Raw genomic sequence first — 224,374 nt, 5'->3', positions numbered from 1 at the left:
AAAACAAATGGTCTTTAGACTTTATAAGATAGTATTTGGCAAAACCTATCTATCAATGCAGAGCTACTAAACTGCAGATTCTTAACAATTTTTCTCTCACATTCTCTTGACTCTTCTCTACCATTTGCTAATCCATCACGACTTTATACACCCTAGTTCTTTCTGTTGCTGCAAATAAACCCTGTCTAAAAACACAAGAGGCAAAGATAATGTTTTCCTTCATTTGGCAGCTCTTCTGAATGTGATTTTTCACTGGTGAAACGTGCATATACATAACATCTAGAGCTCATTCATGGTGGCAGGACCCAGAGACCTAAGCAGGATACGGGGCCTTTCATATCTAGGTCACCAGTGTGCAAATAAGTAGGTCAGTAAGGAGTGGAAGTAGGTTATCCAATTGTTATTAGGGGTGAGGGGTACCAATCCACTCCTCGGGTGCATCTCCAGAGCACAATAAAAAAGCATCAAAACTCACAGTGACATTGATTGGTGTCGCCCCTGGCAATCTCCATAGAGATGCCATAAAATAAATGGACAAGGAAACAAAACTAGCCTGTCACACAGGAGAGGGCACACCCGGGTCTCAGCACTGGCATACTGGGAGAGCAGCATGTAGCCTGGCTGGTGAAGCTTTTGCTTTTCCATCCATTCTGTGCTTGATTAATAGACAGAAAAAGTACTTCACTTTCCAGGGCTTTGTTCTGACACGTTTCATCAGCACTATCACTTGAGAACACATATAAGACAAATAGTTTTATCCTATTATGTTGGAACAAAATGCAGCCTGCAGGCCTGATTCTCTTCTTCATTATGCCAGTTCTATGCTGGTACAATTTTACTGAGCACCGATGTGCCTCACCAGACTAAAAACAGCACTATAACATGAAGATGCAAAGTCTTCACCTTCCAGAGGATGGAAGATAAAGCTCCAAGGCCCTGCTGCATTAACAGCAGTGCTTGTAAGTACAGCCTCGATAACAATTAGAGCCAGATACGTCCACTTTGAAGCTAGGCCACTTCTATGGCGAGGAACAGAAAGACATTATCATGTTATTTGTACAGTGGTTGTGTTACAGGCGGTCCTGCTTTGGCTCTGTCAGGTGTCTATGGAATTGCCTTGGGAGGTGCAGGTTACAAGAGGGACTGAGGACTTGTTTCCACAGCTGTACTGGGCTGATGACAATTTAAAGCAATGTTCTCTCTCAGCTCTGGGGCCATTTACCTCTCAGCCCTGGATAAAGAATTTCACATATTTTCTGGAAGAAGGTACTTCTGCAGTATCCATTCTGTGGTTTCCTTGTACAGAAACAGCTGCTCAGAGTGAGAGGGAGAGGAAGCAAGAGAATGTAAGGCAGATGCCATGTGGTGCTTTGTAAGAGCAAAGACTCTTGCAAACTACTACCAGTTGTTTTTTTATTAGGGTCCTCAGATGTACCTGAGGATGAGGAATGTCTGGATTTGCAAAGCTGGTCCAGAGTTTGTCCTGGTTTCCTAAGTTCCTCCAGGCTGGCCCATGCAGCCAGCGAGCTTGAAGAAGGAGGAGGAAACAGTCACCCAACCACCTGGCTTGTGTAGTTTCTTTGCTCTTCTTCCAGTGTGCCATCATCCGGTCTAGGCTGATTTGGATATAAAATAAAATTGAAATGAGGGGGAGAGGGAGGAAAGCTGTACATTAATCCAAATAATTCAGACAAGTTCTCTTTGCCTCTCTCTGTGTTTATATTCCAGCTTTCAACTGAATTATTTTAAAGTACACATGCATGTGAGCTCTATGCCTTTCAACATCTGCAGTGAGCCCCAGCTTGCCCATAAAGTCTTCTGTGACAGTTTAACAAAAGGAATAGCTGAGCAACACATGCAGAAAGGGAGAACGGCAGATGCCATGTTAAAAAAAGTCAAAATACAAATGACTACAGTGATCTCAGCTGTTTAGAAAAATACACTGAAAAGAAACTAGAGTGCTTTTAGATATTTTTTAATAGAAGTTTCTTCAGAAGCAACTCCTGTAGTATCTGATTACTCCATTCAATATTCTTTCCCTTGCTTGCTTCCCTCTCTGCTTTGTCCTAGCCCTATCTTAGGGCTGCAGAAACTCTCACAGACATCAGGAGCAATATTATTATCTTCAGTTTCCTGGGTTCAGCATAATATGAGATCCAAGAGCATTCTTTCTCTCCAATCTCATTCCCTAGATAACAGCACTCTGTAGAATTTACTTCAGTTACTATTCAGTGCTTCCAATAGCCCTGCTTTTTTCTTTGTTGGGAGCTAGAGACTGTTGGTATGTGTAACACAGTGGGATTCTCTTCCATTTTATGAAGTATCTGTTGGCTTTGTTGGGCGCAGTTCTTGCATGGGGGAAAGGGGGGAAGAAAAAAACAAAAAAACCCAAATTACCCAAATGCAAGATAAGAGAGTAACTGAGCATGACTGCTTGGAAATTGCTTAGTTTTTATCAGGGAAATAACCATGCTCATAAACTTAGTTAAGCAGCAGCATGTGTCAGTCCCTTTAAGGTTTTTCTTAAGAATAGATACCATGTTCTATAAAATATGCATATGAAATAGATTTGAGGAGAAATAGTGGCTACTTAGTTCCACATAGAAAATTCCAGCACACTTAATTATGTTCCCAAATTCAGTGAAAGGTAGGTAAGCAACATGAATCTCACCACCTTTTTATTCTTCATCTGCTGTGTGCTCATTGACTCAGGGAGGCATGGGCTACAGCTATACTAGTAAATTAATGCCCAGGACCACTCTCTGGACTGAAGCCAACTGTATCCCTATTCTTAAACTCTCCTATCTTCCAAACCAGGATGGCTGCAGCCAAAATGCCTACAGGGAGTGGCACTTGGACAACCCTAAACGTGCCCAGAGAAAATTTGAGAGGTAAAACTGTGCTGGTCATGGCTCAAATGATTTAACAAAGTCAAGCCCAAGTCCCAACAGCCAACTGCAGTTGATTGTTTCCTGCCACCATTTAACTTAGGCATACAGATACAGCCAGAGAGGGCTTGTGCCACAGGACAGAACACAGCTCCTGAAATCCAGTTCCTCTTTCCATGGCCTAAGATTTCAGGTCTAATGTAGATTTTAGGACATCATTGCTGTATGCTGCAGATCTGTGTGTCTACTCAGAGCCAGGGAAGAGGATGATAGGAAAGGAGTGTGGCAAACTTTGGTGCCACATAACCTATTATGATGTATGTATGTGGCTTTAGATATAAATTAGATTATTCTTGTACTTAAGCAACTAAATTCACCATCACTAATGTATAAAAAGGGCATTGGGTTGACACATTTGCGGGAAAAAATCTAAGTGTGACTGAGTCACATTTCGCTTATACTCACATTTCTATATAGCCCTTTCACAGTACTCCTTCTCTAGGCAGAACTTCCTATGATTAGTCATCCAATTCAAACTAATTATCATGGCAACAGAAGTTTTCTGAGTGCTTGCCCAGAAAACAGTGACTTTTCCTGGGCTCTGCGCTGTTGTGACAGCAAAAGATACAGAAAAGAGGAAGAAGGGACAGACTGTAAGGAAACAAAAATAGGGAAATATTTTTATTGCAGACAAAGTTGGTGAGTCAAAGGGTCCTTATCTGTCTACAATATTGTTTATATTTCAGTTAATTTGGACTACTGGATATCGGATTTTGGATCTTGACTAGCAAGACAGTTGCAAAGAAGCCTTCCTAGCAGGCAGAACTGATTTTATGGCCCATTAAGCTGTTGCAGAATAGCCATAAAGAGTGTGTTAAATCAGTACCTTCAGCAAAGCTCTGAAAGGCAGAGTTGCATCCTCACATGTACATATTTCACACCCCCCCCACCCTTTTTCATTGAAGGCATTTGTGCATGCAATTTCCTCGTACTGAAGAAAGAGTGTATATTAAACATGCTCAGAGCTAAGGGAAGGGCAGCAATATCGCAAGTCAGCACAGGGGAACCTCAGTAGGTAAGGGAAACTTTGAACTTCCAGCACCCATTTCAAGTCAGAATTATGAAAATAAAACAAAGACTTTGGACACTCCTTATGCAGTTTTACAGGGTGATAGAATGAGCAAGGTATCGTATACACACAATCAAACCTACAGATTTCTCTACCACTGTGAAATAATTCATTGGAACGCAACAGATTTTTGTTTTTTAATTATTGGTACTTTCACCACAAGAAGGATGTCGAGGCTCTGGAGCGAGTCCAGAGAAGAGCAATGAAGCTGGTGAAGGGGCTGGAGAACAGGCCTTATGAGGAACAGCTGAGAGAGCTGGGGTTGTTTAGCCTGGAGAAGAGGAGGCTGAGGGGAGACCTCATTGCTCTCTACAACTACCTGAAGGGAGGTTGTAGAGAGGAGGGTGCTGGCCTCTTCTCCCAAGTGACAGGGGACAGGACAAGAGGGAATGGCCTCAAGCTCCGCCAGGGGAGATTTAGGCTGGACATTAGGAAAATTTTTTCATGGAAAGGGTCATTGGGCACTGGCAGAGGCTGCCCAGGGAGGTGGTTGAGTCACCTTCCCTGGAGGTGTTTAAGGCACGGGTGGACAAGGTGCTGAGGGGCATGGTTTAGTATTTGATAGGAATGGTTGGACTCAATGATCCGGTGAGTCTTTTCCAACCTCGTGATTCTATGATTCTATTCTATGATTCTATCTATGAGTAGTAAGAACTGATCAAGAATAATGATGTTACTAAATTAGCACATGCATATCGGGAAAACAGAACAAATCCTAATTAATCAAAGAAATGTTAAGATTAGATTTTTATTAAAGTCATTTTTTCTACATCCTTCTGGTGGGCTTTACAGTATAGTGCTTGGGTGAAGTAAGGGACAGATGCCAGCCAGTCAGTCATGCTAGATATTGGTTTCCCTTCACACAATTTCTGAGTTAGCTTCATCTCTGTCTCCATCTCTGTCCAATCACATACCAGCATAATTTTTTTTTTTTATGCCAGTTATGGGGGTAAATTATACATCTGGGAAGGACCTTCCCTGTTAGCGATGTAACAAACCCCTTTCTTAGAAATCTACTGTTTGATAACATATCTTGGAGGTTTTGTAGGTAGTCTAGAGCTTATGTGACAACATTGCTTCTTGAGGCTTGGAAAAATTCCAGTCTTACTTAGTTTCAGTAACTTCGTTTTTAAAGAAAGGTTGATTGTATTCACCTAATAGCTTCAGGAGTGTTGTGACAACTGGTTATTCAATATTCGCAAAAGGGTTTGATAATGATGTGTGCTCCAGGCTTCTTCTGCCCTGTGCATAAAGCATTAGATTATCTTAATACAACATTAAAGGGCTGCCTATCTCCAGGGTCTGTTCCCCCTAGATACAATGCACACCCATAAAATGAATGCCCAGGAAGCACAATTAGACTCTGTGGTTTTCATAACTACCTCAAAAGCATGTGGTCCCCCCACCAGAGAGAAAAGGCAAAGGCTCTCTCTAGGCAGAAATATGTAGGGGTGTCATATATTTGTTTCCTGTTCCCCAGTGTCTCCTACCATTTGTGTTTTATCTCAAAAAATACTCAGAGGCTCTGGTTGGGGTCTTCTGGAGACAAAACTCACCAGCCTCTGCTGTTCTCAGTTCAGAGACTGTACCTATGAGAAGACCAGCACTGATACACTCGGTGTTTCAGGCATTTCTTCAAGGTGTTGTGTGTCAAACCAAACTTTGCCTATGTGTGGAAAATATGTTCAAACCAGTTAACTCCACTTGAAACCATTCAGAGCCACATGAAGCAGGGGTTCTTGAAGAACAAGACCAAGATCCAACATTTCTTAATATTTTTATATGCATAATGTATTAGTATTTATATATCTTAATATTTATGTATTTATATGGCTATGTAATTATTAACAACCCTCCTGAGAACTGAACAGAAGGAAAGCATAACTTTTATAATGAAGTGAGTAACATACACTCGTATGACAGGTAGTTTATTTTCACTACGTGAGTTTGAGAGAGCAGAGGGGAAAGAAGCAAAAACCCCAAGGGGCCTAAATTGCTCCTGGGTTTTGAACTCAAGCCAAAGGATAATATTTAAGACTGGTGCTTTTCAAGAGCTTCCAAAGCACATACAAGATGGAAAATAAAATATGCAGTCAAATTTTGACATTTTTTTTCAACAAATACAGTTACTAGCTGCACTGATGAGGCTGTGGTCCCTAGTAAGGAGGATTTTGCTGTAATTCTGCAAGGGAATTAATTTGAAGCTGCTGTAGGAGAAAAATTTTATGTCCTAGGGGGTTATTTTATTCTGTGCTGTACCCTCAATATAAACATGTGTCGTATTTTCCTACATTCATTCCTACTTTCCAAAACAGTATGAGCAGCTCCTTTTTGTGCCCCAATCACCTCCACATCCCTGTATCACTATTGGCACCTTTGGGCCAATTCACTACCTCCAGCTCCTTCACAGGTCTTCTACCTTCTATCCCAGCAGCTGAGCAGAAAACAGTGTGCTTTGTGGCTCTTTCAGAACTCAAACAGAAATTGCTGCTTAGGCAGACACCTACATTGGCCAACTGTTTCTCCTAAATCCCTGCAGAGCAAACAAATGAAATGGCGATGGCTACCTTCCCATCACTAGCAGCATTAACATGGCCACTTCTCTATCTCCTTAACGGATTCACATTAAACATGGGCAGCTTTGAGATCTCTTTCACTACATTTGTTTGATTCACATTCAAAAGGTATTGCAGGTAGCAGCACTGATGACAAGGAAAACTGATGGACAGGCACACAGACAGCAGTTAACGTAAGTTGTTTCCTTAGGAACCAGGCTGAAAACAAATTAGAAATGTTTAAAAAAACCACCAACTCTCCTCGCTTGTGCTTTGTGGTTAACAGAGCTGAGTTCTATGCTGTTGTTGCCATGGGTTTGTTGATATTGTGTACTTCACAATGCAGTAGTAGCAAAGAGGGTTAGTGCCAAGAGATAAGACATAAGTCTGTTGTAACACCAACTTCCGTACATTCCAAGGGATACGATGCTGTGCTCTAATTAATACTGACTTCAAACCCCTCAGTCTCAAATTAACATGCTCATCTGACCTGTGGCTAGAAGAAAGGCAAGGAATGTGTGCTGGTCAGCCCTAGCCTGTAAGAACCACCAGCAGGATCCAGTCCTGCTAAACCCAAAACCTTTTTTACTCAGCATCATCTTACTACAGTCCATTCTTCCTCCCTCTATTCCAAAAGGAGTAAAAAGGAGGCCTAGTTCTTCTCTCATTTACACAGTCCAGACTTATAAGTAAAACACGCCCCATATAGGCTTCTCCATGCTTTGTCTTCTGTCTTCAAAACCTGTGTACGTTTGGCCCTTAAAGTGACCTGAAATGCTCACTCAGCCTTAGGGCAGCTCTGCTGAAATGTCAAAGATGTAATAGTAATGCTCATTTCTACCACGTCAGGAGGACAAACAAGCTGTGCATTCATGGCAATGTCCATCTTTTCAGAAAAGGGAGAAAAACTCACTCCTTGCAAAGCAGGTTGTTTCAAAACCTTCTCTCTGAGGAGGGGTATGTTTGCTGTCTGTGAATATGTGAGAAGGGAAACACAAGAAAAGAAACTTAATCTAGAATACATTACTAAGTTAAGAAGAAAAAAAAGTATGAACTGATAATGAATGCCTATAACCTGGTTATTCAAAGGTTTCTAATTGGCAGAGGAATGAGATAATGAATGATCAAAACAGCTAAGGAGATAAAAACCTGGTAAATTAAACTCAGTGAACTTGAGGGGGAGATAAAAGGCAGTTGCCTACCAAAGGTCTGTGTCTGACAGCCTAGCAATATCTTCCCTTCTAAATTGTTGGGGACTGCTCTCATACCAACTCCTTCTCCTACTCAGATGCTGAAGTCACAATTAGCTGGCAAGTGTGGCCCATGAGTCATTCCATGCAAAACCACCCCCTTCATTTGGAGACTCATGGGCAAAAAGGATCACAGTGTCACCTAATGGAAGTGGTCAGTGACGTGGAGTGTCATCTCTGCCTTGCTCACAGGGCCCTCATTTGTGGTCCTATGTGTGATCCACTGCTGCTGCTCAAGATATGCACTAATTACAGCACTGGCTGCAGCTTCCAGCTTGTCCCTAGTTTCCTACTAAACATTCCTCTCTGAACTTACTGATAGACCTTGTCTTCTGCCAGCTCCTTCCTCTAGGAAGTCCTTGGGCTGGTAAGGACTCCATCAGACTTCCCACCAGAATTATCCATATGCCACGCTCTTCCTCTGAAACTCAAAAAGGAAATAGTTATTCAGATTTCATGGTGATGAAACTTTTATAAAACTCTTGAGAAGGAACTAAACCAGCCAGTCTGTCTCTTGCCAGCCCTCAAAAAGCCTAAAATGACATCTACAGTGTGAAGCTAAAACGGAGGACCAAGAAAATTATGTCTCTGGCTTAATTCTAGATTGCCTGGTGTAAATCAGTAAAAGTCAGATTTGCCAGTCACACACAACTAGATCTTTGTTGTCATTCTCCATGACTGCCTGCTTGTCCTGTGAAGCAACAGCACAGACTAGCACAACCCTTTTAAAAGCTCTGTTCCTCATCAGGATTTGATTATGAAAAATCTGTCTGCTGCAGAAACTTGTGGTCTGGGATTCAGTGGAACAGGCTTATTATGTAAAGGGATACCAGCCTGCCTCTCAGACATGTAATGCTGACCCTTTTCTCTGCTCAAGCAGTCTTCTGGAGCAACTGCTGGCAAACAGAAGAAATAAGTCACTGCTGGGCTGCTCCATGAGTCCAAATGCTACAATACATAGGAAAGAGCAATAGTATAATTTTCCTGTTGCAGGAAGAAGTTCAGTCATGTATTCTAGGTTAAGCTAGGACACATGGCATATCTTGAAGTCCTTAATTACGTGCAGTCTTAGATCTCTCAACCCACATCTGTATCTGATGAGGGTGGGTTGGGGTTTCTTGACTTTTCTGAGTAAGGTGCACACAGCCTTCTACTTTGTGTGTACAAGTGGTCAGAGTTTGCACAACACTTTTCCTACATTTTGTATTTCACATACTAATAAGGTTCAGAAACAGCTACTGCTTGGACATGAGGCCTCCAAATAAACTCTGTGTGCACCAAGGCGTATGTTGGCAGTTTAGGGCTGGACTCTGGATGACATCTTGATTCAGGACAACATGTAGGCACATGTTTCGGTCTATCAAAACCTGGAACCTCATTAGAACACACTTTTGAGTGAGAAGTGAATCAATGTAAAAACTAAGTCATAACTCCTAGGCTGAACCTTGACTGAAAATGTTGGGATAGACAGGAAAAGGGGATCAAACCCCATGGAAATGAGTGACGATACTATACAATTTTACTGTGCCTCAAAGTTCATGCCAAATTCTGAGCCAGACAGAGTTGATTGTATGAAGAAATGAGACTTGTTCTAGTCATTTTACAAAGCCATGTCTATACGAAGAAAGATATTTTTAAGAAAGCAGTGATTATGCATTTGAAACTAATATTATCAACATGCTTTGACATCTATTGAGTAATCAAAGGAAAACTGATCTGCAACATTAGTTATATGGCATTGCATATATGCTTTCTTTACAGATAACAAAGATAGCTCTGACATTGCAAGTAAGAAAGTACAAATGCAAAAGTTCCTTTAAGCTGCATGCTTGTTTTGTAAGGTTGATGTATTAAAAAAAAGGATCATCTTACTGCACAATAAATCTGCCCACTCATTCTATTTGGAGTCATGTCTGCTGCTGCCATGGGAGAAAGGGAACATTATCCTTTTTTTTTTTTTTCTAGCAGTAAAAGGCTAATGAATGCACAAGAGAACTGGATCTATATAGTAGATCTATATGTCCACTGTAACAACAGGAATCAATGGAAGAAGAAGAAAAAAAGACCAGAATGAGCATAGAAACTAAATACTGACACCTAAATGAAGTGATGGAGAGGACGGTCCCTTTTAGGAGCTGTCTGGAAGGTTGGCAAGTGCTAACACAACAAGGCAAGTGGAGAGTGTGCAAACACCCTGCCATGGAAGATAAGATGTGTTGTGACTGAGGTATCTCACTGGTATCTAGTCATTGGTATACCAGTGATAATATCAGTGCCAGCAGAAACATCAGCCTCTTTTTGATTAGGAGAGAGGGGCTGTGTCAGCAGCCCTGGTGGTTCTGCCACCTCTGACCTGAAAAATGATAACTTGAAACATGATAAAAGCTTGAGAAAGACTTTGATGCAGGATCCCACCAGTTATCTCCCTGTCAATGTTTTGAGAATGTATTATGTGCTAAACCCCAAAGTTTTGCTATCTCAAAAGTTAAATTGCTATCTCTAACAGAAATTAGTGTCTTGAAGGAGATGAGAGGCCCATCTTTGCCTTGCATACGAGGAACTTCTAAGAACAGCTTTTGGAAACTGTGAAGTTAGGCACGACTTTGTGTTTTCCAGAGACTGCTATTTCCTCATCTCCCCCTGGGTTAGTGCTTAACAAGACAAACAACCTTCATCAGAGGATGCATTCATCTAATGGTCATTTCTGAAAATGACACTCTTTGGGCTTATGATGAATTTGATTTGTTTCAATATGATACTGCACTGGCTTTACAGGCTTCAGACAAGGGCTTCGGAGGGTGATTTGACATGCCAGAAAAAATGCTAGCATCCCAGGTTGTCCTTGGAGTGCTGGTTTGCTGAAGACTTTGTCCAGGGCATTTTCTGTGCAGGCGAATGGGGTCTTGAGGAGGTGAGGACCTGACAGGCTTGGCAAGCCTCTCCCACTTGAAGGATGGCCCACTGGCTCAGGGGAGTTGTGCCCTTGAGAGGCTCCACACACTCTTTGCTGTGCACTGCTTCCTGACTGCCCTGGCTCATGCAATGGCTAAAAGACAGAGAAAACATTTTTCTTCTTGTTTGCATGCATTAACAGCCAGAGGCACTGAAATACAAGAATGGTGGTAAGCTAAACCACACACATGCAGCAGGGCGAGTGTGGGGGAGGAGGGGTTGTGCTTGCAGGAACCGCAAGAGATTTTAGATGAAGTTCATCAGAAATTAGCTTGTGTATTAATTATTTTAGAGAGCAAAATGTCATTGCTTTTATTTGCACTGTCAATGCAAAGAAGTGGCTTTGTCTTGCAGTGATATAGCCCTGGATAACGAGTTATGCAGAAAATATTCAGTGTGAATATAATGCCACTGCCATAAGCCTAGTCTGAGGTCAGTCTCACATTAGGGCATGAACAAAAGGGGTTCAGGGAGTTTGGATCTTTGCTGCTTATTTTCTTTTTGAGCCCATCACCTTCCTCTTTCCATTTTAGCTTTTTCTGCTGTTTTTAAAGTTATAAAGCTGGAGAACAGCTCTCTATTTTTATGTCTTTTTTAAAGACAGATACTTCCATTTTTTTACATGTAGCATCTTGAATTAAATCATACTTCAGCTATTTGAATAATATATAAATTCTCTTTCAGTAATTAATAAAAACTGTTACCTAAGCTTTATTTCTTTGAATGTTTTCCTTTCTATATACATAAGCTTGTATCAAATCTTTATTGTTTTGTTTTTTTCATTATGTATTTTTGAAATTGAATATTTGCTTAGATCTTTCAATGCATCAGCTCAAAATATTGATGTGTATACACTTATATATATATGCAGTATAGAGAGAGTGATAAATAAGTTTTCAGAATTTGTTTTTGATGAGGAAAATGTACAAAAAGGAGGAAGACTTTTTCCAGTCAACAGAATGGAAATTGCAAAGGAATTAATACAACATCCCATCCACATGCATCTCCGATGTTTTGTGGATGCTCTTTTGCTTAGGTATTTTTACAGTGCGCTGTCAGCTTTGGACATCTTGTATTTTAATATTTACTAAATATTTTGAGTCTGAAGGTGAGTTTGGAGTACATAATTGTAGAACTACGATTTTACGAGGTTGGTGAAGTTGCTTATGCTTTGCAGTATTTTTGTTAATGTGGCTAATTCTGTTAATGTGCCAGCATTGTCAATAATCCAATACAACTTCTTGAAGCACCTTTGTTAATAAAGATGCATAAAGGCCAGCCAGTAGAGGGGGCACAGATGCTTAAATGCTGATTTGGTTATGTACCAGAGATAGGCATTTTTCCCTAAATGTAATTGTATATGTCTGTGCATGTGTGTGCATGCGAAGAGTACAAGAGAAATACTTTCATATTCTCTAATTTACCTTTGCTAATTTACCTTCAGTGAAAACGTGTTCTGTCTTAATTACAGACAAATACTCCTGGAGACTGTGTTTCATTAAATATGTTGAAAGAAACTGTATGTGCAGAGGTTATATAGCATTGGTCACATGATTATTCGCATCATGTATATACTTCGCCAATAACAGAGCTAGAAATTGTCTGTGTGCTTCAATACACCATTGACAAGAAATGTAGGTGCAATAGAAGAGATCACAAATATTTAAGGAGTCCCAGGCTCCCGACCGGCAGAATACCATGAGTTTATGAGTTGAAATTTAGAGAATGACCAGCTCCACAGTCCTTCATGGTTGGGATGTGGGGTTCCCAGAAGCCCCTACAGAAACAGTCAGAGTTTGTCCAAATGATGACCAGCCACTGTAGCTGTATGGGACAAAAGCTGGGAATAGGGAACAAAAGAAAAGCATATGCCCAGAAGCCAGACATCCAGGGAGGTCAGGAGGGGACAGATAAAGGATTTCACTACTTAAAAGGGAGAGACATGTGGAGGACAAGTAGGAACACCAACCACTGAAAGAAATTCCCCAGCAGCATTAATTCAGACACACTGCTCCACAGCAAACCAAAGCGAGTAGGATTAAAGCCATTAAGATCGAAGAAACATCTAATGCAACAGTTCCTTGAGAAGAAAAACTAAGGACAACAGGGAGCAGAGGGAGAACTGAATATTCTTACAAAAATAGCACTTTATTGTGTATCTTGGGAACCTGGTGTGCACAAGGGACAGGCACAGATGGCATTTGCTAAAATCTACTTAGCCAGGACACCGACGGATAACGACCCATCGGAAGTCCCTTGGTAATCTCACATGAGAATTAAACTCTGAACAGCAAACTTTGGCTCCATATAAGGAACCATTCTGCCTTAAAAGATAAAAGTGTTTCTGGCCCTATTTTGATTTTGGCCCATCTCTACCTTTTTTCCTGCCAAATTCCCCTTTACTTCAATAGATGTTTTGCTTGGGTAAATCATAAGGTAAAGACTAGGCCTGAGACTGCAAAACACCGTAATATGTGAGGGATATACTATTTGTGATGTTTTCAAGAATTTTAATGGTGGTCTTAAGAGTACATTTATAGCATGTAGCATTTGATGGTGATACTAGCTTTAAAAATTCATCATAGCAGATGAAAATTTCTGGTATGACTCTTTCATGTGTCTTTTTTGACAGGCAAGCAGTTCAACACTGTAAGTCTAAAGATTTTCCTCCTTGAAGTACATTACAAGATGAATTCACTGCTAATATGAGTTTACTATAAACATAATCTATTACAGCAGACCAAAGGTGTATGCCTCAGTGGGACTTAAATACTTCCATCACCACTTTTGCAATGCTACCAACAGCACAGACATTAGTACTTATTATGATACTTAGTTGGGTTTTAAATTCCTGGTTCCAGGGGTCATTTGAATATGAGACAATGTCAAGCTTCCATTTCTCTTTAAAAGCAAGTAGTTAGCTCTCAGGCCTGTGAAAAATAAATCAGAAACACAACCCTGGCATGATCCTGAAAGTTCAAGAGCTGTTGAAGAACAAATAGTTTTTAAAGGCTTCCATATGACATTTAGTATGATTTTTGCATGTGCTGTATTAGCAGTACTGCCTCTGATTGTTTTCAAGAGCTCTCCATGTGTCTTCTCCATCTCTTGCTTGGCACACAGAGTTGACACCATGGATACCAGCTGAAAGCCTGTCCCCAGTCTTTATTGAGGGGTATCACACATAGGTAAAGCAGTACTCTAACTGCAGGCATATAAAGGAGAAAAGATGTCCCTAGGGAGGACAGGGTGATCTGGAACAGGATGAACACCCCAACCCCAAATTAAGTATCATAATTTTGTAATGGAGACCCCTGTCCAGGGAGATGCTGGTTAAACCAGAACATGGTGCAAATGGCTCCTCCACATAACCTTCAGCTATCTCTTTCCACCCCATATTGGAAAGTTTGCTTTTTTTTTTCTGAATTGTTATATTAAACACAATGAAAGAGCCTCATTTTTGACTGATATTTGCCTGATATTTCTTTCTTCTTTTTCACATGGTGAAAAATGCCTATACTGTAGTAATTTTGCAATGTTCCAGTGGTTCCCTCCCTCACTAGTGATAACTTCAAGTATATTCCTAGTTCTCTAAACAGTACACCTTGCTCAAATGCTCGCTGAAGATCAGTAGGAGAAACCATACCAGTGAGAGATGCCACTCATCTTAGTCTTAAAACTATTCAGTGTTTTATATTTAAAAAGTTCTTAGTCAGCATATAGATTTCTTCATTGAAATGTCATAATCACAATTGGCTAAGCTTGTTTGTAGAACAGGAGCGCTGCCAGCATCTGTCACTGACGAGACACTTAAGCATCCTACTATGCAGAGGTAGTTTTTCTTGACAGAAAGTACTTGTTGGCCAGATCAGTCTCTTCTCTCCTGACGGACTGTAATTCTGATGACTCCTTCTCTTGCTAGATCATAGAAATGACATAGCAGGTATGGAGCCAACAGAAAACTCCAATTAACATAGTGTGTTGTCTGAGAAGCTGAGCTACGATGAATATATCGTCCTTTGCTTCTCAGTTCAGCCTCCCACAGAGATTCACTTCCACTCAGTTTTCCTACTCTGATGGAATGGACCTCTCCGCAGAGAGGGAATAGCTTGTATGTGGAGGAGTCAAAACTTTGAGGGCCTGCTGTGGCACGGACTTGCTGAGGAGCTAAGGATCACCACAGTGTTCACCAAACCAGTCTCCATCAGAAAGAGTATTTTTTGATCTGGTCTTTTGATGAGAAATGCATTGTTTCCAAGTGAACAATCTGGAGCAGGGTGACTGCAGTCAGGTCTCTCTGCAGAATTAGAACTCACAAATGCAGAGCAGAGCAGATAAATATGACTTTTAGCAGGCGTTTGTTAAACTGACGATGAGTAAACAAAACCAAATCAAACCAAACAGAAATCGTCAAGGGGAAAGAAAACCAACTGACTATCCCAAAATAAAGCCCTTCTCCCCAAGCTCGCAACTGCCCTAGGGAGAAAAAGGCAGGGCTACCAACATAACAAAGGTTAATTATGTAATATAACACGCAAGTGAACTGCGCTTGCACAGTGCAATAATAGTAATAAATACACCAGAAGAGTTGAACGCAGGAGGTAATTGCAGGTGGTGTGCCTGCTCCTCTGGGCTTTCTTAAGACTGAGCAGAGGCAGTGGCCCGGCTAAGCTTTCCTAAAAAGCTGAAAAAATTTGCAACCCTTTGCTGTCGGTTCTGCCGTGGAGCTCCTCCCGGGAAAGCTCTCCCAGGTGGTTTCTCTTCCACTAAAACCCTGCATGGGGAAAAATCCAAGGGGGGTGTGTGTGGCTCCTCTCGGGTTCAATTTCTCCTGCTGCTGCTGCTGTATTAACCGGGCAGGTAACTTGCAGCAAGTTTGTAAATAAACGAAGATAAAATCTTGGCTTGTATCAGAAACGGCATGACCAGCAGGTCCAGGGAGGTTATTCTCCCTCTGTATTCGGCACTGGTGAGACTGCTCCTGGAATCCTGTGTTCAGTTCTGGGCCCCTCACCACAAGAAGGATGTTGAGGCTCTGGAGCGAGTCCAGAGAAGAGCAACAAAGCTGGTGAGGGGGCTGGAGAACAGGCCTTATGAGGAATGGCTGAGAGAGCTGGGGTTGTTTAGCCTGGAGGAGGCGGAGGGGAGACCTCATTGCTCTCTACAACTACCTGAAGGGAGGTTGTAGAGAGGAGGGCGCTGGCCTCTTCTCCCAAGTGACAGGGGACAGGACAAGAGGGAATGGCCTCAAGCTCCACCAGGGGAGATTTAGGCTGGACATTAGGAAAATTTTTTCATGGAAAGGGTCATTGGGCACTGGCAGAGGCTGCCCAGGGAGGTGGTTGAGTCACCTTCCCTGGAGGTGTTTAAGGCACGGGTGGACGAGGTGCTAAGGGGCATGGTTTAGTGTTTGATAGGAACGGTTGGACTCGATGATGCGATGGGTCTTTTCCAACCTGGTGAGTCTATGATTCTATGAAAACACGGGAGCCCGGGCTGGCAGGCGGGCAAGGACGAGGCGGTAATACCTGGATCGCCCTTGGGGGTACAGGGGAGCGCCCGCAGCCCTCCCCAGGGCACCGTGGGGCCGGGCATCCCCGGACCCCCCGCATCCCTGCCCAGGGCACGGCCAGGACCCCGCATCCCCCGCCGCGCCCGCGGGGCGGGACCAGGCGGCGCTGGGAGGGACGAAGGCGGCGGGCGGGGGAAGCGCCGGGGCGAAGAAGTAAGGGAGCAGAAACTTCTCCGCCGGGGAGCTTCGCGGAAGGTGCGGGGCGAGGTCCTCGGGGCAGCCGCGCTCCGCGCCCGCGGGCAGGTAATGGGCGGCGGGGGGGGCTACCGCGTCTGTCTGTCTGTCCGTCCGTCCGTCCGTCTGTCTGTGGGTGCCGGAGCCTTTCTTCTGTTTGTCTGTGCGATCGGCTGCGCTGCCGCGGGAGATGGTGGGGGGTCCCATGGGCTCCCCCAGAGCCCCCGCAGCCACGTCCGTGTGTGCCCGTCCCCGGCTCTCGAATCGGAGCGTTGGCTCAGGGAATCCTGCTCCGTCGGAGGGGGCGACGCGGGGCTGGGCAGCTGGAGGAAACGCGGGTCTAAATGGAAGCGAAACGCTGAGGTTTCTAGCGATTCGTGGTCGCGGATCTCGGTTTAAAGTTTATGCCCCTACCCCCCCCCGCCCCCTTCCCCGCGGCGAAGCTTTCAAAATAAGAGGTAAAAAAGGAAACAGTGCAGCTAATGAGGTCAATTTCAAAAGGTTTGTTTAAATCTGGTGATTTCGTGATTTTTGTACTGAGTTTTAGTAAGGTGGAGTTAATTACACTTTTTTTTTTTTAATTTTGTATACGTCTTGTAATTTCCCAAGAGAGCTGCGTGTGTGAGCCCGAGGTGCCGCGCTGGGGGCCCTCAACACTCAGAATTCCCACTGAAAAAATAATATAATGTTTTGTTTTCGGTTAACAGTGGGATTAATGGTCATTTTCTTTAATCGGCTTTCAGTAAAGCTATACAAGAAAATCCCACTGGAACCATTGGGATCTTTGTATAGGCAAAGAATGTGAAAGGAAACCAGTACTTTGTATGACCTTTTTTTTTTTTTATCGAACTTAACAAGGTAAGTTAGATAAGCTGGAAAAAAGTAATGTCCTTTTATGTTTTTGACATGAGTGAAGCTTGAAATCCTACAAATATTTCTCTATGTTTACTTCTGTGAGTGGTCCCCAGAAGAGGTATCAGTGGTGGTCGCGGAGAGGATTGCTGTCTGTGTTTGAGGGAAATACAGACATCTTACTCTGGATGCTTTTGCACTAGGGTGAGCTGCTATGATCCCAGATCCCATTACACCCTCTTCCTTCTGCCAATTCATCTGACCCTGTGGAAAGCCAGCTCTGGGAGCCAGTGTAGCAAGAACCTAGCTCATTGTGAGCCTTACTTTGCAGTAGCTTTTGGCTGTTTTGGCTTTCCAGAGGAGCGTGTGGGATTGCTGCTGAGCCCCAGTGCCATGGGGAGAGGGCAGAGGGATGCGGGGAGGAAAGGAAGGCACCACCTTTGTCACTCCACTGTCAATGACAGTTAAGATGAGAGCAGCAGGGCTGAAACTACAGTGTTGGGGTATGGTTGTACTTTGGATGGTTTAAGCTGGCCTGTCTTCATGTTGCCCTGGCAGCCTCTGCCTCTTTTACTCATTCATACCAGCACAAATGCTTAGGGCTCCCCTGTGGTGAACTGGATCTAGGCACTGAGCGAAACCCAGATTTAATTTTAACCTGGATCAATTCCATAATTTGGTTCACTGGGGGGTACAAGAAGAGGAAAGAGGGTGTGGAGAAGGTAGGGCTTTTTGTTTGTTTGTTTTTAAGCCTTCAAAACTTGATATTACTGCCAAAACTGCTTGTGGAACTGCAGTGTAACTCTAGGTGCTCCTGGCTGCTTCTCCCCTGTTCCGTCCCCAGTGGGAGCCTGTCCAGTGATTCTGTGTGTAGCCTTGTGAGTCTTTCTTCCCTGGGTAAAAATAAGCCTTTGCAAATGAATCTATTAAGCATAATGGAGTAGTTTGTAACAAAAAATAAGCAAATGCTCAAGTGTTTGCATAATCGTTGCTTTGGACAACAGTAAAAACTGCAAATAGCACAGTACGACATGCAGGTTTTTATGAAAGGTGTGTGAGTTTGTAAGCTCTTGCTGTTTTTTTGCTGTTCTTCACAGTGTGTGTCTAGCACTTAATGCGCAAGGTGAACCAGAAGTTTTACAGGTTGTCATGACACTTGCAGAAATAAGTAGTTATTACATGGGCTTGCGATCTGCTGGGTGAAATAAGGTGTATGTGTTTCTTAGTCTGGAGCTGGCTGAAAAGTAGAAACTCTCATTCTTGTTGAGAAACACTCACTGTCTCATGTTAGATCCCTACAGTAAGTATTCTGATTATCTGGAAATAAAACCTGTTGCTGCAAGTGCAAATGATAATTAATTCTTATTACTTGTTACCTACTGGAGTGAGGTAGGCCATATGTTTGTGTATGGAGCTTGACGGTTTTGGTGGCATTAGAGCACTCTTCTCCTTAGGCCATGGTGCAGCTCATCATGGAGCTCACTGCGAGTTGGTTGAAGGACTGGTTTTTGTTTGTTTGGCTTTAATAATAGATGTGCTTCCAAAACCTGCGTTTGTTAGCCACATCTGAGCTCTTCCATGCTCAGCTGATGGCATTTTACCATCAAGCACTGCTGAAGACCTCACTGAATTGCCTTCAGTGAGATGCCGCAGAAGGTGATGTGGGTGCCCTGCCCACTGACTGCACCAGTGAGCTCCCTGTGCTGTCTACTCTGCTTGTATTTGCGGTGACAAATTTAACTCAGACCTCGCATTTGATAGTGCATAAGCACATTGATAAGGATCCTTCATGCTGCTGTGGAACACCCTTACAGATTGGCAGGGTTGCATCCTATTGAGAGCTGAAGGTGAGATTCTCATGGTGCCAAAGTGAAGTGCATTGCTTCTGAGAATAGAATATCATTGTCATCATTTTATTATTATTCTAATGGAAGGAAAAATAGTTGCAACTGCTTCTCTATATGCACTCAAATTTTTGTGAGATTTCCCCCTCCAAAGTAAATAGCAGCGACACGAAGTAATGTGCTGGAAAAGTTTAGACAAATGCTACCAATGAGATTATGTAATACAATAGCAAAGGAATTTATTATGAAGCCTGTTCTTGATTCAAAGATGAAAGATTTTTCCCCGATGGATTGTGGATAGTTTATAACTTCCTCTCTCCTCCCCAAAGCGTATGTGTTGTATTGTGTAACCACAGAAGTGAACGCTTACTCTCTTCACCAAATGGTTTGTGAGGCCTTTAATAGCAGTTGTAAAGTTTGTAGTTTGCTGCTTGGGATAGCATAGCTGAAAATAGGTTTTTACTGTTGGTGGTAATTAAAATATGATCACTTTTCTGGGCTGTGTTTCTATTTCTTGTGGACCATGATTAAATGTTAAGAGTCTCTAGAGTTAGAAGCGCTCCTACTGTCTATAGACATTGAGATAATGATTTCCTAGGTGGTCTCACTGCATCCTTTCTCTTATTAGAATTGTCTGTTTATTTATTTTAAAATAAATTATTTGAAAAAGAGTAATAAAGCAAGAATAAAAAATAGTTTGTATATGGTTTTATTTTATCACATTTGCCACTGAATAAAATATTCTGTGATGTGCAGTTTGCAAAGCAAATAGTTGCTATTGAGAAGCCTTACAAGTTTTGAGGTCACAGGGGAGATCGCAGCAAAGGAAGCAAGTTTTCTTTGCTTTAGGTGTATTTCTTATCACTCATCTTTAATTTTTTGTTCCTTTCATGGTTTGTCTAGTTGATTTTTCTTTCTTCTTTAGTATAGGGTTTCTTCTTTCTAGGATGTATGTGCTTATATCACAAACATCAGGGAAGAGTGTTTCTCTACAAACAAAAGTGGTATCATTCCAAGGGATAAAGGGTGAAAATAAAACCCTTACCAGGTGCTCACCTGCTGAGTAAACAGTTTCTTCTCTGTTGTGGGCACTTGGTACCTAGCTGTTGGGACTCAGTCAGCTTATGCCTAGGCACAGCATCAACAATAGCACTCTGGCTCCTCTTTGCTCTCTGATGAGTTCTTTTTCTCTGTTTGATGCTGTGACTGTCTCTGGGTCAGAGAGCCATGGGGTTACGCGGTCACCCACTGCTCATGTGTTGGTGGTCTGTCAAGCTTGGTGGTGATGAATAAATCCTACTCTGACACGCTAGTGTGCCAGTGATCCAAGGAGAACCTGGATTTTGAAGGTACCAGGAGCCCCTAATATGGTTTCATACTTGCTGGTCTGCATCTTAATGGAGTTCTTCAACCACACTAACTGATTGTGATAACTTTTGCCTGTCTAGACAGGGCCTTACTGTGTCTGATTAGATCCCAGCCTTGTGGTGTGCCATCACTGCCTGTTTGTTATAAACGCAATGAAGGAGAAAAAAAAAAAAAATAGTGCATGTTAATAGTGCTTCGTCTTTTTTTTGGCTTTGCAGTGTTAGTATAAAATGTTTATAGATGTTTACTTTTTGCTTAGAGGAAAACAGTTTTAGTCAAATGTCTCTTAGATGTAATTTAGAAATGAACTTCTTATCTCTAGTTACGAAGGAAAAGACAAATGTTCTGTTTGAGGATATTAAGTGAGGCTCCATGAAGTCAGTTGCAGAAGTTCGTTGCTCACTCAGGTCAGCAACTTTCACTCATATGTGTAAAGAAATTAATTTCTCTGAATCATTAATCTGAATCAGCTGCAAAACAGTTCTTGCTGCTTATTTTTCTTCCTTACTGCTTTTTGGAAGTGAAAGAAGTTGTATTTAACTTTGTCTCTCTCCATATTTAAGCACTGTAGAGGAAAGGTTGCATAATAGTTTTCTACTGTGATTTAAAAAAAAAAAATATTGGTATTGGGTTTTAGAGTAACCATCTTTACAGAGTATAGGGTTTGAGATAAATTTAGCGTGGTAATATCGTCTGTCTTGTCTTTTTCTTCTGTGCCTTCCTCAGAAAAAGAGTGACTCAGATTTTAAAGTCTCTTAATTAAAGAAGGAAAAACATCTTTGGAGAGGAAATTAACTTTAAGTTTTGATTTGAAAAGTAAACCATAAGGAAGTACAAACACGCATCGTTTTCAGTAGCTCTTATTAGTATTTTAAACTCTGTATCATAGTAACAACTGCTTCTGTTTTCCTTGTACTGTTATGATGGATTTAGACTTAGGGAAGAAAGGAAACGCATCAAAGAATTTACCAGACCCTTCTGATGTCTCACAAGAATGAGAAGTAAGAATACATTTTTGGAACTCGTAAAAGCAATAGCATCTTGGGTTGTGTGCACTGCCTGCCCAGAGGAAATTCCTACTTTATATAGAGAGAGTGGCCAAGGATCATATCATGTTATTCTAATTGAATCATTTGGATTGCATCATCATCATTTGAAAGCCTCTGTGCATCTTCTGTGAATATTACAATAAGAGTTATAGATGTGTTCTGTAAAGACACTGTAAAGAATTTGAATATTTAAATACCAAAATGTCTTCTTCAGTTGAGGCTGTGAAGTTCAATTTACTTATTTGTTTTGATATTGGTTATTTGAAAATGCTCTTAAAACTATATGTCTTCAGAGGTTGGAGGTGTGCATCACCATATGTAGAATTAGTTTCTTTTATGAAGCATCACAATATTAATAGAATAGCTTTTAAAAGGAAACGCTAAACACAGCCCTATGAAAACAGGACATTAACTTCTCATTCTAGTTCAAGAAACCAGTTTACTGCAGAAGGGCTTAGTCCCGGACCTGGAGCTGATGTTGGTGTAGCCTTGTCGCCGCTGCAGGGCACGAATTTTGTCTTGACTGCCCATAGATGTGACCTGCCCATAGATACAGAAAGATCACGCTTTAAGGTGGTAGTGGTGCCAATAATTAGTGTATAATTGTTATGAGTTCTACTAGAACTATATCACAGTTTTAGTGTGAGATATTTGGCAGTTAATTACTCTCTGTAATTAACTTGTGTGATCATTGTATATAGAACAGAAGAAAGAAGAGAAACTCGAACCATTAAGATACCATTGTTTAGAATACAAAGCTTGTTAAATAATTATAAGCTTTCAAGCTTTACCAACTGACTGCAAGGCATCTTGTTTGAAAGAAGAAACTGTTAAAATAATTTACTTTTTTTTTCTGTGGTTTTAAGCCAAAAGGAATGCTTTATTTGAACTAAAATATTTTGTATATATTTCTCTTTATCAGATCTCAAGGGGGAAAATATTTGCTTGAAGATGTTTAAGATTTCAGTGAAGTAATACATTTCTTAGTTTCAGGCATTTCAGTCTAAACTAATTAAGTCGAAATCATCAGTAAATACATGCATATGTTGGGTTTGACCTGGTCTGAATGTGAATCTTCTAAAATCATTCTCACTGTGTTACAAGGGGTGTCATTAATTTGATCCTCGTGCTTCATCCATTCAAGATGCATGCAGGCTGATGTTCACCTCCATCCTGGTGCTCACCAAGAGGCGTAATCGGATCCCGTTTGAAGGGATTCCCCTTCCATGAGCCTTTGTTCCTGTTACCAAGCAAATGTATTGGCTAACTCGATAGTTCCCTCTAGTCGTCTATTGCATTCGTCTGGCTGGTGGAGGAATAGGGCACGTGGGAGATGCTTGCCCTTGCTTTTTATTCTCTTGTTATCTTCAGCTTCAGCTTTTGAGGAAAGTGTCAAAAAAGGGAAGGAAATTCTTAGCCTGCTGAATTCATGCAAGCAATAGGACATATTGTTGCTGGAAGTCCAGTGAGTTTTTCAAACACTTTGATAATCAAAAATAACAGCAGTTAGTTATCTCTGTAGGAGGAATAAATTTGCTCGTTTAACTGCATCGCACTTTTTGCCTACAAGCTTTGAAGTTCCAGTTGTGATAGTACTGGTACTAAAGCCAGAAAACTACTGTGGGACAGACTTGGTGCTGCTTGTTTGAGATTCATTTTCACTGACAAAATAAATTAGTGTCACCTGACAGCTGTGATTTCAGTCTAGCTATTTATCCACATAGTTGTGGTCCCAGTTTGGCATTCTGTACCTATGCAATCCTTTGTATATGGAAAAATGTTAAATGGTGTTAAGTGGTATTATGCTCTTTCATTAACATGAAGCACAAATAGCATCTGAAAAGCTAAATTATTATAAGTAATTATAAGGTTGGATATTTTTTAAATAGTGTAATTTACTTATGCTACCTCTTTTGGGTTTTTTTTTGTTTGTTTTTAAACTCCCTCTTTGTCTGATGTTTCGTGACCTTATCAATCTTTTCCCCTCCCTTAGTATTTTTATTTGTTGAGAATGTATTTTTTGTTGCTAAGCTGTTTGGTATCAGAGTTCTGAATTAAGGGAAATTTTTTAGGTCTAGTAATTAACAGCAATAATGGGAAATATCTGCACAACAATCACAGTACTCTCCCCTCTTTAAGGTTTACCTATTTATTTAATGTTAGTGATGCACTGGAAATAGGATAAATGATGCTCCTGCTCGCAGGCAGCTTAAGCTAGAAATATCCCCCCAAGGATGATATAGATTGCAGTTGGTAATAGGGATTGAGCTAGGTTTTAGCATGTCATATCATGGCTATGAATTTTATTTTTTGTAATTACTCTTCAGATTTTCCCTGCATCTGTGACTTACTTGTCTCAAGCCAGGTCAAGGTCAACACATTACTAAGATTATTAAGATTTGCCTTACAACTGGCAAAGTGATAAAACTATTATTTTAAAATTTGCCATTGAGTTGACATTTCAAGGACATAAAATGATGTGAACTTTGATTCTTGGCAATCGAGATGAAGGCTACTGATGTGTGTTGACACTCCCTTCTTGTTGAGTAAATTTGTTGCAGTTGGCATATTATTGCTAATAGCTTTCAAGTTCTTCACAGTAGTCCCATCCTACCTTGTTAAGAACAACTAGTTTCTAGGCTCGCAGCACGCAGGGAAATTGTAGGGTAGCGGGCAACTAAATGTTTTATCAGCCACTTGAAATTGTGCAATAGATACCAGCAAGACCTAATTGAAAGCTACAATGTCACCATTGGGAAGAATCTACACATAGAAAGGAGCCTTGCAGTCTGCCTAGAGTTGCCTTGATTATTTTACTGGCTATTGTGGATGGTCAAACACCAGCAAGAGTCTTGTGTATCTGATTACTTCTCCAGAATCAACTCTTTAATAGCCATTACAAATATTAATACTTTAGTGAAATGTATCTTCCTAAGGATCAGCTCAGATGAGGTTTAAATTCAGATGATGATATTTGTGTTTTATTTTTTGCTTGCTTTCTGCCTGGTCCAAACACAAGTAGGAAAAAGGAGAACTGTGCTGCTTTTTTTCATTAATGATGATCACCAGAGCATCTATCTGAAATAAGGTCAGTCCATATCAGTTGCTTTTAAAACTCTGGCTCAGGGACATTCTTTCATCAGTTTGAAAGACTTTACCTTTTTACCTACCCTCTATTATTACAAATAAGTCTATATTTTCTTGCTGTTGTCTGTAATACTGACATGAGCCTAAGATGGTGATAAAATGATGAAAAGAACAAAATGGGGAACCTGAGACCAGTACTCGTGTTCTGCTTTATTTGCTGAGGTGTAGCTCATGTATCACTTATTTGCAGAGTGCTTGTTTCTTCACTGATGAAAGGTGGATGTTAGCAATTTTTACCTTTCTAAGGTGATGAAATCTGCTTCATATTGTAAGGTAGTAGAGAGCCCTCAGAAGGAAGTTACCAGATACATGCATTCTTGTTTTATGTTCCTGTAGAGTTACGCAACAGTATTTTCATCTGTACTGCCTAATGAAGGAGAAGAAAGATTCGAGTGTTACAGTAGCATAACTGATGCTTGACAATTAATGATAGCATCCTTAAAGTAATTCTTTCCTAAGTGTTGTGCATTTTCATAACGCTACCAAACCTGAGTCTTTGAGAAACATTTTTCCTCATCTTTCTTCTCTGTTGGGACATACCCTCTTGGCATCATCGTTATCCCTTTAATTTCTTTTGGATCCTGACAGCTTCTACATTTGGTCATGGAAAGGACGTTTCCCACAGCAGAGAACTACATTAGAAAAACAAATCACTAAACAGTTGTGGTTCTCTTATTTGACAGTTTATGGAGCAAATGCTGGCTATGCACCATTTAGCATTCTCCAAGACAAAGTACCCACACAGGGCTGCCAATTTAATTAGAGAGCTATACCAGCTACTTTTAAAATTTGGTCCTGTTTACACAGGAATTTCAGTTTTACTACCATACCCATCAAAAGGTTATTGTCTGCATACAGAGAGTCACTGTTTTTAGCAAATCTGCCTATAAATCTAAGTAACTAGTAATTAAATGGAAGTCTGAATACCAGGCAAGGAATAAAACTGAGGGTCTCCCTGTGGATTATGAAGTTATTCTTAGTGTGGCTGGTTTTAAGCACCGATCAGCCAAAAAAATATTCTAATTCATCGTTAGAACCCACCTTTCCAAGGAAACAAAAGTTGAATTTCAACAACAGATGACTCGAGGAACAAAATGGTCACCACAGTGATAATTTCTTCTTCCTCTCAAAATAAAACAGATGAAATTGGTGCTGCTTTTCCGTTTGCGACGCATGTGGGAATAAAAGCTGGGTGCCTGGGGATGGTGTCAGGGAAAAGTATGTCCAAAGCTTTGTTATTTTCACAGTTACAGCATCAGCCTCACACTGGTACTCCATGTCTTGTCTGCTTTGTCCGTTCACTCCCGTTTCCATGGTCTGAGATCCACAACAGGGCCTCAGTAGGTTGAGAAGCAGGGTACAGAGTTCACATACTGTACACATGAATTATATGTCCACAGTGTATCAGGCTGTGCCAGAATCTGTCTACAGCCAAGACATAATGTATAGCAACACTTTTTTAATGAGGAACATGCATCTGTTACACGTTTAGCAGAGGATATTTCTGGAGCAGTGTTAAGAAAATATGCTCTGGTTTTACAGTCCTGTACCCCTCTGTCTGTAGAGATGTCATTTTTGAGTGAAAGACCAGACACAAGGGCTTTCGAAGTCTGTAAGTCTTAAGGCTGGATAGAAACCTGGCAGCTCTGCCCTCTGTAAACACAACCTAAGTCTCATCATCCCCTCTTCTACTTTGACTCAACCCGCTAAATAGACCTGCTATTCGGAGGGCTCAGGATGTATTTCCAAAGAAACACTTGAATAAGAATGCTGTTTTGTTTAAGAAGTCTTGCACAAATGTGTAAATTCCTAATTTTCAACAGAAAAACTATTGTAAAACCAGGTAATTTGAATCTGACCATTTGAATCAAAGTGTATTGGTTTAGTTAGACTCTTATTTCAACACTTTTCATTACCTTGAGGTGAAAAACTTTGTTTCTGTTTCAAAACATTGATACTTGGGTTGAAAAACTGGCCTGAAATGTTTTTCCTTAGGTTGATAATGTATTTAATGGCCCCAAGATTTAAGTTGAGGCTTGAAGACAAAGCTGTAAGCGTGATGGCAGCTCCATCTGTGTGTTGCAGTGAAGGCAGCTGGGAGTGAACTCTTGCTTGTGTTTTGAGCCAGCATGAAGCCCTGAGAACATTGCCAGTATGTGCTGAGTCTAAAGTCATGGCACGGAGATAAAGGTGATGTCGATGTCCCTGTGGCTCAGCAAAGTTTATTAGTTTGGCCCAGAGCTATGCTAAGTGTTCAAAAGGCTTTTGGTTATCTGCGAGTGTGGGCAGGGATTCCCCTTGTGTCTGTTTAGAGCAAGTTTGAACCTGTTGGCATCAAAACCTATAGTCATATTCTGTGAATCTGCATCTTTGATGAAAGGAAGCTGATGTTGTTTGGTATCTCACTTGTCTTTGACTGCCTTTGAGTTTTATTTAATTGATTTTTTTTTTTAACATGCAAAGCTTGCCTCACTGTATAGAAATATTTAAAGAGGAAGATGCTGTTAGTTTCCAATTTGGTGGCTATCTAAGCCCAATACACCAAATGATCTTTTCTTGACTGTAATTCATCTTCTTCATCAAGCCTTGTTTTTATGAGCCCTGCACCTGTAGACTTGTCAGTCTTCAACATAAAGCTGCCTGGAAGCAGCATTTCCATGTGGGAAGGTTAGGAGAGGTGAAGATTTTAAACTGATGCGATCACTCCCTTCCCAGTGCCAAGGGCGGGGAATCTTCGTTACCCCAAAGCAAACCAAGGGCTCCTTCATTTCCCCTGCTACCTTGGCCTGGCTTGGAGAGAGCTTTTGGAGAAATATACAATAGTACCAGCAGTTTTTCTGGTGTCCATGTCTAGCCATTTTGTGCTTCAGTCCCTGTCTACGCTTAGATGGCATGCTGCAGGTTCTTCTGGTAATGGTCACCAGATAACCTGAAGAAGGGGAGACCCTTCAGCCAAGGAGACCACCTTAGCTGTGCCATGGAAAGTTGCATTAAGGGAATAGTGGCTTAAGGCAGGTTAAAGATGTCATCCTCATCAGAAGTACTAGTCAAGGGAATTTTGTTGAAGCCAAGAATCGGATGATGCAGAGTTTGCGTCTGCTCAAGATTTCCATGGCTCTGTTAGCTGAACAGCTGCAGAGAAGACCCCTAACAGAGTGATGGCACTGAAAGGTTTCCTGTGAAGCATCCTACTTGGATGGCTTGCATGAAACAGTCATCTTCACAGTGTTAGGAGGAAAGAGTTTTACTTGAGTTAGAATCACCTAGGTCCTCAGTTGCCTCTGCTTAGGCAGCAGGATGCACAGTGCTGTTTGTGGAGAACAGGAGGGAAGATGTGTTTTCCCTTTCCCTAAGACTTGTTGAGGGTGAATCCCCCTTTGACTTTTGCTCATGATATGTGTAGAACTTTTACAGATCACTTTGCAAATTTCCCCATTGCATCTCAACTCCCATATCTGGGACTATTCTCTATGGAGAAGTCAGTGCATATGCAGGTGGTGGGCAAGTGTTGCCTGCACAGCAAGCAGCAGGAAAAAGGATGAACACTGCTGACTGAAACAAGGGTTTGTTTTAAAATAGGGGGAACCTCCTTGACCAAACTTCCAGAACGTGTAATTTAAATTTGTCATGAGAAGATTAACAAGGGAGCGATGATTATGTGTAGTTCCTGCTGTTCTACTGTCTCCCATCCAGAGTGACAGGAGGAGGAGGAGAAGGTGTGCAGCGAGGTTGTGTCAACAGTTCTAGTGACTGCCAGGTGGTTGTAGTGGGCAGAAAGAATCTTGGGGGGCGAAACCAAGTCATTTACGTGGCCTGGTGGTGTGTCCGCATGAAGAATGGGTCATCCTTGTGTGACTTGTATTGGAGTGGGGAGGTGCTATAGGAGTGGACGTGATGGCTCCTCTGCCTCACTGTCTGGACTAGAAAAGCCACCTTGGCCCTGTCAACCTTGCCCAGGCAATGTCACCTTCCCCTGGTCTTCCCTGTCCAACTGTGTGCCTTAGGCTGCTCCACTTGCTGGACGAGAGCATCTTTATGCATTGAGAGTTGCAGTGATGGCCTGGTTTCTTCCCAGGCTTTGGATGTGACTTCATATGACGAAGCTGGGGAGCAGTGCAGCCCTGTGTGGTGTTGGGGGTGTGCTGCCAAATCTGGAAAGTAAGCTTCGTGTAACACCTCGTGGCCTTCTGTGCTCCTGGGGTGGTTGCAAGCTCAGGCCCCTGTCTAGCCCTTAGGCAGCAGGACTGATCACCCTTCCCTGGTGCTGCAGGTCAGCCTGAAGTATTGAGAACTTCCCTGGCTGTCTCCCTTCTCCTGTGACTTCCCAGCCCAAGTGTGCTCCTGTGTGGCAGCGTCTGTCGCGGCCCATACCCTTCACCCCAGCTGGCACTGGGGTAATGGAGCTCAAGGTGCTTTCTGTTTGACTTCTCTAGCAGCAAAGTAGGTCAAAGTGTGTTCAGATGCTGTGTCAGAATATATCCGTATATATTACTTGCATATAATAGTACCTTGCAGTATTTTGCTCTACTAAATATTTTAAGGCTTTTACACTTTGGCCTGTGTCAGGATAAAAATAAGTACAAGACTATCAGACTTCCCCGCAGGACAAAAATTCCATTTTCCAGCCACCTCTAATTATTTCCATTCTGCTGTCTGGAAAAGATCTGGAGACAATTTAGGAAGCCAGTTTACAATTGACTTGGGAAAAAATTATTTACCCTCCTGAGCCTCCTTAGATGTGCAGCCAGTGGCATGTGATCAATAGAAAATCTCATGCTCAATGATTTTGGTGATGCTCACGGAAGAGCCTTGAGACCATGAAACTCAGCCTAAGTCCTACTTACCTGTCTGTGCAGTTTTTGTAGCTGTGGTGGTCCAAATGGCCCACTTGTAGAGTTTTGTGTGACAGTGGAAGTGGTGAAAGACCATTACAAATATGAAAAGGGTGGCTGTGCTCTGCAAAATGTCTTGTGAAGTGCATGGTGTGCCATTGCCTGTATCCTTCCTGTGTGAGCTTGGGTGTCCTTGCAGCTTCTGGACCCAGCAGTGTTATTTCCAGGTGGCAGTGGGGCACCTCCTGTGCCCTGAAGAAAGTGCCTGTGAGTAGTGCCTGTAGCTCCAACAATGAAAGGGAGGTACTGGGAAGGGTATGTGTGCCCCTTGGGCACCAAGCTGCTGCTGCTCCCAGAGCTGTTTGTCTGATCCCGGCTCTACGGATGGATCCAGATTTTTCTTTGGCTTTTCTTGCATACCAGGGCTGCATACATCATTCTGCATACTTCTTTAATCCTATTAGGTCTGTGTTCAGCTGGGGTTAGGATTTGTCACTAATGAATGCATTGAGGTTAGTAATTTTCAATTATACTTTTCTAACTCTCAATTAAAAAGGTGGTTGACTTTTTATATAGAGAATTAAAAAATTTTTATTTTTCATTTAGGCTGGCTGCAAATTGTAAATTCATAACTCATGAGTGTATGGAATTAACATTCTTAAGAAATATTGTAAAAAGTGCTCTTCATGGTTAACATTTAGGATTTTATTTTAACATTTTATGGGTTTTATGCTATGCTGGCAAATTGAAAAAATATTGGATCCTTCTATGGAGAACCAACAATTTCCCACAGCCCTGCTTTTACGGTGTTGAGCGCATTTCATTTTGTGTGTGATTTTCCCCAGTTGCCAACTGACTACATCATACAGTTTTTTTGGCTTATTCTTTCTGTCTTATGACTATCAGCAGATATTTTGAGTAGCATATTATAAAGCCACAGATCCTTTTTGCTGCTTTGGATTTCGCCTGTTACTGCTGGTAATGGAAAAGATTTTATTAATTGTGCGGCATTGGTAAGCGTTTCGGACGAGGCTTCAAGAAAGTCTTTGTGTGTAACACTGGTGCTCAGTGCTGGTTTCCCTCCATGCTGGCAAAGGAGGGACACGTCTAACGGTCTCTAGTGTGTTCTTCAAAAGTAGCATGAGATGGCACTGGAGAGGAATGAGGAAAGAGATTGGTACTTTTAAACAGTTCAAGATGCTCTGCAAATCCTTCAGGATGATTTAAGTGTTGAAGAGACAGAGGTGAATTTAAGGTGTACTGCTGAAGTTGAGAACAACTGGAGAAAGAAGATGATGTGATCAGGCACATGGGATGGCAGCAGTGCTTATGAAGACATGGAATATTCTTGCATGGCAAACCAGTGTTCTATGGAAACATAGACTGACCATTAGAAATTGAGTTATAGAAATTGAGGAGGGGCTAACATGCTGGCTTGTTGCAATTATTGTAGGGCTACATCTGAATTATTGCCTTCAGGTCTGAGCACTGCAGCCGTAGGAAATTTATGCATATTATATTCCTATAGGGCAGTTCACAGCAGTCTGAAATGTGTTTAGGATATTGTATGTGGGAGAGTAACAAATGATTGTGCAATAAATGAAGTGAATGTGGGATAGCTTGACTTAATGGTCATAGGGAGAAGGCTAACATAGTAATTGGCATACCTTAAAGCTCTAACCCTTGTGCAGAAGGGGCTGTTACTTAAGATGCTGCAAAAGATTATTGTTTCAAATGTTTACCATTCATAATCATAATCTTAGTAGCAAGTTTAATCTGAATAAAAAGGAAGAGCATCTTCACAGTCAGATCTCATTAACAGAGCATTTCTTTGGGGAAAAGGATGGTTGCCCTGTCCCTAGAGATGTTTAAATTTATGCTGCACAGAACATCAGAATATGCATTGCAGGGAGGCAGCCCTTCGCTGGCAGGATGAGGATTGGCTGCAGTATTTGGCCATCAGCAACGTTGTTGTGATGAAATGTTTCCTGGACTAATACACAAGGGGGTTAGTACCATAAAACATGCGATTTTGTTGGTATAATGCTTGGAGTGAAAATATCTATGATTAATTGTCGTTGTCAAATCTCTGAGCCAAAGTTAATATTAGAGAACATGTCCTCAGAGGTCTCCACATGCACAGATATCTATGTGGAGAGGGTGTCACCCAAAGCCACTACCAACAGATCATTCACTAAAACTTGTATTGTAAATGGCAGTGTGTATTGAGGGCTAAGAAAAAGTGTGAAGGGTGGCTTTTATCACTGCTTTCAAATATGCCTTTAGTGAATTTTTTTTGTTCTCATGCACTTTATGAACGTTGAATCCTGGTTGTACTGGAGAGGTGATATTAGTTGCATTCACTGAATTCAGACTGAGACAATTCTTAATTAGTGGCTACTTCTTACTTCTATAAAACTGGTGTAGAAATGAAGATGTTCAGCCTGCCAACTATGAAGAGTAACAAAAAGCGTCCCAGTTATTGTCTTTTACTACTACTTTTTCCCCATCAGAAGATCATAATAAAAGATTTTTCCAGTTTTTGATCTGCTCTTGACCAATAAACCCATTTAAACATTTTCTTTCCTTTTATAATAATTTACTTAAAACAGTTCTTTATTTCCCCAGATCCACATGCTGACATTGTTTTTATTTCTTGCAGTATTTCATGCTTTACTAGGACTTCTGTGTTATAGGGAAGACAGTCTCCCAAATAAAATATTTTGTAAATACTTCAGCAGCTATGTGGAGCTAACTGATTTTGGATCTCAAGGTGGGAGCTTGACATTTACTTTTTGTTCAGTTGTATTCTCTGTCTTCTTGAGGAAGAATGTTCTTATACAATTACAATATCTTCCTCAGTCAAAGACCTTTTTATGGGGAACTTTTATGTTTTGTTGATAGCTTTTTCCCTTCAACTCTGGATTTCTTTGTAGAATTGCTATAGTTGAGGTTGTTAGTAGAAGCTGAATTCTTAATACGTTGCTCACTGTATAGTACTTAGTATTACAGTATGAAGTGTTATCAATAATATGTTCATCAGTGTTTTGAGTAAAGTTTTTTTTCCCCAGTCATTATTGGTATTTTATGGTAAGTCTATATATATTATTATATTTATTATTGTATGTATTATTGTTATACACACATTTATGATACCTATAGGTGTAAATAATATATAAAATCTTGCAGAGAAAAGAATGATTAAATGATGTCCTCATAAGTTCACAGGATGTTTATGAGTGAGCCATGTCAGTAAGGGTACAGCAGAAGTTCTCTCTGCTGTATCTTTTCCTGGCTCCTGTCATGCTTTCTGGACTGGTTTTGGAGTAAGAGCCATAATCTCTGAACCTTTAACTGCTAAATCCTGAAAAGCTCAAAGTTTGTGGTTTAGCCATGTGAGCTTTTTGCTGTCAGATGGATAATAGATATTCCCTTTTGCATTCCCTGCAAAAAAGCGAGTCTACTGAAAGCATGTTTGTACTAAGCCACATCAGAGTTATCCTATGAATAAAGGCTGTATAGTAGGTCCTTTAACAGTAATTTTTTACAAAAAGGTCAGAATATTTTTTGTTTGCTCAGATGTAATTTGACAGCTCTAGTTTCATTCCTAATAATTTTGCTGTTTTATTTCATCTGAATGAATTGGAGTGTGGTTAATTTGTATGCATCTTCATATACCACTAAAAACTTCCATATGGAATTTAGGTTAGATAAGGTTCGAGGAAATGAGAACAGGCCTTAGATATGAGTTGACTGTAAACATGCTTAAGGAGTCATTCTGTAAGAACAAATAATGTTTAGAATTAATTTGCTTGATTTTTTTCTTCTATAGAACATAACAAATGGTGTAATTTGAGTCCTAAAATCCAGATAGGTATCATTGCAATGCTTTGCTGCCTTGTAGTAATTCATGAGCTATGACACTCTACACAGGAGAAGGCAAGAGGTGCTATGCAAAAAAAAGTCAAGAAAAAGGATCTCTGACAGCCAGAAGCCTCTGGAGAAGGTTTTTTTTGAGTGGGTGAGGATTTATGTCCGAGCTGATTTGGAGTAGAAAGTGATGTCTTCAGTTCTAGGTCACTGTTAGGAAGGCAGGACACCAGTTCCTTGGAGTTTTTGTTGTGGTAAAGCCTTTGAGTTGATCACCCTTCAGCATGTGAATGTTGACACCCTGCCTATCTGCATGGTAACACTGTGCTTTCTGATGTATCCTTTTATATTTCTAGTTGTAATAGAGGCTTTAGCTGAACAAATCTACTGTTTGTTCCAGTGAGCCCAGTATACATCCAGCGTTAAGTGTGCGACTATTTCCAGTAATTTAGATGGTAGCAGAGTTGTATCTGGGATTATATCCATGTTTGCCTTTCTGGTTTAAAGCACATGTGACCAAAGAATATCAACTTGTTATCCTGTTTAGCAGTCCTGCTTGGTTTTATACATATTTTGCAAAAAGAAACACGTTTCACCTCAAGTGTCTTGTTGTCCTTGTGGTTGTTGATTGGTTTCTTTTTACTTTTGCAGGCAAGTAATTATTGTAATTAGAGTAGGCTCCTTCTTTGCTTTCTGTTTCCCAGAAACATATTAAACATATTAATCTCTCAAATCTGTTAATTTATTACAACAAGCTTTCCTGATGCATCCTTTATTTTCCTGATTGTGGATGTATTTTTGATATTTGTTGTTAAAAGCTGCATACAGTTTTGTGATTCTCTGAAACCACCAACATAGTGGCCTTCTTTGTATTAAAGTCCATTTTGCAAATAGTTGGAATGGGGTCTGGAACAAACATCCTCGGTTTTTTTTTTCATTTTTTTTACAAGTTTATATTATATATTTACCTTTTTCTGAAATGCAAAACCATAGATCGGCAGATTTCTGAGTTATGAAACATGCTCTTATTGCTTCATAAATGGCAATAAGGACAGGTTGAGAAGCGTATGTAGCATGATCAGATCAGCAAGGCTGATCTTTTTTGTTTTATTTTGGGGGTTTTGGTGGGTTCATGAGCACTTCCTCAAGTGGAATTTTGCGAGTTGCACTTCAGAAATTAGTCTAAACTTGTCAAGTAACAAAGTAACTTCTTCAAAAGTAGCTTGCCAATCAATTTATACTGCTAGATTGAGTATTCTAATAATTAGAGTTGATAAAATGTCGAAATGTCCTCAAGCTCTGTCAGGAGGGGAAGTTCAGGAGGGGCTGTTCATTAGGAAAAAATTTTTCACAGGAAGGGTCATTGGGCACTGGAACAAGCTGCCCAGGGAGGTGGTTGAGTCACCTTCCCTGGAGGTGTTTAAGGCACGGGTGGACGAAGTGCTAAGGGGCATGGTTTAGTATTTGATAGGAATGGTTGGACTCGATGATCTGATGTGTCTTTTCCAACCTGGTGATTCTATGATTCTGTGAAATCATCTTAGGAATAATGGGTCAATAATAGGTTGTAAAAATTTTAAGATGTTTCCGGAAAGTAAGCAGTGAATTAGCCCAGCAGCAGTATCAGTATCTACTGGGTCACAGATGGTGTCAGTTCATTCAAGCTCGGCAGACTAGGCAGTGCTGTCCTTTTACAGTTGTGCAAGGTGAGATGCAGCAGGTTAAACACAAGCTAGTCATGGCAATGTCAGCAAATATAAATGATTTAGTGCTACCACAATTAGCCAAATGTAGGATAATTAGCTGGTAAATGCACATTGATTAGTTTCTTCATTTCCAGTGCCCTCAGTTCTAGAGTTTCTGTGTATTGGGGCACTGTCAGCAGAGAGGATGAACGCCTGTCTGGTGCATGAAGCTGGTCCTTTGGATAAGACAAAAAATTTTTTAAAGGAAAAGTGGAAGAATTTTGACAAGGTATTTGTTGTTGGTTAATAGATGGGGAGAAAGCTCTTGGAAGAAGTCAGTGTAGACAGTCTTCCCTGATTGCTGAGTTTCTTAATAGACATGACATTGCAGCCTGTTGTGCTTTGTCTGCGGACCTATAAGCTCAACTTTGAGACCTGCAAAAAGCAAAGCTGTGAAAGACTAGCATAACTCATACACCCGTTGCACTTTTCATCCCTGTTGTTTGAGACATTTAATGTGTTCTGTTTCTCCTTTCCCGGCCATGTTCATGTTTTGATTGTTAGATTCTGTTGCATCAAATTCTTTACATATATACTAGCAATGAAGCAGTCTTTGTCTTCTCTGCACATCATGTTATGTTTCCTTGTCTAGGGAGAATTACAAGCTGGATGAATGTAGGTAAATATGAAGCTTGGCAATCTAAAGTCATGATCTGATCTTTCTTTGATGTAAAGGAATTTCTGTGGCTAAAATAATCAAATCAAAATTTTCCATGTCTTCTCATGAAAGTCCTATAAAATTATGAACTTTTTTCCCTACTGTCCCTGCCCACGTTTTGTATGTATATGTGCAGTGTGTGTGAAAACTTCCACTGTGTGCCTTATAGAAGCCACTGACTTCTAGAGTACAACTTACACAAAGTAGTTCATGGACTTCAGGATTTTGGTTTAAAAAAAGTAATTATATTAATCCTTTTGGATTTTTTTCCTCCTCATTGCCAATGATATTTTAGGAAGTCTTCTGTCCCCTGATAATCACATCAATTTTGAGTGGTTTCTGAAAGACCCCTATGAACATTTTCTGAATTTCCTCCCTTATGCCTTATTGGCCATTGATATTTCATTCCTTAAAAAGAGGAAAAGTATGGGGGAAAAGAAAAAAAGAAATCCATTGGTGTGCCAGCTAGTTCATTAGGCAATTTGGGCAATTTGTCAGACCATTAAGATAACTCATAATGATGTTCACACCATTTTGTAAAAAACAGTGAAATGTGTGTGGCTTTGTTCTAATTTCAAAACAAAGTAGATTTCATTACTAGCTTTGATATATCTTTTGCAGATGCTGTAACTTGCTTTGTTGGGAAGGGATCTTATAAATTAGTTTTTCTTCTGCTGTTACCGCCTGATGTAGAGCTCATTAAATCAATAGAAGCCTTCCCATCAGTCTCTTAGTGAGTGATGCCTGCTGTCTTCTTGCAATGCACAGCTGGGTGAATGCTGCTTATTTTCCTGTTATTTCATAGAGATTAATGGACGATTAGAGCTAAGATAAAAATACTGAACTACTACTAAGCTAAGATAAAAATACTGCTACTACTGAATGGTAGTAGCAACCGTCCTGTGACAATATTGTGGTGCTTCCTCCACTGATCAGCCTGGGAAATGTGCAGAATGAGTGGCTGGTGTTGTGTTGGGCTGCTGTTTCACCCAGTCCTCAACCCCCTCCTGGCTGCTCTCCTGGGGTGCTGGATGCGTTGTTGACTGGAAGTTTCATAGTCAGGGGCTAGAATGTGAAGGATGACTGGGGAACAGTAAAGTACAAAGGGAATTTAGGACTTGAATGGGGCTTGGACCTCTCAGGTTTACGTTAATTTAGGCAGAACTGCAATATACTTCCCATGTGTGAATGCACTCTGTTTAAAAAGCATTAAATGGTTAAGTCCAGAATTCCTTGTGTGCTGAGCATGGTCTAGATGTTTTATAGCTGCAAGCGTGCAAAAGGTTTACTTAGAAAAATGATTTATATGTTCATTTATGTTCTTGAATATTGAGAACAGGCAAGGAATTAGCAGTGTTGCATGAGCTGCACTAGCACATTTTTCACCTTATATGGAGAATTGCCTGCCACTTATCAAGTAGGGTCAGATGTGCTGCTATTGTCACATTCCTTAAAGTTGGAAGAAATCGCGTTTCTCTGACTAAAGAGTCAACTCATAAGCTTATGTTTTTGTAGTTTAAATACTGGTTTTCCATCCAGGAATTGTTGGGATGGGCAGTACCTCTTCCGAAAAACAGCACTGTGTGAATTTTCACTGCTGTGTTGTGGAGTTCATTCCTCAGTTTGAGTGGAGAAACTTAGATGCTTGCAAGGGAAAATATGTTTCTGTTTGGAGTTGTCCGGAGTTCCATCTGGTTGGCTCTTCTGTTCCTGAAGAACGCAAGAGAAAGGAAGATCCTGGGAAACAAAGGGAAAGATCTGAAAATCGTGTACCCATGGCATTTAAGGGGGAAGACCTCAGTGCCTTGTGTTGTCTTTATTCCTGCTAGGGTGGCTGGTGTTTGAAGCACCCTTTCATGGACTTGTTTAGACAGTAACTGACAGTCTATGAAGTTGGCTGTGAAGTCATCCACCTGTGGAAACAGCTATGCCACAAATTGATCATCTGAGTGTGAGGTTAAATAAGTGGAAAGTATGGAAGTGGAGGCAAATTACTTTTTTAGTCACTGATATCTCAGAGTAGAGAAGCTAGACCAGAAACTGAAAAAATACTTGAAAGAGAAGGTGACAATTATAAAATTTCCTTTCATGATAGTGCAAATAGTACAGCATGGAAGTGCCAATGAAGGCTGCATTCATTGAAGTACTTGAATTTGGAAGGTGTGACATCAGTATCAAGTCTGACTTACTTAAGTCTTTCAAATGAAAAAAGAAATGCTTTCTATCTGAAATATTTCTGGGATTGTAGCATTCACTGTGGCAGTCAGTCTCACCTGCTGATGCTTCTTGGTTTTTGGGTACATGTACCAGTATAAATTTTTAGAGTGTGTGCTCCAGCACTCTTGTGACTTGAATTTGCATTGTGATTGTAGAGATTTTTCTGTGGTACTACTTAGGAAATAAAATACTTAAAAATGTTAGTGATTAGGTGCAATGATTAGAAAACCTGGCCTGAAATTTCTGTTGCTGATTTCACTTTCATGCAAATCTAGAAGAGTTAACTGGAAAATGATACTCAGGTTTTACTTGCTCCATAAAGGCAACATTGGCTGTATTTTTTTGAATAATAAGATGTAAGGAAGAATTCCATGAGCCTAGGAACATTTGAAGCCAACAGAAACAAAAGGGTAGTTTATATGGCTAAATACTTTCAAAACCCAACATTTGAAACTTTTAGCCAAGTGGTTGTATTGAAGTATCCATGCAATTTTGAGGGGGTAGGGCAAACGATACAGATTTTTATTTTCTGTTTGCTTGTTTATGGTTTTCCCATTCTTCCCCTTTTATGGCTTACCAGAGAAGAACCAGATTTCTTATCGTGTATGGATATAAACGATCTTAAACTACATATATTTATTTTTAGGACTCCACCCTTGGGCTTTGAATTTTGTGAACAGCTATTTCAGTAAATTTACATCTATATAGGGAAGCTGGCAAATGAAATACATTTTTAAAAAAAGCAATTGCTATTATAGAAGGCAAATGATATCATAGGAAAGCCAAATAAAAAAGATTGCATTTTTGTTTGCTACTAAGGGAATGATCAATGCTTCCTGCTGGCTTTTGCACCCTGCAATTGGAGATTCTGGCATGCAAATGTTTTAAATAATGCTAGGTTTTTGTGGCTGGTTGGCGCTGTATAATACTGGGACTAGGGTAACTTAAATACACAGAGTATGGGCCAATCCCAAAGAACTTTTTCATGCAGAACATCCACTAAAATCACATTTAAGTGTTGTCAGTGAAAGCTATGCCAAAGAAATCACTATGGATTTGACCCCAAAGTTATTGTACTAAATTTCATATATGAGCCTTTCATTATTGGTTTTTTTTTTTTAAGGAATGGAGTATTTCAATGAATCCTGGAATTCATTATAACATTAGGTTTTTACCAGGTTATTGGTACATTTCTATGAGAAAAAAAAATTCTTCCTCTTTTTATTTTTTTTTTTGTTATTGTTCAAAAAGAAGTAGAAAAGATATTCTGTGAGTCAGGTTTCATAGAATCTTAGAATGATTTGGTTTGGAAAGGACCTTAAAGACCATCCAGTTCCAAGCCCCTGCCATGGGTAAGGACACCTTCCACTAGACTGGATTGCTCAAAGCCTCATCCAACCTGGCCTTGAACACCTCCAGGGACTGGGCACCCACAGCTTCCTGGGCAACCCGCGCCAGTGCTTCACCACGCTCACAGTAAAAAAAAAATATTTCATAATATCAAATCTAAATCTCAACTCCTTCACCTTGAAACTGTTACCCCTCATCCTAATGCAATATGAGCCATCCACGGGTCACATTTATTGTTTTAGGCCTGTTAATCAGGCTCTGTCACTTCCTTTGGTCCCATGGAGGATTCCTACCCTGAGTAATTAATTCAGTCACAATTTAAGTGTTGTATTAAAATCATCTAATGGGTTTTACATTGGGTACACAGAAATTACCCTCTGCTCCCTTTACTTTCCTAATTTATGTTCTGGTTACAGTGATAACGCAAAATTAGTAATAGCAGCAACAGTTTCATTGTCAATAGATTCTCTTCCACTTGTGAAAATCAATTGATGTTCATGTGAATCTTCATATCTATGTGAGGTTTTGTGGGTAATATCCTTTCTCAAGTGGACTGTCGCTGCAAACAGGTAGATTCAGTTGCACAGGATCTGTAAAACAAAATTCTATACCATTTAGTTATTTTCACATACAACACTTAGCTGCAGGGATGTATCCTCTGTTTTTCTTGCCCAGGTTTCTTGATTAAAGCTGTATTGTCTTTCCCTGTGGCTAGTACTTCAGCCAGTTCAGGAGGGTAATTTGGCTTTTGACCCCATACTTTGACCTCACTGTTAAGACTGGTGGATCCAAACCCTGTATATGTTTTTTTTCCTTTCCAAAAGCGGCAGTATCACTCATTGTGCTATTCTGTCACGGGGTTGGGTAATCAAATAACCACACATAAAGATCATTCCCCCAAATTTTAATGAAGCCTGTTTGAGTCTTTCCCAGTAATCACTGGGGTGCTCATTATTTTCATGCAAATAGAATTGCATTTAACATTGGGATTTGGTGTTGTCTGTGGCATTACAGGGTTAATTCCCGCAGTTTGCCATAAAAAAGGGAAAGGTGTGAGGGAAGAGGGACATTCCATTCCCACACATGCACTGCCACTGCTGCACTTCAAGAAGATTACAGCAACAAGTGATACAGAGAGTATTAATTTACTCAAATTGCTGCAGGTTTTTCCTTTTTTCTTGGAACTCTCATAGCTGACTTTGACCATCTTTTTTTGCGGTGATCGTATGCCTAGACATTCTTGAGATTAGAAAACGCTGTCTTTTGTCATAATTGGCCAAACTTCTTGACATAATTTAACTGTGTGCTTTGTAACCTTTTCTAATACCCTAGATAAGGACGTTCCTTTATTTATTTATTTATTTTTCTATGCTAGATATTTTACAATCTTGCTCTCTGCCGCCTTCCCATTCGAAGTTCCTATATAAATTCACCTGTTTGCTATCTAGTGCATGCTCAAATGGAAGGATTCAGAGACATGTCTTAGGGATTCCCATGTATCAGGTCTCTGCTCCAGTGTCAACTAAGGCCCTTACTATTTGTGAGGCCTTTCATGGAGTTGACGGTCCTTGTGCACCCATTGCACTGAAGCTTTGCTGTCATTTCTTTCAGGTTTATCGGACTAGACTATCTTCTTAGACTCTTTCCATGGATATAAGTCAGAATAGGCTCCTAATCCTCTGTTTCCCCTGGAACAATTGATCCACCAGCAGGGGAGTAGGGAGCCCGGGTGGGCAGACAGGGAGTCCTGTTGAGGTTCAGGAGGAGGTACTAAAGGCTGAGTTAAACCTGGATCCTTGGATTTACTCATCCCCTCTTTTCTTTTATTTATACTGCGCTACCCGCACTGTAGCGCTTTCAGCTATGGTCTTGTAAGGGTCCAACATACCACCAGGCAACCTCTTCTAACACTCTAACTTTATATTTTGAATCTGCAAATCACACATTTGTCGCTCCATATGGGAACGTTCCAAAAACAACTGTTCTTTTTGTTGGTGTGGTTTCTGATATGCTGCTAGCAAGATCCATCCCTGCTGTTGCCCCACACTCACACTACTCACACTATGTTTCCTTTTTCTTTCTTTTTTTTTTTTCTTAAGGTAGTTTCTGGCTTCATTTTAACACGTCTGATGGTTCATCCCTCTTTACCTTTTCTTCACAATATTCACACATCTTCCCACTTCTTCCCAGTGTTCACACAGTCCTCTCACTGTAGCCCACTCAAGTGCTAAGAAATTATAGGGGAGTTCTTCCCATCCATGGCTCAACTATATTGTTCTAGGCCTGTTGATCAGGCCCTGTCACTTCAGTGTGTTCTTGTGGCTATTTTAATATGCCTTTACATTTCCAACTGCATTATACAATATTATATATAAAATATGATAGATAGAGATGGTAGGAACGACTTTAGGCATGTCTCATATATTCTAACATTATATTTTCACCTGTGTCCTTCAGTCATTCATACAAAAATTTTCAGTCTTTCTTTCTGCTTCTGGCTGATACTTCTTGGAAAGGTTTTCAGTAGAACTCCAATTGTTTATAAAACATCTATTACAGAAAATTAGAGAGGTTTGTCAATTTTATTTAGCTAACCATTTTTTCAAAGAGTTGTTATACGTTCAGGCAGTAGTGGAGGGAGTCAGGGTGCTTTCTGTATCCCCTTGAAAGCTAACCAAGATTTACCAGCCTACCAGAGTTGGTGAAAGTTCTTACCTCCATGTGCTCATAAGGGCAGGTTAGAGGCTTGCTGATAAAAATCTTTGAATACTCCCACTTTGTAAAACATGCTTCAACCCCACCAGCCTCTGTTTGTGCCTGGGGTGATGAATATGATGGGTGGTACTAAGCCCCCAGCTGGCTAGCTCCATGGTTCCTCCTGCCTCTGCCTTGTCAGATGAAATGGTATCAGGGCATTCAATGATTTTCCAAATTCAGTGTTTCATGCCAAGGCATACTTGAGGCAATAATTGAAAAGCAGTTGAAATCACTAATGATTTACTAGTCATCATTCATGCAGCTAATTTCTGATGAAGCTGGGAGTAGAATTTATACTCTGGTCCATATACCACTCTCAGGAGTGCCTGGAATGAGAGGAGTGATGCCTGAAGTTTGGAAACAAGATTTGAAAAATAACTTGCCTTTCTTTTTGTCAGATTGCAGGAAGGCTCTAGTACTGACAGGTTTCAGGATTTTAACAATATTTCTTTGTTTTTTTTTTTTTTTTTTGAAGTCACAACTGTTGGAGTCATGACTTCCATAGAGGGGATGGATCCATCTATTTTATTTAAAAATAGCTAAGCATAGAAATAGTACTGGAATGTTTTATAAAGGTTGAAGTAAAACAATAAAACCAAGATTTTAATGCATGTTATCTTTAAGCTATTGAGGAAATTGGGATAACACGGTTTTGATGACTTGAGGCTGATGGCAAGAGTAAGATCAGGTCTGAGTCATTCTGCAGGAGGGAAGTGAAGTTAGTGCTGATAGGTCAGCATTGCTCCAGCCAAGGTCTGAAGTCTTTGGGTAGTTTGAAATACCTCTTCCCGTGTTCATCTTGTTATTTCACATTTATAATGGCATTGATAGCCCTTGCTTCTCACTACCTTAAGCCCTTTAAAAATATTGAGCTTGCTCTGTAGGCACAAAATATTCCTAGTGAGAAGTGCGTTAGATTTTTGCTTTCCCTGTCATGATTCCTGAAAGGCATTAGGAGCTTTTTTGGATGGGAGAGTTTTTTCTTTGGGCAGATGATGTGGGAAGGGAGAGGGAAGTAAGTACTTGCCAGTCTCTAGTGTTGGCCAAGTTAGTGGGCTAGGAAATAGCTCAGGGTTGCAACAAATAGGTAACTGCTTTCTGAGTATGAATGACCAGGTTGTTTTTATAATCTTACTGCTAATCTGACCTGCCTACCATGATGAAGATTGATGTTTTGTCTTCCTTAGATTTACATTCACATTTCACACCAAAAGGTGAATATTATCATGGATGTCCTAGCAAGCTGCAGCTGTTGTGATACACCATTTAGCATTTTTCAGCCTATTGCAGCTATTAGAATAGGATATTCTGTAAGGATTGTTCTGTAGCAATAAGGCTGCCCTTCTCAAAGAATGTTCCCATCGACAAAACTATCACTAATGAAAACCTGTGTGAGTGAAAGTGTTATGATCAGTGTCAACTTTATGCTTTTGTTTTGGTAAAAAAAACAAACTTAAGTGGTGTAAAATGAATTAAAATAATTAAGCAGTTGAAGACCCTGGTTTGTAAAATCTTAGATAAGACTTTATCAGGATGGCGAATTATGGGTTTATCTTCCTGGCAGATGGAGTTAATGGTGGGTGACTTTCCAGGGAATTCAGTGCTGAGGTAAGGAGGAGGAGCTTCAGTGTTTCCCTTAAATATTTATCTTTGTGATGAGTATTTTACAAACATATTTAAGCAAAAAGACAGATTTTTGGCATATATTTCAGGTTAATATTTTGAAGTCAGTTTTTCCCACTATTTCTTTTGGTTTTAATCAATTATGAATGGCCTGATAAAAATGCAGAATTAAAATACTGGGCTATTTGCTTGTGCATGACCTAAGTTACTAAAAAATTATACAAGATGAATGGGCTAGAAAAGGGAAAATGAAGTACTTGGAAAGAAATGAGATAATGCATTATATTCTGAAGCATTTCTTACAGCTTATCTGTAAAATTTAGATATTTGTGTTAAATTTGGTATCTACAATGAACTGTGAGTTGTTGATAATGTTGCTAGCTTTATGGAAGTCTGAAGCTTGCCTTTCTGTGTACTGTTTGTGAGTCTTTGCTGGGATATTCAGCCTGAACTCTGACAGAGAATAATGCTGCTGTTCCTTTAAGTCCCCAGAGTTGCTTTATATAGATATGGACTGGTTTATAGGGTTGCTTTAAATACACAATAACAGAGTTCATCTCCATTTCAGCAAAGGTCTATGACTGATCTCTGCCTGGCTAGGAATGTTTATTTTCTTAAGTTGCTTCACTGCAAAAATGTTTTGAAATTGAGAGTCCCAAGCTGGTGATGGGGCCGTGGTTGTATTCTCTGCAGATTTAATCCCTTCACCACTAGGAAGCTGGGGATTTGTGATGGACCTCACATAGATCAGGCTCAGTTCTGTTTTTTCTGTGTCTCTTCCCTGTTGGTCACTCTCTTTTGATGTCTGCTAATATATGGGCTGTGGGTTTTGGCAGGACTATCAGAAGGCTCAGTATGATGGAATGCTCCATCCCTGGAAGTGTTCAAGGACAGGTTGGATGGGGCCTTGGGCAGACTGATCTAGTGGATGGTGGCCCTGCCCATCGCACATGGGTTGGAACTGGATGATCTTTAAGATTCCTTCCAAATCCAAATATGCTATGATTCTATGATTTAGTTATTAGTCTCAATCCTGTGCAATAACATAGGCTTATTTTCTTTTTCTCATAACTTGTTGAGGATGAAATAACTGGGAAATAAAAAATTTTAGAAAAAAAACAGCAGGCTTAATGACAACAGAGAAGGGATTCACAGTGGATTGATACTGGATGCTCTGGCATGCTGATATAAGATCAGCTTTCTTACTTGACTTCTGCTGATGCCATGTATTGATTATATATTAAGTTGGCAGAGCCAATGGAATAATCCTTTCTAACCATGTACCAGGAGTTCTGTGGGGCTGTGGTGTGTCCTGTGTGGTGGCTTGTGCATTGAAACTGGATAAATAATGGCAAGTACGGGAAGAAGGATATACAGTAGAAGAGATGATATGAAGTATGTAGTTTAGGATGTGGGAGACAAAGCTCTGCTCCTCCCTCTCTGCCCTGCCTAGCCTGGCTGTCTGGTCTTCCCCACGTCTGCTGCCTTTATGTCACTTTCTGGTGACCAGGAGGATTGGACTGTTCCTGTGCCCAGAGCTGAGTCACCAACTCTGCCTGCCACCTTGCAGGATGCCTTCCTGGACAAAAGGAGATGGAGCAGGAGGATTATTTCCTTGAAATCACCTGGAGATCCCACAGAATCTGTGGTTTCACCTGTGGGAATGAGATAGCCTTCCATTGGTCACACAGAAGTTGGCAAGGAGGAGGTCATGCCGTGGGCATGCTTTCTATTCATGTGTAGAGACTAGGAGGAAATTCTCATGGAGAGAAAAGTGCTAGCCAGTCACAGAATCACTAGGTTGGAAAGACCCACTGGATCATTGAGTCCAACCATTCCAATCAGTCACTGAGTCCTTGCTGTTCTGAACATCAGCATGCAGAATTGTGACCCTAAGAGCAGGTGAAGCATGGGCTTTACCAGACTAAGCAGAGCAAGAGTTGTGGTGCACAGATATGGACAAGGAAGTCTTACCTGTTTTCCAGAGGTGAGAAACTCACAGGGTGTAGGGCAGCCTGCCATTGGAGAAATTTTGATGAAAGCTTAGGAAACCTTTAAATAAGGTTTTCCCTTTGATTGTCTTCCTACGTGGGACACTGAAACCAGTGCATGAGTATTAACTGGTTTCAGTTGTGGTATGTACAGGGTGCTGTGTACATTCCCATCAAGTATCGATGTCATCCTTCATTGCTTGCCCGAGCCAACTAATTCATGACTGCAGTTCTTTGGCAGTGTTTTGCAAATGCGTATTGAACCTCCAGCCTGGGCTTGTTTATTTTGTGAAAACATCATAATTAAAAAAAATTTAAATAGCTAGCTATGAAATCCAAGGCAAGAAAATGTGAGACTTCCTAAAAGAAAATTAAAATATACCTCAGAAGTCTAACACTGAAAGATTTTGCTTGTGTTATGAGTTTTTGGTCTTTTTTTTTTTTTTTTTAAGTTGAAAAAAGAGGGTGGCAGTTTAATGCAGAACTAATTAATGCACATTTCTCTAGGGTGGAGTGATCTCTGTTCAGTCACACCTTCTCCAGAGTAAATCAAGTGGATTAATCAATGATCATATTTCTAATTAAACCCATGGGTGGTGAGTTAGAGGCTTTAGATGATGATCATTAGCTCTGTGTTGGATCAGAGAATTAAAAGTATGTAACGTTAATGAGATATTCCTTTTTCTGATAGGATTAAAGGTTAGGAAAAAGGTCAGCGCTTTTGTTCATGTGCTGTCTCCGAAATGTAAATCATCAACAAAAATAAAACAATACTTTCTAGTGCTTTCAGAAATATATTCTGAAAATAGCAAGAAAGGTGGGGAAAGAAATGTGTTGGATCATCCCAGACATACATACCTCCTTGGCTCAGTTCTGTGTCTGATAGAGCAGTTATGGTAGATGCCGAAACTCTGCTCGAGAATGTGAAGTTTCCTGAAACAAGCACCCAAACAAAGGGAAATGAAGTATAGCTTTTCTTATGTGGTTGGCTTCTGCCTTCTGGGCAGAGCTGCACGCTGTGACACAGCCCTGCCTTTGTGGGCAGACCAAATGGATGCACTCAGTAAATGGTCCCTTCCTGTGGACCTGAGGGTTTATTGCCCATGAGCAGGGCTGATGCTCAGTGTGTGGCTGGGCAGCCTAGACTTCCAGGAGTTATGTTGCTGCTTATGCTAAATATATGCTGAATGTGTGTGCCTAGGACATTGACGCGTTTGGAGTTGTTTGATGGGGCTGAAAATGTTGAGATTTCCTCCCCCACCCCCGTAAGGAGGAGTGGCTTTCCATGGTATTCCATCTGATCTGCAGACTATTGTTAAGTCTATCCAGGGAAGAAAAGAGGGGGATGTAAGTTTAAGAAAACTACATGTGGCAAACTGATGGACAGTTGCAGAAAGCTACAACAGCTGTTAAAGGCTGTTCACTGGTCGTTGGTTGAACATAGATGGCACAGAAGAATTTAGAATCTGGATACGTACACTCTGTGTAACTATCCTGGAGAATTCTCTACAGTGCACTTTATAGGAGGGGTGTTGTGAGTTTGGCTATAGGCAGCTAACTCTCCAGGGAGATCACATGAAGAAGTGTCACCTTTGCTTCCTCCTTTCCAGACCATTGAGATTTGGTAGCATCTCATGCCTCCCTTTTGACACTGGAGATGTACTAGAGCCTAAACAAATGGAGGCATTTGCAGAGTTGTGTTCCTGAATTGCTCAGCACCTGGTCATTGTGTGCTGGCTTTAAGCAGCTATAGTTTGTACTGAAGATGTCTGGCAACCCAGAAAAAAACACCCAGCTGTTGGGTGTTTGCTCCCTGCTTGTGCAAGTGGCACCTACCCTGAGTTTGTACAGACCTTCCAGACAGCAATTGAGGAACTACATCTGCGACTTCCATGTTGTTACTGAGTGTATAATGTAGTTCATTGTTGCTTTATATGGAAGGGCCCATGGGATTTTTGTAGTAATGTCTTTACTTCACTGCTATACTGACCAGCCATTTGCTGGTTTATTTTTGTGTACGCTCCCTACTCAGCAGGAAAATTAAAGTGTGAGGGCAAGGTTAATGGCAAACTGAAGTTCTGGTACTATAGCACTTAATATCTAATCTATTGTGTTAAGACATTCATAGCTATGTCTACCAATCTCCTCAACTAAATGGCAGAGCTTATGGTGTTGTATTTGCCACGTTTAGTGCATGAGATTTTGTCGTTTTTAGTATATAGGAAGCTAGAATCTCGTTTTGGGATGTGTGAGGTTTATGTGACTATTACTTTAATTTGAGAGTTTTTGTCTTTTAATTATTGCTTTCTCTTTTTTACCCCTCTCTTTTTTTCTGAATGCATGAAAGAATTTTTTTTTTTAATTGATCCCTTCAGAAGTGCTTTGCCCTTGGTTTGCTGGGGATCTTTGGTATTAAAAGACTTGTTTTAGGAAAGGGGAAAGAAGAGTCTTTAAGATCACTGTTGTAAGATGCCCATTTCTTCCTACCCTGCTATAAAAAGATACCTGAATGGATGCAGCTCTGTATGGATGCAGCAGTGTCCTACTCTTTGTTTGGAGGCCTACAGATTTTTCTTACTTTAAGCTGTTTTATTCAGGACTGTGCAGATGAGGGGAATTGGGTATCACAGAGCTAGCAGAGCATTGCTGGGAAGTTTGTATTCACTATGGCAAATTTCCTTCAATATTTGGTGGACTATTTGCAGGGAAACATTGTGACATCCCTGGGAGGTATCTTGCTGGGTGTGCTGGAAGCACTTCAGAAAATTTGGCCCTCTTCCCTGACCAGGAAGTTTTCTTCAAACGGAGGAGGATATTGTCCTTAATAAGACTCCGAGTAAGACCTGACCGGTAGGGAGCTCTCTTATTACTTTGCCATAAATTGGTTCTTTTATATCAAAAGTAGTACACCATCTGCTTGCTATAAAAGTTTTGCTCTCATTTCTGCCTATTCTTACTCAGATTGAAATGTTTTAGTTCTACATTTACAAATGTGGGGTGACTGACTCTTAGTACCGTGAGGTCACCATGGCTGCAATTAGCTAACAGCCAGTTGCATTTCCCCTGTATTTCTGGGCCAGCATTTTGTATGGTGGGTTTGCATCTTGTATTATTTGTTATTTTGTCTGCATTTTATTTTAATGGGACAGCTTTTGTTTTCGGTGAAGTCAGTTTGGGAGTTTGCTCTAATTCTGTTGAGTAATATTATAAAAAATATAAAACTTCTAGTATGTTGCCTGATTTGTATGCTTGACAGTTTTAAAAGGAGGAGTAACCCCTAATTTCTATTTTACATGTTTACGAGTAACATTTTAATTGAGAATCTGTTTTGTTTTATGCTAATTCCATCACCTGGCTTTTCAGTAGGATCTGCCTTTTGAAGTATGAGTATGATAATATTCTTGTGTTAGTTTTAATTCTGCCATGGTATGTCAGTTTAACTGTTGTAGAAATAAGGATATTTTAATGACAAGGTACTGTGTGCTGTGAAGAAGCTGTTAAAAATAAGCTGTGCCTTTTCAAACATCACAGAAAATGTTGTAATACAGTCTGACACTTTGCAGCATGAAAGTGACAGACTTTGTAGAGTACCAAGTTCTCCTTGGCAGCTTTTGGGAGCTCAGTTAGACACCATTTTCAGTGTATTCACACTGAACAAGAAGAGCAGCTATGCCCTTCTGTTTTACCATTTTCAGGTAGCGTGGGTGAAAGAGTGACTGGTTACTCTGTTAATCTGCTCAAAAGCAGTGGCCTGCTTTTCATAGCCTGACTCGATTGGTACAAGGAAACTTTCACAGAAGAATTTTTTAGCTGATGCCTGCTTGTTCTGCGGAGGTCCTGGCTGGGATTTGATAGCCTGTCTGGACCTGGGATATGAGAAGCTTTTAATAAGATACATATGGGAACAGACCTGAAGGTGCCTTTGCATGGATTGCAGTCGTGTTGTGGTGCAGGCACTGCTCACAGTCGGTGCCACCACTGTTTAAAAGGGCCTGTGCTGGTGCTGGCCCATTTCAAACTGCCTTTCTTGGTTGTGTGTTTCCCAGATGGAAACCTGGACAGATTAACAAAAACTCCTCTTGAAGCATGTGGTTTGTAATGTGTTGCATTACCGGTTTCTAACTTCCCTTTGTATATAGGGAGAAGTTTTTAGCTGCTGCGCATGAGTGCAGAACATGTAAGTGAGGTATGAATTGAGCAGAGATGTTTCTACCTGTTTTTTCTGCATGTGAATGGTTGGCTTTGCATGGGAGAGGTTAATGATTTAGTTGGCAGTGATTCAGAATGAAACTTAATGCCTGATGTATCCAGGGATACATGTGTTAACAAAACAGTTTTTGTTTTTCAGATTGTCAGCTCTACGAAAATAGAGAGTTCCATCAACAAAGTCTTCAGCTCATGAAGTGGCAACGGCAGTGTTGAGAATACAGCCCCCTCATCCTTTGTGCTTTCACTCCAGGATGCAGAGGGAAACGGAGCATGTAGAGAGAGTATAAATTATGCAAGGTTTGTTTGTTTTTTATTTTATCAGTTTGCTTATTTCTGAATATATAAATTGGATTATGAAACGGTTAGAGGCCAAGGTCCAGTTACAGCCAGTTCAAAATTTGCTTTAGTCCCTGGGTTTTAAAATTTCATTCTGTCTGGGTGACTTTTGAGGTTTTAGAGTCAACCAATAGTGAACACCAGCACTGGAGGAAATGTAGGCTATCTGAATTGTTTCTCTCAAGGCAGTCATCCAACTATTAATGCTGCTGACTTAAAAATAGATTGTATTTACAAAATTTCAGTCCAAACATGTATCCAAATCTGTAAATAGCATAAATGCAGTTTTCTGTGTTTAAGGAGGGAGAGGGAGGAGTTTAGGCTTTTTCCTGCCCAGCTATTAAGAGTGTTACGATGTGGTAGGTGTCTGTGTATCAAAGGTAAAGGAATGGATAAGCAGATAAACATTGTTGCAGAATTACACAGAAAAGTACCAGCAAAGTGATACCCTATTCCTGATGTGTCGCTGACCCCAAAGCACAGAGCAGTGTTAAAGTTTAGTTCTGGTGATCATCAGATGTTTTTCTGCTGTAGTCACACATCTTACACATGACAAATGAAGAAGAGACGCTTTGGTGCAACTGGGCTTATGGAAGGGCAGGTTTCTTCTACCTTCTTTAGTTTTATCATCTGAAATAAAGGGTTAATTATGATGTTTATGGGACAGTGTTTATTCAACTTTTCATTATTTTGAATTGCTTAGGCATTGTTTGCTGTTGTTAATTGTAGCTGCACGTTGTTAGTACTATGTGATGTACTACACCAGGTGTGCTATTAGCACAAAATCCTGATGCATTTGGCCTTTGTAGCAGGAATACTGACAAAGCCACCATTTAGGAAGTTCAGGCCTTTGGGCAGCTCTGCACATCGCAAAATTCTAGGGAGCAGGATTGGACAGGAACGTGTCCAGTTCATCCTCATTCCCTCAGTGTTTGTCTGATGTAATCGTAAACACATCCAATGGTGAGGGCTGCAATTTGAGGGATTCAGTCTCATCCTTTGCTAGGACAGGATTGGTTTTATTGTGTGACAGAATCACAGATATACTTTGGGACAAAATTGTGCTGTATAAACAAGGGAACTCTGCAAGTTGCAGGTTTTTCTCTAACGCACCAGGCAGGTGACTGTTAGGGCAGGTTGTTATATGATATTCAAACAGTTAAAAAAAAATTATATATTTGTATGTTCAGCTTATTTTGTAACCCCCTCATATCTCTTCAAATCAGTATATAGTGGAACATTGCTACATTTTATTATGACTTCAGAGTTCTACCATTTTAGAGGAACTTAGGGCATCAATGTCAGAGTTAAATAGGCGTGAACTTTGCATTTGTTGTTCTTTGGTTGGCAAAGTGTGTGACCCATTCTTTTCTAAAACAGACAGCTTATTTTTAGTAGTAGCTTATGCATTTAGGATATATTGTAAAATGAAAATGGATTTGGAGGAGTGATCAGTGTTATGTTGAATATGATTATAATAGTGATGAAGCTCTTCTGAATGTAGGAGTTTTTCCTCCTCAAAAAGGTAAAGTAATACAAACAATCAATCTCAAAATAGTCAACATCTAACGGGCTTTGATAAAAGGAAAGTTATGATGCTGTGCCATTGTGATTGACACAACTAGACTTAATGTTCCAGTGTGATGTGCCATGCTCTGTTGCCTCAGGTTAAGTGTCACTGAGATTTTATACACTGCAGCGATCATAAAAAGTCTTAATTTGTCATGTTAACCAGCCTGTTGGGGGCTTGGACTTTTCTTTGTTATTGTTTAGTCTGTATTGGTAAAAAGAAGTATTGGACTTGATTCTAAAATTTAATGAAACTCATGTTTGTCAGAGCCTGCTGGTTGTTTCTGCCATGCTTCAGTGCTGTGGGGTAGGTGAACTATTTAGTACCTTGAAAGTTCTTTGACTTTTTAACTGTCAGTATGTTTTGTTTCTTTTTGATTGTGATCACCTGCAACTTTCCAAAAAGCAGTTAAAACCCAGAGTGAGTTTGTCAGTGTCAGAAGATGAGTTTGAGAACCATGTGAAGACATGGAAGAGAAAATTAGGATGTGCAGATTCCTGATGATAAACATATGAAAAGCATTCTAAAATTATAAAGCAATGTGGTGCCTTAAAACATTAATTTGCATTTTGGCTAAGGTGCAGCTGCATTTTTGGACTATCCCTTTAATTCTGCTTTGTTAATTACCTGCTGACCAGTTCCTGGGGTGGAAGCTGTGCCTGCAGCAGTTCCCTGACGTAGTGGTTTCTGTCAGACAGAGCAATGGGACTCCTAAGGTTACTTTGAAATGTGGGGTCTCCTGCTGTAGACCAGCCGACTGACTTGAACAGAAATCTAATTAAGAAGTCCAGGATATTGACTAAAGCTCAGAAGTGCCATCTGTTCACTTTTACAACCTGAAATTACTCACTGAATTGCAGTAACAAGTTTGATTTTTCCTGCACTTGTGTTGCAGTTGAATTTTGTTGTAGCAGCTGGCCTATACTAGCAGAGTTGTGCAGACTCCGTTAATGTTACTAACCACTTGGACTTCATTAAGTTTTCTAGCAGTGTATGTTCTAGAGATAGAGGTCATTTAAAACTTAATCTCATGGGAAGACTTTGATATCCTGCAGGCCCAGTGATGATTTTAGAGCTTAGAGTGTGCTTGGAAGAGGCAGCACATGTGAGGCAGTAAGAAGGTACCAGGCAAAGTGTCCTTCCTCAGGCCCTGCCAGGAGCAAGCCCTTCCTGGCAGTCTGGAGTTCCCACTGGAAGGAGGCACATGGATCGTTTCCTTTGTAGAGTGGTGAACTCTGGTTCCCTTGATCCAGGGGCTATTTGTTCACGCAGCTGAGAAGCCTGCTGGCTGCGTGCTGTATGTAAGCTTTATAGTGTTGCTCTGCCTTTGGGCACCGCTCAGAAGATGCAAGCATGCATGCCCACACTACATGCCTTCTCTCAGCTTGCTCGAGAGTGTGATGTATTGTGCATGCACAAACTGTAGAAAGCCTGAATTAGGAAGAGAGATGGTTAATGTGAGATACGGATATACTAGAAGGTGGTAAGAGTATGTGTACTCTTGGTATGTGTTCACACTGGGTTTTCAACAGTGGTTTAGCCTGAAGAAGATGGATATCTGATTTTTCAGAAGAGCTTCTTTTGAAACAAAGCTGATGTATAATTGAGATAAGTAGGTCATTATGTGTGTACTTCAATAGCTGTTTAATTTTGATCCAGCATGGCTGGCATACGCAGTAGTACTATGGACTCAAATGTTTGATTAAGATATGATCAAAACTCTATCTGTATACTCTTGCAGCAAATTGTTCCTAGGTTAAAGTGATTAAAGCCAAGACTTGGTTCTTGATTTCCTTTCCAAGTGCAAGTCTCACTGGTGTGGTTCTTTGGACGAGAAAATGCCAAACAGAAGTCTGCAGACCCAGGGGAAACTTCCCCCTGCTCCTCATTTGTGACAGAATGACCGGGAGACTAATCAAACACTGGGAGAAGTACACACACCAGTACCTTCACATAAAGCACAGAACACAAAAATCTTAAAAACACTTTCAATAACATATAGTATTGTTACCAACAGTGTACATTCAAACTTTATGCAAAACAAGGTAGGGACAGGGCAGAAAGAAGCTTTGTGTTTATTTGGGCAAGCCCCTGTGGCTCATGTTCAGGTGTAGTCTAGAGGAGGAAAGGTTCAAAGAGGCTGAGGAAGTGGAAGAAAATTAGAGGGAAGCCTTGTGGTTTACTGGTTAAGCTTTATATTCAGGAAGCAATTTCTTATTGACAGACAAGAGCAGATAAACGCAGCTACTGAGCAATCTAGTATGGGCATTTTTTCACAGTGTAAACCTAGAAGGATATATAAGGCCATAGAACTTCAAGTTGAGATAATGTTTATATCTCCAAAACTGGCTAGCTGTAGTTATTGCCTATCCTTATTTTCTAGCCATTCATTAATTTCCCTGTTGCTTCGGTGAAAATGTTATGCCTCCATATTTGCTGTTACAAGCAGACAGTGCTTAGCCCTATCTTAATGTTGCGTACATTTGTGTGGCTTGATTATTTTTTTTTCTTGCATTTCTGTCTGACCTGTTGTTGGCATTTAAAAATAATTATTGATGGATCTGAACAAAGCAAGTGTGCTGAATTTAGGATTTTTACAAACATAATTAAAAATAGTGGGTTTTTTTTTTAAAAAAAACGTAACATTTAATAGTTCAGTAATCTGGAGTTCAGAGCACTTCACTGTAGCAACACAAATATGGTAGAAGTTTCTACAGTGTTGCCAAATTTATTTTTGAGGTGACTGGGCCAGTAGAAGTAGCTTCAGTTCATTTGTTGAGTTCTGGTGTGAAAGCTTTTGTTTTCATGTGCTGATACAGTTGCTGTTTATGTTGCTCCTAAGTGGGTAGTTTGTATATGAGTAACAGCTGTTGTTAGAGTCCAGTATCTTTTGAAAGAGGTTTGGCTTCTAGGTATATTTCTCCCCTTGGGCCTATCAAGCCGTTTGATTTCTGGAAATGTTCTTCCTTTGAAGTCTCTCTAGTATATCTGAGGAGGTGACAATATAATTGCAAACCTCCCTTTCATTTGGGACTAGAGCAGACTTTGAATGGAAACCAAATGGTGCCACCCACTTTTCTGCATCACTGGTAAGGGATCTGGCGTGATGACAGGATGGTTGCTGAGGAACCCAAGATACCCCTTGCCCCCGCCCCCCCCACCAGTGCAGTGCTCTGGATTGAGTCACTGCGAAACTGAGTTTTAATGTTGCGGATCTCTTCCTGCACTGTTAAAATGTGACTGCTGTAAGAGTGGTGGGTTGTCTTGTTGGACGTGAAACAGCAGGAAGGGCAGGGCACGGTCCAAATCTGTATCCCGGGGAATGATAAATAACTACCTAAGCATTGAATCTTCAGCTTGTTGGCATATCAGAAAGAGAGGCAGAAGTTGCACAGAAGATCGAAGGCATCAGAAGTGATGATGAATGCAGTCTTTATTGTTTTAGTTTTATACTTCAAAGCTTTTTCTATACCCTTTTCTGCTTTATGCGTTGGCACAATGGATGAAATTCTGTCACTATTGAAGTTAGTGGGAAGTCTGACATCAGCTTTAATGGGACCAAGATTTCACCGATGGTGTTTTAAGATGATTTGAGTGTTTATACAGAATGTGTGGATTTTAATTCCTTGGTTTGTAGGTAATAGTGAAAGTACTGGGTGTCTTTTTCAGTTACATGAAGAAAATTATTCTTATTTTTACAGTGGGACGTTTCCCCTATTTGCAGCAAACTTTGTACTGCTTTTCTCAAAACTTTATTTTTCTTGACATAGGAAAGGGTGTTTCTGCTGGCAGAGTAACTTTCACTTAAGACAGAAAATGGCAATACCTTTTAAATTTTAATTTATACAATAATAGAACTAATCTTATATTTCTTTGCTACTTAGTTGATGTGTTTTAGATATTTCTAAATGTGTCCACAATATACCTAATGGTAAAATTGCACATGAAGGCTTTTGAGCCCTGCTAATTCCTTTAGAGGGTAAGGAAAAAAATTGCAAGAAATAATTACATTTAATGATATTACATTTACTGTGCCTTTGACACTGTCTTCCACAGCATTCTTCTAGACAAGCTGATGGCTCTTGGCTTAAACAAGTGTTCTCTTTGCTGGTTAAAAAACTGGCTGGATGACTGAGCCCAGAGAGTTGTGGTGAGCAGAGCTAAATCCACTTGGCAGCCAGTCAAAAGCAGTATTCTCCAGGGCTTAGTGTTGGGGCTGGTCTTATTAAATATCTTTGTCAATGATCTGGATGAGGGGATTGAGTGCTCCCTCAGTAAGTTTGCAGGTCACACCAAACCGTGTGGGAGAATTGATATGTTTGAGTGTAGGGAGGCTCTGCAGAGGGATCTGGTCAGGTTGGATCAATGGGCTGAGATCAGGTGTATGAGTTGCAGCAAGGCCAAGTGCCAGGTCCTGCAGCTGAGTCACAACAACCCCATGCAATGCTAGAGGCTTGGGGAAATGTGGCTGGAAAGCTCCCTGGTAGAAAATGACCTGGGAGTGTTGGTTGACAGCGGGCTGAATATGAGCCAGCAGTGTGCCCAGGTGGCCAAGAAGGCCATCAGCATCATGGCTTGTATTAGAAATAACGTGACCAATAGGAGTAAGAAAGTAATCGTGCCCCTGTTCTTGGCACTTCTGAGGCCCCACCTTCAAAACTGAGTTTGGTTTTGGGCTCTTCACATTGAGGTGCTGGAGCATGTTCAGAGAAGGGCAGTGAAGCCGGTGAAGGGCCTGGAGCACGTCTTGTGAGAAATGGTTGAGGGAACTGGAATTGTTTAGCCTGAAGAGGAGGCTGAGGGGAGATGTTATTGCTCTCTACAACTACCTGAAAGGAAAGTGTGGTGAGGTGGGTCCTGGTCTCTTCTCACAAGTGATAGGATGTGAGAAAATGGCTTTGAGTTGGTGTCAGGGGAGAATTAGATTGGCTATTAGGAAAAAATTCTTTACTGAAAAAGTGGTCAAGCATTGGAACAGTCTGCCCGGGGAAGTGGTGGCGTCACCATCCGTGGAGGTATTCAGATAACATGTAGACCTGTCACTTTGGGACATGGTTTTGTAGGCCTGGTGGTGTTAGGCTGATGGCTGGACTTTATGATCTTAAAGGTCTTTTTCAACCTTAATGATTCTACGATTCTATAAAGTCTGTGTCAGTGTAATCTGCTTGTATAGACCTCTCTGTTCAAATTCATATAGCATACTTCTGCTATATTTTCCTGGAAAACAATGGTATAAAGATTCTTATTGATTCTTAGCCTGATGTCAGATCTGGTTTTTTAAACATATTGTATACTTATCTGCATATATGGTTTTCATATATTTTAATTTCCATTAGAAGGCTATGCAAAGGGTGAGCGGGAATAATGGAATATTGAGCAGTAATGAGGTATCGGGCTTACATTTCTTCATTTTCTGTCTATTTTTAACTGGTAAAATACACTTAAATGAAAAGCAGTTCTCTGTACTGTACATTCAGTTAAACCTTTGGGAGCTATGCCCTAGCATGCCTCAATAAAATCCATGTTAAAATCTTACTGAGTTCACCTGGCTTCCAGGAGATGGTCTTCTGTTGCGCATTGGCAAACCTGACTGAAACATGATTGTTTGTTTGCATCTGTTGATGTCTTGCCAAAGCCTGAACTGAGTGTTCTTGGGGGCAAAGACTGAATTTTGGCCTTGTCTGATATCTGACATACTAGGAGCGTATGGGAAGAGAACGGATGCTTTCAAGCATTGGAGCAGAATAAGATGTGCTAACGGGATGGTATCTGAATGGAACTGGGGGTAATTCATAGTACCATAGAATGGTTTGGTTTGGAAGGAATCCTTAAAGGTCATCTAGTCCAACCCATCTGCAATGAGCAAGGACATATTCGACTAGATCCGGTTGCTCAGAGACCTATCCAACCTGACCTTGAATGTTTCCAGGGATGTGGCTTCTACCACCTCTCTGGACAACTTGTTCGAGAATTTCACCACCCTTGTAAGAAATATCTTCCTTATATCTAATCTAAATTTACCATCGTTTAGTTTAAAATCATTACACCTCGTCCTGTCACTACAGGCCCTACTAAAATGTCTGTTTCCACCTTTCTTATAAGCCCTGTTTCATGAGGGAAACAGACGAGGAGAAGACGAGAAAGCTCTGGCATGAGTTTACTGTGACTTTTATCCATATGGCCTTCTTTCCCCCAGCCATTACTTCAGCATTTGCCACACATTAATCATCAGCTTTCTTGTTTTCACAGCCGCTGCAGGTCCCCCCCGATCTGTTCACAGCCACCGTAGATGAACCATGACAGTACTGAATGGTTAATACCCAATAAAGCATATTTCCAGGCAGCAAATAACTAACCATTCCATAGCTTGTTGCCTTGTTCATCCTTTTCTCCTCTCAGGACCTAGAAACCGTGCTTGGAAACCTTTTTGGTGCTCCTTCATTCCTTGTGTCAGCAGCATCTGGGTTGTTTCAGGAGTTCAGCAGGTTGCTGCACTAAAGTTTAGGAAATGATTGTAAGATGTCTGTGTTGGTTTATTTCTTGTGTGTCATTTCCGGTGATATTTCTACAGAATAGCCCTTTCTGTTACACAGACATAAATCACAAGTGCTATAATGCTTTCATAGGAAATGGAGCAGTGTGGTACACATGCACACGTGCAATAAGACTGTAGTGTTGTTTACTAATGCTATTAAATATACTTAATATAGTGGTAGAATTCTGGAAAATCAAGAGTGAATTCCTGTGGGTGTAACAGAATAACAAATTAATGTATATTTATGTCTGATTTTGTTATAAGTCTTAATGTGTTTGTCTTCTGAAACACCTTTGGAACAAGGAGTTTTTAGCTAATGCACATATTCTCTATTTTTTCCAGCTGTAATTTCCTTACTGTTTGCTTTGTCCTTGGGATATTTTTCATTTCTTCTTAAAAATAATGTTGATTTAGATCAAAGTATTAGCAAATAGCACAGGATTGGCTGTATACCCAGAATCTCAAAGTCAGTGTTTATCCAGACCATATATAGCTGATTGATTAAAGTGGCTTCAGGTTTTGTGCAAGTCAAGAAGCTATTTAAGTGTTTTGGAATAAAAGCCATAGAGTTGAACAAAGTTTTGATTATTCACAGAAGCTGGAAATGAAGAGGGATTTGATTTCCAAGGCTTTTGTAGAATTAGTAAAGGAAGATTTATAGTAAAATTCAGGAGATGAAGAGTTCTTTGGACTTCATGGAGAAAACCACTGGGAATGAAGTTGATGTTTTCTGACTTTTAAAAATAAACGTATTGCAAGGCCAGAAGTGATCACCGTGATTATCTGGTTTGATTTCCTGAATAACACAGATTGCGTGACCCAAATTTCTTTCCATTCTAAGGAATCATTAGTTCACATATTTTTCTTTTGAAGAAGAAAACAGGCTGCAGTCCTTGATGGACTGCTTCATGATTACTTTATTTCTGTAATACCCCCAAACCTTGTGTTTCCTCTGCTGCTGCTCATCACTGCTAGAGGCTGGTTCTCCTAAATGGACCTGTGAGCCTGACCCACCACATCCCCTTCCAGGCTCTTGCAGGATGTGATGAAATAAGCAATATATCATAGCATCACAGAATGGTTTGGGTTGGAAGGGATATTAATGGTCATCTAGTCTAACCCTCCTGCAATGGGTAGAGACACCTTCCAGAAGGCCAGGTGGCTTAAAGCCCTATCCAACCCAGTCTTGAACACTTTCTTTGTGGCTTTACCAGTTGCTGCTTTTCTGCATGTATTTTAAGAGACAATGCAAAATGTGAAATCCTTTCTTGCTGAATTAAGCGTGCAGCCCCGTAGGAATAGATGCAGCAACAGAGCTTGGGATAGCTCATCATCCATCTGCTGGCCACCAGACTGCCTGAAGAAGCCGTCTTGTCTGTGTGCCTGGCTCTCTTCTCCTTATCTTTCCCTCTCTTACCCCTGCCCTCCACTGGGGATAACAAAACTGCTTCAGCACAGTGCTTCTGGATGTGTAAATGAAAAGCACTATTTGTTATGATAATATGCCATGTGTAATTGTTTGAACATGGTTTGCCAGGCAGTAGCAGGTGGCATTCAGCAGTAAACAGCCTGATTTTTTTTTAACTAGTTATGATAGCAGAAAATGGTAATAATTTCCCTAGACAAAGCACTGGCAACACTGAACATGGTGAGGATTTTACTGTCAATGAGATCTGGGTCAACATTCATCCACTGCTGGGTTTCTTTTCCCTCGCCCCTGCCCTTGGCAACTTTGAAGAAGATTTGCCCTGTGGGGACAGAAATGACAATTTGATTGTAGTGCTGAGTGTTGCCTTCTGCAACAAACAGTTACGCTTATTGACAGTCCTCGTCAGAGCCATGCCATTAGTTAAAATGTTGTGAAATTTTAATTCTGAGGCTTTATAATGGAAAGGATGTGGAAACCTTAGTTACAGAGTCACTGCTTCTGTCTAGACTGTGGAAAGAAAAGAGCAAGTGTTATACTGCAAGTGGTAGCTTAGTTTTGGGCTAAAAGATAACAAAATATATGTCATAAAGAAAACTGGCTTCGTCATGAAGATCAGTTTTCATTTAAAAAAAACAAAGTGTGAAATTGTATTGTCTGCTAGTGGATGGGTTTTTCCCAAACACTTCTGCAAGGAGTGTATGGAAAATTTATGCTATAATTCTTCCCAAACTGTTGTCTAAATACAAAAGGGCTATTTTAAAGCAAATACAGTATTAAAAAGATTCAAAGCTATTATTTTTTAAACTGTGCATTATTTATTTGGAAATAATTGTTTTTGTCTATTTCCTGTAAAAATGGATTCAACCTGCTGATACTTAAAACAACCGTCTTTTGTTTCATTTTGGCACAGTCAGTTACTGGAGGCTTTTAGCACTATTGTAAGGGATGGTATGTCATTTCCCTCCCATGCTGCCTTCTTTTGCTAATTTGTCTGTATATGTCACCTTCCTAAAGTAGCTCGGCCTGAAATGTTCTTATACTTGGAAAGCTTTTGCTGACATCTCTAAAAAGGTTTCCTCAGTGAAAATGAAGCCCATGTATTTCTCTTCTCTTCTTGATGAGGTTGGCCTACAGCTGATCCTAGCTGTCTTTATAACAGCCTTTTATATACTGAAAGAATATTCTGCTTTCCATTTTTCATTCTCTTTTTCTGAAAAGGTTTGTTCTTCCTTTTTAGTTTCTTCAAATTGCCTGTCTGTCTTTTAAATAACTAAGCAAAGTAGTTCTCTAAAAGTTCCAAAAATACTGATAAAAAATTTTTATAATTGTATTAAAACAAAGAATATTTTATTTTTCTTTAATAAATAAATTTGTGGCTCATATTTTTTGTGCCTATGTCTTTTTAGTTGTAGCGTCATTCCTACTTCCTTCTTGCACACTTGAAAAAAAAAAGATATACTACAAAAAAAACCAAACCAACAACACAAAAGTAATGATTTGCATAGGAAGAAATGTACATAAATTTCCATATATTTAAGGAAATTGTTTGAGCTACTCTCGGAGGTCATCACTTCTTTTCCTACCTGTTGTCATTGTGATGTTTTATTCGGTGACTTATTTGTAGGGCATGGTACAGATCAAGAATATGTCACATGTTCAGAGGAGTTTATCCCCCAAATTCAGCAATGTAATATGCGAATACACATTGGGGATATTGCTAGCAAAAGGAAGGAAGTTGGTAGATGGATAAAATTTCAAAATGTTCTTATGCATTTATCTGTTTAATTTGATGATGGGGCTTGTATTTTTGTACCCATCTTCTTCAAATCAAATCTCCCTCCTTGTACATCTGAGAAGGACAGCTGGGCCCTTGACCTTGTGCTGCTGTAGAGTTCCTGTGTGAAAATGCATTCAGATGCTTTCGATGAGATAATGGAGTGTTTGGAGGTGGGCTGTGCAGTATTGGGTGTGTCATGGAGCAGAAGTGGTCTGGGGTGGGGTTCCTTTTGGCAGACACAGCTGGTGCTGGGGTCTGCCTGGGTCACCAGATAGCAACCAGGATCCGTTAGAGCAGCTGCAGGAAAGGGGATCCCTACCGGAGTACCCTTTGTGATACTGGCACCTCCTGGAGAGCCTGTTTGACAGGCTGTGCTGGTGGGAAGATAACCCTCTGGAAGGTGGGGTGCCAAAATAAATGAAGGAATGTCATTTGGATGGGCCCTTCTTAATGCTCTTAGAAAAGGGCCTGAGAGTGGCCTTCACCCTATGTTCAAGCTTTCAACTGGTTATGGAAAGGTCTGATGCGGGGGTTGTGGGCAGGGAGATGAGCAGGGCTGGACAGGCAGCACCTCGCTCCACGCACCTATACTGTGGTTGCATTATGGTTTGCATCATCTCTGGCGTCCCTCTCCTTTCAGCTGGTGGTTAGAACAAAGTTGCGCCTGTTCTCTCTATTTCCAGAGCAACAAAAAACCCAGCGACTCGGGTGTCATGGTGCATTTAGCCTGGGAGGCTTTCCAGAAGGGTGAGGCAGCAGCTACAAATAATTTTATGTTGCAGGGGAAAACTGATCTAGATTTGTTTTCTGATTTCAGAGCATCAGAACTCTGATTGACAAATAGTTCATATTCACTGCTTCATTTTGTTTTCTTTAATAAGCCATTATAGCGGAAGAAAAGATAGCTGTTCAAACATTTTTCAAATCCAGTTCTGATGCCGCAGCACAGACAGAAAAAAGAAATATAACAGAAGTTGATGCTCCTGCGAGTCTGGGTGGGCAGAGGAACTTGATGTCCAAGGATGTGAGTGGGAGAAGCCCACATAAACCCACAGGATGACAGCGTGGCCATCTGTCTGTCTCACAAGCATTGGCTCAGATGTCCTTAGTTCTCCTTGTATGAGAGATTTGTAGCACACAGCTGTAGCAGAAAGTGTTACCCATATCCTAAAGGCCGTTGCAAAAACCAAGTGATGCAGTTAGATAAGCATGCGGGGAGAGGCAGGCAGTTGCAATGTATGGGGCCACGCAGCAGAGGAGCTCCCCTCCACTAGGAGCTTGGCCCCTCTCACTGCCCACGCTCCCAGACTGCCTGCTTCAGACCAGTGGAAGGCTGCTTGAGGGTGAACCAAATGGGCATGACCTGACCTGCTATGCTGCCTCCCATGGGTAGCAGGTTGGGTTTTAGACACTTGTTCTCAGACCGCAGTTGGAGCTGGAAGCAAGGCGGAGCGGGTAGGGTGGTTGGCAGGGACAGGAGAGAGCAGCTGTGTCAAAACGAGAGACTCCTGCAGGAGGGGTTGTGGGGTTGGAGAATAATTGATCAGTGGATGAAATTCGTGGTGCTGATGTGAGAGTAAGGGAACATGGGAAGAGATGACGAAGAATAGCTAGAAAAAGAATCCAGGAAGCACAGGAAAGAAAATCAATAGATATAGTTTATGCTTTATAATTACTTGGTGAGCAAAAAGGCTACTATGAATGGGAGACAAAGCTTTCACATAATTTGGACAGCTCGATGGCACCCTCATTGCTCAGGTAGTTACATACCTGAATTGCTATGCCAGTCTACGTCCATGAGGATTCTTGGAGCTGTAGAAATTGTTTGAGTTTTTAATTAGTCTTTTCCTTGAAGAGAGGTCACTTCTGTGTAGTAAAGTTCGTATGTGCAGATGTTTCTTATCTTCTTGGAAAGGGAACTAGGAGGGTTATTTCAAGGCAGACAGGATAACCCTTATCTAGTGCTCTCCTTTTTTCAATTACTTCAAGATGTGCAACTTGTCACAAAAGAGCAAAGGCTTGTTTCCAGGAAAAGTGGCAGTTGAAAGTGTTGACAAGTATGTTATTGGAGGGGAAGGGAACTTGAAGAAACCTCTCAGAGTACCTGGTATCTTGTATTTTCATAGCAAGAAAGAGGCATGCATATGTTCTGGCTGCGAGATTACTCAGAAGAGAACAGCTAGTACAATCACCTAGCTATCTCTGGCACTTATTTAAAGGGGGATTAATTAGTCTCTGAGATGCCTGGGACATTCCACTAACTAGCAGGAACTTGAATTGCTGGTGAACACTAGCAAATTAGCTAAGGTCAGAGGAGATGAATCCCGCCTCCCTTCTTCCTCACTGCTGGAGATGCCTGGCACAGAAGAGTTGTTCAGCAGGTGTCCAGGCAGCGCTTTGGCAAGTTTTGGGCTACTTGGCAGAGCCGCGTGCTGTCTCCGAGTAGCAGCAAATACCAGCTCTCGTGCACTGTTTGGTTGCTGTACAGATGGAGTCAAAATGGCATTCCAGGCTGTCTTCTCTATGGTTGTTTATGACTTGTAGGGGTTTCAGGAAACACTGCTATTAATGTAACTGGGGTTCTTGAATGGTGCCGTTTCCGTCACTTCAAGAGCCATTGTTCTGTTGTGTGAAGGGCTGCAGAGCATTTGTCTGATATAGGCACATAAACATTTGTGCTAAGATGTATTGCCCTTTTTTAAAATTTTCTTACAACATTTTTTTTTCTGATCTATTGCTAGATACTTTCACGGCTTAACTAGTGAAGTTTAACCATAAGTCTGCACAAAGAGAACCCGATGATTCGAAACTGATCCAGGAGATTCATACATTTGCATTGGAATGAGAAGAGGAAATCTCTTCCTTTTTCTGGTGCAGAAAACTCGTCTAGTTATTACTATGCACTGCCTTCCTGCAAGCTATTCTCTGTAGTAATACAATTATCAGTGTTCACAGTGATAGCAGAAACCAGCTTTCCTGTGAAGTTGTGAATGACACTTCTGTTGAGGTGCCTCTTGATAGTCTGCCATTGTAGTTGCAATGGTAGTTGAGATATTAATGATGAACTATAATATGAATGTGAATGTAGTGTGAATTATAAAATGAATTATCTTTTGATTTACAAAATTTGTGTCTCTTGAGCTAATACTGCTCATTGAGATGGGGTTACCTCCTATATTTACAAAGAAATGGTCTTGTCTTGTTCTGTGGTTGGCCTTGTTAGACCTGTTAGATCATAGAATCATAGAATAGTTTTGTTTGGAAGGGACCTTAAAGATCATCTAGTTCCAAGCCCCCTGCCATAGGCAGGGACACATCCCACTGTATCAGGCTGCCCAAGGCCCCATCCAGCCTGGACTTGAACACCTCCACAGCTTCCCTGGGCAAACCTCTGCCAGTGCCTCACTACTCTCACAGTGAAAAAGTTCCTCCTTATGTCTAGTCTAAATCGACCCCTCTCCAGTTTATGGTCCTTGCTCTTAGTCCTATCACTACAAGCCTTTGCAAACAGTCCCTCCCCGGCTTTCTTGTAGGCTCCCTTCAGGTACTGGAATATTGCTATAAGATCTCCTCAGAGCCTTCTCTTCTCCAGGCTGAATAAGCCCAACTCTCTCAGCCTCTCCTCATGTAGGAGGTGCTCCAGACCTCTGATCATCTTTGTAGCCCTCCTCTGGACCCATTCCAACAGTTCCATATCCTCCTTATGTTGGGGATTCCAGACCTGGACACAATACTCCACGTGGGGCCTCACAGGAGAGGAATAGAGGGGCAGAATCACCTCCCTTGACCTGCTGGCTACGCTTCTTTTGATGCAGCCCAGGATATGGTTGGCCTTCTGGGCTGTGAGCGTGCATTGATGGCTCATGTTGAGCTTCTCGTGACCAGCACCCCCAAGTCCTTCTCTGCAGGGCTGCTCTCAATCACAATATCCCCTGTCGTGTATTGAAAACAGGGATTGCCCTGACCCAGGTGTAGGACCTTGCACTTGGCCGTGTTGAACCTCATGAGGTTCAGATAGGCACAGTTCTGTAGCCTGTCCAGGTCCCTCTGGACCTCTGGATTGCAGTCTTAACAACCCCTCCTAGATAGATTAAGAAATAGTCTTTTCAGTTTGCTGCTGGATAAGCTAAATGTGATCAAAGGTGCTATCCAGTGCTATTGAATCTGGTATTTGAAGCCAGGAACCGCTTCCTGCTTAGACGGTCCTTTGAGCAAGTTTATAGTTTCATGAATGTTTTCTATTTTTGTAACTGTGGCTTCTCAAATCATGGTTCATTAAAGTGAAATTAATCTAAACCCAGAGTTTAGGTTGTTTTGGTAGGGTACTCTAAAGCCTGATATTTTCCCATTGGCTTGTACAGAAGTGGTTGTGCTGGAAGGCAGTCTCTGCTGCCAGTTGAAGCTGTGCACTTGAGCAGACATGCAGGAGCTGTATGTTTCTTCTGAATTATTTTGTAACTTTGACAATAACATCATGAGTCTGAATAGATGCTGTTGCTTTATATTTGTTTGTTTGGTTATTTTTTTCTGTGAAATACTGATCAAAGAAATAGCTTTGACTGTTGTAGGATATACCTGCCTCTCTCTCCTTACCTTGTAAGATCCTAGAGAAGGATTAAATGCTGTAGTCATGGTGCTCAGAGGCACTATATTTGGTTGGTATGGGCAGTGGGTCTCCAACTATTGTTTTTCACAGACTAGCCTGTTTCCAGCGCATGTTCTTAATACCCTTCAGTTAGAAAATGGCAACACCTTCATTGCTCAGTACAGGGCTAGGCTAGGCAGGCTGTGTCCCACACCGGCTGGGGAAAACGGCAATTTCCACCCCTCCAGCACAGAATGTGCTGTTTTCTTGCATGTATTATTTGTGTTTCACAAATATTTCTTCTACTTGACACCATGCAAACAATGCCGTTTTGTTTTCTGGCTTTCTTTTCTCCTGTTCAAATGTTTGTGTTTAAGACTTGATTAGTTAAAGCACTCAGGAATATTAACCCAAGGAGAGCCTGCTTTTTTTGATGGCAAAACAAAATGTAAGGTGGATTGAGTGTAACCAGTATTTAACTTGTTCACAAATGAAGACTAAGATAATAGTCTGCACCTTGTTATGGTTTTCTTTCATTTTAGTGGGCTTTTTTGGGTGCATGAAATGTCTTAACATGCAGCAAGCATCATAAAAATCTAGCCTGACAAGCCAGCTTGAAATGCTGCTTTCAGCAATGTTTGCACGTTCTTAATGACTTTTTAGTAGATCAGTTGAGTAATTTCAGCAGCAAGATTCCAGAAAATTGCAGCTTGCCCATAGAGACCTATTGTATGTATTTAAGAACCATCTTTCTTCTGTTTCCCACCTGGTGGTTGGAAATGCGTTTTGCCTCTGGTTAGCTCTGCAATCTGGCTTTTTAAAAGAGGGCAACTCACACTGGTAACATTACCTCTGTTATCATTGCTATTTATTAACTTTTACTAGTGCTAGTTATCTTAGAGAGTTTTGTGATGGATAAAGTTACCCATCAGCCTCCTGGATGACCCAAACCCTCCCTTGAGACAGGAGACAGGGGTTCCCTGCAGGGTAGGCATTGGTTTTTGTACTTGCAAAGACTGAAGCAAAACGCCTTGTAACCTTGTTCCTGTGTGCTCCCCTTCAGGCTTCCTGAGCTTTCCTCAGCCTGCCAGGACAGTCCCCAGGATCCTTTGTGCTCAGAGAAGGACATGTTACCTTTTGTAGGAAAATGGTAGTGTGTCCATTTCAAATGAATAAAAAAAAATAAAATCAAAGACTGCCATGGGGCAAATAAATCTGGAAACTGTCCTGGCTTTAAATGAGGTGTTAGGTCTCTGTTGCCTGCAAAATGTATGTTATCCTTCTTCCTGCCATTTTTTTTTTTAATTATTATCAAAGTCACAGACAGCATTTTTGTCCTATTAGTTTATTTCAATCTGTGAAAAAAAATGAGATCTCTAGCTCTTTTGTCCACTCAAAGAATTTAGCAGAATGGGGAATTTGGTGACACTGGTCATGAAAACACTGAACCATGCTTGACGAATATCTGTAGAGGTTTCTGGACTCGGTCTCTGTTGCACACTAGGTAGCTGCATTGTTGTGAACTATAAGTGTCCCCAGGGCAGAGGTTTGATGAGGGGGCCTGTGGAGATCTGCTGCCTCAGCCCCTTGCCAGTCACCAGGACAGTGTCCTGCAGTGCTGGCGGGTCCCTGGGTGAAGAAGCCATGCCCTCTGCCACAGTGACCGTGAGGCTTCGCTCCTGGGATGAACCCTGAGAAAGGGGAAACCACCTGGGGCCAGTCAGGTCAGACCCTTACAAACATGGGGAGCGGGCTGGGATGTAAAATCTAGTTAATAAACACTCTAGTTTACTGGCAGAATAACACACAAACCTTTATAAATCATCTTTATTTGCCATCCCTGTTGCAGTACAAATCAGTGTCACCTTTTTGGTTTTTATTTTCTTCTTTCATCCTCATATTGTTCCTGCAAACAAAGAGGAAATAATTCTGACAATCATTTGTCGAAGGTAGCTAATAAAACAATGGAAGGATGTAGGCTGAGACATAAATGGGGTATTGTGGCAGATGTAGATGATTATTAAACAACTGATGTTTCCGCAAAGGCTTCTAATGGTAAACATAGCATGGAGTGAATCTGGATGAACTAATAGCAAAGCTTTATGGAAAATCTGAATGTGAACTACTTCTTTAACGTTCCATTTCCTGCTTTAATTGATGGAGTGTGAAGCTTTTATAGAAATAATTTGGAAAAGATCATTTTGCATCTCTGACATTAAGTACATGGTACAGACCAGGAACAACATGTTGCAGAAGGATTTCTTGAAAAGGACTCCTGATGATGATGCTTTTTTTAGAGATGTGACTGATGACAGTTGCTAAACTCACTAATATAATAAAGTCAAGTCGCTGTGGTAGAGGAATATCTATTTGTGTCTATGCAAACTATGTTTTTATGTGACTTTGCAAGAAAGAGGAAGGTGTTATCAGAGAGAGATCATTATGCTAAAGAACTTATGGGCCACACTCTCAGTTTTTCCCTAGCTTTCTATCAAATGTCATCTAATTTAGTTTTAGACTCATGTTTTCCTGCATTGGGAAATAAAATGCAAGGTTTGTACAATAAACACTGGGTTAAAGTTGAAATACTTGGAATTTGCACTTTCTGAGGCTCTGATATAGGTTGGCCCATCACCCTCTGTTTCTGAATTTGAGAGGGAAGAATAAAAAGTTAAGTGGGAATTACCCAAACAGAGCTTGTGTAGCATCTTACTACCATACTTCTGCAAGCATTATTTTGGATCCTGATAGCATTTACAAGCATAAACAATTTGTTTGCCTTATAGCGGCTGGTATTTTTGATGTATGGAGTGGTTGCTTGCAGTGGGGATAAAATAGGGTAGAAAATGCTGAGTAATGGGAATATCAATATTCTGCTGTAATACCTTAAAAATACAATACAAGTGCCAATACATGTTTTGTTTTTATAATAATCTGTGTTCTGCGACTATCAACCAATATATTTCAGACAGGAAGGGCCCTATCTTAAAAATTAAAAATAAGAGAAAATAGCATAAGTGTAATCAAAAGGTATGGACAGGAACCAGTTTCTCCACTGATCACCTTGAGCACTCCAGAAACATGGCGTAAAGCATAAAGCTAGAAGGGGACAGCATCAAACTTGCAAGTCGTTCCTATGGCTTCAATGTTTGCACGAACACCAATGAGTTCGTAGCAAAGCAGGGCTTTCTTTTGCAGCGCTTATTGTGCATGGTCACTCTTAGCTTCAGATCTTGTTCTCTGGTGGCTAATTAAAAGAGATTTTATTATTCTTGATCTTAGTTGTTTTCTCAACCCCCCTCCTTTGCCTTCCCGAGGGGGGGAAAAAAAAAAAAAAGCTGCTGCTCTGCTAAAGAAATCTGCTTAAATTAAGCAGTCTGTGCCAAGTTAAATCATTCAGCTATTTGTGCTTTTTGGTCTTTCATTTGAATAAACAGAGCCTTCCTGACGGCAGGGCAGTTCCTCAGGAATTCCTTTATGGTGAATTAGGCAGGGCAGTGATGAATAACTGAGGGCAAAGGAGGCACTGAACAGCGAACCAAATTGATTACCTAAGTCCTCAGCTAACTTCTATAGGGCAATTTTGGATGGGCCTGGTATCCTCTAAGGCATAGGTGGAGCCTAATCTGGCCCTGAGGGTCTGCTCTTGTTAATGTTTTCTGCATGTTATGCCATGCCTACATGAACCTTTAGAGGGCCAGAGCTCTGTAATGAATTAAGAGCTTGCAAGAAAGACCAGGAGCTGGTGTCTTTGCACAGTCATGGTTATAAACTCTAAGTGCATGTGGCGTGGTGGTGACAAGACAATGAAGTGTCAAGCCAGGTAGCCTCCTGTCACTGGCTGTCTGCCTCTCCACCCTCTGCTTCCCCATAAGCATACTCCTCGTGGGCAGCCAAGATGTGCTGCTTCTTCTCTGTGGTGACCTTCTTCATCAGCACATACGAGATGGATCCATTCAGGTGCTCAAGGATTCTAGGTGCTGTAGTGTCCTGCCCTCCTGTGCCCCTGTTTGCTTCTATGCCCCAGTGGACCTATGAGGGGAATAGACTAACACGATTTCACCATCCTGCTGTGCTTTGGGGAGAGGTTAAAGCATCTGTCAAGAAGCCTAGAAAGATTCTTTACCAATATTTTCTGTCTACAGAAAACCTGTGATTGGCCATATCCTGTTATAGGACAGAACATCAGATGTTGCAGAACATCATGGCATGAATTGTTTTTAAGTGCACTTGATTTCGTAGCAGTGTAATGTGTTCTCTGCCATTTGCGAGAATTGTCGTTCCTAGCAGACCCTTATTTTTTTTTCCTCTTTAATTAATTTTGGCTACTGATGCTATCTGTAACAGCAAAGCATCAAGTCATTCTGTAGGCATGTAGAGCATGTAGAGCGTTACAAAACCAATGTGCTGTCTCATCACCATCTTGAAAAGCTAAGGTGAATCAAAGGTTGTTTATTACACACATTTTTTTCTTTAATTGCCCTTTCATCACTTCTGAGTGGTCTTCTCAAGATTCATTTAAAATATGACCCGTTGTTACCCAAGTGGTTATGTTTGAAGAGGCTCTGCATTTAATATTGAGCACTGCTCCATGGTGAACACGTTGGAGATGTGATTGAAGATAGAGTGAGGAAATGAAATGCTGGACTTGGGACTGGGATGCGAGCAGGAGAAAGCATTGATTTCAGCCATTGGTTTATGCACTGCATGCTCATTGTGCTGATATGAAACCACGTCAGTACCATCCAGTATTTTCAGAGTTAGGTTCATGATGAAGTATGGTGCTTCTTATGGAAACTAAGCAGACATACTGTGAAATAAGCTTTGAAATGGATTTAGGAGCATCCCCACTGTCACTTTCCAAAGAGTGTGGACTTAGATGGGTAAGTCTTGATTCCCATGTATCACAGTTTATCTCTGGCCCAGCCAATTTTGGCAGCTAAAACCAAGCAGCTGGGCTCCCAATTCCCTTCCCCGCTGCAGGGAAGGGTGAAAGGAAATGAGAGGAAATGACTTGTGGGTTGGAAACTAAAGCTACCAGTTTAATAATAATAATAATAAAAATAGTAAAATATATACAAATATATGAAATCATGCCCACACCACACCTCTTATCCCTTGGTGACTACACGTCGCCCCAGATGCTGCCGGGCAGGCAACTTGAGTGTCAGGAGGGAGGCTAGACCCAAGAACTGGACTCAGGGACGCATAGATCCAGGACCGGGGGCAAACAGGCAGACAAGATCCTGACTGGACATCAGCCATCTCTCAGTTTTCTACCAAGTATGCCGTATGTGGCAATAATCTGTTGGTCAGTTTGGGGTCACCCATCCTGCCTGACCCTCCCTGTAGGCGTGACCTTTTTTGCCTCTTTGACTTAGGGCACTCGACTAGCTTGACGATGGCCTTGATTATAATAGCAATAAGTATAAGCAATGGCCTTTCTGCATAAGTGCCCTGTGTTATCACTTCTAGACAGAAGCTCTGTGTTAAAAACATGCAGTTAACTTTCGGAAGATGAAGTTACTTAGATGAGACTTAGCTGAAGTTAGAAAACTGATTCCGCTTTAGCTCAAACGAGAACACTGTGCTACTACAGCACAGTAGTGCTAGAAGTGGCAGCAGTCAGGCCGGGGAAGATTCCAGGCAGTGCTGTAGCAGCCCCTAGGCACTTACCTTTTTCATGAAAGAAGAAAATTTAAAAAGTACCAAGCTTTGAGGGTAACTTGAGCTCACAGTTTTTAATCAAATCTGTGCTTCAGGTGCCTATATCCTACAAAAACTCAGTGCCTGCTGGGGAATAATTTTGATATCTTGATTTTATTTATTTATTTTTATTTTAAATGGAACATTCCAGGGGAAGATGGCAAGAACAGTAGAGAGAAGATACACAAGGCAGCAGTTAGTTTTTCTATTCCTAAACTCACTGGTGGCAGATTGACACGCATAGTTTAGATTTACTCCTAATTTCCAGCTTCTTGCAAGCAACTGTTACTTCCAATGGCAAGTCTCAAGATACCAGCAAATTCCTGAATGAGTAATTTCTTTTTTTCTTTTTTTTGGAGGAAGGAGGAAGGGGATGCATTGTTGGAAGCTGTATTTCATTATCTTGGATTGGATTTGCAGAACAGAAATGAATTCTGACAGTGGCTTCTCCCTGCTTCTGGGATGAAGTTTTCATGCTCTGTAAAAAATATTTTCTGGGGCAGTATATTTCAGTCCAGTAAATAACTCTCTGTATCTTCATCAGAATTAAACGAGGAGCTACCCTGCTATAGAGAGCACATACTTATGTTGGAATTTGTTTCTTGTTATTTCAAATAAAGCAGAAATAGTAGATGATGTATGGAGAAACATGAAAAGGGGAAACACTGAGTGGGAAACAGAGTTCATAGACTATCCAGATCCACTTTTTTTTTTTTTTTGACTTGCCATTACCTTATGCAGAAAGTCAGTCTGATGTAGATGCATAGGTTGCCTGGTACAGAGGTCACACATGGAAGAGTTTGTCACATGCTAAATTTTGTGTTCAGTTTCTTTGCTTCTTAGTGCTATTTGTTGGAGAAGCTTATAGGAGCATGTGAAGCTTGGCTGGGCTCTGGCCAAGGAATTGCAGCTGGTCTCCTAATTAAAAAAAGGGAAAATTATGTACAGGTCTGTGGGGATCTGTCAGACAGATTTATTGGGCAGGATGGGGAGGGACTTAAAGCTATTGCCTCCTCTTAGTCACCCCCTCCCCATACAGTGTGCTAAGTTTCATGATATTTTTGCAGCTTTGTAAAAATCTTCATCTGGAGCACCCTTATCATCTCCCCCTTTTTACTAGTTCCTGCCTAGTTTGCAGCTCCTCCAAGTTCCAGTTAATGGCTGCATAATGCAGGAAATAACTTGTAAAATAATTTTATCCATATCAAAATAAGGGATTCTGCAGTTTAGAGCTGCTAAGTGACAGTCTGATCACCTTTGCAGTCTCCTATGCCTCCTTGGACGTGAGTAGGGAAAAAGACATCAAGATAGCCACTGATGAAGTCAAGAGAAGAACCCACATGTACTGGCTGCTCCAGTACCAGCTAGCTGGAATAATTAAAAGAATGGAAAAAAAAAATTTGTCAGAAGTTAAATATGTTGATTTATACTGGTCTCTGCAAAGCTTGAGTTCCCAAACAAGTTCTTGGGACAGTCCTTTGGACTTCCTGTTGCCGTTGTCCTCCTTGTACAGCCCAACCCTCTTGCCAGGACTGCAGGCAGAGGTGCACAGCAAGGGCACAGAGTTTAACCATTTATCTAATACTCTCACGGCTCTGAGGACTCATTTTGTCCCAAGCTAATCTAAAGAAAATTGCTAGCTGGGAGTGAAATTTGGCTTTGCAGTAGGTAACCTCATGATAATTTTGATTTAGCTGGTATTTTACCTTGAGGAATGTGAAAGAAAATCCATCAAAAAATATGTGCTTTTTAAAGGGAGTAGGCATCAGTTAAGCCTGAAACACTAGGTCAAGATACAGGACCTAGTAGAATAAAGATGTGTTAGAAGTTAAACTTGTGCTTAAAATGTTTTTATAGGTTTTCACAAATGAAAACTCTGAGTGTTCCAGTGGAGTACTCTGGCTGCAGTATTCTGGAGTGCATGCACCACCCTAACATATGTTTTTCAAAGCTGGGGGAATTATTGCATATTATGTCATTCTTCATTTCATGACACTGTTGATGCAAACCAGGACAGGAAGCTGGCTGGGATCATGATATATCACTTCTTTTTTTTGACTCTTGTCCTTGTTCCCTGGGAGGAAAAAAAAAGCATTAAAGCAAAAAAGAAGGATAGACTTTGAAATCTAAGTGGATAAATGCTTCCCTTTTGAGAGAAACTGTGGAAACTGTGCACATTTTCTCTAGTGTTCCTTACAATGTAACTCTTTGATGGAAAAAAAAATATTAAAAGTAGTGTTAAAAATTGTTTTATAGCTACTGTTTCCTTTTTGACCTTGCTGCTTGACTGTGATTACAGGAGAAGCTGATCAAGACATCTCAAGAGTTGCAGCTTCCTGGCATTGTCTGTCACAGGAATGAAGTGCAAAAGAATAGCTTTCCGTCATGAAGTATGTGAGAGTATATTTTAAAGTGTCCTTAAAAGACTTTTCTTTGGACATAATTAAGTAGATTCAAGGACCCAAGAGGCCAGACCAGCTAACAGATATCAGTCCTTAGGCTATTTTTTTTTTTTAAGAAAGTCAGCGTTTGATCTCAGTAACATTTCCTGTGTAAAATACTGGCGTGCCTTTTGGTGCTGGTTTGCTCTTCGAGTTGTTTACATTAGGAAGCAGAGTGATCTGAAGAATTAAGCATTTCTTTAAGGAAGCATTGTTTCTTTACAGTGATTTTATAAAGTTCCCCCTTCAGCAAGCAGCTGGAATCCAGCAGCGAGAGGCAGTAGAATTGATCTTCTGGTTTTCCTTAGCATCCCAGTCCTCTTTTCAACTACTACTTTACAGAGACAATGCTGTCTTGATTTATCTCAGGGCCGGGACAAAAGTGTTTCCCTTAATGACCTTGAATTTCTGCAGCCTCCTCCATGTGCAGGTTTGGTGTTTCAGCTAGATGTGCTCATCTTCCTAGCCAATGCAGAGACCAGCTGCCTTGCTTACAGGCTTGGTTTGCAGGACTTGGTGCTCAAATGCTTTGATTCGAAAGCTGTAGGTGGGTGAAGGGCAGCTAGTATGTTCAGCAATTTTGGTTAATTTTTACTTGGAATAACAACATTTTTATTTCCTTAGCCTCTGGCAGGATCACTGTCATGTAAACGCTAGTGTACACGCTTCACTGTAATGGAAATCGATGCCTAGGGTATCAAGATGGACCTCTTTAGTGTTCTTTTCTCTGCTGCTGAGGTCCCTCATCTGTAGTTGGGTAGTTAACTGCATACTGAAAATGTTTGTTTTCATCTAGAAAGTGACTCATGCACGGTTAAATTGCAGGTAGCAGTGCCACAAATTCATCACTTCCCAGGCTGTGTGAATGGATGTAAACAGAATGTACCCTGCTCTTGGGAGGTTGCGTGTAACCTTTCTTCCTCTTTTTCAAAACTGAGTTTATTCTGTTTTGGAAAGATGACATCAATAAGTCTTAGTCTGTTTTTCAGCTGGATATAAGAAATCTTGAAGTTAAATGATGCTGCATCTGAAGGGAAGAGCCTTGGAAAAGGAGGGATTTGGACTTGCCTCCTCATGCAGTGCCTGTGTGAAGAGGCCCCTGACTGAGTGTGACTATTGTGCGAGCATGAAAATGGCATTTTGTCTGATTCTTATTATGTAATTGCATTACCTTCATGTGTGGCCTGGGAAAGGAAATGGGAAGGGAGAGCAGAGCAAACCAACCCACTTACCTCCCTGATGGTAAACCGGAGTTTTAAATGTGAACTGATTTGGTGCAGGAGGAAACCAGACCAAGGTCTGACATTTCTGACTGCGGCCTTTGCCACGTTCAAATCCTGTATGTGCATGGAAACTGGGCTTCATCAGCACGAGAGGGTTTGGAGGGGCTTGTGCTGCCATGCTAAGGTGCATTTATATACATTAGTAGTCAGTGTGTTTGCTCAGCTATTACAACCACAGTGATGACCAGTATTTTTATTCTGGTTTTTTTTGTGTCATAACTCAGAAATGACAAGGTCATCACATTATCTTCTCTTTTTGTTTTTATTGCTAAAGCTGAGCTGGGGTTGTTTAGCCTGGAGAAGAGGAGGCTGAGGGGAGACCTCATTGCTCTCTATAACTATCTGAAAGGAGGTTGTAGAGAGGAGGGAGCTGGCCTCTTCTCCCAAGTGACAGGGGACAGGACAAGAGGGAATGGCCTCAAGCTCCGCCAGGGGAGATTTAGGCTGGACATTAGGAAAAAATTCTTCACAGAAAGGGTCATTGGGCACTGGCAGAGGCTGCCCAGGGAGGTGGTTGAGTCACCTTCCCTGGAGGTGTTTAAGGCACGGGTGGACGAGGTGCTAAGGGGAATGGTTTAGTGTTTGATAGGAACGTTTGGACTTGATGATCCGGTGGGTCTCTTCCAACCTGGTTATTCTATGATTCTATGAAATGCATACGAGAAGGACAACATGACTGTTAAGATAGAATGAATTGGGAAAATCAGAAAGGACTTGATGGTTTGCATGGCTATTTTGGTTATTGAGCAGATAATCCCAAGTTGCTAAATTTATTTTGCACTGGGCATCTTCCTAGAACTGGGTTTGTCCTCCTTGGTTATTTACCATGAAAAGCTTTGTTTTGCAGCTGAGAAGCATTTGTCGTGCTTGTTTTTTTGTATATCAGTAAGTCACATTATAAAGAATCATTTTTGTTTAAACATTTTTATGTCTGTACCTAATTATAGCAAATTATTAATGTGGCACTTTTCTGTGTACATCTACACATGATATTTTCATTCGTTGTTAATCTGTTGTTAGTTGTGTCAAGTTATATTTTTCTAATAAATTTGAATTATATTTTAAATGGATCAATAATGTATTTATTTTAGTTTGTTGACCAGAATGTCTTAGTCATGGTTACAAGAGGAGAATGGAGTAAGCATATCAAAATATGCAATTATTTAACTGAACTAACGGAAGTTCGTTCAGAAGACCCATGGGAATAGGCTTTGCTCCCTTCCTTCTCAGCCCCTTCCATGCCAGTTGAGTGGGGCTGCTGCTGGTGGGAAGAGAAGCTAGAAATTAGCAGACCTCTCATGTTCCTGTACCACTGTCTGTAAGCACTGGGCATGTCCTGGCCTGCAGCTCCTTATGAAAAGAGCAAATGATAACAAATAAGGAAACAACTAAGCAATACCTGGAAGCCATGTGATGTTGGCCAAAGACGAATTTATCGTAGAAGAAAAGGAACAAGTAGGACAGACATGAGTGTTTGAGGATAAAGATGAGGAAAAAGATTAAAATTTGCCATGTGGAAGATGTGTTTTAAAGCAAGTTAAAAGGAGGCACCCTAAGATACATAGTCTGAACACCAGTGTTTTGTATTCTTTCTTTCTTTCTTTCTGTTTTCTTTGTTTTGTTTTTTAACTTAACCTTGGCAAAATCAGTTGTTTTATGTGCTCTAAACTCCCACCCCTCTCGTTCTACAAATATTTGGTGAAAACTTTATGAACACTGAGCAGTCTGTGAACTTAGTCCAGGCCTTGACAACAGTTTTATGGTCTGATTAATGACCTGTATTACTGTAGGTGTGGGTTTCCTCTTATGTTTGCTGGTGGTATAACTAAAACTTCCACAGATGTGGTTTTTGCAAAAAAAAAGTCCAAAAACTGACCCCAAAACCCAAGGACATGCTCTCTTAAGGTGCAACTTCCAATGAGAAAGCAAAATGGAGAACTTCCTTCCCAAAAGCTAAAGAAGGAAGAAATATATATATATCCTATAGAGTAATGACCACTGGCTCTTAAGAACTAACAATCTTGGAAGCTTAAAACAGGGAAAAGCAGAGTAGATGCTACGTATTGAAGTATCAGAGGAAGGAAAGCTGTGCTAGTATTCATTTTAACTTTTGGTTAGGCAAATAGGATTAGCTATGGTGGATTAAAATGATCAGGTCTGAATTTTACAAGTAGGAGCCCAGACCATATGTCTTTGGGTAGTCCCATCTGGATTCAGATGTTTTTAGTGGGAAAATGAGACAGTTTCTGATCTGTTATGGGGTTTTTTTGGGGTGAGGAGGGAGTTGCCACGGTCTGAGTTTGTTCAGTTTACGAAGTTCCTGCTGGACCTTAAAGTCCAACACTTCACATAACCTTCATTGTCTTCAGAAATATCTGGCATGACCGATTTTTTAGAAGGAAATATTTTTTTTTTTTTCCTCTCCCCGCTGATCCCTAACTGACTTATAAAAGTCACGCAAATCTTCCACATGCTCTTGAAATGCAGATTTTTTGGTTTCCTTGCTTTCCTGAGTGCTCAGAGGTCTAGTCTTAAGCTGATGATACAGAGGAAGCAAAGAAACAGATGAAACTATATTAAATAGATGAATTAAACACAGTGGAGCAGTCTGTTTTTCCTTTTTCCCAGCACCTCTTTCTTTGCTTCTGAATAATTGCAGTGATTACATTAGAGTTATTTTTAATATAAAACTACCAGTCAGACACTGTTATGGTGGTCTTCATCTGCAATGCAGGTGGACTTGCTTTAAAATATCACAAAAGTGTTTTGTTTTTTTTCCTTTAAAGAAAAACCTAATATGCATTTAAATGAAAAATCTTATGTATGGCTTTATGGTTTAGAGTCAGACAAATGTGAATTCATTAAGTTTTGCACTTAGTTTTGGTGAGAATGGGTTCATCCTTTTCCCATCTTAGTCCCCAGTTCTGCTATCAGCCTGGAGCCTTAGAGGATAAAGTTACTGTTTCGTCTGTCACATGATTTGGATTCTAAATGGCTGCATTACCTCATATTGTACAAAATAACAACAGAAACTGAAAAAAAATCACACTGGGCAAGACTTATATTATAAGGGAAAGTGAAAGGAACTGGTGATTCTAATCTCCAGGGATGAGAGAGGAAAAAAGGAATACAATGGCTGAGCAGCCTAAGCCAAGCAGAGGAAGAAGGTTGCTGTTTATGGGTTTTGTAGGAGTGGCTACATAAAGCTTGGTATAATGTGAAAAATGCAATAATACAGAAAGAAAGGAGAAGTTGGTAGTTCTAAATGTAAATATGCGCATAACAAAAGAGTCACACAATGCTTTTCCCTAGGGAAATTATATTTCTTGGTTAGTAAATTGTACTTTTGGGGTTGCCAGAATTTCTGTTTCCCAGATTAATAACATGATATGGTTATCCTAGTCCATGTTGTACACTTGCCAGAAATGCCATTATCTGAGTTTGTGCTCTGAACTCAGGTATTTTTTTAACACAGCTTCCATTATTTTGAAAAGACTGGTCTCCCTGCTGACCGTACCTGAGACAAGCTTGATTATAAAAAAAAAAAGCAACCAACCCCAGAACAGACTAGACAAGCAGTCTTCTTGCTCTTCTGTCTCTAAACACTGATGAGGCTACACTTGGAGTATTGTGGCCAATTCTGGGCTCCCCAGTAGAAAAGAAAAATAGAGGTACTAGACAGAGTCTGATGAAGGACCACAAGGATGATGAAGGGACAGCTGCACCTCTCCTTTGAGGAGAGCTGGGGCTGTTCAGCCTGGAGGAAGGAAGGCTCTGGGGGATCTTGTTGATGTGTATAAATACCTGAAGGGAGGGTGCAAAGAAGACAGAGCCAGGCTCTTTTCAACAGTGTCCAGTGACAGGATCAGAGAGAATGGGCACAAACTAAAATACAGGAGATTCACTCTGAGTGCCAGGAAACACTTCTTTTCTGTAAGGCATGAGCCTTGGTTAGTTGACCATTCCTGTTGACTGGTAATGGTGTTGCTCATAGTTTAAATTGTTCATTTCTGTGTGTCTTGACAAAGTGGCAAGGAACAAACTAAAAAATGTTTGTAATCTCTGCAAGGGTCACTGCTGAGTTTTCACTTTCGTTCATGCTGAGGTGTTAGCTTGGTTGCTCTAGCAGCTGCAAACTGTTTAACAGGGCTTAATCTGGTTTATTAAAAGCAATGTACTGTTGCCACACTAATGGCATATTTTCACCCAGTTTTTCAGATGTCAGTGGGTCTAACAGCTGTCCCTACTGGAGAGGACTTCTTGCATGCCAGGGGAGAAGTCCTTGCAAATACAAACCACCATGCTGAAAATGAGGTGCTCTACATATGTTTGTGTGTGTATGTTCATTTATACATTTCATAATTATCAACCTTAGTAGTTTGTTGTTAGGAAAATGGTAAGTCACCAGAATGTGTTGCAAGTTTTAACACAGACTTTGTTTTTTACACTATTTCACATTTCAAAAAAACCCTATTTTATTAAACACATTATTTATTAAAAGTTTCAGGCACCTCTGATTACTAAAAGTAGCTGTTTGTCCAAATGAAAATATTACAGCGGAACAACTTTGATAATGTAAAGCTGAAACGCAAACTAGAGTGTGGATTTGGTTTGTTCCAGACACAATTAAGTGAAGTTTTGAGATGCAGACATTCCTAGTTTTTGAATATTGTTCAAAATCTAGGTCCAGGCATGAATCTTGTATTGGAAGGTTGAGCAATTTATTTATCACTGGGGGATATTTAACAAGTTTTGTTGGGACCTGGAAAATAATGACTGCCAAATATTTCTGATGAACACAGAAGAGTTAAGGATTTCCTGGGTATGGCCCTCAGGTCATTTCATATGTCACAAATACAGCCTGCAAGGAGAAGTTGCAGACTGTCTCATACATTGCAAAACCAATATCAGCGTTGATACACTTGGTACGTAGCGAGTGTGCTAGGTGAGCAGAGTGTTAGTTTTCTGTATTTAACTCTGCTAGAGTTAGACAAGATGATAATATGTTTTCTGTAAAGGTAATCTTTTCTGGATTTTATTTTTTTTACTTTATTTTCTCAAATTTGCAGAAAAATAAAGATGTAATAATCTGAGTTTAAGGTGAGACAAGGGATGTGTTTTAATGTGTTAGCTCAGTATACCTTGCCTGCCAAGCATAAAGAATACAATGCCTAAAGTTAGGCATATTTTTAAGGACTATACTGAAACGAAAAGCAGATCTGGATGACTTCATCCTGTGGGTACTTTCACTGCTTTTGGCCTGATCCAAAGCCCACAGAAGTCAGTGGGAGCCTTTCCATTATCTGCAGTTGGCTTGAATTGGGCTCTATCTTTGTAATGCCATTATGTCAGCAATAGTATTTCAGGAAGTGGAAAGCCAGCTTGATAAGGTGAGAGAGAGCAGGCAGGGCTCAGAAATCACTGCTTTGGAGCAGACCGTGTAGGCTTGAGCATTGTTTAGAAAGAGTAAAGCACTTTGGAAACAGATCTGCTTCTGCAAATTGCTTAGGGATACTGAAGTCAAAGAGCATCCAAACATGGCTTTGTGGGTTGCTTTTACTGCAAATAGAGTTAATGTTTCATTATATATGGAAAATTGCTATAGAATTCCCCTCTGGGCCTCATGGAAAAAGTGAACCAATAAGAACGTTAATTGTAACCCCTTTCTCAGATGCCAGGAAAGAGTCCTTGAAGCTGCCATACCCTAACAAGATACTCTGTTGAGGTCAAGAACATTTTTTTTTTTCTTCCCTGGTCTGAGCTTTCTACCTCAGGCAAGGAGAAAGGAGCTCAGATTAATTGAGAGAAAATAGGAAACAGAAAATGCTGATGCTTTGCTTGTTAACTCACATGAAAACTGGGATGCGTGTGAGGAAAGGCTTATGCCTTTCCTGCAGTCATCATAGTTCGAGCGAAGAGTCCCTTGACTTTGTCCCTGGGAGGTAGGTGGAAGCAGGGTGACCACATCTGGCCACCTCTGTTCCAGGGGGACTGCAGGTGGGTCTGTGCTGGGACCAGGGCATGTGGAATTTCACAGTGACCCAGACATTATGAACTGCTGCATATTGGAGTATTAAGGATTACATCCTTAAGTGGCATAGCTTTGAAGGCAGTAAGTATCGGAAAAAAAGGACCTCAGAAACTCCTGGTCTCTGATTCCCTTTTGTCCCTGAGCTGGAAACTAAAGCCTAACTCTGCTGCCCTCCATGTGGCTCAGTCTGGAAGTGGGAAAGGATGCTCTGTACAGACAAAGCAAGAGGAAGAGCAAATCCCTGGCCACATGACTTTGCCGATGGTCTTAGGCTTTTTGCATAATGCTATGCTTTTGTTTCTTGGGAGGGACCCCACCTCTCCCTTGCCTGAGTGTAAGCATGTGTAGGAGGCTCAGTGGGGGGTGTCTTGCTGATTTAATCCTTACATGTTGTTTGCCTGTGTATGGGACAATTGCATCCGTAATAATCAATCTTGCATGCTCTCAAATAGGAAAATGCTGTGTATGATCTAAACTGCATGCTGAAATGTGGTTATTGGAAATGAATTTTATGGCTGAATAGGCTGGTATATTGTCTCTTTGCTTTTTCGGGCTTTTAAGTTATTTATTCGTGATGTCATACTGGCAAAATAGTTTGTGTCTTTCTGTTTAGCTCACTGACTTAGTCTTCTCCTTCTGGAAAAGTTTATATGCACATGCCTTTTTTTTTTTTTAATGTAAACTGGAAGTTTACTCCTTGTTCATATTAATTGAAGTTGTCTCTGTAGCATCTTTTTAAAGAATGGGAAAGCAATTTCTGAACTTCCATGTATTAAGGTAATTTATTTTTGATGTTTCTTCTCCACATTGGCTGTTTAGGAATGGAAGTAATATTAATTTTGAAGTTTTCTTCCATTTGTCCTTCTATCAAGCTGGCAATTCCCTGTATCTGTGGTGTTCCATATGGTAGTCTACTAAATATTTACATGTCTTCCTTTGTTGCATTTGAATGCATTTGTAAATCTATCTCTTCTCACACATGGTCTGTGTTTTGGTAATAAAGGTCTTTTGCAGACATTTGTAATTACTACACTAACATTCCTTGCAAAATTTATGTGAGGAACTTTGGGTGTTAAAATTTTGAAGGGATTCCAAATTTTAGAGGTCTCCTGGCACTGTGAAGAAAATAAGACAGTCCTGTTGATTATAAGACTGCTGTGTTTTTTCCCATGTTCAGAAAGGCTAGGATTACATGAGATAGTTACTGCCGTAGAACATTTGATAACTGTTAAGATAAGTGACTGAGAAATAATCCATCATAAGTAAACATCATAAGCTGTTACAGTGCTTCCTTACTAATAGGAAGGACCCTTTCATTCTACAGAAGATAGAAGTGAGAGTATCTTTGAATGATCTGGCTTTTTGAGTGTCACTTGTCTTTAACCTGTCCTGCTGCTACTGTAGTTTCTTTATACCTGTCATTTTCCATATGGTAGATGAGAAGAAAATCACTAAATAGCTATTTTGCTTCCTCCTCCCCATAACTTCCCATATGGCGAGATGCCTATTGTTGCTCACTTAGTGTTCAGGCTTGAAACAGCATGTTTCAAATTTCTCTTTAATACCGCTTGTTTACTTCATTTGCTAAGTGTAGTGCTTATCAGTAACATATGTCCTCTTTGTTTAAAGTAAGGGTTTTAAAAAATGTTAAGACTGTATACTGTGGTGCATGTCTTTGCAGAAGCCGGTGCCCTTGTCTTTCATTGTACAATGGCGATAATAGAAGCCTCTTGCATACTTAGCTCATGTGATTAAAATGGGACACATTGTGATGTTCTCCTCAATTAGCATGATTGGTTCCCGGGGAGCAAGGGAACCCTGGCTGTGGTAGTTCGCATTTTCCCCTCTAATGAGTAGAAAGAATCTTTTGAGGATTGCTAAATAATTCAGACCATTAGGAACCTGTCAACTTAAATAATGCCCTCTCTGACCAGAAAAATAGTTGTGAGCAGCTGGACACCCTGGCAGATGTTGAATTTGTTCTCAATTGTTTGCTCTGCTTCAGGCAAATAGCTTTGCAGCCACTTATAGAATTTGGAGTTTCTCTGTTCAGGTGGTGTATGTGGGTGTGATCAACACATTAGCCAGCTGACTTCTAGCTTTTATACCCCAATATTTCTTTTAGTTAATTTATTGGTATTGTTATAAGCTGATAATATTGCCATTTACCACCTTTAGTAGGCTTGCCAGCCAACTGTAAAGAGAAACCACAATCAAAGCTTAAAATAAAAGGTAAACAAACACACCCCCATTTGACTTTATATTCCTTCATTTGTGTTAATTCCTTATTTTGCATTTTGAAGTGCTTCTCTACCAACAGAAAGGTTAGAGGTATTGTCAAGCAGAATTTGCTGTATACTCCCATAACACTAGGATCTGAAACTTCAGGGGAGAGATTCATGTCTTGAAACTTCCTGTAAAATCACATGCAGGACTACTTCAGTTAAAATTCATGGTACAACAAGATCTATTCTACATGTCTTTTGGAGTATGCTATTGAAGCAAACACTGATTTGACACAGTTTTCTTAGAACCTTTGCCATACTTATCCTTCTGTAACATTTATTTATGTCTGCAGAATTTTCTAATTTAATTGGTGAACCAATGATCAGTCTTAGAATGAAAAATTATTTAATACATTTGGTTAGAAAACAACCTCTTAAACCTTCCCACTGCTGGTTGACTGTTTGTGCTCCTGTCTTGAATGGGTGATAGCAAATAGTCTTACACAAGCAATTAGCTGGTCTGTTGGATCAGTTAATGGAACAAGCTATGGTAGCAGTGCAATGTGAGAAAACATCTGTGCTTTATAAATATTTATATTGTAAGTTCTCCTAGTATATTCTTGTGACAAATTACTCCACCTTAAAATATTTTTACATGTTTAATGGATGTACTTTTTTTAAATGGCATGTATGAAGGCTTCAGTTCTCATATCTTAACTTAATGTGTTCAAAGAAACCTTTCCACTCCTGTTTTTGTGAGATTTATCTAAGTTTTAGATTTTTGTTCATGCAAAGTAACAGTCTGAAATTGAGAGCATTTTTACACCTATCTGTTGTAGTAAGAGAACTTTCAGTTATAACTCAGAAGATCAAGTTACCTAGTTAATTAGAATTACCTAGTTAACTAAAATTTGTTACTGTCCATTGTGTGTTGAAAAAGTGTATAACTGAAGTAGGGTGCTTATCAAAAAAGAGCATCAGTTTTGCTCTAATGTTATAGAAAGTAGCAGGGGTTGTTTAGCCTGGAGAAGAGGAGGCTGAGGGGAGACCTCATTGCTCTCTACAACTACCTGAAAGGACGTTGATAGAAAGGAGGGTGCTGGCCTCTTCTCCCAAGTGACAGGGGACAGGACAAGAGGGAATGGCCTCAAGCTCCGCCAGGGGAGATTTAGGCTGGACATTAGGAAAAAATTCTTCACAGAAAGGGTCATTGGGCATTGGAACAGGCTGCCCAGGGAGGTGGTTGATTCACCTTCCCTGGAGGTGTTTAAGGCACGGGTGGACGAGGTGCTGAGGGGCATGGTTTAGTGTTTGATAGGAACGTTTGGACTTGATGATCCGGTGGGTCTCTTCCAACCTGGTTATTCTATGATTCTATGAAAATACTTCTCAGAAGGGGTTCCCTTCTTGATCGTGTATGTCAGTATTTCTCTGGTTTTTTTTTAAAATGAAGTTTTTACTGTTAGTTCTGAAGAAAAAAAAATTATTAAAAATTTGGAGCCTCAGAGACCGTGCAGGGTGAGCCTCTCTGCAGCAGTACCCACCACCACTTGTGAAGGCTGCCTTGGTCTCAGAGGTTAACTCTGGTTAACTTGATGGTATCAGCTGCTGAAACGGCAGCCCTGGCAAAACAACCTCCCATTTTTATTGCTGAGCACGACATTATATGGTGTCAGGTATCCCTCTGGTCTGTTGTAGTCGGCTGTCTGTCCTGGCTGTTGTCCCCTCCCAGCCTTTTCCCTACCCCAGCCTACTTGCTGGCAGGGCAGAGAGAGAAATGGAGAATGCCTTGATGCTATGCTGGCACTGTTCAGCAGCAGCAAAAAAAATGGTGTAGTATCAACACTTTTTTGGTCACAGGCCTACAACATAGTACCATAGGGACTGCTATGAAGAAAATTAACTCTATCCCAGCCAGACCCAGCACAGGAGAAATGATCGATCATTGCAGGCCAGGCTTCTCGCATCCAGTGTGCTTAGTCATCTTAATTGAGGAGATGGATTTACTGTGTAGGTCATCTCTTTTTCTTTCCCAATTGATTTCCCATTTTTCAGTAATGCCTCTGCCACATGCGCTGCCATCACATGATGATACTTTTATCTTTCTTCATTTAATTATACTGAAATTAATAAGACAGTAACCAGAGGCACGTTGATTCACCAACTAGTCTCTGTAACTCACTTGAAAAACAGATCATAACCACAGGTGGTAAGCTCATGCGTGTAGCGGTGTTAAAAAAACATGCAACATAAAAATAAAGGAAAAATTTCATTTTGCTTTAAACATCAGGAGTGGTTTGTTGTGTACCTTAAATGTCAGTGGGTTTTCCCTGTTTTGGATGCTGAGAAAACCCATTTGAGAAGAGCAAAGGGTGCAAGTGGAGAGCGTCTGGACAGCAGCCCCGCTCCTCTGCTGTGCTGGGCTAGGTCATGCTGGCTCCACAGAGGTGGAGATGGGGAGCATCCCTTTCATCTCTTGTATTACAGCATTTCACAGGGAGAACAGGAGACTGACAGGAACGTGGTAGCCACGTGGGGCATCGTAAATATTTGTGATAACTTGGAGTATAAAATTGTGCTCATCTGCATAGTTTTTATTGCTTAATATCTATTCTGACCTATGGCCAGAGCTGTTAGACTTGTATTAATGCTGTCATTCAGTAAATGAAATGGTCTGCTGGGGTCTGTGAGCTCTGGTGAGAAGGAACAAGCTATACAGGAAGCTCAAAGGCTCCTGTATACTTTATCCCAAACTCCTCTGAATCAGAACTAAGTAATGAATGACCTCAATTATTTTTGCCCTTTTCTATCTGATAAACACTTGGAAGTGAGACGAGGAAGCTGAGTGGGTGAGCGCTGTTTTGCAGAATGGTGAGAAGTTCTCAGAAATTGAATTGACATCTTCTAGAGGAACTTCATGTTGTGTACAGTTTCCCTTCACTGCTGGCTGATTGGGAGACTGCTGCATTTCTTGTGAAGTTCCCCTACAAGACTAAAGATACCCAGGGTGGACCCTGGATGATTAATGGGAATATTTCTCTAGAAGATGTTGCGCGATTCAAATATTTTAGTCATGAAATCAACAAGGCTTCAAAACTCATCTCTAATTATGATCTTGTTGACAATAACATGTAATTATTTTTAGCAGCTTAGTTACACTTAGTGTAGCACAACTTCCTAGCTTCCTTGAGAGCTCTACTAGAGGTTTCTGATTTGAGAAACAGGTATTTAACGTACAACCTTCATTATATCATTTTAATCTAGAGTGTTTGTATAGCCAGCCTGCTATCCAAGACACAACTTTTATTTTTAATTCCATTACGGACTTCCCTGCACAAACTATAGTTTGTTTTTACTGCAAACCAGAGATGTTAAGAACCATTAAGCTAGCAGAGACACGCATTAACACGAGCTACGGAGCTTCCTGTTACTGTACTAAAAGACCTTTTAATTTCTTATGTGACCTAGTAGTTCTCTAGAAAATGAGGATAGTGGCACCCTTCTCCTTCCCAGCAACGTTTGTGGAAGATAGTGAATCATATTAAACTCTTATTACCACGTGAAGTATTTATCTATTGCTCAGCATAGAGCTTGCCTACTCCGTGTTCATCTCCAGAGAATATTTCATTATCAGTTTGTCCCGAATTGATAACAACAAGGCAGCAGGTGAGAAAAGGGTGATGAGGTGGATGTGAAGACTCAGTTTTGAGGGTGTAATAAGGACGGACCCACGTGCTGTAAGCCGCAATTTAGACTGTACCAAAGCCCTGTCAGCCTGTCCTGCCTGCTCCACAAGGGACAAGGCAGGAGGAGGCTCCATGGTCAGGAGAGGCACTTTAGCAACCATGAGTTGGAGAATGTTTAAGCTCCATGTAAGTCAATTAGAGGTCAGAAAAGTATGCCTTCAACATGTAATGTCAGTGTGCTGAAAGTGTAATCAGTTAAGTACATTAGAGGTGGAAGCAAAAATAAAAGAATGTGGAGGGTATTAGCTGGAGTCTTGAGACCAAACTTCATGAGTGTTGGTTGGCTTGTCACAAAAAGTGGGAATGCATTGATGAAACTGGTTGATAAAACGTGGGTGACATAGTAAATATACAGGTCGATTAGTAATAATGTAGTAAATAACTAAATGACCCTGAAGGCTGGAATGATAAAATGCAGTGAACTTGAAGAAGGAGATGGTACAGGGTTGAGTGCTTTGCACTTACAGCAAGAATGCCTGTTGACATTTGGGAGTCACTCTCTGATAATGAAAGAGGAAGGGACTGGACAGCTTTATTACCCTTTGCAGGAAATTCCGTGAAGCATTAATATAATTCATCTGGGTTCTAGGTTGTGTTCATCCAGGTATCTTTCCTTGAGTTAGTGAAGAATTACTATTATTGAACAGGGTGCTAGAGAAGCATCTTTGGGAATAATATATATACTTCTGAACATTTGCCTTTAAGAAACATAAATTCAACAAAATAGGTAATGATTAAAGTCTTCTGGGCTGGTTGGAGGCTAACCTTATCTAAGGAATTGTTCGAACTTGGTTTATTTAATCAGCTATGCAGTGGACTCTTGGAAGAGATGCAGTACTTTGTGTGAGAAGGGGGATGGGAGCAGAGGTGAACTGTTGCACCTGGGAGAGATTTAATGTTTTGACTTGTGAGCTGTCATTGCTTCCATGTTAGTCCCAGGGCTTGGATCTGGCCTGTTTGTGAAATAGTTGGTCCACAGCAATGCAAAGTGAAGAGAATACAACTGTACTGGGAACAAGAAAAAGAAAATAGTCTGCTTTTCACAGATGGCAAAGTTGTTACCAGAACAAGCAGATGTGAAGCCCCCAGACATATATATTCAGGCATAGAATTAGGTGTATGCTCTATTAGGTTTTACAAAAACTAACCTGTAGAACTCACTTATGGAAAAGTTAATTGAGGTCAGTAGAATTCAGAGAAGGATTTGGCCTTTGAGATGAGGAAAGCGTATTTGATGCTACTGTTGTCAACCCGTGAAGTCTGAGAAGAGATCCAAGTTGTTGTTTTCCATTGGAGGAATTAACTGTAACTGGGCTTTGGAGCTGAAATAGAATTTTGTCCTAAATTATTCCAAAGCTGCTGGGTTCTGGAGTTTCCTCTATAATGAGACAGGATAGTGGACAGCAGCACAACAGAGGTCCACTTTTAGGTGGCAATTCCCATGTTACTATGCAAATCGTTATTTCATTTTTGTGGACATAAATATTGATTTGGAGCTTTCATCAGTTGCTAATGATCTCTATTATACTTCTCATGTACTTATTTTCAATTGAATACGTCATCTGCAGTGTAACTTGGCTGTATTTTCATGCTTGATGCTTGAATGTGACCCTACAATTTTATTAGAATATTTGAATAAATGCTTTGGTTTTTTTGGCTGAGTTTGTTCACCAACTGTTGCTGCATTCAATGAAGTGTTGAGCTTTTCTGATAATAAAGCAATTGTTCATGCACCTAACTACAGATTTAATAGCCTAGCTTTGTGTATTGAAACTTGGGGATATCATTTGCATCCGAAGAGACCTGTTTTATCTGAGGTCAGTTATTAAAAACCGACTAATTCTCTCCATAGGACGGTATAAAAAGTCTGGCAAAATAAAGCAGCAAGGAAAAGAATGCCAGACTTCACATGATGCCATTGCACAGAGTTGTTAAATGCTACTGAGAGCCACTCTTAAGAGCAGGTTTTCATGACTACAGCGTTCCCACTGTGGTTGGGGAGTTACATTTTTGCCAGGGTGTCTTGCATAAAGATGTTAGGAATACCTACTGCCTCTTAGCAAGTTTAAAAAAAAAAGGCAAAGGGAAAAAGCCCAAAAGGGTGAAAAAAAACCCCCAACAAAACAGAAGAGACCCTGGAGCTACCTTCAGGCAAGCAAGCCTCTCTCCATTCAGCCTTCCCGGCAGCTTTCCTGTGGAAGCAGACCAGCGGCTAAGGAATGCGGGGTCAGACAAGAGCCCAGTCACGGCGTATTCCCCGGCGGCTGCCCAGCATCGTGGCAGGCTGGCCAACATAATCGTTTCAGGCGGCCTGTGGAAAACCACCCTCTAGTTAAGTCTGCATCATGCTGTTCCACCAATGGAAAAAATTGAACAGGAGGAGGGTGTGTACCCTGCAGACAAAAATACATCCAGCCTCGCGCAGGGTCTGTTTTTAGTTCCTAACGGCTGAGCGTTTTGAAGTGTTAGGCACAGTTTCCTGGCGTGCCCAGGGCAGGGTGAGTCTCTGTGTCTGCGTGTCTGTGTCCCCACAGCAGAGCTGGAGTAGCTGTTGGGCCAGGAGGCTGAAGCTGGCTCCTTTGGGAAGGTAAGCGGGAATGGAGAGGAGGTGGCTTGAGCCGGGGAAGAGGGCTGCTGGGGGACTGTGGTCCTCCACTTGCTGGCTTTTGGCCAGACCTAGAGAAGTGAAGGAGAAGTAGCAAAAGACTTGGGAGCCTTCGAAAGTGGAGGGCAGAGTGGGCTACTGCGGTGCCAGGACTCGCAGCCCCTGTGTTGTCTCTGCTATAGCCAGCTGCGCCCAAGATGAATGGTTTTCCCCCAGAAAACAGTTCTTGGTGGTCATCTGTCAAACTCAATCGCCTGAATTGCTAAATAAACCACCACTAGGATCATTTTACAGCTCTGCTGTGACAGGGCTGGATTTTTTTTCTTAAGGCAAAGTATGAGAAATTATGTTTGAGAGTGCTGCAGTTCCTGCAACATTGAAGTGACTCTCCTAGTATAGTGTGATTAATAATCCACCCTGAATCTTTTCTTTTTTTATTATTCTGTCTATTCTCAGTAATATTTAAAATAACTTGAAATAAATAGGCAGTGTACCCGAGCAAGGGTTATGTGTTTGTGAAGTGTTAGAGGAAAAAGTTTCAGTCGACACTAGTGCTACCACTGAACTGGGATGACTTGGAAAACCAGAGCTTCTACATCTGGTTGATGTAGGTCCTGCACTGATTTTGATCTTTCTATTGATCTTTGATCACAGATTTTTAATAATATGTAGATTTTTAATAAATAATTGTACATAAAATAAGAAAAGGCTATGTTCTATGGCACAGAAAAAAATTAAAATGGGGGAACGCCCAAGAAATAGAGAAGTGACTTCCTCTCTGCTTTTTTTTAAGGGATAAGTGATTAATTGCTTGTGCAATGCTACCAAAGTTTGCTTCTTTGTTTATGCTTGTTGCTGATGTGGTCACAGAGTTAATTTTGTACACTGGTGACTTCATACTTCATTCTGGAAATTGTGCATTTCTTTCCCTTTAGGGTGAATGATTTGGTAACATTATACAATGTATAGCAAATCATTAGTTATAGGCAAGGGATGGAAATATTATCTGATCACTATTAACAGGAAAGGATATTCACATACCATGAAAGAGAGGACTCCCTCTGAAGAGAGAGCTTTATAGCTGTGAAGCTACAAAGCAAGTGTTTTTAGTGGGGGAAACCTAATCCTCAGTGTACTTTTCTTTTAACATGTAACATGCTGGTACTACAGGGGTACAGGAAAGGAAGCCCTAAGACATGTTACTGCTGTAGGGCTCTTGGCAGCCAAAAATCAAGATCTGCTTTTAATTTTCCAAGGAACTGTGTTTCAAGTTTATTTCTGGTGTCTAACTCCCAGATCCTCTATCCTCTTCAGGAAGTCCCAGGGCCGAAGGTGGGAAAGCATTTACTTTGGAATCGACACCCGCAGCTGTTTATGTATGTGTAAATGGAGATGTAGAAAAGACTATGCCAAATGCAGTATGGTTTCCCCCTCCTGCTTGTGGAGTGGGCTGTGTAATAGATGGCAGGCAGGGAATTCTGCAGCCATCCCAGTCATTGTCCCTCAGCCTGAAACATGCTGTCCTAGCAGTTGCTGCTGGAAGTTTTTCTCTGGTGCCAAGGATTAAGAGCTAATCCAATAGTCTTGGAATGTGTTACATCAAAAAGGGTCTTTGGGGGCAAAATGGTAGATGTTCCTGCTTGGGATGGCTCATCCTTGTTGCTGTTTGCTTCTCCTTTTCATAGGGCCCATGGGACTATTCAGGGTATGGTGTTGTAAACTGGATCCTTGACCAAAACCAACCTCACTTCTATACTCTCAAAAGCTGATATTTTGGCACATATGGTTTCAGATGGTTATGTGTTTGGGGTGGCTGGACCAGATGATCTCCATAGGTCCCTTCCAACCCCTACCATTCTTTGATTCTGATTCTGTGGGAGAGCGAATCGCTGTATCTGTCTGCTGACTGTGGTTGTATTTGACAGCATGAGCTGGTTGCTACTGAAGCAGACAAAAGAGGTGAAGGGCAGATGTTCCTGCTGGGTATTTGGGAATCCCAGTTTGACCAGAAAGCCCCGGTTCCACCTCCTGTTATGACAAATAAAGAGGACTGAGGCAGAGACCTCTTCAGGAGCTTGTCTAAGCTCAGGTAGGAAGTTTGCAACCCTGAGCTGTGTCTCTGAAGTGGTGTTTATGCCACAGCCCAGGGTGGGCAGCAAGGTTGGAGCTGGGGCTCCTCTTCTTTGGAGCAACTTGGTTGCTTTTAGGTGTACCATCCTCCCCGCCCGAGGTCTCAGGCCTTGAGATGTCTTGAAAAGACCATCTTAGTCTGCATCAAGTGTGCTTACAACCAGAGTACGTGGATAAGAAAAGACCTTTCAGATCACTGATTTCATTTCCCTTTCAAGGGAAGGAAGTAGACTCTTTGACATATCTCCTTTTTGACTACTGGAGCTATTGCATGAAGCCAAAATGTGAGCTGGTATTCCTGGATTTTTTTAACAAGCTTAACGGCTTTTATGTAAATGGATGTGCACTTTAGCTATTGTGTATAAATTCAATAACATTTAGAAATGATGAAATTTGTTTTTCCTGTCAAAGAAAAATAACTCCCTGAAGATTTAGAGTGTATCAGCAGTGGTGTAATATGATAAGGATCTTCAGGCTTACCTCAACCTTCCATATTGCACCAACTTGAAAGCTATAAAGCATAACTTAGTTAATCTGCCAATGTCTTGGACCCAGGAGGATGGGTTGTATAAAAGAGAAGGAATCATGTCTCGGGTATGGGATATGTAATTCTGTTGAGATACATCGGTGATGCAGTGTAGACCTGTTGGGATTAATGTTATTTTAAGAGAAGGAACTGGAAAAGGAGATGGTCCCCTTCTTGCTTAACTGTGAAATTACAAGTCTATACACAATGTAGGCATTATTCATAGAATGAAAAGAAGTATCTAGGATCACAGTGACTACTTATTTTTAATGAGAAAAAATATCAGTTTTAATTTGATCTGTGAGCTACCAAACAGTACCTAATACCAGAGGCTGGAACTCTGAAAAGATTAATGAGTGAGTGAGGAATTTTGGCTTCAAAATGGATTTTTAAGGCAAAATAGTCCTATTTTTTAAAAAAAGAAAGACATACTTGTGGTGTTTTGGTTATTCATTCTTTGAATACGGTGGTATATAATGCGAAATATCCTGCCAAGAATACCACAATATAATTATTATGGTATATTTTTGTAATAGGAATGTGATTGAGATTGCAGGAATAAGAAATCTGCTTCTCATTTATGGAAGCATGTGACCAAAGTGTGTAGTTCTAAAAAATACAGTGAATTGTTTCCAGTAAGAAACTCCAGGTTTAATCCAGCTACAGTGTTGTGCTGACCTGCCTCCCTCGTTAATTTCATGTATCCATTCATAACACAGACATGCAGGAAGAGGAGGGCAGGTTCATATTCTAGCATTCTGTATTCCTTTCATATTAAAACTCAAAGTAGATTAAAAGTTAATTAAAATTTCAAACCTGTAATTCTGTTTTCTTGTAAGAATTCAGCACATGGAGTTTTTGCAAAACTTTTGTGCATGTTAGTGTCTGAAAGATAGTTACATACAATTTCTAAGAGTTTATAAGTAATTTAAAATTAATGGTGTTTTAACCATTAGGTGAAAGAGAATGTAAAAGTAGTTTGAAAGAAAAAAGAATTGCCTAGTCAATTAAACAAATCAAAATAAAAACAAAAAAGCTCTTCCTGATGTAAAAAATCATGAGAGTAGCTGCTATGCATCAAACCCTGAAACATTTGTAACTAGTTCCACCATTTAAAGAAAACAAGTTGGTCACTTCATACAAATGAGGAGGGTTTCTGTTTCGTTTTTTCAGTACTCTGAAATACTTTCAGATTCTCCATTATCCCAATGCTGCTAATCCTGATGACAGCCTCCTGTGATACACTTAGGAACCACACTCTCAGACCAGCCGCCTGTGTAAAGACACTGATGCTGCCTTTTCTCCTCTCTGCCCTTCTCTCCCCTACTGCCTTCTCACTCCTTGTGCAGATTGGAGGTGGCCATTACAGTCATGAATTGCAGCTGGGAGTCTTTACCTGTCCTTCTGGAAATATGATCTTCAAACATTGCAAAAAGCATACATGATTGTCTCCTCTTGCTTTATTACTGGGGAGTAGTTGATGGGATATACTCAAACCTGTTGTAAAAGTATTTATATTTAAAAGTATGTAAAAGTATTTATATCACCTCAAAGTGAGTTGAAACTCTGCCTTTCTCTGGTTGACATTTATACCTGTGTGGATGGCTATGAGGGACTGTGCCTGGTGGCAAGTACTGGAGAATTGGTCCGATGCGCTCTTAAAAGGTACCAAAATGGTGCAGATAAAAATCCTCCTGTTGATGAAGCAAGTCTTAAGAGATTGTGACACGTGGTTGTTGCTTAAGCTGCAAGTACAAATGAAGTACTCTGCTAGCTTGTTTCTTTCTTGAATAATTTTTCTGTCCTCTCCTCAAGGAAAGGTCTTGTTAAAAAGTTTACAGTCACACACCAGGACACAGTTTAAAGATCGAAAAGTTGTAGGCTTTTATTTTTTAGGAGCAAGACAGCTAGCTCTAGTTCTTGTTTATTTTCTAGCTGTTAATCTGGCTCTTCTTTTAAAAGCCTTTTTTTTTCCTATTAAAGACAGGAAGTTTTAAACTTAAGCTTTTCTGCTGTGCATAAAGAGTTATTGTTCCTGATAATGCTGGAGACTGTCATGAGTTCCTGCATTTCTTAAGAAGTCCTCCCTCCCTCAGTGGTGCTAATTTGATAGGATGATGTTATCTTCATCTCGACCAGTCCATACTGTTCTTTTTTTTTGTCATTTTTGTACTGATGCAATGTTTAGTGAAGTAAGAATCAACTTCCCTCCACCTCATCAGCAGATTTTCAGGGAAGCTTCAGCACAGATTAAATGGATTATAGGTCAGTTATACATCTACCAGTGAAGGTTCATTGTCACCAGCCATCCAGAGGAATAAAGGCATCGAAATACATCAGAGAGATAGCTTTGGTACGTGTGTTCATGTCTCATGTAACTTCTTGATCCAGGCTAAAGCTTAACATGTCAGGACTGACATTAGTTGAGCTCTTATGACATCCTGGGTATATTGTCAGTCTGAGACAGGGAAATCTGCTGACTCTCCCCAGGAAGATGCTACCACAATCTTTTCCCTTTTTGTAACTGGTATATGGCCACTGTCTGCTGCTAACTGTTGTTGTGGAGCATTCAGTCTGCTTATGGCTCTGTGCTTGCTTTCTGTCAATCTGGAGCTTGCTGTTTTCTGACTTTCAGTTTTAGAGAGTCTCAGCCTGGTTAGTGTGACTGTATTGGAAGCAAGTGGCTGGCAGTAGTGAAATCATTTGGCCTATGTTCCTGCTGTAGCAGCTGAGACCAGTGCATGAGCCTGTCACCTTTGACTCAATCTCCCCCTAATTCATAATATAAAAATCCTTTGTTGCATGTCATAAACAAACCTAGTACCAGGATATTATTGTTATGGTTCAGTTTTTCTGGCAATATGGTTAGAAAGTCAAGCTTTTTGATCCCTTATTTTGAGAGATTAAGATTAGGAAGGAAAGTACCTGTGCAATTGCAGAACACTACTTGTATGTGTACTCACATTAATCATAGAATCATTAGGTTGGAAAAGACCTTTGAGATCAACTCCAACCGTACCTGTCTACTACTAAATCATGTCCCCAAGCACCTCATCTACCTGCCTTTTAAACCCCTCCAGGTATGGTGACTCAGTCACCATTTTTGATAGGAATGGTTGGACTCGATGATCTGGTGGGTCTCTTCCAACCTGGTTATTCTATGATTCTATGATTCAGCCACCTCCCTGGGCAGCCTGTTCTAGTGCTTGATAACCCTTTCTGTGAAGAAATTTTTCCTGATGTCCAATCTAAACTTCCCTTGATGCAGCTTGAAGCCTATTGGCTTTCTTGGCCACCTGGGCACACTGTTCAGTCGGCTGTTGACCAACACCCTCAGGTCTTCTCTGCCAGACAGCTTTCCAGCCACTCTTCCCCAAGCCTGCAGTGCTACATGGGGTTTTTGTGTCCCAAGGGCAGGACACTTAAGAAAGGCATTTTCCCCTCTGGCATTTATAAAGCAGTCTAGCTGCAGTGGTATTAATGAGGGAATATAGGTTGCAGGCGCTTCTCTGGAACAGCTCCTGAGCTTGTGTTTTGTTTTTTGGAGCCAAAAATGTCTAGGGGAACTTTATGTGGAGAAGCCCCAAGGTGGGGAAATACGTTTTTAGCTCTGGGGTCATGTTTTGCCTTAATTATTGGGTGTGGTGGGGATGATGGGGTTCCTGGATTAGTATGTTTGCATAGCTGTGTTTTTTGAATGTGTCAAGGGGAACCAGGGTGAAGATTAAAAACTTCTTTTTTAGGGAATGTGGGTATAATTGAAAGCAAATAAACTCTTAATAGTCATCTTCAGACACAGCGAGCTGCTTTCTAAATATACTGATTATAATTGCAGTAAAGATTCATACAAACTAGTTTTGCTCACAAGAAGTATTTATTCCTCTGTGTAGAAACAGAGAAAAGCACGTTGTCTTCTGTGGTGGTGGGTTGCTATGAGAAATAGAAGGGAAGCTAAACTCTGTCCCCTGCACTGTAATTTCCAGTGCTTCTGTAGTTCAAGTAGTGTCAAATGTGTGTTTGAAGCGAGTGTCCATGGCCACCTCCCTGCCCTGGTGTCATGCTGCCTTTGGGTGAAAGCCAACTTGCTCCACTTCAGCCCCCTCCCCTGCATTGTAGCAGAAGGAAAATCGCTTCACACAAATGTGAGGCAAGAGAAAGGCATCGCAGCTGATTTTCAGGAGGGGCAGTCTTTGTGCAGGCTAGCAGATGCCCCGATTGGTTATCACAGCGTGCGCCAATGTTTAGCCTGCTGTAGCTTTCTGGACGGCCGGGATGCAGAGAAAAATCCCTTGGGCCTATTTCTATGGGATTTATTGACTGCTCTGTTGGACTGCTGACTGATTCCTCCACAGACTAAGACTCTGTTTTGTAGACATTGTACTCCTAGATAAATTTATTCATTCACCCCTTATGTGACTTGTGTATAGGATCAGACATGTACAAAGGACCCTGGTAGCTGCACCTCAAGCCTTGACGAATTGAATGTCTATCTTTTGAGGTTCATAACAACAGCTTGCTTGCTACCCGCTCTGTTAAAAAGATTACCTAACCATTGCACAATCACTATGGAGACCAGATGGTCTTTTTGCCTGTTTCTTTAGACAAATTGGGTTCAGTGTTCCCTTATGAATAGATATAAGCCCTTCAAAGCTGCCTTGTTGAATGTAGTTTCTGTTCTCAGATGAAGAATTCTGAATGTAAACACATTGCTTGTTTGTGATTGGTGCTTCCTTGATGGAGGGAGGCAGTTTTGCTGGGAGTTGACACTTTGATCAGCAGCTTGAAGCTTAGGAAGTTTGTGTGTTGTTTTCTGTTTACCTTGAATTGAAAGTCTTTTGTTCAATCAATGTTGCGTATAAAGTTTTAAGAACTGTTTACATAAATGGGTGCACTTAGCAGCACTGCAGCACTGACAAATCAAACCTGCAAGGCAAGGTTGTCCTAAAGACTGACCGTCCAAATTGTTAAGAAACAATAAGCAAGTTAAACAGATTTTTTTTTTTTGAGGGCAAGTTGAAATTTCTACAGCTTATCTGTTTTATCAAATATCTTTGTGTTTATGGCATCTCTAGCAAGATCCGAAAGGATATATCTCTTAAATCATTTATCTGCTAACCTTTCTCTAGACTTGCTCTTAAGACTATTTTTAGTTCTAACTTGCAACCTTTACCTTTGTTTTTGGTAAAGTTACCAGTGGATTCCTTTAAATATCTTCCATGTTCTTATACTCAGTAAAAAGAGCTCAAAAAGAGCAAAACTCTCCACGTTCAAATAATCATTTGATTGAAAATTATCAAGAGTAGTCACTGAATTTATGCAGAAAAGAATAATTTTTGGGAGTAGTGCATTAAAAATGGTTCCTACTTAAAACTTTTGTTCTAAAACTGAGCCTACGATCTTATTCAACTTCTTCTACTGAGTATTTCAATCCTTAAACTGCTGGTGTATTTTGTGAGATTCAGCTTCTGTCCTTTTGTTTTGACTTGCAGCCATTGTGTGCCAAGTGAAGAGCCAGTATATTCAGACTGCTAAGAAGAGGTCTTGTTACCTTTGAATGTGTGTAGTGCTTGGTGCTGCCTTTTTATTGTTTTAATGGCAGATTAACTTAAAATCTGAACAAACCTAAAGAGGGAGGTTGCTGGAGTGAGTTGCATGGTGCAACTTTTACTGCAAGGGTCATAGTTGGAATCCAGGCATGGGGAAGGATAAACAGATGCTGCAGGACATTACCCTGTCCAAATTGTAATGGATCACTGCACACTCCTGTAACTGTTCTTCTGAAATGCAAACTGGAGGGGTCTCAGTTTGCCTTAACTTGTCAATGAGGGGATAGCTACAGAATTAGAAAATAAACCACTTGCCCCAACAGTGACATTATTAGTTCACTGTCAGTTGTTAAAGGGTGTTTATGAAAATGTGTATCTGAAGTCCAGGAATCCCCTTAACCAGACCTTTCTCTTCTCCATTTGTAACCTCTACGTGTTTGGGGTTTTATTATTTTTTTTTTTTCATTTTGCTTACAGCTGGATTAAAGGGTAAGTTCTGTTTCACCAAGATCCCTTTTTATCTTTTTGGTGTTTTCTAGGAAGGCTGCATGTAACTCCATCCTCGTTTTAGCAAGTGTGGTGGCTGACCATGAAGACAATGCGGAGCATGCTACCTGCTAACTGTGCCCACGTTTAAGAGTGATCCTGCAGGTATGCTCTTTGTTTTGTCCTATGCCTTTCATCTGAAAGTGCTAAGAGCTACAAGTAGAGATATTAAGATATATACAAACTCTAGAACATAAGATTCTGTTTTCACAATAGCTTATTTTGACAAACTTTTAATGAGACTGCAGTATATTCTTGTAAGAGTGATAGTCTGAGACATGATAGATTCAACGTGCAAAGAAGGAAAGGATGATGGAAAAAATGCTTTGATGTTGTTTCTGTAAATTACAGCGGAGATCCAGTCCAAGTAACAGAAAGAACAGACTGATCTTTTGTACTTCAAGTTACACTTTATGTAGGTCCAAAGTCTTCCATCATCTCTGTGGGGCAATTTGGTTGCTCCAGTGTGCACTGTTCCCTGTGAATTCAGTATGAAACTGAAGAGCATTTTGCTAAGAGGACTATCAAACTGTGCCATGATAAATGAACATAATGCAGTTTTGTGCTGTAATGGAAGATGAGGCTATTCACTAACCAAATTATTTTTCGTTTCTTTCTGGTGTGGTTTTTTTTTTTCCTTTATCCTGGATTGACTCCATTTAAAAAACAGAGTTGGGGTTTGCTGAACAGTTTATTGAGGCAACACTTGGTTGCACAGAAACTAGTCAAGCTGCAACTGCAGTGGGCTTGTCTCCTGGCAGAAGGGATTTCTCTGAAAGTACAGTTCACTTTACATCTAACTTATGATTATCTTGCTGTCTCCCTTTCATTATGCCATTGTTCTTGGGAGCCAGAGATTTTGTAAGTTATAAGAAAAGGATGTTGCCAAGGGTGTGGGTGGAGAAAGGTGCTGACATGATTTCAATGAAGCTAGATTCCAGCTTTATAATAGAGGGGTAATGAACCATACAGAGAATAGGCTTTCCTAGCACGCCCCTGAAATAAGTTCAGTTATGAATTTAATGTTGTAAATTTAAATTTAATGCCTTTTTTTGAACCAATTGTTTCATATAATTTTTTAAAGAAGCACTTTCCTGTGTAGAGGGTAAAAATGGTCCGTTGCTTTTCACTCTGTCTTCTACTGGTTATTTCTAATGAAACTCTTCTTAATTTAGTGGAAAATGGGGAATTCAGAAAGCCAATACAGTCTTCAGGGATCAAAAAATCATGCTGCTGCTACAGCTGGTGCCAAGCAGAAGCCTTGCTCTCTGAAAATTCGCAGCATTCATGCTAAAGATGAAAAGTCTTGCTCTGTGCATGGATGGGGTCATACCAGTAGCAGCTCAAACTACAAATCAAGGTCCCTCGCCAGAAGCTGCCTTTCACACTTCAAGAGTAGTCAGCCTTATTCCTCTAGACTTGGTGACACTGTGGTGAAGGTCTCTAAAAGCAATGCTCATGCCAAACACAGGACAATTACATCAGCCGACTGCTGCCAAGGAAATAATGCAGTGTTTTTACCCGAGAATGGTTTCCATTACATTGGCCTTCAAAATGAAGGTAATCATACTGCCTCTCAGGAGTCCAATGGACACATTTTAAATTGTTATGGAAAGAATGAAAGTCTTGCATCAACCTCCCCATCAGAGGACAGGAGGAGTCCAAAAGTTCTCATTAAAACACTGGGGAAGCTGGATGGTTGCTTGAGGGTTGAGTTCCACAACAGCAGCAACAGTAAGTTACCAACTGAGGAGTCCAGTGGACCTGTTCAGTTGCTGAGGTATTCACTTGCTTTGGATTCTAAGCCGAATAACCTACTTGATGTCAGGAGGAACTCCAGCGCAGACTGTTCTTCAAGCCATCGTCTGTCACCAACTGATTCAAGGCTTCGATCTAGTAAAGGAAGCTCCCTCAGCTCTGAGTCTTCATGGTATGACTCTCTCTGGGGAAATGCCGGGGATATCAATGAACTGGAAGGTCCATATTTGACCAGGAGCACTCCAGATACAAGTATTCATGCTGGTTTTCCAGCAAGTGACAACAAGAAGTCCTTCAATCAAAGTTCATCTCTTTCCTCACTCCGAGATCTCTATAAGGATGCAAATTTGGAAAGCACCCGTCCACCTAGAATCAGGCTGTCTGATGAGTATATTGACACTCATGGTAGTCTAAGCAACCGCGTCTCATTTGCCTCAGACATTGATGTTCCGTCCAGAGTAGAACAGGGAAGTCCTGCACATTATTCCTCCTACACACTCCCATGCAGAAAGTCCAAGCCTCTCAGTGAGGATGCATCCAAGAAGGATACATTAAAAAACCGAATGCGACGCATCAGTGACTGGACGGGAAGTCTCTCAAGGAAGAAAAGGAAGCTGCAGGTACGTACAAAGGCCAGCCTAAATGCCTGAAAGTTGGTTTGTAGATTCCTCTTGTTAATGTAGTGATTACATCATGTTTGTCTTTGTCATGGGATGCTTACTTGCTAATCTCATTTGGTACTTTGTGGAATTCTGTGAAGTATTGCATCCTTGGAGCTGTCTGAAATGTCGATAGCAAAAAGAGATACACATTTGTGTGTGCAAGTGTTCCCGTCACATTTTGTCACCATCTTAGCTAACTACAGTCTCTACAGCCTAATCTCTCAGTGAATTAGCTTTTGAAATCAATGCATTATTTATGAAGTGCCTTGGAGTTTTTAAGCTTTCTCTTTATTTCAACTATGAAAATAATAACTTGGATATCTTATATGCTATGAACCAGCATACAATCTTTAAAGAGTGTGGAAGGAGCAGTAGAAGCAGGATGTTATAAAAACCTTTGGAGTTGTTCCCTATCTGTATTATTGACTTCATCCATTCTGGTTTTGCTGTCAGTTTATCTCTAGCAAGGCAAACAACTGTAGAGTATTGACCAAAGCTGCTGGTTCTGCCTTTGCATGCTATAAAGGCATTATATAGAGCACCCTCCTCCTTCCTGTGTGTCAGCTTAGTTCAGCAGATGGAAATGCTTGAGTTGCCATCTGGCTGGCCAGGAGATAGTGGTGTGAAGAAGGAGATGGGAGGAGGACAAGAGGGGAGGGAAAGGATGCTTCTTTAGATGACTCTAAGGCTAATTCCATTAATAGGAATTTAGAATGCCTGTGGTCAGGAATGAAATTCTTATCTCGTAACTATAGGCTTCAGAACCACCTCTTTAAATACCAGGCTGTGCCTTGACTTTGTGCATGAGTTCATGAGCCAAGATGGAGAGCAGAGGATGGTTTTGGTTTGGATATTTTTTTTTTTTAATCTTCTACAGTGTTTCTTATACAGGAATAGTCACTGTACTTCTCTGCTCCCTTTCAGCAACATTGGGGTGCTGGCCACTTCGGAAGTGAGGGGAGAGTGACACATGCTTTCAGTAGCATGTAGAACAAATACTGTCTCCTGTGTTGGAAATTCGGTCAGGTATTGTGCTTATGAGGCATCTGTCATTGCAATGTAAAATTCTGATGGACCTTTAGGCTCAGAAATGAGGTCAGGGCAAGGTTTGACAGCATAAGTCCTAGGCAAAGGGTACAGAACTGGGAAAATGAAAATGAAAGCAGTTTATTTGGATCACTTCTTTTGTGAATTGGTGCTTGTGTATTTTATCAGCTATTGTCTTTTCATCTTAGCCAACTCTGAAAGAGAAGAAGGCAGAATAAACAAAATTGGTGAAGAGTCTCAGCGCCTTCACTGTTTTCAACATCTGTAACTATTCTGGATGTTACAGCCAGGCTTTATGTACAATCTCTGCATCCCATACCCTTACTGTCTGTTACTTAGTTATGACATTTTCAGAATGGTATTTGTGATGCACGATTCATAGCTGTTTTGAATTCACTGTGCAGTGAACTGACTTCAGACACAGCAAGAAAATTTAGCTGGAGAGCTTGCATGGAGTTTCAATCTGATTCTGATATAAGGAAATCAGCCCTAGCTCTGAAAATGGTGTATTCTTAGAAAAAGGCATAGGAAATAGTTAGTCACTGATTTTTATCAGGCAAGTACCAGTGACAGGAAGGATCAGAATGCTTTATGAGTTTGCCTTTCTTGTGAGGCTTGGTCAGATCCTTTCTGCCTTGCACACTTTGAATAACCTGCTGTCTCTTCTGGGGGCTGCTGTGTTGCAATTTAGTAACAGCTATGCTCTCACCAGCTCCTTTGGCTTAAAAAGGCAGACATACTGTGTGCAGTTATGTTATGTCAGATGGTTAGTCCTTTCTTGTAGGACTGTTCATTATGGTGATAGAAGCTTCTGTGCCTTGCTCTGAATAATGTGTCCCTTTCTCAGTACGTTACTAATAGTTGATGGTGAGTCACTTGGGCTGAACGTAGGTGAAAGCTGGAATATTTCCCTATAAGTAGGCCTAAATGCTCACTGGGTGGATAGATCCATCTGGCTGCCCCAGTGGAAGCAAGTCAGGCAAGCCTCCTGCTTCATGGGGACATAGGACCAGGAGACACGGCCTTGGGATATCGAGGCCAGTCTCTTGCCGTTAAAAAGGCAGTGGAATTTAATCCCCTTTTGTGAATAAATTGCAGCTTAAAATCAAATGGACTTTACCCTATCTTGAAGGCTGTTTCCAAACCCTTTTACTCTGATGCTTGCTAATTTACAGAGTAAATTTGGTCCTCCCAGTTTGTTCTGGTGCCAGTATTGTCTGCCACGTTAGTTATCCTTTCCTATTATGATTGATTTAAAGAGAGAAATGATAACTTTTCTCAGCCCACATTTGTGGGGCTATACAGACTCTCTTTGGTCTCCTGTCTTAAGACAGGAAGTCTGTTTCCTTTTCATCCTGGCACCCTTCCTCTGCACCTGTTTTAAATCATCCATAAACAGATTTGGATATAGGATATTCCAGAGGAGCCCTTGGCTGTGTCCTGTCCAGTGACTTGGATGTTTCCTTATGTCTAACTTGATCTGATACTTGATCTGGTATATCCTGGAATTGAGTTTGCCTTTCTAATAAGGGTCTCATGTCAAGACTTGCAGTCATTCTGTGCTATGGCTGATGTTGTGCCCATCTACAAGAAGGGTCGCAGGGAGGACCCAGAAAACTGCAGGCCTGTCAGTCTGACCTCAGTGCCAGGGAAAGTCGTGGAACAGGTGATCTTGAGTGCTATCATGAAGCACATGCAAGAGAACTGGGTGATCAGGCCCAGTCAACATGGGTTCACAAAAGGCAGGTCTTGCCAGACTAACCTGATCGCCTTCTATGACAAAGTGACTCGGCTGCTGGATGAGGGAAAGGCTGTGGATGTGGTCTTCCTGGACTTCAGCAAAGCCTTTGACACAGTTTCTCACAGCGTTCTGCTTGAGAAACTGTCAGCCTCTGGCCTGGACAGGCGCACACTCTCCTGGGTGGAAAACTGGTTGGATGGCCGGGCCCAGAGAGTGGTGGGAAATGGTGTGAAATCCAGCTGGAGGCCAGTGACAAGTGGGGTTCCCCAGGGCTCAGTGCTGGGTCCAGCCCTGTTCAGTGTCTTTATCAATGACCTGGATGAACGCATCGAGTGCACCCTTAGCAAGTTTGCGGACGACACTAAGCTGGGAGGTAGTGTTGATCTGCTGGAGGGTAGAGAGGCTCCAAAGGGATCTGAACAGGCTGGACCGCTGGGCTGAGACCAATGGCATGAGGTTTAACAAGGCCAAATGCCGGGTCCTGCACTTGGGGCACAACAACCCTATGCAGTGCTACAGACTAGGAGAAGTCTGTCTAGAAAGCTGCCTGGAGGAGAGGGACCTGGGGGTGTTGGTTGACAGCGACTGAACATGAGCCAGCAGTGTGCCCAGGTGGCCAAGAAGGCCAATGGCATCTTGGCTTGTATCAGAAACGGCATGACCAGCAGGTCCAGGGAGGTTATTCTCCCTCTGTACTTGGCACTGGTGAGACCACAACTCGAATCCTGTGTTCAGTTCTGGGTTCCTCACCACAAGAAGAATGTTGAGGCTCTGGAGTGAGTCCAGAGAAGAGCAACGAAGCTGGTGAAGGGGCTGGAGAACAAGTGTTACGAGGAGCGACTGAGAGAGCTGGGGTTGTTTAGCCTTGAGAAGAGGAGGCTGAGAGGTGACCTCATTGTTCTCTACAACTACCTGAAAGGAGTTTGTAGAGAGGAGGGTGCTGGCCTCTTCTCCCAAGTGGCGGGGGACAGGACAAGAGGGAATGGCCTCAAGTTCCACCAGGGGAGATTTAGGCTGGACATTAGGAAAAAATTTTTCACTGAAAGGGTCATTGGGCACTGGCAGAGGCTGCCCAGGGAGGTGGTTGAGTCACCTTCCCTGGAGGTGTTTAAGGCACGGGTGGACGAGGTGCTAAGGGGCATGGTTTAGTGTTTGATAGGAATGGTTGGACTTGATGATCCGGTGGGTCTCTTCCAACCTGGTTATTCTATGATTCTATGACCCAGCATGAAGGTGTCCTAATGTGTCCCCTTGATGCATCGCTGGTACCTCCCTCAATGCGTCACTGGTACCCTACTGCATGGTGTCCTCATTTAGTTTAAGCCTTGCTGAAATGACGCTGGGGAGAGCAGCAAGGTATATGTGATGCATGTGAGACCTGTGGATGAGGTTTAGGCAGGCTTGTTGCACATGCAGACACTGCTAGGGGTGGTGGTGTAAAATCAGCATGCAGCTGTATAACATAAAGTAAGAGGAAATACTGTGTAAAATGAAAATCCAGCCACCAGAAACAGCTACTGCAAATAGGTACTTCAGTGAAGTAAATAACCTCTTTATCAGAATAATTTCTGGTATTTCCTGACTTTATAAGCCAGAACCCTAAGGCATTGTATAAGGAGAATTTAAAAGAAAAGTGCACTGAGACAACCTCTTTATTTGGCTTGAAATCTGGTATTAGACTCTACTGTGAGGTGGGTCCTAATGAATTTAGCAGGCTGCATAGTTTCCTGCGCTAATTATTACACATGTCACTTTGATGTCTTAGTTATCCACTTTGTCTTTTGCATTATCTATAACTATTCCAGGGTATATTTCAGACATTGAGGTATCTCCTTGAATGCGATTGAGCAGAAACAGTTGTATCTTTCCATCATTACTAGGTGTAACAGAGAGAAAATGAGCAGAAAGTCATCTGGCGGGGAAACCACCAGCAGCAGCAATTTGGGTCAGAGCTCTTCAGCAGCAAACTGACAGTGCTACAGTGACAAGCCTCCCTGAGGACCAGCAGAGACTGTTTGACACTGTCAGTTCTGTTATTTTAAAAAAATAAAATACAAGTGAAGCGTATATATTAATTTGGATCCTGTGTCCATTTACGCTACTCTGGTACTTCCTCATTTCTACCCTTTACAGCAGACTCTTACTTATACATCTCTTGTTTTTCTTATGAGTGCTTTGGGACTGAAAGAAGCACATATTTGTAATAAACTGTATATTAATGTTTTCTAGAGGACCCTGGCAGTTTCTGGAGAATAGTCAAACAATTGAAATACAGGATTTTGACACACACATACAGTGACAGTAGTTGAAAAGATGGTGGAGAAAGCTTTCAGTTTCCCACCAAACTACAGATGGCTGGCACAGTTGCATGATTTATGTTGTATGGTGGCTTTGTGGGCATAAGCACATTACACGTGTTTCCCTGTTTCCCCACCCCACTGCCTTTCCCTCCTTGTACCATATAAAAAGCAAAACTGTTGATGCTTAAGGAGTTACTCTTGGAAAATGCTGATTAACACTCTGCAATAAGATTTGAAGAAGGTGCTCCATTACTAGGAGAACTGGATCTTTGTCATCAGACTCTGTGATCTGAAAAGGCAGCCTTAAACTTCAACGTAGCATAAGAGAGCATGGATTTAAGTTGAAACTGGCTTTTGTGAGGCCACGGCTGGCAGTGTCCTGCTGCTTGAGAAGTGGCTTGTCTGGTGACATTTGGGAGGGCATGTGATCCCACTGTTGCTTTTGGCTTTATGCTGGAGTTTATGATGCTGTGAAAACACGGCACAGGTTTTCCGTTGCAGTTTTGAAAAGCCTCAAGTAGGAAGCAAAGGAACAAAAATGTAGCTGCTTTCAAAGCCGCTGGAAAGAGCAGCTCATGGGAGACTGAAGTTTATTTACTTTATCCTTGTACAGAAGTCTGTGAGCAAATAAATGCTTCTAGAGAGGCAGTCTAAACTTGAAAGGAAAGTATAACAGCTTTATTATTACTGAGGGTAATAGCTTCACTTCTTGGATTGTTTATAGTCATCTTTTCTTTTCTCTTCTTTCATACTTTTCAAGCAACACACTCAAATTTTCTTTACTGCAAAAGGCAGCCTTTTTTTGTAGTATGCTCTTAAATCTTGGTTACTGTTAAATATTATCACTAACACTTAATTTGGGAAGACAATAAATGTCTTCTTATGCTGTATGGTGTGGTTCTTGACAGTGAAGTTAATCCAGAGGGCTCAGTCTTGTGTACTATGAAACTCTGACCATCGCTGGAGCCTGGGAGAGTTGGAAGGAGTCAGCACATTATTGGGAAAGCCTTAAGAAAGGAAAGGCCAAATGTGTTAACAAGGTTGACGAGTAGTAGGTAAGAAATAGGCCTATGTTAGCATCCAAATCACAAGGCAAAGTTAAAGTTAAACATGAAATACCTTCAGGCCTGAGTATTTCAAATAAGATTGGTCAGCTCTTTTAATACAAGGAATGAAGTTGTGGTATGCTGTTCAGTGTTTGATGAGAGAGTCAAGCTCCCAGGGTGTTTCCAGCAAGTCAGGAAATACACACCTCTGCAGTCTGGGGACTAGATTTGTGCCAGTCAGCAAGCGTGTCTTGTCCTTTTTAAAATCATATATTCTGTTAGATTAGATTTTTGTCAATTGGTCAATACTAACAAGCTTAAAATGTTCTCAAGTTTTGACCATTTTTTTTGTTGGTTGAGCACAGTTTATATCACAAATAGAAACCGGAGGTAAAATCAGAGTAGCTGTCCTGTAATTAAATGTAGCTGCCTTGCACAAATGGAGTGTCACAGAAGTACTGAAAACCTTGTAATAATGAAGAAAGTTGTGACTATTCCAGCTTGTACTCAAACAGGTGGCGTGTAAGCAGGGATGCCTGGGTTTCAGCCAGAGGATATAACTGTCTCCTGGAGTCCATCAGGTTTCAGACAGTAGAAGCTTCAGTAGTTACTAGTGAATTTTGAGGTTACTTGCAGGTTTCTGAGTTACCAAATTCATAGACTTGATGGTTTGGGTTTAATGGGATTTTGCTGAGAAAACCTTGAGTGGTGTCACTGATGGTGTCAGTGGCTGCCGAGGCGAAGCCTACTGTGTAATGGTGAAAAGACGTGGCCCTTGATGAAGGAACTGTCCATGGCGAAACATGAAACAAATTTAAATGCCAAATGAGGTGTGTCTCTTCATTGTGTGTCTGGTGACTGATTGCTGGTCATTTCCTTTTTTTTGTGCAGGAGCCAAAATGTAAAGAAGGGAGTGAATACTTTGATAGCAGAATGGATGTCACCATGGACACGCTGGCACCGTCGCAACTCTCTACTTTGCTGTGGTCACCTGGCTCTAGCCATGTCCTGACCCAGAGAAGTGAGTCCACCAACGCGGTCAGCAGTGATGCTCTGAGGCAGAACATTTATGAAAACTTTATGCGGGAGCTGGAGATGAGCAGGACAAACCTGGAGAACACGGAGACCTCATCAGAAACGGAGGACTCTAGCGGTGAGTCCCTCAGCTCCTTAGAGCAGCTGGATTTGCTGTACGAGAAAGAGCAAGGAGTGGTGCGAAAGGCAGGGTGGCTGTTCTTCAAACCGCTGGTGACTTTGCAGAAGGAGAAGAAGCTGGAACTGGTCACACGGCGAAAGTGGAAGCAGTACTGGGTCACACTGAAAGGTAAACCACCGTGTTGCTCCTTTGGCTTGGCAACAGCAATTTTTTCCCTTGTGTCTCAGCAACTTTTCTTGTGTGCTGGTTTCTGTTAACAGGTTCAAGGGGATCAGAAATTCATGTCTAACTTTATGTAGTCTACCCCTGTGCTTCAAGTAGAGCATGTGCCCAAGCAGACCACTAAATTGAGTGTGTTTGGTATTGCATGTGTAGCCCTGTGTTTCATACCATAGCTAAAATTGTTTTATTTGAAATCCCAGTTTCTGTACTCACATAGAACTGGAGGTTTAGAAGATGCTTTTGGATTTTTGGAGGTCAAAGACCAAATTGAAACAACATGGAGAAAAGCATCAAAATTTAAGGGTCAGGAGAAGTCCTTGGTGCCCAGTTCCCTGTCACAGGGGTCCTTGGATTCTGCTATGAGTTTGACTTGAAGTTGGAGTAAATTAACAAAAAATGTTCAGTTAATTTCCAGTGCTTGAGGTGGCAACACAATGAAGAGGACAATCCACATGCTAGAGCATTTACACAGAAAATTGTGCAATTCAGGGCAGAGGAGGCCAAAGCAGCAGCAAGTAGGGGAAACCCTGTGGTGCCTGAGGCTTAACTGCCATGGACTGCTTGCCAGTCTTTCTCCTTTCCATGGATGGTCTTTCACCTTGTCTGCTCCCTGCAATACCAACTCCTTCTGGCTTTTGTCATGTGCATCTTTCCATCTCCCCTGGCTGCTCCTGCCACGAAACAACCCCGTGGGAAGACAATCCACTTAAAAGGGGCTGCTGCTAGCAGGGTACAATGTGATGGCTGCACTCAGCACAGAGCTGCTGGTGCATGTTGATGGCTCAGAGTAGGTGTGCCTCAAGAAGTGTATGGGTGTCAGGAAGTGTGCGAAGGAAAATAACATCTATTGTGGGGAGGAAGAGGAATTTAATGGGTGAGTTCATAGGCTTTGGGGTTTGTTGTTTTTTTTCTTTTCCTGCATTGCATCCAAAAGATTTGCCTTCAGTAAATATCTAATGCTAGGTTAATGAGTAAGGAAATGATCAAATCTAATGATTTCCTAGCATATCTGGGGCTGAAGGAGAGAAAATAACAACTTTCCCACAGGCTGCCCTTTTCAAAATTCTGCGTGGGTGTAGACCTGAAGAAAAAGGAACAGCAAACAACAAGTGCTGAGAATATTGTCCTTGATAGTGGTGATTTAAACAAATCGAACTCGCAAGAATGTAGTAATTCTGCCTAATAATTCAGAGACCTGTTATCAAGGGATCAAAATATAGGCAGTCTTAACAGTTAAAATCACTTACCTTGCTCATCAGATAGCATGATTCATGCTTACAAGCAGTGTATACAAAGGGAAGAACAATATTTGAATGCCACTTTCTTGTTATATGTGTTAGCATTATAGAGTATGAATATAAGTTTGATCTGCATCTTCTAAAACTTAACTATTTTCTAAACAATCGTATCAAAACTTTAAACTGAAGTACGCTATGTACTAGTAGTTCATGCATTTCTGGGGTAGTGAAGCTCTGGGAAGGAATTTAGGTGCTTTGTGCTCAGTTCTTTGCTATAACATTGCTATAACATTAACAAGTTGTGTTTCCTCTTGCTACCTGAATTTCTCCCGCTATAAAAAAGGAATAATAAAATTATTTGTAAAATGCTTTATTAACTTCTGACACTATAGGTAGTATTAGACACAACACTTTTACGTTGGGTAGGTGACATGGCTACATTCATGGTACAGAATCTCTTCCACTTTGTTAGATGTTTTAAATATACTTTCCTTGTTTCCTTGATCTCATACCTTTATTGTGCTGACTTCTGATGCCAAAATAAACTTACCTGTCTGGGTATCAAGGCGTAGTTCTGTTTTCATAATATGCTGTATCAAGGCCAAGGTGTTTGCTTTGCTTCTCCTTATACAGGGTTTTGAATAAATCTGTATTTAATTTGTTCTTGAAGTTTAAATAGCCAAGATATTTTAAAATATGGCTTAAAATAGCCACAAATGCAAATGGAGAGCAGCATGTTTCTTTGCACTCTGTTGAGATGTGTTTAATTATAAATATGCAGAAGGCTTATAACCACCTGGTTACCTGCCAGGCTTTGAAGTATACATGTCCTGAGGCCTCTGCTCTGCTTCCAGGACCACCAAGACCTGAGCTTGAATAGTAACCCATTAACAAGATGAACACTCTCTTCCATCTGTCCTAATAAGTTTATTTTAATGAGAGAAATTACTTTCCCATTGCCCTCCCCCTTAAGTTCAAGTTTGTATTAAAATACTTGGACCATAATCAGTCCCAGAGGGTCTGTCGGAGTTTATGAAACTAGCTGCTTCTAAGGATCACTTGGCTTGACTCCAAGATGTACCTGGGGTACCACACACCTAAACACACATGCATGCCCTTCAAAATTTTTTATTTATATACCTATAAACTGACAGGATATAAAACAATGTTGGTTACCTTTTTGATAACACAGGGAGTTTAAAATGGGACTTAATTTGCACTTTCCTAAAATGCAGATGTGGAAGTGGTCATACAGTCCTGCTGCTGCTGACTGTAAGACTGGACTTGATTTTTTTGGTTTAGTTTGCCCTGTTACATTGAAATGATAACAGTATTCCCATGCCTGGTATGCAGAATGTAACAAACAATATGCTTTTCCAGCTGCAGAGATCTCCAAATGTTTCTGTGTCATGAAGAGAACATCAAATGGCTGTTAAGGGGAAAGGATAGGACCAACTCTGCAGTATTTGTTCTTACGTGCAATAGTCTGCCAGAGACTCTAGACAGTAATAGTACTTAAAATACTTAAAAGCACCTTTTCCTATAGAGGCATTTATATTTATTGGAATCCTTCCTTTGAAAACTTTTCAGTCATCATATGATTTGTCAGTAACCTCTGATATATATTTCCCCTTTTCTTTTTGCTGTTGTACATTCACTGGCATTGGAGAATGTGATGAAATCCATCTGATAGATCTCACTTTTCAGACACTTTAGATTTGGACAGTATGAGGACAAGTGTATTCCAACACATTTCACAGGAAATTTGCCCTATAATCTCTAATAGACCCATCCTTCCTCTTTACCAGGCAGAAGAATCCTAAAAACCTTGATTTTTGTTCTGATTTCAGATTTGACCTTTGAGGAAGCTCCCCTCAAGTTTACATGACTTTGGATGATGTGTCTGAGATTTTTAATACAACATTAAGTGTAAATGATAGAGAAGCACTAAAATAAGGTTGAACTCTGTTTTTACCTATCTGTTTTAAAAGCATCTACGAAGGAAACATTTATTATGCAGGTTTTGCAACAGTCCCTTGATATCCAATTCTTAGGTGTATTTGCATGTTCATACATACACACAGTGTGCCAACAGCCTGAAAATCAACAAGTCAACTCAAAATCTCAATTCTGGTGCTGCCCTGTGTTGTGGTATCTCTTTGATTTGAAGGAAGAATGACAAAAAATGAACTAGAGAAATAACAGTGGTGTAGCCTTGCAAACTTAATCCCTTTATTCACTAAGTTTCAAGCCCTCTACTGAATATATTTAGGGGTTTCAGCAGTAATATATTCATGGATCGCTAAGCCCTAAGAGACCACTGTGATCATTTAGTCTGACTTGCTATGTAATGTGGCCATAGAACTTCTCTAAATTAATTCCTGAATAAATTTGAGTAGATCTTCTGGAGAAGGCTCGCCTTGCTGCAGAATCCACCACCAGTGCCAGATTATTCTAAGCGCCTAGGTTATTCTCATTTTTCCAAATATATTTATGGTATCTGGTCTTAGTTCTTCCAGGTTAAACATCTGGCCATAGTATACTAATAATATATCTTCCAAATTAAAAAAAACCAACAAAACAACAACCCTCACACCAGACTCACTAATATTAAACTGACGTTTTCCAGGAGTCAAAGGGGTATTTATTTACTTAATTTCTATCAATGCACAACTAGTCTAAGAAATTCTTGAGAAAGATAGGCTAGGTTTTTACTAGATTATTTTAGTAAAGCAGTTCAGTCTATACCCCTTGGATGGGTAAATCAGCGCATTTGAGACGACAGTGGACTGCAACATGGGGCAGGAATGGCAGGGATGGATGAACAAGCCCTTCTTAAGCCAGCTGCACTGCCAAAGACAAGATTGCAGTGTACTCATACCGCTGGGGACTGCGATCAGATGTCTTCTGTCTGCCAGAAGTAATTCCTCTTGTTATAGTCAGGATTCAAGGATGAAGTTTATTTTCTGGATGCAAGGCTTGTACCTTACATGTTATACTATTGATGAGACTGAACATGCTCGAACTCCAGCCCTTTAAACCTTTTTAAATAACTCAGATTGTTTTCTTTGTCTAAATCCACAATTTGCAGGCAGTTAATTTCCAGTTTAAATTTGGGAAGTTTATTCATTGAGCATGTTGCCTGAAGACAATAGTTTCTGTGAACCTTTTAAACAAATGCAAAGATTTCTTAGGTGGCTGTTATGAGAGAGTTGGTTCAATTTAATAGAGAAACACCGTAGTGGATTTAACTAAGCAGGAATTAATCTTTTCTACAAGCTTTAACATTTTAATAGGCTGAATTTGTTCATAGAGTCACAGAGTAGTTCCAGTCAGAAGGGACCTTTTAAAGATCATCCAGTCCAAACCCTCTGCCATGGACAGGGCCATATTTTGCTAGGTCAGGTTGCTCAAATCCCATCTGACCTGACCTTCAGCACTTCCATACTGGCATACCTATTGTTTTTTTTTTTTTTTTTTCCCTTCAGTCAATGGGTGTTTGTTGTGTCCCTGTGAGATGTCTGTTCCAACTTTCATTGGCAAATTCATTATTATCTTTGCCTTTTTTTTCCAGTTTAGAATATCTTCCTTTTTTCTCTGTTTTGTAAGAGGGGCCAAATTGATGTTCCCTGTCGTTGAAGAGTATCTTAATGACAAAAGCATTAATATGAGAGAACTCAAATGTAAGATCCAGAACATACTTTCTCCTTATGTTTTTTTTGTTCCTCTAAACTGCAAAGGTTGTACTCTGCTGTTTTATGAAACCTATGGAAAGAACTCAATGGAGCAGAGCAGTTTGCCTCGATATGCCCTCTTTGCAGAAGATAGTATAGTACAAGCTGTTCCAGAACATCCCAAGAAAGAAAATGTATTCTGTCTCAGCAATTCGTTTGGAGATGTCTACCTATTTCAGGTAACAGTATATATATGTAACTTTGTGGTTGTTTCCATTTTACAGTGTCTTTGTGAGCATGCACGTGCATACACACACATCATGCTTGTGTATTTGCCTTAACAATAATAGTATAGCTACAGTATTATACTATACTATTATACTGACTAAAGTGTATGGTATGACTTCAGGTATATGATATTACAGCAGTTGGCTCAGTTAATTATGGTTCAGAAATAAAAAGAGCAGATCACAAATCTGCACAACTAGTCTTTTGGTACCTAGTGGTTACAAGCTTCTAGAAAATCACCTTAGCTATAATTTTTTTTCTCATCTATTAGCATTTCATCCTTTATAGAAATCTGGGCTCAGCCCTTAATCTGGTAGCCTCAAACAGAGTTTGCTTGAGTGAGACATTCAAAAAAGAAGGCTAAAAATAATCTAAAAACCTTGGCTGCTTAACTGCACCACTGGAAATGTTATTAAAGAACAGTATTATGTGGAACTGCCTGCATAAAAACATATTGATTCATAGGCACACTTGTAAATATCTCCAGAGACATTTTGTGCAGATATATTCTCTTTATTTTGCTGTCCTCTCTCCACTAATTCGGCATGTTTTAAGCAAGCAGGCACCTCTCCTCAGACCTTATCTACAAAATCATTTCAGTTGCTGTGTTACTTGCTGAAGAGAAGGTTTATCTTTGAAACCTGTTTTTTTTACCTTAATTAATTGGAGGGGTGAAGGATGCAAGTCACATTTTCCCACAGCTTGCGGGGCTCTCTTGTGCTTCTGGAGCCCTCAGATTTTTGTATATCTAAGAAGTAGAAGCTGAAGATTGGAGGCAAGTCACGACAGAGTTCAAGAAAAGCTCAGTTTCTTTATTTGCACAGTTCAAAAGATAAAACCTTGTGTCATTGGTTTTAAGATAAAGTGCCTAAGATTTCAATGGAGCTGTCAAGCACTTCTTGTCCTAAAGCTGTTGATTCTTAATTTAAAAAAATTTTTTTTTCCTCTTATCTGCTTATAATGTTGCACCGTTGATTTGTTTCATAGGCGACAAGTCAGACGGATCTGGAAAACTGGATTACTGCTATACATTCAGCCTGTGCATCCCTCTTTGCGAAGAAGCTTGGGAAAGAGGACACAGTAAGGCTGCTGAAAAATCAAACCAAAAGTCTCTTCCAGAAGATTGACATGGACAGCAAGATGAAAAAGATGGCAGAGTTGCAGCTCTCAATTGTTAACGATCCAAAAAATAGAAAGGCCATAGAGAATCAGGTACTGGAAGCAATGGTTTTACAGGAGCATACTTATCATTTTTAGTTGCTTTGCACTCTGACTGGTCATGCTTTTTAGGCCTGAGAGTAATTATCTTGGGGATAGCTGGCACAGTAGTTTTAATTATAGCCAGGTTTCTACAGCAATCCAGAGCAGCGCGGGAGGTAGACTCCTCAAAGCTGAGGATCAGACTGACTTGTTTTATGAGCACAAAGCTATTTCTTTTCTGTTCTGGAAAACTGCAATTAATTTTGATTGTTTTATGATGTGCTTAGCTGTTAATAGTATCTAGCTGTTACATGACATACCACAGAATATACAGTAAGTTCTGTGAATAATTTAATTTGTTATTGAATTGCAGTAGAGATTTAAGAGTAGGTACTTAGAAATACCATTCTGTACTTTAAGGCAGGACGTGAAAAGTACTTTATCAAAATAAATTGGAGGAAGGACTGAAGCAGACAAAACCATATGCTTCAGTTGAAATTTGTCCATGACTAGAAGACCAGGATCCACCAGGCTTCTTAAAAAGCCCCGTGAGTACCACTGGTAGCCCCTGTAGCATTATACCAGGATCAGTTCAAAGAAAAGAGGGACACTTAGTCACTAACAGCACTGCTTGTAGCACACTCTAGTTGTGTGGTTGGAATTCGTTATCTCAGTATAAGCCCAGGCCCATCACTCTTTAGCTTGAGAGAACTGATGTAACACAGGCAAGATCTTCACCCGTGGTTGGAGCAGACCAAATATTTGCATCCAAACTTGCATTGAGGCTAATTTTGTCTTATTGCAGCAAAAAATGATCTGAGTCATCAGTTGCCTCCTCCTGCAAATCTGGATATGGCTTCTGAACACATGATTCTGTGATTCTGATCACATTTTCATATTATGGTGGCAGGAATGCCTGAATCTTGGAAGATACACCACTAAGATTTGGTTTTAAAACAAAAACTGATCAACTCCTCAAAAATTTATTGTCCATGGTGTGTGCGTACCTTAAGTTTTAGCTGAGCCATGCCTAAGACAAAAGGTCAAGGCAGATTAAGCAGCGAAAAAAAACATTCCTCAGTACAAATGATCAGCTTGTTGTCTGTGCAGTGGTGCATAGATATCAAGCCTTACTCTGCTCTCACCTCCAGCACCTGAACCAGTAATCACTTCAATGATACCTTATGGACGTACCTCTCGAGGTGTTGACTATCTTACCCATGTCCTTAGTTTTGCAGGCAGCAACTGACAAAAGATGCTTTCATTAGACAACCTTAGTGTTCAGGCAAAGGCTTCACTACTCAGAGTAAGAGGAAAAAACTTGTCTAGCAGTTTAGCCTTATAGGTCTGTGGACTGAGATTGCTGTATCTTTTATTAGCCTATTAATAGAAGACATCTGATAATTTGAATGCATTGACTGGTATTTGAGAGCCCGTCTCTATTTGCCTTTCCATTCAGAAATTATGCTGTCATTACTTTAGGCTGCGCATTAGGGACTCTTGATTAGGAACAACAGTGTATTTGCTGTGATCCAATACAGCATTATTATGTTTCTTCAGTTAGTGGAGCGCTTTTAGTTTCATGAATGTGATGCTTATAATATTTAAAACGCTTACTATACTGTTTTGAACTTGATGAAAGGCAGCCTGACTGGAACTGGTTTCACTGTCAAGCTCCTTTAGCACACTTCAGTCTGAAGCTATATGAGTAGCGATCAATAACTATGTAGGTTTGTGTAGGGATTTGTGTTGCAGACGTTCATAAACCCTTAGAATGCTCCGATTTTAATAATTTATTTCCAGGTCTTTTTATTTCTTGGTCTAGAGCCTAGTGAAGTGAATGAAGGAGGAAAAAAATTAAACATCCTTTGATTGCTGTAGCTTTTGAGACCTAGAAGAAGATACAGATTTCCAGAGGTGTCTAGTATTTGTAGCACGTGCTGCACTGAGGAAAAATCATGGTATTAACTTAGTTTACCTCTCAGTTAGCTGAAGAGTATTAACGATGCTCTATAAATATCTGCTAATTAGATGTTCTATCCTTGAACAACTGCCATTGTTTTCCAGTTCAGTCCCTGGAAGAAGTTGGGTGCATTCTACTAGAACTGAAATCCATCACTAGGGCTGCAGATTAATCTTCTGTTCGTAGAATCATAGAATCATCAGGTTGGAAAAGACCCAGCAGATGAATGTCTCAAAACATTGAGTGAGGGCAAACCAGTGAGACAGAGTGAGGTGGATCATGTGCAAGCATCCACTAGTTAGCAAACAATACATTTATAATGAGCCTTTTCTTCAGTCTTTATCCCTGGATCTCTATAAAATCTTTCTTACAACTGCTGAAGTTTTGTTGGCAAAGTCACTTCAGAGAAATGTCAGTAGGTAACAGGGTTTCCTAATCTTTTGATTTCATGCCTCGGAGATGGGCTTTTGCAAAGGAAAAAAATATCTTGATGTAATTACTAACCAAGAATTCTTAATATGCTTAGTAACAACATTGAAAAAGCTATTCCCAAGGGAGAAGTTTGCATGTATGCAGCTCAGTTGTTTAGTAACTGTGGATGTCTGGGTTTGGTTTTGTGTAAATTTAATGGTGTTTTCAGTCATGTGGCAGTTATGTTCCTCCCTGCTGAAGTATATTGTATTGCCAATACTGTAGTTTATAAGCATGCCCTACATCCTGTGCTGGAAAATTTCACTGGTGATATATTTTGGGAAGTCAGCAGAAATAGTGTGATTGAATTCAGAAGGACCATGGTGGTTTTTTTATGTAGAAAGACAAGGCACAGTCTTCATTTATTTTCCCTGGGGAATTATCTTGGAAACTGTGATTTCTAATTCCTTTCTCCCTTTCCTTCCTCTTCCTCAGAAAAACAACCACCCAATCTCAAGTTTGTATTTTCTTTCACATCTGTATTGGTTTAAAACCAATACTTGTCTGCTGAAGACTTAGTAATTCACAGGGCTTTACAAGCATGCAAAACCTTTTCTTGTTTCACAGTTACCAGCACCTGAAAAGCAGTTGCAGTAAGGAAATCTGAACTTCCAAATTTGCTATAGGTATTTTAATGTTCATACATATTTCTTTTTGGTATACAGCAAGACATATTTCTTTTTGGTGTACAGCAAGTGGACTGAAAAAGCTTATCTGATACTGTCTTTTTTAAAATTTGGTGGATTTGCAAGCTAGTGCTTGATAAAGTTTGTGCAAATCAGAAGAAAAATCACAACTAAGTTACTGGTTGTCTAGAGGCTTGTCTGGTTTAGGGACTTGATGCCGTCAAATTGGTTGAGAAATATCTTCAACCCTGTGGCCTAGATCAAGAATTTCTTCTATCTGAGCTTATTGGTCCAATAATAATAGACTTACTAGCTATTTAATAGAAAATGGCAGCCCTCGACAAAGCTATTGATATTGTTGGGCACTTTAGAAGAGATCAATGAAGCATCTGCAAGAGCAATATACAAGACAGTTGCAATAGGCCACTGGCAGCATGGCCAGTTCTGCACATACTACCTACAGCCACATGTGTTTGTATTCCTATATGCAATAAATACGTTGTGGGTGGTGGTATGCACCTTGGGTACAACTTCTCCCCTAAACTGAAGAGAATTAGGAGGAAAGGTAGCAAGTCTAAAAATCCCCAGAGGTGAAATTCAAAGCCCATGAAGTCGGTCTTTAAAAAATGTTAGTTTTCCTAGCTGTTTAACCTGCTAGAGGAACCACAGTGGTTGCTGTGAATCTTGAGCCCTGTCTGCCATAGAAGTTAGTGAATGGGATTATTAGAATTTATTCAGAACTCTTTTAACAAAATGTTGCATGTTAAGTCAAAGGCAAGGCTGCCTGTGCCTGCAGACCTGCTTTTAATAAGATGGAAAATCTACCTCATAGTGAAGGCACCGTAGCTCTGTGTGTACTTCTCAATGTACTTGATACAGAAATTTATTCTGTTGTCTTATTTTAGAATGATAATATGAATAATAGTTTCTTTAAAGCATTCTGGGTTTTTTCTCTTGCAATTTTTGTATATTAGTATAATCATGTTTTCCAAGCTATTCAGAGGTTTCTGATGTGATTCATATTGTCTGTGCTCACGATACCTAACTTACTTATCAGATGATTCATGAAGATAGGTATTTACTTGCAAGGGCTGAAATGCTGAGGCATTATTGAGAAGAATATGCTTGGAGATTATTTTTATGGAAGTTTTCATGTATGCCTTCCAACTTGCCATTTTTGTTGTCTACAAATTCAGTGTGAATCACAATATACAGCTACTTCTCCCATAGCCCCCTAAACTGGAAAGCATTGTCTGAAATTGTTATAACAGGTCTTCAATTTGGGTGGTCTTTGAACTGTCTAGAGTAGAGCTCCACTTTCTGAGAGATTCAGTACCATTTCTTTTCAGGTGTCAGTCTTCAGCATAGGATTGTCCCTGTCTGAATCATTAGCAAAATCCTCTTTTGGTAGTAAACTGTTGCTGAGGAATGAAGTGATTAGGCAGCCAGGAAAGTTAAGGAAGATCATCTGCATTCTCCTCACCATTATAATTACTGTTCTGCATGTCAGTCGATTTCTATCTTTGTTTCACAAAGATTTAGTATAAAATAATGAAAAATTAATGAACTATTACTGAATTTGGAGTTGCACAGCATTATCTCATGCAATGGAGCTGGTGGTGGAGCCAGAGCAGGAAAGACTGATCTTTTGGTTTTGTGGGAGGAGCAGCTGGATAATAAGTTTTTAGTGGCTTTCTTAATTGCTTCCCAAGCTATAGTCAAACATGTGATACTGCCAGTTTCAATGAAATTATTGACAGGAATGTAAATTAAGTACACATGGTGGGATTGGTAATAAGATTTCCTCTGTCTGTTTTGGTTAGAAATTATGAAAATTCTGCCCTTTAAAAGCAAGCAGAAAGATTTCATTTATTGTAAAAAAAAACCAACAAAAAAAAAGCTATTATTGTCTTGTTATTTCAGGAAGTTTTCTTAGCCACTGTTTTGAGTCACTAGGCAGAATGAAGAGTAAAGACTATTACTAATTGCCTATCACTGCATATCATTGTTGTTGTACTCTATTATGTTCCCTTCTTTTGTTTCTTTGAGCTAAATGGTATGATAATATCTCTGTAGTGTCCTTTAAAGTAATGGAATTTCTGAGAGAGTGATGTTTTTCTTTCTTCAAGGTCTCTTTAGGAAATAATGACAATAAAACTCTTCTCCTTGTCCCCAGAAACCAAGTGACTCACTTATCCATATGGGTACAATATGAATTGTGTCTGAGAACCAGGGACTGGAATGCAAAGAGTTTGGTGTTGTTTCTAAAGTGGTTGAAATGCTGTTCATATAAAATAGCAGCAGAAGTTTCTTTTCAATCCATAAAGTTTCCTACATCAGCTTGCAGAGGCACTTCCCACCTGGGAAGATGATGTTGCAAAAGGGAAAGTTCTGATCTTTTTTTACTGCTAGAAATAGTGAATTGTATCAGTGAGGAGCTCATGTTTCTATATGATATAAGAACTTTTACTAACTCCCGTCAGTTTTAAAGACTTAAACTCTGAAAGAAGACCCTCCTTGTGCATCTTTTCTCTTGTGCTAACTTAAATAAGTGCTAAGTGGAAAACTGGTATTTTGTTATCAGGTAAGCTGTCCAGGAAGTTTCTTCTCTAGGTCCTTGAAGTATTGCTACTTCAAGTTGCTATGGCATGGCACTGCTTTCTGCCATTCAAATAGTAATTTGGGTTTTATTACACTGAGCTCTTCTTACTTTATGCAGAACAGGTGTTTGAGAATAAGACAGCCCTTCCCCAGCCCCCTAAAAGATGCAGTTTATACTATACCGTAAGAAGCATGAGGAGCCAGGGACCATCCCTGAGCAGCACCATCAGCACTGACTTCACTAGGACTGTTGGGACTAGGACTCTCCCTTTTACAGTCTGCTAACCCTAAGTGTGTTCTACTGGAGGTGCCAGTGCCATAAGAAATGTCACCTGCAGAGAGGACTGTGTGGCACGTGGAAACAATGGATCCCCTCACCTTTCCCAAGCTCACATTTTATAGCTTACCTATAGAAAATCTAGAAGGGTTATTGAATTGAGAGACCTGGTTTTGAGCATCTTCTATAGCTTATCTGTTTTTGTGATTTAAAATATAATTAATCTACAACTGTTACTTAGCATCATAATAGGTTTTTCACTAACCTGGAAAATCGGCTATTTATGTTCTGAAAACAATCCTTACTGCTGAAGTGCTGCCAGAAGTATCACGCTGACGTTCCTTGGTATGTTAACTTTTTAAAACTCACTCCTGAACTAAAATGCTGATGCAGAAGTTCACCCCTTCACTTAGCCATCCCTATGCAACTGCTGTCTTGTCCCTGCACCAGGCTTCTTTGCATGAGTTTTCCTAGTGGGACAAACTAAATTATTCATGGCCCTAATTCTTAAGGCTCCCTGCATTTTACTCCTTTCTATCTCTCCACTACAGCCTTGTTTTTCTCTCTGCTTTACAGGAATCCTGTTGGGCTGAATATATTTATTTGGGTGGCCCTTCCTTGCCTCTCTCTCATGCTGCCACTACACAGAAATCTTTGCCTAACATTTCCTTGTACTGAGAATGACATCCTCCCTTTTCTCAAGGAAAAGCCTTTAATGCTTTTCCTAGAAATTTATATGAAGGTTTTGAAACAGTGACTGAGGGATGCTGGTTTTGGATGCGCTGTGCTTTGTAGCTGGCAGTGCAGGCAAGTGCAACAGCTGAGAAGATCACGTGAGGGGTGTTTCGTGTCTGCTTGCTTGTTTTGGTGTGCCTCATGTTGGGCCATATCTCTTATCTCTTTGCAGACTTGCTTTATGCTACTGTTGGCCTTTGTTACCCATTCTCATTCTCACAACTGTCTGGTGCATCCACATTTTCCCCATTTGCTTTTGAGCAGATTTCAAAAGGGCCGCTATGTCTATGCGTGATGAAGTTAAGTCCTAGAGCTGTCTTATGGGCAGTCCTCCCATATGGGAAAGATTTGCCTCACACAATAGCAGAATAAGGATCTCAGCAGCTAGTCTGAAGGCTGTAAATTAACTTCATGGACCAGGTCATACTGTGCTTTGAAGTTGCTGCTTTTTTATTTGCGTGCTTCCCCTGTTTAGTCTTCAACAATATAACTTTTTAGAAAGAATTATCATAGTTTAAAAGACCGAGACAAATAGCAGCTGGTATTGGTTCATGGTCTGCAGTTGGTTCCAGACATCCGTGGCTTTGATAAGACTACAAGACAAGAAATTGCCTGCCTACAGATTTTGCTAATGCCATTAAATGTAACATTGTGATTACTAATGCTTTTGGAGCTGATTAGCTAGCATCCTATATAACTGGTAAACACTGTAATTTAATTATCTCTTCAGAAAGTCCTCATGTCGTACCCCACGTTCTTAGATTATCTTTATTTTAAAATACAACTTAGTATAAATGTTTAATAGGAATTTTGAAGAAAGCCTTGGAAACAACAAGGATGCCTGTGTTCAGCTTGTGCTAAATGAGGACAGGGTGCTCCGCTCCAGCAGCAGCCATAACAAGCCTTGCTCTGTTTCCAAGCCGTTCAAAGTTGTCTTGGCTCTTTGCCCATGGAGGTGTCATCCCAAAGGGAAAGACTTCACCTAAGCTTGTAGCTTTTGGCTCTGTGAAAAGCTGACAACCATGTTCTTATTCCAGTTGGGTGTTGACAAAGAGCTCATCACAAAACCTCCTGTTGGAGTCGTCCCATGTGTAAAGTACTGACAGGCAGAAAAATGCTCTGTGAGGAGTGTCTGAGAACACAAAGAAAGGACGGTGACCAAATAAATCCAACTAAAAATGATTATTCTTTCTGGGGTGCAAATAATGCATGTTTTGAATGTCTGTGGTGAGAGATTAGATGAGGCATCTTTGTTTATATGTATGTGCCTATCTTTTTTCTCTGGACTTTTGGGAATCGGTCTCATGATAAGCTTTTGTAAATTCTATGGTTTTGCTTCTAATAGTCGTTCCTTGAAAGTTTTGGGTTGTTTTTTGGTTTTTTTTTTTGTTTTTTTTTAATGTACTGTAAATTATAGTTTTGCATTCACAAAAGTACAAAACAATATGTCTTCCCTTTCTTCATCCTACTTGCCAAATGTGATTGCCTCTTAGTTCCAAAAGTATAAAAGTAACTGATGCCACAGTTTGTGAGCGCACTTATAAGGAAGTCAGACTAGGTATGGTCTCTATCAGTTGTAGTACAAGCCTTAGCACCTCTTTATCAGGACCTTTTTTGCCCTTTCATTGCTCACTTCTTCACTATTGAAAGTAAGAGGCAAGATACTTATTTAGTTTGTGTGATATTTGACAGTATTATGAGGAAACTGAACTGATTTTGCTTCTGGATGGGTCTGCATAGTTCACCTGAAATTTTTATTATATTTATCAGTTTGTTTTCTAAGTCACAAAGGTGCTTGCCCCAGCTTTGGCTAATCTCAGTGTAAGGTGATAATGTCCTGTAGGGACAGGCAGACGTGCCGGTGAAAGGTACGAAGTGAATTCACATTAGAGAAAGTGTGATGAACTTTCTCTGTAGCCATAAACTACCTGCTGAACAACCAACATGCAGTGATTGGAACTGACATCAGAAGATCTGCATTGTCAGGGGATTTTAACAATCTTCAGTACGTTAACTTGGTGTGCATTAAGCTAATGGATATAACATTTCTGCCTTCCCATGTGTTAATGCGCCTACTCTATTAAACAAAGCTTTCTTTTAATTGTACTATTTATTGGTGTTAATGTATATTGTACACTGTGGAGCAGATATTAGTTGCAAATGCTGATCTGTAATTTGGGGAAATGAAAAGCAAAATTTGACTTTTGTGCAATGCAGAAGACGTGTTTGTATAGATGAGCCTTGTTTCAGAACTTTATTTGCATAGTAAATATTTGGGTCTGTTCCTAATTTTAAATTGAAACTGAATTAAGCTGTCTTTTATGTCTGCATATGCCTTTGTTAAATACATTTGAAAACATAAAGGATTTGTATACATTCTTGCTTTTGGTCTAATGGTTTGTATTGGGCATATATAGCTCATTTTTTCAGTTTACCTCAGCGTAAGCATGTCTTAACCTATTAGTCAGATAAAGAACGACACATGATTGTGTGGCAAATATTGTTTTCTCTTTATAGATAGAGAGGCCATGGGATGATAGTAAAGAATGAGCAGAACCTATCAGTATAGCTACTTTGCTTTGCGTGGAGCATTAGTGTAGCTATGTTGCTTTGCTTTCAGTCAGCCAGCTACATGATCTAAGCTCATAAAAATGAAGGAAACAAAAAGGAGAGAAAAGTGAGGGGGAACACAAACCTTTATGAACTACAGGGTTGTGTTTTTATGTAACTGCTTTTGTGGCTATCAAACTACCCGAGGTTCATAGTATGTTCATCTTGTCAGTATACATTTAAGACCACCAGCTTTGTTTTATTTCAAGCCATCTCTTGCATTGATGTAACACAATATGACTGAATCTGTTTTGGCAGGGAATAACTAATCTAATCCATATACTACCAGATGAAAGTAATTTACTATGGGTTTTGGGAAGAGCTCAGATTTTCAGTGTAGCCCACAAAGACATTTTTCCCCTTTTAATTGTCCCTTTTAATATCTAAACAGATCCAGCAATGGGAACAGAACCTGGAAAAATTTAACATGGACCTTTTCCGAATGCGATGTTACCTAGCCAGTTTGCAAGGTGGGGAACTCCCAAACCCAAAGAGCCTTTTGGCTGCTGCCAGTCGTCCTTCAAAATTGACGCTGGGGCGGCTTGGCATTTTCTCCGTCTCATCCTTCCATGCACTGGTAAGTCCTAAAGCACTTTTCATGGGTGTGTTACACAAAGCCATTGTTGATATTGTACTTAGATGTGGAATTGTGCTGGGATAATACATGACTGCACCCACATGTATTGCTCAGAGAGCCCTGTTCCCTTCTCACACTTTCTGCCTATTACTTGACTGCAAGTACGTTTTCTTATACAAGAGACGAGCTTTGAAACCATGAGGATATACCCATGACATTCTGGCCCCTGAAGACAGCAGAATTGGGTATTTGTGACCTGTATCTAAAACAGAAACAAACCAAAATATTCTTCAGGTGTAAATGAGTCATTGTGAATGAGATTTTGTCACCATGATTCCACCTCCACTGTGTTAAGAGTTTAATGTACATAGGAGCTAAACCGCTTAGAGTGAAAAGAACCTAACAATGGAATTTTCAAAACTGGTTCAAGTTACTCTGAGCTGAGCTGATCTTTTTTGGAGGTCCCAGATGGCTCCATTTTTCAGAAACAGTTTGATACTCTCCTGAATTGGAAGTATTTTTAGAATAGGCTAAAATTAAAAGCAATCCAAAATTATAAGTCACTTCTTAAGATCTGTGGAATGTGTTTGCAAAGAAGAGTGAGGAAGATCCTCAGCTGTTGTAAGCTGTTGTCACAGTATAGGCTTCAAAGGAAGCACAGCAGCAGCAGGTTCACCTCTGCTCTTTAGCAGGGCTGTGAGGCTGATCTTGGCAGAGGGGAGTGGACCACATTTCCTGCACGAGAAGTCAGTCTAAACAGTAGCCTTAAAAGTCCTATCAGGGAATATGTTTCTCTCTGCCATTGTTTTTATCTGTGTGGTTTGTGTCATTGCTTGTTAATAACTCAATGCCATAGTACGTTTATCTCTTACGTTTGGCAATTTTGAAAGTCTTTCTTCCTCTAGCAATTTAATATCTGAATGGTTCGTTATCATTCTTCCTCAGAGCTTTTTCATTAACTTCTTTTACTGTACTAAGCAATATTTTCTTAGTTTCTTCCTTTCTATGATGTTCTAATTTTGCTCTTCAACAATAAAATTACACTATTACACCATTGGAATACCAAAACAGGCATCACTGCTGAAAGTTTAAAACCTGGTCCTTGCTCCTTAGTATGTTACATTGGTGTGAACTGAAGTAACTCTCATTTGATGCCTCACGTTGAAATAATTGTCAATATTTTGCTCTTATGAAAGTGATATAGGAAGGCCTATCTCTGTGTTTAAATAGATCTGCTCTAGGGATGAAGCTGCTCTCAGGAAACGTACTCTCTCTCTGTCACAAAGAGTCCGAAATAAGAAGGGTTTATTTTCTTCGCTAAAAGGACTGGACAAATTGGCAAGAAAAGGAAAAGAAAAGCGACCTTCCATAACTCAGGTAGATCTTATTTGCTGGGGATGGCATAGAAGGGCTTGTTTCCACTGGGGCTCACCCTGTGAGGTGCTATTGTGCATTGGGTAGCAGATGTTTATACATCAAGCCTGTGATCACAGTTTCAGTAGAGATGGCAGACTTGCAGTGGCAGCATCGCTTGTGAAAAGTATATATCTAATTTGGGGTTTCTCTGTAATAAATACGATTGATGAATGAGAGGTTTTAATGCAGTGAGTTAGTTCATTATCAGCAACACAGGGCCATCAGGTTTGAATGTGTAACAAAACTTGTCTTCTGGTATGTTGTAAATTGTTTGGAACTAGGGTTTGTTTGGACATAGTCTGTATGCACCGTCCTTAACACAGTGTGTGCTGGCTTATGACTAGGGCTCTGAAGTACTATTGCAGTTTAATATAGAGTAATACAGGTGAGTCTTCAAGGGAAAAAGAGAGGCTGCTGCAAAGACAGCCGCCTTTGGTGTGGTGTCTCAAAGCAACACACATTGCTTGGAAGTACATTTTAGCCAACAGAAGACTGCTGTCAGCCAGGAGGCCAGCTGTAAGTGCAGACAGCTGACAAATAAAACTGTGCCAGTTTACACCACCTGAAGGCTTGGTGCAGGTTTGATATGTCAGAGCAGGCTGGCCCTAGGGAGAGGGACTGTGCTGACACATGCCCCCATGAACATCTGCATTGCTGATGAAACCACAACATCTCATACTTTTCTCTTTGTGACACTAATGATCCATGCCTGCATTTAGTGTAAACGCCACACTTCAGGGGCTTGTATTGTCTCAATAAAAGTCCACAGTTAAATCTGGAACAAAATTTTGCCACCTTCATGAAAAAAAAAGGTAAATAACAACCGAGTCAATTCTTTGACATGAGACAGAAGGTGTAGAGGTGCACTCACACTCAGAACGTTACTATTTTCATTAGTCTTTACCATGTCTGATGTTTTTCCTGAAAAACAGTGTTTCATACATTGTTCAGTAGGTGACTTTGTTCCTGTTGTTCCCTGGCCCTTGTATTTATATTTCATTAGTCAAAAATCTGTTATCAAAACTTGAAAACTGGCTGTTCTTGAATGTCTCGTAAGCTGTTTGTGGACTCTTTAAACAAGCCTATCTGTGCATATGCTGCAAAAGTCCAAGAGCTGATGCTACAGATTAATGTTGCAAAATAACACATCAGGATTTTCTGGTTTAGTGGTTTGTATTTTTAATAAGTAAATATTTATCTATGTGTTGCACTGGGATGAAGCTTCTTAGGGAGACTGCTATGTGTTTTGGCATATCGATTGAGTTCTGTTTACATGGTGAAATTGAGTAAGAATAAAACTCCAGTCCATCTTGGGGAACTAAAGGAGAAATTTTCTTTGGGTCATCCTTCTCACATAATTTCTCCTGTGTTCCCCACCAGATGAGGCTGGTCTATGAGTCCTGCATCTCTATTTCTTTATTAATAAGAGGTTTGACAGAAGGGATTTTATGCCCCCTGGTTCCGTTCCCAGCAGAGCTGATAACTCACTCTGTCTTAACTGGGTAATACACCCTCCCATATGCTTTAAAGCCCATGAAGGGGATTCTGCAGAGGTCAGTGACGGGGAATCTTATTTCTGTGGCAAGGAGAGGAGGGTCCTGCTGCCCTCCCAGCATTTTTTCAAGCACAGAGGAGGGAGCCCCAGTGCACCTTTATCCTCCTTATTCCAAACCTTGCAACCATCAGGCCCCAAAATGTATTCGTTTTCAATCACAAACTGAGATTCTTGATTTTTTTTTTTTTTAACTAAACATCTTACAATAAAATTAAGGAAATGTAAATGCCGAGTGTTGCATAGGATTAACACTGGGCTATGACTCATACCCATAAAAGTGAGACATTTTTAAGGATTTGTCTTGAAAACTGACCCAGGAACCCAGAAGGTAGCTGAAAAGGGAGCCAAACCCTTGCTCAGACTTGTATGTATGCACATAATTGTATATCAAAATCAGAACAGGAACATAGAATGGTTTGGTTTGGAAGGGACTTTTAAGAGTCATCTAGTTCCATCCCCCTGGAGTGATCAGGGACATCTTCAACTAGATCAGGTTGTTCAGAGCCCTGTCCACCCTGACTTTGAACATTTCCAGGGATGGGGCTTCTACCACCTCTCTGGGCAACTTGTTCCAGTGTTTCATCACCCTCATTGTAAAAACTTTCTTCATTATATCTACTATCAATCTACCCTCTTTTAGTTTAAAAACATTACCCTTTGTCCTGTTGCAACAGACCCTGTAAAATGTTGGTCCCCATCTTTCTTATAAGCCCTCTTTAAGTAGTGAGGCTGAGCCTGAGGCTGCTTTTCTTGTCATCTCTTCAGGCCACTGGGAATGTGGGTTAAGAAGAGAAGTGGAGTTCATTTTTCTTTTCATTGTGCTGCAATGTCTATGTCAAAGAATAGTTAAAAATATGTTGCTTTCTTGGATTTAATTAAAGTTTATTTGACTGGAGCTGGTATGTTTTGATCTGCTGTACACTAACATCAAAATTAGATGGTGTATTCTTGAATGTTGTTGTGTCAGAGAAGTTCTTAATTTTATCTTAAGAGTAATTTTGTTATATTAGTATAAAAAATGGTTCAGAGTTTCTGTGCTGGGAGCCTTTCATCAGCATTAACGAAGTGGCTCAGTCTTTTACAAATCAGTTAATAAAACTGCACTGTAGCAGATGGAGGATGTCTAGGCTCACATTATCCTCAGTTTCTTAAATGCTTATCTGCTTACTTGTGTCTAAACGAGAAACTGCTTTAAGAAAACATAAACAAAAAATACCTTTATTACGTCTGTGGGTGAGACAAGGAAAAGGAAGTTCAGAATCAGTGCCCTTTATTTGCATTGGCAGAAACTGGATTTCTTATGAAATTTTAAGAGAGATTATTCTTGTCTGGGATTATCAAAAAGGCTTTTGGTAGTATTAAAATTTAAAAAAAAAAAAAAGAAAAACCTAAACAAAAGAAGCTCAGATGTAACCTTGATATTGGCCTGATTTGTTCACTGCAGGAGGAGTTAGAAAAATGCTATTTGTATTTGCACTTCAGGAGGATCTTCCTATTTCCTGCAAATCTCAACATTGTCTGTAAACTGTATAGATGTATCTGCCTGTTTATAATCCTTTGATAATAACCCTTATCACCAAAATATCTGATTGAGATCCATAGATATTTATTGGATTTTTTAACATTTTAATTAATAAAGCACCTAAAACCGTTCTGAGATACTGGTCGTTAAGCCTTCAAAACAAACGAAGAACGTAAGTCTCAGTTTCTGCTTCCATCGCTTCCAAAGCAGACACAGTAGTCCTCTATTTTTATTACTTAATAGTGTGGTGTTTGGGTCTAGTGTGACTTTAAAGCTACACTAAAAGTTTCCGTCCATGCTGCCAAGCTAACTACTGGGTTAGAAGAGATGAATAACTATAGTGGAAGATGTTTTAGAAAACACCAACAATGATTTAAAATAGTTCTTTTAAATTATCATGAGATTTGTAGCTGTACCTAACAGTGTCTTAAAGGGTGAAACTATAGCTTCCAGCATAGTGCACCTTTTAAAAGTAAATTACTTTAAAATTATTGCTCAATAGTAGATATGAAAAAATAAGGATGTGAGTGGTTTAATCTATGTATTTAAGCGTGAGTGTGCATGTAGCCTGAAAGAGAAAACTTGCTTAAATTTTCTGTATGGAAGGGGATATGTATTTCTTTAATACTTCTCCTAGTCAGAACAAAGCGATTAAAAGTACAAAGAGAACCCCAGAGTTTAGCAGTTTTATATATATTTATTAATCTAGTTTTCAATTTTTTTTCAAAGACTGCCAAATGCGCATAAAAGGAAAGGATTTTATTTATTTAACCTATTGATTTATCTTTAATATTTTTAATAGATTTTTGATTCAACCGGAGGACATGGATTTGCTGGTGTTCAGAATTCAGCCAACTCTCCTGAGGTATGATATGCCTGTCCTCATTATGCATCATCTTGGTTTTAAATTCCTGAACTTGTATGATGTAAACTAAGTGTATGATGACACTGGTTCAGAAACCCCATAGAGGTTCATAAAACACAGTTAGCGTTAGATGGCAGGATTACAGTTCTGCTAATGAAACAACTTTAATGTAAGTTTCTGTATATAGCTGGAGATTGCGCAAGTAAAGGAAGAGAAAGCGGCATCCCCTCAATAGCGTTACCCAGTAAAGAGCTGTAGCTGATGTTCTTTGGTGACCAGGAGCAGAGCTGCTGCTTGTCTCTCGCTGCTGTGAATCACCATCCCTCTCAGCTCCTGCAGCCTCCCTGAGGATAAGAGCACGGTCCCTGGTCTGGAAGCAAAGAGTGATGCTCCAAAATCTATTACTGCATACTGAGTGTTGTCTTTGTATTGCGGGGCTTACATAGGCAGAATTCTACTCTCTCTTAGTAGGCTTATCCAGGCCTCAAATAAAAAGTACAAATTAAGTCTTAGACACAGAGTTTCTGGAGTTTTTCTGAATGGTATAGCTGGATTTCTTTCTTTTCCTGCAGTTTAGAACTTGAAAGAAGACTTAAATAATGATACTACAACACTGTTCCCTTTCAGCTGAGTTTGTGTACTGGGCATTAGACAAAAAGTCAAGCTGTGCATTTAAAATGAAATATTGCTCTTGAAAATTATTAACTGATGAAGAGCTGTAATGAATCTCATGAGAAAGGTTTGGACAAACAAGTTCAGCTTTTCTCATAGGCTTTTATGTTGGTTTTTTGTATCATTACATGCTACATGATTTATTTTATCATCAAATGCATTCATTTAATGGCTAGGTAAGAAAGAAATATATAGTTATGCAGAAGTTATACCACTGAGAGAGGTATCTCCCACTGACAGCAGCTAATCTTACAATGCTGTTTTGGCTCTTGGAAGTATCCACGTTTTGTCTGTTCTTTGAAGTGTATTGAAACACCGGAATTCCATTAGTTACTTGACCACTTGCTTGTTATTTACTGGGGTGGGAAAGTATTTAAACCAAATCACTCATCTCTTTTAAAAATAAACTATATTATGAGGGATTCCTGGTGAAACGATCTCCTGTAGAGAACCTTTACAAATTCTTCCAGATTGTGCCACTGGGTGTGGTGCAAAAATGGCATCCATGTCTCATCTTAGAGACAGCAAACACAAGTTGTTCCTGTTTGGTCCTGTTAAAACATGAAAAGGTTTGGTCCCTCTTTGGAGGGAGTGTTTGCTTTTCCTGAACCCTTCTGAGGAGACAGAGAAAGGTTTTGAAGGTGCCAGGGAGCAGACAGAATGAAGTCTTCTCTCTTTGGTGCCATGTTGGGAAAGGAGTGAGGTCTGGCTTCTTGACCCAGTTCTGAATAAAAGCAGCTTTCTCCAAATTCAGGCAGGGCCTTGCAGCCCCACTGCCCAGATAGAAGGAATCCATGGGGCGGCAATGTTGCTGCAGGTTTTGTGCCAGGCTTTTACAAAATTTAGCAGGGTTATGTTTCAAGACCTAAACACCCCACTTTCCACGCCTTACGCCCCCATTTAGGTGCTGGAGCTCTGGAGCACAACCTTATTTCTAGAAAAATATTATTACTATTATTACCTAAACTGTATTTCCAAAACCTTTTTTTTTTTTTTAATGGGAATTAATTCTATTGTGGGCATTTTTAAGATCCTGACATTTTGATGAATCATACGACAACTCAGAAATGATTCATCATAACTCTGAAAACCGCTACTTTGGCATTAACCTGGTTTCACTGGCTGATTTCAAATGAAAAACAAAACCAGCACCAAAACTTCTATAAAATTCTACCTGAGGAGTGCAGTGAATGACAAATGGTGAAGTCTGCCAGGGAGGCTGTATTTTACCTGAAAAGGATGATAAAACCAGAGGCAAATGGTGGAAGGAAATTATGAAGTAACCTATTGGTCCTGCAGCAGCCCTGTGGCACAACGTGTGACAGTCTGCAAATCCTGGCACCTATTTCTGGAAAATTGGATGGGTTGTTACAACTTTATGTGGCGATGAATGAATGAACTATTGTAGAATTAGTCACTGCAGGCATAACAGGAAAAAAAATATCTCTTTTTATGTCAGATTTTCTGAAATGGAAAATCTGGATGAAGTACGTTGACTGCAGTCATGCTTAGTAACAGAGGCGAATTTTTTTCGAGGCGTACGCTTGAGCACCAGTGTACATGGCAAGGAAAGGGAAGTATCTTACACTGGCTGCAGAACTTTCTGTTCTGTCTTAAAAGATTCCAGAAAAAAATGTGACCTTAAATCTATCTCTCATTACCTTAATCCTCTATTTTGGAGTTTGTTTTTTTTCATGTCTGCCAATAGTGAGATATATTTCAGTTGCACAGATCTGAAGAACTACTGTAGCAGTGCAATAAACCATTGTGGTAGTAATAAACCATTGTGGTAGTAACAAACCTCTGAGCTGCTGGGAGCATCTCTCTAGCAGAGACAACATCGCTTCTGTTTTCCCTGGAGAAAGCCACCAGAGAATTCAGTCTAATTCCTGCTCAATTTGTGCAGCCTGCCTGCCTTGCTCTATCTCCTTTCTGTTATTTACACTGTGGAAGGAGGTCAGTGTTTATTTCCAGGCACTTGATTTAGTGCTTTCGGAGAGGACCATGGTTATACAGGAATTATCTTCTTCAACACCACTGATGTTATGAGCAGTCTGGAACCACAGACACTGAGGTGAAACTTTACCTGGTGTAGATTTCATTGCACCATTAATTGCAGTAGCATAACAGAATTCCTGTTATGTATAGTAGTTGTCAAATTTTAGTAGTATTTCCATGGACTTGGGTTAATTGAAATTTAATTTTCAACTACTTAAAAGAGACAGTTGAGCAATGATTCATGAATGCCATTAGCTTGTTAATATTATTCCACTGAAACCAGCGCTAGTCTGGCATCAGATTATTACTGTGCCATGCTCTTGAGTTGGCTGCAACCTGAATTTCTGCATTGGTTGGTAATTACCCAGATAGAATTGCTTACTACATTGTTTTCACAGCCTTGCTTTTTATTTGGAAAAAAAATTAATATTGGTCTCTCTGTTGCTACTGGTAGATTGTTGTCAATAACTTTGCTGCCTGCAGCAAGGGAAGCAGTGCCTGTGCATTGATTTTATGCAGCTTTTAATTGCAGTGCACCCCTGGGCTTGTGTCCCTGCAGAGCCAGGAGGAAGAATTGCATAATCAAGGGGCTTTACGCAGGCAACAAACACCCCAAACCCAAACAAACAAACGAAAATACAAGGACAAAGCCTTGTGGAGGTAGACACTTCTGAGCACAGCACAGGATATTTTAAGAAATGTCTTGGGTCGCAGTTCTGCCTCTATGGGGTTATTGTCCCTTTCCATTGACTGTGAGGTGAATCAAGGGACCCTAACAGTGTAAACTTAAATGCTATGATTTGGGTATTTAAGTGATGGGCTGAACAGGCAGACCCAAATATATAGGTGAAACTCCAAATTCTGAAGATCTCTGTGTTTTATTTCTCCTTGTGTGCCTTCCTTTGAAATGTGTAGTCTGAAGTGCAGTACAAGAGAAAGTGTGAAAATTAAAGGTGAGAAAGCAACAAGGAATTTATTAAAGGTGGATGTTGTTATTTGATCAAGCTGCGTGGCTCTGGAATGAGGGTGAATGTGAAACAGTATGGTAAACAGGCAAATACCCTATGCTACCTGTGAAACAAGATGTTCTTAAACTGCAAATCGAATAGAACTTCATTCCTGCTTTAGTCCTTTATTATGTTATTGCAAGCCTAGCTCCATGGTGCTCTCTGCTGGAAGTTTACTATATTATCATTTTCTGTCAAAATTACAGCAATTCTGTGTTTTGTTTTGTTTTTTTCAAAATTTGTTAATTAAGTAAAATTCTAGTAGTAAGTTTTTCATAAGATTTTTTTCCCCACTGCAATATAATGTCAAGTAGCTACATATTTTCACTGTGAGAAATCAACAGTTAATATGAGATAGAGGCACAAAAGCCGGTAGTGGGAATGCAGAGGAAATACAATCCATTCTCAAGAAAATTAAATCTTTGACAGTGAGTGAAAGCAGGTAACTGAACTTTTTCTCTGTCTTGCCATGGGGAAATACATGCTACTGTGTCTAAATACTTATCCTCTGTAAACTGCCAGTGTAATTTTTTGTTTGTTTGTTTGTTTGTTTTTCTAACATCCACATATGTTGTATGCTTCTCCCTTGTTTCCAGCAGCAGGTTGATGACTTTTTGAATGTCTACTGCTCACTGCCAGAGAGCATCCAGAAGGAGAGTGCTTGGGAAACACAGACATATGTTCACTTCTGCGACGGCCAAGGAGTGGCGCTGACCCTCAAGCCAGAACACAGGGTGGAAGACGTTTTGTCTTTAGCATGCAAGGTACTCAGTTTTCATGTACCGTTGTGCCTTGGTAATAGCTGTGGACTTGAAAAGGAATATAATATATAAGAGAATCTCTAAATAGTGAGAGCACAATACCAGCATTTCCCTTTCACTGTATTAGGGCATATTGCTCTGTTTCCTTTAGTTGTGTTATTTATGTATTGTAGCCAAAGTAGCAGGGTTATGAAAGCGTTTTCAAGAAGAGTTGCTTGAAACAGCACCTAGTGAATACTCAAAAAGCAGTGACAGCTTGCTAGGTAGTCATCCCCTAAGAAATCTCAGCACGTGTCCACTCTATGTTGCTATTGCAGCGAACCCAGCTGTTCTGTGCAAATTAATCACAGAGGAGTAATGGGGACTGGTTAAGTTAATGCCAGGAGATTGAGGCATTTAAGACTGCTGTGACAAAGGCTATAATATATGTTTGCTTCTTAAAGGACTCTTCTAAGCTTTTAATTAAATACCAGCTCTACTTGTGTATTTTGAAGAGTGCATTCCCATCTGAAAATGCCATCAATTTGAGAGGGATTGCTATAGATCTTAGGACAGAAAACTGAGTCACAGGTTGAAGGTAAAGTAGAAATACCAATTTTAACTACAGACAAAAGACCAGCACCTCTAGAACATCGCAACATACCTAGCTCCTTTGTCTCCGCATGTGTCAGTGCTTGAATTTCGCTCTAACTTCATGATTCAAGTCACTTAACTTATGCAAACAAGCTTTATGGAAAAACTAGCTTTACTCACAAGCTTTGTTTTCTGACAGTTGGTTAATATAGTTTTACTTCACAAGGAAAGTTGAAGAACAGGAGCCCTGCTCTGGTACAACTGTGTCTTTTGGCATAGGCTAGCATGAACTTTCAGGTGAGCTAATTCAACTAACTTGAAGTTAATGAATTTTGAGGCTTCTTATGAAGGAAAGGACCCAATTTAATAGGTCTTTATGCGTGGTAGTCTTGTAAACAGAAATGAAAAATAAATTATACAAGTTTTTTAAAATGTACAGTTAGCTAAGCTTTTTAAATGAAAACAAGCACACTACTTTAGTTGAGTCACAACATTTTAACATGGCATCACTGAGAAGAAATTATCTGCTCATTGCTTTTGCTGGTGGAAACCGAATCTTGGAGAGAAACAGCTTATTGCCTGGCTTTACTTTTTAAAATCTCACTTTACTGGGCTAGAGGGATTGTCGGAGACATTGTTTGACCACCAGGTGGCACAGGAGAGCTGAAACATTTGGAAGTAGAGTAATATGGAAGACCCCGGAAAGAGGAAATAAAATTTATAAATATAAAAGTTGAAGAGGAAATTCCTTACCAATCTTGCTCCATCATTTCAAAATATTTTTCATTTTAAACCTGGCTTTTTAATTTTTCAATGTTTTTGTCGCACGAAAATTTAAAATAATTTTATTATTTTTCTTAAACATTTTTCTGTTTCATTTTTCTTTATATTCTCTGTGTAAAGCTTTTCATAAGCATTTTCTAATGCTGAATACTTTCTGCTCATCTCTCGTGGTTCTTTTCCTTGTTACATTTTCATTCTGTTCTGATGAGTGTAAGGAATCTTTCTTCTTAACAGAAAATATTTGAATGCTATGTGTGTAAGGATGAAGTTCAAAGGATTGTTGTATTTTTTCACTTCATTCGTGCTTTATTGGGCTCGTACTTGTCTCATTTCTGTTTTCTATCTGAGGCTCTTCAATAGCTTTTTTGGATATAGAAAAATGCACATTTGAATACAACTGTTCAGGATGCAGAACACATGCAACTCCTGACTGTTACATATAATAAACTGTTACAGTAATTATTAGTTACTCAGTAGATTTAAATTTTGTATACTGCAGAGATGTGTTAAAGAGGTTAAGTAACCCTAAGGGATCCAGTAATTCCTCCTGTTTTAGAAATGTTGCTCTATTAATATGCTAAAATGAAATGTTTTTTGCAGTGGTCTCACCACCATTCTGATTTTCAGAAAGACTCCCATCAGGGGCTCGACATTTTCAGGCTAATATCCTTTGGGAATATTCCTATTTCCCTTTGACTTTGTGTTGAGATAGGATTTTTGCTTTGACCTCACGTGGTGAAAAAAAATAAGCAAAACTCTCTGATCATAAATGAAACCCAGTAATAAAAATAAAACCCAGTAAAGGCAAACCCTTAGGGAACTTGCTTCCCAACCCATGCCCTCTCCTAGCATGCATATATATTTTCTGCATCAGAAGGAAAAGTTGCTGAGCAGAACCGAGTCATTAAAAGTGGTCACAAAAAAAAACGGTTGTGAGTGCAAGTTCAAAAGAACAGAAACAGCTAGGATGTCTTTGGAAACATACAGCAGTGCTTGGTTAATCTAATAGCCTAGACATAATATTTATGAAAAGATTTAGGAGGATCGTAAGGGAAAATGGAAATTGCACTTGAACCATATCTTCTAAGCAATGCAGCTAGTTGTGTTTATACCACAAAAATAGTTAGAAAATGACTCGTTGAGCATTGCTTTTGCATAATTCCTAAGGAGCTTTTTGTGCTTGTGCATCACTTTGGCTCCTGGGATTCTGGAAATAAATAACAAATTCCAAACCTCATTCTCTTTATTCCTTAGATGAAACAGCTGGAGCCAAGACACTATGGCCTACAACTCAGAAGACTGGTTGATGAAAATACTGAGTATTGTGCTCCTGAACCATACGAATACATAGTAGACCAGGAAAGTGTGACTCCTTTTAAAGTTCTGTGACATCTGTGGCCACAGTTGAATTATCACCTAAGAATATGTGTGAATTAGATCTGAAATAAGGTTTTAAAGCTGTTCCTGGATTGCATTCTGCCATTCTCATTCACACAGTCTGTGCCTGTGCAGACTTTTGGGTGGCTAGGCACTACAAACACTCCTTCAAGAACTGTTGAAGATTTAAGTGGAGTTTCTGGTGCAAAAGCAAAGCATTGGTCTCTGCTCCAGGCTGGGTTTTCTATCTTTAACTTACTCTGCATTTAGTTCTGCTGATACTAGTGATGCTTGCATTGTAACACAGTTCTTTGTGTAAAGACAGCAAGTTCTGATTCTTTATTGAGGCAAAGAATATTGTATTCATTTCCCATGCTGGACCTTTAGGTTTTGATGTTTGCAACTTCATAAATTTTGACTTCTGTTATTGTTTTTTTTCCAACAGGTGTATGATGAAATAGAAATCTGTCCCTTAAATGTTTATCATGTTCATCTTACAAAGACTGGAAACATAACTGATTTTGGTGAGTTTAACCAAAACAGCTTTTGGGGAATTTTTCATTCTTTTTATTGCTTACTTTCTATCTTTACGAGTTTTCTGTCTCTGAGAGCAGGTAGAGCCATGCTTGGTAGCTCAGAATCTGAGCCTGCAAAGTACTTGAGGCATTATAACAAAGACCCAAACTGGTTGTCTTACTAGCAAGTACATTTCTTATGTTTCCATTGGAGAACTTTCTAGTTCTGCTGCACTGGCCAAATAATTCAAGTGTGGAGTTACCAGAAAACAAATGTCCTTTGCCAGGATTAATGCAATCAGTCCCAGTCAGGCCATGGTCAGTTTGCCCTTTCTTTTTTGGTAGTGGGATCCTCTGTATCAACAGTGTCCTTTTATACAAATTTTGACACACTTTTGATCCGTGGGAGGTGGTTTTGCCTTGGAACAATTATATACCTTGCAAAGGTAACTTTGTAAAGCAGCTCTGTGCTGTTGCTCAGCTGCAGGTCTGACGGTATGAATTATTACTTTCTGGGCCGTCTCACTTGCTGGTCTGTATGGATTTGCTGCTTTATTGTTTGGGTTTCCAGTTTTTTGATCTGTTTTGGACACTTCTGTGTCTGATGGACACACTGCAGAACTCCTACCATAATGATGAGCTGTGCTATTTAAATGTCATATGGGGCTGAGGTAGAAGGTATTTTTTTGAAATGTAGTTTGTATTTCTTATAGCACAGCATAACAATTCCTAGAAATTGAGAAGTCCTATTTAACAGGCCTTACAGTGACCTAGGAACAGTGTTATAATTTTGGTGTTCCATGGGTGTATTCTCATGTGAAGTATTCTCCCTCTGGTTGTGTAGAGCGTACTAAATACACAAAATAACAAGGGAAATGTTTCCAAGAAAGTTTATTTGATTTAAACCTCTTTCAATACAGGTTTTGCTGTCACGGCACAAGTAGTTGAAGATCAACAGCTCACCCGTATATTTGTAAGTGATGTTCTCCCAGATGGACTGGCATACAAGGAAGGTATTGTATTATATTTATATTGAATACTGTACTTCATAATCTTCTTGAAACATGAAGGAGCTTTAGTACTGCTGTCTAGAATGGTTCTTGGCTTTTACTATTCATAGTAAATAATCTTCTTCCATGAAAACCATGGAAAGTATGAGATATTAGGAAAGATAAGGTACACAGAGTAACTAACATATTCTTTCAACAGAGTGAGTAGAGTTCTTGTTCAAGTTTGGAGACAAAGTCTGTGTTCAGCCATCCAGCCAAAATGCTTTTGCAGGGAGAGAGTTCATCTCGCACTGGGGAACCTCATGGGCTTGGTCAGTCTCCAAGACCTATCACTTCCACTTTTAGTGGCAATGAAAAGTAGCTTCTCTCCCACAAATGGTTTTCTGCCTATATATCTGTGATTGCATTCTCTGCTGTGCTGCTCAGACATCATGCTTCTCTTCATTGGCAGAGTAGGATCACATCAGTTCTGCCCCCTAAAAAAACAGAGACACACACTGAGAAAAGCACAGACTTTGCATTTCATTTGCTACCTGAGGGTAATGGCCGCTTGGTTGTTGTTTGAAAGGCAGTGGTTGCCACTGTTTAGATTTATACAAAAGCTGATAAAGACTGCATCTGCTGTTGTTTCAGTTCTGCGTGAACGCTTTGCTCTGTGTGACCACTGCTTTGTTCTCCTCAGATAATGGACTGTGTTGTGGTGCTGTACACTGTTGCTATCTTAGTCATTAGAAATGCCTCTATTTTAATCTTCTTGAAAGTTGTGCTGCCCTCACCAAATCCTGTAGCATCTTTAGAAAGAAACAACTTGATTGCTGTACTATGTGTAGCACCTGTCAAAGTAAGCGTGGGGTTGATCTCTTACAGCATGAATAAAGCTCCCATCAGTTCTAATGGGCTTGTGGTAGGATTAGACTATTCAAATTAAAACCACAAAAAGAAAAGGTGAAGCAGTGTAATACTTGGTTTGTGACTCTTTACATTTTATATTCCCTCCTTTATTTATTTATGGTTTTTTTTCTTTCTTTTCACATGTTCCCAGGCCTTCGAGTAGGCAATGAAATCTTAAGCATAAATGGAGAATCTGTGTCCAATCTTGACCTCAGGCAGATGGAGTTACTGTTTTTGGGGAGAAGTGTAAAGCTGTCTCTGAGAATGAACCATTACGGGACTCAGCAACCCTTATGTGCATCCTGGTCAGATGGTGACATTTCCAGGGACCCAAAGAGTTTGTCGCCGCCTCCAAACCAGTCGCAGCTCCTTGAAGAGTTTCTAGATAACTTAAAAAAGAACACAGCAAATGGTAAGAGAGAGAGACAATTATTTAATTACTTTCACACCACTTTTAATATCACTGTTTTTTAAATGCCACTTCTAATATCACTGTTTTCTTAAAACTCAATTAAGTTTAAAATCATGTGCTTGCCTCAAGGAGAAACCCAAGTACAAATTGCTTTAAGTCCCATTTATGCTTCATATCTGTCTGTTATTTTATTATTTTGAAAAAGTACAAATGTAACAGAATAAGATCATTTCTGCAAGGAAATTTTATTCTTTTAATCTGTTTGGCTGCACCATCCAGTATTATCAAGCAGTCTCTTAACTGTTCTGTGCCATATTGTATACGTCTAATACATCCATTTCCCAGGCATCAGTGGTTAAAATGATGTGACGGCTTTTAGAGACTGAAGTATTATTCTGTTTACCATGCCTTACATATAGTAAAGTATTACACACATCAAGGGTTCCTTAAATGCAATAATCATTATCACCTCAGAAAGGTGTCATTTATCATTGAGAGGGAACAGAGCTATTATTGTGTTCCCGTTGGATACAACCTCTCGCTGTGTAGAAGAAAGGCAACGAAAACAACTTTCCTAGGTGTTGTTTTGCTATCTGCTCATACTTATTACTTAATTGAATTCCACTGTATTAAACCTCAAATGGAGGACACATCCTAGTGGTGGTGTGTTGGGGTAGGATCCCAAAAGATTCCCGTATGAGGAGTGCCAGGAAGGGAAGGTGCAGCAAGCCTACGTGGTAAGGACCACTCCTTGATGACACCATGGCATGCCAGTTCTGAGGAAGGTGCCAGTGCTCACTGCTGGGTTGGATTTTCAGCTGGAAATAGGAGGTGGCATGTGGAGGGGCACTACCATGCTGGTTGGAGAAGAGCCTTGGTCATCCTTCCCTTCCATTAGCTGATCTTACTTGAGACCAGAAATACATCTTGAGATACCAGAATACTTGTAAGCACCTGTCTGAAATAAAAACTATATGAGGATTTGCTCCAATTCCTTCCATAGCCTCTACTGTTTTTCAAACAAGATAGAAACAAATTTAACTCTAGTTTCTTGAGTGTAAGATGTGCAGTTTCCTCATTGCACCTCTGGGGGATGCTAGTAAAATCTGCAAAAAAGCTAGCTAGGGTGCACTGCTGTGCGAGGAGAGCTGCAAGAGGTACAAAAAGAGATGATTTTTTTTATATAATTACGGTGGCAAATGTTTTCTGATTGGATTTTTTTTTCATAATTAAAAATAGGAGAAGAAAAAGAATCACATAGGAGAAGTTGTTGGAATGGGTGTAATTATAAAGCAATTTTATACGGTAATATTTTGAAATTAAAAGAAATTTGAATACAAGATTTGTAATACAGTAAGTAGCATCTTTCTCAGGGGCCTTAGATAAATTTAAAATGCCTTTAAATTGACTAGTGGCACATGAAAGTTAGTGTCATAAAACAAAAATTATGATAGAGCTAATTAGTTACATATTTATACCAAGGCTATCATTCAGCTTGTTGGCTTGATATCGTAGGCCAGCATTACCTGGAGTATTCAGTATAATAAAAGTAAGTGTCCATTCACTAGACTCCTTGTTCCTCTGGGATAAATTTGCAACCTGTGCAAATATTACATTATAATAGGAAATTACTGAATTACGTATTATACTACGTCCCTTTATCCTCTAGTGTTTAGAGTATGTTTGTGTTTCTCCTTAAGAGCAGCTAAGGAAGATTTATTTTGTTCTGAAAGAGAACAAATAGTTCTAAATTAAGCTTTGTGAGAAGGACTTCCAAGTTTATCAAATTCAGTGCTTAGCGTCTGATCACCTGACCAGGTTCAAATGGAAACAGAAGAAAATGGTATTACTTTGCATTAATAGATAATCTGAAAGGTTTAACTGTTCCGTGTCCTGTTACTCACTCAGGAATTGAATAAGATTTTAGGTAGGGAGAGGAAGTTTAATGAATCTGAGCAGGGATTTGGAAGCCAGTGACTCTTGAAGTCATGCCCGGTGTTTAATACTCTTCTGTCTCCTCTGGCAGAGTTGAGTGAGTCACTCTTAAAATCATAGTTTTCAAAAATAATTCCTGACATTTGCTTGTCAATGTTGAGCCTTTTCTTCCAAGGCAGTGCTTTTGAAAGTCAGTTAGTGCCAGTGGAGTGGGACCTCTTTCAAAAATCAAGCACAATTTGGCTCAAGGTACATACCTGGAGTTAAAAATCTTTCTGCTGTCACCCCTCATTTTTTGAAAATTAATTAACACTGTATATCTTTCTATAATGCTATGAGGATTAATGAGCTAAATCACGTGGTAGTACCCCTCCTGGTGCTTGGTGACAAACATCAAAGCGTTGTGAACGTCAGAGCGAAACAGAATTTACTTTAAATCACTGGCTTCATATAACTTGGATGGTAGTAGTTTGTCCTCATTTATTTATAGTTTTGTAACTGTTCGGTATAATTCTAATGAATGCCTTTTTCCTACATATTCTGCTACATTAAAGATATCCAATTATACCTCATGGCAAACTTTGGCAGTCTACTGTACAGAAGGGAAGTGATTGACTTTCTCCAATGCCACTGACTCTGCCACTCCTAAAAATCATTCCCAGGGAATTTTCAGTGAGGGTGATTCATGTTCTCCAAGAAGTTGCTATGCCCTTGTAAGCTGTATTTTGGACCTGCTGTGGTCATATCATTTGATCTCCCACGTGGCAATGCTATGTGCTTGCTGCTTTAGCTGCTTGGCTAGTAATAAGCTTATCCTGGAAAAGAAAGGAGATGAAATACTTCTAAAAAATGTACTCATAAATGTGGAAAACTGAATAACAGAGCAACTAAATTTGCTTCGAGCACCAGTGCTAAGGAAATTAAATATTTGTGTAGAATTAAAATATGAGGGAATTGGACTGGAATTCTTACAACTGCGGAGGAAAAAAATGCCTCATTTTAAGGTGGCATGATATTTGAGGAATAAACACCAGAGAAGGCCCACAAACTGAAAACTGTATATTTAGGGCAACCCCATGTGGGTTAATGGTATAGCTATAGAGTGCTGAAGCAGGAGGTAGAAGCATTAGTAGGTGTGAAACCCATTGCAGTATGCGAGTTGCTGTCAGAATTTGGCAATATTTTTTTTACTTCAGTAAGTGGGCTTCTGCCAAAAAAGCTGTCATTTCTGGTTAGCTGACACTGTTGAAGTCAATCTGAATTTATAAATAGATCTCTGTGAATAAAAGAAGAAGACAAAAAAAAAAAGTTGGGAGTTGGTAGTTTAGATATGATTTAACGAGTTTCCATGAAGTAACACTTTCTACTGGGAGGATTAGAGTGCTAAACGTGAAAAAAAAAAAAGAAATAGAGAAAGAAAAAAGAAAGATGGACCTACTGTTCCTTTGCTGCCTGTTGTGCTCCTCATCTCTGGGGTAGGGCACTTACCTTCTGTGCATGGTCATCTGGGTTCCTATCTGGACCATTTTTCGAGAGCAGTGACAAAGGCTTGAATGCTGCTGACAAGGGGGAAGCTTGCTGCTCCTCCTCCTCCCCTGCACCACCTTAGCCTTCCCTTCAAGCCCCGTAGCACTTGTTCTCCACCCTTGTGCTGGCAACAGCGCTTGCTGGGGCCCGTGATGAAGCTAATGAGGAGAAAACCTTTTTCCCCCCACCTTGCTGCAAACTCAGTGATTTGAACTAGTGGCTGCAGAGGTCTGACAAGGGCCAGAGCCAGGTAAGCAGGAGGAGAAGGAGCGGGGAGCAGGCAGGTGCCAGGGTAGAGCTGGTTGCATGGAAAGCTACTGTCAGAGGTGACAAGCTCTCTTTCAGCAAACTTTCCCACAAAGCACCTCTCTAACCGCTTTGGAGTATGGATTTTGCCCTCTGCTTTCACACCTCTTGCTCTGGTCCCCAGGTCAGCAGCACAGCCTGGGACATGCTGCTTTGAGCCACACCTGCGGAAGATATTTCACATTGTATAAAGCATGGCTGGAGTCAGAGAGTCAGACTTTGTGCTGTTTGTCAAGTTGCTGGGATGTGTATTGGAGAGGAGCAATGACATTTCAACTTGTGGTATACTAAACATTGAGATATTTTTGCAAAATATAACTGCTTCAGGGGGAGGATCAGTGGTTTGAACCGTCACGTAGGAAGTGGCTGTTCTGTTTCTGATTTTAATCTTAGTGAGCATGCACAGAAGCAAAGCACATCAGTTGGCTACAAGTTTAATTCTCTTAAAAAATATAGTTGTAGTAGTAGTTGGTTTGGATTAAATTCCAAGGTACTTTCTGTTTCAAATAAGCTATGCTAGATGATTTAGATGCCTCTGTAAAGCATAATTGCAACTCACAGTTCTCCAGAAAACTTTACTTCACTCGGCTTCTTCAGATACCACCAAGTTGAGGGAGAAAAAGGGAGATAGATGTCAGCTGCGCAGCCAGCTGGCTCTGTGTGTGTTGCTGCACACGTCTTTCGAGGTGGCACTCTCTGCATTCTTTTCCAGCTCCAACCCAGCCTGACTATCAGAGAGACCTGTGTGTCCCTTTTAAGAAAAGAAATAAGGTCAGGAGGATGTGAAGCTAAGATGGTCTATATACCTCCAGCACCTGGGGTCTTTGCCTGAAATACTGGCTCACACTGCTTCACTTTTTGCTGTTTGCCCATATTTTTTGAAGCATTTTGTAAGCATCTTTTGATCTAACATTCAAAGCATTTCGTAAACAAAAGTAAAACTAAAACTTAACTGAAAAACATTTCTAAAGTAACTTCCACTTCTAGTGTGTTCCAAGTCAGCTCCTGTTTGTTTGCTGTTTCGATATTTAAATTCTCTTTATCATGCTGTACGGCGCAGCCCTCATTGCACTGTGTGTATGAGGAATCATAGAAAAAGAAATCAACCTCTTTTGAGCACAGAAGAGGTAAATATTTCTTCTTAACTTCCCAAGTCCTTCCCAAGGGACCCATAGTCTTGTTAAAAGTGAGACACAGATGTTCTGTGTTTCGGGGAGGTGAGGTAAGGTACATTGAGTAATTATAAAAACTGTCTAAGCTAGCCACAAAATCTTGCTAAACTATTAAGTAACTTCTTTTTTCCCCTTTTTCATTTCTGTTTTCATTACTTTTGTTCCTATGAATCTGAGATGGAGCAGAAAATGTACCACTCCAGTGGTACACTTGGTACCTGGACAGGGCCAGCTCCATTTGCTTTCCAACCCTCCTAAAGTGCAAATGATATCTGAGAATGGCCAAAGCCGTCCTGTGTTCCTGCAGAACCAAGAGAGGAGCTGCTAATGGCACCCCTGCATGTTCAGCAGTCCCAGCCCTGAAGACCTAAGGGCAGCAGCAGGCTGCAGCCTTTGCTGACACTTGTAGAGGGTGGTGGCCACCCAACATGGGCTCTGCTGTGTCTTCTTTCCCTGTACTGCAGCCACACGTATCCAATTGTTGAGCTGGATTAGAAGGGTTATACACCTAGCTATGGTTAACACTGGTTTCCAGTAAGTATCTAAGAAGGCATATGCACTTCAGAAATGAGTGTGTTTAGGTAACAATTTGAGAAGCCAGTCCGAAGTGTTAAACTGTAAACTGAAAAGCTTGAAGTGGCAGATGTTTGCACAGAGAGAGTTTAGAAAGTTCAGTAAAACCATACTGTAGATGTGCAGAGGCGCATCAGGCATTGGTACAGAAGTGCAGGCATCTGTTTCATATTATATTGTTAATTTGTATCTCCTATTAATTACTGAATTAGCAAATACGTCAAATTGCTTTGCGCTATGATGAACAGTTAACCAACAAAGGAATTCCCAAAGCTGGACTCTGCTCCAGCTTCACAATGGATATTTATGCAGATATTTAGAAAATAAACCAAAAGCAGCGTAAATAAAAATAAAGCAGCCTAAAAGAAAAATAATATAGCAGCCTACAGAGAGTCACACTTGCAGAAGTAGGTGGCTGATTGGAGCTAAACCACTAGTCAGCATGTGGCAAGAGGTGTCTTAAGCAAACTGTATGATATAAGAATACCGGCTTTATGTAAACATGAAAATGTGGAGTGTTTAAAGAAGCAGCTTCACTTTCGTCACTGAAGGATGAGAAAAAAAGAGAGAAATTTGATCTGCTTGAGTATTTCAGACCCTGTCCAGAAGTAAGTTTCTCTTTGTCTAGACAGTATCAGATCTGCAAAAAGAAGTCTGGTTGCATTGTCTTCAAGAAGCATTTAGAGCAGCTTCTGATGTTCTGTAATTTGCTCCTTGAATCCAAAGCATATGGATGAGAGAAGCTGTGAGGAACCTTCTTGTCTGGCCTGTAATTGCATGTGTTGAATGGCAACAACTGGGTCTTGTCAGTGACAGACATCTATTGATTCTGTGTTTAAGAACCCTATCCAGGAAGACTGATGTTATGACAGCTGTATGCTGATTTTCTTTCTAGATTTAACATCTTGAAATAGTTCATTAATGAAGTTTCTAGCTATGCTAAAGAGTCAGTTGTTGCAGCCATGAAGCTAAGCCGAGAATGTACCTTCCAGCCAGTCCCAAAACACGTTACAAAATGCCTCAGACAACAAGGAATGATAAAAGCCAAAATATTTTGCAGAGATTAAAAAGTTTCAGAGTCATTAAAATCCATTTTATTTGTATTTCTCTAACATGTTTTCTACAAACTGACGTTACTTGTATTAGTAGACTTAAATCATGTTACCTTAGCAATGAGAATCTGAGCTAGTTGGTATCGGAAGTTAGGTCAGAGGCTTTCAGAAGAACTTGAAAATTTCTTAAGCAAAAAGGGGAAGGAGTTTGCAAGTTGTTAATAAAATAAGTATTTCACTATCTTTTTAACTGTTAGATAAAGTGGCATGAAAGCTGTAAGCCACTATACAGTTAATAATCTCGATTACTGCTAGCAAATTGTTTAGAATTTACTCCAGCATTGGAGTGTGAATGCTTAAGTGGCAATATTTGCCTGAGAGTACCAGCTGTGGGGAAAAAATGCTGACCTGGCACTGTACAATAGTTAAAAACTTAAATGAATTCCCATTAAAATTGCTGAATTGAGCTAACATGAGCACTCTTATAATTCTAGGAAACTTCTTGGAGATTAATAAGAATCTGCCTTTAGGGTCCATGGTACCTCAGTCGTTTGCCCAGGTTCACAGAGACCCCCCAGTGCAAATGACAGATGAACCAAATTGCTTTAGTTTTCAGCTTGAAGTGGTGGAGGATGTGATGCGTTTCAATGGATATTTCTCATCTGTGTCTGCGACCTTACCTGGTTTCTCTTAGATCTGTTTTCCTAGTGCAGGGGCTACCTGGAGACAGCTTTTGGTCTAGAAATCAAATATGGCTGTAAAAACTGCTTGTGAATAAGCTCAGTCTGTAGCAGCCATTTTTCATATCCCAAGGCTTGTACTGGTAAGACATAAGAGTGCACCAGAACTATTTATTTGTTTGTTTATTTATTTGCTCTTGTGACCTGCAGAGGAACTAGATCAACAGCAAGAGATAAAGTAGGACCTCTCTGCGTATTTTTTCATAGGTGGAAATTAGCTTTCCACATGTCACCCGAGATGGACCATTCTTGTGTTATGAGTTCTAAATTTTTCTCAACAGACTTGTCACTTAATTTGTAATCATCCTTCTCTGGCCAAAGAGGATTCAAAGGCAAAAAACCTGTTTATGTATTAAGTTCTTCTTAAGGAGCTGCATGCCCCCAAACTCTTCCTGATGTTTCCGATGTAGGCCTTCATGATGGAAACGATGGAGCAACTGCAGTATCCCCTTGTATCACAGCTCTTTTAAACCTTTGTACCTAGATTTATCCACACACCTAATCTTCCCGACCCTCCTCACTTTTTTAAGCAATATTTTGCAGTGTGAATGGCTGTTGTGGGACAATTAATGAATCTTCTGTGGATGTTCGTCTTCTTCTCCCAGAACTCTTGCTCTTCTCCTTCCTGACCACAGTTAATGTCATTTTTTTGCAACCTAGGCAGAAATGTAAATGGCTGCAGAGATGGCACGGGCTCTGTCCTGGATGCCAGCCACTGAGTGCCCCTTCCATGCTGATCCCAGGGGATAACATGAGCCAAAGAACTGAAAGGTCTGATCCTCTCATAAGCAAGGCATATGATTTATTCATAACTGAACTAGTGAACCCAGAATCCTTCATATTTCTCTGGTGACACTTGGATGCCTTCTTTAGCAGAGATTGTGAGAATGTCTCTCAAAAGCCATTCAATAAATTCCTTTGGATCAACTGTTACGTCTTGAAAGATTCTTCTTGAAGTCTTTCAGAAAGGAAAAGAATATAGAAGGAAATGCTTAGATAGCTATTTTTTAACTCTATTACTAAGGAGTAAATATACTGTTGAAAACCTAAAATAGATTTAGTTGTATTGAACCAAAAGAAACCAGCACATGCATGCTACCTGCCAAGGCTGAACCATTTAACTGAAGACTTGAGTATTAGTCTCCAAGCGAGCATTTTTAGAGTTCACATTGATATTTTTTTTTTCTCCAGGCAGTGCTGGAATGCTTCATGTACCAATCCCTGTTTTTCAGTAATCTAAAGGCATTAAGATCACCAAGGCTTTTTGCCTTTCTGAGAGCTGGCTCAGACTGTGGTATTCTTAGACCAGGGATTTTGGAAACATTTGTTATCTTCTCTTGGAAGCTTGCTTCTCTGGTGGTAGTAACACTGGCTAGAACAACATGGGAACAGCAAGCTTATCATAATTCACTAATCAGTTTGGAGAATTCACAAAACAATGTAAAATGGAGCTTTCCATACACCTGGCTTAACTTTATTACCCAAATATAATATCTCATTTCCATCTAAACCATATAGCTGTGTTATGGAAACTGTATCAGGGAGAGAAAGAATATCCTACGTTCCTAAGTTTGACTGTGTTGTATTTTATTGGCAGTTTCTAGAGCATTTGGGAATTAGTGAAAATACTAAATATGTTCTGTCCTGGTGGGATAGACTAGGAATATAATTCCGTGCAATTAAGGATCCTATGTTTTTTAAGCTGAAGTTCATATTAGTAGTCTCAGAAATAAGTTGATGCCCACTTTAATGCTGTTTTCCAACGCCTATCTGATATCACTGGACGAGACCGGTGTTTAAAAATGCTGTCAATTACTCTAATCTGAAACCAGGGTATCTGTCTTTTACAGACTACACCAAGCCTATCAGAACTGCCTGAAGCTCTGAAGCTGTGTATGTGTGTTACCATATCTGAAGTGTCTTAGTGCTGCATATTAAAAACGGCAGCAGAGAGGATGGGAAATGAGAGACTCATTTCCCTCTCAAGTACCAGAGAACTACGAACAAGAGAACAATCATTAGAGTTAATAGTGAACATCCAAGCTGTAATCAGCAGGGTGTAGGATGACTGGTTGGGGCTTCTTCACCGATGTGCACTTGTGATGTAAGCATTCTTTTAGTCATAAACATTCTTTGCCAGGATCTTTACACATGAGCAGTAATAAAACTTGAAGTATTTCTTGTGCTGTACTGAACAAAGAGAGGCTTATGGACATCTGTTTGCCTGTGCAGCTGTATTTAGGCATCTGTGTAATATTTGTGCTGTGTTGGTGACAGAGGAACCTAGGATGGAAAGGAATTTTCAGAATCGGTGAGTCAAGGCTTTCAACAACCCTATTATATATCTGTGATATTCCATTTTAAAATATGATGGACTATTTGCATTCTTTGCTCCCAGGTAAGCCTGTTCCACAAATTTGTTCACGTGATGGTTGAAAGCTAGTCTTCTAAATGCCAACATATACATATTCCTGGCCAGTGTTCCAACCGATCAGTATCTGCTGGCTTTGACCGTTTCCATTTCTTTAGTAGGTCTATCTCACAACTACATGTTGTTAACACCTTCTCTTACTTGCACATTTTTCTTTTTTTCGTATTTCCAACTGTTGAGCCACAGCTTTTTGAATGAATTGTCCTTACTTGTCCCTGACACGTTGTTCTATGTGATTTCATTCTGGGACTGTGGCTCCATCTTCAAGGTCATCCTGCATCACCTTTATTCATTTCCAGTCATGCTCTTAGTTAATGCTGTGTGTTATCTTTGAATGAATTAAAATATTAACAGTAATTAACAGTATTTAAATAGGATACTTCCTATTGTACTTTCTTTACTGAGACAAATAATGAAAATATTAAGTAAAACTGGTGCCCAAACCCATCCTGGACAAAGTCTACCATTAGCCTCTCCCAGGCCTAGAAATTCTTTTAGAGCTATCTATTGTTATCTTAACTGCTAGCCAGTTCTGCCTTGTTTTAGTTCCTATCTTTTTTATTTTAGCTAATGCTTTCCATTGGGCTATTATAAAGGTTTCTTTCTTCTTTGCTTTAAACTGAGTTTCTAGCATGTTCAATTTATCCTGTGTTCTTGTGTTCTTTGTCTTTAAAAATATCTTTTATCAAAGTCAGATATCAGGTTAGTTTGATACAGTCTGTTTACCAATACTGTATGCATATAGGTTTCCATTCATCTTCAGCTTTTTAATTTTTCTTTCCTTAAATTAATTGAGAAAACCTGAGGTTACTACATAGGTCACAGATCTGTAGTTTCCTATGTTACAGTTCCCCAACATTCTCATTCAAACTATTGTTTGTTATTCACCAGCTGCATAGCATCATCCTTGTCACCAGATGAATAATTTATTAAAATCCTTGCTTTTCAGTTTTAATTCCATATGCCAGTTTTTGAAGTTGAGAGCTAAAGAAAACTTAGTCCTCTGCTGAGTTGCATGAGTGCAACTCGGTTTGCACCCACCTCGAATATGGTCTTTTTGTAGTCATGAATTGCTGTCCTGCCTCAGTCTTCCCTGTGGATGACAGACAGGTTTCAGTATGGATCACATCTTATGGGACTAGCTTTACCATGAGCTTTAGAATCTGTATCTATTTGCTGTAGTGAATGTTAAGTGGATCAGGAGGAGTTGGAGATACCAGGAAAGACTGTCAGCTACTAGCAGTTAATAAAGCATCTTACTTATCTGAGCCAGACTTAGGTTCAGTTTTCTCACCTGAATCTGACAGAGCAGGAGACTTCATCTCTCCCTCCTACAGCATGAATGAATATCCTGGTGTCAAGCTACTTCTTTTTGCTCTGTAGTGTTTCCCAGCGTTTTGGCAGAAAGCATAATGTAAAAGGAATAGTTTCATTCTGATACAAAACAAACTATTTTTATAGTCTCAGAAATGTTGCAGATTGGAAACTTGGTTTTCCACATCAATGTACTCACTATGTTTTTACTGTCAGGACTGCCTGTTCCTGTCAGTGCGCTTCGTTACTTGCTGAAGATAGTTATCATCAAGTGATTCACAGAACTGCTGGTCCTGCTAGATCTGAAAACTATGCCCTGCAGTGGTTTTAGTTTGTCTTGTTGTGAGAGACTGAGTGCATTTAATTTTGCTGTGTTGTCTTTTTATGGAGAGCTAGAAGGGATTTTTGTTCAATTTATCATTGTCAGTAGAGTGACAGGTGGAAACACCCTCTTGCTCTAATATCAAAAAGGGAGTGGTTACACTACCTATGTAGTGCTTGGCATTTGATAACACTTGACATGCTTGTGATGATTATTTGGTATTTTTTTGAGTTTATGAGAAAGATTGAAAACAGAACAAGTCCTGAAATATGATGAAAAGAAGAATTATAAAAGAAACAGGTTCCCCAGTTCCTACTTTCTCCTCATGGTAATTTACCTTTTGCAGTTAACAGATAAAGTGGCAAGAGCAGTACTGATTAGAAAGTATTTAAGCTTATTCATTACTTAAGCAGAAAAGAAGAGATAAGTGACATTTGTATTTGTTTATGGCCTCTTTATGGTAAATGAATTGCCGGATGGTCGATGTTGATGCTTTCCAGTTGATTTCCTTTGGTTTCTTGGCTGGGATTGTAGCACAGATTATTATTGTCTCACACACTTGATAGAGGATGTGTTTCCATTGTACCTCACCACTCACAAACACGTGAATAACTTCCATATTGACCACTTGTACGTGTACTGCCACAGCAACGTGGGAAGAGATGTTCCTGTAGGCGTGCAGAGCTCCTGAATGTGCTGTATGTGTTTGTTTTTCTTACTGACTGCCCCATCCATCCGCTCTGTGCCCACTCTTAATTAAACGATGAGTAGTGAGGAGCATGACTTAAGAAGTATGCTTTCTTTCAGTTTTTAGTGGTTGCATTATAATTTCATTATAATGAATTAATAATGGCATATTTCCTCTGTGCTTTTCAGACAATTTTAGTGTTTAACTGAGGTTGCTACTCTTCTTGTTTGCAACAACTTGATTTTGTATTGTAGTGTGTGGAGACACTGCTGTTCGCTAGATCAGAAGAAGCTACCTGCTTAAGAGGTTTCCAGATGGAAGTGATGCACATTTTAATTCGCCATGCATGAGCACGTGTGTATATGTGTGCGAACAGGACAGAGAGGTCTGCTGCAGTAGAGAAAAATTGTGTTAAGATATTTCAACCAAGTTTTGTTTAACCTAATATTATCAGTCCCTTTTTTCCTTCCATACAGTTTTATCACAAGTATGTCAATAGAATAAATTAGATGTATAATACTACTGTAATGGAGCTGTGTAGGCAGACTTGATCATGATATACTCGCCATTACTATACTGATAAGCCTCTCAAGCAATGTCTCCAGAAAAGTAGCTCCATGTTTTATTTAACTAGTCAGTAGTGTAATCATACAATAGTAAGGCAAGTAACATTAGAGAGAGTTTTTTTAAAAATAATAATATTGATTGAAAAGAAGTTGCCAGGAAGTGCTGATTTGGTCTTACTTTTGGATGATTTTTAGGAATGTATATCTCCTTGCATAGTTTTCTGTACTCATTCTCGGCAAAGATCCAGAATGTTATGTATGGGAATGATTTCGTACTTGCACAACTGCAATGTTTCTCCTAATCCTGTGCATACAGTCTACAGTTTTATTGCTAGTTTTGCCTGAAGGATAACAGTTATTGAACCTGTAAAATAACAGCTTTGCATTACTGCTTTTGAACATCTTTGTTAATATGAATCTCGTTGTACAGCTAAGCTCAAATTTGAGTGTTTAAAGAAAACACATTTTACATGATTTGCCTTGTTACTCCCTTTCCATTTAGTACTAGATGCAGAGAAAATTTCAATATTAAACTTTCTGCTGTGTTTATGAGCTTAGGCTTTGCGTTTGAAATTGCCCATTCTCTTTGGTAATACTCATTTTCTGTACCCATTGGTTGATTTGCTTGAGATTTCTTTTTAGCTATGCAGCTGATGTTGATACTTCTACGTTCTTTGGGAATAGTTTGATGGTTTGCTAGAAGCATATCCGAAGGAAGTCTGCTTCCACAGTAAAAGAAGGAAAGGGAGACAGGATATGGATGCTAAACTGATCAACAAGCCTTACATCCTTCCTTGCTTCCTTCCCTCCTGCTGTTGTTTTGGCACATAATATGAAGTAGGATGTCCTTTTTCACCTACTGTGTAGCTTTTTTTAGTTTTTAGTATTTATAATATATTTACTGTTGCTTACCCTAACTACCATCAGCAACACGTCCTGCCAACAGCAAATGCTATAAAAATGGGCAAGACTATGTAGACCTACCTCTGACAGTCCTGTAGACAAAAATGAGGGTGAAGGGAGGAAAAGATAGATCATCTGTACAAGGTGATGTAATATTCTCTTTGCCTACTTTGGATGTTGTTATCTTGATTTCTTCTGTCCTTGTTGTCTGCTGATGGCTTTACCTTATTTTCCTCTTCCTAAATTTATGCTTTCTCTTTGTTGCTTACGTCGATTAGTTTTACTCCCCATTTTGTGAAGGGCAAATATGGTTAAAATATGGTTTGTAAAATCAGGGGAAGGACTTTTTTTTTTTTTTTTTTTCTCTTTTCTTCTTATTCGATAGCTACCTGGGACCAAACTCAGATTCTGCAGTGACATAAAAGATCTAATCTCAGATTCATATTGTTTAGAGGTGCAGGAGAGAAGCACATTAAAACCTAGAATGCAAGTAAAAAGAGCACAAATATTAAGCCATACGCTTAACATGTTAAGCATGTTATGCAGTCTCTGAGATACCAGGAACCACAACTGTCTCCAGGAGGAAAAGGTAAAAAATCTTGAGGGGGAGAAAAGAATTGATAAGGGCTTTGGTTCTGCAAGGACAAGGAAGTGACAGTGTAGTCAAGTCTTTGGCATTTGAGTGCAAATTGTCAGTCTCCATGCTATCTTGGCATAGGCACCTTAATAATATCTGGAAAAAAAATTATCAAGATGACATCACCCTGAGTTAATTGCATTTTTCTCTATGGCTGCCATGTTTTGTCTTCCCAGGAAGGGTCTTCATGGGCTATAAGGTTCTCTTTTGAGCCTAAAATTCCCATTTCTCTCCCTGTTTCAGTCCACGTTTGTCAACTCTTGCTGAGAGGGACAGGGCAACAGCAACACCCAGGCACAAAGGATACTGTTGTCCTTCACAATATCATTATTGCTAGCATGCATGAATTTACTGCAAGATGAGTGATATTTGTTTTTAATTACCGCCTTCAGTTGCTGGAGTCAGTGATTAAATGAGAAACTCAGCTTTCACTTAGAAAGCATTTTAAAAAGCACACTCCAGCATTTGTAGGTGTTGAGAAAGACTTTGATATATGGTAATGTGCTGTGAATTATATGCTACAGGATAGAAAACAAAGCAGCAAATTTAAAAAAAGCCTTTCATTTTATTATTATTTTATCATCTGAGCTTGCTAAAAATCATTTTTTTTTTTGGTGGCTGCTTTATGATTTATGGCTTCTTGGACTGAGAATACTGCAGATCAAAAATCAGAGAAATTTGCTTCACTTCGAAGAGTTTTAATTAAAATTTCTATGTAAACTTGCCTGCAGATTTTAAGCATCAAATTGAGCTTAACACGTAAATCTTATTGAAAGCTACAGTCTGTCAATAGGTAGAATAGGGCAGTGCCTCCTCTGGTTTTTTGCATTGTGCCAGCTGCTATGCACATGGACGCCAAACTTAGTAAAATTGGTTAACTGTTAGTAACAAGAAAGGGTTTTGTCTGTGTTATGAAATGTAGTGTTTGTTCCAAGGCAAAATTCTCTTTTTTTTTCTCTAATCTTTGTGGGAATCAGGAGTAAGTAGCATCAAACAACAATGTGCGCATCGAAGAAGAACTACTGAGTCTATCTAATTATCCTTACTGGTTGTCTCAGCACAGAGTGTGCTGATTATAGACAATGCTACCTTCAAAAGCATGCCATTAGCAAGAGCATTAGGTTTATTTTTGTAGATCAAATCTGTGCATTGCCTCAGACATCTTAGGTGTCCAGCTGCTGTTTTGAAAACAGAGTTTCCAGGCATAGTTGCTCTTTTCTTTGACCTCATATGTTATTTTCTGGGGAGTGGGTGTAGTCGCAAATTTTGTGTATCTTTTCTTCCGCTATAGTAATTGTATGAGACATTGGAAGTTACTTGCGGATAAAACCAAATACTTTTCCTTTTCCTGTACTGTAATCTTCTGATTTATTTATGTATTTGTTTTCTTCCAAATGCAGATTTTAGTAATGTGCCTGATGTCACATCCAGCTTGAAAAGGAGCAGCACTGATGGCACTCTGGACCAAGTGTCCCACAGGGAGGAGACTGATCTACCTTTCAGGGTAAGAACATGTTTGACATAACAATCTTTATGAAGGTTGTGTTGTAGTGTTAACGCTGAGCATTTTGTGGGAAAAATTTAATGTATGACACTAATTTGGAAGATTTTTTTGTGCATATTAGCTGTACTTAGTATTTCTTTAACTTGAAGTAGCCCTGACAGGTCAGCATCTGCAACACAGCAGCGTAATGGGGATGAATGACGAATAGACAGAGACTTGTCAAATTCATATTTTTGTGTTGCTTGAACCCAGTTCTGCACAGAACAGTAAAGCTGCTAAAGTTTTCCGAATGCTTCAGTTTGGTTCATGTTTTCTTTTCCTGATACTTTTAGGGGTTGTTGTTAAGATGGTAGTGACCATAGCAACACTCGCGTAACGCCAATAGCTTCAGACCGGACTGCAGGCTTTGAGATATGTAGTGTTTGACAGCCCAGTGATTCTTGCTCTCTCATTTGGAGAACTTATATGTGTCTGCAGTTACTGTTTGACTTCAGCTGGAGTAATGGATGCTCAACTTTCAGTCAGGACTTTGGAGTCTGAGAAAGGTACATGCAGACTTAGTGTCCACCTTTGAATGCATTGGCCTTCAAAGAGCAATGTGTCCATTTTACTTTGAATCAGTCAGTTTGCAGCCTGTGTCCAACTCAAATGCATCTGGTTTTGAATTGCTAGCATAGGTTGTGGTTTTGTTTCAGCAGCTGTAATTTTACTAGGTATTGCCATTCTGACAACAGAAATATTTTTGTTATTTCTGTTGGTGAATTGGTTTTGTCTCCAAGTAAATCTGTGATAACACTTGCATTACAATCTTGCATAACAGAAACGAAGTTTGAGTTTTTATGGTTCTGGAATATATATTGCTGTCTTGTAGTAAGTAGTATGGAAAAAAATGGCAGAGAGAAGGCAAAATGTAAAAAAACAGGAGTCTGTAACAGGAATAATACATTGTGCCTCTATCCATGCCTAACCAGAGGAGATGATCCTCTCTTCTGGTATTGTTTTGTAATCTACTTCTGTCAATGACAGACCATTTTATGCAGTTTCCTGTGAGAGCAGAGAGAAGCCTGGTGATTGTGGGTCTTTAGCCCATCTCCAGCTTTACAGGAGATTCCCACAGAGATAATCTATGTCCTGTGTAATACCTTTCTTCTGCTCCCAAAATGTCTTTGCAACCAGGCAAAAATAAACCGTATTTTTCTTCACCTAGGACACTTTGTTATTTTGGAAGGGGTAATATGGACTTCTCTGCTGTCTGATGTAGGACTTCTGCAGTGTTTTACGGGCAGGGATCTTCGTGGGAACACAGCAGAGGTGACCCCAACGCTGGGATGCTCCAGTGTCTGATGCTTGGCCAGGTTCCTCTGTGTGCCTTGAGGTGCCCTGCTTGTCCAGGACACATGCTGCTCCCCATGCACCGTATGGACATACACAACTGAGGTCCTGTCCCGCTGTAGTAGATTCTAGGGCATCAGCTTTGCTTTAGTAGAAAAACAAAGCCACCCCTGATTGTCAAATACACCAGATGAGAGAAAATTAGGGAGAGTTCAGTAGGATTTAAATACACAGCGAACAACTCATGTACACTAGTTGTTGCTCTGCACACACTAAATTTGCTCCAGTGCTCTAAATTACATGCTGCAGTTGAAGCTCAAAAGGGAAAATGAAAAAAAAAAGGGAGAGGGGAAAACAGACAGGTCTGCTCACTGCCCTCTCTCCATCCTCAAATCTGTCACGTCTAGCAGTATTAATGGCTTGTGCACAATTTGCTGAAGTAACTGCCCATGCCATATTCCAGTTCACTTCTTGGGTTGGCATGCATGTCATGCTAATATCCTCTGAAAAATTGTCTGAAGCTGTCCTGGTTTTGTAGGTACAGGCGGGGAAAATGGTTTGGCAATCAGAGGCAGTCTGACTTGAACTGCAACTGTTAACGAGTCTCTGACAGCTCCACAATTTCTGCAAATGGTTTGTAATTGATTGCTGTCTTTCTGTTGGAGGGTACTTATTACTGTCAGAGCTTTTTGTCTGACTCTTTTCATTTCTCCAATAGATGTAGAATTAGAAGAAAAAAATTAAACCTCACTGTAAATTTAGGTAGTGTATATTGTATGCGTTTTTGTGATTGGGTGTAGAAGGAATTGAAATGATTTCTGTTTTTATAGCTGTGATTTGGGAGTGCTCACTGGATGAACAATAGCTATTGCTATTAAAAGCCACTTTGAGGAAATTGTGCAGCCTCAAAAAGCATAGCATCTGGATTTGGGTTGGTGTCTTTCCTCCCCCCTGCCCCGCTTCAGCTTCTGTTTCCTGCGTGTGCTAACCTGACCCATGCCGGTGAGAGAGCAGTGGTGCAGACACCTCAGCATTAGGCAATGCCACAGAAGTATGGGGGAGAGGACATCTGTAACCAGGGCTCTGCAAAGAAGACGTTGGTGGCGCTAAGAGGTTCTGAGTACAGCCTGGAACAACAAGCAGTTTGGGATTTCAAGGGAGAGACGGCTAGAGATGCACACTCCCCAGTTGACAGCAATTGTAGATGTAATTACTTGGCTCTGAGAGAGCAGACTCCTTTGAAGTGTGGTTGATTTTTGTCCCATAACATGTAAGTAAATAACAACAGTCTTAAAGCTTTGGATTTAATAGTTGCATGTCTGATTTCTAGATTTCGTGTTTCTTTTTTTGGAGCATTTTTGGGTTTTTTTTCACTATTATTTTCATCTCATACTAAGCTAAGGTTAAGCATCATCTTAACTGGAAGTACAGTGGGGCATTTCAGAAGTGCCTTGTAATCTCAAACGAGTACATGTTTTGTTGCATGTGTACTACGTTCAAATACACATTCACTCATTTTTCATTCATTAATTCTTTGTAGTCCAGGAAACAAATGAATTATAATTGCATATTTCTTTTTCATCTGAAAGCCAAACAAATTAATTAGAAAGGTGATAGAGAACTGATTCATTCCAGAAGTGAAAGCTGTTCCTTAAGTTATAAATTATTATTGAAGACATATGGACATCAAGAATCTTCCATGCTCATTAGTTTTGTCAGCTCTGTATTTTCTGGAATGCCACATTTATACCTTTAATGCCTTTAACTTTGTTTTCTATTTTATTTAATGGGGGTAGATGTTATATTTCTAACACATTCTGCTGCAGTACATTATCAAACTGTGTTAAAATACTGTTTATGAGGCAGTGGTATGTTGTCCTTGCAATTGTTGATTCTGGAATATGTAGGCGTGCTGTTGACAGAAGAACAGAGGACCTCAGAAAATCTGAGGATTGAGTATGCCTGTCAGTGTAATTAGGTTTAGTTGTGTTTAATATTTTTGAGAACTAATTGTCTGTGCTCCTGGTGCTCAGTTAAATCCTGGTATGTTGACAGTTGCCAAGAATCAGGCTCTCTGTATATCCAAGTAGAATAAGCTGAACAAATAAAAAATGCAACTTTCCCTTTAGCTACATGTGATTTCTAATTGCAGACTGTATTGGTTAGAAACGGAAAAGTTTCCTCCAGTCCATGGTTTCTTTTACAATGAGGTTTAGTAGTCTGCTACCAACTTGCTTATCTTACCTTGTATTTTCAAGATTTTTAAAATATCATTTTCTGAAAGAGGAACATAGCCAAAAGTAGAATTTTTACCATATAAGTAAGTCCTAAGGGTCTCTCGTAAGACTGCTGTGATCTGACTTTTGGTTGCTCTAAAGCTTTTGAGCATCATCAGAGATAAGTATTTCTCAAATCAAATTAGACTGTAAGAGGAGGAAAGAAGGAACTTCATATAAATGCATCTGAGAGGGGGAGATGTATTTTAATTTTTATCTTACAATCTGTTTAGTATTTAAACCTTAGAGTAAACTCTGTGCAAATATTTCAAATAATTTCGTTATATTCCCAGCTACATCTTACAGTTCTTAAAGAAATTTAAGAAACCTATTAAAATAGCTAGTATGATGCTTTGTAATCATGGTAAAAATAGTCAATGAATGCAGAATGGTTTTATGCTTGCATCTTCAAAAATTAACATTGCAAATGCAGAAACGGAAGCTACTATGATGAGAAACTTTGAATGTTAACAAGAATTTGCTTTTTAAAGAATGGCCAACTGTTTTGATTCTGTAAGGCTTTTGAAGTGGTGCTATGTTTCTTCTAAACACCAAAGTAAGCGAGATTCTGGGAATAAGCTGAGTATAGAAACTGTTACAGAAATTACCTTTGCTTTGCCATTGAAACAGTCACTCTATTCAGAATGGGTTATTGATCATGCATTAGTATGTGTATATGAGGACAAATCTATCTCCAACACCTCATAATAAAAAGTAAATAAAAGGTATTGCACACTGCAGAGGGAAAAAACTACCTCTTTTTCTTGGGAATACCATTCTTAACACAGTGAATAGAAAAGTTGGTTAAAAATCCCTGAACACCTTTCCCTAGCATGGGCTGCTTTAGATTAGCTCAGCTGACTCTTCCTCTGCTCCTGCTTGAGCACCGTGTTCATCTTCCATCCATCTGATGAGGAAATGAAGAAATTGCAACAGCTCTGGTCAACAGACCATGTGGCACCTATTGCAAACACAAATCTGCATCTCCTACAGGGTAAAGCATTTTCATGAAACGCTTTCAGATTTTTATAGAGGTGAGATGTAGGTCAGTGTAATGGCCCTACTCGAAATGTACACATTAATAGATACAGGGGAAAAAAAGAAAGCAGAAAAAATATGTACTTATGCGTTTTGGAAGTCTGCTTTTGGATGCTCAGGTTTCCTGTGTAATGCTAAATCAGCCTTCCAGCGCTTTTGAAGCTTGTGTATTCTGTTTCTTGTGATGCTAATTGTAGACAGTCCCCATTGCCTGAGAGGAGCTTCTGAAGTGCAGAGAGAATTTGATGTTTCCATGAACTCTGGATGGTTAGAAATCTGGGTTTTGGCATCCCTGCATACAGTCCCACTTCTTATGCTCAAGAAGCCAACATGCAAATGTGTCTAACATGAATAACTGTTGAAGCTTTTCTTCTGGCCCATCTAAAGAGTGTGTGCAAGTGAGCATTTGGTTTGTATGTCAGATGGTACCTATGTGGTGTGAATACAGAGACTGAGACTGGGTCAGAAAGCAAACCCATCTTTTCACTCTGCATCATCCAGCTGCCACAACAAGCTTTCCAAAACAATGTTTTCAACAGATGCAAAATGCACGTGTCATGATTTCAAAAAGGAAACCTTTTTGTTACCTATTAGCTGGTTTCATGTGGCTATTTCTGTAATAAAAATGAGTGAGTATTGTTAAAAATTTGCTGCATATATGGTTTCGGCCTCATGCGTCTACAGCTTAGCCATGTACTGGAGAGAGAGTTTTCCTAAGTTGAAGAAATCAATATTTTGTCTTCAAACTCTCTAAAACTGTTTGGGTTTTTTTTGTTTTGGTTTGTTTTTTTTTTTTTACCCCTTCTTTAGAAGTAGTACTAAAGCCATCAACTTCTCGAGTAATTCAGGGAAAAAATCCTGAGGTACAATATATATTCAGGTCTAGGCTGAAACTGGAATAAAAGAATGTGTATCCTGATGCTAGTCTGTCTGAATGCTCAATTGTTAAAGAAAAAAGTGTGGTTTTATTGGGGAGAGAAAGGGGCCAAGTGCAACAGTTGGCACAGAATAATAGAGATGAAAGGAGTTAGCAATCATTATTCATGTAGGTCAATCCCAGCAGAAAATTAATACAGTTGTTCAGTGTTTATGGATTATTTGAATGGTATTTTATATTCCAGAAGAAAGTAAATAGACGCTAAGAATGAAGTATTCCTCTAATTTGTAAAGGATAAATGTCAAGAAATGTTTATTCTTCTCCATCAAAGTTAAACAGTTTCCTAATGTGACTTTTCAGTGAGAAAGTTAAAGATTTACCAAAATATACTGAATTAGAAGGAAGGTTTTCAATAATAGGGTGCATTAAGCATAAAAATTGACAAGAACAAATCTATTTTGATTACATTTAGGATGGTGTGGCAGCATATGTATGTATGTCCACATGTATCTGATAGATTTCAGAGGCATATTTCGCTCCATGTGGTGTAGGTGGCATTCTTTCTTGCTAATCATTTAGTGACCCCTAGCTCCAAAACATCCCCGAAGAAGCAATAGCATTGAAATAAAAATGCAGGAGGGAAATCTGGAATAAAAAAAAAGTGTGTAGAGTAATTTTGTTAAGCAAAGACTGTAAAAATAAAAAATCTTGGAAGCCAAATGTTATTACTGAACAAGTAAACAACAATTGTTGAGCTGCATTGAAAAAAATGCCAAGCAGAAATGACCAGAAGCTCGACAGAGCTTCCTCTGGGAAAAGTTGAATAAGAGCAAGAAAAAACTACTGGTATGCCCATATGGCCCCAAACCTATTTCTTGCACGGAGGCAATTTCTGTTAAATGATGATTGTGGCGATAGCTTCTCATTACCTCTATTTTACATTGCCCAGGCAGTTACACTTGCACAGCATGTCATTAATTGCAGGAGAGCTGCCTGCCTGAAGGTTTACTCAGCATCCATAGGACATTAAGTATCTTTTCTTTATTTTCATCGTGAGAACTTCTCTTTAGCAGTTGATGAGATCCAAAAGCTTGGGGAGTAGTCTGCAATTAGCATCCTTTTTTTCCTGTTCTTTGTAGGAGAGGGATTAACAACGCAGTACTCTCAAAATCTTGTATACTACTCTGCAATCCAACTGTCATTTCCTTCCAGATGTGAGATGCATTTAGGGGGTCTAAGAGCTAACATGGGAAAATAGTAAGTTCCTCAGCAGTGGTTTTCCTTGATTCAGTTGTGCCTGGAGGGGACAGTTCTGCATCTAAAGCATGACAGAAGCCAGTGAGGAGCTCTCTTAATTATTGTGCTTCCCTTGCAGACCAGCCTGTGGTAAGCCCAGCCAGAGATGCTGGATCCAGCAGTGTGGAGCTATGGCCGGACCCTTGCTATCACCATGCAAATTTTGAGAAGGGCATCAGGGATATAAGTGAAAATGTGGTCTGTTAGAAGTCTGTAAGAGTTTGCTAAGTAATTTAGGTTTCATTGTGGTATTCCATCTTTCAGAGGAGGCACCAAAACTGATGGACTATAGGTTACAGAAGGCTTACTGTAAGCCTCCCAGTAAATGCTTACTACTTGCCCCAGTCCTGGATTTCACTTCATTGTATTGATCTTGCAGTTCTGTAAATGCAGCAGAGCCACCCCCTGGATGGCCCAGAATTCAAATACAAGTTGCCTGTCTCGGCTGACATAGTGAGGATCCTGGAAACCATAAAGCTTAAAGTGTGAAAGATGCAATATCTAGAATGAAACTGCAACCAAGCATTAGGTTAAGCTCTAGATAGAGACGTGTGCATAGTTCCTGGTGGAGAAGCACAAGAATGACAAGAAATTAGAACAGAAGGAAATTGTGCAGTTCTTGCATGTAGAGGTATGAACTTGTGTTGCTGTTTTGTGCTATTACATTGGGTCACTGGAGTTTGCAGGGGGAGGTGGTATTTGTTGTCTGTCCTCTTACTGAAGGAAACGTCTTCTCAAAAGTACTGTGGTAGTTGTTGGTGTAAAATGTGCAGATGGTTTTATCAGGAGGAGAAATCATGTTGTGTTAATGCTTGCAAATGAAAGTAGCCAGTGGGAGATGACTTACATTACAGCTTTTCTTTTTAGCCTTCTGGGAAAAATCCACGAGGATTACCTGTAGGTGAGAAGAGGAAAGTATGACAACAGTCCTGGTTCATTACAGCAGGATATGGTTAGCAGTGTCTCTGGAGACACTTGTGACTTTACCAGTGAAGGACTGGAAGCTGCGTTGGAGTTCATGACCCTGGACGTCCAGAGGCAACCCCGGTCACCTGCAGTGCAGCATATGACAGCAGCATTTCACTTTGAAATCAAAGGCAGAGATATCTAATCACATTTCTGACAGACCCAGGAAACTGGGTAACCTCTCTGCCAGCTGTAAATTATTTGGTGGGTTTTTTTCTGAAGACTGAGATACAGTTCAGCTACAGTGCTGACAGTAATGCACAATTTTTTCCCTTGCAATGCAGAGACATTTAAGCTCAATTTTAGTGCATGCTGAGGTATAGGATGTGCCCAGCAGTTACCCACAGCACACAAAGTCACTTCAAAGTCACTCGAAGTTGCAGTACAGGACTTTAGACAATTATTACATCCCGGACATCCGCATAGACTTTTAGGCTTTGATTCCTGTTTTATGCTATCAGGAACCTGTAAGACCAAGCATAGATGTGAAATGCCAAACCAGAAAGAATCTGCTGCTTGCAGATCTGCCTGCAGCAGATTCTGCAAAATCAAAGATAATAAAAAGCACTTGAAAGTAAGGAAGAGGGAGAAGAATTAGTAGCTAAAGAGGTCAGTTGAGTCAGATACACATGGAAGTTCCAACAGATTTTCATATTCTGTTACCTGTTGTCCATTGCACTGTGTGCCTCTCTCTCTCTACTTGTTAACATACTGTGGGCAGCTGTAGACCTTCACTAACGTAGTGATTGTTTTCTTCTGAGACAGCAGAACCTTTCTGTCGTGCCTAAACAAAACCCTGATGAAACCTGGGGCAAGCTGATGGGGAGTTCAGGGGGGTCTGAATTTGTCTTCACAGGGGGTTTATTGCATCTTTTAGTATCTGAAATGCAACATGTCTGCAACTAACAAGAAGAGATAAGGATTACCCTTTCTGCCTCTAAAAGAGGCACAGCGCAAAAATACATTGTGAAAGATGAATGCAACTGCAAAGATAATGTCTTTGTGGTTGCCATAGTTTCTAATTCAGCACTTGAGAAAAGTTTTTGCATTCAGCACAAAACACTTTGAGTGAGAATGTTACAAACAGTATTTAAAACGCTTGAAATTAAAAATTAAACCAGAATTCAATTTAAACATTTGGAATATTAACTAATTTTTTTAGTACTGGAATTAAAGCAGATGTCTTCACTATGGTCAATTATGCTATGAAAATACATTTTGAAGGCATTTAAAAACATGTTATTAGTATGATAATTGTGATAGAAAAATACTCAGAAAAATCATCCGCCCACATTTATTAGAAGTAAAAAATGGAGTCCCTCTAGATCACTGTAGAGATCTGAAGAACAGCTGAATTAAGCCTGACCTTATAATGCTTACAGACCACTAATATCACAGAGCTCCTATTTAGTCCAGGATTTATATGTACATATGGTGTATTTTTATATATAAATGTGTGTGGTTTTGTGTGTATACATACGCACACACACTTATGTCTAAATAATACATGTTGTGTATACAAATAGTGCTTCTTCATTGGTGGTTCAGACTGATGTTATAAAGTAGCCCACAAGTGCTTGGAGGCAAGCTGCCATTTCTTTTAATTCAAAGTATATACAGACTGGGCAAAATCAGCCTTTTACTTTCATGCATTAAGGGCAAAAGCAGGATGGGAAATGAACTTGACGCAGATAAGTGCACCTAGACGTATCAGGACAATAGAGGGAAGCCTGTGTTGCAGAGGATGTTACTGTTATGGTAACTATCAAGCCTGTTGCCACTAAAATGGAAAGATGAAAACCAGATGTCTGTGAAAGGAATGTGTGTTATTGAAAGCACACAGGAACAAACAACAAGGCCATATAATTTTCCCAGTCATCTTAAAAGTATTTCAAGGTGATTGATTATTTTACATGTGAATTTTACGTACAAGACACCTTCTTGAAGGGGGCTTGAATGTTTGTTGTGTGCCTCTAGGGAAGAAGAATGGCTAAATAAAATGCTTTCATTCATTTGATTTATGTTAGTTTGTGTTTTTCACTTTTTTGATTTATCCAAGTCTCTCAACAGGAGTTGGAAATATTACTAAAACATTGTTGCCTTTTTTTCTAATGAATACACATTAAAAAAATATCTGTTAATTGGTAACATCTTTTAGCTGGCATATGGCTAGCTGATAACTCAGACTTAATTAGCAAATCTGGGGAAGAATAATTTCTTAATATGGAATTTAAAAGGCTTGTCATTGTTTTTCATCAAGATTGACGACATTGCTTGGACCTGAAACTTAGCAGCCTTTTCTTTCTTCCCAGTCCCAGTGGATGAGCTGTGCTTTAACACAGATCTGTTACAACAACCGAGCTTGAAATTGCCACAACTCAGGCTGACAGAAAACGGAGAAACTGTATCTTTCCAGAAAGTATAGTTATACTCTTAATAAGTGGGGATCTAGTGACCTGACCTTTGTTATTTTTTTTCAGTGCAATATGCAGTACTGAAATTTAATTTCCACAGCCTAGTGATTTTACTTTTTTTCCTCTTCAAACTTGGTCTGTGGATCCCTAGGGTCTGTGGACTACTGCAGAGGCAACTGCTATTGGTAGATAAGAAAGGTAGCCTTGTACATGCTACACGGTAGTCCGTATAATTGGGTTTTTAAACCAGGCTGTGTGACTATTAAAAAATGAAATGTTAGGGAGCAGGCAAAACCTTTCTTGCTCCTTTGAGACTATTCCCTCAGTTTTCTGTTATATAGTCTTCTCACTCAGTGAATCTGATATCTGTCTCCAGAAGAAAGTGTGTAGCCCCTCAAGTATCAAGAGATTCCCGCTAATGCGATGTATTCTGTGAGCCTTATCAGCAGTGTGTTGTTTCAGGACTCCAGCATTATTGTTCCTCTGATAGGCTGCCACTCAGCAACTGAGCTTCACGGTTTGGCAAATGCTGAGCTGTCAAGTTGTGCTAATGATTTGGAAAGAGATGGATGTGAGTTTAATTGCACTAATTAAAGGAGAGGGCTGTGTTATTCCCTTGCTTGTATGAAGGTGAATATCCTTGAAACCCTGAAGCGGCACACTCCTAACCCAGGATAACAGATACCCAGGCTTGATGTACCGTTTGGGTTCAAGAAAAGATTTTGCTAGAGACTGACTGGCAGTGGCAAGGGCTGTATTGAATGAGGTCTTGTAGCTCAACATCATTGCACTCAAACAGTGCTCTGATAGAAGAAATGTGGCAGTTACTGTGTTTTATTATGCCACTGGTATAGTTCTCATTTTCTAAATCAATTGCTTGTCAGTTTTGTAACTCTTCAGGTCAGTGATGTCATGTCCTATAGCGTTTTATTTAAAGTTACATCGGTTTCAAAATAATCTAGCTGTAGACCTGATTGGTTTTGTGTCAACATAGGTACTTCTACTGTCAAGCCTGAATTTATTATTGAGCACAGTTTAAATTTCTTTTTATTGATATAATTTCACTTAAAAAGTTCAAACAAAGGACAAGCACAGTTATGTAAAAAAAGGATCCAGAGAGCTGCCTATTTGATTTTTTCATTTTGTCGCTGTAAGAGCATTTGTATGCCATGCCATTTAGCAGCACATACCCTTGACAGAGCATCAGTACCATTGATAATTTGTGCTGACCTTCAGGGCAGTCAGCACCCTCCATATATTTTTAGGTATTTGGCTAATTGTCTCAAAGCAGTTTTGTCTATGCAGTAAATTTCACGGGTACAGAGGCAAGGACATTTGTAGGGAAATAAAACTCATCTTCCTTGGCCATAACTGCACTTTTTCATACAGTCACTACCTCAAACTGTTTATAAAAAAACCAAACCCTTCTCATCTGGCACATTTTCCCTGCATTTGTAGTAGTAAAAGGAGGCATGGCAGATCTGCCCGTCGTCTCGTATGCTGCTTAGCCTTGTTACACTGGGACGTTGACAGCATCTCTGATTTTCATTAATCAGCACAAAAGCCAAACTTGTGTAGCTGAGCTCGGAGAGAAGGTGCGTTTGTAGGAGACTGCGATATCTGCGGCTTCCTTCAGAGGGGCCTTTTCCTTTGGCAAAGTTTGTATTCATAAGCTACAATGCCCGCCTTCCGGAGGAGGAAAACCAGAGCTAAGAGTTTAGCGTTGGCTTACAAAACCCAGCAGCAAGCAGCAGCAGCTTACGGCTCCCTGCACAGGATCTTCTCTATGGTGAGTTCTGTAGTGACATGGGGTAAGCTGGGGGGTGTTGCTTCATTTGACTGAGGTAGGTCTGCACCAGTGTGCTAGGCTGTTCTGCACCTGATAAATAGTGACTATCTCAGTATTAATAATCAAATAATAGCAGCTAGTAACTGGTGAGTGAGTTTGTAACCAGTGTGCTGCGTGGGAAAAGGTTTTGGCTTTTTGAAGTTTGGGGTAGGTCAGTGTGAGTTGTCTGTCTGCACTGTTTACTGCTGGGGTCGAGCAAATAGTTATTTTTTGTGACTGTCAGAGAAAGGACTAAGTCACGATTCAGATTTTGAGAAGTGGGATGTTAAAACAAGATTCTTCAGGGAAATTTGGAAATAAATGCAGTGTTAATGTTTTAACTATTTCTTACTTTTTTTGCCTAATAATTTAGGAATGTGGGTGAAGGGAGAAAAATGTATAATCAAGGTACTGCTGGGGGAAATATAAGAAGGTTATCAATATATTACACAGGTGACAGAAAAATACTTAAGCCTTCTGCATTAAAGATTGACAACATCAGGATAAAAAACATGGGAAAGGAGAGAATGACAGTGTTTTCACAATCCGTGTTTGGGAAAATTTGCATTGTGCGCTTTAGTATTACCTGATGGGAGTCTCCTTTTTTGTGACCTGGTCTGTAAGGGTTCCTCTCTGTTTGCTTGATGCTCTTATCTTTACATTTAGTGTGGTCAGGATTTAACCTTCTGTGGTGGAAATTATTTCTGTTTTGCCTGTGACTTCGGTATGGGTTGGGTCAGATGACTTTGATTTTAGGGATGCTGAACACAGCATCCATGAACTCAGTAGGAGTTGCTGATCCTTGGCACCTGGTCGACACAGGCTTTTGGGCCCAGATCCCAGCTGTGTGACTGGGCTTATAACTAGCATTTCATTTAAGTGCGTAACTCACCAGCAGCAGTCCTTCCTGTGTACCCAGGGAGAAAGATGAGCGTCTCTCTGTGTGTGGCACATGAAAGGGAAGTTTTGCCACCATGCAGTTCATGTTAATAGCTTAGGACCCATGTCAGGTGGGTTGCATCTTAGCTATTTTACACAGCCGTGTGTTCAGCCTTATTTTAGGCCTTGACCTGTGTGTCAGGAAAGAATTGTTATGTTACTAACTACTCTTCTTACTGTACCTGTGATTTCTAAGCATGGATGATGATACCTACCTGAGTTGCTGGAACAGGCTGACTTTGCTAATGTAAATCATCTGGTTCCAACTCCCTGCCACAGGCAGGGAGATGCCTCCCACCAGAAAAGGCTGCTCAAGGCCCTGTCCAACCTGGCTTTGAACACTTCCAGGGAGGGGGTATCCACGACTTCCCTGGGCCACTTGTTCCAGTGCCTCACCACCCTCACAGTGAAGAATTTCTTCCTAGTCTCTCATCTAAATCTTCCCCCTTCCAATTTATAGCCATTTCCCCTCATCTTATCGCTGCATGCCCTTGTAAAGAGTCCCTGTCCGGCTTTCTAGTGACTCCCCTTCAGGTACTGGAACGTTGCTCTAAGGTCTTCTCAGAGCTTTCTCTTCTCCAGGCTGAACAACGCCAGCTCTGTCAGCCTGTACTCATAGCAGAGGTGCTCCATTCCTCTGATCATCTCCATAGCCCTCCTCTGGACCCGTTCCAACAGTTCCATATCCTTCTTAGGTGGGGGATTCCAGAACAGGACACAACACTGCAGGTGGGTTCTCATGAGAGCAGAGTAGAGGGGGAGAATCATCTCCCTCGACCTGCTAATAATGTAAATCCCATGTAAATGTATGTCTGTGTCTTCTGCTTATTAGTGCATTCAGTCTTCCTGGAAATACACATCAGGCAGAGCTGAGCTATTAGCTGTTCATTTTTAGAGGGTACAAGGCTAATCTGCTTCTGCAGGATGTTTTTGGAGTATGCTTCCTCTTTGGATAAGGAGTTCAAAGGATTGGTGATTACCTCATAGATGTAGTCAGAGTCCTGCACAGGGGTACAGGACTCTGAAAACTCATCCAATCACATTCATGGGTTTAACCCTCCCAAAGGGTCTTTATTAGGCTGTATAGTTTTCTCAGCGTACTCAAAATATTCCTTTCCAACAAACTTTTCAAACAAACTTCAGCTGACTGATGGAATACATGAGGTGTAAAATAAACAGCAGCGAGCAGAGACACAGTAACACTAATTGACCTTGTGCTGCATTTACGCATAATCAGTATTATTAAGTGGAAAGTCACGGGCTAGCCATGAAATTGTTATGCTAAGGCTTAACCACTGCTGTTTAATGTCTTCTGCTCCCTCACTGATTAATTTTATGGGGATTTTTAACTCTGGTGGGGATAGCACAGCCTCAAATGGTGATATGCTTGTCTGCAAGGAGCAAAGAAAATCTGTAAGAAGTTCCCTGTAAGAATATCCTTTTGTTCAGTTTAAAGGAATAGTCTCTAATATTTCTTATCAGAGGTATTACTGAAAATGCGATGTGCGTCATTTCTATCTGACAAGCTGACCACCGCTGTGGTGGTTGACTGCTCCCTGAAAAGGATGTAGGATCTAATTATGAGTAGCAAACATGCAGGGATGAAAAAAAGTTTCACGAGGCTGTTTCCACACATCCTCCAGTTTATTTAGAGGCCAAGAGAGTTTGGGGCAGGAGACTGTTTCCCCGGACTGCTAGGTCTGTAGAAGGGTTTATACAGCTTTGTTGGAAAATCTGTGAAAATGGCCAATGAAACAGTACAGTGCTGCTTAACTTCATTACCCCTGGAATGCAGTTATTTGTTGTTTTCTGTAAAATCCTTCATAAGCTCCAGTTGTCTTTTCCAACTCTGCCATTTATATCTAGCACTTATTTCTGGATTTTTAGCCTCAAGGTAAGCTGAAGCTGCTTTCAGTCTCCTGCAATTGTTGCTTAAAGTGGCATGCATAAGCTCAAGTGATGGATTTTGGAGAAAGTTCGTTGCTTCCACTGTATGCACTCCTCGGCTTTTCTCTGTACCCAGCTACCTTCCAGCCTTTTCAACAGTCAGTCATCTGGGCTTTTCTTTTCACCAGCTTAAATGAAGGCTTGATATGAGCCAGCAATTTGCGCTCACAGCCTAGAAGACCAACAGCATCCTGGGTTGCATCAAAAGACGCATGGCCAGCAGGTTGAGGGAGGTGATTCTGCCCCTCTATTCCTCTCTTGTGAGACTCCACGTGGAGTATTGTGTCCAGTTCTGGAATCCTCAACAAAAGAAGGATACGGAGCTGTTGGGATGGGTCCAGAGGAGGGCTACAAAGATGATCAGAGGGCTGGAGCACCTCCCATTCGAGGGCAGGCTGAGGCAGTTGGGCTTGTTCAGCCTGGAGAAGAGAAGGCTCCAAGGAGACCTTATAGCAAGGTATCTTTTTACAGGATTGTGGAAGATGGTTGCATATATTCCTGAGGAAAGTAACTTAATTTTTTTTTTTTAGAGTAATGGCATTATCCAAAGCTAGGAACTGGGAAGCTACAGTGTAATATGGACTATATGGCAAATATTTGGCATTTTAACATCTATTTCCATCATATAGAGGTGTACCTATGTTTTGTCACATGAATGGTTGAGAATTAATATTGCCAGTGCATTTAGCTTCCACTTAAGAGAAGGCTTTGTATAGCTCAGTTCAGTTTCAGAATGACTTGCATTTGCATGGCCTAGTATGTTGGTGAACGTAGTTACACAGATAATCAGAGTCAAAACATCCAAAAAGAACCTCTTGAAACAGGGTATGGAATTCATTATTACAGATTAAGGTAGTTCTGAAGATCACTGAAAAAAGACTTCCATTTGAAAAAAGAGCGTTCGTGTAGTCCTTCTCATTTGAATGCATTCACTAAATAGAACATAATATATGGCACAGCATGTACAACTGTCTGGTATCTTGGAGAATATCTGAAAGACAGAAGCACTGAAGAATTGTTTCATGTAGTATAGAAAATCAGCTGTTAAGGTAGAATTGTATAATGGTAGCAATATTCCAGTTTTCGGGAAGACAAGTTGCTCTTGGGTATTAGCGGTGGTCATCCAAGAGTGAACTATGCAACCATTTAATAATGTCAGAGAAATCTTTTCCTCTTCCAGTCTTTGCGTTATAAGATTAACTGTTGATTTTCCATCTCCAATTCCTACCTTTCTTGAAAATCTTCTCGTGGATTTTCTTGTTTATAATTCTTCTAAGGAATCCCAATGATTTAGATTTCCATCTGCTCTTTTTGAAAGCAAAGAATCATGATATGTAGTTGTCTCCTTGGAGAGAAAGTGTCTGAACATGTTCTGACAACCCAGGACACTGGAAACTGAATCCTCGGCTCCAAGTCTTGTTGTTTGAAAAAAACCGACACAACACAATATAGGTAGAAGATGACAAATAAGAGTTATTCTGGATGCTTAAAAGATCTTTATCGACTAATTCTTTCTATTTTGTGCACTGGATGTTGCAAAATAAGAGAAATGGAAAACAGAGTGATGCTAATGTCGTAAGAGTCAAGACGTGATGTATCTGAGTGCCCTTTCATCTTTGCATCCCATGAGCTTGTATCTGAAGACTGAAAATAATTTATGCTGGAAAATACTGGAATTTCATTTCATTTTACTGTTGTAACCTGGGTCTGCTAAAAATTCAAACTGTTCAAAGCTATCAGGATACTTATTTGACAAAAATCAATGGCACGCTTTGGCTCCCAAATTTGGATCAAGAACAAAATTGGAGGAATTTAAAAATAAATGTAGTACAGCTTGTATTCTAAAACATCGTCGCTTGTCTCTTTCTTCTCATTTAACAGAGTGCAGAACAGATCAGTGCATTGTGCCGAAACTTCCAAGAAGTCCAGGCAAGCGGTATGGAAGGACAGAAGGATAACCAGGATCCACCTCCACGGCCACTGGCTCGCCACCTTTCTGATGCAGATAGATTGAGGAAAGTCATCCAAGAACTTATGGACACTGAGAAATCTTATGTCAAGGTAAAAAAAAAAAATAATCTGTAAATCTGTCTAGCTACAGCTTTCTTATTGAGGCTGACCATGATGTTGTTGGATGGTCTTAACATATTTCATGCTTAGCTTTATATAACCAGCCATCTACAAAGGCTATAACCTACAGAGTTTGCTTATCTACTTGTTCCTGTTGTTCCTGTAGTTGTTCTGGCTTGCTCCTGTAACAGAGGCTGTAGGATTTGATCCTAGGAGCTCTAGTTCAGGTTCATCTGTATATGTATTTGAAAGTGGAGTAGATACCTGCAATATTTGAACACTGGGATTTTCTACAGGATGTTTCCATAGTTTTCAAAATGAAAATAAATCTGGCAGAACAGAACAGATTCTCCTACAGATTAGAAAAAAAGTTCAATTGTGGAAAACAGTGCATAATTATTTTTGAATCAGCAAAGCTAAAAGGCACAACTCCAGTTGGTTGTTTCATTATACATATGCAATTTCTCCTTTGGCTGATTAGTCCATAATTTGTTAGATATATATCTCTTCTTTTTATAAACTCCAAATTCATGTGACTGGATGCCAAAAGAAACATGAAAACGTTGATTTCATTGACCTTCAGCAGAAAGGAATCATCTACTTCACTTGATCTCAAAACACATACTTACAGATACGAGTACTTGCTGCAATAATACATGCAGAGAAGAAAACCCTTTCAGTCTGTTTTTAGTGCATCCACCAATACATTAATGTAGCCATAAGCCGTAAAGCTGGACAAAACTTCGCAGAACACAGACCTCCATGTATGTCCAGCTGATGTTTCTTAATAAAAGAATCACTTGAAGAAAGGCATGACCATGGAGGTCACCAACCTGTCATATTTTGCATTAGGCAAAATCCTGGCAGGTTGCACATACTCATTGTGGTATTTTCAGTGTTATTCCTTCTCCGTAAGAATTTCTGCCATTTCTTTTCTCAGGGTCGGAGAGCCCTGCAGGGGTGCCCAGCCCTGCTGTCATGCTTTTGTGTGGGATAGTAAGTCTTCAAAACTGGCACCAATTCTTTGAAGTGACTAAAAAAGGCCTTGATTGCATCCCCACCGACAACAAAACTGAATACTTAAATATCTAATAGGATTTTAAAATGAATCTGAATATTAATACTGATGCTTAAATGAGTGTCTATTTATTTGGTATATCTAACATGCATGATTAAAACATTCGATGCTGTTCATATACATGGACACTTTAGAATGCCATTGTATATAACATTTTCTCCTCATCCTGTACTAAAATATAACTTGTTATAATCGAACTGTAAAGCCTTAAGGATGAAGCAAAAATATTACACTGAAATAAATTTGTGTCTAATTTACGTATCACTTTAGTTCTAACAACACACAGGTGATTTTATTACAGAAAAGGAATTGTATCTCTAGTTCATTCTCAAAAATTACTCCTATCCCACAGCTGTCATATAAATAACTATTTCAAAATAGTTACATAAAAGGTGAATGAATTTTCTTTCTTGCAGGACTTGAGCTGCCTCTTCGAGCTCTACTTGGAACCTCTTCAAAATGAAACCTTCCTTACCCAGGATGAGGTGAGACAATAACTGAAAGATGTGCTTTTCATTCTTTTACGGTTAAGACCTTGGCACTAGGGTTTTTCGTTGCTGACGGAAAAAGCAATGAAGTTAATAGGAATTACATCAGTACATGCCGCATGTGTCACTTCTTTTTTTCAAAGGTAGCTGTTCTGACTTAACTGCTAAGAAATCTTTGCCTCTTTTTCCTAAGGATTTTAAAATAAAATATGTTTGAAAAGTATTAATGAATATGTTATTGGCTAACCTCTTTTTGTGTCACATCTCCTGTGGACTGTTTCCACAAGACCACATTTAGATGCATGGAGTTCTGTATTTCACAGCTTGATGTTTTTCACAGATGGAGTCCTTGTTTGGCAGTCTGCCAGAAATGCTGGATTTCCAGAAGGTGTTTTTAGAGACCCTTGAAGATGGATTATCTTCTTCCTCAGATTTTAATACACTGGAAACGCCATCCCAGTTCCGGGTAGATGTTTGGTCCTTTAATATCTTGCAGTGTGCCTGGGAATGTTTGTGGAAATCTGGCTTTAAGAACTCAAATATAAGTTTCATATGGTTGTTTTTAGGCTTGAAACTTTACTTTGGATTATGACGCTCATTCAGCAGTGAAAGCTAATTGCTCTTTTTCATGGCTTTATCATCCTCTTTCCCATGACAGTGGATGCAGCATGGAAGATGCAGAGTAGACTTTGAGTATTCTATAAATTAGTGATGCTTATGATGCAGAACTCCTTTATAGAAAGGTTATTGCCACTGTGCTGAGTTCTGCCCTGCCTTGTGCTCCTCCCCATTGTGCCCGGTTAACCTGCTACAGACTAGGAGCTTTTCTTGTTAAATGCTGTGAGTTACTCACGTTGTGAGGGCCAAGAACAGGACCTAGAAAGTGTAAATGGCTGTAGACTGTGTCAGTGGCACCACCCAGTACCTGCCCTAACTGGAGAAAGTAAGCTCCCTGGTGAAGGAGTCACTGTCACAGGATCGGGCAAGACTGCTGCCGGGTGTCCGAGACACTTGCTGGCTTTTGTGGGGCAAACATTGATTGAAAAAGAGGGGAGAAGGCTGCTTTTCTCTTCCCCCTCCTCCTCTCTGTTATGTTTGCTTTGGGAAGCACTTTTCTAAAAACATTTCCCTTGTGAATCAGTCCCTCCTACATCTTCCCAACCGCCCCTTCATCCAAGAACATCAGAGGTGCCCTGTAATTACCACTTGTCTGAAAGAAGGAACACAGTTGGAAAGAAATACTCTGTTTTACACTGTCCCTTCTGGCTTTGGCATTTTCATGCCTTGCTTCCTATTGCTCATGTTTTTTCCCAGCACAACATACTCTGTTATATGCCTGTTGATTTTTGTTACCGTGGTGCCTGAAAGATACAGTAATACAGAACGGCTGCAGTGGTGTTACTGCTCAGGGAGAATGGAGAAAATTGCAGGCTTTGCCTAAATAAGCTGAATTCTATACCCAGAGAAATACAGAAACGGACAACTACTAGTAGTATATTCATGGGTTTATATAAATATATATATATATATATATATAGGATATGTATAGAAATTTAGCAGATAATCACACTGTTGAGCCTCTGTGTTATGTGCCTGAACATTTATTTAGGATTCTAGTAATGAATTAATATTTTGTTTGTCTTGATTTCAGAAATTGCTGTTTTCCCTTGGAGGCTCCTTTCTGTATTATGCTGATCACTTTAAACTGTACAGTGGCTTCTGTGCAAACCACATCAAAGTTCAGAAAGTGCTTGAGAGAGGTAATTTATTGTCTTTATTATTGCAATTCATTCGCATGAATTTAAACTGCAGTGAACTATTGTAACAAATTTTGTTGACTTGCAGAGAATATGGGTACAAAGCGAGGACTAATAGGATTAGCTAAGATCTGCAGTTCTGCTAAAGTATGGTATAGAACTGAAGGGATAAAATTGCTTTTGTAACATCCAGGCAGTAGCTTGAATAGCTACAGAAACATCTTCCACAAGTTTGTGCTGTCTGCAGATCTAGCTCATACTCCAAAAAGCAGCAACAAATGGTAGAATAAGTTAGGAATTACCCCCTCTGCCATCCACTGCGGTGCAGTGGAAAAGTTAACATTAAAGAAAAATCTCACCTTGATATAATTGCTCTCTTAGCCCTTACGTATGTTATTTTAATGCAGGAGATGATTATGAAATGACTGTTGTAAAGTATTTCATAAATCTGTTGAGAAGGGTGAGGCTTTAGGGGCTGGTTATAAGTTGCACTTCCGTGCTTTCAAATTATTGTAGCTTCTGGAACTTCCATGTTCAACTGACCAACTCTTATTTACATCTAGCCAAAACAGATAGTGCCTTTAAGGCCTTTCTGGATGCTCGAAATCCCACAAAGCAACACTCTTCTACTTTGGAGTCATATCTCATAAAGCCTGTTCAGAGAGTGCTGAAATATCCTCTGCTTTTAAAAGAGCTGGTGTCTCTGACAGACAACGAGAGTGAGGAGCACTATCATTTGACAGGTAACTTCTTCCTTTCTTCTACAAGAATGAGTATGTGTTCCAAGTTTTATTTCCAGACCTTTCTGAAGATGCAGGTAGCCATTCTGGTAGATAGCCCAGAATTTGTCAAAACCTAGAGAGAATTCTCTCCATTTCCTTAAAAGTAATAAGTACCTATTTTTTGTACTTTTAGCAAAAAGTCCTACGTGGTATGTCCAAGTCCCTTTGAGAAGTAGATATACCCAGGATTTGCCAAAGTGAATAGAACTGGGGTCTTTCTCCTCAGTATCTTGCACAGGAGCATGTCAGGTCATACCGTTGTGCTTTTTTTTTTTCCCACTAGGGAAACACTGACCAAAGCTCCATCTTGCGGTTGTTATTCAGTTGTGTTGAATGTGTCAAATGTGTCGAATGTGTTCAAATGTGTCAAAGTTTAAGAGGGCCACAGAAGTAAATTTTAGTTGTTTGAGGTTTGGCTGGGACTCTTGCTTGTGTAGAAGAGATCTGTGTCAAACTTTGCAGTCTTCCCACGTAGAAAGGCTTGTCTTTCTGATGTGTATTAGAGTTGATTGCTTTTCTAGGCTTAGATGACGACTTCACCCTGGCAAATTCCAGTTCAGATCTGTCAGCACTGGTGGATGAAAGTCTAGAGATGTATTTTATGGAATGATTGTCATTTTGACAAAACAGATAGAGGCAAAATGCATTGTGAGCAAAAAGTAATGAGGCTGGTTTTTACTTCAAAGGGAGCTTCTAATACTGTCCCCTTGCCTTTGCAATCAAGCTGGAGTGACTTTCTTGCAGATCAGGATGGATGCCAAACTTTTAAAAGGCTGCACCATTAAGAGGTGACAGGATTGAAGAAATTCAGTGCCCTTCTCCAACTCCTTTCTGAATTCACACGAAAGTCTAATGAAATCTAGTGACATTCTTGCTTAGAAAACAAAGTGTAAACAAAACCTGGCCACCAGCATTTAATTTCATGGATCCATTCCATGATGAACCTGTACTACCTAGCACTGTATTTCTTTGTCTATCCTATGGTGAGCCCATCAGATGACTTATCCGAGTATGGATGCAGATTATTCTAGAGATCCTAGTGGGCATATATATACAAGGTGCAAAAACTACGTTTAGTATCCTACTGATAGGAATATTCATATATCTGGGGGCTTATCAGTGGAATGCTTACAACCAACTTTTGAGCCAGTTAAGACACCAGACGAGCATTTTTCACTTTGTCTGATCATACCTTCTACTGTTGCTATGAGAAAGCACTGATAAAAGGCTAGAATTCTGTTCACCAAACCTTGGGAACACTGTGTCATTTTGCCTGCCATAGGCAGAATTCAATAAAAAATGTCATGGTTAGGGAATTGAATTACATAGCTGTCTATGAAATTTTTAAACCTTATAGAAGCACTGAAGGCAATGGAGAAAGTAGCAAGTCACATCAATGAGATGCAGAAGATCTATGAAGATTATGGCACTGTTTTTGACCAGCTGGTGGCAGATCAAAGTGGAACAGAGAAGGAGGTAAGAGAAGGAACAATGTGTTTTACTCCTTCCCAAAGCATTATCCTGCTTGACATTGGGTGTCTTATCACTTTCTGAGATAATCCGGGGAACCTGTTTGTGCTGGTTTTCCTCCATTTTCCTTTAGTATTTTGACTTCTGTTTCATATCTGCTTGTCAGGTTTCTTTTTGTCAGTAGGTTATGGTAAAATTTTCAGACAGCTGCCAGAGCCGCCTTCTGGACTGACAGGAATTGCAAGCAGGAGTAGACATAATTCTCAGTAGGAAAAATCTCCTCTTCTCAAATGTTGCAGAGATTATCCATGCTCCAAGGCAGTCAGATTTTATGCTATTGAGTTCTTAAATTCTTAAGGTATTTTTTTCACCCGTAAAAATGAAAATGGCAATTTGAGGAATTTCACATTAAGGTCTGTTATTCTCATTCTCTACGCTTCCAACACTGAGGCATCCACGGGTAACTGTCAAAACCAAAACCATTAGCATGCACACATCTCCCAGAACTGGGGCAGCAAGGTCTCAACTTAGCTATTTACATCAAACAATTACTAAGCAGATCAAATCCATAAAGGTGAAGATCAGATATGACAAATACCATCTTTATTGTTTTTTTTCCTCCTAGTAAAAGCCAAGTTGCCCCCATTGGCTACCTAGTATCCATCATTTATGCAGAAAAAAAACCCTGGCATCTTGGGAGATTCTTCATAGTGTTATGTGTGTCCCTCAGAAGAAAGCAGCCTCCAAGATCTACTTTAATTCTGCCATTGGCAGTGTCATTAATACTAATTACTCTATAGAAATTAAAGATACTTACAGCTAATAAATCACCCAGTTTACAGCTGGGTATGTTTTAAGTGACAGATTATCAGATCAACTTAATGTTCTTCTAAGTTATTAATAGTAAGAACTTTATTCAACTTCCATAACATAGGGCTATTACTTTTTATAGTTACCTATTTTAGAAAGTGAATCACTTGCACTTTTCATGATGTAGTGCAGATCTCTCTGCTGTTCTCTCTGTACACACAGTAAAGACAGAAAACGTATATCCTAAAAGTTACTCATGTGCACTCATTGTTTTACTCACATATGTGGATTGCAGCACTGATAGATATATTTGATATATTTATACTATTTATTTATATTATCTCCTGTTACAATTTAATACAGGTGACAGAGCTTTCAATGGGAGAACTTCTGATGCACTCTACAGTTTCCTGGCTGAATCCTTTCCCATCACTGGGCAAAGCAAGAAAAGACCTCGATCTTACAGTGTTTGGTAAGAGTCTTCCTTAGTGACTCTGCTCTTTCAAATCTAACTATTACCACATTAAATCTTCTCAAAAGATGAACACCATCTCCTTTCCCTGTAACTATGGGATATCTAGGGCAGACTTGCATCTTTAAAAATACATAGTTATATTTCATAATATGAGAAGTGAGAAGTTTCCATTTGTTTGCTTGCTGTTACAATTTGCTCTCTGAGACAATCTCAGCTGCTGTCCTGCCTATATTTAAGCTATGGAAACTAGTGATTTTCAGGAGACAATATTCTCTCTAGTATGCTTGGGGAATTTAGGCTAACCTCTGACTTACAGCTACTGCGTTGAAATCCCCATCCAGATTATTTTGACTTGAGAAATTAATGTGGAAATGTGAGTATACAAGAACGAGTTTTATTTAATGGTATATATACGATTACTCATTTAATAATTACCTAGGTAATTAAATCTTCCAGTGAAACATCTTAGGCACTTGTCCATTTCTTTAAAAAAATATTTCTTTAAAATGTCATTCGATAAATACCTAAGGAACAACTCAGGTTGACGAGAGACAGGGTTTCCCTTTCTCAGAGCTGTCATGCATTCCCTTCCCCAGGAATTAGGACAGGTTTAGGGGAGGGGATGCTTCTAACAAAAGAACGAGCAGGAGCTACCTCCTAGGTTCCTTGGATGAACTCCGCTGTGATCCATGTATGCCAGACACTCCCCAGCAAGACATATATTAATGAATGGTAGACCACTTATATGCCCCTTTGAAAATGGAGTTTAATTCTGATTTCAAACCCTATGTAGGCAGCTTAGAGAATGCAGCTAATATATAGAACTGAGGGAAACTGCCAAGTTCTGGCATAAATGCTGTGCTCACTCGACTGCATCTTGGCTCACTGCAGGGATGAGACTCCAACGCATACCACTGTCCCTTTCTCCTCTTCCACTGGAAAGAAGTGTGAATGCCTGAGCAGGGTTATACTGCCCTTGAGTTCAATCTGGGATCCAGGACTGCTCTGCAGAGCCATCCCTTAGTTCAGCAGCAGCTTCAATGCCTCCATGTTTCTGTTCCTCCTTACAGATGAGAGAGAACATGTCCCTGCTTCCCTGGAGGCTGAAAGATTAGATAATGTTAGTGAGCCACTCCATTTGGATGCTGCGGAAATGAGAATTACTACAAATGGAAAAGTAGGAATTAAGATGTTTGAGTTTCCAACTAGGCAAATGCCAAACTGCAGGAAGGAAAGAGATGGTGTCCTTTTTCACAGCCCTCTCTTGCTATAAACCCTTTACTGTGCTTGAAAACATCCACTGACAAAAAGAAAATCTGAACTGTTACATCGTATTTGCATCTGCTGTTTATGTGAGGACTGCTTCACCTAGTGGGAGACAGGCTGCTGCTAGTTTCAGAATAAAGGTGCAGAATGGCTTCATCGTAAGTGTTCAGAACAAAATCTGAGTTAAAAGTACTTCCTTTTCATGAACAACTGTAGGATGAAAAATCCAGTTGTCATATAAATACAGGGCAGGTGCATTTCAAACAGTTTGTTTATCTTGTCCTTCCTTGTCCTGTGACTACAATCATCAGCTTCCCCAAGATAATACTTTCACTAAATAATACACCTGTAATTAAGAGTTTTCCTTTTTTTTTCTTTCTTTTCTCTTTCTTTTTTTAGTTTTTAAGAGGGCTGTAATACTGGTATATAAGGAGAACTACAAACTGAAGAAGAAAATGGTAAGTCTGTTGTCAGTAGAGGTAGGTGGTGGGTGTTTATGCACAGGATACTACTGCAGCGCAAGATGGACCATACTGGCATTGAAGGGGGAGTTACTGGTAGAATGCCACCTTCCCTCACTGGGCTGGAATTCTAGCCATCACAGCTAAAACAATATCTGCGTAGTGTTTAGGTTAAAGACCTCTGTTTATACACCCTTGATCACCCTGGAAGGAAATGAAAAGGGCTATTATAAGTGTAACCTCTTCTGTCCCGGTTTACAAAACTGGAATGTTGAATTCAAATAGCAAATTGTATACCCTGAATACTGGTGGTGATGCACTGCACCATGCTTATCATAACAGATGCTCTAAAAGTAGCAGAAGCAGTTACAAGATTAATGTATTCTAATCAACAGTCTGCGAGTTCCTTTGTTCCCTATTAGTACATATATGAAAAGTATTCTTTTTATCCATTAAAAACAACTGCTTTTATAAGTTGAAGCAATTACAAAATTCTGAAGGTTGTGTCTGTCACAATTTCAACTACATTTATAGCACACATTAGAGTACTGAAGGAAAAAGTCTAATGAATTTGTTTCTCTTCAGAGGCAGCACTTTTTCAGAGTAGCACAAAAAAATCTCCACTTTTTAAACTTTTACTTAGAAATATCCTTGTTTTTTTTCTTCCTTTATGCAGCCTACTAATGTTCGTGCTGCACATAATTATGGTGACTTGGATCCATTTAAATTTCGCTGGCTGATTCCTTTATCTGCTCTTCAAGTTCGACTGGGGAACACAGCAGGTAATTACCTTGCACTGAATACTTTAGGACTGAATACTTTTCTGGGATTTTGCAATACTGCTTCTTCCATATGTCCTCCTGGAGGCTCTAGAGACAGGCAGGTGTAGAGAAAATAATATCTACCGTTGACTCTACACTTGGGAATAGAGGCTTGATACATTAACAGACTTTGTTCATTTGGTATGTTGGCTTCTTCCACAAGTTCACTGAGATGCCACATCATGGATGGAATGACAGAATGGAAATTCCAAATTAAAAGATATGCACAGGAAGGTGATTTACCCTGGTCACTGTCCTGGGATGCCCTTATACTATGTGCATGCTGACCCTTACTTTATGTCAAATGCGGGAAAGTTGACCATGTAATTTGTGGTAGTAGAGGCCTGTGGTTTTATTTTCCCTTTGAGATGATCTTTATGATCTTATCCAGTTTTATAAGCACTGTACAGATGTACTTTGCACATTCAGGGGAAGGCTTTTGAAGCCTGGAAGGCAATGAGAAGCAGTAAGAATGGGGGAAAGCAACTCTCTAAGAAAGAAGGTCATATTATCAAAGGCAGCACTAGGCTGCTACAACTGGAGAGTGCAGGGGACTTTCATCTGGGTTCCATCTTGGGTGAGATCTTCTGTGGATCCGCCAGTGGCTATGCTAACACAGTCTCAGGAGAAGAGGAGCTCCACAGTGGTCTTTCTAATGCCAAAGGTTTTGTAAAGAATATACAAAAATAACATTTCTTTCCACGCACAGGAACAGAGAACAGCTGTATCTGGGAACTGATTCACACAAAGTCAGAACTGGAAGGCAGGCCAGAAACAATTTTTCAGTTGTGCAGCAGGTAAGATTTATATGGAGGTGGTATTTGACAAAACACATTAATGGAATTAAAAAAATAAAAGATTTTCCCCTGCATAAATTTCGCATCAGCACTTGTCATGCTGCTCTAACCCTTTGAAGCTAGGCACTATGCCAGTGTTTTAACTGCATAAAGTATAACACTTTGAAATGAGAGTGAATTTGGTGTGGTGATCCAACATCAGAAATCTGCACATATGATCGTAAGTTCCATTATGATATGAGTAAAGTAACTGTTTTTATCAGACTCTCAGTTGGTTAACACAAATTACATTCTGATAAAGACCACTTAAGGGGTTATTCCTTGATACAGAAGTTACCTTCCAGGCCATTTTTCTAAGGGGAAATAAGCAAGCTCTCAAAACACCGAGTGTGTGAAATGCCTACCACTACATACAGATGTTAGCTGCAAAACCACTAATAAAGTAACCTATTAAAAATAACACACTGCACTAAAGCACATCAGCCAGAAAGGAGCGGGTCAGATTTTATCCTGATAGTGTCTTACTTCAGAGGGGAAAATTAGGTTTTCTGTTTTCTTAAACTCGCAGTGACTGTGAGAACAAGACTAACATCGTGAAGGTGATACGTTCTATTTTGCGCGAGAATTTCAGACGTCACATAAAGTGTGAGCTACCACTGGAGAAAACATGTAAAGATCGCCTTGTCCCACTCAAGAACCGTGTACCTGCAACAGCCAAACTGGGTAAGAAACACGTTCTCAAAGTGAACAATGGAGTCTGGACTCCAGCACTGGCAGAAGATTCACAACTATTACCGTGACTGTAGTGTTATGTGCCAGACTCACAAATCCCATTTCTTTTTTGAGCTGGGAAGGTGGTAGATTTGCTCCACATACCAGTGCATGATAAGGGCTAGAGGAGATAAGCAACCCTGCCGTCCCCCTCCCCACTGTATTCTCATGTTTGATGTGTCATTAGCCCTCTTGAGGGAAGACTTAATAAGGCCCAAATTAATTTTGTTGGGAAGAAATACACTCCCTTTGGCATGCAATATTAGTGCTCTTTCCTGTGGGTTCCCTTTAGTAATCCTCAGGGTTCCCTTTAATAACTCAGCCTTAATAACATTTAAAACTAAAACAACTGGCAAAAGGCAGGGGTCTTCCTTCTTTCAATACACTAAATCCACATCCCAGCAGATACTCTAATTAAGCACAGTCTTCACACATTTTAGTTAAATGAGTAGCAACTAGTATTTCAAGTTTCTCCATCGATCAGTTGTCTGTAAACTCCCCTTAACATCACAGGAACAAGCACAGTTCAACTCATACCTTCAACCTCATACCTTCAGCCTGGCCTTCCAGTACACGCAGTGCCTGAATCAGTCTTGCTTTCCTGCAGACGTATATAAATCATTACTACAATTTTTGGAGGATTTTGTATCTATTACACATGAAGCAAACACATAGCCCCAGGGTAGGTGGAATGAAAACTCTAACACAGAATCACACTGTTGGTATCAAAATGATCATTATCAAATGAGAGTACGCCCACTGTAATTATAAGTGGGTGATTGAGACTGACAGCTGATGTTTTGCTGAAAGAAATAAAACTGCCTTTTTCCTCTGCACAGCTTCCACAAGGTCCTTGAAGGTACTGAAGAATTCCTGCAGTAGTGAGTGGAATGGTGACCCAAGGAAAGGCACCTTCCAGGACTCTGACGAGTGCAGCCTGAGCAGCAGTACTCAGAGCAGCAGCTGCCACACCACAGAGAGCATACAGGAGCCCAAAAATTCATCTCCTGATAAACTTGTACAGAGCTGTGCATCTGACTTTTCTAATGTTCTTGTCAAAGAATCTGATATTCTCAGCGATGATGACGATGATGATTATCGGAGCCTAAAGAAGGGCAGCCCTACAAAAGACATTGAAATACAGTTCCAGCGGCTGAAGATTTCAGAGGAACCGAGTACTGACTCTGAACGAGATCAGGCTGCTGAAAATGAGGAAGGAGATGGCTTTGAGACAGGACAGCATCCAAAGCTGGTGCGTGGCCATTTCTGCCCAGTGAAGAGAAAAGTAAACAGCACAAAGCGTAACAGAGGAACGTTAAGGGCAATGCAAGAATGTCACCAGTCCCTTGACAGTCATTCTGATGCTGCAAACCTGGATCTGAACTCTATTTTAGAGAGAGAATTTAGTGTACAGAGTTTAACATCTGTGGTTAATGAGGACTGTTTTTATGAAGCTGTGGAGAGGCATGGGAAATCCTAGCTTTCTGAGCACTATATTTAAAAATTTTCATTTGAAGTCCACATAAAATTCAACAAACTTATTTTGCTTTAAAACTAGTAAATTCATGGAAGCTGCAGGAAAACTACTATCTGATTTTGTGCACTAATACATTTTTTTCCACAGAAACAGCTGTAAAGGATTCTTAAGTTATTTTAATTTATTGTGGATCAAAAATAGATTAAGTTGACCAAGATCTGTAAATTAGTTCATACCTTTCAAGCAGTTAAGACAATGTAGTATTCCGAGGGAGGGAAGGGAAGGATGGCCTCATTAGTATTTTAAGTAAAGTGGAAAATGTGCTAGTGAGTGACAGAGGGGAATACAATGGAAAGGAGCATTGCAAAATGAATTTTTCAATACCTTGGGCAATTTATTTCTTTGGGTTTCATTTTTGCTTTATTTAAAGCAGAACTAAGTTATTTTAATGTGTTTTAGTGCACAATAGAGCAGAAATTTCATTTTTGTAAGTTTCAAGATGGTGTTTATACTTTATACATATGTGTAAATACAAAAAAAAGCTTGGCCTGTAATCTTTTATTTGACTGTATTTTTATTTTCTCTACCAGCCTGTACAGTTAAAGACAAATAAATATTGTACTTAGCCATGTTTTCTACTTCTTATCATGCTGCTTTTCTCTAGTTGGAGCTCTAAATCCCAAATTGTTTGCTTTTACATAAACGACAAGAGTATTTTAGCAGACCTTGAGGCAATCTGTGCACTTCATCCTCCTTTAAGTCAGTCACCTGAGTTTGGGCAACAGTTTGGGCTTTTGGTTTTTTTTAAATTACTCTGGGCAACTAGGATGTTCTAGAATAAAAAAAAGCATGAAGCCCCAAACGCAGTCTTAGATGCTGAAGTTTGAAATGTATTTTTTGTTATATTTCAACAATGCATTTCTGTTCATACAAAAGTCAATTACTTCAGAAGTATCCCAAGTTAACTGCATGACTCCCAACATACCTTGTTCTTGGTAGCCATCCCTTGAAGTAAAAGGAACCTGTAGACACCTTGTAACTGGACTGCTATTATCACTTTTGTGTACAGCTGAATGGAGTAAACAAAATGGGAAAGCCTCTTTCTACCACTTTCTCAGAAGTATATTTTTCATACCTGCACAGATGTAGGAATACATAAGGCTCCTTTTAATGAATTAACAGCAGGAGTTAAAACAAATTAATAAAGTGTCAGTCTGATGCAATTACAGCTGTTACAGCTGATTGGCCTCTTCAATCTGTTCAAGCTGACTAGTACTTATAGGTAAATTCCTCATCTTCTTTTGCCTTAGTTCTTCTCTGTAATTGTACACAAAAAGGCTTGGGTCTTCATCACACATTTTCCTGTATGTATCACACAGACTTCTAAACTGTGACATGGAGAGCTGAAAAGGACGCAGAGTTGGATCAACATTTGCTGTCATCATCAGTTGTTCCGTTCTTTTCAAACGTCCAGATTCAGGAAACAAGGTCCTAAAAGGTGTGAGGAAGAGACAAACAAATCGAAATAATTCAGACAGGTGATTCAGTTTCCCTTAAGAGTAACAAGGTCTTCTTGGGAATTTACTTAATATATACTACTAATATAGCTCATTATCTCAGCAAATGGAAACATGTAAGGGCCCTTGTTCTGCAAATGCAAATTATAACAACATAGGAAAGTACTGTACATTAAACACATGAATGTATGTTCATGTTTGCTAACATTAAAGTGCTTTGGATGTGGATGCAGTCACAGACCCTTCTTGGAATTATTCTCATATTTAGAAAGCAAAACCAGATGAAACTGTAAAAACCAGGCTACAGGATGTAGAGCAACCTCGTGGCAAAGGATCTGGTGGTCCTGGTGGATGAGAAGCTGGACGTGAGCAGGCAACGTGTTCTTGCATCCAGGAGGCCAATCATATCCTGTGCTGCCTCAAAAGAAGTGCTGTCAGCAGGTCAAGGGAGGTGCTTCTGCCCCTCTACTCTGCTCTTGGTGAGGCCTCACCTCGAATGCTGCATCCAGCTCTGGAGTCCTCAGCACAGGAAAGACATGGACCTGTTGGAGCAGGTCTGGAGGAGGGCCACCAAAATGATCAAAGGCCTGGAACACCTCCCTTATGAAGAAAGGCTAAAAGAGTTGGGGTTCAGCTTGGAGAAGATTCCAAGGAGACCTTATTGCAGCCTATCAAAACTTAAAGGGAGCTTATAAGAAAGATGGGGAAACATTTCTTAGCAGGGCCTGTAGCAACAGGACAAGGTGCAATGGCTTTAAACTAAAAAAGAAGTTTAGAATAAATACTAGGAAGAATTCTTCACTGAGGATCATGAAACACTGGAAAAGATAGCCAGAGAGGTGGTAGATGCCCCATCCCTGGAAACATTTGAGGTCAGGTTGGATGGGGCTCTAAGCAATCTAATATAGTTGAAGATGCCCTTGCTCACTGCAGGGTGGGGTTTGCACTAGATAACCTTCATGGTCCCTTGCAATCCAAACCATCCTATGATTCTCTGAAATTATAAGAGAAGGATGGAATTTCTGGGAACAAAGTAATTAAAAGTACATGCTACTCTAGGCCTTGGTCAAAAATGTCCCCATCACTTCAGCATCTAGGTCAGCAAGGTTAAAATGAATCAATCCATATATTGATATCCCTCCTTAAGTTATTGTCTCCTTTGATTTGACAGTTAAAAGATGTACATTGACCCCAAAAAGTTTAATCATCTTTTATATACAGACTATGAATTACCTTATAAACATCTATGAACAGCAATTCAAACTACAATATTTTTCTTCATCTTCTGTACCTGTCTCAGATCCTAGAATGTAAACTGATTCTATGACCTTGTTTCTCATATAGTATAAGAGAGAGACACTTTGTAACAAACTTAATAGTCATCTTGTATACCAGCATTTGCTATTTTTTATTCAGGTCAGCAAAAGAATAAGAGGATTGTTTCTTAGCTGTACACTAGAGCTAAACTATGGTAAGCTGCTAGGGAACACGTGACGTCCAGAAGTTCAGATTCCCTCTTCTTGCCTCAAAAGAATGTAAAGCAGTTATTAGCAATTTAAGATCATGCGATAGCTGGGGTTTTTTTTTTATACTGGCAAAAAATATTCTACATAAGAGATACACTATATTGTGTACCTTCTACATACACTGTGAACAAAACTGTTCTTCCACAAAAAAGAAAAAAACTCACCTCACCCCTATCTAGAGTTCGGATACTTCATTTTCTAACCAACTCCAAATGCATACACAAACTTTTAACAGAGATAAAATTTTAGGTCAAATGTCTGTATTCCAGACATCAATGCCACTCACAACCTCAAGCAAAACAAAAACCCAAAAAACCAACTGTGAACTAGAGGCAAAATTTTATGGTCAGCTTTCAAATAGTGATACGTAAGGCCTGTAGAACAGCAGGATGGCATCCGCCTTAATTATGGCCTGTATCAGGGCCAAAACCCTGCTCAGCAAAATCCGTCTAGCCCAAGCTTCAGCAGCATGCCTCTAGTCATAACAGCAGCTCTGTCACATGTTCTACAATGCTAAATGCTGGCTTTTCCGCACACCCAAGTCAGGCATGCAGCTATGCTAGAGATTTAACAGGATCCTTGGCAAACAGACTGCAGGTTTCTCCCATCAGTTAGAGAATCTAATAAATTTCCCTCAGTGAGACGTGGGGTTTTTTTTAAAAAGTCATTAAGAATTCCATAAAAGGTCAAGCACAGAAACAAGACTTTGACCTTTTGACATCACTATCACCAAATAATCAAAATTTCCCACAAACGACGTTCTCCTTCCTCATGCTGCCATCTTTGGTTCTGAATACTTAAGACTTCCATTTTCTAACTCAACCAACAAATGCTGTAGGTTTTGTGGCTTGTGGTGTCTTTTTTTTCTGTTTCTGAGACAGAAGAACTATTGGAAAGACTATCAATTTATCCTAGTAATATTAACAATTTCAACTGCACTAACAAAAATGCACAATAATTATTACATAATTACAGCAAAAAGATTAATCTCATACTTTCGTCTCCAGAAATGAAAAGATCTGAGAAACTATAATGATAAATTTAAAATGGGAAGAATAAAATCAAACGCATAGCTACAGTTTTTTCTCAACTGACTGAGTAGCTGATGTATCTGCAAAAACCAGTATTTAAGAATTCCTTACTGAATTCCGCGGAAGCAGTATTTCCTTCTAAACTGGAAAACACTTTGGACCACTTTTTCCACTAGCTCGAAGGGCTGCTGTATCTTTGGCGTCACCAAGGGAGTGAAATGCACCACAGCTACATCCACCTATATAGAAAAGAAAGATAAGTTTGAGTATATATATTCATCCAAGAGATTATTTCTAAGTTAACCAGTTAGACATCAGGAAACTGGCGGAACATAAGATGGCATTATTGTGACAGGTAACAATAGCTGTGCCATGACTAACGTCACAGTATTAGAACGTAAAGATGTGGTTTAACTTTTAAGGCTCAACAGAATTCTAGTCTGTCTTAGTTATCTCCATATTTCCAATTAGTTCACAGGCCATTATTACTTAGTACTTTTTTCCCCATGGCACTTCCTCCATCTAGAACAACTTCAATGTAATCTGTGAAGTAATTAGCACTTCTTTCTTCAGATCCTTTCACAAGACAATTCTGACATGTTACATGAATTAGACAATAGTCGATATACAGGCTGAAGGGCAGCTTGAGAAAATTGGTATTATAATTAGAAATCAAACCCATTCCTTATATGTTTTCTTTTGCTCTAGGGCGTTTCTAAAATGGTAGCCAAGGAATTACTTTTCAACATACTAAGATTTAAAATTTCTTGTCTGTTTAAAGAAATAGTACATACAAGTACGTTTCCATTCAGTTTAAGTGAACATAGAAGTCTGTATTTACACTATGTATCGCAGTTCATCCAAAATTATACTTGAATTATTTGACAAAGATTTTTTTTTTTCCAAGCTAGTTTTATTCTTTTATAGTTCTAAAATCAGCATGGTTCACAGAAGGGTCAGTTTCCTTGTGTCTGAAAATAGAGCGAAATAATATCTTTCCTTCGATATACAGATACATACACATAAAACCCACAAAATATGTCATGCAATTATAGAGATAGTGTATTATATAGAAATGCCTGGAATTCAGACTTCTGCATCACAAAATGCAGGCTGTGCTAAAAATCCAGTTCTATACAACATCAAATACAGCAGTTCATCCTCCCAATTAGGTATTAACAACAATAAACATGAAAAAAAAATATGCAGGTTCACACAAAAAAAATTGTACAAGTACTGGTACTGAATAGCTACCAAATTTTTAAGTGCCAGACTTCTAAAAATATTCAGTCCCTTACTAAATGATCTCCTAATATGATGGGCAATCATCTGAAAAGGTCTGAAAGTCAGTATTAACATTCACAGAACAGAATCTATGTGATATTAAACTGAAGATGTGCTTCTTCTGTCTGAAAAAAAAGATACACTCAGATCAAAGACCAGCTTCTGTTTTAAGCACAGTCTTAATGTACCATTTCTTTGAGGAAAACCCATCGCAAAAGTGTACTTCAGAAAATGAGAAGGGGAGGGATTTTCTACTGCACACATCGTAAGTGCTCTAAGTTTGTGGTTTCATGGTTTTTTTTTTGGTTTTGGTTTTGTTTTTTTTTTAATCAATTAAAATGTAGTAATCTCTGATGTGGACAGATTCTTTTGACACAAAGGTGCCATCCATCCATGTTGTATTTTCAGTGGGAGCAGCTCAGCTGTCAAATACATCAACTCAGTGCAACTGTTTTAACAGTAAAGATACTGTAATTGCTTTCAACAGAAATGAAGAAATTCAAACAATGTATAGTTTTTCACGTAGACAGAACTTACAAAGCTGAATGAAAATACTGACTACAGAAAGAAAATACTGAACAATGGTGCTGATAGAAAAAAGCCCACAGCAAGTCTTCAGTATTAGCACTGCTGTTCTTTTATATAGATAGTCTTTTTTCCTCTGCTTTTTCACCTTTTTTGAAAGCTAGATTCCAGAACATTCGTAAGACAGAAAAAAAAAAATTAGATTACTAAAATGTAAAGACACAAGAATTTATTTAAAAATTAGGTGAGAGAAAAGACCTGACATATAGAATGCAGTGAAATGTGCAAAAATGCATCTTCCAAAGCAGTTTCTGAATTTCTCAAATCTTGATCGCTTCTACCTTTGCCACATGTTACTGCTTCCTGTCAGGAAGACCACAGGAATACAGCAAAAACTTGTGTTCCCATTGTCAGTCAGAAAAGTTTATCTTTTTGAACAGGGCAATTAAATACATACTTCACATGGCCAACCATCTCCTTGCACAGAAATACTAAGGGCTTATTTATGCATATATATGTTTAGATACATTTGTCAAGAAATAAAATAAAATTAGGGAAAAAACACCAGAGAGACCGTTTGGGATCTCTTAATAACCTCAGTTTTGCAGAACTGCTTGTGAGATATGAGGGCTTTTGGGGAGCTCGGAGCTGCATCTTCAGAAAAAATTTCTAAAGGAAATGAAAAAAGAGAACACAATCTAGATGCAGTGTTCAGTCTAAGAAGACAACAGCTCAGTTTGCAATCTCAAGACCAGTGGGCCATAATTTCTGCTTCTGAAACAAAACGCAGCATTTCTCAGCATTTGTTCCATTATAGACACTGTTTTCTTTGAACCCCAGGAAAGCTGCCTTGTTACTATAGCAACAGATACAGGGGGAAAGCTTTTCACTTGTAATTGGCCACTCCTGCAAAATTCTACGTGCTATTTTTCCCGAGTGTTTTTAGTATGCATAAAATAAAGAGCAGAATTATGAAAGCGAATAGAGTACACAAGAGCAGTTAAAAATACAAATTAATTTGGTGATAATTTTATTAGTAACACTTCTTTTTCCCCCCACCAAGTATGTTAGAAATATTTACAAAATAATACTAAATTCTCACAAAAGAATCACATCGAAAATTGTTTAACTGATATATCCTGGACTGTCAATAGTACAGCAATTATCCACTCCTTGCAGTTTTAGTGTATCCATAAAATGAAGGTTTATGTGCTGGTAGGGTAGGAGGAACACATGACAGAGTACAATTTAATTGAGAGAAGTCTGGTGCCTTGCTGATGAAATCAGAATAAGCTTAAATGAGACAATTTTTACTAATTGTTGACAATCAAAGTCTCATGATGGGCAATACATTTATCTTGCAACAGGGCTGCATTAAAAGCAAACCCACATACCCTCTTCCAAGCTGTAATTTACTCCTCGGGAACTGAAGCCTAAGGAGACCATATTACAACTTCATTACAACAGACTGCTTGACATCTTATTGATATCCAGCTAAAACAGTTCTAAACCAATACTTTCACCAACCAAGCGTTCAGTACCAGCAATTTATGTGTCTACTACAGACAAATGTTAGCTCTAACGCCAGGTATGTGTATCTTGTAGCAAACTTGTTCCTATGCAAGGGTTTCATTTTGGTTCAATTCCAGCCGAAAATAACCATGCCACTGCTCTAAGAGCAATAACCTAATTCCTGCGTAAGAACAGCTTTGTAATAACTTAACTCCATTCACACGAGGCTCACAAACAGGACCACAGGAAACCAAAAGTCAGACAGAGAACCTATGGGTTTATCATGGCTGTAATCATCAAGTTCTAGGTTCTTGATATCATAGCCAACTTGTTGAGGCCAGCTGCCCCATGTGCTGCAGTTGCCATATAAGCCTCATCAATAGCTTTATTCCTTCATTCTTTTTATACAGACTAATACAAAGGTAACAAGTTATAGGATAACCTACAGATGGCTAAGGCTATCAAGAAAAGATAAGCAAAACCTCTAGTTTAGAAGTGTCCTGCTGTTCCAATTACTAATTAAAATAAATTGCATAGTTCTTTCCTAGGAAATTTAAACTCTTAATAAGATTATCTGTGATGAAAAAAAAACCCAAACCAAACAAAACACACCACTTTCCCCCCCAACAACCCACAAAACCCAAAACCCTCTGGCTCTAGCTCTCAATTCAACTTAAATGAATCCTATCCTCCCTGCTCAACCCCCCCAACCTGAGCCCCTCCATAAGAGTTTCTGTATCCTCAAGATTTTACTCCTTTTACTCGCTGTTCACAGATTTCATCATAGAACCTGGATATAATTTTGTATTTAGGACTAAGGGCCTCCATTTTTTCTCCATAATCTCTTTGCTTTCCCTTACTGAATGTTTGTCAAACAAAACTCATTAAACAAAGTAGTCCTTTATTCTCGGGTAGATGGAACTAAGAGAGGGAACAAACAGCAGTAATACACTTGCTGTAGAGGAAAAAAACAACATTCCAAGAAATTTTGTTAATGCACGCCAATGCAGTTTTATATGAGAAGGGATAGTTCCAGTCAAGAGAAACTGCTTTTTATTCCAGGACATCTACAGTGAAGAAAACAGCTCAGACTTCACATCCAGCAGTAAGTGCCACACAAACAGGAACAAAACTGTATTTTTTATTACATGTGCAGTGCTTATACTTGAATTTATTATGCTTTTCATTTCATTCAGCCCATTAAATGTAATGTATGACTACCATCTGTGAAGTGGATTGCATTTATGTTTGTATGTTTCTAAATGCTGAAATTTTAAAAAGGAAGCAATGAAAAAAGCTAACTCAGTATCCTAATTAGCTGTTCCAGAACATGCTTTTGAATTAGTTTTGAGCTATCCAGACATGTCAGTTCCTTCTGTAAAAGCCGTCTTCTGTTAAGCCATGTTTCCCATGGGCCTATGCAGCAAGTGATATATATTTAACAAAGCAGCTCTTCACAGCCTGAACAAACTGAAGGGATTTGGAAATAGGCCAGTTTTCGATATAAGACTTTTAAAATGAGAAGCTGCTAATATTCTCACCTTAACTATTTAAGCATTTTTAATATATATATATGCTGGACAGAGTTAGCACATCCTGAAACAATTAACTGAACTAAAGACAATATACAAATAAGAGGATTAGTTGTTATATAATGCCACTAAAGACTGATAAAATATTGATCAAAACCTTGTTGTCTTACATATAATGAATTGAAATAAAAATACAATGCTACGGACATTTTGTTTCACTTATTTCAACATTATCCTTGATGATTATGGCTTTTCACAGAAGTTCTAATGCTAAAGACCAATTTTAATATTATTGCTCCTATTTAGATAGAGTGTCTTAAAAAGCATAACCCAGACTGAGGATTGCCCTTTCTCTATCACTGATACAAACCAAAACCTGCCAGTTATACAGCCTAATTCAAGAGGCAGGATACCACTTCTCGTCCTCATCATAGAGCCTCCAAACCATTTTTCTTCATCTGCCATCCTGACAGTTCAGACGATGAAACAGCAACAGTTCTGATTCCCAGGTGCATAGTTATCACACTGCTTAAAATGTTTCATCTGTCAAAGGAAATTTGACTCTTTATAGAAGAAAAGCAGGGAGTTTTTAAAATGATTTTTTTTAAACTGCCCCTTCACAGCACATCTGCAAGTTACTTCAAATCGGTAAGTGACTGATTAAAAAAAATGCACTTATGCAACTGAGTTCTATACCAGTGTTTTATTTTAGAGAAAAGCAGACTATATTAACTATTATGACTTGTAAATACTTCTGTTTCTAAATCAAGGACTGAGAATGACTGATTGAAGATAAAATACTGATTTAGAGAAGCCACATGTGACTTAATTGTGAAAATACTGCCAAAAATAAATTAAATCTTATTCTCATTCAAAAACATGACATTTTGTAACAGTTATTAAACAAAAGAGCAGACAATGTTCAAATAAATGAAATGAAGGGTTACCTTTAACTATACTTTAAACAAAAGAGAATATTATCAATGTTCATTATTATAAAATAGTCAACAGGAGCTGACTAGAGCCATCAACACACTTAAAGAAGGTGCTTGAACAGTACAATATTTTTTCTACCAGTGTCTTTTTCACAATGACTTCTAATTTGTAAGCTTCTAATATTCTATTTACAATGTATATTTGTGTAGTAAGCCTGCAATCTGTATACTGAAACCAACTCCAGTAAAATAAGTTTTGCTTGAAGGCTTGCAATCATGTATAAAAGGGTAGCAGCTCCTTTTTACAAGCAATTCTAAAACACTGTCCATTTGCCATCATTTCTGTTCAAGTAGCTTGTGTACAGCTGCTCAGCTGCTCTCATTTGCTGCAGGGTCATGTTCAGATATTCATTCAGATAGCTCTAATTTTAAATGCAAGCTTTTTTTGTTTGCTTATTTCTTTCTCTTTCCCCCTCACACTCCTCCTCCCCTCCGCCTCTTCCTCCCTATTACACAGAGGGCTACAGCCTTGGCTACGAAGCTACCGACTAGTTACACACATTTACAGGAGAAAAACAGGCTGACAAAAGGTTACAGCAGCTAATCATCATGGCATCAGCAAGTCTGCAGTTCTTTGCTTTTATTCTGGCTTTGTTTGGTGTTTTTGGAGACATCACAGCCACCTTGCTACCAAACTGGAAAGTAAATGCAGATGTTGGTTCAAACATCATAACAGCTATAACACAGATGCAAGGACTTTGGATGGACTGCACATGGTACAGCACTGGGATGTTTAGCTGTACCCTGAAATACTCTGTTCTTTCTCTCCCTGTCTACATTCAGGCTGCACGGACAACCATGGTACTGTCTTGTATCCTATCAGCCTTTGGGATCTGCATCACTACAGTTGGCATGAAATGCACAAAGTTGGGAGGGGACGCTAACAGCAAAAGTCATGCTTGTTTTGCTGGAGGAGTCTGCTTCATTCTTGGAGGAATCTTTGGATTAGTACCAACATCCTGGTACACAAGAGAAATTATTTCAAATTTTCTGGACCAGACCATTCCAGAGAGCAGTAAACATGAACCAGGAGGAGCGGTTTACACAGGATTCATTTCAGCAGGGTTTCTGCTTATAGCAGGTGTGATCTTCTGCACTTCCTGTTTTAAAAGGCAGCATGGAGCATGGATTTACCCTTCAAAGCAGCACCACTTCCCATCCACAGATCAGGAGAGCAATACAGGCTACAACCTGAAGGACTATGTGTAAATACAGTTATCTCTATCCACTGAGGCTTTTTTTTGTGCTAAGCGTAGTTTGATTATTTCAAAGAATGTATAACATAGCACTTAACTTTTCTTACATCTAGGTTGCAAATATATTTAAAGCAAGGTATGTCATTTATAGAAGCATCCCCAAAAGAATAAAGTAGGAAACAATGCTTAAACGTGCTACAAAAGTACCTTTTTTGCTAATTTTTCCAACTATTTCTTTTGATTTTCCAAGTAACATATATTGAAGAAAAAGGAATTGTTTTAAAACATAACTGACAGTACAATTCGTGTACTGATGACTTGTTACAGCAAGGATGCTTAAAAACTAACTGCTTTCTGTTTAGCAAATCACACTGTCAATAACATGTAATGTTTTATAGTGTATTTTACATTTTTATCTTTATTTTAATTATGATGCCAGGAAAAAAAACAAACCCAACCACTCTATCCAAGAAGCCAAATTGAATGGTTTTCAAGTAACAGACACAACTGCCTTTCATTTATACAATACCTTGGTAACTATATTTTTTAAAAAAACAACAAACCCAACCAAAACACACACACACATACATGCACACACACAATCCAAACCAAAACAAACCCCCCCCGCAACAAAATCCATAGCCCCAGACCTTAGCTGCACTGTATATGCTGCAAATCATCCCGAAGAATCAGCAGTACCATCCAGATCTTGCCAGAAATGGCTCTCCCATCATAAACTGCCACCTGTTGTTGGCTTCGTTTATTATTGTTAAGGAAATGTCTACTGGGCATTACCCAAGTGCTACTAATCTATCACTACATAATCAATGTCAGATTTGAGGAGCACTATAACAATATAAATGTAACCATGACTATGAAAACACATGCACGCTGTAACACACAGGATACAAACTAAATATCTATCATTTCAGCAAAATCTGGAAGCATTCTGGCTTACACTTGCTCAAAGTAAGTTTTAACAGCTCAAATAATACAGCTAATATTGTCTTTTATGTTTCTGGCCTTCTAAAAGAACTTTATAAGTCTTTCTAATTTTTCCAGTAGGGTCTGTTTCAGGCCCACTCCCATGTATTCTAGTCTTTTAAAATACAATATCAAACGGTGATAGAGACAGCTTCTTCAGTTGAATTTATTTTCTTAACCCCCTTATTTTCCTTAATTACCTTAGATCCTTTAATCTTTTCTTTCAACACAGATTTTGATTTGTATTCATCATTCGCAGAGTATGTTCTGTCTAAATGTTTCCCTAAATGAGAATCAAATTGATGTTCATTTACTAGCACAGCTAAGGGAATGAAAAGGGCGTATGATACAGGCCTTTAAATTTAGGAATATGATAATGCTGGATGAGCCTTTCAAATAAATCAATTGCTGATTATTATACATGTTTATATACAACTTTAATTTCCCATATTATTAGCCCAAAATTCACTAAAACAGTATGAAGGGGCCTTAACATTGTATGTACTATTTTTTTTAAAAAGTAAGATTTTCTGTTACAGCATTTGAGAAAGTGAAATGCTTTATGCGTCTACTATGTAAAGAGTCTTTATTCTAATATACATAGAATGGAAATATACCATGTTCGTATTACTACTGTTACGTAGCCATTTTTAATTTCCTATGTATTCATCAAGAAGCTTGTTTTGTACTACTCCTGAAGGTATTATCAACCAGCTATTCAGTACTGCAGTCTTAACAATGATCAAAAAGTCAAATTTTCTTTGCTTTGACACAATGCTGTGCAGCACCATTCCATTCAATAAACCAAGAGTCTTTTACATCTCAACAGTCATAGGTATTGTTGAAATTCTCATCAAGTGAATGAGGTGAACAACTTACTCCCAAAGACATGCATCTCCACCTTCAGTAAGGGGTCAGACATGGCACTAAGATGTGATCATTGCTGGGTATGTGAATCAAAACTAACATTTGTAAAATAAGAACCAAAGGTGTTTTTACAGGGAGTCATAAGAAAAAGGTAGTAATTGCATACTATGAGCAAAATGAAGTATTCATTGGTTACAAAAGCAGCAAATTTTGCTTCCAAGAACTTCTCTGTATACCTATGAAACAAACATCAATCACCAAACATTTCACTCACAATATGCTGCAAGAGCTTTCCAAGAAAACAAAGATTCTATCAGAAATGGTAATATTTAAAACCACAGGTCAGTCTATGGCTAAAAGAACAAAGACAAAACAGATGATCATCCTACAACAGAAGTTTGAAGGAAACAAAATACAGAGAAAACAGGTGACATGCCTGTCTAAAAAATTACTTTCTGCTTGTGCCATATAAGCAATATTAGTTTTAAATCAAAGAAACATATTAAATAAAATATGCTTGCCTTTGCTTATGCTGCCTTTTTTATTCAACACAGTACCAATTGTTAGATTTGTTTCTAGTATGAGATTTGTCACAACTCCATGTGTTACCTCTCTCTGAGTCAACTATGGCATTTTCAGTACAGGAAAACAGGAATATGAGTTATACCTTCCCAATTCTGAGACACAGCCTGCACAAGTTCAGTTTATTTATTAGTTCTTGATTTCTGTAATTATAATGGCTATTAATAAAAACCAGTGGCAGTAGTTAAGAGGACAGCAAAGTGACTGATATCCTCTACTCACTCCAGCACAGAAGATTGTTACTTTTTTAAACAGGCAGTGGGATGTAGGTGACAAAGTGCTACAGTGAACAGGAGGAAGTAAAATATGCTAAAGATGAGTAGGGTGAAACATAAAGATGGTAAAATTAGATATCTTTGACAATGATGACAAATAAAAAGCTTTTATTTATCAAGGTCTTTCAAAAGACCCATCAAATTTTCTAGGCACAATTCCAGACCTGTTTATAAACACAACCTGTAAAACAACAGGCTTTCCAATCATGCTACAATCCTAGCAGACTAATCTCCCTCTCCAGAACCACACAAAGAAATATGCGGATCTTGCAGATAGATTTGAAGGTCAAAGCCAAGTTCTGAGGAACTAAAAAGAAAAGCATCTTTTCCAATCAAGTGTGCTTTGTTTGCAGGAATATCACATCACTCCACTTCATAGTATGGAGATGTATGGGGTTGTGTTCCTTACTCAAAATCACATATATTGCTTGACTGAAAAATTAAAAAAAAAAAAACAACAAAGAAATACATCAAAACTTACCTTTGGCTTTGGAACAAAGGCTTGACCTGGAATTACAAAACAGTTTTCAACAGTGCAGAGATGCTGAGACATGATGGACAGTCTGCTACGTTGCTTGCTTCCTGGATTAGCTGTAAGCCTCTATTGAAGAAACAAAACATGTAAATCGGTGATATGGAATTGACCAGTAATTAAAGCTTAACTTTCAGTATAATCGATGCAAAGATAAAATAATAAAAAAAACCCCAACAGTTGTTAAGAACTTGTATCAAACTTTATGCTCAGCTCATGTAGATTTTTTTCTCCAATGTAGCAGCATTTCACTAAGATATCATGCTAATTTACAACCTCAGTCCTGCGATCACATACACATGAAAATGAGCTCCTTCAACAGTCCAGAATTTAATGAATGCCAAAAGGATTTTGCATGGGCAAAAGAGAAAACTAAAACTATTCCGACTGTTGGATTCAACACAAACAAAAGCTCGCACTAGTATTCCACACTCTTTCTTTCCACTGTTTCTCTATCAAATATTACTATTTTTCTCTTTCAAGATGAAACAAAGCTCCAAAAACTGAAAATCAGATAGAAGCCAACATTTCTTCATTATTAACTGGTCTACACTTATAATATAGGCAAGGAAGCTGGATCTACCTTACATAAACTTAGAATATCTAACAGTAAGTGCATTTGATACTGTAAGTTCAATTTACTAATTGTCTGACATTCCCAAGAAATTTCTTACAAAGATTATCAAAAAAGTAGCCTGGACAGAGGTTTTCTACACTTTCACGGTCTGGCAAGAAACATGTTCTGTGTGTTTTGCTAGGACAAAGAAGATTTAAATGTAAAAAGCCACCTAGTAAAACAAGTCTCAAATGGTAACAGACATTACACTAAGTAAGCAGAAACACAATTTTGAAGATTCTGATTCTTATTTACCACTACTTTAATAAAAAATAAAAGATGAAAACCGATTTGCAGTATCTGGTAACGTCTTTACATTACTTAACTTCAGACGAAAAGCCTACTCACGAAACGTTGCCGTATCTATTAAAACAATCCCTGAAAAAAAATCAAACCTATGACTGAAGTTGTGAGGGTTTTTAACAACTCTCCAGGAAGGCAGTTTAAGTATCAGCATGGAGCAAATACAATACTTTTCAAAGACTTTTCAGAAAGAAAGGACAGTCATTTCTTTTGCTTAAATCAGCATTTAACACTATATTTGTTATTGTTTCAGAGGAATCCTATTAAAAAAACATTATCCACCACCATTATTATTCTCTGAAAAAAAACAAACCTAAAACAGGCTGCAATGCCTAACAATGCAATCAGATATGCACTTCCTCAACCTCAGCAGTGGAAATGAAACAGACTCAATGACAATGCTTGCAGTCCTTCCAATGCCAATTCAAACAAGCCAGTCTATTTCCCACAAAAACAGTCTAAACAGTCTCAGGCAGTTAGTTCCTGCTTATTAGCTATAGAAGGGATAACTGACAACATCCACCTCTGGGCAGTAACATCCTAAACTACTTCAACCACATCAGCAGAAATATACCTGTGCATGGCACTGCTCAAGGAACACAAAAATAATGAGAGTATACTCGTAGTATAGAATCATTGAATGGTTTGGGTTGGCAGGGATGCTTAAAAGTCATCTAGTCCAATCCCCTTGGAGCGAGTCGGGACATCTTCAGCTAGATCAGGCTGCTCAGAGCACTGTCCAACCTGACCTTCAGTGTTTCCAGGGATGAGGCTTCTACTACCTTTCTGGTTAACCTGTTCCAGTGTTTCACCATCCTCATTATAAAAAATGTCCTCCTTATATCTAGTCTAAATCTACTCTATTTTAGTTTGAAAACATTATCACTTGTCCTATCATAAGAGGCCCTGCTAAAAAATTTGTTCTATGTTAAAACTTAGCCCCCATACTTCTGTTAACCTGGCCTATTTTGTAGGGATTTTTCCCTGTCAGTTCTCAAAATTCTCTTTGTTCCTGCTTTTAAAATATAGACAGCATCTGCAATTGCACTAAGTAAACCATCAGCTAACCAGGTAACATTTATACATCCACTACTAAAATTTTAGCAAGGCAGGAAGCAAAACAAAGGTTCTGAAGCCTAACCTGGAATATGATTAAGGTGGTACTTGGCATCCCTTCTAATGCTGCTCACTATCAACCACTTTCAGTGACTACCTCAGAAACAACTACTCATTTTGTCCGTCAGTAAGCTAAACTATACAACTGTGCTTCTCATAAACACATATTAAAACCCCATTATTAATGAATCTGAAAAATCTTTCATAGGAATTAACCTACATGAAGGGTTAGACTGCAAAGTTGACCATATAAATGAATATTAAAAACATTTTAGTCCACAAGCTACTTTCTGCAAAACAACTGTTGTTTAGAACATAAGAGTTTATACCTAACCTATATCAGTTATGAAAATATAATGGTAGTTTTTCTTCTGTTTGCTTCTCAAAAATCTGAATTATTTTTCACTTTATTATAAACGCCTTTTGCCTAGCATTCTAAATAGACAGCAGTGTTAAATACAAAATGATTAAGTATTCTACTCTTCTAACATGCCTGTCTTTTAGATATGTAACGGTTTAGCACCCCACCTCCCAGCCTGCAGATCGTGTTGGCAGAGCAGTTGAGGCAATCTACTCTCTCTGCCCAGTTTTACTTAAAATTAGAGATTGGCAAAGACCTATCTTAACTGAAATATGACTCATTTTAATGGAAGGTGGCCAGGAAGTAGCTGGCTCAGGTGGCAGATTTGAGGTGAAACACTGAGGAATCTGGGGCAAGGTAAAAATTCTTATAGACAAAGTAAGTATCAAATTTATGAGCTACAGAGAAACTAAATTATCTGCTCAACACTTAAGAGTGCAATTTTTACTTCTATGGATATCTGGCCTTATCCTCCTTAACAAGCCTCAGAATTCAGTACATTATGTAACTGTTGGTTCTCATCAACACTTTTAATCAAATCATATCAGAACAGAGCAATCTGTAGCACCTCTGTACTGACATAACTCAAGCCAACACCGCTGTGCTACAATGAAACAGAAAAGCTGGGAAGTACCACCAGCAAGAAAGGTAAAGGTATTTTCAACCTGTTACACTAGCAAAAAAATAGCTTGACCACAAATAACACAGCATGTTGCTTTGTTTTCTTACTATTAATATCAAGCTATCCTTATTGATGGAGCACATGGCTCCATTCCATGGCAGCACCTTAGCTTTCTGCTGAGCCAATGGCATAAACACTGAGACTGTCTTTGATACTTACGCTCTTAGTTTAGAAATATCTATCTAGCAAAGACAGCTAACTTTTGAGTATAAGACATTATTCTTTCAAGAATATAAATGCCCAGATACATAAAATATCAGTAGCAACACAATTGTTATCAGCCTTACACTGTTCTCTATTTGTTGGTACTGAATATGCGTGTATATGCTAAACTACAATGGTTAACTTCAGAGGGCAGGTACAAAGGCACGGATTTTGATTACTGTCCTTCCTCCTAATCACAAAGCAAGATAGTCTCTGTCAAATGAGTTTTTCATGTTATTGTAACAACTATGGAAATGCAAACCTGAAACTATGAACAATTTTGTCTTCAATGGAAGTTCTGTGTTTAAAAAGATACAGGAACAAGAATTAAGAATGTAAACTCAACAATTAACGCTGATTCACTGCATGACTTTGAGCAATGTATCAATCAATTTCCTAGTGTTTCTGACTTCTCAGCTTTTTAAGTATAAGGAACTTAAAAGCGCATGATATTTTGCATCTCATTGAGCTACACTGGATGCAGAAACACCATAATGTGGCATGTCACCAATGGTGTATGCAGCTAGTTACAGCTACATAAACTAGAGCACATTTATGTTCTCACTCAGTGCTAGGCTATTTTTTCATTGCTGTCACAAAATTTTGCATCTTAGTCATCATCACTGCATTTTATATAAAGGTTCATTAGGCATATTTTGCAACAAGGTATAATCTCAAATGACACGAAGTACTTTTGGAAAACCGATCTAGATTTTTTAATGCCTGAAACCACACGAGCTCAGAACTTAAATGTTTGCCCCTAATGTTCTCTAGAGCCACCTACTGGAAATACTCCAAAACTTGTCTTAAATCTTGATTGCAGGGCTAAAGTAATGGTAACACAATATCGTTTTCTATGACCCTAAATGACAGCAGACATGCCACTTGCATATATAATTACTAACCATTTACTTACTGAAAAAAACCACAACAAACTTTTCTATTATAATTTTTACTTTGAAAGGTTAAAATTAAAACAACACACACATTTAGATTGGACACAGAAATCCAGGTACTTAGAAACACGGGAGCGATCAGATGAAAACTCAGTTTTCAGACTGACATGCAAGTCCTTCTTTTCTTTTTTAAAAAAGAAGGTGAGATGCTGTTAAGAAGCTATACTGAGATATTGGTAAGAAGATATACTGCTTTTCACACATACAACGCAAAAAGTCTTCCAGCCTTTATAATATATTTCATGCAATGGTAACAGAAACAAACTGTTAATTCTGAAAGGACTGTGGAGTAAGTCAAGCTAGTATCAGCTAATGTAGAATTAACATTGCTACAGAGCAGATAGTTTTGCCTTCTCTGAGAATCTAACTATTGAGACAAAGCAAAATATTAATTTGCTCGTGGACTTACTGTGACAGGACCCAAATGATGCTTTTTTATATACACAAGACTGGCAGCAATCCATTAATAATTCTGATATCAACTCTTGACAGAACAGTCCCTGTGTTTTATCACAACTGGAAATAATGCTAGCCTTCCATTTTTCCTTATGTCAAGGAAGGTATCTTTTTTAAAGATTACTTCGAATTAATATGGCAAAGGAAATAACTGTGAGTAATTTCCTGAGATGAGGTAAAATAGACTGATGGAATGGCGCATGAATGACTGTAAGAGAAGAAAGATATTTAAAATCGGAACAGTGCTGTGGAATCTATTCATGTCGAGGAAATCAGACTTCAGAAAAGCACAGATTAAATACCTCAAGGAAATACATCCTTCCAGAAGATATATTTTACAAATGATATTTAAGTGCTACGAAAGGATCAGGGTAGACATCAACTCAGCATTAAACTTCATAATTTACAGCCATACAAACTAAAAATTAAACCGTTTCCTCTCTTTTTAAAGGCAACTAAGATTGGTTTTGTACTTCTAAACAAAAGGTTTATTGATCAATTTAGCATCTTTAGAATTTAGGGTAAACAGTAACACCTTACCTCTGCGACTTCCTTCTGAAAAGTCAACGTCATTTGTGTCCTGCCATAAATAAAAGGTCCATCCTTTTTTGAAACATTTTCAAGCCATTTGATTATTAAAGGGGTTGAAACACTGAAGGGCAGATTCCCAATGATATGTATGTCTGGTGGCTCTGTTAACATTTGATAGAAGAAAAACAACGATAAAAAGTTTTGGGTAAGATTTAGCCACGAATGAGCAGGTATCTAAGAAAGATACATTCATAACAACCTAGACTTAAAATAGGAAAACAATTTTTATCATGCCATGCCAAAATTATGCCTTTCCATTTATACTTGTCTTACGCTGACAAAACCGTTACTATTCTCAGCAATTAGTTGGAAAAAGAGGTTAGGTTTGGTTCTCATTTACATTTGAATGAATCAGTAGCTTTCAGCTGATAAGCAGATTTCAGCCGAGCTACTCTAGAATAGCAAAACTGTAAACCAGCAAAACTACAATAGTGTCTCCATGATTTTATACTATGGATATTAGGTACACTTAACTTTCTGCCCAACATGTTGCTCCCAGGGGAGCAGGAGTCTTCACAATCCCCAAAGCAATCACCTAGCTCAAACTGGACTGAGCTCATCTTCCATATAGACTCCTTGAAAATCAAAAGGTCTAAGGGCAAGTACAAGAGTTAGCCATAAGGAGTGATATGTATTGTTCAGTACATATGTGCTGTACAATATAAAGCAGGCATTTCATTAGCAGGGACCCTTTTGCTTAAGCAAGAGCAGCAGACAAAAGTATGTCATTGTTTCTTATCACAGCATGATAAGATGAATGGTAATATAAAACTCAAGCTGGTTTTCTGGCACACTTATTATGCACTTTTCAGCCTGTGATATTTCTAGCATATTTGTGATATTACACGTATACCAGAGATGGCTAAAGGTTCTTCTGAAATCCATCAGCCTTTTAGATTTTCATACAGCAATAATACAGCAAAAGTGCATCGTACTTTTAATTAGTTAGTTCCAAAGATAGCAATGACTTATATGTATGTTCAAGAAAGGTCCATTTTTAAAAACTGCTCTATACCTTCATACATGCATTTGCTTGTGGTTTTCTTTTGTGAAGCACCTACCTTTTGCTATGAGATAAATACGGTAAGAAATTTTTCAAAATTAGCATAATGTAGCAGGGTCTTTTATGTCCTAAGTCAGAAAGCAGTTTACTGTTCTTCAGGCATTACAGAGAGTGACTCTATCTTAAATTAAGAAATTTGGACAAGAGGCCTGGGAGGTTATCTCTGATTTATCTAATACTATTACATGCTTTAAAAGCAAGGTGAAATTGAGTCCTACAAGAACCTCAGATCAGAAAAAAATAAATAAATCTCTGATTAGATTCTACTTTTGCCAAAGCTATCTAGCCAAAGCAACAAGAAAATTAAATTTTTGGTGGCTTCTGGCTTCTTCAAAAAGAGGAAGAAGCTGGGAAGAGAGTATACTATTTGACTTGCTTTTATAGTTTCCAAGAGTCATTTCTGTACAGACAAGACACCATAAATGCAAAGCTCCTTAATAATGTTGACTAAGGTGAGTGTCACACAAATTCCACTGTTTTGTCTTAGAAGTGGGACAATTCTTGTTTTCCTTCTAGAAAGGAAGAAAGTTAGCTTGCCTCTCTTTACCTTCAAAACATACCAGAAGAGAGTAGCCCCTGCACTGAGTTAACTCCAAGTATATCACCACAGTTAAGACTAACTCAGAAGCTTTAAAAACAAAAAAAACCTCAAACCCAAATACTAACCGTCCGCCCAGTTCTTTTTTAAGTGCTTTGGAAAAGCCTTCTCCACCTTATATGTCAGAATATCTCCATGAACAATGTGCACTTTTCCTGGAGCTGCTTCAGAGAGCATCTGTTTGTAAGCAAGTAAGCAGAATTCACAGTGAGTATTAACCAAATGGATTTCCAGCTTCAACCACAGCAGGAATGAAACCATTGCTATATAATTATATTCAATATACAAAAAAAGCACAATAGCAGTAAAATCTGAGCACACTAAGTATTCACCTTCAAAAAGCAAGCACTAAGGAAAAAATTTAATGTGGGATTCTGTAAACACTTACTATTCACAGCTGTGGAATTCTTAATAGGGAAATTAAACTTGAAAAGGTTGCCAAGAGTCTCTTCAACAAGGACAATTAACAAATCCTGGCCAAAAACAGGACCCCACCCGATTTAAGTAATAATGCAAGTAGCAGGTTTTGAAAAGTTTTTAGATCCATTACCTATGGGAACAAGGCTCACACTGTTTATTCTGTTTCACCTATAGTGTCTACTATCCACTATTAGCCGTATGTGATAGAAGGCTGCAGAAATATTCAGTCATTTTTCCTTTAAAGTAAAAAAGAGGGAGAAGAGTATTTTAATACTGCCCGTAGTAGTCTGAACTCACATCATTAGAAACCAAAGAATTCCCAAAAATGAGGGAACGAATATCTAGCAGTAGAGAAGAAATCTCAAAAATTTGTATCTTGTTAGACGTTACAAAATCCACTCAGTTGTCATCCTCTCTACCCCGCTTCTGCAGCTTATCTAGTACATAATGATGCTGAAATGCAATTCAGAACTATTTGTACTTTGATGACCGATTCCTTCATTTCTGGTATCAGTTCACACAATCAAAACAGTTACTTTTTTTTAGTGATGTAGTCATCTTTCCTCTTATAGTATGAAACTATGCAAAAAATAGCATAATTCAAAAGCAAAGTCAACTTCTATGAAGATGATACTTAGCAATATTTATTGTTCCTAAGTCAGAATAATGACAAATGGCTTAAAGAACAATTTAGCTTTTGCAGATAAATCCAAATCAATAACCATATGAGTGCTTGTGGCTTAACTATTGAAATGAACTGGTCACCATTGTTAATTTCATTTTCAATCTGAATTATGTTAGCATGCTACGTGGCAGAAACAGCTTTCACAGGTCTCTGAGCCAAAGGCAAATGCTGCTTTCTCATACTGTTCACAAAATGTTTGCATGAATTTAAGTAAAGGTTTGTTTTGTCATCAAAACAGCTATATTTTGTGTAGAGTACTAAAAAAAGTCTAAGTGTTCCTACATGTTTGAAGTGCAATTATTTCCAAATAGAAAAAATAAATCTAACCTCAACTCCATGCCACTTAACAGATTTTTAGCATTACACTAGCAATTATATTGCATACAAATTCACTAATCTGCCACAATTTGTCAAACCTTTCTTTGAAGCTGTTTATAAATGCTGAAACAGGATGCAAGATCAATAAAGTCAGAAAATACCATAAGAGTAAGCAGACAGATGCCTACACAATAATGGGTTATTAACATATATTTTTTAATAATGGCTTTCATGTCAAGGAGTTTGAGGGTTTTTGAATACCACACTTAACATAATTGAGAACTGCATTTAATTGGTGAGCAGAAAACCATAATTGTATCTTTCTTCTTTGAAATAAAAACTCAGAAACCCACTGAAACTTTCTCCATTTTATGGCCAATGTGCAAAGCAAACATGGTTCCAGGAGCTCTCGTGCACTGAGCACATGAGCAAAGTGATTCTCCATCATTACAGATCCTCTTGTTCTTAGGCCACAAAGAAAAAATGAAAATGATGCTCCTAAAAGAATTCTGTATTTTCTCCTCATAAATCTTTCTAGCCTAACAACTATTAGGGCATACAGCATAGGGAGATCATGATTTTTTAAGAGCGAGACAGAACCTCAGCTTGTGTAAACTGTTACTCTCTACACATGTTCTTCACTATATTTCAATATTGCAGTAAAAAGGATCCTAAATTCAGTCTTGTGACAGAAAAACAGTTAATGAAAAAATGCAGAACACTTTACACTAGTGAGATTAGAAGTATCTAAACAGACATTTTTAACTAATAGTCCCCAATTCTTATTTTATTTTCTGACATTTTATGTTATTCAGACCTCAACCCTTTTATAAGCATTTGGTTTTGATAGAGCTTTTAATGGGAAACCAGAAAAAAACAGATATTACAACTCACATTATCACAAAAGAAAAATTCATTCTGTTATGTACCATCTTATTTGGAAGAAAAAACACCACCAAATTTAACACTAATGCATGCAACATATTTCTTGTTCATTCACATCCACTGTTACTGAGTTACAGCATCTTTCTATTCAATAATCTCATTCAGGCATTTATTTCTACTGAGAGAAGGTTCCTAATCAAAAATAATGACTGTTGCTAATTCACTTGAATAGTAAAGGTAATTTAATTCTAACAGCTTATAATAGACCTTGAAAAGTACACTTTTATTCAGAGAAATCTGTTGTAGTGTAGCTGTTAATCCCCATTGAACTATATTAGCTGCATAGATGCATTCAATATTTCATATGCTTTAAAGCACAATTATTAGGATTAAAATGAAAAATAACATTCAGCCTTCAAACTATCATTTCACCTGCACAGACAGACCTTTAAAGCAGCTGAAACATCTCAACCTGAAAAAAAACCCAGGCACACCTTTAGCAGTTGCTAAACTCTGCATTTTCACCTTTGAGCCAATGATAGCTCTGATTTAAGCCAAAGAAGAAACCCTAATTTCAGTGCCAAGATCTCAACACAACACATCGAACCTTTCAATTTTCTTAAAGTGTTCTTATTCAATACATTTACACAAACTACTCTCCAGATGGTACCTGCAATCCTGGAATAAATCGAGCATCTTTTTCAACTAAAAGGAGTTGTTGAACACCAGCACTGAGAATGGATCTGGTAATTCCTCCTGGCCCAGGGCCTACTTCGCAAACATGGGCATTTTTCAGATCGCCAGCTTGTTTCACTATCTTGTCTGCAACACACAAAGACAGTACTAAGCCTTTATTCTCGAAGAAGATCCAGCTTACTAAGATAAACTCATTGTTTATTGTTGAAGCACAAATGTGCTTATCTCAGAACAGACACAAACAGTGACACATCCCAGTTAGAGGATCACACGCCTGCTAGACTGCACAGAATTCAGATTTGCTTCATACTACATGACACAGTCAATCATTTAAAAAAAGACTATTTAAAGTTGAATGGCTTTAACATACATTGTTCCTCAACACAGAATCAAAAATAAAAGGACTATTTATCATCTGTAAATTAGCAGTACTATCTTCCTCCTACAAGTAAGCCGTTGAGTTCAGCATCCTGAAATCTCACAACTTATCCTTATAAATGTATTTCACTACAGTACTTCTGTTTCAAGGAAATTTAAGAAGAAAAAAAGATACTGTGAAGCGCTACAAAGATTACAATATGTACAGAACGATTTTTTGAGGGAGGAACCAGAGCAATGTAAAAGTTGGAATACAGGCAACTGGTAGTTATAGAAAGTGGGGCAGTTGGAAGATAAGGAAAGAATACGTGTATATAAATGGAAGGATACAACATTGGAAGGCACTACAGCCAAGAAGGAAAACAGTAAGGATTGACAAAGGATTAAAGTAAGGATTAGAAATGTAACTAATGAAACAAAGAGATCCTGAGGAAGCATGGAGGGAGGAATGCTGAGAGACAATATCCTGCTCACTCCACAACTTCTTAAGTATGCAATAAAAACAAGAAGTCTCTAAAGACTTGTCTAGTTGTAAGGTTTTACTAAATGCATGGAGGTATTTTTATTCCAGGGTAAGAGTCCAGGTATTCAGGACGCAAAACTGAGGTTCATGCTCATATCCTAAACCTTTATCAACCAGAATCTTCAAATGTAATGAAATAATCAGCTACATGAAGCTGAGCTGCATTTACTACAGCAAAACCCAGCCCTGACTAGGATAGTAAAGAAACTCACCACTGATTGAACACTGCCAGCTTTGTCACTCACCGCTGACATGAAGATGGAGAAAACAGAATTGTTTGGACAATGTAGCTGGCTCAAAAAAGCTACAATATTTCTGACAAATTGAGACAAGTGACCATCCAAACCACAGTATATAGTAAATTAAATGGCACAGTGAGTTACAGTACTTTCTATGATACGTAATAATGTGAAAAAATTACTCATTTTTGAATCAAACTTATAAACTATAAGGGTAGAAGTACTACTAAGGCTTGGATTTTTGCATTTCAATAAACAGCTCAAGTTTTATATAGGAATATAGCTTCTACCTAAAAATTACTCTATAATTTATAAAGAAACACATTTTCTTGAAATTTACAAGTAAAATAAACTAGTCTAAGCTAAAACTCCTTTTAAAAAAGTCTTTAAACGTTTACCATTTAGTTATCATGACTTTGACAGATGCCATCATGCAAACATCATCTCTCAGCTAGAATCTGGATTACAAAGAAAACCACGATACATGTTTTATAGTAGCTAAAAATATTAAAATAAAATATTTAACCTGTCAATCGCAAATCCAGTAGAAAGTTCTGGGAAAGTTGTTTCTGTGCTTTAAGGCGAAAGAGTTTAATGATCTCTCCAATAGTTGGCAGGGGAGGCAGATGGAAAGCTGCCACCTTTCCTGGAGCACCCATAAGACAAAACTGTTGTTCCTTCCTCCTAGAGAAACATTGAAAAGATGACTCTAGCACATGCAATAGATTCTAATATACTTAATATATATAGTATATCTATAGATCAAGACATGATTTACCCATCATCATATAAGTTCTAAATTTTAAATATCAGTATTATGTGCACTATTGCGTGCAGTGACTATGCTCAGGAAGTATTTGTGGGCTTTGGGAAATAGCCTTGTATTGCAGCTTTGCCAAACCATCAGGCAAAACAAAACCCTCTCACACACGTTCAATGCCATTGCTTTAAGAATAGATTTATTAGGGACAATTTGCTTGAATTCATAGCATCACATAAAGGCAGAATGTATTTAGTTAGAAAGTGTCCCTGAAGAAGAATTAATTTTTTTTTAATTACTGAATAACCTGCTTTTCTAAGCAGAGGTAAAGATAGGAATCCGAAGTGAAAACAATGGCATCAGCTAATTCTAAAAAAGCCCAATTCTTTCAGCCGAGGTGATCGTCACGCTCTGCTCTGCACTATCGAGGTGCCACCTTGAGTACTGTGTGCAGCTTTGAGCACCACAGTATAAAAAGGATATAAAGCTACTGGAATACCCAGAGGAAGGCCACAAAGTTGGTCAAGGGTTTAGAGGGGAAGCTGATGAGGAGCAGCTTAAGTCTGTCCAGCCTGGAGAAGAGTACACTGATGGGAGACCTCATGATGGTCTACAACTCCCACACAAGGAGAGGGGGAAGAGGAGCAGGCGCTGATCTCTTCTCTCTAGTGACCAATTTCAGGAGCCAAGGGAACGGCAGGAAGATGTACCAGGGGAGGTTTAGGTTGGATATTAGGAAAAAGTTCTCTAATCAGAGAGTGGTGGAGAACTGGAACAGGCTCCCCAGGGAAGTGGTAAAAGCACCAATCTGAAAATACTCAGAAGGCATTTGGGCAATGCCCTCAGATACATGGTGTAAATTTTGGGGCTCTCCTATACCAGTACAGGAGTTGGATTCCATGATCCCTTCCAACTCAGGACATTCTATGATTCTATGATTTTAACTTTCAGCATGACCAGACAGAAAATTTTACCTCTCTCCGGTCACCCCTACCAGCCCTGGCCTCATCTCGGGCCCCACACATTTTAGCACTACTATCAAGTAGTGGGCTCCATCAGACCACACTGGGGCTGCCTGAGGAGAGGCTGTTCTGGGTTTCAGTGGGCCCATGACAGGGACTGATGGGGACAAAGCCATGGTGAGACCACAGAATCATAGAATGTCCTGAGTTGGAAAGGACCCACAAGGATCACCAAGTCCAACTCCTGTCCTTGCACAGGGCAACCCCAAAATTCATACCACGTGTCTGAGGGCGTTGCCAAAATGCGTTTTGAATACTGTCAGTGTTGGAGCCATCCCTAACAGTGCTGCACCACCCTGAGGGTGAAGACCCTTTCCCCAACATCCAACTTAAACCTGCCCTGACGCAGAGCAGCGCTGGGCACAGGGACCACGTCAGTGCTAATGACGGGCCAGGGGCAGCTCAAGGCTGCCCACCGCGAGGAGCGGGGCTGCCAGCACCGGTAGCACCGAGCTGAGGGACACCCACTGCCCTCCCCCGGTGGCAGCAAGGCCACCCTCTGCCCCCTGCGGCCTGCTCGACGGCCGCTGACCCGCCACGGGGCGGGGCCTCGGTGCAGCCCCGCCCACCGAGAACAACACGCCCCATTGGGGCGCAGAGACTACAAGCCCCGCCCATTGTGGGCGGGGCTGCAGTGCCCGTGCCTCTAGCCCCGCCCACCGGCGGGTCGCGCCCCCGCCCGCCCGAGGAAAGGCGCCGCCGCGCGCGTGCTCCCCGCGGCAGAGGTTGTGCTGCGCGCGCACGCGCAGAACCCGTCCGCGTGGCCGCGGGAACAGAGGCGCGCGAGATCTAAAGAGAGGGAAGGAGGGCGCAGGACAGGGCGCGGAGCCGCCGTACGGGACGACGCGGAGGCGCCGCGCGGCCGCTCACACTCCTTCCTCCTCCTCCTCTCTATGCTTTTGCGAGAGGGGAACCCCGCGCATAGCGCCCTTTACCCGCGCCGCGGCTCCTTACTAACCCGGAAGCTAACCCGGAAGAGGAAGTGCCGAGTCACTGGCCGGAAGCGCCTCTTGACGGCCGCCTGCGCATGCGCATAGGGGCAAGGGCTGCGCTCCCCCCATTCCCCCTCCCACGCGCATGCGCAGCCGCGCGTGCCGCGGCGGTGGGTGGGGAGGGGTGGCGTGTGGTGCGCGCTGTCGTTTGGCTCCTCGAGTGCGTTAATTATTCGCTCGACCACGTGGGCGTTTAACAGGGCCAAGTGCCGGGTTTTGCACCTGGGGCTTGGCAACCCTGTGTGTCCGTACAGACTGGGAGCGAGAGGCTGGAGAGCAGCTCTGTGGAAAGGGGCCTGGGGGTTAGGGTCGGCTGCAAGTTGAACGTGAGGCAACAGGGAGGCCTGGCGCCCAGGAGGGCCAGCCGAGTGCTGTGGTGCAGCAAAGCACGGCATTGCCAGCCAGTCGAGGGAGGTGGTTGTCCTGTTTTGGAGTCATAGAATCATAGAATCGATTGGTTGGAAAAGACTTTTGAGATCATCAAGTCCAGCCACACTTGTCTGCTACTAAACCATACCCCTGAGCACCTTGTCCACCTGCCTTTTAAACATCTCGGGGATGGTGACTCAACCACCTCCCTGGGCAGCCTCTGTCAGTGCCCAATAACCCATTTGGTGAAGAAATTTTTCCTTATGTCCAATCTGAACCTTCTCTGCGCAGCTTAAGGCTGTTTCCTCTTACCTATCACCCAGCACTTGGGAGAAGAGACCAACTCCCACTTCTCTACAACCTCCTTTCAGGTAGTTGTACACCGTGATAAGCTCACCCTCAGACTCCGCTTCACTAGGCTGAACAACCTCAGTTCCCTCAGCTGCTTCTCTTAACATTTGTTCTCCAGCTCCTTCACCAGCCTTATTACCCTTCTCTGGACACGCTCCAGGATCTCAATGTCTTTCTTGGAGTGAGAGGCCGAAAACTGAGCACACTATTTAAGGTGCCTCACCAGCAGCAAGTACCAGGAGATGATCACTTCCCCAGTCCTACTGGCCACACTGTTTCTGATACAAGCCAGGATGCCATTGGCCTTCTTGGCCACCTGAGCACACTGCTGGCTCGTGTTCAGTCGGCTGTCAGACAACACCCTCAGGTCTTTACTTCCCACATAGTTTTGGGCGCCAAAGTATAAAAAGGATATCAAGCTACTGGAGAGTGTCCAGAGGAGGGACACAAAGTTGGTGAAGAGTCTAACGGGGAAGTTGTGTGGAGGAGCGGCTGAAGTTGCTTGGTCTGTTCAGTCTGGAGAAGACTGAGGGGAAACCTCCCCGCAGTTTACTGGTTCCTCACAAGGGAAGGAGAAGGAGCTGATCTCTCTGGTGACCTGTGTTGGGACCCGAGGGAGTGGCAGGAAGATGTACCAGGGGAGGTTTAGGTTTGATATTAAGAAAAGGTTCTTCACTCAGAGGGTGGTGGAGCAGTGGAGAAGGCTCCCCAGGGGAGCAGTAAAAGCACCAACATGAAAATAGTCAGGAAGCATTTGGGCAATGCCCTCAGATGCATGGTGTGAATTTTGGGGAACAGTTTATTTTGCCTGCTGCTCTTCCGGCTGCCTGGGAGGGTTCCTGCTGTGCCTGTGCAGGCAGTCGTGCAGCATGCAGGAGCTGCAGTAGATGTGCACCTGAAATTACAGAATAACTAGGTTGGAAAAGACCCCCAGCATCATCAAGTCCAACTGTTAATGGCAGTGACCCTACATATTTGTTACAACAACAAAGATGATTGTAGGCAAAAATCCCATGTTGGTAGTCGTCGTTGTTGTTTAAATGTAGTTTGTTTGTGTCTGTGGTAACTAGATTTGTTTGACAGCCTTTCAGATCGGTAGAACGGTTACCTGCAGGCTCTAGGAGTAGGCACATGGGTGTTGATGGTATATTTTCAACAGATATGGAAGTCAAATAGGAATGCAGGTTCACAGATTTGCAGATCAGTGTGGTATTGGACTTCTATATTTATTTACTGTGGAAGTTTGGGTTTTTTGATGGGGGGTGGTGTTGAGGGTTTTTTTTTTTTGTTTTCCTAATTTGAGCAAGCCCATTGCTAGGCCTTCTTTCAGCTAGTCTGGATGCTGCAAAAATGTCTGGCTCCACTCATTTCTGTGTATCTAGAGAATGATTTTAGAGTGATCAGAGCCCATATTTCTCTTAATTTCCTTTGAAGATATGAATAGGTAGATGTTTCTGTATATCAACATTTTTCCAAGTGGAGCAATATGGCACCTATGTCTTGATCTTACAGGGAAATTAACATTGAAGAAACAGACGTAATAATACTAATGCATAATTACATTATATTAACTGAGCAGTTGTGTATTACAACAGAATTTCAGCTACCATATTTTGTAGCAATATGTAAGTACATGTGTTCATATATATGTGCATGCGTGTTTATATGTATGTATGTATGTATATATTCTTAAAGCATTGTCAAGTTTAGCTCATCCGAAAATTCACTGGTAGTATCAGAAGCCATTTTGGCAGAGTATTTCTGCACTACCTTTTGTCACAGCGGATTATGGAAGTTTCCATCTCTACAGCATTTTTGAACAATTGCTGGAATTAAAGGTTCTTCTTCCATTTTGCCTTTATAATTCCATCCTTGATGATTACTATTACAGTGCAAGTAGATGTTCGGAAGATGATTCCAGAAAGCTAAACAGTTACTAAAGAGTCAAAAATAATCAACGATAATGTTAGGTAGATGTAGGAAAATGAAGACATTAAAGGATTTGTAAAAAGTAATTCCTCACTTAGAATAAATAATGGGTGTAATCCTAAGTAGCTTTGTGCATGAGGCATAGCTTCTGCTATCAGTAGCCTGTTCCAGTTAATAACAACACCAGAAGCAATAATGTATTTTAGTGTTGTCCTGTGAAGAATTAAGTGGGAGAATGTTGGTACGCAAAATCTGCATCAATGTCTCTTGACAGATGTGGGTTCAGTCGTGTTCTGAGATCAATCAGGTTTATCACAGTTGCAGCCTATGCATGTGAGATAAATATGTGTCTGAACATTAGTGGAGTAAGTCGGAGAGAGAATAAAATGCAAAGGGGGCACTTTAAAAGAAAAATTAAAATAGATTTAATTATGCAGTCATTAGAAATGTAGGGAGCTTTGCAATTAGTGTCAGTAAGAAAAGAAGCTGGCCTAGGGTTTATTGTTTACATACAGTGGAGTAGGAGAATGCAATTTCATGGTCCTAATCTTATCTGAAACACTGGAATTTTAGTTTGTGAGGTATAAAGTTATTTGTTGTAATATATATTATTTGAATTTAAAGTCATTATAAATGAAATATAAAATGTAAGCTCCATCTGTTGGTGAAAATGTGGGATTTCAAATGATGTGTGCTACTTTGCTGAATTCCGAAAGGGCTTTATAAAAAAAAATATAGTGGTGATTTTTTATGTAAAAGCTGAAGAAATCTGAAGGAATATGGACTGGGTCTTAAGGGGAGCAAACGTGAAAATGGTGTGGTGTGACATAACTTTATGACCAGCTGAGGCATGCTTGCTATTTTACCTATAAAGCAAAAAAGAATGCCAGCTTAGTCATTTTTCTCAGTAAATGAAAAATATTCTAACAGCATTGTTTTAATAATGTATTTCATATTTGACTGTTACTGAGGCTGAGCTTTTTTATCTTGCAGCCTCAAGCCTACTTGATCTTTGCGTACAAATATTGATCTGTCATAGTTAAAGTACATGCTTGCTCTTGATTACATCCTCATACAGAAGTTTCCAGGTTATTTGGTGTGGTTGTAACTCACTGTAATAATAACAAGATTTATGGATACATACTTAAGTACTTAAAAGAAATATAGCAATCTGTGCTACTAGGTCTACTTGTAGGCAAAACTTTGAAGAAAAATTACTTGTTAAAATAATAATTGCGGTTTATGGTTGAAATGTTTTCTGGAATACTAAAGTTGCTATAGGGATAGTACTGTATATGTGGGAGAGTCAAGGTGACCCCTCAAAGTCCTGAAGGGGAGTGGGTGAGTTAAGCCTTAACTCTTCACATCATCTGGTCATTTTTTGAAGATACCTCCATCTAGGTCTTATATATTCTGCAAGAAGAAAAGTGAGCCTTCCCAGCTTTCGTCTGCTTATCCCAGCCCTTTTGTTCCTCTGCAAGTTATGTTGTGCCTGCAGGAAGAACACATCATTCTTACTGTTCTAACAGAGTTCACGGAAGAAATGTGAGAAAAAGAAACTTGAAGGATTTGTTTTCGTTTGTGTGAATGCCTGATACCCCCTTGTGACTCTCTAGCCTCCTAATGGAAAATGCTTTCTCCCTTGATATATTCACTGGAAGGTGTTTCTGATTATAGGCCTCAAAGCCCACAAGAAGAAGCGTCTACTAGAAGATATTCCACATTTCTGTAGCTATCATGTCACATCTCAAGCTCTGGCATTGTTAAGAAGGTGCCTTTTAATGGACTACACATGGTATGTGAAAGGTTTGTTTTCCTGAGTTCACTGTCCAGAGAAGAACCTTGAGGAGTCTGTGGTGCCACAGACAGGTCAGTGACCTGTAAGTGGGGAGATAAATTGTTTTGTTCCCAGCTGTGCCAGTGATCTGCTCTGTTGTAGTTGGGTGATACCGTTCATGCCTCTGTAGGTTCACTATCTTATAGCTGTCTTGTCTACTTTTAATGTAAGGTCTTTGGTGACAGGGCTGATGTTCTGGCATTTGTGTAACAACCAAAGGTTATGAGCGCCACAATCAGGACAGTCCTTAAGTATGTAGAAAGCAGCTGGAATATGGAGAGCGCTACCATAAATAGCAATATAAAACTTCGATGACCCCTCGAATTAGACTTCAGGCCACTATGTTTTGGTGCTGGAGCTTGGCCCAAGAATCTATTAAAGAAATTTTTAATGTATTTTCTTTCCTCCCTCCAGGGTGAGAGCAGTTGACAAAAAAAATAATACGGAATTTTGGAATGCCGGTGAAAGACTTTATTTTGAGAATGGCAGGAATCCACCATCTGACTTGTTTCATCATTCAGCTGTGCCTAGGCTTTATAGCCTGCTAATTTTGAAACCAATGAAACATTCCACAGATCAGAGACGCCAGGGAAAGTTAAACTGGGTATCTGGAGGAGCTGTGGGGGCGGAAACACCCTTATGGGATCACTTGGAGTTCCTCTCTTGACTGCAGCTTCAGTTCAGGTTCATCTGCCACCATTGCAAGGGTTGAAAACAACACTGTGGCCATAATTATGAAAAGGCGTGTCAGCACGTGAAATGTTTCCACAGGAATTGTAGAACTTCACTGGCAATTTATTTTTAATTTTACAGGCTCTCTGAGCTCATTCGTAGGTACTTTTTATTTACGGGTTCTGTGTTCAGGTTGTTACAATTTAAACATAACACCTTTTAAAAGGAAGTACAATATCACTGACCTAAAATGATTGCGCTGTGTGGGATTATTGTTACTAGTTTTATGTTACAGCACCATGTTGTAAAAATACAGGGTTCACACCGTGCTCTTGAAATGCTGCACTCCTGTTGAATTCTAAGACAGAAAAATATATTTGACAATTCTTTTACATCAATTTGAGATAAATAAGATGACAGGTTGTAAATGTCCAAATTGCATTGAAAATTATAGGGAAATGTAAGACCCAGGAGAGGTTAGATGCAGAAAATCTTTTCCACCCTGCTGGAAGTATTTTCGTGGTACGAAGTCTCTGTTCTTCAGCTTGTTCTCAAAGACACTGTTTTCTGTTGTTTGTTAAAATAAAATGTTTATTGTCTCTATTGCACTACCTCATAAGGTTCCTAAATAGATTTTAGGAGCCTGTTGCACCAGGCGCTGTACAAACAACACAGTGACTGCTCTCCGACAGGGAGGCTCATAAACGTATGTGACAGATAAAAAGCTGAAGAAAGTAAATTGGCAAATGGGAAAGTTTAGGTAAGATAAGAGTAGAGAGATGTATATTTGCATAGTCACAGTAATTGTAGGAGTCACAGGCTGCAAAAGAAGTGCAAAACTGTCATGAAACATCTTCAATATTAACTCTATAGAGGATCTCTGAGATGGTTTCTTGCTTTTTGATAGTGGAGGCAATTCACTTTAGAATACCTTTTTGAACTTAATGTTCTGCTCAGTGCAATGGCTACATTCAGTGTGAAATAAACCAGAATATTACTGCATCCAGTTCTTCCCCCTAGAGCAAAAGAATCCAGTTATGGAGGAAATCTTCCTACTTTGATTACTCTACTACTGTGGATTCGTCAGGCCACAGTATTATCAAGAACAGTATTTTCCTTGTTACCGCTTCAATAATGTTGTGTTAAAAAAACGGTACACAAGGAACAAAGAAGAAAATCTGGCACAAGTTTGTGTCCAGACTGTTGAGTTCGTTCCTAACATAACTCAGGAAGTACAAAGATCCATGGCTTTCAGTATTGCCACAGCAGATGTCTAAAAATCATTATATGTATTTTAAAACATTGAATTTCTTTTAATGCTTGATTCTTCTGTCATGCCTTTTAATTTTTTAGTGATTTAGTCTGCTTGGGTCACATTGTCAAATTCTAGCTGTAACCATCCATGCTAGAAAGTTTAGTTGACAACAGTCAACAGTTTTGATTCCCACTTGATCAATGCCCTAAGTGCTAGGGCATTTAGAAGGAATGTCAGTTTGTGCAAAATCTGGGGTAAAATTTCAGGAATACTAGGAATCAGGAGATTCACAGCTACTCTTGTATAATCTGCTGGCTTCTACAGAAATGGGTGTTTTCACACTGCAAGTAAGACCCCAAACCACAAATCCAGACTCAGCCCTGCAACTGCACCATTATCACCCATTTACTGTTGGGAATTTTACAGCATTGTGGAGGATAGGTATTTTAGCAAGGTTGGTCCTGTTCACTCAACACTGCAATCTCCATCTTGGAGAACGTTCCCATGGGGTTAATAGTTGCTTGTGCCTTAATTAGGTGCTCTGGCACAGCGTTTTCAAAGTTGATATTCCCGTTTTAAACATTAAGTATCCCTAAGTTAAAGAAAAAAAAAGTAAAAGCCTTAACACTACAACACTGCAACAGTTCCCATAAATAATTTCTTTAGAAGTTTAGCATACCATAGGCACTGAAATCCAGACTTTTATACTCTGATCATGTATCATGAAAAATGAATACTAAATTACATGAACCTCTGCGAAGAGAGGAGGGTGCTGGCCTCTTCTCCCAAGTGACAGGGGACAGGACGACAGGGAATGGCCTCAAGCTCCGCCAGGGGAGGTTTAGGCTGGACATTAGGAAAAAATTCTTCACAGAAAGGGTCATTGGGCACTGGAACAGGCTACCCAGGGAGGTGGTTGATTCACCTTCCCTGGAGGTGTTTAAGGCACGGGTGGACGAGGTGCTAAGGGGCATGGTTTAGTGTTTGATAGGAATGGTTGGACTCGATGATCCGGTGGGTCTCTTCCAACCTGGTTATTCTATGATTCTATGAAACTTATTATCACACATGAAGCAGTCTTCACTGCCACACTATGTCACCATGTAGGCCTCTTGTGCAACAATCTAATTTATGGTCTTGTAAAACCCATTCATAAACTGGGACCAGCACAGAGCTTGCATGTCCCCCATGAGAGGAGATTGCAATACAGTCTTCTGCATTTTTTCTTAGTGCTGCAGCATTTTCTTTTAAGTGTCCTGCAAGGCAGTTAAGAAATGTGTGCTTACCACATCTGGATTTATTGGTTGATGTGTTATAGTTAGAGGAGGTCCTTGAACTCCTCCTTCTTCTGTGCTCATGTCAAGGTATTCAGGATCCCTCAGAAATAAGTGATATACTGTCTAAGTGCCTAAAATCTGTGGTGGGTAATTTATGTTCTAAAAAAAAGTGCTATTAATAAAGAGTAGAGAGGAAACTTTTTAGCTTCTCTTTTTTAGCTTCTGTCTTTCAAGTACAGATGTGGGAGAGGAGCCTGTGAACTTGAGCACAGAAGGATTTCTGTCTTCAAAATACTGGAAGGGGATTTATAAAATGCAGAATGCAGAAACTTCAAGGCATGAGCATTTGGACCAAGCTCTCTGGCCACTGGGTGCCACTGTTGTTCCACGGCTAGTGAGCTGCACGGTCTTCTGCAAGGAACAAAAACTTCACCGACTCCTCTCCATGCCCTTATGTCGTGTCAGGCTGGCAGAATACGAATGCCACATATTCTGCCTAGGAGAAATAAAAAGCAGAAGGTCAATGATAGACGCTTACAGTAAACAAGAATGGAAGATTAAGCAAGCAAAATCCAAGCCACAAAACCTGGAGGTTCAGGTTTGCTGAATATACCACTTGAAATGGTAGATTGTTAATCGTAGTTGTTCTGGTCTTTGGAAGCTCACAGTAGACTAGGTCAAAATTTGTATTTTGCCAAGGGTAAGAAGATTGAGTCACAAATCTGTTTTAAAAAGAAAGCATTTCCTTAACCATTAGATTTTAAGTCAGCTTTTTCCATCTTAAGCAGCTGGTAAAATAAAACATTGTGCTGCTGTTTGAACCTTGATCTATTTATATCATTAAGGTGCTGTGGCAACCACAGAATTCTGACCATGCATTTCTGGAATGGCAAATAATTGCCACTGCTGTAGTGATGGGTAAGGGAGAGTAAGGCTTAGTGGAATGATTTCTCTGTCCAGATTAAGAGAAGTGTTGAACTGAAATGAAAAATTGTCAGCAAGATATTGCTCCTCTAATCAAGAGTTTGATTTTTTTTTAAACATATAATGCTTAGGCTTTACCTAGCATAAATTACTACAGTTATATTAAAGTCATGGCAACTGCACTGATTTCTAACAAGTTGTAATGCTTCTTTTATATTTTATTAGTTTGATCTGGTTTTAAACCAAAATATTCTGATATCTTTGAAAATACTACAGTGATCTGCTCACTTCCACATATGTTCTGCCAAACTGTGATCTGAAAATTGAGGTAGATGAAGGACAGACTGATTTCTTTCAGGCTCTTCACTTGTGTAACTCTTGTTTGAAGTTAATTTGGAGCCACAGCTCCACTCAGGCTGCTAATGAATGTATCAGTTTAACCCTGTGTATTAAAAAGTCAGAAATAGTGCTAGCACAACAGAAGATATGACCTCTGTGAGGAAAACTTTTCCATGTGAGTCCAAAAGAATAGGGGAACCTAAGGTGGCACTGAGTTAGCAGTTGTCAGCATGACAAGCTGTGATCTCAACAACACATCATTTTTCCTATAGTATCACAAAAGAAAAATCTGAGGGGTGCAATAAGGGAACTTTGCAGATGTTTACAGGGAGGGCAGAGGGGAAAAAGATATCGAGGTGCCTCTTTAAAACATGGGTTGCTGTCATGAAGCAGGTGACCTCTCAACAATGAGTAAATTTCCAGGAAGTAGACTCAGAAATCTTTGTAAAGGAGCAAGTGAATGTGAGGGTTTGTGGCATGTGTTACAATATAAAAGATGAAGCAGTGAAAGATATAAAGAGAGGACGAACTGAGAGGTAGATAGATACATGATGAAGGATGGATATGACAAGTAAGACAAGGAAGCATTGATGAAAGCCACAGAGAAGGTGATTTCAGTATGCAAGGTATGAAAATTTGAGAATTGGATGAGAATTTTAACTGTGTGGGTGAAAAAGTATCGTAAGGATGTTGTGTAGAAAGATTTGTGAGACGAGGGTCAGGAATGAGGCCTAGTTAGAGGTCCAAGGTGATAATCATAATCTGATTATATGAGTAGATGGAGCGCAGTGGCAATGTTGTCAGCAGTGATCAGAGAACACATTTCTAGGAATGTGCAGGAAGAACGTTTTGACATGGTTTTTGCCCGGACTATGCTATACCAGGCCTTGTTCTGGGCACACAGGTACACACTGAGAGCTTTAGCTCTTGTCCCCTACTCTTAGCACATGCTAAGAGTGAAGGGAGAAGATCAAGATCAGAAAGCACTTGCAAGACTTCATACACTTGATAGCAGGAAGAATTTAGGAAAGTATTTGAAGGGTAGGAGTACGCTACTAGGACTGAAGCAGTAAATGAGAAGGATATGGAAGCTTGGATCTGGCTAAGATCTAAAATGACAGCTGAACAAGTAGAGAAGGAGAACTAACCAAGACTCTGAAGGTTCCAAGTACCTTGGAAATTTTGTTTCTGTTAAATAAAAGGCTTTTAAAGAGAAATTTAAATCAGCGGGAATACAGGATACAGCTTCACCTGGGTAAGTATCTCACTGAATTTTAGAGTCACAGTAGTGAACAAGAGATCATAAGAACAGTGGAAATAGGGCATTGGGGGACTTCGGGGTGATGATAAGTGGCTTATATTTGGTGTGAGAGTAATTGAGACTTCCTTTGATAAAACCCACCATAACTAGGCTGCATTAGGTCTAAATACCTTATTAGATACTACTAACCATGCAATCAGTTCTGTGATACTGTTGGAGAAAAAGTTCTTTGAG

General features: G+C 39.8%; 3 protein-coding genes across 6 annotated transcripts; 2 read left to right on the top strand and 1 right to left on the bottom strand.

Annotated features, from left to right (window-relative positions):
• Positions 1-50,174: 50,174 nt before the first annotated feature.
• On the top strand, positions 50,175-185,844 carry TIAM2 (TIAM Rac1 associated GEF 2). 4 transcript variants are annotated; one of them, XM_069852093.1, is made up of 27 exons: positions 50,175-50,329; positions 99,043-99,154; positions 100,225-101,427; positions 108,495-108,927; positions 113,960-114,132; positions 115,169-115,393; positions 125,056-125,241; positions 126,472-126,618; positions 130,537-130,599; positions 134,876-135,040; positions 137,648-137,753; positions 138,217-138,294; positions 139,206-139,298; positions 140,338-140,598; positions 156,165-156,268; positions 173,063-173,242; positions 174,746-174,814; positions 175,158-175,283; positions 176,469-176,577; positions 177,138-177,317; positions 178,714-178,832; positions 180,000-180,108; positions 181,777-181,835; positions 182,515-182,620; positions 183,369-183,456; positions 184,025-184,179; positions 185,067-185,844. In XM_069852093.1, the coding sequence occupies exons 3-27, from the start codon at positions 100,231-100,233 to the stop codon at positions 185,705-185,707; spliced, it is 5,172 nt and encodes a 1,723-aa protein (XP_069708194.1). In that variant the 5' UTR covers positions 50,175-50,329; positions 99,043-99,154; positions 100,225-100,230; the 3' UTR covers positions 185,708-185,844. The 4 variants fall into 4 exon arrangements, with proteins under 4 accessions (XP_069708194.1, XP_069708191.1, XP_069708195.1 ...); XM_069852090.1 differs by having other exon boundaries at positions 134,873-135,040; XM_069852092.1 differs by lacking the exon at positions 50,175-50,329 and adding an exon at positions 90,162-90,283 and having other exon boundaries at positions 134,873-135,040.
• A 652-nt stretch (positions 185,845-186,496) lies between these two features.
• TFB1M (transcription factor B1, mitochondrial) lies at positions 186,497-211,863 on the bottom strand. The gene is made up of 7 exons (XM_069852110.1): positions 211,679-211,863; positions 209,987-210,138; positions 207,077-207,185; positions 205,297-205,448; positions 200,012-200,131; positions 189,890-190,017; positions 186,497-187,195 (listed from the first exon to the last, which is right to left on the bottom strand). Exons 1-7 carry the CDS (start codon positions 211,809-211,811, stop codon positions 186,937-186,939), a joined length of 1,053 nt encoding a protein of 350 aa, XP_069708211.1. The 5' UTR covers positions 211,812-211,863; the 3' UTR covers positions 186,497-186,936.
• Positions 193,903-197,398, top strand: CLDN20 (claudin 20). Its single transcript, XM_069850983.1, has 2 exons — positions 193,903-194,204; positions 196,084-197,398. The coding sequence occupies exon 2, from the start codon at positions 196,176-196,178 to the stop codon at positions 196,833-196,835; it is 660 nt and encodes a 219-aa protein (XP_069707084.1). The 5' UTR covers positions 193,903-194,204; positions 196,084-196,175; the 3' UTR covers positions 196,836-197,398.
• Positions 211,864-224,374: the final 12,511 nt, after the last annotated feature.

Source organism: Phaenicophaeus curvirostris, chromosome 2 (genome assembly GCF_032191515.1).
Source record: "Phaenicophaeus curvirostris isolate KB17595 chromosome 2, BPBGC_Pcur_1.0, whole genome shotgun sequence".
In the NCBI taxonomy this organism is placed as follows: Eukaryota; Metazoa; Chordata; class Aves; order Cuculiformes; family Cuculidae; genus Phaenicophaeus; species Phaenicophaeus curvirostris.
Note: the sequence above shows the minus strand (reverse complement) of the source record. Positions and strands in the feature narration are given on the sequence as shown.

What these genes read in the sequence shown, in the direction of transcription:
- TIAM2 (XM_069852090.1), top strand. Translation starts at nt 100,231, where the DNA reads ATGGGGAATTCAGAAAGCCAATACAGTCTTCAGGGATCAAAAAATCAT. An exon ending in TGGACTGGCATACAAGGAAG is followed by an intron (nt 139,299 to 140,337) that starts GTATTGTATTAT and finishes ACATGTTCCCAG; the next exon opens with GCCTTCGAGTAGGCAATGAA. An exon ending in CTGAGAAATCTTATGTCAAG is followed by an intron (nt 173,243 to 174,745) that starts GTAAAAAAAAAA and finishes TCTTTCTTGCAG; the next exon opens with GACTTGAGCTGCCTCTTCGA.
- CLDN20 (XM_069850983.1), top strand. Translation starts at nt 196,176, where the DNA reads ATGGCATCAGCAAGTCTGCAGTTCTTTGCTTTTATTCTGGCTTTGTTT.
- TFB1M (XM_069852110.1), bottom strand. Translation starts at nt 211,811, where the DNA reads ATGGGTGCTCCAGGAAAGGTGGCAGCTTTCCATCTGCCTCCCCTGCCA. An exon ending in ACTGGATTTGCGATTGACAG is followed by an intron (nt 210,139 to 211,678) that starts GTTAAATATTTT and finishes TGTGTGTTGCAG; the next exon opens with ACAAGATAGTGAAACAAGCT. An exon ending in TACTGCTTCCGCGGAATTCA is followed by an intron (nt 187,196 to 189,889) that starts GTAAGGAATTCT and finishes CACACCTTTTAG; the next exon opens with GACCTTGTTTCCTGAATCTG.